Source organism: Muntiacus reevesi, chromosome 2, assembly GCF_963930625.1.
Source record: "Muntiacus reevesi chromosome 2, mMunRee1.1, whole genome shotgun sequence".
NCBI classification, from domain to species: domain Eukaryota; kingdom Metazoa; phylum Chordata; class Mammalia; order Artiodactyla; family Cervidae; genus Muntiacus; species Muntiacus reevesi.
In genome coordinates, this window is record NC_089250.1 from 274,188,307 (window position 1) to 274,430,118 (window position 241,812).

Consider the following 241,812-nt stretch of genomic DNA (forward strand, 5'->3'; position numbering starts at 1 on the left):
CACAGGGACAACTCTGAAGAAAGTTCACAGAAGTTTTTCTAACTGTGAAGGATATAAAAAAGAAGAAAAAGAATTGATCAAATCATTTGAACACTTTCGTGTATACATATACTAAAAAGGAACTATTTATTCATTTCACTAAAAGGAAACAATCTAAGGACATGGAAAATATGTAAGAACAATTTTCAAAGGTTGGAATAAATAAAAATATTCATGAAATGATGATGTCTTTTATATATACTCTAGGTTTCTGCCTGAACACACAGATGCACACATAAAGATAATTAAGGGAAAAGCAATCTTTCATAAGTAACAGATCTTTTGGAAGAAACATTTTTAATATACTTTTTTTTTAAACTCATGTGTATTTTTGCTTTTATGGTAGAAAAAAAATTCTAAATTGTGCATGAATGCATGCTACGTCACATCAATCATGTCCAACTCTTTTTGACGCCATGACTGTAGCCATCCAGACTTCTCTGTCCATGTGATTTCCCAGGTAAAAATACTGGAGTGGATTGCCATTTCCTTCTCCAGGGGACCTTCCCAACCCAGGGATCAAAGCCAGGTCTCCTGCATCGGTAGGTGGACCTACCTGGGTTCACTGAAAACAATTTTTCCTCTTTAGTAACAGTAATTAAAAACACGATATGAGAAACAGTTTACATTTTATTAGCAAATATACCATGACACCTATTTAGAACACATTTCCAGACCTATGTGAAGAAACTGTAAATCTTTACTGAAGCACATAAAGTTTGAAAATCACGTTTTACTTGGAAGATGTAGTGATATAAAGACTTCAGTGACTGCAAATTCAAAACAATAAACTCAAAGCAAACATGGATATTTCAAATATAAGTCTCAGGTGTATCTAGGGGAGCCAACATAATTTTGAATTTAAAAAGCAAAGATACCTAAATAAAGGGAACCTGCCAAATTACAGATGAAGCTATCACTGTATAAACTAGTTGAAATTTCAAAAGAAATGAAGCAAAATAGCTTCCAAAGTAGTCAAAGAAGCCCACCTAAAGAGAGACTTAGACATTATTTTGAACAATAAAATAGAAGGCTTAAACACAACATAATAGTTTGTAATCATGCAACAGGTGAGGTATTCCAAGGTAACATCAAAAATAAGAGGGGGAAAAAAAATCAAAGGGCAGAAAGGAAACATTAAGGTTTTAAGGTTGCATAATAAAGAATTTAGGGACTTGCCTGATGCTCCAGTGGGTAGAAATCTGCCTGTCAAAGCAGAGGACACGGGTTCCATCCCTGGTCAGGGAAGATCCCACAAGCCTCAGAGCAACTAAGCTAGTGTACCACAACTGCTGAAGCCCACATCTTCCAGAGCCTGCCAGGGATTAACACAACGACTGAACCCGTGCCTTAGAGCCAGAGCTCCACAACAAGATAGTGGCCCCTCCTAATCACAACAGAGAAAGCCCAAGACCATCAGAAAAATCCCAGGACAGCCAAAACTAAATAAATACTAAAAGTTAAAAAAAAAAAAAAAAAATCTCGGAGGCTTTGGTCCCCAGGTTCTGGAAGTTTTTAAGCTACTTTTGGAATTTAAGTTTTCTCACTCTTGGAATTTCCTTGGTGACTGCAGTGGCTTTATTACTCTCTGTAGGCCCTGATAATTTATGCTAACAAGATGACTTACGCTGGGCCCCTAGTTTAATAATGAGATGATTCCGGTTGTGAGGCTGGGCATTTCACAAAGACCAACGAAGTGACTAGAGGTTTGGGGCTTTGAGCCAGGTGGGCTTACGAACCAAGCTCTAAGGAGGGGAGAATGCTGGAGATGTTATCAACCACAGCTATGTGGCTAAACCCCAATAAAAAATCGGGACTTAAAAGCTTGAGTGAGCTTCTTTGGCTGACAACAGTGTTTTCTGTCACACTGATATGCCAGGAGGGCAACGGGTCCCTTGGGATGATGACTATGGTTAAGTCCAAACAAACCCATTCAGAAGTTAAGAAGCTTACCAAGTCCAAAGAAACAGCATTTCAGGAAAGAGAGGCAAAAGAAACAAATATAGGCCTCTTACCTGGAAAGAGTCGTTTCTGACTCCTTGCTTTCCTCTTCCTCTGGGCTTCCTTCTAAGGTAAGATCAGTATTGCGAAGTGACCCCAGAAAACAGGCCGTTCAATGCTTAGAAAAACATAGCGAGCTCCCTGTAACACAGCCCCACACAGAGGGAGGATCTCAACAGGTACAAATCACAATCCTCCACGGCCACTGACACAGCAGGGATTCTGGAACACAGAATCAAACGAGGTGTTTTTAGTTTCATTCATTTCTTCAGAACTCGCGGCCCTTCCTGTGAAAACCACATATTCGAGGCTGACCCTCCCCTTCACACAGGCCCTGACCAACCTGCATACAGAATAGAGCCTCGTTCAACTCTTTATGGATCAGAGATGGAGGGGTTGAGCAATGCAGGACTTTAAGCAGCGGCGTCTACAAGTTAGAAGGCAGAGCTGCCAGAGAAGGATATGGATCCTAGAACGACACTACTAGAAATGTGATGTGGGCCCCAGGGATCCAGCAGTTAAGATAAAGGACTTCAGAACTTCTCTCAGAGCGATGCTGGGACACACCCGGGGCGGGAAGGTGGGGCAGTAGTTTTAACCTCCACCAGTTCAGTTCAATCACAGTCGTGTCCCACACTTTGCGACCCATGGACAGCAGCATGTAAGGCTTCCCTGTCCATCACCAACTCCGGGAGCTAACTCAAACTCATGTCCATCCAGTTGGAGATACCATCCAACCATCTCCTCCTCAGTCGTTCCCTTCTCTTCCTGCCTTCAGTCTTCCCCAGCATCAGGGGCTCTTCAAATGAGTCAATTTTTTGCGTCAGGTGGCCAAAGTATTGAAGTTTCTGCTTCAGCATCAGTCCTTCCAATGAATATTGAGGACTGATTTCCTTTAGGATTGAATGGCTGTATCTCCTTGTAGTCCAAGGGAATCTCAAGAGTCTTCTTTAACGTCCAAAGACACCCCGGAAACACCTGTGGAGGACAACAGGCTGAGTGACTACGAAATCCGGGTTTTAAACAAACAAACAGAGCAAACTCACTAAAACTCCTCCCTCGCTAGTCTACATTCACTTCCGGGTCTGCAGGCTACTGCGCCCGCGCAGGCGGAGGAAGTGGTACAGACGGAGGTGATTGGGATACGCCAGGGCCAACCAGATGCGAAATAAGGGCAGTGGGTGGGAGGAGGCCTGAAGCGCAATTGCCTGGGGGCGGGACCAGAGGGGCTGGAACCTTATCTCCCCTCGCCCGGCCCCTGTCCGTTTTGGGATCTGTTGATCCTTCTGTTGGGAGAAATATGCCTGAGAAATATCAGTAACCTCAGATATGCAGATGACACCACCCTTATGGTAGGAAGTGAAGATGAACTAAACTTGATGAACTCTTGATGAAAGTGAAAGAGGAGAGTGAAAAAGTTGGCTTAAAGCTCAACATTCAGAAAACTAAGATGCGGAGACAGTGGAAACAGTGTCAGAATTAAATTTTTTGGGCTCCAAAATCACTGCACATGGTGACTGCAGCTATGATATGGAAAGACGGTTACTCTTTGGAAGGAAAGTTATGAACAACCTACATAGCATGGTAAAAAGCAGAGATATCACTTTGCCAAACAAAGGTTAGTCTGGTCAAGGCTATGGTTTTTCCAGTGGTCATGTATGGATGTGAGAGTTGGACTGTGATGAAAGCTGAGCACCGAAAAATTGATGCTTTTGAACTATGGTGTTGGAGAAGACTCCTGAGAGTCCCTTGGACTGCGAGCACATCCAACAGTCCATCCTAAAGGAGATTGGTCTTGGGTGTTCATTGGAAGGACTGATGTTGAATCTGAAACTCCAATACTTTGACCACCTCATGTGAAGAGTTGACTCATTGGAAAAGACCCTGATGCTGGGAGGGATTGGGGATAGGAGAAGAAGGGGACCACAGAGGATGAGATGGCTGGATGGCATCACTAACTCGATGGGCATGAGTCTGAGTAAACTCCGGGAGTTGGTGATGGACAGGGAGGCCTGGTATGCTGCAGTTCATGGGGTCGCAAAGAGTCGGACACGACTGACCGACTGAACTGAACTGAACTGAACTGATCCTTCCGTCCAACTGTGCTTACTTTCTCTGCTTTTCGATGCCTTGAAATCTCTTTGACTTCCTCTGGAGCAGAGCACTTCCTGCCTGTTCTAAATTAGTGTTTCACACAACTTAAGTTAAAAGAGAAGAATTTTGAGAGCCGCCTCTATGGGAAGCCAAGATGCTTTCAGCTAGTTGAAAAAAGGCAAAGTTCCTCTTGGTGCGAGTGTTTGTAGATGGGTGTCTTGTAAGTGACGAAATCACTGACTGTAATAATTCAGATGATCCGGTGGGAGGAAGCCTCAGTAATTGTATCCAGAGACTGGGCTTATAAGAGGACAGCTGGCTTTTCTCTTAGGAAATGATTCCAGAAAGAAAGGGAGACTGGAATCCAGTGTCATCTATAACCTAACCACAGAAATGATATACTCCTGCCAGAATCTGTTGATACAGAGATTGCCTCAGTTAATTGCTGCTGCTGAAGCAACCAATTGCCCTGCTTCTTCCAGGACTGAACAAGTTTCCAAGAAGCTGGAATTTTTGTGCTACAACTGGGCATGAAACTAGGCAAATGGGGCACGTGGATCACATCAACTGCTTTGCACTTAACTTCGCAAACACCCTCCCCCACTGTTGGCTTTCTTTCCTGACCTTCTCCTCCTCACCCATTCCTTGAAACAATAAAGTGAAGAAGAGCTAACACAAAATAGGAATAACAGTGAGAGGCCCACAGACAATTATATACCAAGAGAGTACACCTTTCTCTTTAAATGTGAGATTAGCAACTTCCCTTGTAGTCCAGTGGTTAAGACACTGTTCTTCCACTGCAGGTTACCTCGGTTCAACCCCTGGGTGAGGAGCTAAGAACTCAGATTTGAAGATTTAATCATTTCTTACACAGAAAGCATTAACCAGTACAATATAATGGAAAATATATGCCAACTTAATACATTAGTTATTAAAGAAAATGTGTTTAGGAACTTCCCCGCAGTCCAATGGGTAAGACCAGAACTTCCAATGCAGAATTGGCATTCCTTTCCTAGCTGGGGAACTAAGGTCCTACATGCCATGGGTTGTGAGCAAAAATGAAAAGAAAATATCTTTATTAAGTATCTGTGAGTGGGGACAAATTCTAAATTGAGCATATTGATACTGATTTTCATGATAGAAGTATTCATCGCTCAAATCTCACAGTTCCCTCTGGAACTTCCGGTTCTGAATATGACTTTGGTCACTAAAAGCCAGAATATTCTCTAGGTAGTTGGCAGTCTACTATTGCAGAGTACAGTGGAAATCATGGGGGAATTTCTATCCAACAGACATTGAACCCTAATTGCATAAACAAGGAGTATTTGCCCCAAGATACTTTTTGAGAAGTTCTATGAGAGTGCAGTCAATGAGGTATGAAAATGTCACCTTCGTAAAATGTGATGGAGAAATTCTTGAAAATCCCTCTCAGGTACTTTGGCTCCATTTCTCTACTCATAATCTAGATGGAGGCACAATTCACTGGTCTCAGGAATAGGAAACAACTCATTTTTGTAGAAACACTTTTCTTGGAAACAAGTGATGCAAGCAGACACATGAAATTCCCTTCCTTCGTTCCACCTCAGTATTTCCTACTGATTCCATGTGAGTCCCTGTCTGTCTCCAGGGACCAAGGTGAATAGAACCTTCCTCAAGCATTTCAGTAGTCTCTTTGGAGATGATTCACATAAAATTATAATGGCTGTTTTACCATTAGCAGCTGACTAGTAAAGGTGCACACAAATAATCTCAGTTCCCCAAGCCTGTCTCACATCGAAGCTACAGGTGAAAAGATAATTGCAGTTTTGAGGTTACGTGAGGTCACAGGATCAGAAGCCCATATCTAGGTATCTGGTTGCCTCCCTCCCTGTCACAGGGGCAGCTTGCCATGACCAGAACCCTGAACCCACTATGTGGGCAATGTGACAACATATAGTGAGTATTTTCTGTTTCAGCCTGAGGGCAAGAATCTGCAAGAAATAGGTGCTTTGGGGAGTCTGGGTTGCTGACCATACACGAGAAAGGAAGTGTTCTGACTCAAAGTAATCCAGGGCCAAAGCAACACGGGAAGCAGGAATAATTCAAAAATTAAATGGATCTATCAAAGAGAGATTAGGTGCTACACCAGATATCAGTTCCTAATGCCTCCTAATGTATCTTACTGTAATTCTTTTTGAAAAAATATTTACTACTTTGGCTGTACCTGAATCTTACTTGTGGCATATGGGATCTAGTTCCCTGATGCGGGCTCAAACCTAGGCCTCCAACCTTTTCCACCCCCAATATACATTGGGAATGAGGCGTCTTAGTCACTGGACCACCAAGGAAGTTGCAGTATAGTTTTTGTGACAGTGACTGGTATTGTTGAATCCAAGTGATATGAAACCTGATATTTAATGTACCCAATGACTGTAATTGCAGAGATCTATCTGAAATCATGAAATCACACATTTTTAGGGTTATTATATGTATGCCAATAGCACCTCCATGATTAATAAAAGTAAATTAATCTATAGAAATGATCTCTTATAGAAACAGTGTATAGAGTTGACAATTGTGTTCTTGGTTCTGTGTCTGACTCTTTGCAATGCCATGGACTGTAGCCCACCAGGCTCCTCTGTCCAAGGAAGGTTCCAGGCAAGAGTACTGAAGTGGTAGCCATTTCCTTCTCCAGGGGACCTTCTTGACTCACGAATCGGACCCTGGTCTCCTGCATTGTAGGCATAGTCTTTACCATCTGGGCTTCTAGGAAGCACTAGAAATACCTTCTCTAACCCTGGAATTTATAAAGTGCTTAACAAAGACATTGTTTCGAACTGAAAACATCCATACTTGACTGATTTGGGTCAGACCATTTTCCAAAAGTAACTTTAAAAATGGGTTTCAGATAGCAGCTATCAGACATAAAAGCATAATGTGTCCTATTCTCTGATTTGAAAATATTCTCAAAATTTTTAGTTGTATAAATTCATTTTACAAAATAAAAAGACATCACATTTTAAAAATGGCATTTTCTATAAATGTGATATAATGTTTCTTAATACTTAAAGTGCGACTTAATACTTTTCATGTCACGTAAATTAACAGATCATTTTATGATTTACAATTAGTCACTTTTATTTTCAATGTCATACCAGTTTATCACACTGTTATTTCCAGTATCATAGTTTAGATTATAGTCTTCCATGATTCCTGATAAAGGTTTATTTAATACCTTTCAAAAAACCAATTAGCGTTTCTGTTGCCAAGCAAGTAAAGAGCTTAGAGTGCCTTTGAAAACAAAATTTGTCAAACAAAATATTTTTTAATTTTAAAAAATTGTTTATATTTAATCAAAGGAGAATAGGTTTACAGAATTTTATTGTTTACTGTCAAACCTCAACATGAATAAGCCGTGGGTATACATATATTCCCTCCCTCCTGAACTACCGTTTCATCTCCTTTCCCCATCCCACCCCTCTAAGTTGATAAAGTGAAAGTGAAGTCGCTCAGTCGTGTTCGACTCTTTGCGACCCCATGGACTGCAGCCCACCAGGCTCCTCTGTCCATGGGATTTTCCAGGCAAGAGTACTGGAGTGGGTTGCCATTTCCTTCTCCAGGGGATCTTCCCAACCCAGGGTTCGAACCCGGGTGTCCCGCATTGTGGGCAGATGCTTTACCGTCTGAGCCACCAAAGGAGCCCCTATTTGAGTTTTCTGAGACATACAACACATTCCCACTGGCTACCTATTTTACCTTTGGTAATGTAGGTTTCCATGTTACTCTCTGCATACATGTCACCCTCTCCTCTCCACTTCCCATGTCCGTGAGTCTGTTCTCTTTGTCTGTTTCTCCAACGCTGCCCTCTAAATAAATTCCTTGGTACCATCGTTCTAGATTCCGTATATACACATTGGTATATGATATTTATATTTCTCTTTCTGACATACTTCACTCTGTATAATTTATAATATTTTTCATTTGCATATAAATTATATGAACATATATAATTTATATTTAAGGTTATATCATTGTATAACTTTTAATAAAAAATAAAATTTGTCATAGAAATGTGAAAGTGAATCAGTCATTTCAGACACTTTTCAACCCCATGGACGATACAGTCCATGGAAATCTCCAGGCCAGAATACTGGAGTGGGTAGCCTTTCCCTTCTCCAGGGGATCTTCACAAGCCAGAAATCGAACCGGGCTCTCCTGCAGTGCAGGTGGATTCTTTATAAACTGACCTATCCAGAAGCCCTGTCATAGAGCAGGCCTCTAAAGCAGACTACAATTAGGGATTCCCTGGTGGTTCAGACAGTAAACAATCTAACCGTGGTCCAGGAGACCCACGTTCAACCCCTGGGTTGGGAAGAGCCCCTGGAATAGAAATGGCAACCCACTCCAGTATTCTTCTCTAGAGAATTCCATGGACAGAGGAACCTAGCGGATTATAGTCCATGGGGTCACAAACAGCTGGACATGACTGAACACGATTGAATGGCTAACACTTTCTACTTCTGTCAGTATACCTATATTTGATTAGATGCATAAAGTTTTTGCTTACTCCCTGTTGACTTAATAGTATTTCAAGATAAAGAGATATTTGTTACCCAAATAATACATGTAGAAATGCTACCAAACTTAAAATTAAATGACAAGACATGATATGTTTTATTTTAAAACATAGCTACTTTTGTAAAATAGATTAATATCATCATTCTTAAATACAATTATTTTATAAATCAAGTAACGTTCACAATAAAGGGCAAAAATGATATGGACCTAAGAGAAGCAGAAGATTTTAAGAAGAGGTGTCAAGAATACACAGAAGTACTATACAAGAAAGATCTTAATGACCCTGATAACCACGATGGGTGTGATCATGCACCTGGAGCCAGACATTCTCAAGTGCAAAGTCAAGTGATCCTTAGGAAGGATCACTTACAAAGAAAGCTAGTGGAGGTGACGGAATTCCAGCTGAGCTATTTCAAACCCTAAAATATGATGCTGCTAAAGCGCTGCACTCAATATGGCAGCAAACTTGGAAAACTCAGCCCTGGCTGCAGGACTGGAAAAGGTCAGTTTTCATTTGAATCCCAAAGAAAGGCTATGCCAAAGAATGCTCAAACTGAAGCACAGTTGTTGCACCCATCTCACATGCTAGGAAAGTTGTGCTCAAAATTCTCCAAGACAGGCTTCAATAGTATGTGAAACAAGGACTTCCAGATATTCAAGCTGGATTTAGAAAAGGTAGAGGAACCAGAGCTCAAATTGCCAACATCCCTTGGATCATAGAAAAAGAAAGACCATTCCAGAAATAGACCAATCTATTTCTGCTCCATTAATTATGCTAAAGCCTTTGTGTGGATCACAAGAAACTGTGGAAAATTCTTAAAGAGATGGGAATACCAGACCGCCTGACCTGCCTCCTGAGAAATCTGTATGCAGGTCAAGAAGCAACACTTAGAGCTGGACATGGCACTACAGACCGGTTCCAAATTGGGAATGGAGTGCATCAAGTCTGCATGTTCTCACATTGCTTATTGAACTGAAATGCTTGGAAGGTCAGGTGAAATGCTGGGCTGGGTGAAGCACAAAGCTGGAATCAAGATTGCTGGGAGAAATATCAATAACCTCAGATATGCTCTGCCATCAGGAAGTTTCCATAAGCCTCTAACCCTTCTCCATCAGAGGACAGACAGAATGAAAACCCCATCACAGAAAACTAGCCAATCTGATCACATGGACCACAGCCTTGTCTAACTCAATGAAACTATCAGCTTTGCCATGTTCGGCCAAAGTCATGTTTCTCATGACTTTGACATACATTGAATGCAATATATAAGTATCTGAAAAAATATGTGTTATATAATTTATGAAACACACATTGAATACAAAAAATATATATCTGAAGATATACAGGCAGTGAGAACATGTGAGTATGTGTGTATTCGTACATATTTACTTAAAGAATTTAAAAATTCTAGCTCACAATTGGTCATTTCAGAATTGCAGATGATTTACTAAAAACTGCAAATCTTATAAATTTGTGAATTAATCTATTTTGTCTACTATTCTGGGAATTCATTTCCTTTAATGTCAGGAGGTTATGTTTTTTAAGGAACTTCCACACTGTCCTCCCAAATGACTGCACCCGCTTACATTCCCTCCAGCCATTCAGGAGGTTCCCTGATCTCCAAGCCTCTTCCGCGTTTATGACATTATTAGTGGGCTTTTTGCTAGTTGTTATTCTGACTGTCAGGAGGTGATGTATCACTGTCGTTTTGCTCTGCATTTCTTATTATTTAGCGATGCTGAGCATCTCGCTTTTGCCTTGTGCCCATCTAAAGGACCAAGCTGCCCCCCCACCCAGCCTCAGCAGCTGACGTGCACATGCTTCATCTCCCCAGAGCGCGTGGGGTATTCCTGGACCAGGAATGTGGCCCGAGGGCCCTGCACTGTCAGGAGGGCTCCTAAGCACTGCGTTATGTCTGGTTTTTCTTTTTTCTTTTGAGATGAATATATATTTTTTGGAATATAATTGCTTTACAATGTTGTGTTAGATTCCGCTGGACAACTTCATGAATCACCACAGGTATATGTACACCCTCTCTCTCTCGAGCCTCGCTCCCGCGATCTCCGTCTCCCCCCTCTAGCCATCACGGAGCCCCGCGCTGAGCTCTCTGTGCTATGGAGCAGCTCCCACTTTACCTATTTTACACACTGCGGTGAATATATGCCAAGGCTCTTCTCTCAATTGGACCCCCTCTCATTCTCCCACTGTGTCCACAGGTCTATTCTCTATATTTGTGAAAATAAATTTTAACATATATACATATGGAATCTAGAAAATGTTATTGACGATATTATTTAAAAAGCAGGACTAGTGGTGCTGACATCAATTTTAAACATTTTTATATTAAGCTTTCAAGGTATAAAATACATGGATGATCGTTCCATGCATTTTACTAAGTGAAAGAAGCCCATTTGAAAATGCTACAAAAAGGAAGATTTTTTACAACATGGCATTTTGATGTAGGTCAATGTTCTTATGTGCTGCATTGTGTCTGAGTTTTTGGGACCGAATGGATTGTACCTGCCAGGTACCTGTGTTCCTGAGATTTCCCAGGAAAGAACACTGGAGTGGGTGGCCATTCCTGCTTTCAAAGTATTTTCCTTACTCAAGGATTGAACTCACATCAGTCGGGTCACCTGCATTGCCAGGAGCATTCTTTACCACAGAGCCACATGAGAATCTACTGGGAAATGTAGAAGAGATTAAAATGGTCAGTGGTTGCCATGGGTTACAAAGGAGGGGCTATGAATATCCTGAGTTCAGGACCATGAAATCATCGTGTGAAATTGTTTTAATGCACACAAGTTATTAAACATTTGCCCAGATCCTTAGAGTGAACACCCCTAGAAGAGAAACATAAGGTGAAACTAGAAACTTTGTTTTATGTCTATGTATATTCATCTGTGGTAACAAATGTATACGCTGGTGGGGACATAAGTAGGGAGATTGTTCTCGTGAGGGAACAAAAGGTAAATGGGAAAGCTCTGTACCTTACTCTCAATTCTGCTGTGAAACTAAATCATCTAAGATAATGATACTAGACAATGCACAGTGATTATTTTTTAGAATATATACCACTAGAAAAACACATATGCTATCTTTAATTTTTCCTTAGTCAATTATCCTTTAAAGATATGAAAAATAGAACTCTCCATAAAGAGCAGAGAACAAACTGTAGCAGATGATTCATAAAGCCTGGAAATACAAACATGAAGTAAAGAAGCAACATTTTTCTGTGTTGAAAGTGAAGGTGAAGTCGCTCAGACCATGTCTGATTCCTTGGGACTCCATGGACTGTAGCCCGCCAGGCTCCTCTGTCCATGGAATTTTCCAGGCAAGAATCCTGGAAAGGGTTGCTATTTTCTTCTCCAGGGGATCTTTCTGACCAAGGGATCAAACTGGGGTCTCCCTATTGCAGGCAGACTCTCCTGCCTGAGCCACCAGAGAATCTGTCTCATGTGTTAATTTATGGGTGAGTTCACTTCTGACTTAACGCTGATCATTATGTCCTTGCTTGGTCACCAGATAGATTTTAGGACATCATTTTCAAATGCATCTGTCCCTGCACATACACACTGTTAACCCAACGTCCACTGCTGCCCCTGCTTTATTCTCAAAGAAAGCTGTGATGGAAACACCTCCCGGATCCTGGTCTTGCTGTATGTAGCAGACCCCCCACCTGCAGAGAGGTGGTCACAGTGCAAATCATTTTGTGCAAACCTGTGTCCCAGGTTACAGAGGGGAGTAACAAACAAACCAAAACTAAGGACTCAGGCCATCTTTCCTAGAATTCTGAGTGCAAAGCCTTGCCGGGACCCAGGGCCCCCAGCTGATTCCCACCAAACACTCACCCCTCCCCCAAGGGCACAGGCACAGACCTTGCAGGACCACACCCATCCGAGAAAGAGCCCCTCCCCGGGAATCAGGCTGAGGTTCTCTGCTTCTAGAAGATCCCGCCCTAAACCCTCGCTCTGGGGCAGGCAGAGCTGAGGGCTCAAGCTCAGGGCTCCTGGAAGCGGGTCTTCCTGCTGCATTGTTTCAAAGACCCTCAGAGGCAGAGTCAGGGAGCCCAGAAGTTGGGTCCTTTGTCTCTTGTGAATTGTTCTGGGGCTTGGCTCTCTAATGCGGAAAGAAAGAGAACTCTCGGGGTGGTCTGCAAAGAGAGTGGGGAAAGTGAGCACCAAACCCAGGATGTGATTTGCATATCAGCTTAATCTTGATTTCCCACTACAGCTCTGGGACAGACGAAGCCAGAAAAGAGGTCAGAAAAGGGAGAGAGACAGAAGAAGTCATTCTCTTCCTTTTCACTGCAGCAGCTGAAGGTGAAAGAGCTGAGTGGATGCCTTTAAAGATATTTTCTTAGCATGTATACGAGTTTGGGACATAATATCCCCAAAGAAGACGCAGAGCAGGAGGAAGAAGACGAGGGAATGGCAGCTTCTCAGGTAAACGTCCTGTCCCGGGTCGGGGGCTGTGTCTGCTTTTCCTCCTGAAACAGCCAGAGTGAGAAGCTGCACACCTTTACTGTCTGATTCTAATTTTTCTCATTGGGGGCTTTGTTGTTGTCAACGTCTTTTTTCCCTTTATTTCTTATAATGGTGAAGATCGGCTCTTAGGCTGCTTCTCCCTTGTGTCCACAGCCTTTTCTTCACTCTATCCTGGCTTTCTGTAGACCATGATGAACTCTCAACAAGAATTAGTGACTTCCCTTTGTGAGAAATGAACACGGGGGGGGGGGGGGTCACTGGTGTCTGAGATTCCCAATGGAAATGTTTCAGCCATGCATTCCAGGAAACAAACTCAATCAGAAGGACAATGCAGATAGTGGGGTGCAGTTTATTACACAGGTGGGTCCAAGACAGAGTCTCCTCTTAGCCAAGGACCCCGACCAGCATTTGTGAAAATCTTTTATACCCCATGTGTACATGTCCAAACCCACCGCCCCAAATTCCTTGAGACTTACATAAACTAAGGAAGGGTAAATATAATCTCAATAACCCCATCACTCATGTGCCATGTGCTCAGACAGTGAAACAATTAGCCAGTAATCAATAAGCATGAGTTTACACTGGACAGTTGCAGAAAAATGTATGGCCTGTCTGGAGGAAGGGGTGATTAGTGTATGTGTTCTCTTAGGCAAGGAGTAACCTGGATACGTATTATTAAGTTACAGGACATGGGAGGAATATATGCTGTAGAATAGCATAATTATTATTTTTCATAGTAGACTGAGCTAATGGTTTTCATAATATTGCCAAAATACCTGGCAGTGATAATACATTTTCCCATGGACTTCTTACACCATGACCTCAGATGTTCATTGGTTCCTGTGCTTCTGTGAGATTCCCATGCTATGAAGTTCTTCTTTCTTTTCTTTCTTCAGAAAAGGTCCCTGGAGAAGGGAATGGCTACCCATTCCAGTATTCTTGCCTGGAGAATCCCATGGAGTGAGAAGCCTGGCAGGCTACAGTCCCCGAGGTTGCAAAGAATAGGAAAGGACTGAGTGACTAACACGTTTCTTGCTTTTAGTATTATTTAGGAATACAGAATTTTCTGTAAACTTTCAGCAGAGTTGTCTCTGTATATTTGTCTGTGTTTTATTACTGTCTAGAGTCCATAAACTGATGTAAAATTTCACCTCTGCCATTTTAAAAAATGTTTGCTAAAATACCTTCTAAAGGATGCAAGAGCAACATTATTGATTTTAAATTATTTCTGTTGCACATTGAAGATTCTGAAAAACTGTCAGAAATATAGTTCAGTTCAGTCTCTCAGTCCAGGCTGACTCTTTGTGACCCCATGAATCGGAGCACACCAGGCCTCCCTGTCCATCACCAACTCCCAGAGTTTATTCAAACTCAAGTCCATTGGGAGTTGGTGATGCCATCCAGCCATCTCATCATCTGTTGTCCCCTTCTCCTCCTGCCCTCAATCCCTCCCAGCCTCAGGGTCTTTTGCAATGAGTCAACTCTTCGCATGAGGTGGTCAAAGTATTGGAGATTCAGCTACAGCATCAGTCCTTCCAATGAACACCCAGGACCGATCTCCCTTAGGATGGACTGACTGAATCTCCTTCCAGTCCAAGGGACTCAAGAGTCTTCTCCAACACCACAGTTCAAAAGCATCAATGCTTCGGCACTCAGCTTTCTTCACAGTCCAACTCTCACATCCATATATGACCACTGGAAAAAACATAGCCTTGATTAGATGGACCTTTGTTGATAAAGTATTGTCTCTGTTTTTTAATATGGTATCTAGGTTGCTCATAACTTTCCTTCCAAGGAGTAAGCGTCTTTTAATTTCATGGCTGCAATCACCATCTTCAGTGATTTTGGAGCCCAAAAAATTAAAGTCTGACACTGTTTCCACTGTTTCCCCATCTATTTCCCATGAAGTGATGTTAGCAGATGGCATTATCTTAAGTTTCTGAATGTTGAGCTTTAAGCCCACTTTTTCACTCTCTTTCACTTTCATCAAGAGGCTTTTAAGTTCCTCTTCACTTTCTGCCATAAGGTTAGTGTCATCTGCATACCTGAGGTTATTGATATTTCCCCTGGCAGTCTGGATTCCAGCTTGTCCTTCTTCCAGCCCAGCCTTTCTCATGATGTACTCTGCATATAAGTTAAATAAGCAGGGTAACAATATACAGCCTTGACGTACTCCTTTTTTCTATTTGGAACCAGTCTGTTGTTCCATGTCCAGTTCTAATTGTTGCTTCCTGACCTGCATATATAGTAGGTGCTAAATAGTTAAAATGATTCTTGCCACCAAGGTTACTACTCTGAGACCTGCAAAATCTGTAGAAAACTTAAAGTTCAAAGTTAAGGATGAATTCTTTCCTTACTGTTCTACCTAATAGCTCTTCAAATTGGTCATTCATGGAGCAGAATTTTAAACGTTACTAGCTCAAGTAAGCTTGTTTAAAATGTGGCACATTGGTCTCACTCCAGAATGTTTGGAATGGAATGTATTTTTAAAAAAATATTTCCAGTTTTTTTTTTTTTTTTTATAGACAGTTTATCCTGTGTCACATGAGTACAACAGTCAAAAATAAGTATGCCAATATTTATTTTATAATTCCTCTTCCTAGTCATACTACTTTCTGTAGTAGTTTGTAGATCATACCTCATCCTCTTTTCTTGGGGTTAAAAATACGGTGAAAATGTCACTGTGTAAAAGCTATATTCTTTTGTAATAGCAGGCACTCTCCTAAAGGAAAACCAATTCTCTGAACTTGCTGTTTCCAACTTGGATCACATAAGGAAGTCTTCCCACGGCCCCATGGCATCTGTACTTTGTATTCCAGGGACGGCTGACCTTCCGGGATGTGGCCATAGACTTCACTCAAGAGGAGTGGGAATGCCTGGACCTCGGTCAGCGGGACTTGTACTGGGAGATGATGTTAGAGAACTACGGGAACCTGGCCTCCTTGGGTGAGGACAACTTCCTTCCAGAATCGCTTACCTACCCACGAGGTTTTGGTTCCTCCATTTCTAGAATGTCTTCTGAAATTGTCTGCTTCCCACAGTGGTTTCAGATCTCTGCTCTCTAGGGCGAAGTGAGTGTCTGTGAATTTAGACAGGAAGGCTTCATGATGGTTTGATATGCTGGTAAACTTTTTCTTCCCTGATGTACTCTGCCTGCTTCCTTCTAGGTGAGTGGTAATTGTATACGTTCTGTGGTATTAAATAGTTGCACGCTCTGTTAATTTCACATTTACACACTTACTTTTGCCTTAGCAGCATGTGACCAAAATCTCAGGATTTGATTGTTATGTATTTATTAGTGTTGTAGAGGTGCTTTGAATATAGTATTTGGGGAAATCATTTTCTAGGCTTTATCAACATTCTCCAATGCATTCCCGTCTCACTTGAATACATACAGGATTGGACACGGATGAATCTCTAAGAACACAAATATTCCTTTCTCTGATGAACAGGTCTTGTGGCCTCTAAGCCGAACCTGGTCACCTTTTTGGAGGAATTGAACGACCCCAGGAGTATAAGGAGAATGGACACAGCAGCCATACACCCAGGTAGTTGTCAGTGGACTCAGATGAGAGGTCCAAGAAGCAGAGAGGAAGTCAGCCTTTGTCACGTGGTTTTGGAAGATGTGCCTCAGTGGAAATGATTTTGGAAAACCTGGCTTTATTTTTACTACTGTGAAAGAAATGGATCACCTTCCCCATTTTCTCTCTTAAATCATGCATGAATTCACCTCTGGTGATTACTTTTCTCCATCACAGTGTAAACTAAACGTCTTCTCTTAGCTTGTCACAAACTGCATTTATTGATTGCTCTTCCATTTCTTGGGGATCCTAGGAAAATTGTGCCATTTATGAGTAACTGTATGACTGTTCTTTGAAAGTTTCTTTCTACCTCTAGAGAAAAATGTGTGAGTAAAGTGGTAGAGAAACTGCTAAACTTCTAGGAATACTGGGGACAGGTTCTTGTCTGATTTATAACTTCCTATCCACTGGGAGTTAGAGACAGAACCTTCTAAATAAATTTCAAATTCAAGTAATTTTTTCACTGCAGAAAATAAAACCTTCTGAAAATCAAAGAATCCACATCTCAGGTTTACTTCAAAGTTTCTCTTTTCCCTTTATGATTTCATATTAAATATCTGAAGTGTATCAGGCCTGATTCTAAAACGCTAAACTATTTTTATTTTTTAAAACCACTTTAATATATGTATTTACCTCATAGAATTTTAAAAATAAATTGGCATAAAAGCCTAGCACACAAACACACAAAAAAAGCCTAGCACATTTTCCACCCATATTATTAATGGTTGATTGAAACTATAAGAATTTCTAGATTATAAAAAGAAATCTTTTAAAAAAGTTCTAATTGGAATACAGCTCTTTTATAATTTTGTACTACTATACACCAAAAAGAATCAATTATACCTATCAGTCAGTTCATTCAGTCTCTCAGTTGTGTCCCATTCTTTGCAAACCCATTGAATGCAGCACACCAGGCTTCTCTCTCCATCACCAACACCTGGAACCTGGTCAAACTCATGTCCATCAAGTTGGTGATGCATACAACAATCTCATCCTGTGTTACCCCCTTCTTCCCCTGCCCTCAATTTCCCCCAGCATCAGGGTCTTTTCTGGTGAGTCAGTTCTTTGCCTGAGGTGGCCAAATTATTGGAGCCTCAGCTCCAGCATCAGTCCTTGCAATGAATATTCAGGACTGATTTCCTTTGGGATGTAGTGATGTGATCTCCTTGCACCCCAAGGGACTCAGAGTCTTCTCCAACACCTCAGTTCAAAAGCATCAGGTTTTCAGAACTCAACTCTCTTTATGGCCCACCTCTCACATCCATACATGACTAGTGGAAAAACCATAGCTTTGACTAGACAGACATTTTTTCAGCAAAGTAACATCTCTGCTTTTTAATATGCTGTCTAGGTTGCTCATACTTTTCCTCCCAAGTGCAAGGCTATTGCTGAATCATGCAAAGACGCCGGGGTTCTTGGCGTCTGGAGGAGAAAAATTCAATCTGGGGTCAGAGAGAGGCTTGATCGCTCAGAGCTTTTGTGTAATAAAATTTTATTAAGGTATAAAGGAGATAGAGAAAGCTTCTGACATAGACATCAGAAGAGGGCAGCAAGAGTACCCGCTTGGTATTGCTAGCAATGGAGTTATATTCTCTTCAATGAATCCAAAGAATGTCTGGAGCTTGTAAAGGCCTCACCAAACCTATTCCCATAATTTACATTTTAAAATATCAGAATTAGCCACAAGGTTTAATGCGGAGACTGTCCTCAGGCAGGATACATTGTTATATAATCCTTGTAAAGACTAGACCTACTTCCATAATTTACATTGTAAGATAACAGGATTAGCCAGAAGGTTTAATCCAGAGACTGTCCCCAGGCAGGATACATTATTGTTATATAATCCTAAGGAATGTAGAGGAAAAAAAGTAAAAAGTTTGTCCTTTCTTCCTCCTTGAGTATTCCAGACCTCTCTCCCCTTGGGGACCCCTAGATTTCTTATCAACCTACTTAGGAAATGGCTCTCACACAAGGAGCACGTATCTTTTAATTTCATGGCTGAAGTCAACATCTGCAGTTATTTTGGAGCCCCGCAAAATAAAGCCTGTCAGTGTTTCCATTGTTTCCCCAACTATTTTCCATGAAGTGATGGGACTGGATGCCATGATCTTGGTTGTTTGAATGTTGAGTTTGAAGGCAGCTTTTCACTCTCCTCTTTCAGTTTCATCAGGAGACTCCTCAGTTTCTCTTTGCTTTCTGCCATGAGCATGGTGTCATCTGAATATCTGACGTTGTTGATATTTTCCCTGTATCTTGATTCCAGCTTGTGCTTCTTCCAGTCCACCATTTAGCATGATGAAAAGTGAAAGGGAACGGTGCTCAGTCATATGCGACTCTTTCCGACCCCACAGACTATGCCGTCCATGGAATTCTCTAGGCCAGAGTCCTGGAGTGGGTAGCCTTTCCCTTCTCCAGGGAATCTTCCCAACCCAGGGATCACCCAGGGCTCATGCATCATATACTCTGCATATACGTTAAATAAGCAGAGTGACAATATACAGTCGTGACATACTCCTTTCCCAATTTGGAACAAGTCCATTGTTCCATGTCTGGTTCTGTCTTTTCTTGACCTGCATAGCGATTTGTCAGGAGGCAGGTAAGGTGGTCTTGTATCGCCATCTCTTTCAGAATTTTCCAGTTTGTTGTGATCCACACAGTAAAAGGCATTGGCATAGTCAATAAAACCAAACCAGATGTTTTTCTGGAACTCTATTGCTTTTTCAATGATCCAAGGGATATTGGCAATTTGATCACCGGCTCCTCTACCTTTCCTAAATACAGCTTGAACATCTGGCATTTCTCAGTTCACATTCTGTTGAAGCCTTACTTGGAGAATTTTGAGCCTGCCTTTGCTAGTGTGTGAAATTAGTTCAACTGTGTGGTCATTTTAACATTTTTGTGTATTGCCTTTCTTTGAGTTTCGAATGAAAACTGACGTTTCCCAGTCCTGTGGCGACTACTGAGTTTTCCCAATTTGCTGGCATATTGAGTGCAGCATGTTCATAGCATCATCTTTTAGATTTGAGATAGCTCAGCTAGAATTCCATCACCTCCACTAGCTCTGCTTGTAGTGATGCTTCTTTAGACCCACTTGATTTCAGACTCCAGGATGTCTGTGTCTAGGCGAGTGATCATGCCATCCTGGTATCATGGTCATTAAGATATTTTTGTATAGCTCTTCCACGTATTCCTGATACCTTTTGTTAAGAACGTCTGCTTCTGTTAAGCCCATAACATTTATGTCCTTTATTGTGCCCATCTTTGCAGGAAATATTCCCCTGGTATCTTTAATTTTCTTGAAAAGATCTCTAGTCTTTCCCATTCTATTTCCTTCCCACTGAGGTCTCCAGAGTGTAATGAGCAGAATTTCCAGTGTTCCAAGGATATTTTCAAAGACTCTCTTTCATTTAATTTCTTAAGAAATTATTTCTTAAAAAAAAATTATTGATTTATCTTATGTGTAATGAGCTTCCTCAGATATTTTCCTATGTGTCTTCACTTTATGATTAGTTCTCTGTCAATATCATGTGTTATTTTTAGGTTGAAGCATCTAGGAGAACATTCTTTGAAACATGTTGGACAAGAAGTGGAATAAAGAATTATTAGGCAGCTAGGATTTGTGAAAATGTTTGGTGTCTCCACTTTGGATGACTAAAATCAAGAAGTAATCTTTAGATTGCCCATTTCCTCTTCATTTAGTGGTTCTGTATGTTCTTAGCCTGCTTCTCCCTGTGTCACACATTCCTTTGCCATCTCATTTTGCCCAGTTTTCTGCTTGTAGTCTCTGTTTTGAAGGCTACGGGCACCTCGTTAGTCATCCTTCTGGTGCCTGCACCTTGGTGCCTGAGATTGGTCCAGAGATTTGTGTCCTGCTCTGGGGTCGTTCAGGCTTCCTCCACAAGCATCCCATTTATAGAGCGTCTCCCTTACTCCCGTCCCCTCAGGATATCTCCTCACTTCCAACCACAGTCCTCTGCCTGGGCCTGCTGTCCGAACCCCACATTTCAGCACCCAGACCTTGTCTGCAGCAGTGGGTGTGCCTCTCAGGCTGGGTGGGCAGGGCAGGGGTCAGCACCCCGTGTGCAGGTCTAACTCTGTCCTGCTGCCACACGCGGGTTGCCATGTTCTCTCCCACAGAGAATGAGGCTCTTCTTCTGTCCAAACGGAGCTCCCCGACGAGGGGCTTCCGCGGATGTGCAGACACTCCTCACTTTCATGTCCCCCCAGGGTTGCAGGCCCCATCCCACTTCTCTCCTCTTCCTTTTGCTTCTTCTTTCTCTTGTCCTACCTGGCTCAGCAGGAATGTAACTGTCCTTGTAGATTTCCAAGGGCCTCTGCTATTGTTCAGCTTGGCTCTGTGAGAAGAGTTCCATTTCTGATGTATTCTTGATGATTTTGTGGAAAGAAAAGTCTGTGTCCTCCTAATACTCTGGCACCTTGATCCTCCCTTCTCTATTTTATTTTTGAGCTAGTAAAGGGTTTATCAGTTTTCTCTAAATCTTTAAGGATATTCACTGAGTATAGCAGGCAAAATTACTTATTATTTGTTATCTTTCAGCTATGTCTCCACAAGACACCTGGGATTTGATGCCACAAAAACCAAGGATAAAAGATTTGTTTCCAAAAGCAAACCTGGGAATATATGAAAGATTTCACCTCAGAAATTTCAATTTAATAAAACACTGGGAATATACGAGGGCATATGAAAGACAGACATGTTTTTATGGACATAAAGAAATTGAGACAGTGACACATAAGGCAAACCTTACTGCAAAAAGAAATGAGGAACATGATTCAAACTGGGAGAAACACCAATTTCAGTCTTCAACATCTGCTGAGAAGTGTAAGTTTTCTAAAAAAGATTTACATCACCTTTTGAAACATACATGTTCTCTGAAAGGAAACGTGGTGTATTTGGAAGGTGATTTAGTCTCTGTTGCAAGTACTCATTCACACAATTCTGAATGTAGCCTTCATTTAAGCATACATTCAAGCACGTCCGAACACCTGAAATTTAAAAATGAGGGGCAAAACTCACAATATACTCAATTTGAGGGATCTGGGAGCAGGAAGTCATTATTTTTCCAGCAAAAGATATTTCCTCTCTTTTCCACAATGTATAATGTTTATGATAATGGAAGAGATGTAGTCCAGCTGTCATTGTTCAATACACATCATGATATTGCTAATATGGAACTGCTTTCCACATGTAATAAAATTAGTCAGGCCTTAATTATGAGTTCCAGCCCCAGTAATTACAAGAGTGTTTGTGGTGGAGTGAGAAGGTATTCAAGCAATGAAACTGGGTATAAGGTTGAAGGACACTCAAACTTTATGAAACATCAGGTACCTGAATCGTCATACAGGGATTCTAAAAGTAATAAATGTAGAAATATCTTTTATAAGATGTCATTTCGTTCTGTAAGGTCTATTCCCACTGGAGAGAACACTTATAATTGTAGTGAATATGATAAAGCTTCTAATCAGTCTTCAGAACTTGTACAACAGCAAACTATTCAAAATCCACAGAAAGGACATCAATGTAAGATCCACGGGAAAGTCTTTAGTACCTCATCCAATCTAAGTAGACGTAGGAAAATTCATACAGGAAGGAAATCTTTCAAATGTACAGAATGTGGCAAAACATTTGTCCGTCGCTCACTTCTTACTCAACATCAGCTTGCTCACACTGGAGAGAAATGCTATAAATGTTCAGAATGTGGCAAAGCCTTTATTGTGAGTTCAAATCTTAGTAAACATCACCGAATTCATGTGGGGGAGAAGTGTTATAAGTGTACAGAATGTGGGAAGACCTTCATGAACAGTTCTGCTCTTACTAGACATCAGCGAATTCATACTGGGGAGAGACCGTATAAGTGTATAGAATGTGGCAAAAGCTTTAATCAGAAGAACAATCTTACTACACATATGAGAGGGCACACTGGAGAGAAACCTTATAAATGTACAGAATGTGGCAAAGGCTTTAATCAGAAGATCAATCTTACTGCACATCTGCGAGTGCATACTGGAGAGAAACCGTATAAATGTACAGAATGTGGCAAAGCCTTTAATCAGAAATCAGGTCTCACTAGACATTTGCGAGTGCATACTGGAGAGAAACCATATATATGTACAGAATGTGGCAAAGCCTTTAGTCAGAACTCAACTCTTACCCATCATCAACGAATTCATACTGGGGAGAAACTTTAAAATGTAAGGAATGTGAAAAAGCCTTTATCAGTTGTTCAGAGCTTACTTGACATCAGCGAATTCATAGTGGAGAGCGACCTTAGCATTGTACAGAGTGTGGCTGAGCCTTTATTCAGAGTTCAAATTTAATTGCACATCATCGAATCCACACTGGGGAGAAAGCATACCAATGTACAGAATGTGGCAAAGCCTTTAATCACAAATCAGTTCTCAGTAATCATCTGCGAGTCCATACTGGAGAGAAACCTTATAAATGTACAGAATGTGGCAAAGCCTTTAATCAGAAATCAATTCTCACTAGACATCTGCGAGTGCATACTGGAGAGAAACCGTATAAATGTACAGAATGTGGCAAAGCCTTTAATCAGAAATCAATTCTTACTACACATCTGCGAGTTCATACTGAAGAGAAACCTTAAAAACATAAACACTGTGGCAAAGTTTTTAGTCATCGGGGTCATCTCACTAAACAGCTGAGAACACACACCAGGGAAAAACAGTGGTAATGGAACAAGTGATGAAAGGTTTGTCATAAACATGCATCAGAAAACTTGAGAGTTTATATACAAAACCTATGGAACTAATGTAATAAATATGAAGAAAACTATTTAATCAAAAGTCAGATATAAAGAAACGTAAGAGACTGCATATTAAAAAGTATTTCATCAATCCTCTTTTCCGAAGTTTCTCTGAAGGAAAATTACTATAGGGAGCACTCCATAGTTAAAACTCACAGAAAATGGACATATTAGCATGGATCATGAGAAGAAGATTGACGTTTAGAAAGTTAGAATTATTAGCAATGTATGCTTGTTTATAATGACGTGACTTGAGATTATTAGAAGTGAATGCAATTCAATGCTCAAATAATCCATACTATGCTTCACTTCTATAGTGTGTATGCAAACATGGGTTTTGGATGGTTTATGCTTGAAAGATCAGCCTTTTCATATTGTGTTGCAACCATTTCTATCTATTCTCCATTAGAAGATGAAGGATACCACAATGTAAAATGGACAATGAACATCTAAATGGAGGTGTTTGTCATTGATGTGAAATATCGGGAGGTTGCCATGATGTAAGTGATCATGGAATCTTTCCATGTCTTAAAGTAAGACAGAAGTTGGTTATAAATTTTCAATAGTTATATGAGTTGATTTGAAAGAGGAACACCATCACTGTTCACTACAATACTGATGTACCTTTATAATTTCAGCACGTCATGAATGTTACTTGACAGTGCTGAAAGAGACAGCTTCTGTGATAACGTAGAAACGTATTGGAAACCCTTCTGGGAAAGGCAGGCAATTAGTGTATATATGTTTACTAATTGTTTCTTAGGCTTTGTTTTACACACCATATCATGCATCATCCCATGGATTATTAAGATTTTATTTCAACTATGTATGAAATTCATACAAGACTATTAGTAGAAGTGAATGGTTTTTAGTGTTTTAGTTGGTTGTAATGAATGAAGTGTTAACCCACAACCAACAGTAACCTTCACCAGAAACTGTGGAAAATTCTTAGAAAAATGCGAATACCAGATCACCTGATCTGCCTCTTGAGAAATCTGTATGCAGGCCAGGAAGCAACAGTTAGAACTGGCTATGGAACAACAGACTGGTTCCAAACAGGGAAAGGAGGACGTCAGGGCTGTATATTGTCGCCCTACTTATTGAACTTATATGCAGAGTACATACTGAGAAAAGCTGGGCTGGAAGAAGTACAAGCTGGAATCAAGATCACTGGGAGAAATAAAATAACCTCAGCTATGCAGATGACACCACCCTTATGGCAAAAAGAGAAGAAGAATTAAAAAGCCTCTTGATGAAAGTAAAAGAGCAGAGTCAAAATTTGGCTTAAAGCCCAACCTTCAGGAAACTAAGATCATGGCATCTGTTCCCATCACTTCATGGCAAATAGATGGGAAAACAGTGGAAACAGTGGCAGAGTTAATTTTTTGGGGCTCCAAAATCAGTGCAGATGGTGACTGCAGCCATGAAATTAAAAAAGCCTTACTCCTGGGAAGAATAGTTATGACCAACCTAGACAGTGTATTAAAAAGCAGAGACATTACTTTGCCAACAAAGGTATGTCTAGTCAAGACTATGGTTTATCCAGTAGTCATGTATGGATTTGAGAGTTGATCTATGAAGAAAGCTGAGCCCCGAAGAATTGATGCTCTTGAACTGTGGTGTTGGAGAAGACTCTTGAAAGTCCGTTGTACTACAAGGAGATTCCACCAGTCCATCCTAAAGGAAATCAGCCCTAAATATTGGAAGGACTGATGTTGAAGTTGAATCTCCAATACTTTGGCCACCTGATGGAAAGAAGTGACTTATTTGAGAAGACCCTGATCCTGGGAAAGATTGAGGGTAGGAGGAGATGGGACAACCGAGGATGAGATGGTTGGATGGCATCATGGCTCAATGGACATGAGTTTGAATAGACATTGGGAGTTGGTGATGGACAGGGAGGCCTGACGTGCTGCAGTCCATGATGTTGTAAAGAGTCAGACATGACTGAGCAACTGAACTGAACTGAACTGAATGAAGAAAGAGACTATTCTTGCCTGGAGACTTCCATGGACAGAGGAGCCTGGCGGGCTACAGTGCATGGCGTTGCAAAGAGTCAGACACGATTCATCGACTAAGCACAGAATTGTCAACTGTATACACTGTTTCTATTAAAGACAGATCATTCCTATAGTTTCAATTTATTTTTATTATTCATGGAGCTGCTATTGGCACACGTATAGTAACCATAAAAATGCATGTTTTCTGTAAGGTACTCCATGATTTCAGATCTATCTATGCAATTCCAGTCACTAGTTACATTAAACATCAGGTTTCATATGGCTTGGATTCAACAGTAACAATCACTGTCACAAAAATTACACTGTGACGTCCTTGGTGGCCCAGTGACTAAGACTCCTCATTCCCAGTGTGGGTGGCGGGTGGGGGAGGTTGGGTTTGGAGGCCTAGGTTTGATCCCTCGTCAGGGAACTAGATCCCATATGCTGCAAGTAAGATCCCGTATAGCCAAATAAATATTTTTTCAAAAAGAATTACACTAAGATACATTAAGAGGCATTGGGAACTGATACCTGGTGTAGCACCCAATCTCTCTTTAATAGCTCCATTTACTTTTTTGAATTATTCCTCCTTCCCGTGTTGCTTTGGCCCTGGATTACTTTCAGTCAGAACACTTCCTTTTTCCTGTATGGTCACCAACCGAGACTCCCCAAAGCACCTGTTTCTTGCAGATTCTTGCCCTCAGGCTGAAATAGAAACTACTCACTTGACGTCGTCCCATTTCCCGGACAGTGGATTCTGGTCACAGCAAGCTGCTCCTGTGGCAGGGAGGGAGGCAGCCAGACCCCTAGATAAGGGCTTGTCATCCTGTGATTCACGTCCCCTCAGAACAGCAATTATCTTTTCACCTGTAGCTTTGATGTGAGACAGGCTTGGGGAACTGAGATTGTTTGTGAAAACCTTTATTGCTCAGTTGCTAGTGATAAAACAATTAAAAGTTTATGCCAACATCTCCAAAGAGACTACTGAAATGCTTGCAGAAGGTTCTACTCCCCTTGGTCCCTGGAGACAGACAAGGGCTCAAATGGAAGCAGTAGGAGATACTGAGGTCTAAGAAAGGAAGGGAGTTTCATGTGTCTGCTTGTATAGTTTGTCACCATGAGAAGTGTTTCTACCAAAAATTAGTTAACTACTGAACTGTGCCTCCCTTTAGATTATGAGTAGTGACATGGAGCCAAAGTATCTGAGAAGGATTTTCAATTTGAGGGAATTTCAAAATGAGAGGGAATTTCTCCATCTGCCATTTTACGGAGGTGAAATGTTCATACCGCATTGCCTGAAATGTCATAGAACTTCTCAAAAAGTGTCTTGAGGCAAATACTCCCTGTCTATACTGTTAGGATTCAATGTCTCTTAGACAGAAATTCCCCCATGATTTCCACTGTAGTCTGCAAGAGCAGACTAAGTTGACACCTTAGTGCCAACTCCCTAGAGAATGTTCTCCTAGTTCTTAGTGACCAAAGTCATATTCACAACCTGAGGTTCCAGCAGGGAACCGTGAGATTTGAGCTATTGATACTTTAATCATGAAAATCAGTATCCATATGCCCTACTTAGAATTTGTCCCCACTCACAGATACTTCAGAAACATATTTTCATTTTTTTTCATAGCCCAAAGCGTTTGGGATCGTAGGTCCCCTGCTAGGTAAGGAACCACAATCACTGCATCGGAAGGTGGGGTCCTAACCATTGGACCACCGGGGAAGTTCCTAAACACGTTTTATTTAATAAGTGATTGATTAACTTGATATATATTTTCTGTTATATTGTACTGATTAATGCTTTCTATGTAAGAAATGATTAAATCTTCAACTCTCAGATCTTAGGTCCCCCACCAGGGGTTGAACCCACGTAACCTTCAGTGGAAAAAAGCACAGCGTCTTAACCACTGGACTACCAGGGAAGTTGCTAATCTCACATTTAAAGAGAAAGGTGTACTCTCTTTGGACACAGTTGTCTGTGGCACTCTCTTTCCTGTCTTGTTAGCTCTTCTCCAGAATATCCTTTCAGGGACTGCGTGAGGAGATGAGGAAAGAAAGCCAGCAGTGGGGAGGGTGTTTGGGAAGCGAACTGACTGAAGAGCAGTTAAAGTGTTCGACCCACCCCACTGGGCTAGTTTCCTGCCCAGCTTTAGCATAAAAGGTCCTGCTTCTTGGAAACTTGTTCAGTCCTGGTTGAAGGAGGGCAATTGGTTGCTTCAGCACCAGCAGCAACAAGAATTACCAGAATAGTCTTTATATCAGCAGAATGTGGCAGGAGTAATGGCATATCATTTCTGTGATTATGTTACGGATGACACTGGATTCCGGTCTTCCTCTTTCTTTCTGGAATCATTTCCTAACGGAAAAGCCAGCTGCCTTGTTGTAAGCAGGTCTCTGGTTACAATTACTGAGGCTTCCTCCCAACGGATCATCTGAGGGATTATATTCAACTTTTCAGCACTTACAAGACACCCATCTTCACACACTTGCACACAGAGCTGTTGAATATTCCCTTTTTTCAACTTGCTGAAAACATCCCGGGTTCCCATCAAGGTGGCTCTCAAAATTCTCTTTTGCCGGGACTTCTCTGGTGTTCCAGTGGCTAAAGCATTGGTCCAGTTCCCAATGCCCAGGGCCCAGGTTCAATCCCTGGTCAGGGAACTAGATCCCACATGCTGCAACAAAAGACCCCACACAGCTAAACAAATAGCTGTGTATAAAGAAAAAAAAAAGAAAGAAAGAAATTATCTTTTGCCTTAAGTTGTGTGAAACACTTAGAACAGGCAAGAAACAGCTCTGCTCCAGAAGAAATCAAAGAGATTTAAAGGCAGCGAAAAGCAGAAAAAGGAAGCACAGTTGGGCAGAAGGACCAACAGAGCCCCAAACAGAAAGGGGTGGGGTGAGAGGAGGCGAGGCTCCGCCCCCATTGGCCATTCTGACTGGTATGAGGTGATATCTCCTTGTAGCTTTGAGTTGCATTTCTCTAGTCATGAGTGAGGTTGAGAATCTTCACGTGTTTGTTAGCCATCTGTAAGTCTTCTTTGGAAAAATGTCTGCTTAGGTCTCTTTCCCACTTTTTGATTGGGTTGTATGTTTTTCTGGTTTTGAGTTGTATGAACTGTTTGTATCTCTTGGAAATTAATCCTTTATCAATTGTTTCAGTTGCAATTGTTTTCTCCCACTCTGAGGATTCTCTTTTCCCCCTGTTTATAGTTTTCTTTGCCAAGAAAGGTCCGTCTAGTGAAGGCTATGGGTTTTCCAGTGGTCGTGTATGGATGTGAGAGTTGGACTGTGAAGAAAGCTGAATGCCCAAAAATTGATGCATTTGAAGTGTGGTGTTGGAGAAGACTCTTGAGCGTCCCTTGGACTGCAAGGAGATCCAAGCAGTCCATTCTAAATAGATCAGTCCTGGGTTTTCACTGGAAGGATTGATGTTGAAGCTGAAACTCCAATACTTTGGCCACCTAATGCAAAGAACTGACTCATTGGGAAAGACCCTGATGCTGGGAAAGATTGAGGGCAGGAAGAGAAGGGGACAACAGGGGATGAGATGGTTGGATGGCATCACCAACTCAACGGACATGGGTTTGGCTGGACTCCGGGAGTTGGTGATGGACAGGGAGGCCTGGCGTGCTGCGAGTCATGGGGTCGTAAAGAGTCGGACACGACTGAGCAACTGAACTGAACTGAACTGAATGAATGCAGAGGAAAAAATAAAACTTTTGTCCTTTCTTCCTTCTTGAGAATTCCAGACCCCTCTCTCCTAGGGGACACCTGGACTTATCAACCTCCCTAGAAACTGACTCAGTGTGATTGACGGGGGGCCTGAAAAGTAGGCCCTGGGGTTCAGCAAGACTGCTGATCTCAAGGTAGGTGGTCATCTAGTGCAGGCGCTCACAGGACTAGCTGGTGTGACTTCAAGGACCTGCATGCTGCCTGCTCCCCAGTCAGACGCTGAGGCAGCAACAGCATGGAGCAGTTCAGAGGAACTCTCTACAGTACTCTGTATAATGTTTCTTATTAGAACCATCACAGGGTCCAAGTAGTTACAAAATGGGAGAGGAGATACAACATAGAAATGATGGAATATATCTGAAGTTATGAGAAATTTAAAGCCAGTGAGTAAACTAATTTCCACATATGCCATCTCTCTGTGCTACCAAATAGTTCACTGTGGTCTCTTCACTACAACCTTAAGCAAGGTGGGCGAGATTGCTGTTGGTGGTGAGTTAACATTTCATTCATTACAATCAACAAAAACACTAAAAGACATTCACTTTTATTAATAACCATGTATTAATTTTACACATAGTGGAAATAAAACCTTTCACAATCTGCGGTATGATCCATGAGTAAATACACATCAAAAGTACAGAGAAAGATACTCATTTTTAGATATAATGATGTGAGATTTGTGATTTTTATAGCTTATTGAACAAGGGAGCCCTTAGCAAGCATGATATACACTAATTCCATGCCTTTTCCAAGAAGGGTTTCTAATAAGCTTCCAGGTTATCACTGTCTTATTTCAACATTGTCAAGTAACAATCATGACTTGTATTGATATTATAAAAATACATCAATATTGCAGTGAACTGTCATTGTGTTCTCCTCACAAATCAAGGATGTTACTATTGAAATGCTACAACCAACTTTTGTTTTACTTTAATACATGGAAAGATTAAATGATCACTTACATCATGGCAACTTCCAGATATTTCACATCAATGCCAAACACCTCCACTTAGATGTTCATTGTACATTTTACACTATGGTATCCTTCATCTTCTAATAGAGAATAGATAGAAATGGTTGCAACACAATATAAAAAGGCTAATCTTCAATAAACCATCAAAAACCTATGTTTGCAAGCACACTAGAAAGAAGGCATAGTATGGATTATTTGAGTGCTGAATTACATTCACTTCAAATAATCTCAAATCACGTCATTATTAACATGCATACATACATTGCAAAGAATTGTAACTTTCTAACCATCAACCTTCATCTCACAATTCATGCTAATATATCCACTTTCTATGTGTTTTAACTATGGAGTACTCCCTACAGTCTTTCTCCTTCAGAGAAACTTCTGAAAAGAAGATTGATGAAAAGCCTTCTAGTGTGCAATCTCTGATATTTACTTCAGTTTAACTTTTGATTAAATACCCATCTGCATGTTTGTTACATCATCTCCATAGGTTTCTTCTATAAACCCTGTGCTTTTGATGCATGTTTAGGGCAAACCTCTTCCACCGCTTATTCCATTACTATGGTTTCTCTCCAGTGTGTTTTCTCAGATGTTTAGTGAGCCAACCACTATGACTAAAGGTTTTGCCAGTCTGTACATTTATATGGTCTCTCACCACTATGGATTCGCTGATGTTTAGTAAGACTAGAACCCTTAATGAAGGTCTCTCCACATTCTTTACATTTATAAGGCTTCTCCCCAGAATGAATTCGCTGATGTTGAGTAAGATGTGAGCACTGAATAAAGGCTTCGTTACATTCTTTACACTTACAGGGTCTATGCCCAGAACGAATACGCTGATGTCCAATAAGAACTGAGCGAAGATGAAAGGCTTTGTTACATTCTTTACATTTATAAGGTCTCTCTCCCATATAAATTTGGTGATGATAGGTTAGCTGTAACAGATAAAGGCTTTGCCACATTCTATACATTTATAAGGTTTCTCTCCAGTGTGAATTCTCTGATGTTTAGTAAGAAGTCAGCAACGGTTACACACTTTGCTATATTCTGTACATTGGAAAGGTTTCCTTCCTGTATGAATTTTCTTATGTCTACTTAGATGGCATGAGTTACTAAACACTTTCCCACATATCTTACACTTGTTTTCTTTCTATAGATTCTGAACAATGTGATGTTGAAAAAGTTCTGAAGACTGATTAGAAACCTTACCATATTCAGTGCAAGTCTGTTCAGTACAAGTACTCTTATGAGAGAAAAACCTGACGTTTGATCGAAGGCTTTTCTACATTTATTACTTTTAGAATCCTTGTTTGAAAATTCGAGACCCTGATGTTTCTTAAGGTTGGAGTCTCCTTCAACCATATACCCAGTTTCATTGCCTGAATACCTTCTCAGTCCACCAGAAATACTCTCGTAATTATTGGAGCTGGAGCTCTTACTTAAGGTCTGATTCATTTTACTGCACATGGAAAGTTGCTGTATATTGACCATATCACAATATGTTTTGAACAATGATGGTTGGATTGCATCTCTTCCATTATCATCAACATTATACATCTTGGAATGGAGAGAAAATATTTGTTGCGGGAAGAAAAATGACCCCTGCTCACGGATCCCTCAAACTGATTAGATTGTGAGTTTTCCCACTCACAATTTTAAATTGTTAAATTTTAGGTGTTCAGATATGCTTGAATGTATGGTTAGTTGAAGCTTACATTCAGAATGAGTATTTGCATTAGAGACTAGATTACCTTCCTGATTTTCCACGTTTCCTTTTAGAGAATATGGAAACCTTTTCTTAAACACTTACACTTCTCTGCAGATGTTGAAGACTGAAGTTGGTGTTTTTCCCATTTGACTCATGTTGCTGATTTTTTGCAGTAATTTTAGCATTATGTGTAACTGTCTCCATTTCTTTATGTCCGTATAAGCATCCTCTCTGTCTTCACATACCCTCGTATATTCCCAGTTTTTCATTAAATTTAAATTTCTGAGGTGAAATATTTGAATATTCCTAGGTTTGCTTTTGGGAATACATTTTCTGAAAGATGATGCTGTGAAAGTGCTGCACTCAATATGCCAGCAAATTTGGAAAACTCAGCAGTGGCCACAGGACTGGAAAAGGTCAGTTTTCATTCCATTCCCTAAGAAAGGCAGTCCCAAAGAATGCTCAAACTATCACACAACCGCACTCATCTCACACGCTAGTAAAGTAATGCTCAAAATTCTCCAAGCCAGGTTTCAGCAATATGTGAATCTAGAACTTCCAGATGTTCAAGCTGTTTTTAGAAAAGGCAGAGGAATCAGATATCAAATTGCCAACACCCGCTGGATCGTCGAAAAAGCAAGAGAGTTCCAGAAAAACATCTATTTCTGCTTTATTGAGTATGCCAAAGCCTTCAACTGTGTGGATCACAACGAACTGTGGAAAAATCTGAAAGAGATGGGAATACCAGACCACTTGACCTGCCTCTTGAGAAACCTGTATGCAGGTCAGGAAGCAAGAGTTAGAACTGGACATGGAACAACAGACTGGTTCCAAATAGGAAAAGGAGTGCGTCAAGACTGTATATTGTCACCCTGCTTATTTAACTTATATGCAGAGTACATCATGAGAAAGCCCGGGCTGGAAGAAGCACAAGCTGGAATCAAGATTGCTGGGAGAAATATCAATAACCTCAGATACGCAGACACCACCCTTATGGCAGAGAATGAAGAGGAACTGAAAAGCCTCTTGATGAAAGTGAAAGAGAAGAGTGAAAAAGTTGGCTTAAAGCTCAACATTCAGAAAACTAAGATCATGGTATCTGGTCCCATCACCTCATGGGAAATAGATGGAGAGACAGTGGAAACAGTGTCAGACTTTATTTTTTTGGGCTCCAAAATCATTGCAGATGGTGACTGCAGCCATGAAATGAAAAGACGTTTACTCCTTGGAAGGAAAGTTATGACTAACCTAGAGAGCATATTTAAAAGCAGAGACATTACTTTGCCAACAAAGGTCCATCTGGTAAAGGCTATGGTTTTTCCAGTGGTCATGTATGGATGTGAGAGTTGGACTGTGAAGAAAGCTGAGTGCTGAAAAATTGATGCTTTTGAACTGTGGTGTTGGAAAAGACTCTTGAGAGTCCCTTGGACTGCAAGGAGATCAGTCCTGGGTGTTCATTGGAAGGACTGATGCTGAAGCTGAAACTCCAATACTTTGGCTACCTCATACGAAGGTTGACTCATTGGAAAAGACCCTGATGCTGGGAGGGACTGGGGGCAGGAGAAGGGGACGACAGATGATGAGATGGCTGGATAGCATCACCGACACGATGGGCATGAGTTTGAGTAAACTCTGGGAGTTGGTGATGGACACGGAGGCCTGGTGTGCTACGATTCATGGGGTTGCAAAGAGTCGGACACGACTGAGCAACTGAACTGAACTGAAGAGGAACTTAGGAGTCTCTTGATGAAACTGAAAGAAAAGGCTGAAAAAGCTGGCTTCAAACTCAACATTCAAACAGCAGGTGACAGTTGTCTATGACAGCAACAGAAATAAATCCAGACTTCTCCATTATTTCCAATGAAGCAGACCTTCCCAAACCACACAACAAAGAATGCCCTCCTCACTGATACTTGGACCTCTCACCTGAGCCATCGGTTCCATCCATTCACACATACCTGGGTATACGGCCACTGTCTTCATTCTTCTTATACTCCTGGGCTCCTTCATTTGCTCCAGAAAAGCGACAAGGTTTGGCTGAGAAACCACAAGACCTGTTCATCAGTAAGGAATATTGGTTTTGCCAGAGATTCATCACTTTCCAATCTAGTACGTATCTAGGTCAGGAGAGAATGCATGACAGAATGTTAAGACAGCCTAGAAAATGATTTCCTCACAACTCTAGGGAGATGCAAATGGCAACCCACTCCAGTGTTCTTACCTGGAGAATCCAGGGGGAGCCTGGTGAGCTGCTATCTATAGTGTTGCACAAAGTCAGTCACGACTGAAGTGACTTAGCAGCAGCAGCAGCATACAACACTCACTACATAAAAATCAAATTCTGAGATTCTGGTCATGTGCTACAAGGCAAAAGTAAGTAATGGAAATTTGATTTGAAGAGGAAGGTAGCACCATTTTATACCACGGAACGTACAGAATTAACACTAACTTAGAGGAAGCAGGCAGATGACATCAAGGAAGAAATAAATTAGAATCATAATAAATATTAATGAAGTCTTCTTTCTAAACTCACAAATTCCCATTTTCCCATTGAAATTAGGGATCTGAAATGCTATTATAAGAAGTAGAAGATTCCAAGAGACATTCTAGAAATGCAGGAAGCAAAACCGTGACAGTAGATAAGGGATTCTGGAAAGATGTGATCCTCACCCAAAGTGGCCAAGTTCCTATAGTTCTCTAACATCACATCCCTATACAATGCCCCTTGACGGAGGTCCAGTCACTCCTCTTCAGTAAAATCTATGGTCACATCCTGGAACATCAGCTGTCCCTGAAACACAAAGCACATATGCCATGTGGCTGTGAGAAGACTTCCTAATGTGCCCAAAGGCGACAACAGCAAGTTCACACAGGACTGGTTTCGATACAGGAGAGGGTCTGGTGTTATACTATACTATGACTTTTACACAGTAATAATTTCACCATATTCCTAACCCAAGAAGAAGTGAGCTATGGCCTACAAATTCAGAAACGATTCTGATCTGGAAGAAAAATCTTAAAATAATCAGATCAGCAAAGGCATATTTATTTTTGAGTGTTGTATTTGTATAACACAGAATGAATTGCCTATCAAGGAAACAGGTTATTACCTGCTGCTTTTTAAAAAGCATACTCTGATCCAAGAGACCATGAGTGGGACAAATGTGCCATTTATTTAACAACCTTATTTTTCTTTCTTAGTATTTTTAACAAGCTTCTTTTAATTAGTAATGTTGAAATTGTGGTGAATGAATGACCATTTTGAACAGTAAGGAAGTACAATACTAAGGTAAGCATTCATACTTACTTTTGAACTTCAAGTGTTTTACAAATTTTACAGATCTAATATGATAACATCCTCAGCAGCAACAATCATTTGAACTATTTAGGATATATTATATATCTTTCTGAGAGTTTTTACAGAGTCTTGGATGTGCAACCGAAATAATTTAAAATCAATAATGTTGTTGCCCCAACTTTCTGCAAATATTTAGCAAACATTCCTTAAATAGCTTAAATTTACTTCACTTTATGTACTCTATAGACATTAACGAATAAACCACAGACTAATACACAGAAACAACTCTAATGAAAGTTTAGAAGCTTCTCTAATTGTGAAGAATACAAAAAATAAGAAAAATAATCAAATTATATGAACATTTTCATGCATATATATATATATTAAAATGGAACTATATATTCATTTCATAAAATGAAACAATCTAAGGCCATGGAAAACATGTAAGTACAATTTTCAAAGGTTAGAATAAATAAAAATATTCATGAAATGATGATGTCTGTAATATACACCCTAGGTGTTGCTTGTATACACACACGCACAGAAACACACATAAGTTAAAAGCAGTCTTCTGTAAATAACACATCTTCTGGAAGAAACATTTTTCATCTACCTTTTCTTTTGAACTCATGTGTATTTTAGCATGTATGGTAAAACAACTATTTCTAATTGTGCATGAATGTGTTTTAAGTCACATCAATCATGTCCAACTCTTTTTGACCCCATGGGCTGTAGCCCTCCAGGTTACTCCATCCATGGGAGTTCCCAGGCAAAAATACTGGAGTGGGTTGCCATTTCCTTCTCCAGGGGACCTTCCCAAACCAGGGATCAAACTCAGGACTCCTGCATTGGCAGACAGATTCTTTACTGCTGAGCCAACTGAAAAGATTTTTACCTCTTTAGTAACAGGAATTAAAAACACAATATGAGAAACAGTCTACATTTTATTAGCAAATATACCATGTTATAAATACACCTATTTATAACACATTTCCAGACCTATGTGAAGAAACTGTAAATCTTTACTGAGGCACATAAAGTCTGAAAATCACATGTTTTACCTAGAAAATGTAGTGACATAAAGACTTCACTGACTTCAAATTCAAAACAATTGAAACTCAAAACAAACATGGATATTTCAAATGTAAGTCTCAGCTGTATCTAGGAGAGCTAACATAATTTTGAATATAAAAACCTAAAAAGCCGAAATAGAAGGAACCTGCCAAATTACAGATGAAGCTATCACTGTATAGACTAGTTGAAATTTTAAACTAAATGAAGCAAAATCGCTACAAGGTAGCCAAAGAAGCTCACCTAAAGAGAGACTTGACACGATTTTGAACAATAAAAGAATAGGATGAAACGCAACATAATATTTTGTAGTCATGCAACAGGTGAGGTATTCCAAAGGAACATCAAAAACCAGAGGCAGAGAAAATACCACAGGGCATAAAGGAAAGATTTAGGTTTCAGCGTTGTGTAATAAAGAATTTAGGGACTTGCCTGATGGTCCACTGTTGAGAAATCTGCCTGTCAATGCAGGGGACATGGGTTCCATCCCTGGTCAGGGAGGATCCCACAAGCCTTGGAGCAACTAAACTAGTGTGCCACAGCTGCTGAAGCCCATATCCTCCAAGCCTGCCAGGAATTAATACAAGGACTGAACCCGTGCCTTAGAGCCAGAGCTCCACAACAAGATAGTGGCCACTGCTAATCACAACAGAGAAAGCCCAAGACCATCAGCAAAATCCCAGCATAGCCAAAACTATATAAATATTAAAATTTAAAAAGAAAAACAGAATTTAGCAGGCTCTGGTTGACAGGTTCTGGAAGTTTGCCTTTACTCTTGGAATCTAAGTTTTTTCACTCTTGGAATTTCCTTAGTGACTTCAGTGACTTCATTACTCTGTGGGCCCTGAGAATTTACCCTAACAAGATGACTTATGTGGGCCCTGGTTTAATAAGGGATGACTCAGGTTGTGAGGCTGGGCATTTCACAAAGACCAACGAAGTGACTAGAGGTCTGGGGCTTTGAGCCAAGTGGGCTGATTAGCCCAACCTCTAAGGAGGGGAGAATGCTGGAGATGTCATCAATCCCACCTATGTAGCTAAAGCCCAATAAAAACTCGGGACTTAAAAGCTTGAGTGAGCTTCTCTGCCTGGCAATACTCTGTCTTCTGTCGCACCGATATGCCAGGAGGGCAATGGGTCCCTTGGGATGATGACTATGGGTAGGTTCAAACAAACCCGCTCAGAAGTCAAGGAGCTTATCAAGTCCAGAGAACAGCATTTCAGGAAAGAGAGACAGAACAAACACGGACTGTGCCTCTTACCTGGGAACGAGTCATTTCTGCCTCCTTGTTTCCTTCTCCTCTGGTCTTCCTTCTCAGGTAAGATCAGTCTTGGAAGTGACCCGAGTGTTGTAAATAGGCTGTTCAATACTTAGAAAACCACAGCGAGCTCCCTGCAACACAGCCCCACACAGAGGGAGGATCTCAACAGGGACAAATCACAATCCTCCACGGCCACTGACACAGCAGGGATTCTGGAACACAGAATCAAACGAGGTGTTTTTAGTTGTATTCTTTTCTTCAGAACTCGCGGCCCTTCCTGTGAAAACCACGCGTTCTAGGCTGACCCTCCCCTTCAAACCTTAGGCGAGACCCTGACCAAACTCCATACAGAATAGAGCCTCCTTCACCTCTTCGTGGATCAGGGACCTAGGGGTTGGGCAATGCAGGACTTTAAGCAGCGGTCTCTACAAGTTAGAAGGCAGAACTGCCAGAGAAGGACTTAGACCCTAGAACGATGCTAACAGGAAGCGGACTTGGCCCCAGGGACCCGGCAGCTAAGCTAACGGACCTCAGAACTTCTCACGGCGATGCGAGGACACGCTGACTGGGGACGGGAAAATGGAGCCGGTACCTAGAACGTCTGCAGAGACCCCCGAAACCCACGTGTGAAGGACAACAGGCCGTGGGACTACAACATCCGGGTTTTAAACTAACAAACAAACTCACCAGAACTCTCTGTCGCTCATTTAAACTCGTCCGTCTTGCCGGACACTGCGCACGCGCGGGCGGAAAATCCGGTACAGAGGAAGGTGAGTGCGCTATGCCGGGGCCAAGAGAGGCGACGTAAGGGGGGAGGGTGGGACGAGGCCGGAAGCGCCGGTACGTAGGGGCGGGGCCAGTGGGGGCGGAGCCTTGCCTCCCCTGACCCCTCCCCAGTCCGTTTTGGGTCTGTTGGTCCTTCTATCCAGCTTTGCTTCCTTTCTCTGTCTTTTGATGCCTTTAAATCTCTTTGACTTCCTCTGGAGCAGAGCTGCTTCCTGCCTGTTCTAAGTTAGTGTTTCACACAACTTAAGGGAAAGAGAAGAATTTTGAGAGCTGCCTCTATGGGAAGCCGAGATGTTTTCAGCAAGTTGAAAAACGGGGAAAATTCAAAAGCCCTTTGTGTGAGTGTGTGAAGATGGGTGTCTCCGCAGTGATGAAAAGTAGAACGTAATCACTTCAGCAGCAGCAGCAACAACAATTAACAGAGGCGTATGGATGTGAGAGTTGGACTGTAAGGAAAGCTGAGCACTGAAGAATTCATGCTTTTGAACTATAGTGTTGGAGAAGACTCTTGAGAGTCCCTTGGACTGCAAGGAGATGCAAGCAGTCCATCCTAAAGGAGATCGGTCCTGGGTATTCATTGGAAGGACTGATGCTGAAGCTGAAACTCAGTACTCTGGCCACCTGATGAAAAGAACTGACTCATTAGAAAAGATCCTGATGCTGGGAAAGATTGAGGACAGGAGAAGGGGACGACGGATGATGTGATGGTTGGATGGAGTCACCGACTTGATGGACATTGGGTTGGGTGGACTTTGGGAGTTGGTGATGGACAGGGAGGTCTGGTGTGCTGCTGTTCTTGGGGTCACGAAAAGTTGGGCACGACTGAGCGACTGAACTGAACTCAATCTGTGTATGAACAGATTCTGGCAGGAATAACGGTATATCATTTCTGGGGTTATGTTATAAATGACAATGTGGGTTCCGGTCTCCCTATTTCTTTCTGGACTCACTTCCTAAGAGAAAAACCAGCTGCCCTGTTGTAAGCAAGTCTCTGGTTACAATTACTGAGGTTTCCTCCCAACGTATCATCTGAGTGATTCAGTTCAGTTCAATCGCTCAGTCATGTCTGACTCTTTGGGACCCCATGAACTGCAGCACACCAGCCTGCCCTGTCCATCACCAACTCCCGGAATTTACTCAAACTCATCTCCATTGAGTCAGTGATGCCATCCAACGATTGCATCCTGTGTTGTCCCCTTCTGCTCCCGTCTTCAACCTTTCCCAGTATCAGGGTCTTTTCCAAAGTCACTTCTTCACATCAGGTGGCCAAAGTGTTGGAGTTTCAGCTTCAGCATCAAGTCCTTCCAATGAATATTCAGGACTGATTTCCTTTAGGATGGACTGGTTGGATCTCCTTGCTCTCCAAGGGACTCTCAGAATCTTCTCCAACACCACAGTTCAAAAGCATCAATTCTTCAGTGCTCAGATTTCTTTATAGTCCAACTTTCACATCCATACATGACTACTGGAAAAATCATACCTTTGACAACACGGACTTTGTTAGCAAAGTAATATCTCTGTGTTTTAATATGCTGTCTAGGTTGGTCATAACTTTTCTTCCAAGGAATAAACGTCTTAAAATTACATGGCTACAGTCACCGTCTTCCATCATTTTGGAACCTGAAAAAATAAAATCTGTCACTGTGTCCGTTGTTTCTCATCTATTTGCCATGAAGTGTTGGGATCATATGCCATGATCTTAGATTTCTGAATGCTGAGTTTTAAGCCAAAATTTTCACTCTCCTCTTTCAGTTTCATCAAGAGGCTCTTTAGTTCTTCTTTGCTTTCTGCCCTAAAGGTTGTGTCATCTGCATATCTGAGATAATTGGTATTTTTCCCAGCAACCTTGATTCCAGCTTGTGCTTCATCCAGTTCAGCATTTCTCATGATGTCCTCTGCACGTGAGTTAAATAAGCACGGTGACACATGCTTAAGGTGGGGCAAGAGCAGTGGCAATAATAGGATCAAACAAGCGCTTGCTGCAGCACGAAAGGTGACTCACAGCACACCCCCAAGTGAGCAAGTTGAGAGGAGCAATACTCAGGGGCTTCTCTCCCAGTGGGGGCGCACTAGTCCCACCAGCCTCACACCGCAGATAGAAGCACAGCTAAGAAACAGATCTGGGGTCCTAGTCCACCAACCAGGAAGCATGGACTCACCACAGAGAGGGCAGTGAGAACCACAGAGCAGTGGGGAAGTACTCCTCAATATTCCAGGGCAGGCTCTGATCACAGTAACACAGCCAAAGCCCAGATCAAGGGAACAAAGGCACACACCTCTGGACCAACCTCACCCACCAAGTTGCAGACACCAGAAAGAAGACTGACTAGGTTCTTGTAGCCTTCAAAACAGAGATCACAGACAGAAAACTGGAGGAAATGAGATGGCAAAGAAATAGGTTATAGAGAGCAAAGCAACATCAAACCCTGCAGAACCACTAAATAAAGAGCAGGTAGGCAATTTAATGATTACTTCTTGCTTTAATCATCTTAAGTGGAGACACCAGACGTTTTCACAAATCCTAGGTGCCTGATAATTCTTTAATCCACTCCTTTTCACACACATTTCTGAGAATGTTCTATTAGATGCTTGAATCTAAAATTCATAAATGATAGTGACAGAAAACTCATCAGAAACTGAGGACACATAAGACAGTGTCCGAGGAAGTGGATTACAGATGAGATAAACTTTATAAAGTGCTAGTTCTTAAGAAATTATATAAGAAGAGAGCCTTTTAAAAATACGGTTAAAAAACAGGGAAGTCTACTCATAGCTCTGTGGAGACCAAAGTGGGACAGATATCAATAGAATGGGGAAGACTGCAGATCTCTTCAAGAAAATTGATATACCAAAGGAACTTTTTATGCAAAGATGGGCACAATAAAGGACAGAGTGGTATGGACCTAACAGAAGTGGAAAGTATTAAGAAAAAGGGCCACAAATACACAGAAGAGATATACAAAAATGATCTTAATGACCAATATAACTAGGATGGTGTAATCATTCACCTAGAGACAGACATCCTGGAGTCTGAAGGATCACTATGAATAAAGGATCACTATGAATAAAGCTAGTGGAGGTGATAGAAGTAGTTGAGCTACTTCAAGTCCTAAAAGATGATGTTGCTAAAGTGCTGCACTCAACATGCCAGCTAATATGGAAAACTCAGCATTGGCCACAGAACTGGAAAAGGTCAGTTTTCATTCCAATCCAAAAGAAAGACAATGCCAAAGAATGACCAAATTACCACACAATTGCACTCATTTCACATACTACCAAAGTAAGATTTAATATTCTCCAAGCGTGTCTTCAACAGTATGTGAACCGAGAACTTCCAGATGTTCAAACTGGATTTAGAAAGGCAGAGGAACCAGAGGTTAAATTGCCAACATAGAATCATAGAAAAAGCAAGAGAGTTCCAGAAAAACATCTACTTATGCTTTATTGACTACGCCACAGCCTTTGACGGTGTGGATCAAAACAAAGTGTGGCAAATTCTTAATGAGATGGGGATACCAGACCACCTTACCCGCCTCCTGAGAAATCTGTATGCAAGTCAAGAAGAAGCAGTACTGGACGTGGAACAACGGACTAGTTCCAAATTGGGAAAGGAATATGTCAAGACTGCCTACTGTCACCCTGTTTATCTAACTTTTATTCAGAGTACATCATGCGGGAGACCTCAGTTCGATCCCTGGGCTGGGAAGATCCCTTGGGGAAGGGAATGACTACTCACTCCAGTATTCTGGCCTAAAAAATTCCATGGATTTTATAGTTCATAAGATCACAAAGAGTTGGTCAGAACGGAGTGACTTTTACTTCCACTTTTCATCATGTGAAATGTTGGGCTTGAGGAAGCACAAACTGGAATCAAGACTGCAGGGAGAAGCATCAATAACCTCAGATATACAGATGAACCACCCTAATGGCAGAAAGCAAAGGGGAACTGAAGAGTCTCTTGATGAAAGTGAAAGAGAGGAGTGAAAAAGTTGGCTTCAAACTCAGCATTCAGAAAACTAATATCATGGCATCCAGTCCCATCAGTTCATGGCAAATAGATGGGGAAACAATCAAAACAGTGAGACTTTACTTTCTTGGGCTCCAAAATCACTGCAGATGTCGACTTCAACCATGAGAGTAAAAAACGCTTGCTCCTTGGAAGGAAAGCTATGGGCAATGTAGACAGCATAATGAAAAATAGAGACATTATTTTGCAGACAAGTATCTGTCTAGTCAAAGGTATGGTTTTTCCAGCAGTCATGTATGGATGTGAGAGTTGAACCATAAAGAAAGGTAAATATCGAAAAATTGATGCTTTTGAACTGTGATGTTGGAGATGACTCTTGAGAGTCACTTAGACGGCAAAGAGATCACACCATTCCATCCTAAAGGGAATCAGTCTTGAATATTCATTGGAAGGACTGATGATGAACCTGAAGCTCCAATACTTTGACCATCTGATGTGAAGAACTGATGCATTGGCAAACATCTTGATGCTGGGTAAGACTGAGGACAGGAGTAGAAGGGGACGAGAGGATGAGATGGTTGGATGGCATCACTGACTCGGTGGACATGAGTTTAAGCAGGCTCTGGGAGTTGGTGATGGACAGGGAAGCCTGGCGTGCTGTAGTCCATGGGGTCCCAAAGAGTTGGACACGACTGAATGACTGAACTGAGCTGACTGATAGGTTTAATTGGTTCTCTTTGCAGTACAGTAGTACAAAATTGTAAAACAGCTATATTCCAAATAGAACTTTTTAAACGGATATATTTATAGAATATAGAAATTGTTATAGCTTGAATCAATTATTAGTAATATGGGGGAAAATGTGCTAAACATTTATGCCAGTTTATTTTAAAATTCTATGAGGTAATTGAATATATTAAATATTTTAGCATTTTACAATTGGGGCAAATACACTTAAGATATTTAGTATAAGATCATATAAGGAAAAGAGAAACTTTGAAGTTAACCTGAGATGTGCATTCGTTCATTTTTGGGAGGTTTTGCTTTCTGCAGTGACAAAAGTACTTGAGTTTGAAATTCGATTTAGAAGGTCCTATCTCTAGTTCTCAGTGGATATGAAGTTAAAAATCAGAAAACAAAAACCTGTCCCCAGTATTCCTAAAAATTAAGCAGTTTGTCTACCACTTCACTCACATATTTTTGTCTAGAGGTAGAAAGAAACTTTAAAAGGACTGGCATACAGTTGCTCAAAATCGGCACAGTTTTTCTAGGACCCCCAAGAAATGGAAGAGCAACCAATGAATGTAATTTGTCACAAGCCAAGAGGAGACTTTTAATTCACACTGTGATGAAGAAAAGTAATCACTGGAGATGAATTCATGAATGATTTAAGAGACAGAATGGGGCAGGTGATACATTTCTCTGACAGCAGTGGATACAGAACCAGGTTTTCCAAATTGATTTCCACTGAAGATGATCTTCCAAAACCGCCTGGGGAAGGATGACTTCCTCACTTCTCCTTGGACCTCTCCTCTGAGTCATCATCTCCATCCATTCATACCTACCTGGGTATATGGCTGGTGTCTCCATTCTCCTTATACTCCTTGGATCATTCAATTGCTCCAGAAAGGTGACCAGGTCCAGCTTAAAGACCACAAGACCTGTTCATCAGAGAAAGGAATATTTGTGTTGTTAGAGATTCATCAGTGTCCAATCCAATATATATTCAGTTGAGACGCGAATGCATGGGAGAATGTTAATATAGCCCGGAAAATGATTTCCCCAAATTCTTTATTCAAATCACCTATATAACACAAGCAAACACATAACATCAGATCCTGAGATATTGGTCAAGTACTACGAAGGCAAATTAAGTGTGTAACTGTGAAATTAAGAAAATGTGTGACTATTTAATACTACAGAGCTTATACAATTACCACTAACCTAGAATAAAATGATAGCTTACAGTGAACGGTGTCAGATTCATGATCTCTAAACAAGAAGATTTAACTTCAGGACCAGGGACCAGGCATCAGGCTTGATCACTCAAGAGCTTTGTGTACCAGAATTGTAGTAAAGTGAAAAAGGGACAGAGAAGCTTCTGACAGAGACATCAGAAGGGGGCGGAGAGTGCCCACCCCACCTTGCTAGTCTAAGCAAGGGTGCTATATACTATTAAATCAGTAATTACAATATATCAAAACAATGTCTCAAGGTTGCAAAAATTTAACCAGACCCACTCCCACAATTTACGTTTGAGGATAACAGGATTAGAACTTAACAATAGAAAGATCCTACCAGACCCAGACCCCTTTATTGACTATGCCAAAGCCGTTGACCGTGTGGATCACAACAAACTGTGGAAAATTCTTCAGGAGATGGGAACACCAGACCACCTGACCTGCCTCCTGAGAAACCTGTATGCAGGTCAAGAAGCAACAGTTAGAACTAGACATGGGTCAACAGACTGGTTCCAAATCGGGAAAGGAGTACTCAAGACTGTATGCATCACCCTGCTTATTTAACTTATATGCACAGTACATCATGAAAAATGCTGGGCTGGCTGAAGCACAAGCTGGAGTCAAGATTGCCAGGGGAAATATCCATAACCTCAGATATGCAGATGAAATCACCCTTAAGGCAGAAAGCGAAGAAGAACTAAAGACCCTCTTGATGAAACTGAAAGAGAACACCACTACAATATTGTAAGGTAATTAGCTTCCGATTAAAATAAATAAACTAAAAAAACTACTATGTATAAAATAGATGTCACAAGGATATATTGTATAGCATAGAAAATTATACCCTTTATCTTGTGATAACTTTTAATGGAGTATAATCTGTAAAAATACTGAATCACTATGGTATATACCTGAAACTAATGTAATATTGTACATCAACTATACTTTAATTAAGAAAAGAATTCAGGACAAAAGAAATATAAAAGGTGCTCTTTTATTTTTTTCTTGGAAGAAGAGCTCCACTCAATGTAAATCAAGGTTCTTCTTTCTAGAAAAAAGGAAAAGAAAAAATAAAGAAACTGAAAGAGGAGAGTGAAGAATTTGGCTTAAAACTCAGCATTCAGAAAACTAAGATCATGGCATCTGGTCGCATCACTTCTTGGCAAATAGACGGGGAAACAATCTAAACAGTGATAGACTATTTTTGGGGGGCTCCAAAATCACTATAGATGGTTACTGCAGCCAAGAAATTAAAAGACGCTTGCTCCTTGGAAGAAAAGTTATGACCAACCTAGAGAGCATATTAAAAGGCAGAGACATTACTTTGCCAACAAAGATCCATCTAGTCAAAGATATGGTTTCTCCCGTAGTCATGTATGGATGTGAGGGTTGAACTACAAAGAAAGCTGAACATGGAAGAATTGATGCTTTTGAACTGTGGTGTTGGAGAAGACTTTTGCAAGTTCCTTGGACTGTAAGGAGATCCAACCAGTCCATTCTAAATGAAATCAGTTCTGAATATTCACTGGAAGGACTGATGCTGAAGCTGAATCTCCAATACTTTGGCCAGCTGGTGTGAAGAGCTGACTCATTTGAAAAGACATTGATGGTGGGAAAGATTGAAGGCGGGAGGAGAAGGGGACGACAGAGGATGAGATGGTTGGATGGCATCACCGACTCAATGGACATGAGTTTGAGTAAACTCTGGGAGTTGGTGATGGACAGGCAGGCCTGGTGTGCTGCAGTCCATGGGGTCGCAAATAGTCAGACATGACTGAGCGACTGAACTGAACTGAACCAGACCCACTCCCGTAATATAAATTCTAAGATATCAGGATTAGTCAGGAGGTTTTCAGGAAGGATAAACTGCCTTCAAGCAGGATACACTGTTGTTGTGTAATCCCTAGTACATAGTTTTAACCGAGTTGTTTGTTGTTTAATCTTCAGTTCTGGGCTTAAAGAAAAAGTCATGTGTCTAAGACACATAAGATAAAAAAGTCACTTTATGTGTCTAAGACCAAGGAATGTAGAGGGATAAAAAGATATTTGTCCTTTTCTCCACCTTGAGAATTCCAGACCCCTATCTCCTATTCAAGACCCCTCTCTCCCCTATCTCCTCCCCTATTCCCCCCACCTTCTCCTCAGGGACTCGACTTCTTATCAACCTGCCTAGGAATTGACTCTCACAGAAGGAGGCAGAGTACATCAAGGAAGAAAAAGTTTACCAGCATAATGAATTATCCTAAAGCCTTTCTTTCTAAGTTCATATATGCCCATTTTCCCTAGGTAGGTGAGATTTCAAACTATTCTGCGAATCAGAAAATTCTCAGAACCATTCTAGAAATGATGGAACCAAAAGCCAGTGGGTAGATAAGGGATTCTGGAAGGAAGTTGTCCTCGCCCACATAGGCCAGGTTCCTACAGTTCTCTAACTTCACGTCCCTGTAAAATGCCCGCTGAAAATTTTTCTGAAAAACTCTGGACCACTGAGTTGAGTCACTGGGCTTCCCAGCTGGCTCAGTGGTAAAGAATCTGCCTGTCAGTGCTGGAGATGCGGCTTCAGTCTCGGGGTGGAAGAATCCCCAAGATGAGGAAATGGCAACCCACTACAGGAATATTTGCCTGGAAAATCTCATGGACAGAAGAGAGTTGGTTCTATGTCTAGTGGCATTTTCAAACTCGGTTTTAAATATCTAAATTACATCCAGGTGCTAAGTCATCACTGCATTTCCCAACGTCCCTAAAATCCCAACACCAAACCACATCTCAGTAGGAGTGAGGATAGGAGTGACTCCCTATGCTGCTCTCTCACAAAAAGAATAGTTTCAACAGCTGAAAGCGCTGACTTATGATAAGAATTCATCATGCTTCATAGAAAGCGAGGATGCAGACAACGGAGAAAAGGCATGGGACACAAGGAAGTAGTCTAAAGGGCTGGTCTTCACTAGTAAAAGAGGAAATGGGAAAAATAAGATGATAACAAATGCCCGGGAAGACAAATTAGGAGGAGAGAGCTAAAGGCTTGCATATTCTCATTTGGGCATTTCTGGAGGAAAAGCAGACACAGCCCCAGACGGGACAGGATATTGACCTGCGAAGCTGCCATTTCCTCCTTTTCTTCCTCCTGCTCTGTCTTCTCTGGGGATATTACGCTGCAAACGCACTTCTGAGTTTTGAGAATCTACCTTGGGGGGCATCAACACAGCTCTTTAATCTGCAACCACCGCTCCTACAGACAGAAGGACCTTGGAAAGCTGAGAAGACCGACCTCTCCTGTCCTCTGTCTCAGGAGAGGTTCAGGAACAATCAATTCCTACCTGGAGACCAGCCTGTGAACTTATTTCTTGATTGTTCTCTCCCCACAAAGCACTCCTAACACTCTGCTCACACAGACAATGTGAGCTGACTGACTTCCCTGGTCCAAATCCAGCTAGACCAACCCTGCAGCCTCTCCGCAGACTGACTCCGGGGCTCAGCTCTCACAAATGGACCAGGAGCCACGTCCTTACACCTGGCCTCTCCTTAGAATGCCCTGGAGGACTTCCTACACACCACACTGACACTCCCAGAGAACCAACATAGAACTCCGTTGGGAGGGCATCAGTGAGGTCATTTCCTGTCACTGGTCACATGATCCTGATGGGAAACCAGATGGAAACCTCTTGGCTAAAGATTCTTTCTGAACCATTTCAGTGAATACAAATCCCTGGTGGTCAGGGCCCCACTGCAAGAAGTTAAGAATTTGCAGGTCAACAGTGCTGCTGTGAAAGGTGTCATCAGAAAATCCCATTTTTTCCCTGATGTTTCTTCCCCCAAATCACCGTTCAGGAGTCCTGACCTCAAAGCCTCACACTCACTGCAGCTAACATCTCTCTGTAGGGGAGGATTTAGGGCAGGAATTTCTGAGAGAGATCAAAGCTGGAATCAGGCAGAGAAAACACCAGTACTTGTGGTTTAACCTTTAGAAGTCACCCTGGGTGAAGTGCTCTGGGCTCCCTAGGTGGAGTGTGGATTGCTGAATTCAAGCCAACACAAGGAATCTGGTGAGTACTGTGAGGGTGTTGAAAGGTTGCTGCTCAACCACAAGACACCTGGATTCTTAGTCTCTTGAGCAGAAGAATTCAATCTGGAGCCAGAGATGATGCTTGATCGCTCAGAGTTTCTGTGTAATAAAGTTTTATTAAACTATAAAAGAGATAGAGAAAGCTTCTGACATAGACATCAGAAGGGGGCAGAAAGAGTGCCCCCTCACTAGTGTTAGCAAAGGAGTTGTATACTTTTAATTAGTTATTACAATGAATCACAAGAATGTCTGGAGGTTGTAAAGACCTCACTAGACACACTCCCATAATTTGCATTTTAAGACAACAGGATTAGCCAGAAAGTTTTTTCCCAGAGACTGCCTTCAAGCAGGATAATTTGTTACATAATCCTAAGGAATGTGGGGGGGGGGGGGAACGTTTGTTTTTTCTTCCTCCTTGAGAATTCCAGACCCCTCTCTCCTTGTCGACCCCTGGACTTATCAACCTGCCTAGAAATTGACTCTCTCAGTGTGATTGAACAGGGGCCTGTGAATAGACCCTGGGGTTCAGCAAGACTGCTGATCTCAAGGTAGGTGGTCATCTAGGGCAGGTGCTCACAGGACTGGCTGATGTGAGTTCAAGGACCTGAAGGCTGTTGGCTCCCCAGACAGACGCTGAGGCAGCAACAGCATGGAGCAGTTCAGGGGAGCTCTCAACAGGACTCTGTATACTGTTTCTTATTAGAACCATCACAGGGTCCAAGTAGTTACAACATGGGAGAGGAGATGCAGCATAGAAATGATGGAATATATCTGAAGTTATGAGAAATTTAAAGCCAGTGAGTAAACTAATTTCCACATATGCCATCTCTCTGTGCTGCCAAATAGTTCATTGTCATCTCTTCACTACCACCTTAAATAAGGTTGGCGAGATTGCTGTTGGTGGTGGGTTAAAAATTCATTCATTACAATCAACCAAAACACTAAAAGCCATTCACTTTTATTAATAACCATGTATTAATTTCACACATAGTGGAAATAAAACCTTTTACAACCCATGGTATGATCCATGATTAAATACGGATCAAAAGTACAGAGAAAGATATTCATTTTTTGATATAATGATGTGAAATTTATGATTTTTACAGCTTAACCAACAAAGCCTAGGAAGCACTTAGCAAGCACGATATACACTAATTCCATGCCTTTTCCAGGAAGGGCTTCTAATACCTTTCTAGGTTATCACAGAAGCGGTCTTTATTTCAACATTGTCAAGTAACAATCATGACGTGTTGATATTATAAAGATACATCAATATTGCAGTGAACTGTCATTGTGTTCTTACAAATCAAGGATATTACTATTGAAACCTTACAACCAACTTCTGTTTTACTTCACAACATGGAAAGATTAAATGATCACTTACATCATGGCAACCTCCAGATATTTCACATCAATGACAAACACCTCCATTTAGATGGTCATTTTCCATTTAACATCATGGTATCCTTCATCTTCTAATGGAGAATAGATAGAAATGGTTGCAACAAAATATGAAAAGGCTAATCTTTAATAAACCATCAAAAACCTATGTTTGCAAATACTCTACAAAGAAGGCATAGTATGGATTATTTGAGTGCTGAATTATATTCACTTCAAATAAGCTCAAATCACGTCATTATTAACACGCATACATACATTGCTATGAACTGTAACTTTCTAACCATCAACCTTCATCTCACAATTCATGTTAATATATCCATTTTCTATGTGTTTTAACTATGGAGTACTCCTTACAGTCATTCTCCTTCAGAGAAACTTCTGAAAACACAACTGATGAAATGCCTTCTAGTATGCAATCTCTGATATTTATTTTAATTTAACTTTTGATTAAATACTTTTCTACATATTTGTTACATCACTTCTATAGGCTTCTTGCATAAACTCTTGTGTTTTCTGATTCATGTTTAGGGCAAACCTCTTCCATCACTTGTTCCATTACTATGGTTTCTCTCCAGTGTGTCTTCTCAGATGCTTACTGAGATAACACCACGACTAAAGGCATTGCCACATTCTGTACATTTATAAGGTTTCTCTCCAGTGTGAATTCGCCGATGTTGAGTAAGTGCTGAGTTGTAGGCAAAGGCTTTGCCACATTCGGTACATGAACATGGTCTCTCCCCAGTGTGGAGTCGCTGATGTTTAGTAAGATTAGAAACGTTAAAAAAGGTCTTGCCACATTCTGCACATTTGTAACGTCCATCCCCGGTATGAATTCAGTGATGTTGAGAAAGGTCCGAACTCCTAGTAAAGGCTTTGCCACGTTCTTTACATTTATAAGGTCTCTCTCCAGTAGGGACCTGTTAATGTTGGTAGGATGTGACCACTGGCGAAAGGCTTTGTTACATTCTTTACATTCGTAAGGCTTCTCTCCAGTATGAATTCGCTGATGTTGAGTAAGCTCTGACCACCGAATAAAGGTTTTGTTACATTCTTTACATTCATAAGGTCTCTCTCCAGTGTGAATTCGCTGATGTTGAGTAAGACCTGCAATGTAAGTAAAGGCTTTGCCACATTCTGCACATTTGTAATGTTTCCCTCCAGTATGGATTCGCCGGTGACGAGAAGGAGTTGAATTGTGAGTGAACGCTTTGCCACATTCTGTACATTTATAAGGTTTCTCTCCACTATGAATTCGCTGATGTTCAGTAAGATGTGAGCGACGTTTAAACTCTTTGCTACATTGTGTGCATTGGAAATGTTTCCTTCCTGTATGAATTTTCCTATGTTTATTTAGATTGGATGGCTTACTAAAGACTTCCCCACATGTCTTACACTTGTTTTCTTTCTGTGGAATCTGAACAGTGTGCTGTGGAAAAAGTTCTGAAGACTGATTAGAAACCTTGCAATATTCAGTACAAGTCCTCTCTTCAGTACAAGTACTCTTATCGAGAGAAAAAACCTGACATCTGATCAAAGGTATTTCCATATTTATTACTTTTAGATTCCTTGTTTGAAGATTCGGGTCCCTGATGTTTCTTAAGGTTGGAGTCTCCTTCAACCTTATACCCAGTTTCATTGCCTGAATACCTTCTCAGTCCACCAGAAATACTCTTGCAATTATTGGAGCTGGAGCTCTTACTTAAGGTCTGACTCATTTTAGTACACATGCAATGTTGTTGTGTAATAGCCACATCACAATATGTATTGAACAATGACGGTTGGATTACGTCTCCTCCATTATCATCAATATTATACATCTTGGAAGGCAGAGAAAATATCTGTTGGGGGAAGAATAATGATCCTGGTCATGGATCTCTCAAATTGATTAGATTGTGAGTTTTCCCACTCATTGTTAAATTGTAGGTGTTCAGACATGCTTGAATGTATGTTTAGTTGAAGCCTAAATTCAGAATTGTCTGAATGAGTATTTGCAATAGAGATTAGATTACCTTCCAGATTTTCCACATTTCCTTTCAGAGAACATGTATGTTTCAAAAAAGGATGGAAATCTTTTCTTAAATACTTACACTTCTCTGCAGATGTTAAAGACTAAAGTCGGTGTTTTTCCCAGTTTGACTCATATTGCTGATTCCTTTTTTGCAGTAAAGTTAGCTTTATGTATAACGGTCTGCATTTCTTTATGTCCACTTAAACACACTCTCCATGTTTCATATGCTCTCGTACATTCCCAGTCTTTCATTAAATTTAAGTTTCTGAGCTGAAATGTTTGATATATTCCTAGGTTTGCTTTGGGAGTACATCTTCTAATGCTGCATTCTTTGGCATCAAATCCTGGATGTCTTGTGGAGTCATAGCTGAAACATTGCAAATAGCAAGTAATTTTACCTGCTATTCTCAGTGAATATCTTTAAAGATTTAGAGAAAATTGATGAGCATGAGCTAGTTTAAAAATAAAATGGAGACAGAAGGATCAAGATATCAGTGGTTTAGGCAGACGTGGAGATCATCTCTGCCCAAATGAATGAGAAATGGAACAATTCTCAGAGAGCCCCGCTAAGCACTAGCAGAGGCCACTGGAAATATAAAAAAACAAGAAAGATTCCTGCTGAGCCAGGTAGGATAAAAGAAAGAAGAAGGAAAAGGAAGAGGAGAGGAAGTGTTTTGGGACCTGCAATCCTGGGGGAGATGAAAGTCAGAAGAAGTCTCCATATCTGGGGAAGCCCCTCACTAGGAGAGCTCAGTTTGGACAGGAGAGCCTCATTCTCTGTGGGAAGAGAACATGGTAACCAGCGTGTGGAAGCAGGACAGGGTGAGACCTGCACACGGGGTCCTGACGCCTGCCCTGCCCACCCACCCTGAGAGGCAGGTCCACCACTGCAGACAAGGGCTGGGTGCTGAAATGTGGGTTCTGGAGAGAAGACCCAGGCAGAGGACTGAAGTTGGCTATGAGGAAACATCATGAAGTGATGGGGTGAGGGCGGAGCTCTACAAGTGTGATGCTTGAGTTGGAAGCCTGAATCACCATAGAGCAGAGTGCCATTGGTGAATGATTTCAAAGAAGAAGCCCATTGCATCCCTTGTCCTTTGTGCCACCTTGTCCTTGCAAGGGACTATGAAGAACTCCACCCATGTAGGTCTTTTGAGCCCCCAGGCACGGCCTCCCCCATCGACCTCCTCCACAATCCAGCGCTCTGGGGCAGCTCGGGAGAAGACACCTGTGAGTTGCCCACACGCTCATATGGAGCTGAAAGCACAGCTGAGCCCCAGGGATGAAAAAGAAAAGCTGACACCTCTCCCTGCAGCAACAGAAGCCACGGTCTTACACCCACGACCGGCTGTGTAACCTCAGCCCCTACAGAGCATCTGAATCACCTCCCAGCGCTCTCTCAAACAAGGCAGGGGGAGCTCTAGCTGCTGTAGACTCTGTGGGCTCCCACACAAGGGGGCTGGGCCAGGACAGAGCCTGAGCTGCCCCAGAGCACCAGAGGGTCCAGCTCCACATTGAATGCAATCCCAGGACCTGACTTCACTGAATCTATGCCGCTGACCTTGTGAAAACAGCATCTGCGAGACACCAGGCCCATGTGTCATCATGCCCATGTTTAAGGTGGGGCCAAGAGCAGTGCCAACACTACATCACATGAGAGCCTGCAGAACGCATGAGAGGGGGAACCAGAGCACACCGTGAGTGAACATCCCCAGAGGAGTAATACTCAGCGACTTTTCTCCACGTGCTGGTGCTCCAGTCCCACCTGCCTCGCACCACAGATCAGAATCATAGCTAAGATTCAGGTCTGGGGGCTCTATTCCACCACACAGGGAGCAGGCACCACCAGAGAGAGGGCAGTAACAACCACAGAACAATTGGGAAACAGCCCTGAATATCCACAGCAGGCCCTGGTCACGGTTAACAGCAATCAAAGCCCAGATCAAGAGGATGAGGGCACCAACCTCTGGACGAACCTCACCCACCAAGGTGCAGAGACCAGAAGGAGGACTAACTAGGTTCCTTTGGTCTTCAAAAGAGAGACCACAAACACAAGCTGGACAAAATGAGATGGCAAAGACATAGGTTATAGGGGAAGAAACAAGAAAAAGCCTCCAATCACCACTGAATTCAGAGGTGACAGGCAATCTAATGATTACTTCCTGCTTTTAGTCCTCTTCAGTGCAGACACCAAACACTTTCACAAATCCTAGGTGCCTAATAATTCTCATATCCTCTTCTTGCCACACAAGTTTCTGAGAATGGTCTATTAGATGTTTCAATCTAAAAATCATAAGTGATAGTGACAAAGAACTAATCAGAAACTGAGGACACATAAGACAGTGTCCAAGGAAGCTGAATACAAATAAGATAAATTTAATGAAGTACTAGTTTTAAGAAATTAAGAAGAGAGACTTTAAAACTATGACTGAAACAGGGAACTCTACTCATTGCTCTGTGGAGACCTAAATGGGAAGGAAATCAATAGAACGGTAAAGACTAGAGATCTCTTTAAGAAAATCAGAGGTACCGGGAATATTTCAAGCAAAGATGGGAACAATAAAGGATAGAAATGGGATGGACCTAAAAGCAGCAGAAGATATTAAAAGTTGGCAAGATTACATGGAGGAACAATACAAAAAAGAGATATTAATGACCGAGATAACCACGATGGTGTGATCACTCACCCAGGAACAGACATCCTGGCATCCAAAGTCAAGTAGGACTTAGAAGGCATGAAGACCAACAAAACTAGTGGAAGTGATGGAACTCCAGCTGACTTATTTCAAGTCCTAAAAGATGATAAAGCTAAAGTTCTGCACTAGATAAGCCAGCAAATGTTGAACACTCAGCAGTGGACACAGGGCTGGGAAAGGTCAGTTCACATGCCAATCACAAAGAAAGACAACGCCAAGGAAGTTTCAAACTGCTACACAACTTCCCTCGTTTCAAACAGTAATAAAGGCTCAAACATTTTCCTGGCAAGACTTCAACAGTACGTGACCTGAGAGCTTCCAGATGTTCAAACTGGATTCAGAAACGGCAGAGGAACCAGAGATCAAATTGCCAGTATCTCTTGGATCATATAAAAAGCAAGAGAGTTCTGGAAAAACAACTACATCTGCTTTATTGGCTACCCACAGTCTTTGAATGTAAGGATCACAAGAAACTGGAAAATTCTTCAAGAGATGTGAACACCAGAATACCGTACCTTCCTCCTGAGACATCTGTATGCATGTCAAGAAGCAACAGTGAGAACTGGACATGTGACAATGGACTGATTCCAAATTGGGAAAGGACTACGTCAGGGTTGTATATTGTCACCCTGCTTATTCAACTTATCTGCACAGTACACATGCAACATATCAGGTTGGATGAAGCACTAATTGGAAACAAGATTTCAGGGAGAAATATTCATAATCTCAGATGTACAGATGACACCACCCTTATAGCAGAAAGCAAAGAGGAACTGAGGAGTCTCTTGATGAAACTGAAAGAAGAGGGTGAAAACGCTGAAAAACTCAGCCTTCACAAAATGAAGATCATGGCACCAGTCAGATCGCTTCATGGCAATCGGCAGGAGAAACAGTGAAAGCATTGACTTTATTTTCTGGGCTCCAAAATCACTGCAGATGGTGACTACAGCCATGAAAGTAAAAGACGCTTGCTCCTTGGAAGAAAAGCTATGACCAAAGCAGGCAGCATATTAAAAAGCAGAAACATTACCTTGCTGACAGAGGTTCATCTAGCCAAAGCTATGGTTTTTCCAGTAGTCATGTATGGATGTGAGAGTTGGACCATGAAGAAAGCTGAGTGCCAAAGAATTAATGCTTTTGAACTGTGGTGTTGGAGAAGACTCTTGAGAGTTTCTTGGACTGCAAGAACACATCACTCCATCCTAAAGGAAATAGGTTCTGAATATTCATTAATAGGACTGATGCTGAAACTCTCATGCTCTGGCCAGCTGATGCGAAGAATGGATTCACTGAAAAAGACCCTGATGCTGGGAAAGACTGAAGATAAGAGAAGAGGATGAGAGAGGATGAGATGGTTGGACGGCACCACTGACTCGATGACCAAAAGTTTGAGCAGGCTCTGGGAGTTGATGATGACCAGGGAAGCCTGGTTTGCTGCAGACCATGGATTGCAGAGTCAGACTCGACTGAGCAACTGAACTGAACTGACTGATATGTATAATATATTCTCTTTGCTATATAGGAGTACAAAATTGGAAAACAGTTTTATTCCAATTAGAACTTTTAAAAAAGATTTCTTTATATAACCTAAAAATTGTCATAGTTTGAATCAACTACTAATAATATAGTGGAACATGTGCTAAGAGTTTAGGCCAATTTCTTTTAAAATTCTATGAGGTAATAGAATATAATAAAGTATTTTAATGAGTTAGAATGAGGGCAAATACACTTAAGATATTTAATATGAGATCATATAAGTGAAAGAGAAACTTTGAAGTCAACCTGAGATGTGCATTCTTTCATTTTTATGAGGTTGTGTTTTCTGCAGTGAAAAATTACTTGAATTTGAAATTTATATAGACGGTCCTATGTGTCATTCCCTGTGGATAGGAAATTATAAACCAGAGGACAAAAACCCATCCCCAGTATTCCTAGAAGTTTGATAGTTTGTCTACCACTCCACTCACACACACACATTTCTGTCTAGAGGTAGAAGGAAAGTTGAAAAGGAGTGTCACATATTTACTCAGAAATTGGCAGAGTTTTCCTAGGGCCCCCAAGTAATGGAAGAGCAACGAATGAATGCAATTTGTCACAAGCCAAGAGGAGACTTTTAGTTCACACCGTGGTGGAGAAAACTAATCATGGGAGATAAATTCATGAATGATTTAAGAGACAGAATGGGTCAGGTGATACATTTCTATGACAGTAGCAGACACAAACCCAGGTTTTCAAAAACCATTTCCATTGAAGCAAATCTTCCAAAGTCATGTGATGAAGGATGAATTCCTCGCTACTCCTTGGACCACTCATCTGAGTCTTCATCTCCAGCCATTCATACCTACCTGGGTAAATGGCTGTTGTCTCCATTCTCCTTATATTCGTGGGGTCCTTCAGTTGCTCCAGAAAGGCGACCAGGTCCAGCTTAGAGACAAGGCCTGTTGATCAGAGAAAGGAAAATTTGTGTTGTTAGACATTCATCAGTATCGAATCCAATATGTATTGAGGTGAGACGAGAACGCATTTTGTTCTAGAAAACGATATCTGGAAATACTTTATTCAAAGCCGCTATACAATACTAACAAACACCTATCAATCAGATCCTGAGATTCTGGTCAAGTAGTACTAAGGCAAATGTAAGTGGTATCAATGTGAAATTAAGGGAGTGTGCAACTATTTAATACCACAGAACTTACACAATTACCACTAACCTAGAAAGAAGGAGGAGGAGTACATCAAGGAAGAAAAATGTCACCAGCATAACGAGTCATCATGAAGGCTTTCTTTCTAAACTCAGAGATACTCATTTTCCCCTAGAAAGCAGAGATCTGGAACTACTGTGGGAAGCAGAAAATTTCAGAAGACATTCTAGAAATGAAGGAACCAAAACCTAGTGGGTAGGTGAGTGATTCTGGAAGGCAGTTATCCTCACCCAAGGAGGCCAGGTTCGCGTAATTCTCTATCAACACGTCCCTGTAAAAGTCCCGCCGACCGAGGTCCAGGCATTCCCACTCCTCTTGAGTGAAGTCTATGGCCACATCCCGGAACGTCTGCCGTCCCTCAGATACAAAGTACAGAGGGCATGTAGCCGTGGGAAGACTTCCTTATGTGACCCAAGATGAAAATAGCAAGTTCAGACACCTAGTTGTAAAGTAGTGGCTTGGCTGGTATTACAAAATATATTTTTTACACAGTAATCCTTTCTACCCAATTTCTAATGTGAAGAAAAGAGATGAGTTATGATCCACAAATCATTAGAGAAGCTATTCTCATCTGAAAGAGAAATTATAAAATCATCAGGGCAACATTAGCAGATTTACTTTTCAGTGTTCTAATCCTGTGACATAGGATGCATTGTTTATCAAAGAAGCAGGAAAAAAAAAATTTTTTTTAGTGTATTCTGAGCCAAGAGTTCTGAAGTGGGGCCAAAGTGCCACATTTTTAGCAAGGTTATTTGAGTTAGTAATGTTGAAAGTTCTGCTCGATGAATGACGATTTTGAACCGTAATGAAATAGAATAGTAAGGTAAGAATTCATACTTAAGTTGGAACTGTAACTGTTTTACAGATTTTAACAAGTCTAATAGGATAGTAACCCTTCTCTTGGTCTGGGCTCTGGTTGGAAAAGAAATTCCAGACATGAGACAAAATGAGAGGGAAGTAAAGTTTATTAGAATGGGGGACGCTGTTAGAACAGCAGGCCAGCTCAAATGAGAACAGATGTTGATCAGGGGTCCTCAGTCCACTTTCATAGCCAGGGTACAAGGAGTGGGATAGGGGTCTTGTGGATCATTTGCTGAATGGATGAGACACATATACTAGGTGGGGGGGGGTGGGCAGTAAGAAAAATACATTCTCCCCCCCCACCCAAGAAAAAGAAAAAGAAAAATACATTCTCCTTATGGGGTAGGAGAGGAGACAGTTTATGCTGCACAGAAGGACCTGCAACCCATCAATAGTTACAACATGGGGGAGGGAAAGTTGCTAAGGGTCTTGTTTTTCCATTCCTGCATTCCAAGACCCTCGTTGGTTTTATCTACTCTTTAGTCCGTGGGTCACCACATACCTCCCTCACTTTATTTTTAAGGCCAATTCTTTGGTCCCTGTTAATACCCTGCGCATGTCTAACTATCTACCCTTTTCTCTTCTCACACCTTTGGGATTCCAATTTCAAGGAAAAAGGGGTGATGACCGCTCTGGCTTCATCAGGCTGAGCAGGGATGCCATTGGAATCTGAGTTCCCTTTTCCTAGTCTGTTAGGGTGCATTTATGGAGGGCGATGAGAGCCCATGGAATGATAAGGTGACTTGTTTCAGCATTGTCTAGGTGTTGGTCAGGAAATATTCTTGCATGACCACTTTGAAATGTGTGGTATTTTAAAAGAAACAAACTTTACAAGAAAGTTAAAGGTACATGGCCCAAAGCTTAAAAGAAGTAGAAAAGCTGCTCATGGGTTAGCCAGGAGAGCCAGAACTGGACATCGGTTTGTGACGTTAGTGTTTCTCTAGGTACGAGAAGAAGCAAGAATTTGGGCTCATAAAATCTTTACCTGAAAGTATCTGAGTATCAGAAAGCCCGTTCTTCTGGGTTTTTCCCGGAGCTCAGAGTGCCTTATTTCTGATCTCTACTCTGAACTCCTTTTGGGGGATGTTGAAGGTCGGCAACTAGAAATGGTCATGATGTAATCTTTGTAGAGACAGCTGGCAGAGTCCAGTCAGCAGGGTCCCTTTGTAGCCACATATTTGACCATGCTTTGGGGGCACTTCTTAGCCATTGTGTCCTGCGGCACTTGGAAGGCTCATTCCTAGTTCTAGGGAAGGTTCCATTGATAGACCACTCAATGTGCTGTTTCTAGAGCAGGCCTTGTGAGTAGCAAAATCTCTGGACCATACCTGTCTTACTAGCCTCTTGGTCCAGGAAAACATTCCCTGTTCTTGCATCTTCCCATATCTAGTGTTACATTATTACAACAATTGATCTCATCTGGAACTGCATATCAACATTTTATCACAGGCTCAGTCATATATTGAGTAACATAGGAAACAATCTGAAACAAGCAATATAGAAAATAATATAGCTATAGCTGGCAGTTATTAGGAAGGTCATAAATAAGAATGATGAGTCAAGAACTTTCATTAGGTAGAGCCCAGTATACCCCAGGTCATCTGACTTCATTTCTTAAATGACTAAAGCCTGGTGTTAATCTTCTGGTTGTACATCATGGAGCATCTCATCTTTATCTGAAGACTGCTTCCTGAGATTAGCTTTAGAAACAAACTTAGTGTCCTTTACAATAACTTAATTGAATCTTTTAGAAATATAACATAACAAGGAACTATCTCAGAAACGAGTCTTGGTAAACATTAGACCTTAATAAAGAAAACTAGAAACTTACTTTAACAATGAAAAATTTACTATTCAGTGAAACATTTTTTTTTTTTTTTTTTTTCATTTTGAGGGCATTAACCCTGTAGCCAGGGAAGGCTTTAACCCATCAAATAAAAATGAGGTTTGTCAGGGAGCTGGGAAAAGCCAGGCAGACATCTTGGATTTCCCGTAGCGCTGATTCTTTGATTTACAGCTATTGTTCACCCATTTTTAATTCCGCAATTCAGGAGCAGACTATGGCCATGTTTTAAGGACATCAGGATAGCAAGGTCTACCTATCAGGGGTTATTTTTGTAGAAGACGAATGAGCTTTGTCTGCATGTACCATAATCTTCACATCACACCTGGGCCTGGATGATCAATACACCTACCCCAAACACCCAGCATCTATAATCCACACAATGAGTATTCATTCTCAGAAGCAAAGAGAAACCAAGATGGGGGAGTTTCTCCATTAACTATGAGCATTTCCACACATTCCTTATTCCTTTCTTCTACAATCTTCTTTAAAGAGAGAGGAAAGAAGTATGAACTACATAGCCTCATGATGTCAAAGAGACGTCTCCAGAACCAGTGGACATCATTACATCATTACACCAAATGTCATGGTGTAAATGAATCATATGAAAGATGCACTATCACTGCCTGGGCATTCTGGAATTAACAAGGAAATTATAACTTGAGCCTAACATTTTAAAATGTTAATTTTATGCAAATTTCATGACACCTATACTTCCCCTGTTTAGTATCCTAATAATGCATTTAACAAGTAAGTCTTAGCAATGCAAAGGACAGTATCTCCTAGTTTTCTTTTTACTTCTGAACATTTTCTGAAAAACTCTGGACCACTGAGTTGAGTCACTGGGCTTCCCAGCTGACTCAGTGGTAAAGAATCTGCCTGCCAGTGCTGGAGATGTGGCTTCAGTCTCATGGTGGAGAGAATCCCTGGGACGAGAAAATGGCAACCCACTGGAGAATTCTTGCCTGGAAAATCCCATGGACAGAAGAGAATTGGTTCTATGTATAATGACATTTTCAAACTCAGTTTTAGATATCTAAATTGCATCCAGTTGCTAAGTCATCACTGCATTTCCCAACGTCCCTAAAATCCCAACACCAAACCACATCCCAGTGGGAGTGAGGATAGGAGTGACTCCCCATGCTGATCTCTCACAAAAAGAATATTTTGAACAGTTCAAAGTCACTGATTCATATTGAGAATTCATCATCCTCCGTAGAAAGTGAGGATGCAGACAACGGAGAAAAGGCTCTGGGACACAAGGAAGTAGTCTAAAGGGCAGGTCTTCGTTATTATAAGGCGAAATGGGGAAAACTAAGATGATAACAGATGCCTGGGAAGAAAAATTAAGAGCAGAGAACTAAAGTCTTGCATATTCTCACTAGGGCATTTCAGGAGGAAAAGCAGACACAGCTGGAGACCCAGGATAGGACATTTTAACTGAGAAGCTGCCGTTTCCTCTTCTTCCTCCTCCTATTCTGTCTTCTCTGGGGATGTTATGCTGCAAACGCACTTCTGAGCTTTGAGAAAATACCTTGGAAGGCATCAACAGAGCTTTTAACCTGCAACCACCGCTCCTACTGAAAGGTTGGTGCTGAATCATGCAAAGACGCCGGGGTTTTTGGCCTCCAGAGGAGAATTCAACCTGGGGCCAGAGACGAGGCTTGATCGCTCAGAGCTTTTGTGGAATAAAGTTTTATTAAAGTATAAAGGAGATAGAGAAAGCTTCTGACATAGACATCAGAAGGGGGCAGAAAGAGTACCTGCTTGCTAGTGTTAGCCATGGAGTTACATACTCTCCAATGAATCCAAAGAATGTCTGGAGGTTGTAAAGACCTCACCAGATCTACTCCCATAATTTACATTTTAAGATAACAGGATTAGCCAGAAGGTTTAATCCAGAGACTGTCCTCAGACAGGATACATTATTATTATATAATCCTAAGGAATGTAGAGGGAAAAAAGTAAAGTTTGTCCTTTCTTCCTCCTTGAGTATTCCAGACCTCTCTCTCCTTGGGGACCCCTGGGCTTCTTATCAGCCTACCTAGGAAATGACTCTCTTATTCCCACCCCCCCCCCCCACCTTTCTTTTAGAATTGTGTTGCCAAGGGAAAGGGGCACCGTTTTTGTTCCATAACTGCTTCTGCTGTTAAGGGGTGTGGTCCCTAAATTGTTGTTGAGGCAACCTATTCTCCTAACCATCATATTGAGGGTCTCTGATTCAGGGGCCCCAAGTCATAGTTGGAAGAGGCTGTGTCTAGGCTCCCTCCTATGAGGAAGCTTAGACAACCATTTCTAAACTAAAAGCTTTAGACGGATAAAAAATCCCATTATACAGTTACAGGCAAAAGAGTCATTAAATCAAGTTAAAATCAAAATAAAAAGTCAGGTTATATCTATAGTTACATCAGTCCAGCTTAAGATTGTTAGATGTCATCAGTTTAAGATGAGGTATCACATGTGATTGTCATTGATGGTATTTGCAGACTTGGAGAGTCTTTTCCTTGAAGTGGGGATGTCCACCACGGGAGGCCTTCCACTGATGAAGAGGGGAGCACTCCACAGACCCAGCAGTGAGACTGATTGTGGAATTCAGCGTAGGAATGGGCCCAGGACAGGAAGGCAGTCTTGAGGATCAAACGGCAGACTCAGGATTTTTAGAGTCAGCAGAAGTAGACTCACATAGATTATCTGCTCCATCTCTTGGCTTGTCCAGACAGTCCCATTACAGAAGCGGATTGGGAAGATAGAGGGCCAGGGGCTTCAGAACGCACAGAGTAATTTGCCCCAGTATCTAAAAGGAGATCGACAGATTGGCCTCCACAGTTATTAATATCTGAGATTCCTCAGGTGTAATTAGGATGGGAGCTTGTGTGGGGACCCCTGGGCACCTTCAGTCCTGATTGTCTTGAGAGTCCGACCCCTGAGACCTGCGCCTCTGGGGGCAGTCTCTCTTCTAGTGTGGTCCTCTGCAGACCGGACATGGAGCCGGGGGCAGCGTAGATGCCTGAGGGCAATCCCGCTTGAGGTGCCCCTCCTTTCCACAGTAATAGCAACTCCATCCCTTTTCACCTGGGTCCCTCTGGGCATCTTTCTCAGGCTGTTTAGGAACGGTTTTTATTACCATTGCGATGGCTTCCACCTGTTCCTTTGTCTTTTTGTCTTTCTTTCTTTTCCTCATAATCCCTACCATAATAGACTGTCTGAGCCAGTTGGAACAGATTATCTAAAGACTGATTTGGTCCATATGCCCGTTTTAATAGCTTATGGCTGGTGCCTAGACTGAGTGAGAAATCTATCCTTTAGGATCACTTGTCCCTCTTCACTTTGGGGATCAATCTCAGTGAATCTGCTTCTCTCCGTCTATCGAGGAATTTACCAGCAGCTTCCTTCTCCTCCTGTGCTATGTCTGCCAATTTGCCAGAGTTTAAAGCCTTAGTTTAATGGTCTTCCTGGTGGCTCAGATGGTAAGGCGTCTGTCTGCAATGCTGAAGACCCAGGTTCAATCCCTGGGCCGGGAAGATCCCCTGGAGAAGGAAATGGCATCCCACTGCAGGACTCTTGCCTGGAAAATCCCCTGGACAGAGGAGCCTGGTAGGCTACATTCCATGGGGTCGCAAAGAGACGGACACGACTAAGCAATTTTACCTTAAAGGTTTAACACACCCCTGCCTGAGTCCTTCAAGAATATATCTGACAAAATGACTCTGATCCCATCTTCCTTTAGCTGTGTTGTAGTTCCAGTCTGGTTCTGTAATTGGGACCACCTGATTCCCAGTGGGGAGCGCGGCTATCTCCCTCTTTCCTACTGATTCATTACCAAGCAATTAATCTCCATAAGCAACCGCTTTCCCCAAAACTTTTTTGAGTCGGGGGTCAGCATTTGTCCCAAGATATATATCACATCCTTCCAAGTAAGGTCATAAAGGAGAGAAACATCTTTAAAAGCTCTAACATATTTTTCTGGGTCATTTAAGTAGTCTCCCAGATCTTTCTTGATTTCTTGTATTTCTTGATAAGAAAAAGGCTTATTAATTCTCATAGACTGATTATTTCTCCCAGTGGGTTCTTCATGAAGAGGCAGCCTCTTCATGTGTGGCTGTTCCTCGGTCTCTCTGGCTGCTCTGTGTATATGATCCCAGGGATAGATTGGAGAAACCTGCTTTTCTTTACCTCTTTGGCTCCTGTCCTCCATCTAATTTCCAATGGCCAAAGAGACCAAAAAGTTTGACCGAGAAAGGAGAGTTCAGTCCACATGCTTTGCCCGTCTCTGGTCAGTCCCCGAAGGAGACGCTGGGTGCCTCTTGGCATTGGCAGGTTGGTATAAATCCCCGACAGGTTTCTGCCATCAGCCCTATGAGGTCACCACAGAACTGCAGAGCAGTTCACTTGCTTCATGCAGGGCATTTCATTCATTCACGCAAGCACACCAAAGAGTTAGTCAAGTACAGCAGAAAACGTGTTCACTAGGAGAACTAGAGCTCCAAGCATCCTTACCTTGATCTGAAGACTCCCGGATGAGCCCCCAAGATGAAAGGTTTTTGCTGAATCACGCAAAGACGCTGGGGTTCTTGGCCTCTGGAGAATTCAATCTGGGGCCAGAGACAAGGCTTGATTGCTCAGACCTTCTGTGTAGTAAAGTTTTATTAAAATATTAAGGAGACAGAGAAAGCTTCTGACATAGACAGACATAGACGGGGGCAGAAAGTGTATCCGCTTGCGAGTGTTAGCAATGGAGTTACATACTCTCCAGTGAATCCAAAGAATGTCTGGAGGTTGTAAAGACCTCACCAGATCTACTCCTATAATTTACATTTTAAAATGACAGGATTAGCCAGAAGGTTTAATCCAGAGACTGTCCTCAGGCAGAATACATTACTGTTATATAATCCTAAGGAATGTAGAGGGAAGAAGTTTGTCCTTTCTTCTTCCTTGAGAATTCCAGGCCCCTTTTTCCTTGGGGACCCCCAAGCTTCTTCTCAACCTGCCTAGGAAATCACTGTCTCACTACAGACAGAAAGACCTTGAAAAGCTGAGAGAAGAATGACCGCTCCTGTCCTCTGTCTCAGGAGAGATTCAGGAACAATCAGTTCCTACATGGAGACCAGCCTGTGAGCTAATTTCTTGATTGTTTTCTCCCCATAGATAGCTGCTAACACTCTGCTCACACAGACGGTGTGAGCTGACTGACTTCCCCGGTCCAAATCCAGCTAGACCAACCCTGTGGCCTCTCCTTGGACTGAAGCTGGGCCTCAGCTCTCACAAATGGACCAGGAGCCACGTCCTTATCCCGGCCCTCCCCTTAGAATCCCTGGAGCACATCCTACACACCACACTGATGCTCCCACAGGACCAAACTAAAACTGCGTTGGGAGGGCATCAGTGAGGTCATTTCCTGACACTCGTCACATTATCCTGATGGGAAACCAGATGGAAACCTCTAGGCTAAAGATTCTTTCTGAATCATTTCAATGAATACAAATCCCTGGTGCCCAGGTCCCCACTCCAAGAAGTTATGAATCTGCAGGTCTACAGTGGGGCCATGAAAGGAGTCATCAGCAAATCCCATTTTGTTCTGATATTTCTCCAAAACCAATGTTCAGGAGTCTTGAGCTCAAAGCCTCACACTCACCACACCTAAGACCTCTCTGTAGGGGAGGATTTAGGGCAGAATTTTCTGAAAGGTCAAAGCTGGAATCAGCCAGAGAAAACAGGAGTACTTGCAGTTCAGCTTTTATAAGTTACCCTGAGTAAAGTGCCTCGGACTCCCTAGGCTGAGTGTGGATTAATCCATTCAAACCAAGACAAGGATTCTGGTGAGCACTGTATGGATTATTTGAGTGCTGAATTACATTCACTTCAAATAATCTCAAATCATGTCATTATTAACAAACATACATACATTGCTAAGAATTGTAACTTTCTAACCATAAACCTTCATCTCGTGATTCATGCTAATATATCCATTTTCTATGTGTTTTAACTATGGAGTACTCCCTACAGTCATTCTCCTTCAGAGAAACTTCTGAAAACAAAACTAATGAAATGCCTTCTAGTATGCAATCTCTGATATTTACTTTGATTTAACTTTTGATTAACAACCTTTCTACATATTTGTTACATCACTTCTTATATAAACTCTTGTGTTTTCTGATGCATGTTCAGGGCAAACCTCTTCCATCACTTGTTCCATTACTAGGGTTTCTTTCCAGTGTGTGTTCTCAGATGTTTAGTGAGATTACCACCATGACTAAAGGGTTTGCCAAATTCTGTACATTTATAAGATTTCTCTCCAGTATGAACTCGCAAATATGTAGTAAGAATTGAGTTCCGATTAAAGGTTTTGCCACATTCTGTACATTTATACGGTCTCTCCCCAATATGGATTCGCTGATGTTTAGTAAGATTAGAACCCTTAAAGAAGGCCTTGCCACATTCTGTACATTTATAACATCTATCCCCGGTATGAATTTGGTGATGTTGAGTAAGGGCCGAACTCATAGTAAAGGTTTTGTCACATTTTTACATTTATAAGGCTTCGCTCCAGTATGAATTCGCTCATGTTGAGTAAGTTGCAAACACTGAATAAAGGCTTTGTCACATTCTTTACATTTTTAAGGTCTCTCTGCAGTATGAATTTCTTAATGTCAAGTAAGATGTGAGCATTCAATAAAGGTTTTGTTACATTCTTAACATTTATAAGACTTCTCTCCAGTATGAATTCGCTGATGTCGAGTATGATGTGAGTATTGAATAAAGGCTTTGCTACATTCTTGACATTTATAAGGTCTCTCCCCAGAATGAATTCGCTGATGTCGAGTAAGACCTGAGCAATGATGAAAGGCTTTGTTACATTCTTTACATTTATAAGGCTTCTCTCCAGTATGAATTCGCTGATGTTGAGTAAGTTGCCAGCACTGAATAAAGGCTTTGCTACATTCTTGACATTTATAAGGTCTCTCCCCAGAATGAATTCGCTGATGTTGAGTAAGTTGCCAGCACTGAAAAAAGGCTTTGCTACATTCTTTACATTTATAAGGTCTCTCCCCAGAATGACTTCGCTGATGTCGAATAAGACCTGAGCAATGATGAAAGGCTTTGTTACATTCTTTACATTTATGAGGCTTCTCTCCAGTATGAATTCGCTGATGTTGAGTAAGTTGCCAGCACTGAATAAAGGCTTTGCTACATTCTTGACATTTATAAGGTCTCTCCCCAGAATGAATTCGCTGATGTTGAGTAAGTTGCCAGCACTGAAAAAAGGCTTTGCTACATTCTTTACATTTATAAGGTCTCTCCCCAGAATGACTTCGCTGATGTCGAGTAAGAACTGAGCAATGATGAAAGGCTTTGTTACATTCTTTACATTTATAAGACTTCTCTCCAGTATGAATCCCCTGATGTCGGGTAAGATCTGAACAACGAATAAACGCTTTGCTACATTCCTGACATTTATAAGGTCTCTCCCCAGAATGAATTCGCTGATGTCGAGTAAGATCTGAACAGTGAATAAAGGCTTTGCTACATTCTTTACATTTATAAGGTCTCTCCCCAGAATGAATTCGCTCATGTCCAGTGAGAAGTGAGGGACGACTAAAGGCTTTGTTACATTGTTTACATTTATAAGGTCTCTCCCCAGAATGAATTCGCTGATGATGGGTTCGCTGTGAGTAAGAGATAAAGGCTTTGTCACTGTCTTTCATTTATAAGGCTTCTCTCCAGTATGATTTCGCTGGTGTTCAATAAGATGTGAGTTGTAAGTAAAGGCTTTGCCACATTCTGCACATTTATAAGGTCTCTCCCCAGAATGAATTCGCTCATGTCCAGTAAGAAGTGAGGGATGACTAAAGGCTTTGTTACATTCTTTACACTTATAAGGTCTCTCCCCAGAATGAATTCGCTGATGTCGAGTAAGATTTGAGCACTTAGTAAATGTTTTGTTACATTCTTTACATTTATAAGGTCTCTCCCCAGAATGAATTCGCTCATGTCCAGTAAGAAGTGAGGGACGACTAAAGGCTTTGTCACATTCTTTACATTTATAAGGCTTCTCTCCAGTATGATTTCGCTGGTGTTCAATAAGATGGGAGTTGTAAATAAACGCTTTGCCCCATTCCGCACACTTATAAGGTTTCTCTCCAGTGTGAGTTCGCTGATGCCGAGTAAGAACTGAGCGATGCTTAAACGCTTTGCTACATTCTGTACATTGGAAAGGTTTCCTTCCTGTATGAATTTTCTTATGTCCCCTTAGATGGCATGATTTACTAAACAGTTTCCCACATATCTTACACTTGTTTTCTTTCTGTGAATTCTGAACAGTCTGTGGTTGAATAAGTTCTGAAGACTGATTAGAAACCATACCATATTCAGTACAAGTCCTCTTTTCAGTACAAGTACTCTTAACGAGAGAAAAACCTGACATTTGATCAAAGGTATTGCTACATGTGTTACTTTTAGAATCCTTGTTTGAAAATTCAGGTCCCTGATGTTTCTTAAGACTGGAGTCCCCTTCAACCATATATCCAATTTCGTTTCCTGAATACCTTCTCAGTCCACCAAAAATACTCTTGTAATTATTGGAGCTGGAGCTCTTACTAAAGGTCTGACTCATTTCATTGCACATGGAAAGTTGCTGTGTACTGAACATATCACAGTATGTATTGAACAATGATGATTGGATTGCATCTCTTCCAGTATCATCAACATTATACATCTTGGAATGGAGAGAAAATATCTGTTGGGGGAAGAAAAATGAGCCCCTGCTCATGGATCCCTCAAATTGATTAGATTGTGAGTTTTCCCACTCACTGTTAAATTGTAGGTGTTCAGACATGCTTGAATGTATGTTTAGTCGAAGCCTATGTTCAGAATTGTTTGAATGAATATTTGCAATAGAGACTAGATTACCTCCCAGATTTTCCACGTTTCCTTTTAGAGAACATGTATGTTTCAAAAAAGGATGGAAATCTTTTCTTAAACACTTACACATCTTGGCAAATGTTGAAGACTGAAGTGGGTGTTTCTCCCAACTTGACTCGGGTCGCTCAATTCTTTTTCCAGTAATGTTAGCAATCTGTGTAACTGTCTCCATTTCTTTAAGTCCATATAAAGATCCTCTCTGTCTTTCATATACCCATGTACATTCCCAGTCGTTCCTTAAATTTAAGTTTCTGTGGTGAAACATTTGATATATTCCTAGGCGTGCTTTTGGGGACACATCTTCTAATGCTGGATTCTTCAGCATCAAATCCTGGGTGTCTTGTGGAGACAAGGCTGAAAGATACCAAATAACAAGTAATTTCCCCTGCTATTCTCAGTGAATATCTTTAAACATTTAGAGAAAATTGATGACCATAGCTAGTTTAAAACTAAAATAGAGATAAAAATAGAGATGGAAGCATCAAGATGCCAGAGGATTAGGCAGATGTGGAGACCATCTCTCTCTCCACAAACGAATCAGAAATGAAACAATTCTCACAGAGCCCAGCTGAACACTAGCAGGGACCACTTGAAATCTAAAGAAACAAGAAAGATTCCTGCTGAGCCAGGTAGGACAACAGAAAGAAGAAGGAAAAGGAAAGGGAGAGGAAGTGGGATGGGGCCTGCAACCTGGGGGGACATGAAAGTGAGGAGCAGTCTCCACATTCAGGGAAGCCCGTCATTGGGCACTCAGTTTGGACAGGAGGAGAGCCTCATTCTCTGTGGAGAGAACATGGCAACCAGCGTGTGGTAGCAGGACATGGTGAGACCTGCACACGGGGTCCTGACCCTGCCCTGCCCACCCAGCCTGAGAGGCATGTCCACCACTGCAGACAAGGGCTGGAGGCTGAAATGTGGGTTTCGGAGAGCAGACCCAGGCAGAGGATTGAGGTTGGCTGTGAGGAAACATCCTGAATCAATGGGGCTGTGGGAAGAGCTCTGCAAAGGGGATGCTTGTGGTGGAAGCCTGAACCACCAGAGAGCAGAGGGGCATTAGTGAGTGATGCCCAAAGAAGAAGCCCATTGCATCCCTTGTCCCTTCTGCTGAACCTGCTCACCCAGGACTATGAAGAACTCCAACCATGTAGGACTTTTGAGCCCCCAGGCACGGCTTCCCCCATCGACCTCCTCCACAATCAGCAGACTCCTGTGCTCTTGGGCAGCTCAGGAGAAGACACCTGTGAGTTGTCCACACACTCAGATGGACCTGAAAGCACAGCTGAGCCCCAGGGATGAAGAACAAAAGCTGACACCTCTCCCTGCAGCAACAGAAGCCACAGTCTCACACCCACAACTGGCTATGTAAACTCAGCCCCTACAGAACATCTGAATCACCTCCCAGCGCTCTCTCAGACAAGGCAGGGGCAGCTCTAGCTGCTGTAGACTCTGTGGGCTCCCACACAAGGGGGCTGGGCCAGGACAGAGCCTGAGCTGCCCCAGATCACCACAGCAGGCCCAGCTCCACATTGATTGCAATCGCAGGACCTGACTTCACTGAATCTATGCCGCTGACCTTGTGAAAACAACATCTGTGAGTCACCAGGCCTATGTGTCATCATGCCCATGGTTAAGGTGGGGCCAAGAGCAGTGCCTACGCTACATCACATGAGAGCCTGCAGAATGCATGGGAGGGGGAACCAGAGCACATCCTGAGGGAACATCCCCAGAGGAGGAATACTCAGCGACTTTTCTCCAGGTGCGGTGCTCCTCTCCCAGCTGCCTCGCAACACAGATCAGAATCACAGCTAAGATTCAGGTCTGGGGGCTCTGTTCCACCACACAGGGAGCAGGCACCACCAGAGAGAGGGCAGTAACAACCACAGAACAATTGGGAAACAGCCCTGAATATCCACAGCAGGTCCTGGTCACGGTTAACAGCAATCAAAGCCCAGATCAAGAGGATGAGGGCACCAACCTCTGGACCAACCTCACCCACCAAGGTGCAGACACCAGAAGGAAGACTAACTAGGTTCCTGTAGCCTTCAAAAGAGAGACTGCAAACTGAAGCTGGACAAAATGAGATGGCAAAGCCATAGGTTATAGGGGAAGAAACAAGATAAAAGCCTCCAATCACCACTGAATTCAGGGGTGACAGGCAATCTAGTGATTACTTCCTGCTCTTAGTCCTCTTCAGTGCAGACAGCAAACACTTTCACAAATCCTAGGTGCCTAGTAATTCTTAAATCCACTTCTTGCCACACAAGTTTCTAAGAATTGTCTATTAGATGTTTCAATCTAAAAATCATAAATGATAGTGATAAAGAACTAATCAGAAACTGAAGACACATAAGACATTGTCAACAAAGCTGAATACAAATAAGATAAACTTAATAAAGTACTAGTTTTAAGAAATTAAATAAGAGATACTTTAAAACCATGACTGAAAGAGGGAACTCTACTCATTGCTCTGTGGAGACCTAAATGGGAAGGAAATCAATAGAACGGTAAGGACTAGAGATCTCTTTAAGAAAATTAGAGGTACCAGGAATATTTCAAACAAAGATGGGAACAATAAAGGACAGAAACGGGGTGGACCTAAAAGCAGCAGAAGATATTAAAAGAAGTTGGCAAGAATACATGGAAGAACTATACAAAAAAGATCTAATGACCAAGATAACCACGATGGTGTGATCACAAACCTAGGAACAGATATCCTGGCATCCAAAGTCAAGTAGGACTTAGAAGGCATGAAGACCAACAAAACTAGTGGAAGTGATGGAACTCCAGCTGACCTATTTCAAGTCCTAAAAGATGATAATGCTAAAGTTCTGCACTAGATAAGCCAGCAAATGTTGAACACTCAGCAGTGGACACAGGGCTGGGAAAGGTCAGTTCACATGCCAATCACAAAGAAAGACAACGCCAAGGAAGGCTCAAACTGCTACACAACTTCCCTCGTTTCAAACAGTAATAAAGGCTCAAACATTTTCCTGGCAAGGCTTCAACAGTACGTGACCTGAGAGCTTCCAGATGTTCAAACTGGATTCAGAAACGGCAGAGGAACCAGAGATCAAATTGCCAACATCCCTTGGATCATATAAAAAGCAAGAGTGTTCTGGAAAAACAGCTACATCTTTATTGGCTACCCCACAGTCTTTGATTGTGAGGATCACAAGAAACTGTGGAAAATTCTTCAAGAGGTGGGAACACCAGACTACCGTACCTGCATCTTGAGACATCTGTATGCATGTCAAGAAGCAACAGTGAGAACTGGACATGTGACAATGGACTGACTCCAAATTGGGAAAGGAGTACGTCAAGGCTGTACACTGTCACCCTGCTTATTCAGCTTATATACACAGTACGCATGCAACATATAAGGTTGGACGAAGCACTAATTGGAATCAAGATTTCAGGGAGAAATATTCATAATCTCAGATGTACAGATGACACCACCCTTATAAGCAAAGAGGAACTGAGGAGTCTCTTGATGAAACTGAAAGAAGAGGGTGAAAACGCTGAAAAACTCAGCCTTCACAAAATGAAGATCATGGCACCAGTCAGATCGTTTCATGGCAATCGGCAGGAGAAACAGTGAAAGCACTGACTTTATTTTCTGGGTTCCAAAATCACTGCAGATGGTGACTACAGCTATGAAAGTAAAAGACGCTTGCTCCTTGGAAGAAAAGCTATGACCAAAGCAGGCAGCATATTAAAAAGCAGAAGCATTACTTTGCTGACAGAGGTTCATCTAGCCAAAGCTGTGGTTTTTCCAGTAGTCATGTATGGATGTGAGAGTTGGACCATGAAGAAAGCTGAGTGCCAAAGAATTAATGCTTTTGAACTGTGGTGTTGGAGAAGACTCTTGAGAGTCCCTTGAACTGAAGATCCCACCACTTCATCCTAAAGGAAATCAGTCCTGGATATTCTTTAGAACAACATGGTGAAGCTGAAACTCCAATACTTTGGCCACTTGATGCGAAGAAGTGACCCACTGAGAAAGACCCTGATGCTGGGAAAGACTGAAGATGAGAGGACAAGGGGATGACAGAGGATGAGATGGTCAGATGGCAGCACTAACTCGATGACCAACAGTTTGAGCAGGCTCTGGGAGTTGATGATGGACAGGGAAGCCTGGCTTGCTGCACACCATGGATTGCAAAGTCAGTCTCGAATGAGCAACTGAACTGAACTGACTGATATGTATAATTGATACTCTTTTCTGTATAGGAGGACAAAATTGGAAAATAGCTATATTCCAATTAGAACTTTTAAAAAAGATTTCTTTATATAACCTAAAAATTGTCATAGTTTGAATCAACTATTAATAATATAGTGGAACATGTGCTAAGAGTTTATGCAAATTTATTTAAAAATTCTATCAGGTAATAGAATATAAAAAATTATTTTAGGTCACATGGCTGTTACCCTCACATCTCTATTTTGTCTGAAGCATTATCTCTGAAAAGAATCCTTTGCTAAGTGAGCATCTAAAATATCTTTCATGTGACCATTCTCAATCAAATACATTTTTCATAACATTTTATTCCACTTATTTATATTTTCTGTTTCTCCCAACAGAATGGAAATTTCAAGAAAATAGACCTTACTATTTTTTTCACTATGTAAACAGAGTATAGAAATGTAGATGATAATTTTTATATGGAGCCCGGGCCATAGATTATTAGTAAATGATAATATTATTCATTATAAAATATCTGTCAAGTTGGGTATTTGATAGATTTTTTAAATTAAATTGGAATAGTAATTTTGGTGAGCCTTGGTAAACTATCTTCTCAGAATATGAATCCCTAAAATATTCTAAAAGCTCATTTTAATGTATTCACAAATATTATGTAATCTTAAGAACTGTATGAAAATTAAAGTTTTCAACAGAAAAAAAAATTATTTTAGCAAGTTAGAATTAGGGCAAATACACTTAAGATATTAAATATGAGGTCATATAAGTGAAAGAGAAACTTTGAAGTCAACCTGAGATGTGCATTCTTTCATTTTTATGAGGTTTTGTTTTCTGCAGTGAAAAATTACTTGAATTTGAAATTTATATAGAAGGTCCTATGTGTCATTCACTGTGGATAGGAAGTTATAAACCAGAGGACAAAAACCCATCCCCAGTATTCCTGGAAGTTTGGTAGTTTATCTACCACTCCACTCACACACACACATTTCTGTCTAGAGGTAGAAGGAAAGTTGAAAAGGAGTGTCACATATTTACTCAGAAATTGGCAGAGTTTTCCTAGGGTCCCCAAGCAATGGAAGAGCAATGAATGAATGCAATTTGTCACAAGCCAAGAGGAGACTTTTAGTTCACACTGTGGTGGAGAAAACTAATCACTGGAGATAAATTCATGAATGATTTAAGAGACAGAATGGGTCAGGTGATACATTTCTATGACAGTAGCATACACAAACCCAGGTTTTCAAACCATTTCCATTGAAGCAAATCTTCCAAACGATGTGATGAAGGATGAGTTCTTCGCTGCTCCTTGGACCACTCACCTGAGTCATCATCTCCATCCATTCATACCTACCTGGGTAAATGGCTGTTGTCTCCATTCTCCTTATATTCGTGGGGTCCTTCAGTTGCTCCAGAAAGGCGACCAGCTCCAGCTTAGAGACAAGCCCTGTTGATCAGAGAAAGGAAAATTTGTGTTGTTAGACATTCTTCAGTATCAAATCCAAAATGTATTCAGGTGAGACGAGAACGCATTTTGCTCTAGAAAACGATATCCAGAAATACTTTATTCAAAGTCGCTCTACAATTCTAACAAACACCTAACAATCAGATCCTGAGATTCTGGTCAAGTAGTACTAAGGCAAAAGTAAGTGGTGTCAATGTGAAATTAAGAGAGTGTGCAACTATTTAATACCACAAAACTTACACATATACCAGTAACCTAGAATGAAGGAGGAGGAGTACATCAAGGAAGAAAACTGTCACCAGCATAACGAATCATGAAGCCCTTCTTTCTAAACTCACAGATACTGATTTCCCCCTAGAAAGCAGAGATCTGGAACTACTGTGGGAAGCAGAAAATTTCAGAAGACATTCTTGAAATGAAGGAACCAAAACCTAGTGTGTAGGTGAGTGATTCTGGAAGGCAGTTGTCCTCACCCAAGGAGGCCAGGTTCCCGTAGGTCTCTAACATCACGTCCGTGTACAATTCCCGCTGACCGAGGTCCAGGCATTCCCACTCCTCTTGAGTGAATTCTATGGCCACATCCCGGAACGTCAGCCGTCCCTGAAATACAAAGCACAGAGGGCATGTGGCCGTGGGAAGACTTCCTTATGTGACCCAAGGTGAAAACAGCAAGTTCAGAGACCTGGTCATGATTGAGTGGCTTGGCTGGTATTACAAAATATATTTTTTACACAATAATCCTTTCTACCCAATTTCTAATGTGAAGAAAAGAGGTGAGTTATGATCCACAAGTCATTAGAGAAGCTATTCAAATCTGAAAGACAAATTATAAAATCATCAGGGCAACATTAGCATATTTACTTTTCAGTTTTCTACTCCTGTGACAAAGGCTAAATTGTTTATCAAAGAAACAGGAAAAAAAAAAATAAGTGTATTCTGAGCCAAGAGTTCTGAAGTGGGGCCAAAGTGCCATATTTTTAGCAAGGTTATTTGAGTTAGTAATGTTGAAAATTCTGCTCGATGAATGACGGTTTTGAAGCTCAATGAAATAGAATAGTAAGGTAAGAATTCATACTTAAGTTGGAACAGTAACTGTTTTACAGATTTTAGTGGGCCTAATAGGATAGTCTGGAAGCCTTCCCAAGTGGCAGGCACCCTTTGAATTAGCAGGAGTGGGGGAAGTTTGGTCCTTTCCACCCGTGAGAAACAGGAGTAGTCAGAAGGGAATCCTTGAGGATGTTCAGGAGTGGGGGAAGCTTGGTTCCCTCCCCACCTCAGAGATTAGGTTAGTTAGAAATAATGAATATCAGTAATGTTGCTCTTATACCTTTTGGCAAATATTGACAAACAGCCATTAAATGGCAGAGCTTAAACTTTACTTCAGCTTAGGTACTTCAGATTTTAACTAAGAAAACACAGACAGATTCACAGAGACAATGCTAAGAAAAGGTGATAGAAGCTCCTGTAACTGTAAAGAACACTAAAGCCAGGAAAAGTTTTAGTCACTCAGGCCTGTCCAATTTTTTGTGACCCATGAATTCTTAACTTGCCAGGTTCCTCTGTCCAAGAAATTCCCAAGCAGGAATGCTGGGGTGGGTAGTCATTCCCATCCACAGAAATTCTATGAAAAAAACTAACCAGAAGAAGAAGAAATAATTGATCAAGTCATGTTAATATTTTCAAGCATACATTCCAGTTCAGTTCAGTCGCTCAGTCAGGTCCGACTCTTCACGACACCATGGACCACAGCACGCCAGGCCTCCCTGTCCAACACCAACTCCCAGAGCCTACTCAGTTTATCTCACTGAGGACTGACCCACACTCCAACAGGGCTGTATGCTCATTAAGGGTAAGAGAGAATAAGTTTCATGTCATTAAACTCAGGTAATTTAGAATGGATTCAAAATGTACATAATGTTTGAGGATGATATTCTTTATTTAAAATGAACTGTATTTTAAATTTTGATACAGATGAGCATAGATGAGGACTAATTAGATTCTTGTAAAGATTTTGGAAAATACAAAACTGTGATGACACTCTGTGATGTGAGCATGGAGTGTACTGGAAAAGATCAGACCTGGGCTTGGGATGAAAACCCCCACTCCCCAAACCCAGCACCTCTGCTAAACACACCTGAGTGTTCATTTTCCAAAGCAGAAAGAAACAAAGAAGACATGAAATTACTCCATTAGTTGTGACAGTTTAGGTACATCCCTCACTTTTTCTTTCTAAGAAACTTGTTCAAGTCAAATGGAAAAAGCAAATTCATAGAATGGGAATCACACAGAAACACCTAAACCAGTGAAAATGAGTCATGGGGCAAGAAGTACATGGAAGAATGCATTATGACTGCATGGGTATTTTGTCACTATTATGGAAACTATGATCTGAATCCATCATTAGAAAATGTTAGTTGGGGGACTTCGTGATGATCAAGTGATTATCCCTGAGCTCCCAGTGCATGGAGCTCTGGTTCTTTCCCTCATCAGGAAACCAGATCCTACATGCTGTAGCTAAGAGTTTGCATGTCACAGCCAAGGAATCTGAAAACTACAAGGATGACTGAAGATCCTACCTGCCACAACGAAGACCCGGTGCAGCCAAATAAATAAATATTTTTAAAAAGTGTTTTATGCAAATTTCACTTCATGTATGGCTTCCCTGATCTGTAGCCTAATACTACATTTATGTGGTTAGTCACACTTATCAATATAGAGCAGTCTCTGCAACGGTTTTATTTCTTAAACTTTTCTGAAGAACCGTGGACCACTGAGTTCACTCTATTTATAAGGACAATCTGTAACTCCTGCTCTAATGAGCTGAAGCTGCATCCAGATGTAAACTCATCTCGGCATTTCCCCTACTTCACTATGATCCTAACACCAGACCACATCCCAATGGGAGTCTCTGGTCGTAGTGCCTCCCCGTGTTGAACTCGCCCAAAGGGCATATAGTGAAGAACTGAAAGTCACTAATTCATGTTGAGAATTCATTAGGCTCTAGAGAAAGCCGGGATACAGAAAGTGGATAACAGGCTCTGGGATTTAATGGAGAAGTTAGTCTAAAGAGCTGCTCTTCACTATACTAAGAAAAAAATGAAAAACTAAGAGGTAGATAACAACAAACCACCCAGGGAGAAAACTTAGAATCAGAGAACGAAAGGTTTTCAGGTTCTCAGTCCAGGCATTTCAGGAGGAAAAGCAGCAGAGCCCCAGACCCGGACAGGACATTTACCTGAGAAGCTGCCATTTCCTCCTCTTCTTCCTGCTGCTGAGTCTTCTCTGGGGATGTTGTGTCGCAAACTCACATCCACAGGTTGAGAAAATACCTTCAACGGCATCCACACAGTTCTTTCACCTGCAACAGCTGCAGTGAAAATGAACAAAAAAGGTTCTGGTCTCTCCTGCCCTTTTCTGAGCCTTTTTTGGGCTTCCTCTGTTCCTGATCAGTAGGCGGCAATAAAGACTAATCTGACATGTTAATCACATCCTGTGCTGGGTGCTTACCTTTGGTGCATTCTCTTTGCAGACCACCCCTGAGAGTTCTCCTTCCTTTTTGCATTCCAGAGAGCAGGTCGCAGCACAATTCACGGGAGACAATGGACCTGACTACTGGGCTAGCTGACAGACATCTGAGGGTGTTTGAAACATGGCGGGTGAAGACCCGCATTTAGGAGCCCTGAGCTGCAGCCTCACACCCCGCACTCCTGAGACCTCTGCGGGAGGGAACTTCTAGAAACAAAGGAAGTCGGGCAGATTGCCTGGGGAGGGGCTCTTTCTAGGATGGGTGTGGCCCTCCACTGCCTCTGCCTCTGCCCTTGGGGGAGGGGTGGTGGGAATGCCTGCTTGGTGGGAAGCACCTGGGGGCCTTGTGTTCCTGTAAAGCTTTGCTCTCAGAATTCTTTCCAAAGATGCCTTTCCTTTAGCGTGCTAAGTACGACTCTTTGCCTCCCCCTGGACTGTAGCCCGCCTGGCTCCTCTGCCAGTGGGGACTCTCCAGGGAAGAATGCTGGAATGGGTTGCCATGCCCTCCTCCAGGGGATCTTCCTGACCCAGGAATTGAACTCACATCTCTTGGTGTCTCCTGCATTGACAAATGGTTCTTTACCACTAGTGCCACTTGGGAAGCCACAGGGTACCCTGAGTACTTAGGTTTTTCTATTCCCCTCTGCAACCTGGGGACACAGGTTTTCACAAAATGATTTGAACTGTGACCACCTGTCTGCAAGTGAGGGACCTCCAACTTCAGAGACCAGGAGGCTGGAGGTGTTTTAGTCATTGCAGAAACCAAGCACCAACAGTTGGAGAGTTGGAGAACTCAGGTTTACTATGCCGGGGGACAGAGGAGTTAACACTCCAAGTTCTGAGCCTCAAAGGGGTTACAGAGTTTTTATACGTGGACAGGCATGATTAAGAGAGTTTGCAGGTTTGCAGGGGCTAGGGCCATTGCAAAGAGGAGGACAAGGATGGGTTAGATTAATTCTAGTTCCTAGTATTGTGAGTCCTCACAATATGAGACCTTCGTGATCAAAACTTTGCAAAAAGGAAGCTGAGTTACAGAGGCAAAAGGAGAAGGAGTCTATGAAAAAATCTGTAGTTTTCCCTCTTCATTGCACCCTCTTGCTGCTTCTATCACTCATTGTAGAAAGCATCATCTCATGTTTGATAGGACATTCAGAGCTCCCCGTCATTTAGGGAACTATATTGAGCTATTAACATTTGTAACTTTATGGATTCCACTCGAGAGGTGATGAACTGGGTAATATCTTTGAGAATACAAGGGCCACAAAAAGGGCCTGAAAGGACATGAAGAGAGTACCGGTTAATGGGAGAAGCCACAATTCCCAGCTCCAGGTACTGTTCCAATTACCCCAGGAATGTGCTAGTTCCTCTCTGCTTTTCATGATTCATTCCCTTAGCTGTTGGGCCATGTCTCTGACTATTCCTAATTGGTTTCCACAAAAGCAGCATTCTTCGTTCAAGAAGAGGCAGAGTCCTGCCTTTTCAGCTGTCAGTAGGTGGAGCCCTCTCCCATTCTTTAAAACACCTCAGCCAAGAAATCTAGCTGCTACTGTAAGGCCACTCAAGATGTGGCTACTCTCTCAATGTTGTCTCTGTGTTGTAGCCACGCGTTCTGGGAAACAAACTCACTCAGAAGGACAACGCAGATAGTGGAGTGCAGTTTATGACACCGGCGGGGCCAAGGCAGAGTCTCCTCTTAGCCAAGGACCCCAACCAGGTTTTGTGAAAGCCTTCTATACCCTAAGTGTATAAGGTTCCCTGAAACTAGTCTGAACAATGGAAAAAGAATGATACAATCAAAGTTAATCATATGCCTGATCATACAATCAGCAATCATATGCCTGAAGCCTAGGTAGTTAAGCCTAGGTAGTTAAGACCAATAAGCCTGTGGTCTAAGCGTAATAGAATGTATGATTCTATTCGGTTACACAGAAAATTAGGGTGTTCTTTTAGGCAAAGGAGAGCCCTGAGGTCTCCTGGGGGCCTTTGTTTTCCAGTTGATATGTCATTTCCATAGATACTCTGCATATAGCTCAAAGTTCACATTCCGGCCCAAGATGGAGTCCTGCTTTCAAGACAGAGCCTGTTCTGTTTCCTCCTTCATGTGAAGTCCTTGGATAGTGTATGGTAGAAGGTGATTGATGAAGCAATGCCTCCTATTCCAATACTTACACTAGCCAAAACTTCCAAACCAACCAGTAGGGGATTAGCTGGATGGCTCTTTTTGACCAGGTCTGTGCTGTCAGAGGTACAGTGAGAGTCTGGTTGTTAGGGTCAATATTCATCTGGGGATCGAGGAAAGCTAAGGTGCAGATACCCATCCATTGACTTGTAGACATGAGTAAACATCTGTCCCACAAACAAAGAAAAGGCCTTGATGGTGTGGCACCATGTTGTGTCTGTGGCAAGATGAGTGGGCCACTCACCTTTTACAGTTTGATTACATTCGTCCCTGGCTAAATTGCCTACAACTTCAGTTCCTCCATCATTTGTAAAGCATTCTGGAGTCTTTTGAGTTAACTCAATTGCCCTTAAGACTGGCCCTTGTAAGGGTGGATCTGTCAGAGTTCCCATGGCTGTTGCAATATTTAATGCTACTGGTATAGCTAAATACCATGAAGCTCCTAGGGATGAGCAAAGCCAGCAATCCCTGGCCAGCTGGGGTTGGTGTTGTATAGAAGGTGAGGAGTTGCATTGAGAATCTGGTATAGACGAAGGTTTAACGGGGAGTTAACTCTATAACCTGCGTCATACTACCAACAGGCAGAGCCTGATTTTTAAGGGCAAAGTTGGTCCGTGATTTCATTTGTCTGCATTATTGTCCCTGTCCAGTAGGTTTTTCCATTTATTTGGCAGACAGACAGCTGTTCTGGGTTGTAACATCTACATGGCATTTGGGCGTAGACGGAGGTGCAGGGGCATGATGGCAATGCCATGGTGTTGGGGTGCGGCCCGGGGTTTGGATCCTCTGGTGGGGGAAAGGTAGCGGCAGTGGGGGACACACTTGGGAACAATTTTTGGCACTCAGGACCCTGGATATACACCGCATGGTTATGAAGGCAGAAGGTGATCGGCCTATAGGATAGGCTATCTATACATTGCTCTAGCTGGTGATTGAGTAGGGGATTTTTCCAAGGGTTGACTTTAATGTTCACACGTGAATGATGGAAAAGGAATGGCTCCATCCGTTACAGCAAGGGACACTAAACGGCTCCAAAGCAGCCTGCACATAACAGGTAATTGAGCACTTGCAAAAGGTTTTTCCCGCATCTCTGAGTTGTCACGGCTATAGCAACTGAGCCTATCGTGAAGTGAGGTAAGCTATCCTGTGAGCGATTTAGATAGGAGGGAGAATCAATCACAGAAACATCTAATTAGGATGAAGCTTCCCACTTCGGTGAGTTAATAGAGAGCTAACCGCACCTTCTGACCCATATCCCAGTCCTGGGGGCGTTACTGAAGCTAGTCCTGTAGCAAAGAGTACAACAATAATACCAATGAGCAACAGAGGCCAAAGTTGACAATAAAAATCCAGTGATACCTTGAGAGCCAGATTCTCAAACTTCCGTGAGTTGACCAGCCAGCTGCCGGAGTGTGGCTCGAACAAGGCTGAAGAATCCTCAAGCTTCTGCCGTGCGTGAATGGCACGTGACTAGTCAGCTTCTGGAGCGGCTAGAGCAGGCGCAGCATCTTTGGGGGGTGAGTTCCATTGTTTTTGGAACCAGACCTTGAGGGGCTTTCTGGGGTCCCAGATTGTTTTCCAGGTGTCCTCATCACAGGAAGCCGCTGCCTTCTTGACTCTGGTGTTGTGGATCCATGGATGACGCCCGTAAGTTTAAGAGCAGTAGGGGTTGCCAGAACAACTGTGTGAGGGCCTGTCTCCTGCCTGACATGGTTCTTCTTTCCAGTCTTCAACCCCTACGTCTTCTCCTGGAGGCCTGGCATGAACCCAGTTGCCCAAAGGAATGGCTGTCCTTTCGAAGGTTTCTCGGGTGATATGGTGGAAGACTTTTCCCAGGAAATGGAGGTGTCAGGACATCTCCAGTTCAGCTAATTGTTGGCGGTTTCCTTTTAATCTTCCTATCACTGGAGGTTTTTCTCCCATATAAGATCTCAAAGGGAGAATAGCCTGAGGGCTCAGGGTGCATCGGGCTTGGAGTCAGGCTGGGGGGTAAAATGTCGATCCAAGATAACTGGTCTCCTGTCAGAATTTAGCAAATGTAGTCCTGAGGTTACAATTCATGCGTTCAACTTTCCCTGAGCGCTGAGGCCTGTAAGCGGTGTGACGCTTCCATTTGAGGCCCAGTGTCCCGGATGAGGTTTGGATTACTGAGACACAAATGCTGGCCTGTTGTCAGACCCTAGGGAGAGAGACAGCTCACATCTCAGGATCATGTCTCTTCACAGGGCCTTGGCCACTTCTCCTGCCTGTTCAGTGCATGTGGGGTAGGCTTCAGCCCATCCTGAGTGGGTGTAGACTACCACAAGGAAATACTTGTAGCCCCTATCGGGCTTGACTTCAGTGAAGTCCACTTCTAGATCTTCAAAGGGCAGTGTCCCAACGGTCAGCACCCCTGGGTTGGGTCTTGGTCCTTGGCTGGCGTTGTTCTGAGCTCAAGTCACAGAACTATCACTGATCTGCATGCACAGGGCTGGGAGCTTAGGGATGAAATAGAAGTGGCTCAGGTAGCTCTCAAGCGCAGGTTTTCCTAAAGGAGTTTTCTCAGGATGCTGTTTTACCAGCTGGATTTCTATATTTCTGGACACAAGGAGTCTTAGGTCTGAGAGCTTCTACCAGCTCTCCTTTTCTTTTATTCTTCCCTCATTTAGAGCCCATTGATCTTCTTCCTTGGCATATTTTGGGGATGGAGGCAATTCTGGTGCCAAGAGGACCTTAACGGTTGACTCAGGGCCCACTGTGGGGCTCGGATGGATCGCTGCTTCCTTGGCTGCCTGGTCAGTCAACCGATCTCCGTTGCTGATAAGATCAGCTTCCTCGCTGATGGCCTTTACAATGGATGACTGCCACTTGGCAAGGCTTCCAGACTGTTTCTAACAGCTGAAGGATTTCTTTTTTGTTTGTAATCTCCTCCCCCCCCCCCTCTGTCAATAGCCCCTTCTTTATAAGTGGCTCCATGAACATCTAAAGTAGCAAAAGGCATACCTTGCCTCAGTATAGATGCTGACTCCTTTCCCTTTGGCGTGCCTCAGCGCCTGGGCGAGTGCCCACAGCTCAGCCCTCGGTGCTGACCACCCTTGTGGCAAGGCCGCGGCCTTCACTCTCTCATCGGTTCTTGTTAAGGCAGAGCCTGCTCTGCGCTGCCCGTCTTGGATAAAAGTGTTTCCATCGGTGAACAGTTCCAGTTCTCCATTCTAGTGGGGAATGTCCATCAGGTCCAGCCTGCTCGAGTAAATCTCATCTATGAGCTCCTCACAGTTATGATTATGGTTCCTGCTTCTGTGGGTAAAAACTGGTGGGGTTCAGTGTCCGCACAGTCTCGGCTTGTACCCATGGGTTTTTGTTTTTTGTTTTTTTTAAATTTTATTTATTTATGATTTGGCTGCAATGTGTCTTAGTTGTGGCACATGGGATCTAGTTCCCTGACCAGGGACTGAACCCTGGCCCCCTTCATTGGGAGCTTGGAGTCTTAGCCACTGGACCACCAGGGAAGTCCCAACCCATGGGTTTTTGGAAAGCAGTTCTTGATAGTGAATCATCCTGGAGTTAGCCAGCTGCTGGAGTCTAACCCCAGCGGGCCCAGGAACACCCGAGGGATGGGTGGTGTCGGCGAAGAAGAAGACAAACACACAAAGGCGGTTCCGTGGAAGAAAAAGCTTCTTTTCTTTTATTTTTAGGACAGCTCAGTTTTCATAGAATGAACATTACCTCCCCCTTAAGTCACCACATATTACATCAGATATTGGTTTCGTGCTTCTGTCAATATTTTTCTTTCCCATGTTTCTCCCCTGTGCATTCATCTGGAACATTTCCCATTACAGGGTTTTTTCTTGAATGTCCCACACATTAGTCTTCTTGCCTCAATGGCCTAACATTTTCACTCTAAAAAATCAATGTTCCACAAATTCCAGGTATAGCATGAATTCGTTAGACAATAAAACAATACATGGAAGGGCTACACAAAAATGTTTGACATTTCTGAGAATAGTACCATGTGAAAATCCTGATATTTTTCTTTACCTAAAATTATAAAGTCCACAGTGATTCACTATGAAGCAGCAAAACACCTCTATTAATTGTCAGGTAATGGCAGTGAGCTGGTTAATATAAGTCTTCTATTGAAATCCTATGTACCCAATTTCCTAACTCTACAAAAATACCCATAATCTTCCTTTTTTTTTTTTTTTTTATGTTGTTTAAAGAAAGGGAAACAATGGACAAATAGCAGCAAGGAAATAGCAGTAATGAAAACCCTCTCAGTCAAGGAGCAAGTAAACTGAAGCAGTATATCTACTTCTAAATCTAAATGTCTCTACTCTTTTCTATTCTAGAACATTATCATCTTTTTGGCAAGCAGCCAAACTATGCCTGTGGCCTTTTCCTTTTTTTAATTTTTTTTTTTTTTTTTCCTTTTTGACTTGATGTTTATGGACATGTCCTCAGCAAGAGCAATCATGAGCATTTCTAAATAGGCTTGGACTTTTCCAGGGAGGTCTTACTACTATATATTACATTTCCAAAAATTAATAGAAAGCCCAACAACAGTGAGACAGAAAGAGGAAAGAGACATTCCCGAGGGGAAGAGCGGCCTTGCAGGTTCCTCTCTCATCCCATGGCCTTGTCACGGCCTGGGTCCGTCCCGGTGATTCCCGAGGGCACATATTGGGCCCCGGGGCAGCCCCGTGTGAGGAACAGCTGCCTTGCATGTTCCTCTCTCGTCCCGTGACCTTGTCACAGACTGGACGCATCCCGGCGGCGCCCCACAGCCAGCCGCTTATGTGCCCTGTTTCAGGGCAGTACCAGCATGGGGAATCTTTACATTTACAGTTTGTCCTAGTGTAAGCTTATCTGCTTCTCTGGCCAGAATCACAGTGGCAGCTAATGCCGGGAGGCGTGGCGGTCATCCCGCGGCCACTGGATCCAGTGGTTTGGACAGGTATGCGTCTGGGCCCTGCCATGTTTGTGTGAGGACCCCCAGTGCAGTGTGATTTTGTTCATGTACAAAGAGGGTAAAGCCCCATGTCTCATCTGGCAGCCCTAATGCTGGAGCGCTGCTCAAGAGTCTCTTAATCTCCTTGAAGGCCTCTCTTTGTTCAGGTTCCCACCCCAGGAGCTCCTTACCAGACCCTGCTGTGGCTATAAACAAAGGCTCCATTATTTCAGAGAAACCTGGTCTCCAGATGAGCAGAATCCAGCAGCCCCAACTCATGGACACTTTCTTGGCTTTCAACTGAAGGATTGAACAGATGGCTTCTTTCCTCTCATGGACAGTGCCCGATGCCCTTTGGAGATGACAAACCCGAGGTGCTCGGCCTCTTGTCTGCTGATCTGAGCCTATTCCCATGCACCGTGTGCCCTGTGGTGGAGGGTAGAGGCATCAGGGCTCTGGTGCCTCCAGCAGTCCCCTGGGAGGGACCAGCTAGCACCAGGTCATCCCACTGCTGGAGTGGGGTGCAGTTCAAAGTGTCTCCAGGAGAGGCAGCAAGGTCTGTAGCCAAGTGTTCACCAAACAGGGCAGGTGAGTTCCTGAAGCTTGTGGCAGTCTGGTTCAAGTCAGCTGTGTCTTTTTCCCAGTGTGTGGGTAATCCCACTCAAAGTCAAATGAGGGCTGGCTGGCTGGTGACAGTCGGAGGCAAAAGAAGGCATCCTTGATGGAGGCAGGTGAAGAGCTTGTCTGAGCCGCTAAGAGACTCAGGAGAGTGTAAGGATTTACGACCACTGGATGGATGATGATCACTGCACTGTTGACGGCGCGGGGGTTCTGGACAGGGCTGTAGTCATTCCCTCCAGACTTTTTGACTGGTAAGAGTGGGGTGTTTCAAGGAGACTGACATTTGATTATGATCTCGGCATCTCGTAGGCACTGGCTGTGGTCCCAAATTCCCAGGCGTGTCTCCCGTGGTACTGGATATTGTTTCCTTCTGACTGGTGTGACTTCTGGCCTCGGGCCCACTATAACGGGCACATGGTTATTAACCAAACCTGGGAGCCCCTTCTCTGCGCAGACATCAGGGAATTCTATTAGCAGCCTAGGGGGATTTTTTTGTTCTCTCCCCGAGGTATAGAGCTGTCTTTGATATTCCCTGGGCACGGTTGCTGAGGTCCAGCCCTGGCAGGACCAGGAATACGGAAGGGATGAGTGGCGTCGGCAAGGAAGAAGACAGACACACACAGAAGGTTGCGAAGAAGAGGTAGCGTTTTTTTTTTTTTTTTTTTTTTGTAGGATAGCTCAGTTTTTATAGAATGAACGTTGCCTCCCCCTGAAGCCACCACATATTACATCAGATAGTGTTTCATGCTTCTGTCAATATTTTTGTCCCCATGGTTTTCCCCTATGCATTCATCTAGAACTTTCCTGATTACAGGGTTTTTTTTTTTTTTTAAATGTCCCATACATATAGTATTCTTGCCTCAATGGCCTAACATTCTCATTCTAAGAAAAACAATGTTCCATATATTCCAGATACAGTATGAATTCATTGGGTAATAAAACAATACATGGGAAGGGTCACAGTAACATGTTTGACATTTCTGAGAAGAGTACCATGAGAAAACCCTGATATTTTTCTTTACCTGAAACCACAAAATCTTAATTAACAATGATTAATTATTAAACAGCAAAAACACCTCTAAAGCAGCAAAACACCTCTATTAATAGTGAGAAAATCACAGTGAAGCTGGTTAATATAAATCTTCTACTGAAATCCTATGTACCCCATTTTCTAATTCTACAAAAATACCCATAATACCCCATGTTGTTTAAAGAAAGGGAAACAATGAAGAAATAGCAGCAAGGAAATAGCAATAATGACAACCCTTTTATCCAAGGAGCAAGTAAAATAAAGCAGTATATCTACTTCTAAACCCAAATGCCTCTACTATTTTCTATTCTGGAACATTTTAATCTTTTAAGCAAGCAGCCAAATGATACCTGTGGCCTTTTCTTTTCTGACATGAGGTTTGTGGTCAAGTCCTGAGCCAGAGCAATCATGAGCATTTCCAAAAAGGCTTAGACTTTTCCAGGGAGGCTTTATTACTATATATTATATCCCCCCAAATTAATAGAAAGCCCAACAAAAATAAGACAGAAGGAAGAAAGGGACATGCCGGGACCTCGGGACAACCCCGAGGGGAAGAGCTGCCTTGCAGGTTCCTTTCTCGTCCCGTGACCTTGTCACGGCCGGGGCACGTCCTGGCAGCTCCCGACACACGGCCATGGCCGTCATCAGAGACGACTGTCGCCCAGAGTGAGGCTCACAGGATTTCCGGGGCAACGGTGATTTGTGTCCCCAGCTTTGTCAGTAGGCCTCCCCCTAGCAGGGGAATGGGGCATTCCAGTAAGTAGAGAACTTCCTGAGTCCCCAGATGGCCCCCTCGCTGACACGCATGAGCCTTGCACAGAGAGCGGGCTGTCATGACCCCCGAGGCCCCAGCAAGAGTCGCTGATCAGCCTGTGAGGGGAGCCACAGCTGTGGTTACCGCGGAGGGTTCAGCCCCAGCATCCACCGTCAAAGTCATTGATTGGCCCGCAACTTCGTTGAGATCGTGGGTTCCCAGATCAGGGAGCTGGGTCTTCCCTACTCTGATTCTGCTCCAGCCAGGCCGATAAGGTTTTGCAAGGCCGGCTTAGGCTGGTACCTATCTGTGTTGGGTCGACTGAACTTCTTGGACCCTTAAGATCTCCCTCTGCGATGGGGGCACTCATTCTTCCAGTGTCTGGTCTCACTGCAGTGGGTGCACTGGTCGTGGCTTAGAGGTGGTCTCTTCTTCGTTTCCCCTCTCCACGAGGAAACAGCCTGTTTCGCTAGATCTGAGCTTCTCAGTGCTGCTGCTAGCAGGGCTGCTTCCTGTTGCATTCTTTTTTGTTTGTTTGTTTCACTCTTTCATCTGCTTCCTGTTGGACTTCATGGTTTCAGTTCACGAAGACTTTATTTGCTACCTCCAGAAGCCGTGTGGCATTCTTCCCAGCAAAGCCGTCCAGCGTTTGGAGCTTCCGCCGCATGTCTGCGCAGGATTCAGCCTCAGGGGCAGTGTTTATTCATTGATTCTCAGGTGTATCAGGGTCGAAAGGGTGTATGTCCGGAACGCTTCACACAATCTTTCATAGAAATCGGGGGGCGTCTCATCTACTTTCTGTATTATCGCTGTAATGTTGGACATATTGGTGGGCTTTTTGACTCCCGCTGGAAGTCCACGTAGAAAGGCATCACGGTAGCCACCCAGGGTTTCTTATCTTCTCTGATATTGAAATTCCAATTAGGTCCAGGCTCTGGCATTGCTCCTCATGCCCATCCTTCCACATCTAAGACCTCTGCAGGGGCTTGTCCTCCGAGCCATTTTGGGTTTCTGTCGAGATGCGTCGTCTTTCCCCAGTGGTGAAGGAAGACACAAGGAGCTGGTGACAGTCACCCGTGTAGGCTGATGGGTGTGGAAAATGGACTCAAGGGGTCAGTCATAGCCCGTGGTCTATCAGAGCAAGCTGGGTTATGGTGTTTCCAGTTTAGGGGATCAGTAGTGCTGAGGGCTGGTAATACAGGTCGGAGCGGTCAGGCTGGACTGAGTCATCCTCGGTCACTTGTTGAGGACCTTCAGTTTCTCTCAGTGATATCTGCCAGGCTGAGGCCAGCTGGTTAGATTGTTTGGCTGAGCGGAGCTGCGTCCCTCCTTGCTCGGGGCTGGAGTCTTGCTCGTGAGGTGGTGCGGGGCCAGGGAGGGAGGTGGACTGTCTGGCAATGGGTCTGGCGCTGGCTGGGCTGGGGCTTGTGGAGTCAGGGGAATGTGTGGCGGGGGCATCAGTGGGTCTTCTACTGCATCTCCCTGGAATATAGGGCTTTCCCCCCATCTTTCTTTTTTTCTGAGTGATTGGGCCACAGATACCCTACTCTGTTCCTGTCCGTTTGGGCAAAATCTTGCCCATGGGGGCAGGGTCTGTGCTGTTAGAAACGAGGAGTCTATGTGTGGAAACTGTCTGGATGTCCCGGAGGCCCAGTGACGACCTGGAGCGCTGCTTGGACCGTGGGCAGGTCGAGCGCCCTCTGGTGGCCACCCAGCAGCAAAGGCTGGCCAAAGGAGCTCACATAAGTCACAAAGCTTCCTAAGGGTCGTCTTGGCTCCAAAATCTCCTCCAACGCCATTCTTAAAGTTCTTTCTCATGCAATCTAAAACTGTTGGTTTAGAGGAGCTTCCACTCATGTTGACAAATCTAATCTACTTGGCGGGGTTTTGAGGAAAACCTAATCTCTTAGATGTCCGCTCAAGGAGTCAGTCGACAGAAGAAAAACCAGTAACCGATCATTTCTCCCGCCCTGTGTATCCTGTCCGAGTCGGTGACAAAAAGACAAACAAGGGTGGGCGCCCCCTCCAAAGAGGAGACCGCTTAGGTGTCCACTTGGCCACGCCCAAGGGATATCTTAGGTGCCTCTTAGCATTGGCAGATCAGTATAAACCCCTGATGCAGATCTGTTTCGCAGGGAGGGACTGGGTCCCCCAGAGGCAAACACTGCCTTGAGCCCTATGAGGTCGCCATGGAACTGCAAACTAGGGCCCACTCGGACTCCACAGCCATGAAGGCCGTGAAGCCACTCAATCGAGCCGGAAGCTCGAGGGAATCAGGCCACACACTCGTTCACATTCATTTTCCATCCGCCTGGCCACTCTCCCGAGGGAGATTGAAGATGCCTCCCGCGCTGCAGGCAGACACTGTATCATCTGAGTCGCCAGGGAAGCCCTCACTTAATACTGGCAGGCGGGTATGAACCCCCAACCCGAACCAGCCTCTCAGGAGAGATCATGTCCCCCGAGACCGGCACCGCCTTTCAGGCTCCTGAGGTCCTCACGGAACTGCAGATTTTGGACCCTCTCAGACTCCATAGGCCCTGAACTGTGAAGCTCACTTTCACTTCAATCAACAATCATGCATAGAAGTTCACTCAGAGCGTATCACAATACCGCCATTTTCCTGAGTCCCCAGGCCTCCCTATCTGATGCTCCCTGCATGGGAGCTCCAAGGAGGTGATCAGTCTCTTCTGCTTATTGGGGTAAAATCTCTTGACTTGGGATTGGCCCCAGGGGTTTACTTGACCCGTGGCCATTCCTGGTGAGTTGGTCTGTCCCTTTAATAGGTTTGGTCAGGGTTCAGCCATCCAGGAAGTTGGAACAATGCTCTGGGAATACCATCAGGTGTCACACCTCATTGTTCATCTCGGGGCTCCTTCATTTTCACCTGGCTGAGCCACCAGTCCAGTGCCTCAAGGGGCCAGAATGTTTGGAATCTCGCTGGGGCCTCCAGGAATGTTGCAGAAACCAGTACTCGAGAAACCAAGCACCACACTCAGAGACCTGGAGAACTCCAGTTCATTACACTGGTGGGCCCAGAGGAGTTAACCGTCCAAGCTCTGAGCCACAAAAAAAGGGGTACAAGAGTTTTCATACAGGCATGATTAAGCGGGTTTCCAGGTTTGCAGTTGCCTGGGCGATTGCAAAGAGCAAGACAAGGGTGAGTGAGATAAGCTCCAGTTCCCAGTATTGGGAGCTCCATTTTTTAGACCTACCTGATATGGATTTTGCAAGGAGCAAGCTGAGTCACAGAGGCAGAAAGAGCAGGAGGTTATGTAAATATTGAACTTTTTCTCTTGACCATCACAAATTTCCTTGAAAATATACCAGGGACAGAAACGAAACTCAGGTTAAAAATGTATGTGCCTTTAAAAAAAAAAAAAAAAATGTATCTGCCTAGAAGCTCAGTCAAGTCTGAATCCTTGTGACCCTTTGGACTGTAGCTCAGCAGGCGCCTCTGTCCGTGCGATTTTGCAGGCAAGAATACTGGAGTGGAATGCCATTTCCTCCTCCAGGGATCCTCCTGACCCAGGGATCAAGCCCAGGTCTCTTAGGACTCCTGCATTGGCACTTAGACTCTTTAGTCCTACTGCCTCCTTGGAAGTCCAGAAGCGTGTATGGGAATGGAGAAATACCTGTGAAAATGATGCCTTAATGCATATCTCATGATCACCAAAGGAAATAATGGTCTGTGTTAAGTAATAAGTAACTACAGCCTGAGAAAAAATACCCATGGCCTGAACATTGAGAGTTAGGTTCTATTTGGTGGGAATGTTAGGACTTGAGCCCAGGAGACGGTGTGTCAGGTGACCCCAAGACAGATGACGCTGAGGAAGCAAGGCAGGAGCAACACTATGTACAAGTTTGTAGGAAGGGCAGGTAAGCTGAACGTTAAAGGTGACAACGTAAAGGAAGAACATCTCTCACATGAAGAGATGTAATGATCTTCCTTGTATGGGAAGATGGAAGCACCTGAACTTATTGAAATGGTTCCTTTCATATGCATCAGGCTATCTGGGGCCAATCCTTCTTCCTTGACTCTTCACATCCTGATTCTAAGGAGACGACAGAGGACTAGAGATTTTGACGGCATCACCATCTCAATGGACATGACTTTGAGCAAAGTCCAGTAGACGGTGAAGGAAGGGGAAACCTGGCATGGTGTAGTCCCTGGGTCTCAAAAAGTTGGACACGACTGAGTGACTGAACAACAACAAACTTAGAGACCGAAGCCTATCATACCCCGACTTCTGAATGGATGAGGGGGCTCGCTGATCACTAATTCACACCCTCTGTGAATCAGTCTATTCAAGGACCAAAGTCTGAGCAACAGTGGTGGATGGCAGTCTCTCACCCCACCCCATCCCCACGCGCCCCAGCTCCTCAGCACTTACCAAATGGGAAATAACTGGTGGCTTCTGAATCGCAGCCTTTGTTTCACCTAGGCTCAGAGACCTGCATTTAGAAAAGGTTTCTTTAGTTTTAGAATCAAGATTGCCGCATAAACGCCAATAACCTCAGATATACAGATGATACCACTCTACTGGCAGACAGTGAAGAGGAATTAAAGATCCTCTTGGAACTAATACGGGAGAGAAACCATATAAATATGATGTATGTGGCAAGGCCTTTAATCAGTCTGCACAACTTGCAGTTCATTGGAGAATTCATACTGGAGAGAAACCATATAAATGTGATGTATGTGGCAAAGGCTTTAGTGAAACTTCAAGCCTTGCATTTCATTGGAGAATTCATACTGGAGAGAAGCCATATAAATGTCATGTATGTGGCAAGTCCTTTAGTTCAAATTCAAGACTTGCAATTCATTGGAGAATTCATACTGGAGAGAAACCATATAAATGTGATGTATGTGGCAAGGACTTTAATCAGTCTACACATCTTGCAGTTCATCAGAGAATTCATACTGGACAGAAGCCATATAAATGTGATGTGTGCGGCAAGTCCTTTAGTTCAAATTCAAGCCTTGCAGTTCATCGGAGAATTCATACTGGAGAGAAACCATATAAATGTGATGTATGTGGCAAAGGCTTCAGTGTAACTTCAAGCCTTGCAGTTCATCAGAGAATTCATACTGGAGAGAAGCCATATAAATGTGATGTGTGTGGCAAGGTGTTTACTCGTACTGGACATCTTGCTGTTCATCAGAGAGTTCATACTGGAGAGAAATCTTAAAAATGTGATGTGTGGGGCAAGATATTTATTCGTACTGGACAACTTGCTGTTTATTGGAGAGTTCATACTGTAGAGAAATCGTATAATTGTGGTATATGTGGCAAGCCTTTCAGCCTAAGTTCAAGCCTTGCTGTTCATTAGAGAGTTCATACTGGAGGGAAGCTATATAAATGTGATGTATGTGGCAAAGGCTTTAGTGAAACTTCAAGCCTTGCCTTTCATTGGCGAATTCATACTGGAGAGAAACCTTATAAATGTCATGTATGTGGCAAGGCCTTTAATCAATCTATAAGACTTGCACTTCACCAGAGAATTCACACTGGAGAGAAGACATACAAATGCAATGTATGTGACAAGGCATTTAGTCATACTGGAAGCCATACTGTTCATGAGAGAGTTCATACTGGGGTGAAACCATATAAATGTGATACATGTGGCAAGACTTTCAGAGTAACTTCACACCTTGCTGTTCATTTGAGAGAGAAACAATATAAATGTGATGTATGTGGCAAGGCCTTTAATGAAGCTGCAATGCTTGCAGTTCATTGGAGATTCCATAAGGGAGACAAACCATATAAATGTGATATATGTGGCAGAGCCTTTAGTCAAGATGCAAACCTTACTGTTCATCAGAGAGTTCATACTGGCGTGAAACCATATAAATGTGACATATGTGACAAACTTCAAGCCTTGCAGTTCACCAGAAAATTCATACTGGAAAGAAACTATATAAATGTGATGTGTGGCAGCAAGGACTTTAATCAGACTGCAAAACTTGTTCTTCATCGGAGAATTCATACTGGAGAGAAACCATATATATGTGATGTATGTGGCAAGGCGTTTGTTTGTACTGTTAACCTTGGTATTCATCAGAGAGTTCATACGGGAGAGAAACCAGATAAATGAGGTATATGTGGCAGGGCTTTCAGTGTGAATGCAAACTTTGCAGTTCATCAGAGAATTCATACTGGACAGAACCTTAGAAATATAAGAATTGTGACAAACCATTTAGGCACAGTCATCCATAACATCAACAGGCAGTTCAAACAGGAGAGAAACCATATAAATATGATATATATGGCCGGTGCTTTACTTGAAATGATGAACTTAGAATCCATCGGAGAATTCATACTAAAGAGAAACAATAGAAATGTGACAGTTTTGAGAAACATTTTATTTAAAAAAATTTTTTTTGTTAGTATATATTAGTACAGTTTATTAAATAATGACACAAGATTTATGCCACATTTTCCAACAATGTTTAAATAAAGAGTTCAAAATATAAATGCTTATGAAAACTTTTATAGTCTTTATATAACAATAAACACTATTTCTGGTGTATGAATAAATACAAAATAAATAAATAAATAAAGAGCCTCTTGATGAAAGTGAATGAGGTGAGTGAAAAAGCTGGCTTAAAACTCATTATTAAAATCTACGATCACCACATCCGGTCCTATCACTTCATAGCAAATAGAGGGAGAAAGTGGAAACAGTGACAGATTTTCTCTTTTTGGGCTCTAAAGTCACTGTGGACGGTCACTGCAGCCATGAAATCAAAAGATGCTTGCCTCTTGAAACGAAAGCTATGACAAACTTAGACAGTGTATTGAAAAGAAAAGCAAACACATCAATTGCTAACAACGTCCATCTAGTCTAAACTATGGTCTTTCCAATAGTCATTTGAGATTTGGACCATAAAGAAGTCAGGGAACTTCAGAACTGATGCTTTCAAATTGTGGTCCTGGAGATGACTGGAGAGTCCCTTGGACAGCAAGGAGATCAAACTAGCCAGTCCTCATGAAGGAGGAAACAGACAGAACAGGCTCCATCTTGAAAGCAGGAGTCCATCTTGGGTCGGACTGTGGACTCTGAACTATATGCTCAGTATCTATGGAAATGACATAGCAATGGAAACCCAGACCCCCGGATGAAGGAGCCTCAGGACTTGTACCTAGACTCTCCGTCGCCTAAAAGAATATGCTAATTATCTCTGTAACAGAACAAAGTCATAAATCCCATCATGTTTATCAGGGTATGACCACAGGCTTATTGATAAATGTCCAGTGCTTAACTATCCAGGCTTATGACACCTGAATCATGGGTTAACTTTAATCATTTCTCTCTTTTACCTTGTCCAGACTAGTTTCAAGGAATTTGGGGAGGTGGGTTTGAGCACGTACACTTAAGGTATATAAGGTTTTTACGAAAACCGGTCGCGGTCCCTGGCTAAGAGAAGACTCTGCCTTGGGCCCGCTGGAGTAATAAACTGCATTCCAGTATCTGCACTGTCCTCCTGAGTGAGTTAGTTTCCCAAAACTTGTGGTACAACACTAAAGGATATCAATCCTGAATATTCACCTCTAGGACGGACACTGAAGCTAAATTCCAACATTTTGGCCTCCTGGTGTGGAGACTTGACTCATTGGAAAAGACCCTACTGCTGGGAAAGATTGATGGCAGAAGGAGAAGGTGAAAACAGAGGATGAGATGGTTGTTTGGCATCACCGATTCAATGGGAAAAGTTTCAGCAAGCTCTGGCAGATGGTGAAGGACAGGGACCCCTGGCGAGCTGAAGTCCATTGCCTTGCAAAAAGCTGGATACTACTGAGTGACTGAACAACTCACATCCGTTTATGACTACTGAAAAAACTATAGCTATATTTGCTGAAAACAAACTGTCATATTGTAAAAATAATAATTTCTGTAGTCATCACTGCATTTCCCAAAGTCCCTAAAATCCAAACACCAAATCACATTGCAATGGGAGTGAGGATGGGAGTGACTCCCCATGCTGATCTCTCACTAAAAGAATATTTTCAACAGTTGAAAGTCGCTTATGCATGTTGAGAATTCTTGATGCTCCAAAGAAAGTAAGGATGCAGACAACGGAGAAAAGGCTCTGGGACACAAGGATGTAGTCTAAAGGGCAGGTCTTCACTATTATAAGAAGAAATGGTAAAAAAAAAAAAGATGATGACAAATGCCCCAGGAAGAAAAATTAGGAGCAGAAAGCTAAACGCTTGCATATTCTCATTGCGGGCATTTTAGAAGGAAAAGCAGATGCAGTCCCAGACCAAGGACAGGATATTTCGTGAGAAGCTGCGATTCCCTCCTCTTCTTTCTCCTGCTCTGTCTCCTCTGGGATGTTATGCTGCAAACGCACTTCTGAGTTTTGAGAAAGTACATTGGAGGGCATCAGCACAGCTCTTTAAACTGCAACCACTGCTCCTACAGACAGAAGGACCTTGATAAGCTGAGAAGACCGACCTCTCCTGTCCTCTGCCTCAGGAGAGATTCAAGAAAAATCACTTCCTACTTGGAGACCAGCCTGTGAACCAAGTTCTTGATTGTTCTCTCCCCATAGAGGGCTCCTAATGCTCTGCTCACATGGACGATGTGAGCTGACTGACTTTCCCGGTCCAAATCCAGCTAGGCCAACTCTGCGACCTCTAGTTGGACTGAAACTGGGCCTAAGCTCTCACAAATGGAGCCACGTCCTTAACCCGGGGCTCCCCTTAGAATCCCACGGAGTACTTCCTACCCACCACACTGACCAACACAAAACTCTGTGGGGAGGGCATCAGTCAGGTCATTTACGAGGCTGGTCACATGATCCTGAGGGGAAACCAGATGCAAACCTCTCGCCTAAATATTCTTTCTGAACCATTTCAGTGAATAGAAATCCCCGGTGGTCAGGTCCCCACGCTAAGAACTTGTGAATCTGCAGGTCTACAGTGGGGCCATGAATGGAGTCATCAGCAAATTCCGTTTATTCTGATGTTTCTTCCCCCAAACCAACGTCCAGGAGTCCTGAGCTCAAGGCCTCACACTCATCGTACCTGAGACCCCTCTGTAGGGGAGGATTTAGGGAGGGAATTCCTGAGAGAGGTCAAAGCTAGAATCAGGCAAAGAAAACATGAGTACATGCAGTTCAGCTTTTATAAGTTACCCTGGGTGAAGTGCTCTGGGCTCCCTAAGCTGATTGCGGATTAATCCATTTAAACCAAGGAAACGATTCTGGTGAACTCCTTGAGGGTGCTGCAAGGTTGTTGCTGAACCACAAAGATGCCGGGATTCTTTGCCTCCAGTGGAGAAGAATTCAATCCAGGGCCAGAGACAAGGCTTGACTGGATAGAGCTCTTGTGTAATAAAGCTTTATTAAAGTATAAAAGAGATAGACAAAGCTATTGACATAGACATCAGAAGGGGCAGAAAGATTGCCCCCTCGCTAGTGTTAGCACTGGAGTTATATACTTTTAAATAGTTATTACAGTGAATCAAAAGAATGTCAGGAGGTTGTAAAGACCTCACTAGACCAACTCCCATAGTTTATATTTTAAGGTAACAGGATTAGCCAGAAGGTTTTTTTTTTCAGAGACTGTTTTCAAGCAGGATAGATAATTTTTATATAATCCTAAGAATGCAGGATGGTTGTCTGAGGAGGCCTTACAAATAGCTGTGAAAAGAAGAGAAGCGAAAAGCAAAGGAGAAAGGGAAAGTTATTCCCATTTGAATGCAGAGATCCAAAAAATAGTCAGGAGAGATAAGAAAGCCTTCCTCAGATCAATGCAAAGAAAGAGGGGAAAACAACAGAATGGGAAAGACTAGAGATCTCTTCAAGAAAACTAGAGATGCCAAGGGAACATTTCACGAAAGATGGGTTCGATAAAGGACAGAAATGTTATGGACCTAACCGAAGCAGAAGATATGAAGAAGAGGTGTCAAGAATACATAGAAGAACTGTACAAAAAAGATCTTCACGACACATAAAATCACGATGGTGTGATCACTCACCTAGAGTCACACATCCTGCAATGTGAAGTCAAGTGGGCCTTAGAAAGCATCACGAAGAACAAAGCTAGTGGATGTCATGGAATTCCAGTTGAGCTATTTCAAATCCTGAAAGATGATGCTGTGAAAGTGCTGCACCCAATATGCCAACAAATTTGGAAAACTCAGCAGTGGCCACAGGACTGGAAAAGGTCAGTTTTCATTCCAATCCCTAAGAAAGGCAACCCCAAAGAAGGCTCAAACTACCGCACAATTGCACTCATCTCACACGCTAGTAAAGTAATGCTCAAAATTCTCCAAGCCAGGCTTCAATAATAGGTGAACCATGAACTTCTAGATGTTCAAGCTGGTTTTAGAAAAAGCAGAGGAAACAGAGATCAAATTGCCAATATCCGCTGGATCATCGACAAAGCAAGAGAGCTCCAGAAAAACATCTATTTCTGCTTTATTGAGTATGCCAAATACTTCAACTGTGTGGATCACAATAAACTCTGGAAAATTCGAAAGAGATAGGAATTCCAGACCACCTGACCTGTCTCTTGAGAAACCTGTATGCAGGTCAGGAAGCAACAGTTAGAACTGGACATGGAACAACAGACTGGTTGCAAATAGGAAAAGGAGTATGTCAAGGCTGTATATTGTCACCCTGCTTATTTAACGTCTATGCAGAGTACATCATGAGAAACTCTGGGCTGGATGAAGCACAAGCTGGAATCAAGATTGCCGGGAGAAATGTCAACAACCTCAGATATGCAGATGACAACATCCTTATGTCAGAGAGTGAAGAGGAACTAAAAAGCCTCTTGATGAAAGTGAGAGAGGAGAGTGAAGAAGTTGGCTTAAAGCTTAACATTCAGAAAACTAAGATCATGGCATCTGGCTCCATCACCTCATGGGATCTAAATGGGGAGACAGTGGAAACAGTGTTAGACTTTATTTTTTGGGGCTCCAAAATCACTGCAGATGGTGACTGCAGCCATGAAATTAAAAGACACTTACCCCTTGGAAGGAAAGTTATGACCAACCTAGATAGCATATTACAAAGCAGAGACATTACTTTGCCAACAAAGGTCTGTCTGGTCAAGCCTATGGTTTTTCCAGTAGTCATGTATGGATGTGATAGTTGGTCTGTGAAGAAGGCTGAGCACCAAACAATTGATGCTTTTGAACTATGGTGCTGGAGAAGACTCTTGAGAGTCCCTGGGACTGCAAGGAGATCCAAGCAGTCCATCCTAAAAGAGATCAGTCCTGGGTGTTCAACGGACGGACTGATGCTGAAGCTGCAACTGCATTACTTTGGCCACCTCATGCGAAGAGTTGATTCCTTGAAAAAGACCCTGATACTGCGAGGAATTGGGGGCAGGAGGAGAAGGGGACGACAGAGGATGAGATGGATGGATGGCATCACCGACTCGATGGGCATGGGTTTAGTAGACTCTGGGAGGGGGTGATGGATAGGGAGGCCTGACGTGCTGCGATTCATGGGGTTGCAAAGAGTCGGACACGACTGAGCAACTGAACTGAACTGAATGTAGATGGGGTAAAAAAAAAAAACAAAAAACAACAAACAGCAAACTTTTGTCCTTCCTTCCTCCTTGAGAATTCCAGATCCCTCTCTCCTTGGGGACCCCCGGACTTCTTATCAACCTGCTTAGATATTGACACACTCATTCCTTCCATTTCTTTTAGGATTATGCTTCCAAGGGAAAAGGACATTGTTTTCATTCCATAATTACTTCTGCTATTTGGGGATATGGTCCCTAAATTGTTGAGATAACATATTTTCAGTTAAGTATAAACTCTAATATACCTTTCTCCTGCCGCTAAGTCGCATCAGTCGTGTCTGACTCTGTGCAACCCCTTAGACAGCAGCCCACCAGATTCCCCGTCCCTGGGATTCTCTAGGCAGTAACACTAGAGTGGGCTGCCATTTCCTCCTCCAATGCGAGAAAGTGAAGTCACTCAGTCGTGTCCGACTCTAAGCAACCGCATGTACTGCAGCCTACCAGGCTCCTCCATCCATGGGATTTTCCAGGTAAGAGTACTGGAGTGGGGTGCCATTGCCTTCTCCGATATACTTTGCTGGGTCCTTTAAATAGTCTCCCAGACCCTCCTTGATTCTTTATATTTCTTGATAAGAGTACAGCTTATTAATTCTCACAGACTATTTCTCCCGATGGGTACTTCATGAAGAGGCAACAACTTGTGTGGCTGTCCTCAGCCTCTCTGGCTGCTCTGCGCATACCATCCCAGGGACAGATTGGAGAAACCTTTTTTTTTTTTTTTTTTAAATCTGTTTCCTGTCCTCCATCTCATCCTGTATTTCACCCTTAGTTTTTGCTGTCTGAGGTTCTCTTACTTTGGTGGTCTGAGTTTCTATTGAAACCAGAGCAGTCTGAAGTTGTACTGGAATAGGAGTTGTTTGGACCTCTACTTGGGCCGTTTGAACCTCAGTTTGGGTTTTTACTGAGACCAAGGCAAACCTTCCTGGGGTGGGGGGTGGGGGGCGGTTCCCTGACTTTCAGTTTGCTCAGGTGGGAGTCCCGGGTATGGGGGCAAAGTAGGAGGACAGGAGGGAGCTGAAGGTTTCACAGTCAAATCTATACTCTTAGGACATAAGTCTGGCATGCCTCACAGTGAGAAAAAGGGCAACACATAAGCTACTTCTACCCATTCCCCCTGTTTTCTACAGAACCGGTCTAAAAACAGTACTATAATTAAGAGACCCTCCAACTGGCCACCGTTTGCCATCCTCCAAGCATACCGTGGCCATGCAGTATCACATAGCAAGATCAGGCGTGTCTCCTTTACGCTCTGGGGATCAAGTCTATCCCAGTTTTTCAGGATACAGTTCAAAGGAGTGAGGTTGCAAAGTTAGCTCCCATCTGTAAGAGAGAAAAAAAGTGGCCAGTGCCATCTTTCTACCGGAGGCGTCCCTCTCTGCTCTAGATCGGGGTGTAGACAGACTTTACTCCAAAGCTTTCCTTCCTTGGTCAGACCTAGTCTGTCCCTTACCGATCCAGGCGTCGCATTCGTCCCTCCCGGTTCTGCCACAGAGATGGAGTGGAGATGCACCAGGGGCAGACCTGATGGCATCCCTGATTGACGTCCAGCTCCTCGCCATTAAAACCTTGCTTGCCTTTGATGCCACCTGGGGTGCCATCAGAGTAACTTTCCGGAATGCCTCCCAAGCTAAGACCTCTGGGGGAAACTTTCGTCACCTGAGTACGTGGGCACAACCCTGACTATATTCGTGACCACAATAAGACAGATACAAACATAAAACTGAGATGTTCCTTCCAAGCATCATCGCACCAGTGTAAGTGATAGCAAAAGAGATGGAGAAGGGCTCGCCTGTGAGGAAAAAGTGATTTTTGTTCTTGAGTTATTAGGGCCATCCTTCCAGCTTATTCCGATTCCACGGAAAGAACTAGGAGTTGGGACAACAGCTCCTGGAAAGCGGCCTCTGGTCCACTGAGAGCGTGTTACCACAGGAAGAAACCCACTGCACTTCCGATACGAGTAGCCGTTATCCTCAGAGATGCTCTTGGAGCGAGAGCTCCATCTAGCTTCCTGACTTCCCATACCTAGCGAAGCTAGGCACTTCCTGACTTTCCATTCCTAGTGAAGCTAGGTGCTTCCTGACTACCAATCCAAGTGGGGGAGCGAAGTAACAGCACACAGTAACAGCATAGATCACAAGTCCCTTGAAAGTCTAGGATTTGACAGATAGGTTAATCGTTCTAACTCCCAAGAAGTCATGAAATGGCCAAAGAGACTGGAAAGTTTGACCGAGAAAGGAGAGTTCGGTCCACACGCTTTGCCCATTTCTAGTCAGCGCCCGAAAGAGACATTGGCTGCCTCTTGTCATTGGCAGGTCGGTATAAACCCCCAACAGGTTTCTGCCCTAAGGCGTATGAGATCACCGAGGAACCGCAGAGCAGGCCTCCTCGCTTGCTTCACGCAGGGAATCTCGTTCATTTACACAAGCACACTGCAGAGTTAGTGAAGTGTAGCAGAAACGTGTTCACTAGAGCACAACCTACCAGACCTCCAAGCATCCTCACCTTGCCCTGAAGAATCCTGGATGAGACCCCAAGATGAAAGATTGCTGCGGAACCATGAAAGACGCCTGGATTCTTGGCCTCCTGAGGAGAAGAATTCAATCTGGGGCCAGAGACGAGGCTTAATTGTTCAGAGCTTTTGTGTAACAGTTTTATTAAAGTATAAAAGAGATAGAGAAAGCTTTTGACATAGACATCAGAGGGGCAGAAAGAATGCATCCTCACTAGTGTTAGCAATGGATTTATATCCTTTTAATTAGTTATTACAGGGAATCAAAAGAATTTCTGAAGGTTGTAAAGACCTCACTAGACCCACTCCAATAATTTACCTTTTAAGATAACATTATTCTCCAGAATTTTTTTTTCAGAGACTGTTATCAAGCAGGGTAGATTATTGTTATAATCCTCAGAAATATAGAGTAAAAAAGAAAAACGCTTTTTCTTTCGAGAATTCCAGATCCCTTTCTCCTTGAGGACCCGCGGACTTGTCAACCTCCCTAGAAAGTGACTCTCTCAGTGTGATTGAAGGGGGGCCTGTGAATAGACCCTGGGTTTCAGCAAGACTGCTGATCTCAAGGAAGATGATCATCTAGTGCAGGTGCTCACAGGACTGCCTTCTGTGAGTTCAGGGAACTGCAGGTTACCTGCTCCCCAGACAGATGCTGAGGCAGCAACAGCATGGAGCAGTTTAGGGAAACTGTCAACAATACTCTATATAATCCTTCTTATTAGAACCATCACAGTATCCAAGTAGTTAAAAAATGGGAGAAGAGATACAACATAGAAATGAGGGAATATATATGAAGTTATGAGAAGTTTAAAGCCAGTGAGCAAAGTAATTTCCACATATGTCATCTCTCTGTGTTACCAAAGAGTTCGTTGTGGTCTCCTCACTACAACCTTAAATAAGGTGGGAGAGGTTATTGTTGCTGGTGGGTTAACATTTCATTCATTACAATCAACTGAAACACTAAAAGTCAATCACTGGTATTCATAACCATCTGTTAAATTTAACACATAGTTGAAATAAAACCTTTTACAATCCACAGTATGATCCATGATTAAATACAGATCAAAAGTACAGAGAGAGATATTCATCTTTCTGTTATAATGATGTGAGATTTGTGATTTTTACAGCTTACCAAACAAAGCCTAGGAAGCACTTACCAAGCATGGTATACACTAATTCCATGCCTTTTCTAGGAAGGGTTTCTAATACATTTATAGGTTGTCACAGAAATATTCATGACTAGTGTTGATATTATAAAGATACATCAATATTGCAGTGAAGTGTCATTGTGTTCTTCTTACAAATCAAGGATATTACCATTGAAACCTTACCAGCAGCTTCTGCTTTCCTTTAATATATGGAAAGATTGAAAGATCACTGACATCATGGCAACTCCCAGATATTTCACATCAATGACAGACACCTCCATTTAGATGCTCACTGTCCATTTTACATCATGGTACCCTTCATCTTCTAATGGAGGATACATAGAAATGGTTGCAACACAATATAAAAAGGCTAATCTTTAATAAACCGTCAAAAACCTCCGTTTGCAAACACACCAGAAACAAAGCATAGTATGCATTACTTGAGTGCTGAGTCACATTCACTTCAAATACTCTCAGTTCACGTCACTGTGAACAAGCATACATACATTGCTAAGAATTGAAACGTTCTAACCATCAACCTTCATCTCACAATTCATGCTAATATATCCATTTTCTATGTGTTTAACTATAGAGTACTCCCTACAGTCATTCTCCTGCAGAGAAACTTCAGAAAAGAGGATTGATGACATGCCTTCTACTATGTAATCCCTGATAATTATTTCAATTTAACATTTGATTAAATACCTTTTGACATATTTGTTACATCATCTCTGTAGGTTTCTTATATAAACTCTTGTGTTTTCTGATGCATGTTTTGGGAAAACCTATTCCAGCACATGTTCCATTACTAGGGTTTCTCTCCAGTGTCTTCTCAGATGTTTAGCGAGATGACTACTCTGACCAAAGACTTGGCCACATTCAGTACACTTATAAGGTCTCTCTCCGGTATGCACTCGCTGATGCTGAGTAAGAAGTGAGAGACGAGGAAAGGCTTTGTTACATTCTTGACATTTATGAGGTCTCTCGCCAGTATGAATTCCCCGATGTTGAGTAAGCATTGAGTTGTAAGCAAAGGCTTTGCCACATTCTGTACATTTATAAGTTCTCTCTCCAGTATGAATTCGCTGATGTTTAGTAAGCGTTGAGTTGTGACCAAAGGCTTTGCCACATTCTGTACATTTATAAGGTCTCTCTCCGGTATGCACTCGCTGATGCTGAGTAAGAAGTGAGAGACGAGGAAAGGCTTTGCTACATTCTTGACATTTATGAGGTCTCTCGCCAGTATGAATTCCCCGATGTTGAGTAAGCATTGAGTTGTAAGCAAAGGCTTTGCCACATTCTGTACATTTATAAGTTCTCTCTCCAGTATGAATTCGCTGATGTTTAGTAAGCGTTGAGTTGTGACCAAAGGCTTTGCCACATTCTGTACATTTATAAGGTCTCTCTCCGGTATGCACTCGCTGATGCTGAGTAAGAAGTGAGAGACGAGGAAAGGCTTTGTTACATTCTTGACATTTGTTACATTTGTTACATTCTTGACATTTATGAGGTCTCTCGCCAGTATGAATTCGCTGATGTTGAGTAAGCGTTGAGTTGTAAGCAAAGGCTTTGACACATTCAGTACATGAATATGGTCTCTCCATCGGATTCGCCGATGTTTAGTAAGACTAGAAACCTTAATAAAAGCCTTGCCACATTCTCTACATGTATAACGTCTATCCCCGGTATGAATTTGGTGATGTTAAGGGCCGAATGCGTAATAAAGGCTTTGCCATATTCTTTACATTTGTATGGTTTCTCCCCAGTATGGATACGATGATGTGCAATTAACTCTGAGTGACAAATAAAGGTTTGGCCACACTCTGCACAATGATAAGCTTTCTCTCCAGTATGAATTTGCTGATGTTGGGTAAGATGTGAGCAACGGATAAAGGCTTTGCTACATTTTTTACATTTATAAGGTCTCTCTCCAGTATGAATTCCCTGATGGTAGGTTAGAGATGAGTATTGAATAAAGGCTTTGTTACATTCTTTACATTTATAAGGTCTCTCTCCAGTATGAATTCCCTGATGGTAGGTTAGAGATGAGTACTGAATAAAGGCTTTGTTACATTACTTATATTTTTTTACATTCTTTGCATTCTTTACATTAAGGCTTCTCTCCAGTATGAGTTTGCTGATGATCCATTTGTTCTGAGGAACAGACAAAGGCTTTGCTACATTCTGTACATTTATGTTTCTCTCCAGTATGAATCCGCCCATATTGAATAAGACTTGAATTGTAAGTAAAGGCTTTGCTACATTCTGTACATGTATAAGCTTTCTCTCCAGTATGAATCCGCCGATGTTGAGTAAGAACTGAGTGACCTTTAAAACGCTTTGCTACATTCTGTACATTGGAAAGGTTCCCTTCCTGTATGAATTTTCCTATGTTTATTTAGATTGGATGGCTTACTAAATACATTCCCACATGTCTTACACTTGTTTTCTTTCTGTGGATTCTGAACAGTCTGCAGTTGAATAAGTTCTGAAGACTGACTAGAAACCTTACCATATTCAGTACAAGTCCTCTCTTCAGTACAGGTACTCTTATTGAGAGAAAAACTTGACATTTGATGAAAGGCATTTCTACCTTTATGACTTTTAGAATCCTTGATTGAAGATTTGAGTCCCTGATGTTTCTTAAGGTTGGAGTCTCCTTCAACCCAGTTTCATTGCCTGAATACGTTCTCAGTCCACCAAAAATACTCTTGTAATTATTGGAGCTGGAGCTCTTACTTAAGGTCTGACTCATTTTATTGCACATGCAACGTTGCTTTGTATTAACCATATCACAATATGTATTGAACAATGATGGATTGCATCTCTTCCATTGTCATCAACATTATATATCTTGGAAAGGAGAGAAAACATTTGTTGGGGGAAGAAAAATGACCCCCTGCTCACGGATCCCTCCAACTGATTAGATTGTGTGTTTTCCCACTCATTGTTAAATTGTAGGTGTTCAGACATGCTTGAATGTATGTTTAGTCAAAGCCTAAGTTCAGAATTGTCTGAATGTGTATTTGCAGTAGAGACTAGATTACCTTCCAGATTTTCCAGGTTTCATTTTAGAGAACATGCATGTCTCAAAAAGGGATGGAAATCTTTTCTTAAACACTTACACGTCTCGGCAGATGTTGAAGACTGAAGTGGGTGTTCTTCCCAATTTGACTCACATTGCTCATTTCTTTTTGCAGTAGTGTTAGCTTTATGTGTAACTGTCTCCATTTCTTTATGTCCATATAAGCATTCTCTCTGTCTTTCATATACTCTCGTATATTCCCAGGCTTTCATTAAATTTACGTTTCTGAGGGGAAATATTTGACATATTCCTAGGTTTGTTTTTGAGGATACATCTTCTAATGTTGGATTATTTGGCATCAAATCCTGGGTGTCTTGTGGAGACATAGCTGAAAGGTACCGAAAAACAAATAATTTTACTTGCTATTCTCCGTGAATACCTTTAAAGATTTAGAGAAAATTGATGACCATTAGCTAGTTTAAAAATAAAATAGAGACGGAAGGATCAAGATGCCAGAGGCATAGGCAGATGTGGAGATCATCTCTCTCTCCACAAATGAAAGAGAAATGGAACAACTCTCACAGACCCCAGCGGAACACTAGCAGGGATCCCTCGAAATCTAAAGAAACAAGAAAGATTCCTGCTGAGCCAGGTAGGACATGAGAAAGAAGGAAAAGGAAGAGGAGAGGAAGTGGGATGGGGCCTGCAACCCTGTGGGGACATGAAAGTGAAAAGAGGTCTCCACATTCGGGGAAGCCCCTCGTCGGGCACTCAGGTTGGACAGGAGAGCCTCATTCTCTGTGGGAGAGAACATGGCAACCAGCGTGTGGCAGCAGGACAGGGTGAGACCTGCACACGGGGTCCTGACCCCGGCCCTGCCCACCCAGCCTGAGAGGCATGTCCACCACTGCAGACAAGGGCTGGGTGCTGAAATGTGGGGTTCAGAAAACAGACCCAGGCAGAGGATTGAGGATGGCTGTGAGGAAACATCCTGAAGGGATGGGGCTGTGGGAAGAGCTCTGCAAACGGGATGCTTGTGGTGGAACCCTGAACCACCAGAGAGCAGAGTGGCATTGGTGAGTGATGCCCAACGAGTAAGCCCAATGCATCCCTTGTCCCTTGTGCTGGACCCTGCTCGCCAAGGACTATGAAGAACTCCACCCACGTAGGTCTCTTGAGTCCCCAGCCACGGCCTCCCCCATCGACCTCCTCCACAATCAGCAGACTCCTGTGCCCTGGGGCAGCTCAGGAGAAGACACCTGTGAGTTTCCCAAATGCTCAGATGGAGCTGAAAGCACAGCTGAGCCCCAGGGATGAAGAAGAAAAGCTGACACCTCTCCCTGCAGTAACAGAAGCCACGGTCTTACACCCACGACCGCTCGTGCAACCTCAGCTCGTACAGAGAATCTGAATCACCTACCAGCGCTCTCTCAGTCAAGGCAGGGGTAGCTCTAGCTGCTGTAGACTCTGTGGGCTCCCACACAAGGGGGCTGGGCCAGGATAGAGCCTGAACTGCCCCCGAGCACCACAGCAGGTCCAGCTCGACATTGAATGCAATCCCAGGACCTGACTTGACTGAATCTATGCCGGTGACTTGTGAAAACAACATTTGCGAGACACCAGGGCCATGGGCCATCATGCCCATGGTTAAGGTGGGTCCAAGAGCAGTGCCAACACTACATCACATGAGAGCCTGCAGAACTCATGGGAGGGGGAACCAGAGCACACCCTGAGTGAACATCCCCAGAGAAGTAATACTCAGTGACTTTTCTCCATGTGCGGGTGCTCCAGTCCCACTTGCCTCACAACACAGATCAGAATCACAGCTAAGATTCAGGTCTGGGGGCTCTGTTCCACCATGTTGGGAGCAGGAACCACCAGAGAGAGGGCAGTAACAACCACAGAACAATGGGGAAACAGCCCTGAATATCCACAGCAGGCCCTGGTCACGGTTAACAGCAATCAAAGCCCAGATCAAGAGGATAAGGGCACATACTTTGGCACCAACCTCACCCACCAAGGTGCAGACACCAGAAGGAAGACTAACTAGGTTCCTGTAGCCTTCAAAAGAGAGACCGCAAACTGAAGCTGGACAAAATGATATGGCAAAGAAACAGGTTGTAGGGGAAGAAACAAGATAAAAACCTCCAAACACCACTGAATTCAGAGGTGATAGGCAATCTAATGATTACTTCCCGCTTTTAGTCCTCTTAAGGGAGACATCAAACACTTTCACAAATCCTAGGTGCCTAATAATTCGTAAATCTACCTCTTGCCTCACGTGTTTCTGAGAATGTTCTATTAGATGCTTCAGTCTAAAAATCATAAGTGATAGTGACAAAGAACTAATCAGAAACTGAGGACACATAAGACAGTGTCCAAGGAAGCTGAAACAAATAAGAGAAACTTAATAAAGTACTAGTTTTAATAAATTAAATAAGAAGAGAGACTTTAAAACTATGACTAGAGAAAGGGGGAACTCTACTCATTGCTCTGTGGAGACCTAAATGGGAAGGAAATCAATACAACGGTAAAGACTAGAGATCTCTTTAAGGAAATTAGAGGCACTGGGAATATTTCAAGCAAAGATGGGAACAATAAAGGACAGAAACAGGATGGACCTAAAAGGAGCATAAGATAATAAGAAAAGTTGGCAAGAATACATGGAAGAACTATACAAAAAATCTGAGATAATGACTGAGATAACCGCGATGGTGTGATCACTCACCTAGGAACAGACATCCTGGCATCCAAAGTCAAGTCGGTCTTAGAAGGCATTACTACCAACAAAGCTAGTGCAGGTGATGGAACTCCAGCTCAGCTATTTCAAGTCCTAAAAGAGGATAATGTTAAAGTTCGGCACTAGATAAGCCAGCAAACTTTGAAAACTCAGCAGTGGCCTCAGGATGGGAAAAGGTCAGTTTTCATTCCAATCACAAAGAAAGGCAATGCCAAAGAACACTCAAACTACTACACAATTTCTCTCATTTCAAACAATAGCACAGGCTCAAAATTCTCCCAGTGAGGCTTTGACAGTGCGTGAACTGAGAGCTTCCAGATGTGCAAGCTGGATTTAGAAATGGCAGAGGAACCAGAGATCAAATTGCCAACATCCCTTGGATCATATAAGAAGCAAAAGAGTTCTGGAAAAACAACCACATCTGCTGTATTGACTACACCACAGGCTTTGATTATGTGGCTCACAAGAAACTGTGGAAAATTCTTAAAGAGATGAGAACACCAGACTACCTTGCCTGCCTCCTGAGAAATCTGTATGCATGTCAAGAAGCAACAGTGAGAACTGGACATGTGACAATGGACGGATTCCAAATTGGGAAAGGAGTACGTCAGGGCTGTATACTGTTACCCTGCCTATTTAACTTATATGTACAGTACATCGTGCAACATTCCGGGTTGGATGAAGCACAAATTGGAATCAAGATTTCAGGGAGAAATATCCATAATCTCAGATATACAGATGACAACACCCTTATAGCAGAAAGCGAAGAGGAACTGCAGAGTCTCCTCATGAAACTGAAAGAAGCGGGTGCAAAAGCTGGCCTCAAACGCAACCTTCAAAAAACGAAGATCATGGCACCAGTCATATCCTTTCATGGCAAACAGTGGGAGGAACAATGTTAACAGTGACAGACTTTATTTTGGGGGTTCCAAAATCATTGCAGATGGTGACTACAGCCATGAAAATAAAAGACGCTTGCTCCTTGGAAGAAAAGCTATGACCAACCTAGGGAGCATATTAAAAAGCAGAAACATTACTTTTGAAAATGGTCCATGTTGTCAAAGCTATGGTTTCTCTAGTAGTCATGTATGGATGTGAGATCTGGACCACGAAGAAAGCTGAGTGCCGAAAAATTGATGCTTTTGAACTGTGTTGTTGGAGAAGACTCTTGAGAGTCCCTTGAACTGGAAGATCACACCACTCCATCCTAAAGGAAATCAGTCCTGGATATTCATTGGAACAACATGGTGAAGCTGAAACTCCGATACTTTGGCCACCTGATATGAAGAACTGACCCACTGAGAAAGACCCTGATGCTGGGAAAGACTGAAGATGAGAGGACAAGGGGACGACAGAGGATGAGATGGTTGGATGGCATCACTACCTCGATGGCCAAGAGTTTGAGCAGGCTCTGGGACTTGGTGATGGACAGGGAAGCCTGGCTTGCTGCAGACCATGGATCGCAGACTCAGACTCGACTGAGTGACGAAACTGAACTGACTGATATGTATAATTGGTTCTCTTTGCTGTTTAGGAGCACACAATTGGAAAAAAGCTACATTCCAATTAGAACTTTTAATAAGGATTTCTTTATATAACCTAAAAATTGTCATAGTTTGAATCAACCATTAATAGTATAGTGGAAAATGTGCTGAGAGTTCATGTCAATATATTTTAAAATTCTATGAGGTAAAAGAATATAATAAGGTATTTTAGCAAGTTAGAATTAGATCAATACACTAAAGATATTTAATATGAGATCATAAAAGTAAAAGAGAAACTTTGAAGTCAACATGAGATGTGCATTCTTTCATTTTCACAAGGTTTTGCTTTCTGCAGTGAAAAATTACTTGAATTTGAAATTTATTTAGAAGGTCATATATGTCGCTCCCAGTGAATAAGAAATTATAAATCAGAGAATAGAAACCCATACCCAGTATTCCCAGAAGTTTGGCAGTTTGTCTACCACTCCACTTACACATTTCTGTCCAGAGGTAGAGGGAAACTTGAAAACGACTGTCATACAGTTACTCAGAAATGGGCAGAGTTTTTCTAGGGCCCCAAAGAAATTGAAGAGCAATTAATGAGTGCAGTTTGTCACAAGCCAAGAGGAGACTTTTAGTTCACACTGTGATGGAGAAAAGTAATCACTGGAGATAAATTCATGAATGATATAAGAGACAGAATGAGGCAAGTGATACATTTCTATGACACTAGCAGACACAAACCCAGGTTTTCAAAAACCACTTCCACTGAAGCGAATCTTCCAAAGCCATGTGATGAAGGATAAATTCCTCGCAGCTCCTTGGACCACTCATCTGAGTCTTCATCTCCATCCATTCATAACTACCTGGGTAAAAGGCTGTTGTCTCCTTTCTCCTTATATTCCTTGGATCCTTCAATTGCTCCAGAAAGGTGACCAGGTCCAGTTTAGAGACAAGCCCTGTTGATCAGAGAAAGGAAAATTTGTGTTGTTAGAGATTTATCAGTATCGAATCCAGTTTGTATTCAGGTGAGATGACAACGCACTTTGTCCTAGAAAACATTTCCTGAAATACTTTATTCAAAGCCATCATACAATAGTAACAAACACCTAACAATCAGATCCTGACATTCTGGTCAACTAGTACTAAGGCAAATGTAAGTAGTATCGATGTGAAATTAAGAAAGTGTGCACCTATTTAACGCCACAGAACTTACACAATTAACACTAACCTAGAATGAAGGAGGCAGAGTACCTCAAGGAAGAAAAACATCACCAGCATAACGAGTCATCATGAATCATCACTTTTCTTCCTAAAGTCACAAATACCCATTTTCCCCTAGAAAGCAGAGACCTGGAACTACTGTGGGAAGCAGAAAATGCCAGAAAACATTCTTGGAATGACAGAACAAAATCCCAGTGGGTGGATAAGCGATTCTGGAAGGCAGTTATCCTTACCCAAGGAGGCCAGGTTCCCGTAATTCTCTAACAACACGTCCCTGTACAATTCCCGCTGACCGAGGTCCAGGCACTCCCACTCCTCTTGAGTGAAATCTATGGTCACATCCCGGAACGTCAGCCATCCCTGAAATACAAAGTACAGATGCCATGTGGCCGTTGGAAGTCTTCCTAATGTGACCCAAGATGAAAACAGGAAGTTCAGAGACCTGGTCGTGAAGTAGTGCCTTGGCTGGTGCTACAAAATATATTTTTTACACAGTAATCTTTTCTACCCAATTTCTAATGTGAAGAACAGAGGATGAGTTATGATCCACAAAGCATTAGAGAAACTACTCTCATCTGGAAAAGCAATTATAAAACCATCTGGGAAACATTAGCATATTGATTTTTCAGTGTTCTACTCGTGTGACATAGGATACATTGTTTACCAAAGAAACAGGATTTTTTTTTTTTTTTTTAAGTGTATTCTGAGACAAGAGTTCTGAAGTGGGGCCAAAGTGCCACATTTTTAGCAAGGTTATTTGAGTTAGTAATGTTGAAAATTCTGCTCGATAAATGACGATTTTGAACCGCAAGGAAATAGAATAGTAAGGTAAGAATTCATACTTAAGTTGGAACTTTAATTGTTTTACAAATTTTAATGGGTCGAATAGAATAGTAAATTAAAAGACGCTTAGTCCTTGGAAGGAAAGCTATGACCAACCTAGACAGCATATTAAAAAGCAGAGACATTACTTTGCCAACAATTGTCCATCTAGTAGAGCCTATGGTTTTTCCAGTGGTCATGTATGGATATGAGAGTTGAACTGTGAAGAAAACTGAGCACGGAAGAATTGATGCTTTTGAACTGTGGTGTTGGAGAAGACTCTTGAGAGTGCCTTGGATTGTAAGGAGATCCAAGCAGTCCATCCTAAAGGAGATCAGTCCTGGGTGTTCACTGGAAGGACTGATGCTCAAGCTGCAATACTTTGGCCACCTCATGCTAAGAGTTGACTCATTGGAAAAGACCCTGATGCTGGGAGTGACTGGGGGCAGGAGGAAAAGGGGATGACAGAGGATGAGATAGCTGGATGGCATCACCGACTCGATGGACATGAATTTGATTAAGCTCCGGGAGTTGGTCATGGACAGGGAGGCCTGGTGTGCTGCGATTCATGGGGACATAGAGAGTCGGACACACCTGAGCGACTGAACTGAACTGAACTGAATAGGATAGTAACCTTTCTTGTGGTCTGGGCTCGGGTTGGAAAAGAATTTCCAGACATGAGACAAAATGAGAGGGAAATAAAGTTTATTAGAACGGGGGACGCTGTTAGAACAGCAGGCCAGTTCAAATGAGAAAGGATGTTGATCAGGGGTCCTCAGTCCACTTGCATAGCCAGGGTACAAAGAGTGGGATAGGGGTCTTGTGGATCATTTGCTGAATGGATGAGGCACATATACTAGGTGGGAGGCAGAGTAAGAAAAATACATTCTCCTTATGGGGTAGGAGGGGAGACAGTTTATGCTGCTCAGAAGGACCTGAAATCCATCAACAGCTACGACGTGGGGGAGGGAAAGATGCTAAGGGGTCTTGTTTTTCCATTCCTGCATTCCAAGACCCTCCTTGGTTTTATCTACTCTTTTGTCCCTGGGTCACCACATACCTCCCTCTCTTTATTTTTAGGGCCAATACTTTGGCCCTTGTTGATACCCTGTTCATGTCTAACTATCTACCCATTTCCCTTCTCACACATTTGGGATTCCAGTTTCAAGGAAAAAGGGGCGATGACCGCTCTGGCTTCTTCAGGCTGAGCAGGGGTGCCATGGGAATCTGAGTTCCCTTTGCCTGTTCTGTCAGGGTGCATTTATGGAGGGCAATGAGAGTCCATGGAATGATAAGGTGACTTGTTTCCACATTGTCTAGGTGTTGGTCAGGGAATATTCTTGCACGACCACTTGGACATTTGTGATATTTTAGAAGAAACAAACTTTACAAGAAAGTTGGGTACTCTTTTGCCCCCTTCTGATGCCTATGTCAGAAGCTTTCTCTATCTCCTTTATACCTTAATAAAACTTTATTTAAAAAAAATAATAAAGTTAAGGGTACATGACCCAAAGATGAAAAAGTAGAAAAGTTGCTCATAGGCTAGCCAGGAGAACCAGGACTGGACATTGTTTCGTGACGCTAGTGTTGCTCTAGGCACAAGAAGAAGCAAGAATTTGTGCTCATAAAATCTTTACCTGAAAGTATCTGACTATCAGAAGGCCAATTCTTCTGGGTTTTTTCCAGAGCACAGAGTGCCTTATTTCTGAGCTCTACTCTGAACTCCTTTTGTGGGATGTTGAAAGTCAGGAACTTGCAGTGGTATGATGTCATCCTTGTAGAGACAGCTGGCAGAGTCCAGTCAGCAGGGTCCCTTTGTAGCCACATATTCGACCATGCTTTGGGGGCATTTCTTGGCCATTGTGTCCCACAGCACTGGGAAGGCTCATTCCCAGGCCTAGGGAAGGTTCCACTGATAGACCACTCAATGTGCTGTTTCTAGAGCAGGCCTTGTGAGTAGCAAAAGTCTTTGGATCATACTTGTCTTACTAGCCTCTTGGTCCCAGAGAATATTCCCTCTTGTTCCTTCTTCCCATATCTAGAGTTACATTATTACAACAATTAATAGCATATGGAACTGCATATCAACATTTTATCACAGGCTCAGTCACAGATTTAGTAACCTAAGAAACCATCTTCTGAAAGAAGCAACATAGAAAATAATATAGCTATAGCTAGCAGTTAGTAGTCAGGTCATAAGTAAGAATGGTAAGTCAAGAACTTTCATTAGGTAGAGCAGTATACCCCAGGTCATCTGACTGGTTGTATCTCATGGTTGCATATCATGGAGCATCTAATCTTTATCTGAAAATTGTTTACTGAGATTAGCTTTAGAAAGAAACTTATGGTGTCCTTTTTAACAATTTAATTAAATCTTTTAGAAATATAACATAACAAGAAACTATCTCAGAAGTGAGTCTTAGTAAACACTAGACTTTAATTAACAAAACTAGAAACTTAGTTTAACAATGAACAAAACTTAATATTCAGTGAAACAATTTTTTATCTTTATGAGGGCATTAACCCTGTAGCCAGGGAAGGCTTTAACACATCAAATAAAAGTGAGATTTGTCAGGGAACTGGGAGAAGCCAGGCAGCCATCTTGGATTTCCCATAGCACTGACTCTTTGATTTACATCTATTGTTCACCCATTTTTAATTCTGCGATTCAGGAGCAGGCTATGGCCATATTTTAAGGACATCAGGATGGCAAAAGCATAACCATGAGGGGTTATTTTTTTACAAGAAGAATGAGCTTTGTCTACATGTACCATAATCTTAAGTAATGCTTATTTACTTTACCAAAGTAACAAAAGATTTTTAAAATGAATATAAATCACTTAAAGGCAAAGAAATTCATAATGTCTTCTTGAAAGCTGCATTCTAAGAAAACTCTGTTCTATTAGCATAGAGAGTAGACTAAATTCCAGTCTGGTACCAGCTTACCAGATAGCAAACAAAACTTGTTCATCGGTTAACCATAAAATATCTTTTCCATAAATCATGAAGTAGCACTATTCTTACAAAGGCATCAGAGTGAAACCACCGAAGGCATGTTTAAATCTGATTAAACTGCAACTGACAATGTAGCTTGGTCATTGCTATGACTTGTAACACTTTAACAGGATAACTAGAATTATAGTTGACCACATTTTATTAGGGCATATCAGATCTATATGAACTCCACATAAGTTTAGGATATCTATATTAGTAACAGGCACCATATAGTATAATCTGAGAAGATTTATCACCCCTTCAAGAGTACTTCCCATATAATTTAACATGTCCAATGAACGCAGGTAGTTTAATAGCTCCCTGGGATGTCTCAGGGGCCCTTTGAAGAATTCCAAAGTCAGCAAGAAGTCAAGTTATTTAGGAAGTTTTGTTGACCAATATCAAAAGGGGTTATAAAACTCAAGTCAGATAAAATCATATAGATCGCTCGGAAATATTATATTCACATAGCCAAAGTAACAAAGAAGATTTCAAAGGTAAACATAGAGCAGATCACTTCAGAAGTAAAGGAACTTAAAATCCATCATCAAAGGCAGCTCAACATCTCAAGAAAACGTATTTATGAACAAAACTCTTCCCTTGGGGTCCACTTTCCATGAAACCTTCTTATCACTTTCTGTGCCCATTACTTTGTTCTCCCACCCTGAAACAGCCACCTGTAAGTCAGACCTACTTCCTTTTCCCTTCATAAAATGTAATTTCATTCCTCATACCTTCTTTACTGTAAATATACATCCTACTTTCCTTAAGCAACCAAGAACTTGAGCATTCTGTACATTGGTGAACATAAATACCAGTGATAATTCTTAAAAAAAAAAAAAAAAAAAAAATTCTAGAGAATATCTCAGGATGGCATCAAGCATTATTCATGAATAGTCCAAAATCTCTAGTTTCTCTGTAAGAGGAAGTTAGTCCTTAGGAATGAATGATTCAGAATCTTCTTTTATTTGGAAATGACCTAGATATTCAATAAACTTCCATCACTTAGTTTAGCACAGTCCTAGAAATTCAGGTTACCACAATCTGGAGGATGTTTTAGACAGACATTTCTAAAGTATAATTATTCTTAAGAGTTTCTCTGAAAGCTCATATCTCTTTTATATTTTCTTTGAAGTTTTTCTTTTTTTCCTTTCCTAGAGATACTTTCCTTGTTGACAAACTTGTAACAGATATAAAAATATAACAACATTTAACTTATAATAAACCTAGGCACAATGAAAACACTGTGCTTAATGAGTCTTAGACATATCTACATTAGATTAGCAAACAAACATTAATACTCAGTATTTAATATTGAATATTTCCCAGTTCACGTGCATCTGAAATTCATTTAGGTTAATTTCTCTTGCAGTTAAAACTGTCTGATTTGTAAGCGCTTACTTTTCTTTAGGCTAATTAAATTAGAACTCATTTACAACTTCAGCAATATTATGAAAATTAAAAAAAGAGTGCACACTGAGACATACGTAAATCCAAACAGAGAGACAGAGACCTCATAGTTTCCTGCCTGAGAGTTAAAACATCTCATTGACCCTTTTTTGTTTGTTTGTTTGTTTGGCCTGATGTTCTGATTTGTCCAAGGCTGAGTGAGGTCTCAGGCAAAGTGGGGAGTATATTTCAAGGACTAGGAAAGGGTTAACTTCAACCTTTTCCCTAGGCAGGCCTTTTAACAAGCTAGTTGGTTTTAAATGCATATGCAAAAAGAAACGATTTTGTAGTTTCCAAGGGAAAGAAAATTTCATTTTAACCAGTTTTCTCCAGAGTCTAAAGAATGTAAGGGTCATCCTGTGTCAAAAAGCCATTATTCGTTTCTGTAGTCTTAGTTTTCTAGCTAAAATATAGACCAAATAATGCTCAAATTGACTCTGATATCAGGGGCAGCTCAGCTGATAAAAATTTTGGACGGTCCCTCTGGTGGGAACTGAGGTCTTTGTCCCATGAGGAGAATCTGAAGGGTTAAGGGAATTTGCAGGAGTGGGGGAAGCTTGGTCCTTCCCAGCCCTGAGAAACAGGAGTAGTCAGAAGGGAATTCTTTAGGATGTTCAGGAGTGGGGGAAGCTTGCTTCCCTCTCCACCTGAGAGATAAGCTTCCTTCGAAGGGGATTCTTTAGAATGATAGGACAGTTTTTGATCCTTCAGACTTTGGAATATAGGAGAAAGACCTGGACCAAAGGGAACCCCAGAATCTTTTCCTAGAGATCATGTGGATATGAAAGTTCGAGTAGGGGTCATCTAGGAAATCTGTGGGAGAGAGACAGAGGGGCACAGGAGACAGGCAGGCAACAGAACGCAAGGAAATTTGAGTCCTTTCCCGTCCTTTGGCAAAACCTGGTGTGCCAGTCAGAGGCCATTTCTGGGGGGACCCCCGTTTGTGTAGGAGCCAGGCCTTTTGGAGGGTCAACATTTCCCAGTTTCTGAGAATGGAGCCAAGGGTTGAGTATGAGAGAGCGTCCTGGGATGAGAGAGAACCCGCTCTTAGCCCACCTACCACAGAAGGGGCGAACCGAGTCACTGGCTAACAGGAAGGCGGCCCTTTTCCCCCAGTCGTCTCTCCCTGCGACTGACGCACAAAATGGCCGCGCGGCCCAGCAGTCGCGTCCAACAGTGCGACGAGACCTGAGAGAGCCCTGCAGCGAGGCCACCAGGCGACACGGGCAGAGAAAGACAGAGATGCCCGGGAGCAACCAGGCGACTCACCATTTGGTGATTCCCTGAAACGGGGAAGGCACGCTTGGGATGGCTCAGAGGCAACACCCAGGCTCCCGTAAACCAATCCAGACCAGAAGGGAGAGAAGTGACAGTGACAGGGAAGAAGCCTGAGGAATCCGCCTTGCAATACATCCAGGAGGCGGTGGCCGGGGACGATGGTCTCTGTTTTGCTTCAACCACTATGCGCCTGACATGGTGGACGGAAGTCTTGCTGGGGGCGGATGCCCTTGTGGCCTGATCCGTTCTCTGTCCCCCCATCCTCACATGGGAGTCTTTCTGGGGCAGGTGCGCTAGTGGCTTTTATGTGTCTGACCTGCGCCCACACAATATTGGTTCGCACAGTCCTCACTTGCAAGAAAGGCAAAGAAGAGACCATCACCCATTCAAGCGGCAGCTACTTTGGGTGCAGTGGCAGTGAGGCCTTTACAACACACCAGAGGGTAACCCTGGCCAGAGTGCCTCAGTTGCTGCCACAGCACTTGCTGTTGGCAGAGGGTCCCTATGAGGAAGGAGGAGCAAGGAGGCGGGGAAGAGACTCTAAGTCCCCAAACAAGCCACCAAAAATGTCATGGTCTGGGTGCGAGTTGGAAAAGAATTTCCAGACATGAGACAATAAGGGTCTGTTTTTTTAGTTTCTGCATTCTAAGACCCTCCATGGTTTTATCTGCTCTTCACTCTCGGGGTAACCAGAACCTTGGCAGAAAGAATCATTTTAGCTATTTAGTATATACTCTATATCTTTCTGATGGTTTTTATCAGAGTCTTGAAAGGACAAGAGAAATAACTAAAAATCAGTAAAGTTGCTCTTGTACCTTTTGGCACATATTTTAACAAACAGCCATTAAATAGCAGAACTTAAACTTCACTTTAGTTTATGTACTTTAGACTTTAGCTAATAAAACACAGAGAGATTCACAGAGACAACACTGAAAAAAGTTGATAGAAGTTTCTGTAACTGTAAAGAATACTAAAGACAAGAAAAGGTTTAGTCACTCAGTCCTGTCTCATTCTCTGTGACCCCATGAACTCTAACTGGCCAGATTCCTCTGTCCAAGAAATCCCTAAGCAGGAATACTGCAATGGGTAGTCATTCCCTTCCCCAGAAGTTCTTCAAAAAAACAAAGCAAAAAGAAAAGAAAAAGAAAAAATTGATCAAGTTATGTTAATACATTCATACATACAGTCCAGTTCAGTTGCTCAGTCAGGTCCGACTCTTTGCGATCCCATGGCCCACAGCACGCCAGGTCTCCCTGTCCATCATCCACTCTAGGAGCCTACACAAACTCATCTCCACTGAGTACAAACGTACACTCAAATGGGGCTATGTGCTCATTAGGAGGAAGAGAGAAAATTTTTCATGTCACTAAACTCAGGTAATTTTGAATGGATTAAAATGTACATAATGCGAGAGGATGATACTCTTGATTTGCACTAAACTGTATGTTAATTTTAATACAGTTGAGCATAGATTTGGACTAATTAGATTCTTGTAAACATTTTGGAAAATAGAAAACTGTGATGAGACTCTGTGATGTGAGCATGGAGAGTACTGGAAAAGATCAGACCTGGGCTTGGGATGAAATCCCCCACTCCCAAAACCCAGCATCTCTGCTAAACACACCTGAGTGTTCATCTTCCAAAGCAGAAAGAAAGTAAGAAGACATGGAGTTATGCCATTAATTGTGTGAGTTTAGGCACATCCCTCACTTATTCTTTACAAGACACTTGTTCAAGTCAAATGGGAAAAAAAAAAAATTCATAGCACGGGAATCTCACATAAACACCTAAAGTAGTGAACATGAGTCATGGGGTAAGAAGTACATGGAGGAATGCATTATCACTACATGGGTATTTTGGCACTATATGGAAACTATGACCTGAATCTATCATTAAAAAAAATGTTAGTTCAGGAACTTTGTGATGATCCAGTGACTAAGATCCTGAGCTCCCAATGCAGAGAGCTCTGGTTCTTTCCCTGATTAGCAAACTAGATCTCATGTGCTATAGCTAAGAGTCTACATGTCACAACCAAAGAACCCGAAAATTAGAAGGATGACTGAAGATCCTACCTGCCACAAGAAGACCCAGTGTAGCCAAAAAAATAAATATTTTAAAAATGTGTTGTAAGCAAATTTCACTTCATATATGACTTCCCTGATCTGTAGCCTAACGTTGCAGTCCTTTAATGGCCCCGAACCGGGTGGTCCGGAGTCGACAATAAGAAAGCAAAAGACAAAAAGAGGCTGATATTCCCTGGTTTACGCAGAGAACCTATAAAGCCCTTGACACAGGGCTTGTACCACTCACGAAGGCACAGGGCATCCTCTCGAGGAAGTCTTGAAAGACCGGGTGAGAAAATTAGCTCGGCAGGTTTCCATGCTCCAGAGAATTAGACTGAGAGGAAGACAAAGAGAGTGAGAGAGAGAGAGCGAGAGAAAGAAAGAAAGACACAGGGACCCAAGCTCTGATGGAATAAGGGTGATTTAATGATCATTGTGTGAGCATATACAGGCTGTTAAGGAATTTCTTTGACAATAATAAAGATCAGAAAACCAAACATATAGTAACCATTACCAAGGAAACAAGGAATTAACATTGGTCATAAGGTCAGAAGAAAACCCGTATCTCAAGAGGGATGGTCCTGACTAAGCAGATTTACTGAAGGGAAAGAGTTTACTGAAAGAAATCCATGCATGCGATTCATCTCATTATCTCAGTCGTGGGAGCAGGACTGAACTGGTGTTAGAGTATAATATGACTTTTACACAGCAATATTTTCTACCGTAATCCTAAGCCAAAAAAAGATGAGAAATGACCCACAAACCATTTCAGAAACTATTCTGATCTGGAAAAGAGATGATAAAATAATAAGAACAATATTGGCATATTTATTTTTGAGTGTTGTATTTGTATGACACACGATGAACTGTCTGTCAAGGAAACGGAATATTTCTAAAAAGCATACTCTGACCCAAGAGTTCTTGAGTGGGACAAATGTGCCATTTCTTTTGGCAAGCTTAACTTTTTTCTTAGTATTGTTAACAAGCTTCTTTTCACTAGTGGTGTTCAAAATTCTGCTCCATGAATGACCATTTTGAATAGTTACCAAATACAATAGTCAGGTAAGCATTCATGCTTACTTTTGAACTTCAAGTGTTTTACACATTTTACAGTTCAAATATGATAGCATCCTCAGTAGCAACAATCATTTTAACTATTTAGGATATACTATTTATCTTTCTCAGAGTTTTGACAGAGTCTTCCAATTATGTTGCTGTTCCACCTTTTTGCAACTATGTAGCAAACATTCCTTAAACAGCTTAAATTTACGTCGCTTTATGTACTCTAAACTTTAATAACACACAGACGAATACATAGGGACAACTCTAAAGAAAGTTCACAGAAGTTTCTCTAACTGTAAAGAATACAAGAAAAATAACTGACCAAATCATATGAACATTTCCATGCATACATCTATTCAAATGGAACTATATATTCATTTCACTAAAATGAAACAATTGAAGGCCATGGAAAATATGTAAGAACAGTTTTCAAAGGTTAGAATCAACAAAAATATTCATGAACTGATGATGGCTTTTAAATAAGCCCTAGGTTTCTGCCTGCACACACAGATGCACACATAAACACACTTCAGGTAAAAGCAACCTTCCATAAGTAACAGATCTTTTGGAAGAAATATTTTTAATTCGTCTTTCTTTAAAAAAAAAAAAAAAACTCATGTATTTTAGAATTTATGGTAAAACAAGCATTTACAAATTGTGCATGAATGCATGTTAAGTGACATGTATCACATCTAACACTTTGCGACCCCATGGACTGTAGCCATCCAGACTCCTCTGTTCATGGGATTTCCCAGGCAAGAATACTGGAGGGGGTTGCCATTTCCTTCTCCAGGGGACCTTCCTAACCCGGGGATCAAACCCAGTTCTCCTGCATTGGCAGGTGGATTCTTTACCACCGAGTCACCCGTGTTCACTGAAAACAAATTTTTCTCTTTAGTAAGAATGATCAAAAACACAATATGAGAAATAGTCTACATTTTATTAGCAAATATACCATGACACCTATGTAGAACACATTTCCAGACCTATGTGAAGAAACTGTAAACCTTTACTGAAGCACATCAAGTCTGAATATCACAAGTTTTACTTGGAAGATGTGGTGACATAAAGACTTCAGTGACTCCAAATTCAGAACAATTGAAACTCAAAAAAAAAACATGGATATTTCAAGTATAAGGCTCAGCTGTATCTAGGAGAGCCAACATAATTTTGAATTTAAAAATGAAAAAAACGTAAATAGAGGGAAATTACAGATTTCTGTAATTACAATCTGTAAATCTGTAATTCTGCCAAATTACAGATGAAGTTATAACTGTCTAGACTAGTAAAACTTCAAAATAAATGAAGCAAAATAGTTACAATGTAGCCAAAGAAACTCACCTAAAGAGAGACTTAGAGACATTATTTTGAACAATAAAATAGAATGTAAACACAGCAAAATATTTTTTAATATTGCAACACGTGAGGTATTCCAAAGTAACAACAAAAATCAGAGGTGGAAAAAAAGTCAAAGGGCATAAAGGAAAGATTTAGGTTTCAGCGTTGTGTAATAAAGACTTTAGGGGCTTGCCTGATGGTCCACTAGTGAGAACTTTCCCTGTCAATGCAGAGGACACAGGTTCCATCCCTGGTCAGGGAAGATCCCACAAGCCTCGGAGCAACTAAGCTAGTGTGCCACAACTGCTGAAGCCCATATCCTCCAGAGCCTGCCAGGGACTAATCCAACGACTGAACCCGTGCCTTAGAGCCAGAGCTCCACAAGAAGATAGTGGCCCCTCCTAATCACAACAGAGAAAGCCCAAGACCATCAGAAAAATCCCAGTATAGCCAAAACTAAATAAATACCATAACAAAACAACAACAAAAAAAGAATTTGGCAGGCTTTGGTCCCCAGGTTCTGGAAGTTTGTTAACTACGCTTGGAATTTAACTTTTTTTTTTTTTTTTTCTCTCTCGGAATTTCCTTAGTGACTGAAGTAGCTTTATTACTCTTCGTGGGCCCTGATAATTTATGCTAACAACATGACCTACGGTCGGCTCCTAGTTTAATAATGAGATGACTCAGGTGGTGAGGCTGGGCATTTCACATAGACCAACGAAGTGACTAGAGATTTGGGGCTTTGAGCCAGGTGGGCTGATTAGCCCAACCTCTAAGGAGGGGAGAATGCTGGAGATGTCATCAATCCCACCTATGTAGCTAAACCCCAATAAAAACTCGGGACTTAAAAGCTTGAGTGAGCTTCTCTGCCTGGCAATACTCTGTCTTCTGTCACACCGATATGCCAGGAGGGCAATGGGTCCCTTGGGATGATGACTATGGGTAGGTTCAAACAAACCCGTTCAGAAGTCAAGGAGCTTATCAAGTCCAAAGAAACAGCATTTCAGGAAAGAGAGACAGAACAAACACGGACTATGCCTCTTACCTGGGAACGAGTCATTTCTGACTCTTTGCTTTCCTCTTTCTCTGGGCTTCCTTCTCAGGTAAGATCAGTCTTGGGAAGTGACCCGAGTGTTGTAAACAGGCTGTTCAACACTTAGAAAACCACAGCGAGCTCCCTGTAACACAGCCCCACACAGAGGGAGGATCTCAACAGGTACAAATCACAATCCTCCACGGCCACTGACACAGCAGGGATTCTGGAACACAGAATCAAACGAGGTGTTTTTAGGTGTATTCTTTTCTTCAGAACTCGCGGCCCTTCCTGTGAAAACCACGCGTTCAGGCTGACCCTCCCCTTCAAACCTTAGGCGAGACCCTGACCAAACTCCATACAGAATAGAGCCTCCTTCACCTCTTCGTGGATCAGGGACCTAGGGGTTGGGCAATGCAGGACTTTAAGCAGCGGTCTCTACAAGTTAGAAGGAAGAACTGCCAGAGAAGGACATGGACTCTAGAACGATGCTAACAGGAAGCGGACGTGGGCCCCAGGGACCCGGCAGCTAAGCTAACGGACCTCAGACCTTCTCACGGCGATGCGAGGACACACTGGGGACGGGAAAATGGAGGCGGTACCCTGAACATCCGCAGAGACCCCCGAAACCCACGTGTGAAGGACAACAGGCCGTGGGACTACGACATCCGGGTTTTAAACTAACAAACAAACTCACCACAACTCTCTGTCGCTCATTTAAACGCAACTCCGGGTCTGCAGGATACTGCGCACGCGCGGGCGGAAAATCCGGTACAGAGGAAGTGAGTGCGCTGCCGCGGCCAACGAGAGGCGACGTAAGGGAGAGGGTGGGACGAGGCCGGAAGCGCAGGTACGTAGGGCGGGGCCAGTGGGGGCGGAGCCTTACCTCCCTTCACCCCTCCCCAGTCCGTTTTGGGTCTGTTGGTCCTTCTGTCCAGCTGTGCTTCCTTTCTCTGCTTTTTATGCCTTTAAATCTCTTTGCCTTCCTCTGGAGCAGAGTTGCTTCCTGCCTTTTCTAAGTTAGTGTTTCACACAACTTAAGGCAAAAGAGAAGAATTTTAGAGCTGCCTCTATGGGAACCCGAGATGTTTACAGCAAGTTGAAAAACAGGGAAAATTCAAAAGCCCTTTGTGTGAGTGTGTAAAGATGGGTGTCTCCTCAGTGACGAAAAGTAGAACGTAATCACTTCAGCAGCAGCAGCAACAACAATTAACACAGGTGTATGGATGTGAGAGTTGGACTGTAAAGAAAGCTAAGCACTGAAGAATTGAGGCTTTTGAACTCTGGTGTTGGAGAAGACTCTTGAGAGTCCCTTGGACTGCAAGGAGATCCAAGCAATCCATCCTAAAGGAGATCAGTCCTGGGTGTTCATTGGAAGGACTGATGCTAAAGCTGAAACTCCAATTCTGTGGCCACCTCATGCGAAGAGTTGACTCATTGGAAAAGGCCCTGATGCTGGGAGGGATTGGGGGCAGGAGGAGAAGGGGACGACAGAGGATGAGATCGCTGGATGGCATCACCGACTCGATGGGCATGAGTTTGAGTAAACTCCAGGAGTTTGTGATGGACAGGGAGGCCTGGCGTGCTGCGATTCATGGGGTTGCAAAGAATCAGACATGACTGAGCGACTGAACTGGATGAGGGACATATTTTGTGATATCAATCCTTGCATCTCATGACTAGAGAAGCACTAAATCCTTTCATGGTTATATCAGATCCTCATGATTAGCAAGAAAACTTCTGTAAAATGAGTGCTCAATGGCATTGAACTCCCTCTTCACCAAAACTTTATACATTGACCTTCCCCCACTGCCACTTTGGAGCAGTCCCTCACAACTATCTGAAGTTCTCCCTCCCAGGCGGCAGTCCTCACTTTGCCCCAGTTCAGTCCAGTTGCTCAGTCGTGTCCCACTGTTTGAGACCCATGGACTGCAGCATGCCAGGCTTCCCTGTCCATCACCAACTCCCAGAGGTTTCTCAAGCTCATGTCCATCGATTTGGTGATGCCATCCAACCATCTCATCCTGCCTTCAATCTGGCCCAGCATCAGGGTCTTTTCCAGTGAATCCTTTCTTTGCAGAAGGTGGCCAAAGTGTTGGAGTTTCAACTTCAGCAAGAAGAAAGCGATAAGGAAAGATAGAGCCTCTTGCTGAAACTGTAAGAGAAGAGTGAAAAAGTTGACTTAAAACTCAACATTCAGAAAGCTAAAGTCATGGCATCCAATCCCATCACTTCATGGCAAATAGATGGGGAAACAATGAAAACATTTTGTCCCAAATAAAACTTAACTTGCAAATCTCAAGTTGAACATCTTTTTACTCAACACTAGCATCAGACTGTTTTCCAGTGAGTTGGCTCATTGTCAGATGGCCAAAGTGTTGGAGCTTCAGCCTTAGGATGAAACTTTCCAATGAATATTCAGGGATGATTTCCTTTAGGATTGACTGGTTTGCTGTCCTTGCAGTCCAAGGGACTCTCAGAAGTCTTCTCCAGCACCACAGTTAGAAAGCATCAATTCTTTGGTGCTCAGCCTTATTTATGGTCTAACTATTTCATCCATACATGACCAGAAGAAAAACCATAGCTTCTGGCAAAGTGATGTCTCTGCTTTTTAATATGCTGTCTAGGTTTTTCATAGCTTTTCTTCCAAGGAGCAAGTGTCTTTTAATGTCATGGCTACAGTAACCATCCACAGTGATTTTGGAGCCCGACAAAAGTAATACAGTCACTGTTTCCACTTTTCCCCCATCTATTTGCCATGATGTGATGGGACTGGAGGCCATGATGTTAGTTTTTCTGAATGTTGAGTTTTAAGCCAACTTTTTCACTTTCTTCTTGCACCCCTATCAAGAGCTTCTTTACTTCCTCTTTGCTTTCTGCCATTAAAGTGGTATTATCTGCGTATCTGAGATTGTTGATGTTTGTCAAGGAAATCTTGACTCTACCACAAAAGAAAGTGAAAATTGGTTGCACAGTCCTGTCCCACTCTTTGCAACCCCATGGACTGTAGCCCACTAGGCTCCTCTGTCCATGGCATTCTCCAGGCAAGAATACTGGAGTGGGTTGTCATTCCCTTCTCCAAGGGATCTTCCTGACCCAGGAATTGAACCCCAGTCCTCTGCATTGCAGGCAGATTCTTTACCAAGCGAGCCACTAGGAAAGCCCTACTACTAAAAAGCCTTTTGTAAATGCAAGTCTCTGGGCTCAGGTGAAACAAAGCCAGCTATTGAGAAGCCATGGGCTATTTCCTACTCCCTAACTGCTGGTGGGGGTGAGGTGGGGGGCGAAGGCCCATGTGAGAGTAGTCCAGCTGCCTCATCTACCTTCTCTTATACCATACAAGGAATTAGGATGTGAACAATCGAGGAAGCAGGATTCCTTCCGGATAGCTAGATGCATATTAAAGAAATTATTTCAGTAAGCCTGGACACTTGCATCTTACCATACAGAGAAGATCACTAAAGCTCTTCATGTGAGGGATTTTTTTTTTTTAATTATTGTAACCTTTAGTAATCAGATTACCTGCCCCTTGCTGCAAACTTGTATACAGTCTCTCTCCTGCCCTGCCTCCTCAGAGTCAGCTGTCTCAAAATCACTTAACATACTGTCTCCTGGGGTCAAGACCTAACATTCCTACCAAATAAAACCGTATTCTCAACTTTGAGCTCGCATGTCTTTTTTCTCAGCCGAGAGTTATGTCACTTATTACTTAACACAGGTCATTATTTCCTTTGTCGGTCATCAGCTATGCACTTAGGGCATCATATTCACAGACATTTCTCCATTCCCACGCACACTTTTGGGCTTCCCAGGTGGCAATACTACTAAAGAACCCGCTGGTCAGTGCAGGAGGCCCAAAGACCTGGGCTTGATCCCTGGGTCGGGAAGATCCCCTGGAGGAGGAAATGGCACCCCACTTCAGTATTCTTGCCTGGGAATTCGCATGGACAGAGCGGCCTGGTGGACTCCAGTAAAAGGGGTCACAAAGACTCAGACATGACTAAGCGTCTAGGCACACGCATTTTTAATCCAGTGTTCACTGCTGCCCCTAGCTTATTTTCAAAGAAAGCTGTGATGGATATACCTTCAGGCTCCTGGTCTCTGAAGCTGGAGGTCCCTCACCTGTAGGCAGGTGGTCACAATGCAAGTCATTTTATGAAAATCTGTGTCCCCCAGGCTGCAGAGGGGAGTGAAAAAAACTAAGTACTCAAGGTATCATGGGGCTCTCCAGGTGGCGCTAGTGGTAAAGAACCCACCTGCCAATGGGGAGATGTCAGAGATGCAGGTTTATCCCTGGGTTGGGAGTATCCCCTGGAGAAGGGCATGCCAACCCACTCCAGTATTCTTTCCTGGAGACTCCCCATGGGCAGAGAAGCCAGGGAGGGCCACACTCCATGGATTCCCAAAGATCTGGACATTACTGAACAATTTAGCATGCAGCAGGCAGGGTATCGTTGGGAAGAATTCTGAGAACAAATCCTTCCAGCAACCGAAGGCCCCCAGGTGATTCCCACCAAGCAGTCACTCGCCATCAGTTCAGTTCAGGTCGGTTCAGTCTCTCAGTCGTGTCTGACTCTTTGCGACCCCATAAACCGCAACACGCAAGGACTCCCAGTCCATCAACAACTCCCGGAGTCCACCCAAATGCATGTCCATTGAGTCGGTGATGCCATCCAACCATCTCATCCTCTGTCGTCCCCTTCTCCTCCCACGTTCAATCTTTTCAGCCTCAGGATCTTTTCCAATGCGTCAGCTCTTCGCATCAGGTGGCCAAAGTATTTGAGTTTCAGCTTCAACATCAGTCCTACCAATGAACACCCAGGACTGATATCCATTAGGATGGACTGGGTGGATCTCCGTGCAGTCCAAGGGACTCTCAAGTGTCTTCTCCAACACCACAGTTCAAAAGCAGCAATTCTTCTGTGCTCAGCTTTCTTTATAGGCCAACTTTCACATCCATACATGACCACTGAAAAAAACATAGCCTTGACGAGACAGACCTTTGTTGACAAAGTAATTCTGCTTTTTAATATGCTCTCTAGGTTGGTCATAACTTTCCTTAAAAGGAGTAAGCTTCTTTTCATTTCATGGCTGCAATCACTATCTGCAGTGATTTGGGAGCCCAGATGAATCAAGTCAGCCACTGTTTCCACTGTTTCCCCATCTATTTGCCATGAAATGATGGGACCGGAGGTCATGATCTTGGTTTTCTGATTGTTGAGCTTTAAGCCAACTTGTTCACTCTCCTCTTTCACTTTCATCAAGAAGCTCTATAGTTCTTCTTCACTTTCTGCCATAAGGGTGGTGTCATATGCATACCTGAGGTTATTGTTATTTCCCTTGGAATCTTGATTCCAGCTTGTGCTTCCTCCCACCCAGCATTTCTCATGATGTACTCTGCCTATAATTTGAATAAACCCGGTGACAATATAGAGCCTTGACGTACTCCTTTTCCTATTTAGAAACAGTCTGTTCTTCCATGTCCAGTTTTAGCTGTTGCTTCCTGACCTACGTACAGGTTTCTCAAGAGGCAGGTCTTCTGGTCTGGTATTCCCATCTCTTTCAGAATTTTCCACAGTTTGTTGTGATCCAGAGAGTCAAAATCTTTGGTACAGTCAAGAAAGCAGAAATAGATGTTTTTCTGGAACTCTTGCTTTTTTGATGATTCAGCAGGTATTGGCAATTTGATTGCTGATTCCTTTGCCTTTTCTAAAGCCATCTTGAACATGTGGAAGTTCATGGTTCACGTATTGCTGAAGCCTAGCTTGGAGAATTTTAAGCGTCACTTAACTAGTGTGTGAGATGAGTGCAATTGTGCAGTAGTTTGATCATTCTTTGGCATTGCCTCTCTTTGGAATTGGAATGAAAACACCTTTTCCAGTCCTGTGGTCTCTGCTGAGTTCTCCAAATTTGAGGCCATATTGAGTGCAGCACTTTCTTTTTTTTTTTTTTTTTCAATTATTTTTATTAGTTGGAGTGAGCGCAGCACTTTCATAGCATCATCTTTTAGAATTTGAAATAGCTCAAGTGGAATTTCATCACCCACACTAGCTTTGTTTGTAGTGATGCTTGCTAAGGGCCACTTCACATTGCAGGATGTTTGACTCTAGGTGAGTGACCACACCACCGTGATTATCTGGGTCATAAAGATCTTTTTTGTACAGTTCTTCTGTGTATTCTTACCACCTCTTCTTAATATCTTCTGCTTCTGTTAGGTCTATACCATTTCTGTCCTTTATTGAGCCCATCTTTGCTTGAAATGTTCCCTTAGTATCTCTAATTTTCTTCAAGAGATCTCTAGTCTTTTCCGTTATATTGTTTTCCTTTATTTCTTTGCATTGATTGCTGAGGAAGCCTTTCTTATCTCTCCTTGCTATTCTTTGGAGCTCTGCATTCAAATGGATCTTTCCTTTTCTCCTTTGCTTTTTGCTTGTTTTCTTTTCACAGCTGTTTGTAAGGCCCCCTCAGGCAGCCATTGTGCTTTTTTGCATTTCTTTTTCTTGGGGATGGTCTTGATTCCTGTCTCATGTACAATGTCACAAACCTCTGTCCATAGTACATCAGGCAATCTATCAGATCTAGTCCCTTAAATCTGTTTCTCACTTCCACTGTATAGTCATAAGGGATTTGATTTAGGTAATACCTGAATGGTCTTGATGAAAATGAAAGAGGAGAGTGAAAAAGTTGGCTTAAAGCTCAACAATCAGAAAACTCAGATCATTGCATCCAGTCCCATCACATCATGCCACACAGAGGGGGAAATGGTGGAAACAGTGGCTGACTTAATTTTTCTGGGCTCCAAAATCACTGCAGATGGTGATTGCAGCCATGAAATTAAAAGACGCTTACTCCTTTGAAGGAAAGTTATGATCAACCTAGACAGTATATTAAAAAGCAGAGACATTACTTTGCCAACAAAGGTCCATCTGGTCAAGACTATGTTTTTTTCCAGTGGTCATGTATGGATGTGAGAGTTGGACTATAAAGAAAGCTGAGCACTGAAGAATTTGTTATAGCCATGCTTTCTGGGAAACAAACTCACTCAGAAGTACAATACAGATTGTGGATTGTAGTTTATTACACCGGTGGGCCCAAGGCAGAGTCTCCTCTTAGCCAAGGACCCTAACCAACATTTGTGAAAATCTTTTATACCCCACGTGTATGTGTCCAAACCCACCACCCCAATCCCTTGATGCTTACAAAGGAAGGGTAAATACAATCACAATAACCCCATCATTCATGTGTTATGTGTTCAAACAGTTAATAATCAATAAGCCTGAGGTTACATTCCAACGAGTTAATAACCGATAAGCCTGTGATTACATCCTGATAGATACTGTCTAGAGGCAGGGGTGATTAATGTCTGTTTTCTCTTAGGTGATCAGTAACCTGGATATGATCTTCAAGGTTCCCCTGTATGGAGGGGGTCTTATCCTTCCATTGTCGTTCCCACAGGCACTAAGCAGAGAGTTCAGAGTCCACTGGAGAGGCGGCCGAGCACGTTCAGCACAGACAGGCCTGAGATGGAGTCCAGGCGCTATGAATTCCTTCTTCATTCTCCCCTCTTGATGCTCTTAACTCATATTATGAGCATCCTTCATAGGGATATATTGCACCCTGGCTCTCCAACTGCCAACTAGGGAGAATGACATCAACCTTCGGGTTACAAAGTTCACAATACATTGTAAAATTCAGCGTCCACAAAGCAGAACTATCAAGGCAACTATAACAGTGGTAAATACAGTTTTCCACCAATTGCTCTTCACCCAAGATAGGCCCGAAGTCCAGGAAAGAATGTTCTCATTTGACATTGCTTTTACCTGCTTTTTCATGTCATCTAAAGTAGTCAATACATTGTCAGAGAAGTCAAGAATGTATACACAACATTCAACCTTAATTATAGCACAGGTGCCTCCTTGAGCTGCTGTGAGTATGTCCAAAGCCACTTTATTATGAATTACTGCTTTTCTCATTTAGATTTGCTCTTCATTTAAGGCTTGGGTGGCTTCTGTTTTATCTAGGAGGGCCTGTTTGTTAAATTAGTCAAGACCTCTACTTGAATCATAATATATTTTTTATCCCTATAGAGGGTAGGAGAAAGGCAGCAATATATGCATACCATTGAAACACAGATCTTGTCCACCTAGCATGTAAATAAGGTATATTTACTGGGGTTGTTGTAGGTTAGGCTTTTGTTACACTGGCGTTTATATCAAATGTAACCCCATGACCCGAGTCTACTGACTGTAGGTCTTACACCAAGAGAGCAAGGAGAGGTTATGATTGACAAGAGAGAGGAAAGTCTCTTTGTCATCCCAGAAAAGAGCAGAGTGGTTTAAAATCTGCTTGGTGGAGGGGTGACACCCACCAAGGAAGTCCATCCTTCACAGACAGAGGCAGAGTCCTACATACCCAGAAGTTGTAGGTGTTGTGGAAGTCCGTGTAGGAATGTGCCCATGATGTGAAAACGTTGTCCTGAGTTGAGACAGAAGTTAAATTCAAAATCACGTTGATGAGGCCAAGCAGCAGGAGTTGATTTTGCGGCTTCATCCTGAAGGGGCTCGTCTGGGATCTTCTTTTCCTTCTTCTTAAGGATGGTCTTAGTCTCCTGAGGAACAATGTGGTCCCTCTGTGCAGTTCACTCAGCGTTTTTTGGGTGTGCGTGGTATGCTCTCTTCCCCCTCGTATCATGGATCAAGGGACAATACCTGCAACTTTAACTGCAGGAGGGGTAGTTAGAATAACATAAGGGCCCTTTCACCAAGGGGCTAGTAAGTCATGGTTCCAATCTTTGACCCATACTTGGTCACCAAGTGTGAACTCATGACTCTATCCCCCAAGGGGAAACGGCACCCTTTCTTGTACAAACTTAGTTTCCCGATTTATTACCTTACCCAATTCCATCTGCTGTGAAATCCTATCCCCCCTTACCTGAGGCAAATTTGTTGACACCTGCTTTATTATGGGAGGAGGCCTCCCATACACAATTTCGTATGGAGAATAGCCTTGGGACTGTGGGGTCATCCTAAGACTGAGCAGAACCGTTGGAAGAAAGTCCACCCAGGAGCAGTCAGTCTCTCTGATCCACTTGGAGAGTCACTTTAAGTGTCCGGTTGGCTCATTCCACCATCTCAGAACTCTGGGCCTATATGCAGTGTGCAGTTTCCACTTGATGTTTAAAGTTTTGCTTACTTGTTGTACTAAATCAGCTACAAAAGCCGGGCCATTGCCTGATCCAATGCTGGGAGGGAACCCAAATCTGGGAACCATTTCCCTAAGCAGGCATGGGGCTGCTTCTGATGTTCTTTCAGTCCAGGTAGGAAAAGCTTTTACCCATCTCGGGAATGTACATACCATGTCCAGCAGGTAATGGTAGTGTCGGTGAGGTTTCATTTCAGTGAAATCCACTCCCAGGTGGTCAAGGGGCAGTGTGCCTTTCAGCTGAATACCCAGAGGATTTTGTCTGAATCCCTGAGAGGCAGCATTAACCTGTGAGCAGGCAGCATGGCCTAGGTGGGTCACTTGGTGTGTCTGGCTTACCAGAGTGTGTGCCAGCTCCTCCAGTACCAATAATTTGCCATTTGGCAATTCCCACCATCTCTTTTCAGTCTTGATGGCCCCTTCCGCTCTGGCTAACCTGACAGCCGTTGTCCTTGTTTTTTCAGGCTAGTGCCAACAGTATCTAGGACCCAATTAGAGTCTGGAACCTTGAGCCCTTCTTTAAAACAAACCCCAAACACCTTACCTCCTCTTTGTAGATCTGTGACTTCTTCTTCGACACCCGGTAACCTGCTTCCATCAACAGCTGGAGCAGTGCATTTGTCCATTTCCAGCATTTTTCCTTGGTTTCAGGCAGCCAGCAGCAGCTCATCCCTGTATTGTAGGAGCCGACATTCATACTCTTTCGGATGGAATGAGTCCAGGTCAGAAGCCAAGGCTTCCCCAAAGATGGCTGGGAAATTTGTAAACCCCTGTGGGGGAGTCCAGATGAGCTGTTTTTTGGTGCTCCCGATTGGATCTTCCCATTCAAAGGCAAAGATGGACTGTGAAGCTGGTTGAGGTGTATGTAGAAGAAGGCATCCTTGAGATCTAGGCAAGTGTAAACTTTAGTCCTCGGTAGTAGGAGGCTAAGCAAGGTATAGGGGTTTGGAACAGTGAAGTGTAAAGTCACAGTAGCCTGGTTGACTAGCCTGAGATCTTGTCCAGGCCTATGGTCCTGTCCTCCTTCCTTTTTGACTGGCAGGATTGGCGTATTCCAAGCTGACTGGCACTCTACTAAAATGCCTGCTTGTTTCAATCTATTGATGTGGGGCAGTATGCCAGCTCAGGCCTCTATCCATAGCGGGTACTGGCACTTTCTAACCAGGATGGTGCCTGGTTTGAGCTCTATTATCACTGAGGCGTGATGTTTAGCCAGCCTGGGGGGAGGGGGGGTGGTCTTCCACCCAGACCTCAGGGAATAATTGAGTTAACTCTCTCTCATGCTCTTCCAACCTACCCGGTTCTTCCTTCGGAGGCTCATGCAACCTCCACTCATCTTGCGATGGTATTGAGAGAGAGGACAAATAAGTCATAGGGTCCATCCAGAAGGTAGGCCTCTCCTCAGGGGAGAAAGTCACTTGTGCTCCTAGTTTGGAGAGCAAGTCTCTTCCCAACAGGGGTACTGGGCACTCAGGAATGTAGACGAATTCATGAATCAGTTGGTGCACCCCCCCCCCCCATCTGACATTTTCTGGGCTGGCAAAATGATTTAATCCTCTCTTCTCCCGATACCCCAGTTACAGCAGTAGTCTTTTTGGACAGAGGTGCCACAGGTTTTGTTACTACCGACAGTTCTGCTCCTGTATCCACTATGAAGTCAGTGTTTTGGTCCCCCACTTTTAAGGTTACCATGGTCTCTGAGGGGCCTGATATTTCTGAGCCCTGGCAGCCCTATTTAATTTCCAAGTCAGTAAGCCCGACAACTGCAGGAACTTCCTCTTCCTTCCTTGCCTTAGGACATTCAGTCTTCCAGTGGCCAAAAGCTTGCACCGGGCACACTGGTTTGGCTGTAACGGGGCCCGGGGCCTCCCTTGGGACCGGTTGAAGGACTGTCCTGTCCCTGGGGCAGTTGAGGTTTTCCGGACGACCCGAGATAAGATTTTCCCAGAGCAGCAGCTAGCACTGTAAATCTCTTGTCTGTTCTCTTTCATTTCCTCCAGCTCTCTGGCAGAGCGCAGTGTCTGCTTAATTCCAACGTCTCCCTCCCCCTCTTGTCAGTACTCACCGGGAAAGGCGGGTATAGCTTGGGCTGTTCGGTTGGAGCCGGATCCTGGAAGTGTTGGCCAGAGGCTTCTGTCACCGGGATCAGAGCCTGCCAGAACGGTGGCTCTAGGACCTGCGAGAGAGCTGGTGGAAGAGCATCGGCGGCTGCAGAACTTCACCTGGCCCAGGATCGGGCATTAAGGAGGCCTCCGGTCCTGGTGGAGCACTGGGAGGCAAGCGCGTCATTATCCAGCATAGGGGAGGGGTCAGGTCATCCCCGTCCAAATCCTGTAGAATTTTCTTTTTTATCATCAGTCAATTTTTGTGCCATTAATCATTTTCCCTTTCCCTTCTGGATACAGAACCTTGCCCAAGTAGGAGGGTCTCAAGCTAACCCTAGGATGCAGATTGATCCAATAGATGGAGATTGATCCAGGTGTCCTGGCTCTCCTGTGACTACTGTGTAGATTGCTTCCACTATTGTTGAGTTCATGGTGTTCTCTGGTGACCATCCTTCTCCCATAGAGGGCCATTTGACCACAGAGTATGTGGAGGTGGTTAGGCTTCATCTTCACCCCATAGTCTCCTCCTAATCCCTTCTTTAAATTTTTAATCTTGCACTCCAATACACTTGCCTTAGATTCACTTCCCCTCTTCTTGCTTACCTTCTCGGACCTTCTTCTATATTTCCTTTTCGTTCTGTCTACGAAGTTCTCAGTACCCTATGTACTTCTGATATTTCCACTCAGTGACACTTAAATTGCCATTCTGCCTCCTCCCTATTGGGGTTAGAAGAGCCTTACCTGCCAGATCCCAGAGGGAGAAGGGGGATTGGCGTGTCTTCACCCGCCGGTCAGCACAGCCAAACCAGAACATCACATGGTCCAAGACAGTTTCTCCCTTAAAGTCCGTCTGCCTTGGTGGGCTTGATCAGGTGTGGATGAAAACACAGATGGGTTAAATATCCCATGTCCCAGGCCATCTCCGGAAAAGCCAATTCATACTCACTTCTGTATCCCCCTCCTTCTAGCCTAACAATTCCGAGGGGTCAAGAATTTCACAGCAGACAGTGTTGGGTTCCTTTAATGGACCGGAACCTGGTGGTACGGAGTCGACGATAAGAAAGTAAAAGAGAGAAAGAGAGAGGGAGAAAGAGAGAGAGAGAGACAAAAAAGACCCGGGGACCTAAGCTCTGATGGAGCAAAGGTGCTTTAATGATTTTTCTATGAGTATATATAGGCTACAGTACAAGAAACTTCTTTCGGGAATGATAGAGATCAGAAAACCAAATGTACAGCAACCATTACCAAGGGAACAAGGGGTAATGTTAGTCACAAGGTCAGGACACAATCCATATCTCAAGAAAGGGGAAGGAGATTAAGCTGTTTTGTCCTAAGGAGAATGTTTACTAAAGGAGACTCATGCTTGCCTCACACAATGACCTCAGTCCCTGGGAGCAGCGTGCTGTTCCGCTTGAAGAGGGACAAAGGACTCATGAGAGACAGCATGTAGGAATCCTCCCATCAAACATTCCCTGACAATTCCCCCTTATTTATTTATAATATTTGTAAGAAGAGTTCTGACCATCAGAGTTTGTTTAGTTTTGACAATCTTTGCATGAAGGCAACGGTAGACAACAAATATAATTGTTAAGACAATCACCAAAATTATGGCTCCAGATCCAATGCTATGAGTAAGACTTTGAAACCATCCACGTGGGTCTAGCCCAGATAATTGATCAGTTAATTGTTTAGCTAAAGTTTCCATATCAATGGAAGAGGGCAGATTATTAGAAAAAGTTTTAAATATTTCTTTTCGTAATAATTGTACATTCAGAGAGACATTGTCATGTATGTTTTGTAAATGAAACTTGATTTGTTCCCAGTTGTAGGCACTATTATTAAAATGAACAGGAGTAACACAAAATTGAGTAGAATTCCAGTCACATTTTAGCATCACCTGTTTTTGTACATCTGTTAATTGATCTCCAACCCATTCGATGGCTGTTTTCAGTTTCTGTATTTCTTCTTGAATTTCCTCATCTATCTGAGTCTGAGTGGCCCATATACTATGGGCATCTTTAGTCCAATTTTGAATAAAATTATGTGTCTGAATAGAGGTTTGTAAAGCAACACCAGTGACAGCAGCAGTGGTGCAAATGGCTATTAATCCCAAAATACTAAAAATCAGCCATCCAATGAATCGTTTAGATCGCCGGAGCAATTTAGTAAGCAACCGGGAAGCAAGTCCAGCCATGGGACCTTCTTCCCAGGGCGGTTGGAGATTTATTGGTAACCATAGACTACGTAGAGATTGAAGAATTAAAAGAGAATCATACCTTAAGGAAACAGAGGAGTTAAGACAAGCATATAATCTGCAATTTATGCAAGTTACAGAACATATAGTCTTATTGAATTGTAAGTTTTTTATAGCTATAACAAAAGGAAATGGAACACAGGCTTGTATAAAATATGATTGATTATAGTGAAAGAAATAATTGCTATAGCTATGATTGGTCCCTGCGGAATGTCTGGTCCAAGTCCCAAGTTCTTCGGTGTTTGCAGCAAGTTTTCAGATGTCCCATTGTTTAGGCCCAATCTGTTTATCAAGGATGATTCGAGGACGAGGTGGGGGCCATTCCATCATCAAGCTAGCCAAGAAGTCCTCTGTCATGGTAATGTTCCATTGTAGTATTAGTAACCTCCCATGTTACTTGAGTAATATAATCATACATAGTATTGTTAATATCATCTGAGCAGTTCAATAACCACATATTATGGGGTCCCCAATTGACAACTGTATGATTAGCTATAAACATTAATTTTCCTTGTTTGGCCTAACGTTAGTCCCAATGAACAGGAATATATTTAAAGTTCTTATTAGTAAACACTTGGCATGTTGTTTTTTGTTCTTTCCCTAATTCTTTCCCTAAAGTTTCAGTAGTATAAACATGGTTCACTGACAAAGAAAGGGCAATAAATAATCCAAGTAGTGTCTGAAAACCCTTTTCTGGAGGCAGGACGAAAGCCCAAGTTTGTCGACTAACGTTTGTACATAATTCTGCTGGGCCCATACATAAAGGAAGGACTTCATAACCTAGAACGATATTAATTAGTTTTTCTTTTTCTTCAGGATGAGAGGGCCCCTCCAGTTCCAAGGAGGGGGCATATGTGTTGACTCGTTAGTGAATATGATTGGTTTTATATCTGTCCATTTTACAACCTACAATAAAAAAGGGGGGTTAGGTATATAAGCCCAGTAAGTGTGATCAATCTGGTCAGCCTGAGCGGGGGAAGCAAAAGCAAGCAAAGCAAGCATAGCGAAGAAAAATATTTTTAGGATTCCGAGGCATTCCCTGTTGAGAAATCAGGTTTTCAGTTTAATTAGTTAGGGTTTTTGTCTGTCCCCAAGTAGGGAGATCATAATGTCGATGATGTCGAGTGCAGCGTTTTTTGGAAATTTTTAATGTCGCCATGGCTTATATTGGAATTCTTTCTTCCTGAGTTTTTTGCTGTTTCATCTCTAGTCTGAATGCTGGGGCCCCCTTAGGTTGAATCTTCTGAAGAGGAAGTAATGTGAGCTCGTTGGATCCAACTGGAGAAATAGAAGCATATCCTTTTCCTGTAAGATTAGTTTCTAAGACTTCTATTGATTAGTTAACCCGTTTTGATATCAAATGGGCAAAGGAAAGGAGGTGTCCTTTAATGTTTCAAAACTTCTTTTTTTGTTTGTTTGTTTTTTGCTTTTGTCAAAACATCTCTTTTTGGTAAGTTTAAAAACTTTAAAACAAATAAGGCTATATTAACAATAGTTATAAAAAGAGAGGAAAGCGATAATGATGAAAACATTCTTAGGAAATATTTCAGTCCAAAAGAAAAAAATCATTCAGAAATCTGTTTGGGACTGGTATTTGTCTGTGGTTTGTGTTATTTGGGGCAAAGGATTAGGAGTAACGATTTAAATATTTTTTCCTAAGTGAAATTATTGAAAAGGTGATGCAGAACAACTTGACAAATGAAATGTTGCTCACATCCAAATATGTTTGACCTTGTCCTTGAAGAAGAAATGCAGCTTAGCAACTGTTGAATCTCACTGTTCAGTGTGTTAAAGAGGATGACTACACTTCCAAGACAGACCTGAAAAGAAGGCAAACATTCCGCATTTCTGATATTCTTAGGAACTAATAATCCTTTCGGGAAATGGTGTCTTTTTTTTTTTTTTTTTTTAATGCCGTTTTCGCCCTGCTTTAAGAATCCTACACATTGGGAACAGAAATAGTCACACCAACAATAGTTATAGGCTTAAAGACTACACTACACCAGAATCTAGCAAAGTTTGCTCTGGACAAGGAAGACAGACGTGTTCCTGTGTATTTTCTCTTATTTAAATTTTTATTTGCAGTTACAGTGTGTAATGTGTTTGTCCAATCATGTCTTGTGTTTGTGGACTATAAGGAATGTCTGCAACCTGTTTAATAGAGAATGAATGTAAAAATTGTTTGAACTGCTTAGAAATATAGGCAGAGTCATTGTCTGTTTTTATAGAATTAGGTGTTCTCATTATCGTGAAGTAAGTTGATAGGTGGGTTATAACATGTTGTGTAGTCTTACCTTAGAGAAGTGTTGCCCCAGAAAAGAAGAATTTGTATTGATCGAGACATGTAAGAAGGAAGAGGAAGAAAGTTTAGGACAATGAGCTACATCAATTTGCCATAAAATTTTCCTTCATTTGTCATAAGCCTTTTTAAAATTCCAGCACTAAATATCTTTAAAAGTTAAAAGGTCAAAACAAAGTATGATAGCATAATAAACAAATGCAATGTTTATTTCAAATAAACATACCATACTTTGTGGTTTTCACTGTGATCCACCCAAGCATTTCAACTGCATTTTCTAATATATTTGCAGTCTGAATGTATCTGCTGACCAAAGTTAATTTTGTTAAATATTGTTTTTTCAGAATTTTTTTCTTGTTTCCAATTTGGTTTAATTTGGAGAAAGAACATTTGCTGTAGCTAGAACGACAATGAAAAACTAATCTAGTAAAGCTTATATAAATACCACTCTATTCTATAATAAATGTTTCAACAATTAAAAAAATATTTTTGTATTCATCATTTTATTTGCCATTTCTTATATCTTTCTATTAAAAGCATATATTTTACTTTTCTATAGCAACCATGAAATTCTTGTATGTTAGCATTTTATGGACCATTGAACATATTTTTCAAATCATATTATATTATATATATATCCATTCTTATATAAATATATATTTATATTCATTAACAGCTCAAAATCTCTTCAACTCTTCTGCAAGACAAACCCCTTTTAAGAGTAAGCCAGTGTTCAGCAATTAACGCTTCAAAATCTTACTTCATTTGGAAATGACCCAGCCATTCAACAAACTTCTATTACTTAGTTCAGCACAACTCTAGAAACCTAAGTCACTCTAACCCCAAGAGATGGCTCTACATTATAGATAACAGATCATTCTATCAAAAATACAATTATTTCTAAGAGCTTATCTAAAAGTTTTTATCTCATCTATATATTTGTGTATATAGATATATAAAGAGTTACCTTTTTGTTGATAAACTTAGTTTACCTTAAACCAAGGCATAATAAAAGTATTATATAATGTTGATGACTTAAGACATGCCCAACTAGATTAACAAATAATTATATTTAAATCACATTCACATTTAAATAAACATTATACCCAACATTGAACACCCTTCAGTTTACGTAAAGCTGAATCCAAATAGAGCTCATTAACTCCACACTATCCAAAAACAAAGACATACATTGAGACATAGAAAATTTTAGATACATAGGCATAGTTCTCCGTTTGAAATTTAAAATATCCTTTTGTTTTATTTATTTTGAGCTCCACCAATTTGTTAATGGCTGGAGTCCTAGATAGAGTGGGCTGTGTATCCCAAGGACATGATAAGAGTTAACTTCAGGTTTTTTCTTAGGCCTATTTTTGTTTCCCAGGCAGAACTGGAGCTCAAAAAAAAAAATATTTTAACAAGTTAACCTTTTCCTAACTGCACATGCAAGAAGAACCGGTTTTGCAATTTCAAAAAAGATTTTATTTTCATCAGTTTCCTCCAGAGTCTAAAGAATATCATAGCCATTCAGTGTCAAAAATATCATTTCTCTTTTTTGTAGCTATAGTATATTATTAATGATATATGCATGAGGGAATTGTTGTCACATAGGAAGTAAAGCCTTGGCTACAAAATTTTGACAAATACTAGGACTGCTATGGAGAAGGCAATGGCACCCTATTTCAGTACTCTTGTCTGGAGAATCCTAGGGACGGGGAGCCTGGCGGGCTGACATCCATGGGGTCGCATGGAGTAGGACACGACCGAAGTGACTTAGCAGCAGCAATAGCAGGACTGTTAAGCATACCTTGAGGTAACATAGTCTATTGAAATCTTTTATGAGGCCCGATATGATTAGGATAAGGGAGAGAGAAAGTGAATCTCTCCCGGTCTAAAGGGTGTAAAGGTATATTTAAAAGGCAATCTTGTGAATCAGTAATAATAATGTGCCAATTTTGAGGAATAGTAATAGGTGATGGGATCTCTGGTTGCAATGTACCCATAGGTTTCATAAAAGAATTAACTTTTCTAAACTCTGTTAAGAGACACCATTTGTTATGTTTCTTTTTTATAACAAAAATAGAGTTCCAAAAAGAGCAAGATTCTTCAATATGTTTCCATTTTAATTGTGTGTTTATAAGTTCTTTAGTAGCTTGTAATTTTTCTTTCTTAAGGGGCCATTGCTTTGTCCAAATAGGCTCATAATTTTTCTTAGTTATTTTAATAATTGTTTTGTTTGTTAAATGAGCAGTGGCCCCTAGGAAAAATGTGGAATGTATATCTGAGTTTGCCATTGTATAAGCAAGTCCCTTCCTATTAGATTAAAGGGTACATTTATCACATAAGGTTTTAATGTTGCAGGTTGGCCTTCTGGTCCCTCACATGAGTATATTTGAACACTTTGATAAACTTTTTGTACTTTAGTTTGAGAAATTCTTGCAATTTGGCAAGAGACCTTTTGTACAGGCCAGGATTTGGGCCATAAATATTTGGAAATAATAGTAATATCAGATCCAGTGTCAAGGAGACCAGAAAATCTTTTACCATTAATTTTGATATTTATATTTGGTCGGGCATACTCAGATACTAATGATGTCCACAAAGATTGTTTTTGATCTGTACTGTCAAACCTATCTGTCCGTACATTATTAGAGGAATTAATAGAAATGTAAGGTAAAAGAAGTAATTGAGCAATTTTGTCCCCCTTTTTGAATTGCCATAGAATCTGAGATGACATCAGAATTTGAATCTCTCCTTTATAATCTGAATCAATTATTCCAGGGTGAATAGTAATTCCTTTAGAAGTCAGACTAGATCGGCCAAGCAAAAGACCAAAAGTTTGTGGGGGCAGGGGTCCAAAAAGTCCGGTAGGCACTCTAGTAGGGACTGTTTGAGGGTAAAGGAAAAAATCATTTAGGGCTGGTATATCGATGGCAGCACTGCCTAATGTTGAGGGTTTGAGGGAAAAGATAGAATTTGCTCCTGTTTGGAGTTTCCTGGAATAGGTTTTCCATCAATATCAAATTTAAATTTACAACTTTTGCCCCAGTGTATTCTTCTACGGCAGCGAGGGAAAATTTTTTGGTATTTTATTAGCCTTCTTAGGGCAGTCCCTTTTTAAATGATTTTTATCTCCACACAATTAAAGCATCTTTCATTTCCCTTTTTATAGATAGTAGCCATTGCCTCAATCAGCATTTGCATCTTTTGAGTTTCTGATCCTAGATTGTGATAAGCTTTTAAGTAATCAATAATAATTTTAGTCTCACAAATTGCAGCTATAGCTCTTTGACATTTCTGATTTGCATTCTCATAAGCAAGTAATTTATCTAGCTGTTTTTTGGTTTCTTCTCCGATTACAGTATGGGAAATAGTAGCTTCTAATCTAGTTTAAAAATTAGTATAACGTTTCATTAGGTTCCAACAAATGAGAGACTGTTGGAGTTATGACTGCTGGCAGAGGAGAAGTATTTGGAGCAGCCAGGGCAGGGCTAGTAAGAAAATTTTGAGATATTTTGTATTGTTTTAATTGGGCCTTTTGTAAAGTTTACTCATTTAATTTATATTTATGTAATAAGTGTTCTGTCTGTTGCTGAATATTGGAAGGGCTAGAATGTACCTTGAAATGGCAAAATTATAGCTTTAATAACAGCCCATAGGGGCTAGAGATCAATTGGAATATTTTTTCTTTGTTTGGCTGCTCATTTAACATTTTCTTTGACCTGGAGCCAAATTTCTAAATCAAAACTGCATTTATCAGAAAACTAAGGATTATGTTCAACTACTGTTTGAAGGCAAGCCTCTATTCATTGCCATGAAGCCAGAAGTCCCTGAAATTTAAACAAATGGTGAAATAAAGTAGAAAAATAATGGGGCTGGCCAGCCGTTTAACCCCTGCCTTAGTACTTACCGACCTCAATAGGTCCCTGAGTCACTCCGCCCGGTATGCCACGTATATCAGTGTCCCTGTTCCTTGGCGCCATTTGTTGGGGTCCTTTAATGGACCGGAACCTGGTGGTATGGAGTCGACGATAAGAAAGTAAAAGAGAGAAAGAGAGAGGGAGAAAGAGAGAGAGAGAGACAAAAAAGACCCGGGGACCTAAGCTCTGATGGAGCAAAGGTGCTTTAATGATTTTTCTATGAGCATATATAGGCTACAGTACAAGAAACTTCTTTCGGGAATGATAGAGATCAGAAAACCAAATGTACAGCAACCATTACCAAGGGAACAAGGGGTAATGTTAGTCACAAGGTCAGGACACAATCCATATCTCAAGAAAGGGGAAGGAGATTAAGCTGTTTTGTCCTAAGGAGAATGTTTACTAAAGGAGACTCATGCTTGCCTCACACAATGACCTCAGTCCCTGGGAGCAGCGTGCTGTTCCGCTTGAAGAGGGACAAAGGACTCATGAGAGACAGCATGTAGGAATCCTCCCATCAAACATTCCCTGACACAGACAGGACACCTCCTGGGGGAGGGCAGAATATGAGCACGCAAGGACCAGTTTCCTATCCTAAAAATCCCCTGGCGATCACTTGGTAATAACTTTCCCCGAGACAGCGTGGACACACCTCCTAAATGACCTTCACAAATTACCTTTTTAAACCCTAGCAAGCTCGCCGACCTGTGTACCAAGCAATCGCCGCCTGCCTATTCCAAGCTCCTGTGAGTCCCCGCTCCTTCTAGTCCCTCCCAGGGGGGTGATCAGACCCCCTCTTCCACCCTACTGGGTGGGCTCCTCCTCCTCACCTGAGCGTTCAGTTCACCTGCTGCCATCCACTACCTGCTAATATGAAAGGTCCGGGCCTTGAGAAGCAGAATCCTTCCAGAGGGGCGAGGCGCCTTCCCCCCTCTAGGAGATTCAAGCTACAAAGCCTCGGGGTGGCCTCAAATGAGACCAGTCTCCTCAAAGTGAGGAGTTTCCCGGCTCATGCACCAAATGTTATAGCTTTGTTTTCCGGGAAACAAACTCACTCAGAAGGACAATACAGATAGTGGATTGCAGTTTATTACACCAGCGGCCCCAAGGCAGAGTCTCCTCTTAGCCAAGGGCCCTGACCAGCATTTGTGGAAATCTTTTATACCCCACGTGTATGTGTCCAAACCCACCACCCCAATCCCTTGATGATTACAATTGAAGGGTAAATACAATCACAATAACCCCATCATTCATGTGTTATGTGTTCAAACAGTTAATAATCAATAAGCCCGCATTTACATTCCAACCAGTAAATCACCGATAAGCCTGTGCTTACATCTGATAGATAGTGTCCGGAGGCAGGGGTGATTAGTGTCTGTTTTCTCTTAGATGATGAGTAACCTGTGAAGGAGTCTTTTCGGCCTAAAAAAGAGAACTACAGTCTCAAAGGCTTCTTGCTGAATCATCTAACTTCGTAGAAGACAAAGCATAACTTTAGTTCCATCCTGATGCTCCAGGCCAGTTGCATCTATCTGGAACTTATCACCCCCTGTCCAGAAACCTTCTACCCCCTACATCCGCTCAGAAGACTTATCACCCCCTGCCCAACTACAAGTGTCATCTCAACAAAAGAATACTCAAAATATCCCACTTGATTGACGTTTCCCTTATCACTTCCACAAACCTTCCTATAAGTATGAAGCCTCCCTGATCCCTTTCGGCGCTCAGCCTGGTCGTTTGGCCGACTGTCGCCCCTCCTTGCCTGAATAAAGGTAACCTACTTCTGTTGAGGTCGTCTTTCCTTTTCTGCCTCGCCGGAACTATGCCTTACATTTTTGGTGCCAAAACCCGGGAGGGGGCGAGGCACTCGTCTCACTCTCTCTCCCTCTCCCTCCCTCTCACTGTTTTCCCATTTTCCCGAGTCTGGGAGCGCAAACATCCTCCGAGCTCACTTCTCTGCCAGGGCTCTTAAGTTCCCCTCGGGGACGCCTAGTGCCTTCGTGAGCGGTGCAAGCCTTGTGCTAAGGCTTTATTGATGATTTGCGTACCCCCAGGCCTTGGCTTTACCCCCTTTCTCTCTCTCTCTCTGACGACCTCCAGAATAGGGACCTCTTGCCATTCGACCACTCTACATGCAACACTCCACTCAAGCCGGCCCCTAGATCAAGGTAAGATCCGATCCGGACGGAGTTCTAGAGGCGCCCTAGACTTCAGTCCTCTCTGGGTCCCGGGGACCCCCGGCCCAGGGCCACTCTGTAGGCGATGGTGGGGCACGCTCCACCTCGACACAGAGCTCTCTTCTCATAACTCCTATTGCGACTGCGGGTGACGACTCGAGTTCCCAATAGGAGCCTCTGCTTGCCTTTCAATTATGGGGTCTGGCCAATCTGTCCCAAAAGATTCTCCTCTGGCCTGTGTTCTCAAAAATCTCAAACCACTCTCACTCACTGAACTCAAAGCTAACCGCTTAAAGCAACTCTGTACACAGATTTGGCCTCAATACCAATTAGACAATCAAGACCGCTGGCCTGAGGTTGGCACATTTGACTTTAACATTCTCCAAAATCTCACTGACTTCCTAAAACGGAATGGCAAGTGGTCGGAGATCCCCTATGCCCAAGCCTTTTGGGCCCTTCGGAGCAGGCCCTCCCTCTGCCAGGCCTGCTCCACCCACGAGGTCCTTCTATGCACCTTGCCTCCCAAGCAAAATGGCTCTTCTTTCTCAACTAACTGCAGACCGCAACCTTCTGCACCCCCAGAGTTCGACCCCGCTGACGAGCCCCCTCCCTGCCCGCCACCCCGCCGCCCCTCTCCTTCCCCTTCATTCAACTCACCTACTGGCACTGAAACCTCTCCTGACTCCCCCTCCCCCCTTCCTTCTCCGCCTGCCACACAGTCAGGTACCCAGCACATGTTTCCCCTGAGAGAGGTGGCAAGACCAGAGGGCCCCACCCGAGTCCATGTGCCATTTTCATTGTCAGATATGAGCCAAATAAAAGAAAAATACTCATATCCATATCAATTATGATAAAGTCAGAAAAATCACCCAAGGGACAGATGAAAATCCAGCCTTATTCTTGGCACGCCTCACAGAGGCAGTCCAAAAGTATACCAACCTAGATATCACTACCCCTGCTGGGTTACTCTACCTTCATGTTCAGTTCATCAGCCAATCTGCCCCTGACATCAGACGCAAGCTTCGCCAACTAGAAAAGGGCCCTGAGACCCCCCAGAGAGACCTTCTAAAAGTAGCCTTCAAAGTGTTCATTAATAGAGAGGGGGAAGCTAAGAGAGAAAAAGAACGTAAAAAAAAAAAAAGGCTAAATATGCCCTTTTGGCAGCAGCAATTAAAGAAAGCGATCAGCCTGGCCCAAGTCATCCCAGAACGGGGTTTAAGACTCCCCCCGGACCCTGCTTCTGATGCAACCAGTCAGGACACTGGGCAAAGGCATGTCCAAACCCGCGGCCCCCACAAAAGCATGCCCAACCTGTGGCCGATGGGGACACTGGAAGATGAACTGTCCCCGGGGGTGCCCTGGCACCCCTGGGGAGGTCCCCACCTCCCAGACCTGTAGAGTGGAATGTCCACAGGGACGCCTTGGCGCATCTGAGGAGATCCCCACTTCTCCCCGAAACCCCAGCCCAACTCTACAAGAATTGTTCCAATGATGGGGCCCATGTCCTGAACACGGGCTCGGAACTTAGGGTAGACGGGGTAGTGGCCGGGAAAAAGACCTCTTTTATAATAGACACTGGAGCCACTTTCTCTCTCTTAACTTCATACTCTGGCCCAACTCAAGAATCAGAAATCACAATCAAGGGCGTCTCTGGAGTTCCCCTAAGGCCAAAAATCAGTCCTCCATTACTCTGTCAATTTGGAAAATCAACCCTTATACACTCATTCCTCATAATGCCTCAGTGCCCAATGGCACTTCTAGGGAGAGATTTGTTATCCAAATTGGGGGTCTTTATTACCATACCCCCCCTCGATACAGTCTCTATATTCTGCATGCAAATGGCACCTGGGCAGTCCCTATCCCTCACCCCTGACCTTCCCTTAGATCTACCTGCCTTAGACCCCCAAGTCTGGGACACTGATCACCCATCAATAGCCAAATATCATCCCCCAGTCCACATTATCCTAAAAGACCCCTCGACTATAATCACCCAGTAACAGTACTCTCTCACCCCAGAGGCCCACAAGGGACTTAAGCCTATCATAGACCGTCTTCTTCAAGCCTCTATCCTAATTCCTACCCATTCACCACACAACACCACTATTCTGGCAGTAAGAAAGGGACCAAACTCTTGGAGATTGGTCCAGGACCTGAGAAAAATCAATGAGGCTATTATGCCGACATTCCCAGTAGTCCCTAACCCTTACACCCTTCTGTCTACCATACCCCCGACTGCAACCCACTTCACAGTATTAGATCTCAAAAGACGCTTTTTTCACCATCCCCCTCCACCCCCTCTCCCAACCTCTTTTTGCCTTCACCTGGCAAGACCCCGAGACTCACGTTTCCCAACAGCTAACATGGACAGTTTTCCCCCAGGGGTTTAGAGACAGTCCCCACATTTTTTTAGACAGGCTTTACAAAAAGACCTACAGACTCTCAACCTAGCCCCGAGTCATCTCCTCCAATACGTAGATGACCTCCTCCTTTGTAGCTCAACCCGAAAACTCTGCCTCCAACATACTGCCAAACTCCTTGGGGCCCTGAGATCCTGGGGTTATCGGATATCCCAATCTAAGGCCCAAATAGTCCAGACAAAAGTCACCTACCTGAGACTTTCCATATCCCATCAACAAAGAACTATTTCCCCAGAAAAAATCCAGGCCTTAATTAACTATCCACTTCCAAAAACAAAAAGGGAAGTCTCATATCAGCCTACAACAATGCTGCAGACCAGAAAACAAAAGAGATAGCCCTGTCCCATCCTTCCCTCCAGTGCCCTGTCATCTTAGCTCTGACTCCACCCGACCCTCCCACCACCAGAGAAATCCTCTCTTATCTACACTCACTTTTTCATCCCTCATCCAAGACACTCCAACAGTTCCTCCGTAACCACTTCTCCATATCCAATGCTGACCAACAATATTTAGATAACCTTACCCGCTCCTGTCAAACATGTCAACGTACTAACCCCAATTCCAACCTTAAACCGACATCCTTTCCAACCCGTCAAATGCGAGGCAGCCTCCCAGCACAGGATTGGCAGATAGACTTTACTCATATGCCCCGGGTCCGGAGGGTCAGATACCTACTAGTCCTTGTAGACACCTTTTCAAGATGGGTAGAAGCATTTCCCACTACAAACAAAAGAGCCCACACAGTAGCCCAAATCCTCCTCTCAGAAATTATCCCCAGGTTTGGGCTGCCTTCATCCCTACAGTCTGATAATGGCCCAGAATTTACATCCAAAGTCACCCAACAACTTGTCCATTTTTTACAGATACCCTGGAAATTTCATATTCCATACCATCCCCAGTCCTCAGGAAAAGTAGAAAGGAGGAACAGAATAATCAAAGAAACCCTTACCAAATTAACCCTCGAGGTACATCTAGATTGGACTAAACTTTTACCAATTGTTCTCCTCAGAATACGGGCTTTGCCCAAAAAGCCCCTGGGGCTGAGCCCCTTTGAGGTAATGTATAAAAGGCCCATGCTCCCTCCTGGACTCTCCCCTGAACCTCCTCCCATACCAAACTTCCTACACTCCCCTCTGCTGGCGCAACTCCGCAAGGCCCTCTGGAGATATGTCAACCACAATCTGCCTGCCCCTGACCCCCAAGCCTCCCTGCCCCCTTTACAAACTGGGGACATGGTCTATCTGTCTGATAATCCCCAGGGTAACCTAACCCCAAAGTGGCAGGGACCATTCAAAGTCATCCTCCTTACCCCAACTGCAGCTAAACTCAAAAAGGTCACCTCCTGGGTACACCTCTCTCGTCTAAAATGGGTCACCTCCAATCCTGCGCTGCCCTCCTTAAATGACACCTATCAGGTCTCCCTCACAGGACCCACCTCCTTGAAATTCACCCGGCGACAACTCCTGTCAACCATCCGAGAGGACACTGAATGACCTAGACTCTCTTCAACCTACAACTGTTCCTGACCCAACTACTGCAAGACCTCTGGATCAGCGCCCCGACAGGAACCTCCTTCAAAGACCTGACTGCACTGGTGTCTCAACTGTGGCTCCAGGGAACCTTCTACAACCTGACTCCAGACGAAATTGATTTCTTCACTCTTATTCTCTACATCATTCTACATCCTAATGAGCCCTGTTCCTCCTCAGATTCAAACCACCACCAACTAGGGGCCTTCTGCCCCTCGCCCTGACTGGCCTCTCCCTGTCTCTCTAACCATAGCTGCATTCCTAATCTTAATCCTTGCAATAGGCCTAATAACTGTCTCCCCTCAGGACCTTCTCACTGCAAAAAAGGGAGGGACCTGCCTTTTCCTAAGAGAAGACTGCTGCTATTTTGTTAATAAAATGGGCATAGTCCAGGGCCGAGTCAAAGAACTTAGAGACAGAATTAAACGCCGCAGAAAAGAGTTACAAAACCTTTACCCTCCCCAAAACCTGTTCCAACAGACACTCCCTTGGTTGCTCCCTTTCCTGAGACCATTGGTACTTATCATTCTATTCCTCTTATTTCGACCCTGTCTCTTTAATCTCTTTCAAAGGTTTCTCCAAGAACGGATTCGGGCCATCTCTCGAGATCAGGTCAAGACCATTCTTCTTCTCGAGAGCCTCACCTCAAGCTCAGGAAAAGAAGACCGTGGGCCCTAAGATCCTCCATTCCAGACCCAAAAACCATCGCCCCTGTCCAGCAGGAAGTAGCCAGAGAGATACGGCGCCCTTTTTCCCTTTTTTTTTTATGATTTCAGGGTCTGGAATGAAGGAGTCATTTGGGCCTAGAAAAGAGAACTACAGTCTCAAAGGCTTCTTGCTGAATCATCTAACTTCGTAGAAGACAAAGCATAACTTTAGTTCCATCCTGATGCTCCAGGCCAGTTGCATCTATCTGGAACTTATCACCCCCTGTCCAGAAACCTTCCACTCCCTACACCCGCTCAGAAGACTTATCACCCCCTGCCCAACTACAAGTGTCATCTCAACAAAAGAATACTCAAAATATCCCACTTGATTGACGTTTCCCTTATCGCTTCCACAAACCTTCCTATAAGTATGAAGCCTCCCTGATCCCTTTCGGCGCTCAGCCTGGTCGTTTGGCCGACTGTCGCCCCTCCTTGCCTGAATAAAGGTAACCTACTTCTGTTGAGGTCGTCTTTCCTTTTCTGCCTCGCCGGAACTATGCCTTACAACCTGGATATGACCTTCAAGGTTCCTCTGTCTGGAGGGGGTCTTATCCATCCATTGTCGTTCCCACAGGCACTAAGCAGAGAGATCAGAGTCCACTGGAGAGGTGCCCGAGCACGATCAGCCCGGACAGGCACGAGATGGAGTCCAGGCCCTATGAATTCCTTCTTCTAAATGATGCTTTTGAACTGTGGTGTTGGAGAAGACTCTTGAGAGTCCCTTGGACTTCAAGAATATCCAGCCAGTCTATCGTAAAGGATATCAGTCCTGGGTGTTCATTGGAAGGACTGATGTTGAAGCTGAAATTCCAATACTCTGGCCACCTGGTGTGAAGAGCTGACTCATTGGAGAAAACCCTTATGCTGGGAAAGACTGAGGGCAGGAGGAGAAGGGGACGACAGAGGATGAGATGGTTGGATGGCATCACTGACTCAATGGACATGGATTTTGGTGGACTCCGGGAGTTGTTGATAGACTGGGAGGCCTGGCGTGTTATGTTTCGTGGGGTGGCAAAGAGTCGGACATGACTGAGTGACTGAACTGAACTGAACTGAATGGATTAGTGGTTTCCTCTACTTTCCTGCACTTCAGTGCGAATTTGCCAATAAATAGTTATGGGCACAGATACTAGGTCTTGGAGTGCCACACACATCCTAGAAGGAGCCCCTGCCCAAACAATCAGGCGGACATTCTTTGTTTCTAGAAGTTCCCGCCCTAAATGCTCCCTTCCTGAGGTCACAGGGGTGATGAGTGTGAGGCTGTAGTTCTTGGACCTGGGTCTCCCTCTTACATTGTTTCAAAAACCCTCACAGGCTGGGTCAGGTAACCTGGTAGTTTTGTCTGTTCTGTCTTGGGAATTGTAGTGTGGCCTGCACTCTGTAAGGCAGAAAGATAGGAGAAGAACTAGCAGGGGTGGTCTGCATAGAGAATGCAGGAAAGGTAAGCATCAAACAAAGGATGTGATTAGCATATCAGGTTAGTCTGGATTATCGGCTGCAGACCGGGAAGGAGAAAGTAAAAAGAGGAGCTCTGAAAACAGCAAAGGGAAACAAGAAAACTATTTCTTCTCGATCATTGCAGCAGTTGCAGATTCAAGAGTTGTGTAGAAGCCTTTAAAGTTATTTACTTAACACCGAGATGTGAGTTTGTGATAAAAATCCCCAGAGGAGAGGCAGAGCTGGAGGAAGAAGAGGAGGAAATGGCAGCTTCTCAGGTAAATGTCCTGTCCTGGTTCTGGGGCTGTGTCTGCTTTTCCTCCTGAAATGTCTGGTCTGAACATCTGCAAACCTTCAATTCTCTGCTTCTCATTTTTTCTGCCTAGGGTGTTTGTTGCCAACTGCTTATTTTTCTCCAGTTTTTCTTGTGTTAGAGGAGACTGGCTCTTTAGACAGTTTCTTCCTTATGTCCCAGAGCCTGTTATCCAATGTATGTATCCTGGCTTTCTATAGAGCATGATGAATTCTCAACATTGTTCCGTCAGTTTCAATGTTGAACATATTCCCTTTGTGAAAGACCAACACGGGGAGGCACTGGTATAAGGGATTCCCAGTGGAATGCTGTTCTGTGTTGGGATCCTAGGGAAGTAGGGGAAACGCCATGATGAGTTTATATCTGGATGCATCTTCAGTTCTTTAAAACAGGAGCAAAAGGCAATGCCCTTGGAAATAGAAGGACATTAGGAAAATAGGACTCAGTGGTCTAGATTTTTTTTTCAGAATATTTTCAAAAACAAAAGAAATGTAGTTGGCACAATCCTCTTCCTCTGTGTCTATAAGAAAGACTTACTAATTAAATGTGGTATTAGGCTACATGTTACGGGAGGTATATATGAAGTGAAATTTGCTTAAAACTAACATTTTTTAATGATGGATTCAGATCATGGTTTCCATAATATTGCCAAAACACCTGTGCAGTGGTAATGCATTCTTCCATGTGCTTTTAACCCCATGGCTCTGATGGTCACTGGTTTAGGTACTTCTGTGAGATTTCCATGCAATGCAGCTCATGTATTTTCCTTTTGTCTTTAACAAGTGTCTTGGGGAAAAGAAGTGAGGGATGTGCCTAAACTATCGCCGTTAATGGGGGAATCCGATATGCTCTTAAGTTTCTCTTTGCTTTGGAAGATGACTGTGTTTAGTAGAGATGCTGGGTTTGGGGGATTTTTGTCACTCCAGCCCAGGTCTGATCATTTCCAGGTACACTCCATGCTCACATCACAGAATCTCATCACATTTTTGTATTTTCCAAAATGTTTATAAGAATCTTATTAGTGTTAATCTATGTTCAACTATATTAAAATTTGAACTATAGCTCTTTGGAAATGATATAGATTTTCAGGAAATTAAAAAATTCAGAACCAGAGCTGTACTTTATGTTACATCATTCTCTATGTCTGTATTCTAGTTTATTTAAAGAAATAAAATAATATCATCCTCATATATATATATATGTACAATTTTAATCAGTTAAAAAATTCTATTTGATTGGCATGACAACTTTTCCCTATTAACTATTAATAAGTATATAATCCCATTTTAGTTTATGAGTCTGTCCACAAACCTGTTAACATGATTTGATCGCATTTTTCTATTTTTTTAAGATTTTCGGAAGAAGGGAGTAGATATCTACTCTAGTATTCTTGCTTGGAGAATCCTATGGACAGAGGAGCTATTATTTCTCTTGCACATTCATGATTATGTAAGAACTATCAGAAAGATATATAGTATACACTAAATAGTTAAAATGATTCTTGCTGTAAAGTTACTATCCTATAAGACCTCTAAAATCTGTAAAAGAATTAAAGTTCAGACTTAAGTATGAATTCTTCCCTACTATTCTCCTTTATTGCTGTTCAGAATGGTCATTTGTGGAGCAGAATTTGCAATATTACTAGTTCAAATAAGCTTGATAAAAATGTGGCACATTTTCTCCACTCCAGAACTCTTGGATCAGAATCTGCTTTTTAAAAATGTTTCCTGGTTTTTGGTAGACAGTTTATCCTGTGTCACACAAATACAACACTCAAAAATAAATATGCCAGTGTTGATCTGATTACATTATAGTTTCTCTTCCACATCAGAATAGTTTCTTGTGAATCATATCCTCTTTTCTTGGGGTGAAAAATATGGTAGAAAATGTTACTGTGTGATACCAGAAACTACACTAAATCAAAATCAGTTCTCTGAAATTGCTGCTTTCGTTTACGGTCAGGTTAGGGAGTCTTCGCTTGGCCATATGACAGTCGGTCAGTCAGTCAGTTCAGTCATTCAGTCATCAGTCCTGTCTGACTCTTTGCGATCTCAGTTGTGTCTGACTCTTTGTGACCCCAAAATACATGCATGTGTACTTTGTATTTCAGGGACGGCTGATGTTCCAGGATGTGGCCATAGACTTCACTCAAGAGGAGTGGGAATGCCTGGACCTCAGTCAGCGGGACTTGTACAGGGATGTGATGTTAGAGACCTACGGGAACCTGGCCTCCTTGGGTGAGGACAACTGCCTTCCAGAATCCCTTTTCCACCACTGGCTTTGGTGCCTGCATTTCTAGAACGTCTCCTGGAATTTTCTGCTTCCACCAACACTTTCAGATCCCTGCTTTCTAGCAGGAAATGGGTATCTGTGAGTTTAGAAAGAAATCCTTCATGGTGATTCAGTATGATTCTAACCTTTTTCTTCCTTGATGTAATCTGCCTCCTTCACTCTAGCGTGGTGGTGATTGAATCAGTTCCATGGTATTAAATAGTGACACCTTCCTCTTAAAATCACATTTACATTACTTACTTTCGCCTTGTAGTACTTGACCGGAATCTCAGGATCTGATTTTTATGTATCTGTTAGTATTGTAAGGGTGCTTTCAATAAAGTATCTGGGGGAATCATCCTCTAGGCTACATTAACATTCACCCGTGTGTTCTCTTCTCACCGAAATAAATATTGGGTTGGAAACTTGTGAATCTCTAGCAAAACAGCTACTCCTTTCTCTGATGAGCAGGTCTTGTGGTCTCTAAGCCAGACCTGGTCACCTTTCTGGAGCAAATGAAGAATTCCTGGGATGTAAGGAGAACGGACACAACAGCCACATACGCAGGTAGGTGTGAATGGAGGGAGCTGATGACTCAGGTGAGAGGTCCAAGGAGCAGTGAGGAAGTCAGCCTTTGTGCTGTGGCTTGGGAAGCCGTGCTCCAGTGGAAATGATTCTGGAGAACTCTGGGTTCATTTCTGTTGCTGTCATAGACGGACATTGCCTGGCTCCTTCTGCCTCTCAATCATTCATGAATTCAGCCCCATGATTACTTTTCTCATCCACAGTGAGAATTCAAATTCTCTTCTTGGCTTGTGACAACTTGCATGAGTTGGCTGCTCTTTCATTTCTTGGGGGTCCTAGGAAAACTGCCCATTGATGAGTAAATATAAGATGCTCTTTTTAAAGTTTGTTTCTACCTCTAGAAAGAAGTGTGTGAGTGGAATTGTAAACAAACTACCAATACTCTAGGAATATTGGAGACTGAATTTATTTTCTGATTTATTTTTTCTAAAACGCTAGAAGCTACAAGTATGACCTTATAAATTTTAAACTCATTTCAGTGTATAAAGCAAAATATCCATAAAATGAAAGAATGCAAATCTCTGAGTTACACCAATGTTTCACATTTCTTTATGTGAACTCATTTTAAATATCTGAAGTGTATTTGCCACAATTCCTCAATGGTAAAACACTTTAATATGTTCAATTAACTCAAAGATTTCTTAAATAAATTGGCAAAATAATTTAGAACATTTTCCACCATATTTCTAATGGTTGTTTCAAACTATTAACATTTTAGATCATATAAAGTCCTTTTAAGTCCTTTAAATCCTTGTTGGATTTAAATCCTTATTGTTTTACAATGTTGTGCTCTTGTACAGCAAAGAGAATGAAGTATACGTAAAAATAGCCAGTCTTTGTTAGATTTCCTTCCCTTTGGTCTCCACAGGGAACTGAGTAGTGTTCTCTGTGAACCCAACATATTTTTTAAAATCTCACTTTTTATTTAATTGCTTAAGAGTTTATTATCTCATTTGTTATCAGTTTCCAATGGCCCTCAGTTTCTAATTAGTTTTATGCCAATATCATTTATCATTTTTAGATACAAACATCTAATAGAATGTGTTCAAAGAGAGCACAAGTGGTAAGAAGTGGATTAAAGAATTGGGAGGCACCTAGTATTTCTGAAAACGTTTGGTGTCTCCATTTAAGACGACTTAGGGCAAAGGTAATCATTAGACTGCGTGTCTCCACTTCATTTAGTGGTTCTTGTATCTTATTATTTTGCCCCTTCCTCTGCTCCATACTCTTTGTCCTCTGGTGTTATTACATGTTCTGTTTGTGTGGTCTCTGCCCTGAAGGCTGCAGGATCCTAGATCCTCTTGTTTCCTGTGCCTGCCCCTTAGGGGCTCAGTTTGATCCTGATTTGTGCCCTGATCCCCTTGATGGGCACTTGATTGCTGGGACACCAGCCTGCCCTGGATATTGAGGGGAGCTTCCCCATCGCTCTGTGGCTCTCACTGCCCTGTCTGTGGTGGGTCTGCGCCCTGGTTGGTGGAACAGAGTCCCCAGATCTGTTTCTTCACTGTGATCCTGATCTGTGTGGAGGCAGGTGGGATTGGAGCACACCCCCGGGAGAGAAGCCCCTGAGGATTGCTGCTCTGGGGATGTTCCCCTTGGGACTTGCTCTGTGCGTCACTTTCCCCCATTGGCTGAGTCCCGTGTGACCCTGGTTGGCACTGATCTTGGCCCCAGCTCAACCATGGGTATGCCGGCACACGGCCCTGGGGTCTCTCGGATGTTGTTCTCCCCGGGTCACCAGCATAGATCCCCTGAACTCAGGGCCTAGGTCCCACGTGCTGTGGTGCTGTGGGGGCAGCTCAGACTCCGGCCTGGCCGCGTCCCCTCGTGTCCGAGCCCACAAAGTCTACAGTTGCTAAAGCCACACCTGCTGTGACCGGGGGCGTCCCCCTTGTCCTTCAGATGCTCTGCAGGGGCTGAGCTGACAAAGCCGGTTGCCTGTGTAAAAGCGTGGTTAGTGCAGCTGCGAGCAGAGACCTCAGCTTTGCTTCCTAAAACCTGGGGCTCAGCTCTGCTTTCAGCTCCCTCTGAGCATGTGGGCCACCCATGGGTGTCTGCTCCAGAGGCTGCCCCAGGGCACAGGGGTCTGTTGACGGGGGAGGAGGGGCATGGGGGAGGCCGTGGCTGGGCCTCAGTAGAGCCCACCGGGTGGCGGTCCTCCCTGCTGCCAGGGATGAGGGGCCAGCACGGGGGAGAGAGGCTGCGGTGGGGTTCTTCCCTTTGGACCTCACTCAACAGTGGCGTCTGCGCTTTGGTGGTGCAGGCTTCCTCCACAAGTGTCCCATTTGCAGAGCTCCTCCCGCCCTCCCCCGTCCCCTCAGGATGTCTCCTCATGGCCAACCGCAGTCCTCTGCCTGGGTCTGCTCTCCAAAGCCCACGTTCCAGCACCCAGCCCTTGTCTGCAGGGGTGACACCCTTGAGGTGGACACCTTCTCAGGCTGGGGGGTCAGGGCAGGGGTCAGCACCCCCTCTGCAGCTCTCACTGTCCTGCTGCTTCACGCGGGTTGCCATGTTCTCTTCCACAGAGAATGAGGCTCTCCTTCTGTCCAAGCTGGGCTCCCCCAGTGAGGGCTCCCCCAGATGTGGACACCTCTTCTCTCTTCAGATCCCCCAAGGTTACAGGTCCCATCCCAGTTCCTCTCATCTTCCTTCTCCTTCTTCTTTTTTGGTCCACCTGGCTCAGCAGGAATCTTTCTGGCCATTTTAGGTGGTGTAGGTTCTTTCCTAGTGTTCAGGGGGGCCTCTGTGAGAATTGTTCCAATTTTGATGTATTCTTGATGCATTTGATGAGAGAGATGAACTCCAATCTACCTAATCCTCTGTCATCTTGATCCTTGGGTCCCCATTTTCTCTAAATCTTCAAGGATATTCACTGAGAATAGTAGGTAAGAAAGTTTTCTTTTGGTATCTTTCAGCTGTGTCTTCTCACAACACCTATGGTTTGATGTCAAAGAATCCAAGGTTTGAAAATTTAATCCAAAAAGCAAACCTATATGAAAGAGCTCACCTCGGAAATGAATATTTAACCAAAGCCTGGGGATATACAAGGGCGTGTGAAAGACTGAGAGGATGTTTATATGGACATAAAGAAATTGAGACCATTTCACTTACTGTGGACATGACTGCCAGAAGAAATGAGCACTGGGAGTCAAATTGGGGCCAGCACCCGATTCAGTCATCACCGTCTGCCGCGCAGTGTATCATTGTAAGCAATGACTCACATCAGTTTTAGAAACACACACGTTCTCTAAGGGGAAATGTGGAAAATCTGGAACGTCATCCAGTCTCTATTCCAAAGGCTTGTTCAGACCACTCTGAACATAGACTTCGATTACACATACATTCAACCACGTTTGAAAAGGAGAAGTTTACATATGATGGGGAAAACTCACAGTATAATCACCTTGAGGGATCTGTGAGCAGCGGGTCATTATTCTTCCTCCAACAGACAGGTTCTCTCCAATCCAAAATGTGTAATGTTGATAATAATGGAAGAGACTTAATTCAGCCATCACTGTTTGATGTATATCGTGATAGGGTTAATATAAAACAACTTTTCTCGTATAATAACAAGTGTCAGGCCTTAAGTAGGAACTCCAATCCCAATAGTTACCAGAGTATTTATGATGGAGCAAGAGACTGTTCATGCAATGACAGTGGATATAACATTGAACAAGACTCTGATCTTAGGAAGCATCAGGCACCTCAATCTTCAGATAAGGATTCTAAAAGTAATACAGGTAGGAATCTCTTTTATCGAGCATCATGGCTTTCACTAAATAAGAGTACACATACTGGAGAGAAGACTTACAATTGTAGTGAATATGTTGTTTCTTATCAGTCTTCAGAACTTATTCAACAGCAGAGTATTCAGAATCCACAGAAACATTACAAGTGTAAGAAATGTGAGAACGTCTTTACTAACACACTCAACCTACGTAAACATAGGGAAATTCATTCAGGATGGAACACTTTCAAATGTACAGAATGTGACAAAGTGTTTAATCAGAGTTCAAAACTTAGTCAACATCAGCGAATCCATATTGGCCAGAAGCCTTATAAATGTAAGGTTTGTGGCAAAGACTTTATTCAACACAGAGATCTTACTTGCCATCAGAGAATTCACACTGGGGAGAAACCTTATAAATGTCAAGAATGTGGAAAAGCTTTCAGTCAATATTCAACTCTTACTCAAAACCAGCAAATTCATACTGGAGAGAAACCTTATAAATGTAAGGATTGTGGCAAAGAGTTTAGCTGGGGCTCAGGCCTTATGTATAATCAGAGAGTTCATACTGGAGAGAAGCCTTATAAATGTAAGGATTGTGGCAAAAGATTTAGCTGGAACTCAGGTCTTACTTGCCATCAGAGAGTTCATACTGGAGAGAAGCCTTATAAATGTAAGGATTGTGGCAAAAGCTTTAGCCGGCTCTCAGTTCTTACTTGCCATCAGAGAGTTCATACTGGAGAGAAGGCTTATAAATGTAAGGATTGTGGCAAAGGCTTTAGCCAGCACTCAGGTCTTACTTGCCATCAGAAAATTCACACTGGAAAGAAACCTTATAAATGTCAAAAATGTGGAAAAGACTTTAGTCAACACTCTACTCTTAGTAAACACCAGCGAATTCATACTGGAGAGAAGCCTTTTAAATGTAAGGATTGTGGCAAAGGCTTTAGGCACCACACAGGTCTTACTCGGCATCGGAGGGTTCATACTGGAGAGAAGGCTTATAAATGTACGGATTGTGGCAAAGACTTTAGCCAGGGCTCAGACCTTAGGTACCATCAGAGAATTCATACTGGAGAGAAGCCTTATAAATGTAAGGATTGTGGCAAAGGCTTTAGCCAGCACTCAGGTCTTACTTGCCATCAGAGAATTCACACTGGAGAGAAAGCTTATAAATGTCAAAAATGTGGAAAAGACTTTAGTCAACCCTCTACTCTTGCTCAACACCAGCGAATTCATACTGGAGAGAAGCCTTTTAAATGTAAGGATTGTGGCAAATGCTTTAGGCACCGCACAGGTCTTACTCGCCATCATAGAATTCACACTGGAGAGAAACCTTAATAATATGAAGAATGTGGAAAAGCTTTCGTTCACTATGCAACTCTTGCTAAGCACGAGCGAATTCATACTGAATAGAAGCCTTATAAATGTAAGGATTGTGACAAAGACTTTAACCCAGCACATTGGTTTTACTTACCATCAGATAATTCATACTGAAGGAAATCACATAAATGTAAGGAAACGTGCAAAGGCTTTAATCAGCTCTCTCACCTCACTGGACATCAGAGAGCATGTCCTGGAGGGAAACCCTAGTAGTGAAGTAAGACATGGAAGAGGTTTGTCCTGAACATACAATTCAGGAGACAAAAGATTTATTTATATAAGAAAGATATGGAATGATGAAAAGAAACTGTAGAAAAATATTTATAAAAAATCAAATCTAAATAAATATCAGGAAATGCATACTAGAAGTATTTAATAAATCCTGTTTTCTGACGTTCTTCTTAGGGAGAAATATTGTAGACAGTGATTCATAGTTAAAATAGATAGAAAATTGATATGTTAGTATGGATCACAAGATGAAGAGGTGATGTTTAGCCATGTACAGTTACTAGCTTTGTATGTTTGTTTATATTGACATGATTTGTGATTATTTGAAAACCAAAATGAATGAAACTGAATTCTCAAATTGCTCCATGCTACACTTCATTTCTAGTGTGCATGCAAAGTTATGTTTTTGATGGTTGCTACCTCAAAAATGAGAAACGCCCTTCTATCTCGGAAGAAAACATTTGCATTTTTCTCCATTATAAGATTAAGGACACAGGAATGTAACATGTACAGTGAACATCTAAATGGTGGTGTTTGTCATTCATGTCACACATCCCTGTAAGTCACTGTGATGTAAGTGTTCAGGGAATAATTCCACAGATTAAAATAAGATGTCCATTTTCAATAGCTACATCACTTGCTTTTAAAGTAAAATATAATGACAGTTCACTAAAATCTTGATGCATTTTATAATATGAACAGAAGTCATGACTATCCTTTGATGTATGTCAATTAAAGACATCTCTGCTACCCTAGAAGTGTTCGAAAAACCCTTCCAAGAAGAGTCATGTAATTAGCGTACGTCTTCTTAAATGATTAGCCTCCATTTTGTAACCATAGAAATCACAGTTCTCAGATCATTGTATCAGAGGAAAGATTATCATTGTTGGTGCTTATAATCTGTATTTGAACCAAAGTTACATAGCAGAGTGTAAAAGGTTTTATTCTATGTGTGATAAGCATACATGTTAATCAATAAAACTGAATGGTTGCTTGTGTAAATGTTGGTGTGTAATGAATGAAGTGTTAGCCTAGGAATTTAAGGTTGCAGGAAAGAACACCTAACGAGAAACTCTTCGGTAGCATAGAAGGGTGATGTTTATAACAATTAGTTTCCTTCCTGCCCTTAAGTTTCAAATCACTTGATCATGTATTTCCCATCATTTCTCCATTGTTCTTTTCCCCTCTCTTTAACCGCAGGGACATTGTGACGGTTCTAATAAGAAGGATCATAGAGTACTGTTGAGAACTCCCCTGAACTGCTCCATGCTGTTGCTGCCTCAGCATCTGTCTGGGGAGCAGGCAGCCTGCAGGTCCTTGAACTCACACCAGCCAGTCCTGTGAGCACTTGAACTAGAAGACCCCCTTCCTTGAGACCAGCAGGCTTGCTGAATCCCAGGGCCTATTCACAAGCTCCCCTTCAATGCCATCCTCACAGAGCCACCAAAATCCTAGTCCTTTTGGTCTGAATGGACCCATCCACACTCAGCCTGGGGAGCCCACAGCACTTCGCTCAGGGCCTCTTATAAAAACCTGAACCACAATTACTGCCTCTTTCTCTGTTCACTTCTATCCTTGACCTCACTCAGAGCTTGCTGTGAATTCTCTCATGACCTAGAGTCATGAACTCACCTTCTTCAGTTGCCCTTTGTTCTTCTGGTGAGCTAAGTGAGACTTTTCATGGGCTCATTTAAGCAAATGTAAACTTAACATTTGTCACAAGAATACTTAAAAGCCATGATGGTAAATTTCTGAACGAAAATTTATAATATTTTACCCTGTTTAATTCTTTCCACATGTTTCTTGCCTTAGCTTAAAGGAACAGTTTTCTCATGGCTGTGACTTACATTTGAGGCAATATATAAATATCTGAAAGTGTATATGTCATATAATTTATATAACGTACATTGAGTAGAAAAACTAAGTATCTGAAGGTATAAACGCTAGCAGTTAGAAACACAAGGAACATGTGAGTGTGTGTGTATTCATACATATTTACTCAAAGGATTTAAAAATGCTACGCCACAACTGCTCATTTCAGAAGTGCAGATGGTTTACTAAAACTGCAAATCTTATAAATTTGTCAATTAATCTATTTTGTCTACTATTCTGGGCATTCATTTCCTTAAATGTCAGGAGGTTACATTTTTTAAAAACTTCCACACTCTCCTCCCAAGTGACTGCACCCGCTTACATTCCCTCCAGCCATTCAGGAGGTTCCCTGATCTCCAAGCCTCTTCAGCGTTTATGACATTATTAGTGGGCTCTCTGCTAGTTGTTATTCTGACTGGCAGGAGGTGATGTATCACTGTCGTTTTGTTCTGCATTTCTCATTATTTAGCGATGCTGAGCATCTCTTTTGCCTCGTGCCCATCTAAAGGACCAAGTCGCCCCCCACCCAGCCTCAGCAGCTGAGGAGCACAGGCTTCGTCTCCCCAGAGCGCCTGGGGTATTCCTGGACCAGGGATGAGGCCCGAGGGCCCTGCACTGTCAGGGGGGCTCCTAAGCACTGCGTTATGTCCGGTTTTTCTTTTTTCTTTTGAGATGAATAGATATTTTTTCGAATATAATTGCATTACAATGTTGTGTTAGATTCCGCTGGACAACTTAATGAATTACCACAGGTATATGTACGCCCACTCTCTCTCGAGCCTCCCTCCCACGATCTCCGTGTCCCCCCTCTAGCCATCACAGAGCCCCGCGCTGAGCTGTCTGTACTATGGAGCAGCTTCCCACCTGCTACCTGCTTTACACATTGTGGTGAATATATGTCAAGGCTATTCTCTCAATTGGGCTGCCTCTCATTCTCCCGCTGTGTCCACAGGTCTAATCTCTACATTCGTGAAAATATGGCATTAACACACACACACACACACACACACACACATATATATATATATATATATATATATATGTATATGAATCTAGAAAATGTTATTGGTGAACCTATTTAATAAGCAGACTAGAAGGCAGGTATTAAGCTTTTTTATATTAAACTTTCAAGGTGTAAAATACATGGACGATCATTCCATGCATTTTACTATGTGAAGGAAGCCCATCTGAAAATGCTACAAAAAGTATGATTTTTACAAAATGGTATTTTGGTGTAGGTAAATGTTTTTATGTGCTCCATTGTGTCTGAATCTTTGGGGCTCAATGGGCTGTAGCCTGCCAGGTACCTCTGTCTATGAGATTTCCCAGGAAAGAACACTGGAGTCAATGGTAATTTCTTTTTCGAGGGAATTCCTTACCCAAGAATTGAATTTGCATCACTTGGGTCACCTGCAATGGCAGGTGGATTTTTTACCACAGAGCCACTTGAGAATCTAGTCGGAAAAGTAGAAGAGATTAAAATGGTCAGGGGTTGCCATGGGTTTCAAAGGAGGGGTTATGAATATCCTGAGTTCAGGACCATGAAATCATTGTGTTAAACTGTTTTAATGGACACAAGTTATATATTTGCCCAGACCCATAGAGTCAGTCAGTTCAGTTGCTCAGTCATGTCTGACTCTTTGAGACCCCATGGACCACAGCACGCCAGGCCTCCTTGTCCATCACCAACTCCCAGAGTTAACTCAAATTCATATCCATTGAGTTGGTGATGCCATCCAACCATCTCATCCTCTATTGTCCCCTTCTCCGCCCACCTTCAATCTTTCCCAGCATCAGCGTTTTTTCCAATGAGTCAGTTATTCACATCAGATGGACAAAGTAATGGAGTTTTAGCTTCAACATCAGTCCTTCCGAGGAAAACCCAGGACTGATCTCCTTGAGGATGGACTGGTTGGAACTCCTTGCAGTCCAAGGGACTCTCAAGAGTCTTCTCGAACACCACAGCTCAAAAGCATCAATTCTTGGGTGCTCAGCTTTCTTTATAGTCCAACTGTCACATCCATATATGACCACTGGAAAAACCATAGCCTTAACTAGTCAGACCTTTGTTGGCAACGTAATGTCTCTCCTTTTTAATATGATGTCTAGGTTGGTCATAACTTTCATTCCAAAGGGTAAGCATCTGTTAATTTCAAGACTGCAGTCACTGTCTGCAGTGATTTTGAAGTCCCCCAAAATAAATTCTGTCACTGTTTCCACTGTTTCCACATCTATTTGCCATGAAGTGATGGGACCAGATTCCGTGATCTTCGTTTTTTAAATGTTGAGCTTTAAGGCAACTTTTTCACTCTCCTCTTTTACTGTCATCAAGAGAATCTTTAGTTCTTCACTTTCTGCCATAAGGGTTCTGTCATCTGCATATCTGAGTTATTGATATTTCTTGCGGCAGTCTTGATTCCAGCTTGTGCTTCTTCCAGCCCAGCATTTCTCATGATGTACTCTGCATATAAGTTAAATAATGACAGTGACAATAGACAGCCTTGACGTACTTCTTTTCCTATATGGAACCAGTCTGTTGTTCCATGTCCAGTTCTAATTGTTGCTTCCTGACCTGCACACTGATGTCTCAAGAGGCAGGTCAGGTGGTATGTTATTCCCATTTCTTTCAGAATTTTCCATTTGATTGTGATCCACACAGTCAAAGGCTTTGGCATAGTCAAAAAAGCAGAAATAGATGTCTCTTCAGAAATCTCTTGCTTTTTCTATGATCCAGCAGATGTTGTCAATTTGAGAGCTGATTCCTCTGCCTTTTCTAAAAGGAGCTTGAACATCTGAAAGTTCGTGGTTCATGTATTGTTGAAACCTGGCTTGGAGAATTTTGAACACTACGTTGCTAGCCTGTGAGATGAGTTCAATTGTGTGGTAGTTTGAGCCTTCTTTGGGGTTGCCTTTCTTAGGGATTGGAATGAAAACTGACCTCTTCCAGTCCTGTGCCCACTGCTGAGTTTTCCAAATTTGCTGGCATATTGAGTGCAGCACTTTCACAGCATCATCTTTTAAAATTTGAAATAGTTCCATTTGAATTCCATCACCTCCACTAGCTTTGTTTGGAGTGATGCTCCCTAAGGCCCACTTGACTTCACATTCCAAGATGTCTGTACACATCCCTAAAAGAGAAGCATGAGGTGAAACTAGAAACTTTACTTAATGTCTGTGTAGATTTATCAGTGACACAAATGTATCTTCAGGTGGGGAAAGATAAGTAGGGAGATTGTCTACGTGTGGGAACAGGATGTATATGGGAGATCTCTGTACCTTACTCTCATTTCTGCTGTGAAACTGAATCATATAAGATATTGGAACTGGTACATGCACACTGAATATTTTTTAGAATAGACACTATTAGAAAAATGGACATGCTCCTCTATTTAATTTTTCCTTAGTCAGTTACCCCTTAAAGATGTGAGAGAACAGAGCTATTTAAAAAGAGCAGACAACAAACTGTAGTGTATGATTCATAAAACCTAGAAATACAAACATGAAGTAGAGCAGCAACATTTTTCTGTGTTGAAAGTGAAAGTGAAGTCGCTCTGTCGTGTTTGACTCTTTGTAACCGTATGGACTGTGGCCCTCCAGGCTCCTCCATCCACTGATTCTCCAGGCAAGAATGCTGGAGAAGGTTGCCATTTTCTTCTTCAGGGGATCTTCCTGACCCAGGGATCAAACTTGGGTCTCCCACTTTGCAGGCAGACTCTTGATCATCTAAACCACCAGAGAATCCCTTTCATGGATTAATTTACAGGTAAATTCACTAATGACATAACACTGATCATTATTTCTTCGGTTGGTCATCAGATAACTTTTAGGGCATCATTTTGAAAGGCATCTGTCCCTGCACATAGACTGTTAACCTAAGGTCCACTGCTGCCTCTGGTTTATTTTTAAAGAAATCTGTGGTGGAAACACCTCCAGGCCCCTTGACTCTGAAGTAGGAGGCCTCCCAACTGCACAGAGGTGTTCACAGTGCAAATCATTTTGTGAAAACCAGTGTCCCCAGGTTACAGAAGGAAGCAAAACAACAACAAGAAACCTAAGGACTCAGGCCATCTTTCCTAGAATCCTGAGAGCAAAACCTTGCAGGAACCCAGGGCTCCCAGGTGATTCCCACCAAACACTCACCCCTCCCTCCCCTCCCCCAAGGGCACAGGCACGGGCCACACCCATCCGAGAAAGAGCCCCTCCCCGGGAATCAGGCTGAGGTTCTTTGTTTCTAGAATATCCCGCCCTAAATCCTCCCTCCAGAGCTCTGGGGCAGGCAGAGTTGAGGGCTCAAGCTCAGGGCTCCTGGAAGGTCTGCCTCCTGCATAGTTTAAAAAGTCCGCAGAGTCAGAGTCAGGTTGCTAGGGAGTTGGGTCCTTGTTCTCTTGTGAATTGTTCTGTGGCCTGCTCTCTCTAATGTGAAAAATAAGAGAACAGATAGCAGGGGTAGCCTGCAAAGAGAGTGGGGGAAATGAGCACCAAACCCAGGATGTGATTAGCATATCAGCTTCATCTTGATTAACCCCTACAGCTCAGGAAAAGAGAAAGTGATCAAAGAGCTCGGAAAAGGGAGCGAGAAACACACTGCAGCAGTTGCAGGTGAAAGAGCTGTGTGGATGCTGTTTTCTCAATACGTAGATGTGTTTTTGCTGCATAATATCCCCAGAAGAGACACAGCAGGAGGAAGAAGAGGAGGAAATGGCAGCTTCTCAGGTAAACGTCCTGTCCCGGGTCTGGGGCTGTGTCTGCTTTTCCTCCTGAAATGGCTGGACTGAGAATCCGCAAACCTTTACTTCTCTGATTCCAGTTTTTCTCCCTGGGGATTTGTTATCAACTTCCTCTTTTCTCTTTTTTCTTATAATCGTGAAGGCCGGCTCTTTAGACTGCTTCTCGCTTGTGTCGCACAGCCTTTTCTTCTTTCTGTCCTGATGAATCCTCGACATGAATTAGTGACTTTCAACTGGTGAATATATTCCCTTTGTGAGAGATGAACACAGGTGTCTGAGACTCCCGTTGGAATGTGGTTCGGTGTTGGGATCCTAGGGAAGTAGGGGAAATGCATGATGAGTTTACATGTGGATGAAATTCGGTTCTTTAGAACAGGATTTTAAAATGCCCTTATGAGTAGAGTGAACTCAGCAGTTGAGAATTTTTCAGAAAATTTTCAGAAATGAAAAAAGTACAATGACTAGCCTCTATATCGGTAAGAAAAACTTACTATTAAATGTACTATTAGTTTCCAGATCATGCGAGGTATATATGCAGTGGAATTTGCTTAAAACTGGTATTTTTCATAGTAGGTTGAGATCATGGTTTTCATAATATTGCTAAAATACCTGGCAGTGATAACGCATTTTTCCATGTACTTCTTACCCCATGACCTCAGATGTTCCCTGGTTCATGTGCTTCTGTGAGATTCTAGTGCATTTTTTTTTTTTTTCCTGTCCTCAAAAAGTGTCTTGGAAAGAAAAACTGAGGGATATGCACAACCATCACAGTTAGTGGGGAAACTCTTTATCATCTTGGTTTCTCTTCGCTTTGAAAAATGAACACTGTTGGCTAAAACAGACCCATAACTTGAGAATTGTGAGTTAAGTTTTATTTAGAGCAAAATAAGGGCAGCAACCCAGGAGACAGCAGCTCAGATAACTCTGAGAGACTGCACTAAAGAGGCAGCGGGGAAGGTCAGTATATAAGATTTTAGTGAAGGGGGAGTTCAGTGCAGTCAACCATTTACTTTAGAAAAGCTTTTCTGCCAGTCGTCAGGAGCTGATGTCGCCGTTCAGGGATTTGGTGCTTTTATAGATATGAAGGGGCTTTCCTGATGGCTCAGATGCTAAAGAATCTGCCTGCAATGCGGGAGACCTTGGTTTGATCCACGGGTTGGGAAGATCCCCTTGAGGAGGGCGTGGCAGCCCACTCTGGTATTCTTGCCCGGAGAATGCCCACAGACAGAGTACAACTAAGTGACTAAGCCCAGCCCACACAGAGATGAAGAGATGCGGGGATTGGGATCAAAAAATCAGCTTCTGAACATATCTAACTCTCTAAAGACCTGTTCCACCGGATTCCCTGGAGCAGAGTGCCTCAATGCAACCTGAACTCCCTCAGGGGCGGTTGAAGTCAACACTTGAAGCACCGTAGGGTTCATTTTCCACAGAGGCAGATGACAAACGCCCTTGGTGTTGTTCGGTTGCTGGCAATGCTCTTGGCAAGTGCCAGTTTGTAGCTGACAACACTCTCATGTGTTTAGTAGAGATGCTGGGTTTGGGGAGTGGGCGTTTTCATCACTCAAGCCTCGGTCTTATCATTTCCAGGACACTCCACGCTCGCATCACAGACATAGTTTCATCCTATTTCTGTATTTTCCAAAATGTTTACAAGAATCATATTAGTGCTTATCTATGTTCAACAGTGTTGAGTGGTTGGTTGTTTTTTGTTTTCTTCCGCTGTGTCAAGTTCTAAAATATAGTTCAGTGCAAATAATACCGGCTTCCAGGAAAGTTAAAAATTCACAACCAGAGCTCCACTTTATTTTATATCTTTGTATATGTCTGTACCCTAGTCTACCTTTAAAAATTAAAATAATATCGTCCTCAAATATTTATGTATATTTTTAATCAGTTAGAAATTATCCTGATATTGTTGACATGACAGGTTTTCTCTATTACTATTACTGAGTATGTAGTCTCATTGCAGTATACGTCTCTGTGTATAAACATGTTAGCATGATTACATCGAATTTTTTCTTTTTTTCTTTTTCCCTAAGATCACCAGGAGAAGGGAATGGCTACCCATTCCAGTATTCTAGCCTGGAGACTCCCATGGACAGAGAAGCCTGGCAGGCTAAATTCCCTGGGGTCCCAAGGAGTAGGACACAATGGAGTAACTAACATTTTTCTCGTTTTGAGTATGATTTACAAATACAGAAGTTTCTATTAATTTTCATTAGAGTTGTCTTTGTATATTTGTCTGTGTTTTATTAAAGTCTAGAGTCCATCAAGTGAAATAAAATTTCAGCTCTGCCCTTTAAAGAATGTCTGTTAAAATATTTGTCAAACGACACAACAGCAACATTATTCATTTTCAATTATTTCTGTTGCACATTGAAGACTCTGAAAAGCTGTCAGAAAGATATATTCAGTTCAGTTCAGTTCAGTCGCTCAGGCGTGTCCGACTCTTTGTGAACCCATGAATCACAGCATGCCAGGCCTCCCTGTCCATCACCAACTACCAGAGTCTAACCAAACCCATGTCCATCAAGCTGGTGATGCAATCCAGCCATCTCATCCTCTGTCTTTCCCTTCTCCTCCTGCCCCCAATCCTTCCCAGCATTGTGGTCTTTTTCAATGAGTCAACTCTCTGCATGAGGTAGCCAAAGTACAGGAATTTCAGCTTCAACATCAATCCTTCCAATGAAAACCCAGGGCTGATCTTTGGGATGGACTGGTTGGATATCCTTGCAGTCCAAGGGACTCTGAAGAGTCTTCTCCAACACCACAGTTCAAAAGCAACAGTTCTTCAGCGCTCAGTTTTCTTTATCGTCCAACTCTCACATCCATACATGAGTATTGGAAAAATCATAGCCTTGACTAGAGGGACTTTTGTTAGCAAAGTAATGTCTCTGCTTTTAAATGTGCTATCCAGGTTGGCCATAACTTTCCTTCCAAGGAGTAACCATCTTTTCATTTCATGGCTGCAATCACCATCTGCAGTGATTTGGGAGCACAAAAAATAAAGTCTGACACAGTTTCCACTGTTTTCCCATCTATTTCCCATGAAGTGATGTGACCAGATGCCATGATCTTAGTTTTCTGAATGTTGAGCTTTAAGTCAACTTTTTCACTCTCCTCATTCACTTTCATCAAGAGGCTTTTTTGTTCCTCTTCACTTTTGGCCACAAGGGTGGTGTCCTCTGCATATCTGAGGTTATTGATATTTCTCCTGGCAATCTTGATTCCAGCTTGTGCTTCTTCCAGCCCAGTGTTTCTCATGATATACTCTGCATATAAGTTAAATAAGCAGGGTGACAATATACAGCCTTGATGTATTCCTTTTCCCATTTGGAGCCAGTCCCTTCTTCCATGTCCAGTTCTAACTGTTGCTTCCTAACCTGCATACAGGTTTCTCAAGAGACAAGTCAGATGGTCTGGTATTCCCATCTCTTTCAGAATTTTCCACAGTTTATTGTGATCCACACAGTCAAAGGCTTTGGCATATTCAATAAGGCAGAAATAGATGTTTTTTCTATTTTGTTTGAGGAAGCACAAGCACAACTCTCTTGCTTTTTCGATGATCCAGTGGATGTTGGCAATTTGATCTCTGGTTCCTCTGTCTTTCCTAAAATCAGCTTGAACATCTGGAAGTTCTTGGTTCACATTGTTGAAACTTGGTTTGTACAATTTGGAGCATTGCTTTGCTAGCATGTGAGATGAGTGCAGCTGTGCAGTACTTTGATCATTATTTGGCATTGCTTTTCTTAGGGATTGGGATGAAAACTGACCTTTTCCAGTCCTGTGGCCACTGCTGAGTTTTCCAAATGTGCTGGCATAATGTGTGCAGCACTTTCACAGCATCATCTTTTACGATTTGAAATAGCTCAAGTGGAATTCCATCACCTCCACTAGCTTTGTTCGAAGTGATGCTTTCTAAGGCCCACTTGACTTCACATTCCAGGATATCTGGCTCTAGGTGAGTGATCACACCATCATGATTATCTGACTCGTGAAGATCTTTTTTGTATACTTCTCCTGTGTATTCCTGCCACCTCTTCTTCATATCTTCTGCTTCTGTTAGGTCCATACCATTTCTGTTCTCATTTTCTTGAAGAGATCTCTAGTCTTTCCCATTCTGTCGTTTTCCTCTATTTCTTTGCATTGATCGCTGAAGAAGGCTTTCTTATCTCTCCCTGTTATTCTTTGGAACTCTGCATTCAATGGGTATATCTTTCCTTTTCTTCTTTGCTTTTGGTTTCTCTTCTTTTTACAACTATTTGTAAGGCCTCCTCAGACAGCCATTTTGCTTTTTTGCATTTCTTTCGTGGGAATGGTCTTGATCATCCTGTACAATGTCACGAACCTCCGTCCATAGTTCATCAGGTACTCTGTCTGTCAGATCTAGTCTCTTAAACCTACTTCCCATTCCACTGTATAATCGTTAGGTCATACTTGAATGGCCCAGTGGTTTTCCCTGCTTCCTTCAATTTAAGTCTGAATTTGGCAGTAAGGAGTTCATGATCAGAACCACAGTCAGCTCCCAGTCTTGTTTTTCTGATTGTATAGAGCTTCTCCATCTTTGGCCGCAAAGAATATAATCAATCTGATTTTAGTTTTGGCCATCTGGTGATGTCCATGTGTAGAGTCTTCTCTTGTGTAGCTGGAAGAGGGTGTTTGCTATGACCAGTGCGTTTTCTTGGCAGAACCCTATGAGTGTTTGCCCTGCTTCACTCTGTACTCCAAGGCCAAATTTGCCTGTTACTCCAAGTGTTTCTTGACTTCTTACTTTTGCCCTCCAGTCCCCTGTAATGAAAGGGACATTGTTGGGGGTGTTGATTCTAGAAGGATTGGTGGTGGCCTGCTGTAGGGTTGGGGTCACAGACTAGCAGGGCACGAATGGGATATTTTGAGGAAGGTCACCATTATCCTCATTCCCTCAACCACAATTTAGTGAGTGAACTCAATCAGTCGTGTCCTACTCTTTGTGACCCCATGGACTATAGCTTACCAGGCTCCTCTGTCCATGGGGTTTTCCAGGCAAGAGTTCTGAAGTAGGTTGCCATTTCCTTCTCTAGGGGATCTGCCCAACCCAGGGATCAAACCCAGGTCTCCCACATTGCAGGCAGAGGCTTCACCATCTGAGCCACCAGGGAAACAAACCATAGTTTGACCCCAGGTAAATAGCAGGGAGGGAACAGTCTCCACCCTGTTTTCAAGGGAAAATTGGATTCAAGAATAACTGAGCATGGCCCTGCCAACCAGGAAAAGACCCAGTTTCCCCCTCAGTCTGTCTATCCCATCAGGAAGCTCCCATAGGCCTCTTATCCTTCTCCATCAGAGGGTAGACAGGTTGAAAACCACAGTCATGGAAAACTAACCAATCTAACCACATGGATCACAGCCTTGTCTAACTTAAGGAAACTATGAGCCATGCTGTGCAGGGCCACCCAAATCTGGTGGAGAGTTCTGACAAAATGTAGTCCACTGGAGAAGGGAATGGCCAAACACTTCAGTATTCCTGCCTTGAGAACCCCATGAACATTATGAAATGGCAAAAAGATGAATTCCCCAGGTTGGTAGGTGCCCTATATGGTACTGGAGATCAGTGGAGAAATAACTCCAGAAAGAATGAAGAGCCAGATACAAAGCAAAAACAACATCCAGTTGTGGATGTGACTGGTGATGGAAGCAAGGTCCGATGCTGTCAAGAGCAATATTGCATAGGACCCTGGAACGTTAGGTCCATGAATCAAGGTAAATTGGAAGAAATCAAACAGGAGATGGCAAGAGTGAACCTCCACATTTTAGAAATCAGCAAGCTAATATGGAATGGAATGGGTGAATTTAACTCAGATGACCATTATATCTACTACTGTGGGAAGGAATCCCTTAGAAGAAATGGAGTAGCCATCATAGTCAACAAGAGAGTCTGAAATGCAGTACTTGGATGCAATCTCAAAAACGACAGAATGATCACTGTTCATTTCCAAGGCAAACCATTCTATATCATGTTAACCCAAGTCTATGCCCCGACCAGTAATGCTGAAGAAGCTGAAGTTAAATAGTTCTATGAAGACCTACAAGACTTTCTAGAATTAACACCCCAAAAAAGAAAATACTACTGTGTAAAGGTTATATTCTTGGGGAACAGCAGCCACTCGCCTAAAGGAAAACCAGGTCTCTGAACTTCCTGTTTCCATCATGGGTCACATTAGGAAGTCTTCCCACGGCCACATGCCATCTCTACTTTGTATTTCAGGGGCGGCTGACATTCTGGGATGTGGCCATAGACTTCACTCAAGAGGAGTGGGAATGCCTGGACCTCGGTCAGCGGGAATTGTACACGGACGTGATGGTAGAGAACTATAGGAACCTGGCTTCCTTGGGTGAGGACAACTGCCTTCCAGAATCGCTTATCTAAACCTCAGGGTTTTGGTTCCTTCATTTCTAGAATGTCTTCTGAAAGTTTCTGCACCGCACATTTGTTTCAGATCTCTGCTTTGTAGGTGGAAATGAGTATCTGTGAGTTTAGAAAGAAAGGCTTCGTTATGATGATTCATTCTGCTTGTAACCTTTATCTTCCTTTATGTAATCTGCCTCCTACTAGGTCATTGGTAATTGTGTAAGTTCTGTGGTATTAAACAGTTGTACCTTCTCTTAATTTCACATTTCCACTACTTACTTTTGCCTTAGTGGCACTTGACCAGAATCTCAGGACCTAACTTTTTTATATTAGTTAGCATTATATAGGTACTTTCAATAAAGGATTTGGGGGGGGGGGGCGGGCAGTATTTGGGGAATCATTACCTGGGCTGTTTTTAACATTCACCCATGCATTCTCTTCTCGCCTGAATACATATTGGATTGGAAACTGATGAATCTCTAGCACAACAAATATTCCTTTCTCTGATGAACAGGTCTTGTGGTCTCTAAGCCAGACTTGGTCACCTTTCTGGAGCAAATGAAGGATCTCAGGAATATAAGGAGAATGCAGACAACAGGCATATACCCAGGTAGGCGTGAATGGATGGAGCCGATGAGTCAGGTGAGAGGCACAGTGAGATACTACTTGGGAAGGAAATCTAAAACAGAGTGGCTATATATACGTATAGCTGATTCTGTGAGGATCAGTGAGGAAGTCATCCTTTATCATGTGGTTTGGGAAGATCTGCTTCAGTGGAAATGATTTGGGAGAAGTCTGGGTTTATTTCTGTTGCTGTCATAGATGGCTATCACCTGCCCCATTCTGTCTCTTGAATCATTCATGAATTCATCTCCAGTGATTGCTTTTCTCACTCACTCACAGTGAAAACTAAAATTCTCCTCTTGGCCTGCGACAACCTGCATGAGTTGACTGCTCTTTCATTTCTTTAGGGTCCTAGGAAAACTGTGCACACCTCTGAGTGGCTATATGATACTCCTCTTAAAGTTTCTTTCTACCTTTAAACAGAAATGTGTAAGTGGAGTCATAGACATACTGCCAAAGCCCTATTAATAGTTGGGACAGGTTTTGTTTGCTTGTTTGTTTTGTTTTTCTGATTTATAGTTTCCAATCCACTGGAAACTGCAGATATGCCCTTATTCATTTCAAACGTAAGTAATGTCTTCATTGCATAAAGCAAAAGCTCCCTAAAATGGGAAAATGAAAGGCTCATGGTTACTTTAAAGTTTCTGGTCTCTTTCAATTACCTCAAAGAATTTTAAAATAACGTGGCATATAGAACTTAGAACATTGTTCATATTTGTAATGGTTGTTTCAAACTGTTAAGATTTTTCGATAAAATATAGAAATCTTTTTATTAAATTCTTAGTGGAGTGTAGCTGTTTTACAGAGTTCTGCTGTTGTACAGGAAACATTATCAATGATACATACATATAGCCACTCTGTTTTAGATTTCCTCCCCAGTTAGGTCTCCAAAAAGTACTGTGTCGAGTCCCATGTGTTTCCATCATATGTTTTTTATTTTTAGATCCATCATATTTTTAAAGTCTCACTTCTTATTTAATTTCTTAAGAACTACTACTTTGCTAATTTGTCTTCTTCGTCGTGAGCTTCCCTGGACTCTGTCTTATATGTCCTCACTTGCTAGGACATTGTTCTATGTCATATCATTTATGATTTTTAGATTCAAACATCTAATAGAACATTCTCAAATAAAAACGCAGGTGATAAGAAGTAAATGAAAGGATTAGAAGGCACCTAGCCCTTGTGAAAATGTTTGGTGTCTCAGTTTAAGAGGACTTTAAGCAAACGGTAATCATTTGATTGCCTCTCTCATCTTCACTTAGTGTTTATCTAGGCAGGTTTTGATCTTGGTCCTTCCTATACAGCACACTTCTCTGTCCTCTCATTTTGTCACATCTTCTGCGTGTGTGGTCTCCGTTCTGCAGGCTGTAGGATCCTAATTCCTCTTGCTCCTGGTGTCTGTCCCCTGGTGGGTGAGGTTAGTCCAGAGGTTTGTGCCCTCACCCCCTGGATGAACTTTTGACCGCTGTTTCTGTGACCTGAGCCTGCCCTGGATATTGAGGGGAGGCTCCCCATCGCTCTGTGGCTGTCACCGCACTGTCTGTGATGGGTGTGTGCCCTGGTTTGTGGAACAGAGCCCCCATATCTGTTTGTTCACTGTGATCCTGATCTGTGTGGAGGCAGGTGGGATTGGAGCACACCCCCGGGAGAGAAGCCCCTGACGATTGCTGTTCTGGGATGTTTCCCTTGGGGAGTGCTCTCTGCGTCACGTTTCATGCCTTGTGCGAGCTCTCATGTGACCCGGGTTGGCAATGCCCTTGGCCCCACCTCATCCATGGGCAAGCTGGCACATGGCCCTGGTGTCTCTCAGATGTTGTTTTGACCAGGTCACCAGCATAGATCCTTGAAGTCAGGGCCCAGGATTGCATTCAACATGGAGCTGGACCTGCTGTGGTGCTGTGGGTCAGCTCAGACTCCGGCCTGGCCCTGCCCCCTAGTGTGGGAGCCCACAAAGTCTACAGCTGCTACAGCTACACCTGCTGTGACTGGGGGAGCCCTCCTTGTCCACTCAGACGTTCTAAAGGGGCTGAGTTCACAAAGACAGCTGTGACGGTATAGAGACGAGTTTGTGCAACTTCCAGTCGAGATATCAGCTTTACTTCCTTAAATCGCCAGACCCTGGGGCTCAGCAGTGCTTCAGCCCGCTCTGTTCATGTGGATATACCAAAGGCCCCTGCTCCCGGGGTTTCCCAGAGTCCATCAGTCTACCCTGGAAGTGAGGGGCCCAGAGTAAGAGGCAACAGCTGGGTTCATGAGAGCACCCAACCTAATGGAGCCCTTCCTCGTGCCTGGTGAGGAGGGATCAGCACAGGGGGAGAGAGGCTACCAACAATGGTGGGTCTTTGCTTCGGGCATGACTCAGCAATGGCGCTCTGCTCTATGGTGGTTCAGGCTTCCTCCCCAAGCATTCCGGTTTGCAGAGCTCCTCCCTCCCTGCCATTCCCACAGGACGTCTCCTCACAGCCCAGAGCAGTCTTCTCCCTGGGTCTGCTCTCTAGACCCCACATTTCAGCACCCAGCCCTTGTCTGCAGTGGTGGACACCCTCTCAGGCTGGGTGGGCAGGGCTGGGGGCGGTACCCCGTGTGCAGGTCTCCTCTGTCCTGCTGCCTCTGACTGCTGCCGTGTTCTCCTCCCACAGAGGATGAGGCTCCCCTTCTGTCCCAACTGGGCTCCCCCAGTGAGGGCCTTCCTCGGAGGTGGAGACCTCTCCTCTCTTCAGATCCCCCCAGGGTTGCAGGCCCCATCCCATTTCCTTTCCTGTTCTTTTTCTTTCATCTTTCTTTTGCCCTACCTAGCTCAGCAGGAATCTTTCTTGTCCTTTTAGATTTCCAAGGTCCTCTGCTAGTGTTCAGCTGGGCTCTGGGAGAAGTGTTCCATTTCTGATGTATGCTTGATGCATTTGTGGAGAGAGATGAAGTCCATGTCTGCCTAATCCTCTGGCATCTTGATCCTCCCATCTCTATTTTATTTTTATGCTAGCAATGGGTTCATCAATTTTCTCTAAATCTTTAAGGGGATTCACTGAGAATAGTAGGTAAAAAAATCTTCTTCTTTGGTATCTTTCAGCTATATCTCCTCAAGACACCCAGGATTTGATGCCAAAGAAACCAAGGGTAGAAGATTTGTTCCCAAAAGCAAACCTAGGAATATATGAAAGATTTCGCCTCAGAAACTTGCAATTAATGAAAGACTCAGAACATACAAGGGCGTGTGAAAGACAGAGAGGATGTTTACATGGACATAAAGAAATTGAGACAGTTACACATAATGCAGACATTACTGTAGAAAGAAATGAGCTACTTGAGTCAAATTGGGGGAAACACTCATTTCAATCTTCAACATCTGCTGAGAAGTGTACGTTTTGCAGAAAAAATTAGCATCGGTTTTTGAAATATACTTGTTCTCTGAAAGGGAATGTGGAAAATCTGGAAGGTCCTCCAGTCTCTACTATACATTCTCTTTCAAACCACTCTGAGCATAGGCTTCGATTAAACATATATTTAAACATGTCTGAAAACCAGAAATCTAAAAATGATGGGAAAAACTCACAATATAATCAATTTGAGGGATCTGTGATTAGGAAGTCATTATTCGTCCAGAAACAGATATTTTCTCTCCATTCCAAGATGTATAATGTTGATGGTAATGGAAGAGATGTAATCCAATCAGCATTGTTCAATACATTCCATGATATGGTTAATAGGGAAGAACTTTCCATGTGTAATAAAATGAGTCAGACCTTAAGTAAGACCTCCAGCTCCAATAATTACACAACTTTTCATGATGGAGTGAAGGTCTATTCATGCAATGAAACTGGGCATAACTTTGAACAAGACTCAAACTTTATGGAACATCAGGGAGCTCAATCTTCACACAAGGATTCTAAAAGTAATAAATGTAAGAATATCTTTTATCAAGCATCAGATCTTTCTCTAAATAAGAGTATTCATAGTGGAAAGAAAACATACAATTGTAGTGAATATGGTAAAGTTTCTAATCAGTCTTCAAATCTGATTAAACAGCAGAGAATTCAGAATCCACAGAAACATTACAAGTGTATTAAATGTGGGAAGGTCTTCAGTAACTCATCTAATAGAAGTAAACACAGGAAAATACATTCAAGAAGGAAACCTTTCAAGTGTACAGGATGTGCCACAACCTTTCATCAGAGTTCAAGTCTTAGTCAACATCGGCAAATTCATACTGGCAGGAAAACTTATAAATGTAGGGAATGTGGCAAAATGTTTATCTATTTCTCAACTCTTAGTCACCATCAGCAAATTCTCATTGGGGAGAAACCTTATCAATGTGCAAAGTGTGGCAAAGCCGTTAATCAGAACTCAAATCTTATTCGACACCAGCGAATTCATACTGAAGAGAAACCTTATAAATGTAAAGAATGTGGAAAAGCCTTTATTCAATACCCAGCTCTTACTAAACACCAGCGAATTCATACTGGAGAGAAGCCTTATAAATGTAAGGATTGTGGCAAAGCCTTTAGCCAGCGCTATGATTTTACTCAACATCAGCTAATTCATACTGGAGAGAAACCTTATAAATGTGAAGAATGTGGAAAAGCCTTCAATAAAAACTCAAATCTTATTCAACACCAGCGAATTCATACTGGAGAGAAGCCTTATAAATGTAAGGTTTGTGGCAAACACTTTAGCCGGCACTCAGGCCTTATGTCCCATCAGAGAATTCATACTGGAGAGAAGCCTTATAAATGTAAGGATTGTGGCAAAGACGTTAGATGGCACTCAGGCCTTATGTCCCAACAGAGAATTCACACTGGAGAGAAACCTTATAAATGTCAAAAATGTGGGAAAAACTTTAGTCAACACTCTACTCTTATTCAACACCAGCGAATTCATACTGGAGAGAAGCCTTATAAATGTAAGGATTGTGGCAAAGGCTTTAGGCACCGCACAGGTCTTACTCGCCATCAGAAAATTCACACTGGAGAAAAACCTTAATAATATAAAGAATGTGGAAAAACTTTCAGTCACTATGCAACACTTACTAAGCACAAGCGAATTCATGATGAAGAGAAACCTTATAAATGTAAGAATTGTGACAAAGACTTTAACCCAGCACATTGGTCTTACTTACCGTCGGATAATTCATACTGAAGGAAATCTCATAAATGTAAGGAATCCTCAGAGGCCTTAATCAGCTCTTTCACCTCACAGGACATCAGAGAGCAAGTCCTGGAGGGAAAGGTTAGTAATGCAGTAAGATATGGAAGACGTTTTGTCAGGAGAAAAAATACTTATTTATATAAGAAAGATATGGAATGACATAAAGAAAATGTAGGAAAATATTTATAAAAAATTAAATCTAAACAAATATCAGGAAGTTCATACTAGAAAGTATTTCATAAATCCTGTTTTCTGACGTTCCTCTTAGGGAGAAATATTGTAGATAGTGATTCCTAGTTAAAATAGAAAATTCATATGTTAGTATGGATCACAAGATGAAGAGGTGATGTTTAGCCATGTACAGTTACTAGCTATGTATGTTTGTTGATATTGACATGATTTCTGATTATTTGAAAACCAAAATGAATGTAACTGAATTCTCAAATTACTCCATGCTACACTTCATTTCTAGTGAGCATGCAAAGTTATGCTTTTTATGGTTGGTACCTCAAAGATGAGAGAAGCCCTTCTATTTAGGAATAAAACATTTACATTTTTCTCCATTATAAGATTAAGGACACAGGAATGTAACATGTACAGTGAACATCTAAATGGTGGTGTTTGTCCTTCATGTCACACATCCCTGTAAGTCACTGTGATGTAAGTGTTCAGGGAATAATTCCACAGATTAAAGTAAGATGTCCATTTTCAATAGTTACATCACCTACTTTTAAAGTAAAATATAATGACAGTACAATAAAATCTTGATGTATTTTATAATATCAAAAAAAGTCATGAATATCAGCTGACATGTTTCAATTAAAGACATCTCTGCTACCCTAGAAATGTTCGGAAAACCCTTCCCAGAAGAGTCATGTAATTAGTGTATGTCTTCTTAAATGATTAGCCTCCCTTTTGTAAACATAGAAATCACAGTTCTCAGATCATTGTATCAGAGGAAAGATTATCATTGTTTATGCTTATAATCTGTATTTGAACCAAAGTGACATAGCGGAGTGTAAAAGGTTTCATTCTGTGTGTGATAAGCATACATGTTAATCAATAGAACTGAATGCTTTCTTATGTAAATGTTTGTGTGTAATGAATGAAGTGTTAGCCTAGCAATTGAAGGTTGCAGGGAAGAATACCTAACAAGAAACTCTTTGGTAGCATAGAAGGGTGATGTTTGTAACAATTAGTTTCCTTCCTGCCCTTAAGTTTCAAATCATTTGATCATGTATTTCCCATCATTTGTCCATTGTACTTTTCCCCTCTTTGTAACCGCAGGCACATTGTGACGATTCTAATAAGAAGGATCATACAGAGTACTGTTGAGAGCTCCCCTGAACTGCTCCATGCTGTTGCTGCCTCAGCATCTGTCTGGGGAGCAGGCAGCCTGCAGGTCCTTGAACTCACACCAGCCAGTCCTGTGAACACTTGCACTAGAAGACCCCCTTCCTTGAGACCAGCAGGCTTGCTGAACCCCAGGGCCTATTCACTGGCTCCCCTTCAATGCCACCCTCACAGAGCCACCAAAATCCTAGTCCTTTTGGTCTGAATGGACCCATCCACACTCAGCCTGGGGAGCCCACAGCACTTCACTCAGGGCCTCTTATAAAAACCTGAACCACAATTACTGCCTCTTTCTCTGCTCACTTCTATCCTTGACCTCACTCAGAGCTTGCTGTGAATTCTCTCAGGACCTAGAGTCATGAACTCACCTGCTTCAGTTGTACTGTGTTCTTCTGGTGAGCTAAGTAAGACTATTTATGGGCTCATTTAAGCAAATATAATTTTAACATTTGTCACAAGAATAGTTAAAAGCCATGATGGTAAAGTTCTGAACTAAGATTTGTCAAATCTAACCCTGTTTCTTAGCATATGCTTTTGTAAGTTTTAAAGGGACTGTTTTCTCATGGCTATGACATTCACAATCCAATATATAAGTATCTGAAAATATATATGTTATATAATTTATATAACATACATTGAACACAATAAATAAATATCTGAAGGTATAAACACTAGCAGTGAGAAATACAAGCAACATGTGAGTGTGTGTGTATTAGTACACATTTACTTAAAGAATTGAGGAATGCTAGACCACAACTGCTCATTTCAAAATTGCAGATGATTTACTAAAAACTGCAAATCTTATAAATTTGTCCACTAATCTCTTCTGTCTACTATTCTGGGAATTCATTTCCTTAAATGTCAGGAGGTTACATTTTTTAAGGAACTTCCACACTGTCCTCCCAAGTGACTGCACCAGCTTACATTCCCTCCAGCCATTCAGGAGGTTCCCTGATCTCCCAGCCTCTTCTGCGTTTATGACATTATTAGTGGGCTCTCTGCTATTCTGACTGGCATGAGGTGATATGTCACTGTAGTTTTGTTCTGCGTTTCTTACTATTTAGCGATGGTCGGCAACTTTCTTTTGCATATTCCCCATCGAAAACGGCAAGTTGCCCCGCCCAGCCTCAGCGGCTGTGGGCACAGGCTTAGTCTCCCCACAGCACGTGGGGGATTCTTGGGCCAGGGGTGATGCCCGAGGCCCCCACACCATAGGTATATGCACACCACTCTCTCTTGAACCTCCCTCCCACGATCTCCGTCTCCCCCCTCTAGCCGTCACAGAGCCCCGCGCTGAGCTCTCTGTGCTATGGAGCAGCTTCCCACTTGCTACCTATTTTACACATTGCGGTGAATATATGTCGAGGCTCTTCTCTCAATTGGGCCCCTTCTCATTTTCCTGGTGTGTCCTCAGGTCTAATGTCTATATTTGTGAAAATATTGCATTAACATATATATATATGTATATATATGGAATCTAGAAAATGTTATTGATGATCCTATATAATGAGCAGGAATACAGTTGCAGACATAGATATTAAGCATTTTTATATTAAGCTTTCAAGGTATAAAGTACTTGGATAATCATTCCATGCATTTCATTAAGTGAAAGAAGCCCATCTGAAAATGCCACAAGAAGTCGGATTTTTACAACATGGCATTGTAGTGTAGGTGAATGTTCTCATGTGCTCCATTGTGTCTGAGGCTTTGGAACCCAATGGACTGTGCCTGCCAGGTTCCTCTGTCTGTGAGATTTCCCAGGAAAGAACACTGAGTGGGTGGCCGTTTCTTCTTTCAAGGGATCTTGCAGGGGACACTTACCCAAAGATTGAACCCACATCACCCGGGTCACATGCATTGGCAGGTGGATTCTTTACCACAGAGCCACCTGAGAATCTAGTCGGAAATGTAGAAGAGATTAAAATGGTCAGTGGTTGCCATGGGTTGCAAAGCAGGGGCTATGAATATCGTGAGTTCAGGACCATGAAGTCATCGTGTGAAACTGTTGTAATGGACACAAGTTATTATACACTTTCCCAAACCCTAGAGTGAACACCCCTAGAAGAGAAATATAAGGTGAAACTAGAAACATTATTTCACGTCTTTCTAGATTCATCTCTGGAAACAAATGTAAATACTGGTGGGGAAATAAGTAGGAAAATTGTCCACGTATGGGAGAAATATGTATATGGGAAATCTCTGTACCTTACTCTCAATTCTGCTCTGAAACTAAATCACCTAAGATATTGGTACTGGTGCATGTACAGTGATCATTTTTAGAATATATACTACTAGAAAAAAGGATATGCTCCTACCTTAGTTTTTCCATAATCAATTATCCTTTAAAGATGTAAGAAAATAGGACTCTCCATAAAGAGCAGAGAACAAACTGTAGCAAATGATTCATAAAGCCTGGCAATACAAACATGAAGTAGAGTAGCAACATTTTTCTGTGTTGGAAGTGAAGGTGAAGTCACTCAGACCATGTCTGATTCCTTGGGACTCCATGAACTGTAGCCCACCAGGCTCCTCTGTCCATGGGATTTTTTTGGCAAGAATATTGGAGAGGGTTGCCATTTTCTTCTCCAGGGGATGATCTTTCTGACCCAGGGATCAAACTGGGGTCTCCCACATGCAGGCAGATTCTCCTGTCTGAGCCACCACAGAATCTGTTTCATGTGTTAATTTATGGGTAAGTTCACTTATGACTTGTTTCCTTGGTTGGTCACCGGATAGATTTTAGGGCATCATTTTCAAATGCATCTGTCCCTCCACATACACACTGTTAATCCAACGTCCACTGCTGCCCCTGGTTTACTCTCAAAGAAATCTGTGATGGGAACACCTCCCGGCTCCTGGTCTTGCTGTAGCAGAGCCCCCACCTGCAGAGAGGTGGTCACAGTGCAAATCGTGTTGTGAAATCTCTGTCCCCAGGTTACAGAGGGGAGTAAGAAACAAACCAAAACTAAGGACTCAGGCAATCTTTCCTGGAATCCTGAGAGCAAAGCCTTGCAGGAACCCATGGTCCCCAGGTGATTCCCACCAAACACTCACCCCTGCCCTCCCCTCCCCCAAGGGCACAGGCCTTGCAGGGCCACACACATCCGAGAAAGAACCCCTCCCCAGGAATCAGGCTGAGGTTCTTTGTTTCTAGAAGATCCGGCTCTCAACCCTCGCTCCGGAGTTCTGGGTCATGCAGAGCTGAGTGCTCAAGCTCAGCGCTCCTGGAAGTGGGTCTTCCTGCTGCATTGTTTCAAAGACCCTCAGAGGCAGAGTCAGGGAGCCCAGAAGCGGGTCCCTTGTCTCTTGTCAATTGTTCTGTCAGGGGAAGAACACTGATTGAAACCGCCCACCCTGGCCAGGCACCATAGTAACCGTTTGCGTGAGCTGTTTTATGACAAGAGATCCTGATAAGGAATACGGAACTAATAAGCCACTGCCAACCGGAAGAGTTCGGGAAAGGTCAAAGGAGACACCGCGTGTCTGTCCACTTCCCAGAATCCCTCTCTCTAGCATCCATCTTGGCTGAGCAATGCGTGCGCCACCAGGAAAGACTCTGAATTAGAATGATTGGCCAAAGACCACCCAGAAACGAATCCCATCACCATAAAACCCAAGACTGTGAGCCACGCAGCAGAGCAGTTCTCCTGGGTTCCCTTACCTACTACTCCCCACCCGGGCGCCCTTTCCAATAAAGTCTCTGCTTTGTCGGCACATGTGTCTCCTCGGACCATTCCTTTCTGAGGGTTAGACAAGAGCCCAGTTTGGGGCCCTGGAAGGGGTCCCCCATCCTGCAACAGCTCTGGGGCTTGGTATCTTTAATGTGAAAAGAAAGAGAACTCTCCGGGTGGTCTGCAAAGAGAGTGGGGAAAGTGAGCACCAAACGCATGATGTGATCAGCATATCAGCTTAATCTTGATTACCCACTACAGCTGAGGGACAGAGGAAGCCAGAAAAGAGCTCAGAAAAGGGACAGAGAAAGAAGACGTTCTCTTCCCTTTCATTGCAGCAGCTGAAGGTGAAAGAGCTGTGTGGATGCCTTTAAAGGCACTTTGTCAGCCTGTATGCGAGTTTGGGACATAATATCTGTGAGGCTGTCACGGCTAACATCATGGCAGGCAACCTAGAGTAGGAGTAGGCCTGGTTTCCCGGGGTAACATAATTATCAGGCCTCTTGGAACCAGCCAATCAACATATGCCTATCCAGAAAAAAATGGAACCTATCAGGGGAAAGCTGAAAGCCCCACGTTGGGCCAACAAAAATTACCTTGCAACTGTGTAACCAATCCGCTTGCGCCAAATACCCGCTGTGTAACCAATCCGCTTGTGCCAACTACCTGCTGCTTTTTTTGACCTAATAAATACCCGAGAGAACTGGGGCTCGGGGCCTTTCGTCCTCACACACCTGGTGGGGGTGGGAGGTCCTGGCTCGAGTCAGTAATAAATTCCCCTATTGCGAGTTGCATTGTTTCGAGGAGTCTTCTTTCCCGACCAGGGACTCGGACTACGGGCAGAACATTTGGGGGCTCGTCCGGGATCCCTTGACCGGGGAAGAATGCTCTTTGGAACAAAGGGGAAAAAGACAGGTAATAGCACCGGTGCTCAGGCAGGTTTAGAAAATTCCAGAGTAAAGCCGAGGCCCCACTGTGAAGCGGGGAAGGTTTCTGGCGCAGAAAATGTCCAGAGTAAAGCCGAGGCCCTGCTGTGAAGAGGGAAGGTGTCTGGCGTGAGGGAAAGCTTTCCATAAGGGAACGGACTAGCCGTTCCGGCTGACGTGAGGCCAAGGCCAGTGAGCGCGCTGGGAGGCAGTCAGCTCTGCGAGAAGGAGACCTCCTCTCCTAAGCCCGAATCTGGGCAACAGTGGACGCCATACGGTAAGGTGACCCTTGTTCCAGAAGATCTGTGTTGTCAGCCGATGTATGTCTGTCTGTGTGTTTTTCTGTATAACTGCCGGCATTGTCTCCTGTCTCGTTGTTCTCTGGTGTGTCGTTGTCTACTTCCTATAAAGCCTTGGAGCCTCATTTCTGTTTCTGGGAGTTTCAGTGAATAGGCTGACAGTTGTCGGGGCAACTGACGAGTCCCGGCCAGGGCTACTCCCTGGCGGATTCTGAAGGCCTCCCAACAGGTCCGCCCCAGTAACAGCAGCCCGAGAGGGTGAAACTCCTTTCTTTTTTTCTCGTATTCTAAACCGAGAATCTGGCCAAATAAAAACCCGTCTGTGTGGGCACGGGACAGGCACTTAAGAGCCAATAGGGCGCCTGCCACTGGAAGACTCCCGTGAAAGGATAAGGGGGTCACGGAACGGGCTAGAAACCCTTAGGGTGCCCGCCCCCAGCAAGAAAACTTCTGTCCAATGACGCAGGCACATAAGCAGTTCCAAAAGCATACCACAAGCCCAACCTCCTGGCCGCCACCCCTCCCGATAGGATTTATTGGTGATAATTCTCGGTGACTTTCTTCTGACTCTCGCTATGAGAAAAAGAAAATCTACTCAGTCTCTCTCTCATGACTGATCATTTCTCGGAGGTCAGGGCTAGAGTGTATGATCTGTTGCTACTGGTTACAAAGAGTAAATTAATAACCTTTTGCTCTGCAGAGTGGCCCACCTTCCAAGTTAGATGGCCTCCAGAAGGAAGTTGTCAACCTTCTATTATTCGGATGGTAAAAGAAAAAGTTATGGCTCCTGATCCCTGGGGCCACCCGAGCCAAGTCCCACATGTTATGGTCTGACAAAATCTAGTAGAAGATCCGCCCAAATGGTTAAAACCTTTTGTTCACAAACTCCCTGATTCTCCTAATGTACAGGCCCTGGTTACAGAAACTCCCACTCCCCCAGAAGAAGCCAAGAAGAATAAGGGCACAAAACCGGTCTTGCAGGAATCCTCGGACCATAACCTGATTGACTTGGAGACGGAAATTAGGCCCCCTCCATATGTCCCTCCTCTGTTGCAGGTTCCCCCGGCGGAAAGAGTCCCCCCCCCCCCCCGATGAATCAGAAGGGGCGGGGGAGTCCTGACCCCAAAGAGAAAATAGAGGGGTGGGGGTCAGCGAGATCAGTGGGACCCAGAGTTACCTTCATCTACTATACAGGCACTCCCCATCCGGGTGGGACCAGCTAACCCGGACAGAGAGCGAACCTATCAATACTGGCCCTTTTCCCATTTTGTTCACTCATAACCCCACCTGGGATGATTGCCAGCAGCTGTTGCAGGTGCTCTTCAACACGGAAGAACGAGAGCGAATCCTGGCAGAGGCGTGGAAATGGGTCCCGGGGGTCGACGGGAAACCAACCGCCCAGCCTCATCTCGTGGACGAGGGGTTTCCTCTGTTGTGGCCTAACTGGGATTTTGAACAAGTGAAAGGTAGGGAGCGTCTCTGAGTGTACCGCCAGACTCTAATGGCTGACCTGCGGGCCGCAGCTAAAAAAGCCAACAAATTTGGCAAAGGTAAATTTAGTAAGGCAAGAGTCCACTGAGAGCCCAGCAGACTTCCTAGAGACGCTAATGGAAGCCTTTAGGCAATATACACCCATGGACCCCCAGGCTGAGGAATCACATGCTGCAGTTCTACTAGCGTTTGTGAATCAGGCAGCCCCAGATATTAAGAGAAAATTACAAAAGATAGAGGGGTTAGGAGAACAGACAATACAAGACTTACTGAAAGCAGCTGAAAAGGTATTTAAAAATAGGGAGACCCCAGAAGAAAGGGAGGAATGACTTCATCGGGAGGAAAGGGAACTAGCTGAGAAGATCAGGAAAGAAGAGAGGGAACATAGGGCAAAGGAAAACCGGAAAAACCAGAGAGAGCTAGCCAAGATTCTTTTTGCGGGGATAAAGGCCAGAACAGAAATGAGGGAGCCTCGAGGCCCCCAGACAGGAAAAAAAAAAGAGAGAGAGAGAACAAAAAGACAGGCCCTAAAGAAAGATCAGCGTGCTTACTGCAAACAACGGGGGCACTGGAAAAAAGAGTGCCCTAAGAGGGACCTAAAGAGAGAAAATTTCCCCTGGAACTCGAGTTCTCTATGCGGAGAAAGATAATGACTAGGGGAGTCAAGACTCGACACCCCTCCCCGAGTCCTGGGTAACCATACATGTAGAGGGGAAGCCCGTTGGCTTCATGGTGGACACTGGCGCCAAACACTCTGTTTTAAATAAAAAAACTGGGACCAATGTCTAAGAAAACCAGCTTGGTGCAGGGAGCCATGGGCACAAACAGATAATGTTGGACCACAGAACGGAAAGTAAATCTGGGGACCCATCAGGTGTCCCATTCGTTTTTGGTGATACCAGAATGCCCAGCCCATCTGCTTGCATGGGACTTGTTGACTAAAGTTAATGCTCAGATCCATTTTGACCGTAAGGGAATGTCAGTCACGGATGGACTTGGACAGCCGATACATGTCTTGTGTCTAGCTTTAAGAGATGAATACAAACTTTTTGTGCCTAAGCCCTCAGAGGTTATAGCACCAGATATACAACCGTGGGTCCACAAATACCCGTTGGCATGGTCAAAAACAGCAAGAATGAGACTGGCTAAACAGAGACATCCGGTCGTCATCGAACTAAAAGCCGAGGCGACTCCTGTGAGGGTGAGGCACTACCCTATGAGTCAGGAGGCTCGGCGGGGGATCACTCCCCACATTCGACGGCTCATGGCTGCCGGAATTCTCAAGTGGTGCCAATCCCCTTGGAACACCCCCTTACTACCGGTGAAGAAGCCAGGGAGTACAGATTACAGACCTGTCCAGGACCTACGAGAAGTCAACAAGCGGGTGAGACATACACCCTACTGTCCCCAACCCGTATACCCTCCTGAGCAGTCTACTGCCTGAGTACACTTGGTACACTGTGTTGGACTTGAAAGATGCTTTTTTCAGCCTACCCCTGGCGGCCCAGAGCCAGGAAATATTTGCCTTTGAGTGGACTGAGGGGGAAGTCCAACCGGTAGTACAACTAACTTGGACCCACCTCCCACAAGGGTTCAAGAACTCCCCTACCTTGTTTAATGAGGCTTTGAGTGAAGACCTCTATGAATATTGGACTCGCCACCTAGAGGTCATCCTGCTGCAATATGTAGATGACCTTATGTTGGCTGGAACCACAGAAGAGGCATGCAGCCGTGCCACCGGTGACCTCTTACAGACTCTAGGCACCTTGGTGTACCGTGCTAGTGCAAAGAAGGCGCAAATATCCCGGCAAGAGGTCACCTATTTGGGGTATAAGATCAGGCAGGGGCAAAGGTGGCTAACCCAGGCCATGAAGGAAACAATATTGCAGATACCAGAGCCCAAGACCCCGTGCCAGGTGAGAGAGTTTTTGGGGACTGTTGGATATTGTAGACTGTGGATCATGGGGTTTGCTGAGAAGGCCCGGCCCTTGTATGAGAGAAGTAAAGAGACCCCAAACTGGACTTGGACTGAGCCAATGAAACAGGCTTTCCAGACACTCAGACGGGCCCTACTAGAAGCCCCAGCCCTTGCCCTGCCTAACCCAAATAAGCCGTTCCAGCTGTTTGTAGATGAAAAGCAAAGAATAGGAAAGGGGGTCTTGACACAACAATGGGGACCATGGAAGCGGCTGGTAGCATACTTTTCAAAGCGACTGGACCCGGTGGCCTCTGGGTGGCCCCCTTGCCTCCACATCATTGCAGACACTGCCTTCCTCGTCCGCGATGCTGACAAGTTGACATATGGACAGCAACTCTGGGTTTACACCCCCCATGCCATCGAAGGGGTTCTAAAGCAGCAGCCAGATCAACGAGGATACCACCCTCAAGAAAGATGACAAAGATGGATGGTACCGAGATCAAAACAACAACCTGATATTGCCTGCCATCCTGGGTCGTCACCTATGTGAACACCTGCATAAAACTACACACCTGAGAGAGAAAAAAGAATTGACTCTTCTCCAGACAGCCTGCCTGAGGTTCCCTCGACAGAAAAAAGGTAGCACACTGAAACGAGGTACCGAGGGGAAGAGCCAGGGCAACACTGAGAGATAGATTTCACTGAGGTAAGGCCAGGCAAGTACGGGTATCGCTATCTGTTGGTTCTGGTAGATACCTTCTCGGGATGGGTAGAAGCCTTCCCCACTAAGGGAGAGACAGCAACAGTGGTTGCTAAAAATATCTTAAAAGAGATAGTGCCTAGGTACGGGCTGCCAGTGACTATGGGCTATGATAACGGACCTGCCTTAGTGAGCCAGATTGTACAAGGGCTGGCCCAAGCTCTGGGTACAAAATGAAAGTTACATTGTAAATATAATCCCCAGAGCTCAGGACAGGTTGAAAAAATGAATCAGACCCTAAAAGAAACTTTGACAAAGTTGGCAATAGAGACTGGCGGGGACTGGGTGACCCTCCTTCCCTTCGCATTCTTTCCAGTGCATAACACCCCTTATAAGTTGAATCTTACCCCTTTGAGATTCTGTATGAAAGACCCCCTCCTGTGTGTCCTATATTCGAGGAAAAATGCCTATCACCCCCTACCTTGGGACAATTCCAGCAATCACTGATGGCATTAAGTAAGGTGCATAGCCATGTTTGAAAATTAATTCAAGAGATACACGAGGGAACAAGCAAGGGAACCATCCCCTCACATAATATTGGCCCGGGTGATTGGGTTTGGGTAAAACGACACCAATCTAAAGCACTAGAACCTAGATGGAAAGGCCCTTATGTTGTTCTCCTTACCACTTCTACTGCTGTTAAGGTCGACGGGATTGGGCCCTGGGTTCACTACAATCACGTGCGACAAGCCACCCAAAAAGAACAAGAAAAGGTGCAAGCAGAATGAGAGGCAAGACCTCACCCATCAAATCCCTTAAAACTGAATCTCGTACGACGAGAGCCCTCTTAACTCTCCTGCTGATAGCAGTTTTCATCGGCCCAGTAGCAACCAGCCACAACCCCCATCAGCCAGCTAACCTGACTTGGGTCATCTACAATCCTGAGACTGGAAAAGTGCTTAATTCGAGCTCCAACGTGGCCCCCAAAGGGACATTGTGGCCAGTACTGACCTTTGATTTGTGCGTGCTGGCGGCTGACGGTAATGGGTTTGGTCCCCACCAACTGACCAAGTTCTTTGCCCACGGCTCTTTCAGTCTGTTTACCTGTAACTGTGAGCGAAAAGGCCCACAATACTACGAACAGGTGCCTGTCTATGTCTGCCGGGGGGGGGCGGGGCGGAAAGGGATGGGAACCAAATTGAAAAGTGTGGGGGAGTTGACTCTTTTTATTGCGCCGCTTGGGGTTGCAAAACCATGAGTACAGTCCATTTCGCACCTCCAAGAATCCTTCAGCTCCTTGGCTGAAGTAATGTTACAAAATAAGAGAGGTTTAGATTTGTTGTTTCTGCAACAAAAAAGATTATGTACAACACTGGGAGAAAAAATGCTGTTTCCATATCGACCATTCAGGGGTGGTACAAAAAATCTCTCCAAAAAGTAAGAGAGGGACTAGCCCAGTGAAAGAGAGAACGAAAGCCCAACAAGGCTGTTTAAATCTTGGTTTCAGCACTCCCCCTGGTTGACCACTTTGATTTCCACCCTCCTGGGTCCACTCATAGTATTAATATTGTTACTGACCTTTGGTCCATGCATTTTAAACCGTCTGGTCTCATTTACTAGGGAGCGCCTAAATACCATCCAAATTATGGTATTGAAATAACAATATCAGTCAACTTCACAGGGTGACGAGAAAGATTCCTCTACAAAAGTAAAAAGACAGGGGGGAAATGTGAGGCTGTCACGGCTAACGCCATGGCAGGCAGCCTAGAGTAGGAGTAGGCCTGGTTTCCTGGGGTAACATAATTATCAGGCCTCCTGGAGCCAGCCAATCAACATATGCCTAGCCAGAAGAAAGGGAACCTATCAGAGGAAAGCTGAAAGCCCCACGTAAAGCCAACAAAAATTACCTTGCAACTGTGTAACCAATTCACTATGCCAACTACCCACTGTGTAACCAATCCGCTTGTGCCAAATACCTGCTGCTTATTTTGACCTAATAAATACCGGAGAGAACTGGGGCTCAGTACCTTTCGTCCTCACACACCTGGTGGGGGCGGGAGGCCCTGGCTCGAGTCAGTAATAAATTCCCCTATTGCAAGTTGCATTGTTTTCAGGAGTCTTCTTTCCCGACCGGGGACTCGGACTACAGGCAGAAGAATATCCCCAAAGAAGATGCAGAGCAGGAGGAAGAAGAGGAGGAAATGGCAGCTCCTCAGGTAAAAGTCCTGTCCCGGGTCTGGGGCTGTGTCTGCTTTTCCTCCTGAAAGGGCTGGGCTGAGAAGCTGCACACCTTTACGCTCTGATTCTAATGTTTCTCTCTGGCGGTCTGTTGTCAGTGACTTCTATTTCCTTTATTTCTTATAATGGTGAAGACCGGCTCTTAGCCTGCTTCTCCCTTGTGTCCCACAGCCTTTTCTTCATCCTATCCTTGCTTTCTGTAGAGCATGATGAATTCTCAGGATGAGTTAGTGACTTTCCTTTTTGAGAAATGAACACGGGGGTTCACTGGTATCTGAGATTCCCATTGGAACGTGGTTCATGTTGGCATCCTAGGGAAGTGGGGATATGCTGTGATGAGTTTACATGTAGATGCAATTCAGTTCTGTAGAACAGGAGTTAAAAAAAAAATGCCCTTATAAAAAGAATGAACTCAGCAGTCCAGAATTTCTCAGAAAATTTTCAGAAATAAAAAAAAGTACCAGAGGCCATCCTCTGTTTCAATAAGAGAAACTTCCTATGACATGTACTATTAGGTTACAGGTCATGGGAGGTATATATGCACTGCAAATTGCATAAAACTAATATTTTTCATAATAGAGATCATGGTTTTCATAATATTGCCAAAATATCTGGCAGTGATAATACATTTTTCCATGTACTTCTTACTGAAAGGTCATGCTGATCACAGGCGGGAAGGCGCCAGCCAGAAAATGCTGACAGGGAAGCCCTCCTCCAAAAGGTCTCAGATAAGCCCCAGGGACAGACATCCACCAATCAACAGCCCGTTGCCAGGCAGACTGACAGGGACAGACATCCACCAATCAACAGCCCGTTGCCAGGCAGACTGATGGACGCGAAGGCGCCAAGATTCCGGCCAATCAAAAAAACCGACACGGGACCTAGAAGTCCAATCAGCACCCTGGTCCCGCCACTTCCATATCCGCCGGAGGGTATATAGATGTCGCCACCCCTCCCCACAGATTGCAGACCCCCGCTTTCCCCCCTACTCGCCCCTGGGAGCTCTGCCTGGGAGCGATTGCCCAATAAAGCCTTTTGATACTCTGGCGCCCTCTTTGTCTTGTCACGGCGTTCTTACACTTACCCCATGGCCTCAGATGTTCACTGGTTCAGGTGCTTCAGTGAGAATCCCATGCTATGAAAATTTTTTTATTCCCCCTGCCTTCACAGAGGGGTATTGGAAAGAAAATGTGAGGGATATGGGTAACTGTCACATTTAGTGGGGAAACTCTGTATCATCTTGGTTTCTCTTTGCTTTGAACGATGAATACTGTTGGCTAAGACAGATGCACAACTTGAGAATTGTGAGTTAAGTTATATTTGGAGCAAAATGAACACAGGAACCCAGGAGACAGCACCTCAGACAACTCTGAGAGACTGCTCCAAGAGGCGGTGGGGGAAGGTGGGTGTATAAGATTCAGTGCAGCCAAGCGCTAACTTGACAAAAAGCATTTCTGCCAGTCATGAGGAACTGATGTCACCGTTGAGTGACTTAGTGCTTTTCTAGATATGAAGGGGCTTCCCTGATGACTCAGATGCTAAATGCGGGAGACCTGGGTTTGATCCATAGGTTCAGAAGATCCCCTGGAGGAGGGCATGGCAACCCACTCTGGTATTCTTGCCTGGAGAATCCCCATAAACAGAGGAGCCTGGTGGGCTACAGTCCATGGGGTCACAAAGTGTTGGATACAGCTGAGTGACGAAGCCCAGCACACACAGATATGAAGAGATGCAAGGACCGGAATCCTGAAATCAGTTCCTGAAAATAGCTAACTCTCTTCAGACGAGTTCCACCAAATTCCCTGGAGCACAGAGTGCTTGAATCCCACCTGAAGTCCCTCAGGGGAGGTTGAACATCAACAGTTTCACCACCAGAAGATTCATTCTTCACAGAGGCAGATGGCAAGCGTCCTTGTTGTTGTTGTTCAGTTGCTGCCAATGTTCTTGGCAAGTGCCAGTTTGTCGTTGACAATACTCACATGTGTTTACTAGAGATGCCGGGCTTTGGGAGTGGGGGTTTCCATCACTCAAGCCCAGGTCTGATCATTTCCAGTAAATCCATGCTCACATCACAGACAGTTTCATCCTCTTTCTCCATTTTCCAAAATGTTTACAAGAACCCTGTTAGTGCTAATCTATCTTCAACTGTTCAGTTTTAAAATATAGCTAAATGGAAACAATACAGACTGTCAGAAAATTCAAAAATTCAGAACCAGAGCTCCGCTTTATTTTATATTGTTGTGTATGTCTGCACACTAGTCAGTTTTTAAAAATTAAAATAACATCATTCTTAAATATTTATGTATATTTTTAGTCAGTTTAAAATGTTCCTGATTTCATTGCCATGACAATTTTTCTCTATTACTGAGTATATAGTCCCATTGTAGTATATCTCTAGATGCATAAACATGTTAACATGATTATATCGATTTTTTTCTTGTTCTTCTTTATTAAGATCCCCTGGAGAAGGGAATGGCTACCCATTCCAGTACTCTTGCCTGGAGAATCCCATGGACAGAGGAGCCTGGCAGTCTATAGTCCTTGGGGTTGCAAAGAATAGGACACGACGGAGTGACTAACACTTTTCTTGCTTTTAGTATTATTTAGGAATACAGAAATGTCAGTAAACTTTCTGTACTGTTGTCTTTGTATATTTGTCTGTGTTTTATTAAAATCTAGAGTCCGTAAACTGATGTAAAGTTTTAGCTCTGTCATTTAAAGAATGTTTGTCAAAATACTTTTGAAAAGACACAACAGAAGCTATAATTGATTTTAAATTATTTCTGTTGCACATTCAGGACTCTGAAAACCGGTCAGAAAGATATATAGTAGATGCTAAATAGATAAAATGATTCTTCCACCAAGATTTGTATCTTATGAGAGCTATAAAATCTGTAGAACACTTAAAGATCAAAGTTAAGCATGAATTCTCTCCTTTCTATTCTACTTCATAGCTGTTTAAAATGGTCATTCATGAAGGAGAATTTTCAGCATTACTAGTTCGAATAAGCTTGTAAAAATGTGGCACACTCGGCCCACTCCAGAACGTTTGGAATGGAATGTGGTTTTTAAAAATATTTCCAGTTTTCTTTTTTTTGATAGTTTATCCTGTGTCACATAAGTACAACACTCAAAAATAAATATGCCAATATTTATTTTATAGTCCTGATTATTTTATAATTCCTCTTCCAAGTCATAATAGTTCCTGTAGTAGTTCGTGGATCATTTCTCATCCTCTTTCCTTGGGGTTAAAAATACAGTGAAAATATTACCGTGTAAAAGTTATATTCTGTGTAATAGCAGACACTCTCCTAAAGGAAAACCAGGTCGCTGAACTTGCTGTTTCCATCATGGGTCACATTAGGAAGACTTCCCACGGCCACTTGGCATCTATACTTTGTATTTCAGGGGCGGCTGACATTCCAGGATGTAGCCGTAGACTTCACTCAAGAGGAGTGGGAATGCCTGGACCTCAATCAGTGGGCATTGTGCACGGACATGATGTGAGAGATCTACAGGAACCTGGCCTCCTTGGGTGAGGATAACTGCCGTCCAGAATCCCTTTTCTGCCCACTGGGTTTTGGTTCCTTTATTTCTAGACTCTCTTCTGACATTTTCTGCTTCCCACAATAGTTTCAGATCTCTGCTTTCTAGGGGAAAATGGCTATCTGTGAGTTTAGAGAGAAGAGCTTCATGATGATTCATTATGCCTGTAAACGTCTTCTTCCTTGATGTACTCTGCCTGCTTCATTCTAGGCTAGCGGTAATTGTATAAGTTCTGTGGTATTAAATAGTTGCATCCTCTCTTAATTTCACACTTACATACTTACTTTTGCCTTAGCAGCAGGTGGCCAAAATCTCAGGATTTGATTGTCATGTATTTGTTAGTGTTGTAGAGGTGTTTTGAATAAAGTATTTGGGGAACTCTTTTTCTAGGCTGTATTAACATTCTCCCATGCATTCTCGTCTCACCTAAATACATATAGAATTGGACACAGATGAATCTCTCAGAACACAAATATTCCCTTCTCTGATGAACAAGACTTGTGGTCTCTGGGCTGAATCTGGTCACCTTTCTGGAGCAACTGAAAGACCCCAGGAGTATAAGGAGAGTGGAGACAGACACCATATACCCAGGTAGGTGTGAGTGGATGGAGATGATGAGTCAGATGAGAGGTCCAAGGAGCAGAGAGGAAGTTATCCTTCCCCAGGTGGCTTTGGAAGACCTGCTTCAATGGAAATGATTTTGGAAAACCTGGGTTTGTGTCCACTGCTGTCATAGAAATGTATCACTTGCCTATTCTGTCTCTTAAATCACTCAGAAATTCCTCTCCAGTGGTTACTTTTCTCCATCGTAGTGTGAACTAAAAGTCTTCTCTTGGCTTCTTAAAACTGCATTCATTAGTTGCTCTTGCATTTCTTGGGGATCCTAGGAAAACTGTGCCCATTTCTGAGTAACTGTATGACAGCCCTTTTAAAGTTTCTACCTCTAGACAAAAATGTGTGAGTGAAATGGAAGACAAACTGATAAACTTCAAGGAAAACTGGGGACGGGTTTTTGTTTTCTCATTTATGACTTCCTATCCACTGGGAGCTAGAGATAGGACCTTCTAAATAAATTTCAAATTCAAGTAATTTTTTCACTGCAGAAACCAAAACCTGCCAAAAATCAAAGAATGCACATCTCAGGTTTACTCCAAAGTTTCTCTTTTCCTTATATGAATTCATATTAAATATCTTACATGTATTTGGCCCCATTTTAAAATGCTAAGCTTCTTTAATATATTCAATTACCTCACAGAATTTTAAAATAAATTGGCATAAAACCTTAGCATACTTTCCACACATATTATTAATGGTTGATTCAAACTCTAAGAATTTCTAGATTATATAAAGGAATTTTTTTTTAAAGTTCTAATTGGAATACAGCTGTTTTACAAGTTTGTACTACTTTATACAGAAAAGAATAAGTTATACCTATCAGTCAGTTCATTCAGTCTCTCAGTCGTGTCCCGTTCTTTGCAAACCCATTGACTGCAGCACACCAGGCTTCTCTCTCCATCACCAACACCTGAAGCCTGGTCAAACTCATGTCCATCAAGTTCGTGATGCATACAACCATTCATCCTGTGCCATCCCCTTCTCCTCTTGCCCTCAGATTTTCCCAGCATCAGGGTCTTATCCAATGAGTCAGTGCTTTCCATGAGGTGGCCCAATTATTGGAGCCTCAGCATTAAGTCCTTCCAATGAATTCTCAGGACTGATTTCCTTTAGGATGTAGTGGTGTGATCTCCTTGCAGTCCAAGGGACTCAAGAGTCTTCTCCAAAACCTTAGTTCAAAAACATCAGGTTTTCAGGACTTAACTTTGTTTATGGTCCAAGTCACATTCATACATGACTACTGGAAAAACCATACCTTTGACTAGACTAACATTTGTCAGCAAATTAATGTCTCTGCTTTTTATTTTTTTTATTTTTTATTATTTTTTTTTCCAGTGGGTTTTGTCATACATTGATATGAATCAGCCATAGAGTTACACATATTCCCCATCCCGATCCCCCCTCCCACCTTCCTCCCCACCCGATTCCTCCGGGTCCTCGTAGCCCACCAGGCCCGAGCACTTGACTCATGCATCCCACCTGGGCTGGTGATCTGTTTCACCATAGATAATATACATGCTGTTGTTTCGAAACGTTCCACCCTCACATTCTCCCACAGAGTGAAAAAGTCTGTTCCATACTTCTGTGTCTCTTTTTCTGTTTTGCATATAGGGTTATCGTTACCATCTTTCTAAATTCCATATATATGTGTTAGTATACTGTAATGTTCTTTATTCCTCTGACTTACTTCACTCTGTATAATGGGCTCCAGTTTCATCCATCTCATTAGAACTGACTCAAATGAATTCTTTTTAATGGCTGAGTAATATTCCATGGTGTATGTGTACCACAGCTTCCTTATCCATTCATCTGCTGATGGGCATCTAGCTTGCTTCCATGTCCTGGCTATTATAAAGAGTGCTGTGATGATCATTGGGGTTCACGTGTCTCTTTCAGATCTGGATTCCTTAGTGTGTATGCCCAGAAGTGGTATTGCTGGGTCATATGGTAGTTCTATTTCCAGTTTTTTAAGAAATCTCCACACTGTATTCCATAGTGGCTGTACTAGCTTGCATTCCCAACAAAAGTGTAAGAGGGTTCCCTTTTCTCCACACCCGCCCCAGCATTTATTGCTTGTAGACTTTTGGATAGCAGCCATCCTGACTGGCGTGTAATGGTACCTCATTGTGGTTTTGATTTGCATTTTTCTGATAATGAGTGATGTTGAGCATCTTTTCATGTGTTTGTTAGCCATCTGTATGTCTTCTTTGGAGAAATCTCTGTTTAGTTCTTTGGCCCATTTTTTGATTGGGTCATTTATTTTTCTGGAATTGAGCTTCAGGAGTTGCTTGTATATTTTTGAGATTAATCCTTTGTCTGTTTCCTCATTTGCTATTATTTTCTCCCAATCTGAGGGCTGTCTTTTCACCTTACTTATACTTTCCTTTGTTGTGCAAAAGCTTTTAAGTTTCATTAGGTCCCATTTGTTTATTTTTGCTTTTATTTCCAATATTCTGGGAGGTGGGTCATAGAAGATCTTGCTGTGATTTATGTGGGAGAGTGTTTTGCCTATGTTCTCCTCTAGGAGTTTTATAGTTTCTGGTCTTACATTTAGATCTTTAATCCATTTTGAGTTTATTTTTGTGCATGGTGTTAGAAAGTGTTCTAGTTTCATTCTTTTACAAGTGGTTGACCAGTTTTCCAAGCACCACTTGTTAAAGAGATTGTCTTTTTTCCATTGTATATCCTTGCCTCCTTTGTCAAAGATAAGGTGTCCATAGGATCGTGGATTTATCTCTGGGCTTTCTATTCTGTTCCATTGATCTATATTTCTGTCTTTGTGCCAGTACCATACTGTCTTGATGACTGTGGCTCTGTAGTAGAGTCTGAAGTCAAGCAGGTTGATTCCTCCAGTTCCATTCTTCTTTCTCAAGATTACTTTGGCTATTCGAGGTTTTTTGTATTTCCATACAAATTGTGAAATTATTTGTTCTAGTTCTGTGAAAAATACCGTTGGTAGCTTGATAGGGATTGCATTGAATCTATAGATTGCTTTGGGTAGAATAGCCACTTTGACAATATTGATTCTTCCATGTCTCTGCTTTTTAATATGCTGCCTAGGTTGCTCATAGTTTTCCTTCCAGGGAGCAAGCATCTTTTAATTTCATGACTGCAGTCACAATCTGCAGTATTTTTGGAACCCCCAAAAATTAAGTCTGTCATCATTTCCATTGTTTGCACATCTATTGGCCATGAAGAGATGGGACTGGATGCCATGATCTTGGTTTTTTCAATCCTGAGCTGAGGTCAGGTTTTCACTTGCCTCTTTCAGTTTCTTCAGGGGACGCCTCAGTTTCTCTTTGTTTTCTGCCCTTTGGATGGTGTCGTCTGTATATCTGAGGTATTTGATATTTCTCTCTGCATCTTGATTCCAGCTTGTGCTTCTTCCAGCCCACCATTTAGCATGATGAAATGTGAAAAATGAAAGTGAAAGTTGCTCTGTCATGTCTGACATTTTGCAGCCCCACAGACTATACCAGCTATGGAATTCTCTAGGCCAGAATACTGGAGTAGGGAGCCTTTCCCTTCTCCAGGGAATCTTCCCAACCCAGGGATCAACCAAGGGCTCCTGCATGATGTACTCTGCATATAAGTTAAATAAGCAGGGTGACAATATACAGTCTTGACATAATGCTTTCCCAAATTGGAACCAGTCCGGTTTACCATGTCCAGTTTTAGCTCTCATTTCTTGACCTGCATACAGATTTCTCAGGAGTTGTGTAAGGTGGTCTGGTATCCCCATCACGTTAAGAATTTTCCAGAGTTTGTTGTGATCAACACGTTCGAAGGCATTGGCATAGTCAACAAAGCCAAAGCAGATGTTTTTCTGGAACTCTCTTGCTTTTTCAGTGATCCAAAGAATGTTGACAATTTGTTCTCTGCTTCCTCTGGCTTTTTAAAATCCAGCTTGAATGTCTGGAAGTTTTCAGTTCACACTCTGCTGAAGCCTTGCTTGGAGAAATTTGAGCCTTCCTTTGCTAGTGTTTGAAACGAGTGTGGTCATTTTAACATTTTTGGCATTCCCTTTCTTTGAGATTAGAATGAAGACTGAACTTTTCCAGTCCTGTGGCCACTGCTGAGTTTTCCAAATTTGCTGGCATATTGAGTACAGCACTTTCACAGCACCATCTTTAAGATTTCAAATAGCTCAGCTGGAATTCCATCACCTCCACTAGCTCTGCCTGTAGTGATGCTTCCTAGGTCCACTTAATTTTAGACTACAGGATGTGTGTGTCTAGGTGAGTGATCACACCATCCTGGTTATCACGGTCATTAGGATATTTTGTATAGCTCTTCCATGCATTCCTGACACCTTTTGTTAAGATCTTCTGCTTCTGTTCGGTCCATACCATTTCTGTCCTTTGTTGTGCCCATCTCTGCATGAAATATTCCCCTGGTATATTTAATTTTCTTGAAGAGATCTCTAGTCTTTCCCATTCTTTTGACTTCTTTCCCATTTAGGTCTCCACAGAGCAATGAGTAGAATTCACAGGGTTTCAAGTATATTTTCAAAAGTCTCTCTTTCTTAACAACTAGTAGTTTATTGAGTTTACCTTACCTGTAATCAGTTTCCTCAGATATTGTCCTATGTGTTTTCAGCATCTGATTAGTTCTCTGTCAATAACATTTATTATTTTCATATTGAAACATCTAATAGAACATTTTCAGAAACATGTGTGACAAGAAATGAATGAAACAATTATTAGGCAGCTAGGATTTGTGAAAATGTTTGGTTTCTCCATTTCAGATGACTAAAAGCAAGAAGTAATCCTTAGATTTCCTATCTCCTCTTCATTTAGTGGTTCCTGTAGGTTCTTAGCACACTTCTCCCTCTGTCACACATTCCTTTGCCATCTCATTTTGTCCAGTTCTCTGCTTGTAGTCTCTGTTTTGAAGGCTACGGGCACCTCGTTAGTCATCCTTCTGGTGCCTGCACCTTGGTGTGTGAGATTGGTCCAGACGTTTGTGCTCTGCTTTGTGGTGGTTCAGGCTTCCTCCACAACCATCACGTTTATAGAGGCCCTCCCTCACTCCCGTCCCCTCATGATGTTTCCTCACTGCCAACCACAGGCCTCTGCCTGGGTCTGTGCTCTGAACCCCACATTTCAGCAACCAGCCCTTGTCTGCAGTGGTGGACATGCCTCTCAGGCTGGGTGGGCAGGGCAGGGGTCAGGGCCCCGTGTGCAGGTCTCACCCTGTCCTGCTGTCACACGTGGGTTGCCATGTTCTCCCCCACAGAGAATGAGGTTCTCCTTCTGTCCAAGCTGAGCTCCCCGACGAGGGGCTTCCCCAGATGTGGAGACTGCTCCTCACTTTCTTGTCCCCCCAGGGTTGCAGGCCCCATCCCACTTCCTCTCCTCTTCCTTTTCCTTCTTCTTTCTCTTGTCCTACCTGGCTCAGCATGAATGTATCTGTCCTTGTAGATTTCTAAGGGCCTCTGCTAGTGGCCAGCTTGGATCTGTGAGAAAAGTTCCGTTTCTGATGTATTCTTGATGCCTTTTTGGAGAGAGATCCTCTGGCATCTTGATCGTTTTGTCTCTATTTTATTTTTAAACTAGTGAAGGGTTCATCAATTTTCTGTAAATCTTTAGGGATATTCAGTGAGAATAGTAGGCAGAAATACTTGTTATTTGATATCTTCCAGCTATTTCTCCATAAGATATCAGAATTTGATGCCAAAGAAGCCAAAGATAGAAGATTCGTTTCCAAAAGCAAATCTCGAAACATATGAAAGATTTCACCTCAGAAACTTTAATTTAACAAAACACTGGGAATATACAAGGGTATATGAAAGACAGAGAAGATGTTTATATGGACATAAAGAAATTGAGACAGTCACACATAATGCTAACAATAATGCAAAAAGAAAGGAACAACTTAGCAACATAAGTCTAATTGGGGAAGAGAACCATTTCAGCCTTCAACATCTGCTGAGAAGTGTAAGTTTTTAAGAAAAGATTTACATCATCTTTTGAAACATACATGTTCTCTGAACAGAAACTTGAACTATTTGGAAGGTAATTTAGTCTCTACTGCAGATACTCATTCAAACAATTCTGAACGTAGGCCTCAAGTAGACTTATACTGAAGCATGTCTGAACAGTGAAATTTAAAAATGAGGGGCAAAACTCACAATATACTCAATTTGAGGGATCTGTGAGCCAGAAGTCATTATTCTTGTAGCAAATGATATTTTCTCTCCATTCCATGATGTATAATGATGATAATAGAAGAGATGTAATCCAGCCACCGTTGCTCAGTACATATCATGATATGGCTAATATGGGGCAACTTTCCATGTGTAATAAAATGAGTCAAGCCTTAAATAAGAGCTCCAGCCCCAACAATTACAAAAGTATTCATGATGGTATGAGAAGGTATTCAAGCAATGAAACTGGGTGTAAGGTTGAAGGAGACTTACACTTTATGAAACATCAGGGACCTGAATCTTCACACAGGGATTCTAAAACTAGTAAATTTAGAACTACCTTTTATCAGATATCAGGTCTTTCTCTGAAGAAGAGTATTCATCCTGGAGAGAAGATTTATAATTGTAGTCAATACTGTACAGCTTCTAATCAGTCTTCAGAACTTGGTCAACAGCGGACTATTCAGAATCCACAGAAAGAATACAAGTGTCGGTTACGTGGGATAGACTTTAGTAACTCGTCCAATCTAAGTAGACATAGGAAAGTTAGTACAGGAAGAAGACCTTTCAAATGTACACAGCGTGGCAAAGCGTTTATCTGTCACTCACTTCTCACTCAACATCAGATTACTCACACTGGAGAGAAATGTTATAAATGTACAGAATGTGCAAAGCCTCTATTTCCAGTTCAAATCTTAGTAAACATCACCGAATTCATATGAGGGAGATGCATTATAAATGTATAGAAAGTGGCAAGATCTTTACGAACAGTTCTGCTCTTACTAGACATCAGCGAATTCATACTGAGGGGAGAGCATCTAAATGTACAGAATGTGGCAAAGGCTTTAAGCGGAACTCAACTCTTACTCATCATCCGTGAATTCATACTGCAGAGAAACGTTATAAATGTAAAGGATGTGACAAAGCCTTTATCTCTTGCTCACAGCTGACTCGACATCAGCGAATTCATACTGCAGAGAGATCTTAATCATTGTATGAGTGTGGTTAAGCCTTTACTTGGAGTTCAGGTTTAACTGCACATCATCAAATCCATACTGCTGCTGCTGCTGCTGCTAAGTCGCTTCAGTCATGTCCGACTCTGTGCGACCCCGTAGATGGCAGCCCACCCGGCTCCCCCGTCCCTGGGATTCTCCAGGCAAGAACACTGGAGTGGGTTGCCATTTCCTTCTCCAATGCATGAAAGTGAAAAGTGAAGTCGCTCAGACATGTTCGACTCTTAGCGACCCCATGGACTACAGCCTACCAGGCTCCTCCATCCATGGGATTTTCCAGGCAAGAGTACTGGAGTGGGGTGCCATTGCCTTCTCCACAAATCCATACTAGGGGGAAACGATACACATGTACACAATGTGGCAAAGCCTTTAATCAGAAATCAGTTCTCACTACACAGCTGCAAGTTCATACTGGGGAGAAACCTTATAAATGTGCAGAATGTGGCAAAGGCTTTAGTCACAGTGGCCATCCCTCTAAACAGCTGAGCGCACACACTGGAGAGAGACCCTAGTAATGGAACAAGCGATGGAAGGGGTTTGTCCTAAACATACATCAGAAAACACGAGTGTTTAATACAAGAAACCTATGGAGATGATGTAGCAAATATGTAGAAAGGTATTTAATAAAAAATCAAATGTAAATAAACATAAGAGACTGCATATTATAAAGTATTCCATCAATATTTCTTTTCTGAAGTTTCTCTGAAGGAGAATTACTGTAAGGAGTACTCCATAGTTAAAACACACAGAAAATGGATATATTAGCATGGATCATGAGATGAAGATTGATGGTTAGAAAGTTAGAATTATTAGCAATGTACGCTTGTTTATAATGATGTGATTTGAGATTATTTGAAATGAATGCAATAAAATTCTCAGACAATCCATATTATGCTTTGCTTCTAGTGTGATGCAAACATGGGTTTTTAATGGTTTATGCTTCTAAGATTAGCCTTTTTATATTGTGTTGCAACCATTTCTCTCTATTCTCCATTAGACGATGAAGGATACCAAAGTGTAAAATGGACAATGACCATCTAGTGGAGGTGTTTGTCGTTGATGTGAAATATCCTTGGAGGTTGCCATGATGTAAGTGCTCATGGAATCTTTCCATGTCTTAAAGTAAGACAGAAGTTGGTTATAAATTTTCAGTACTTATATCATTTGATTTGTAAGAACACAATCACTTTTCACTACAATATTGATGGATCTTTATAATACAAACACAAGTCATGAATGTTACATAACAATGCTGAAACAAAGACAGCTTCGGTGATAACCCAGAGATGTATTAGAATCCCTTCCTGGAAAAGCCACGTAGTGTATATCATATTGCTAAGTGTTTCCTAGGCTTTGTTTTGTAAGCCATAAAAATCAGAACCCTCACATTATTATATCAGAAAAATGAATATTTTCTCTGTACTTTTGATGTGTATTTATTTAATCATGTATCATACCATAGATTTATTTCAACTGTGTGAAATTAACACATGACTGTTAATAAAAGTGAATGGTTTGTAGTGTTCTGGTTGATTGTAATGAATGAAGTATAACCCAGCACCAACATTAAGCTCCCCCACCTTATTTAAGGTTTCAGTGAAGAGACCATAACAAACTGTTTGGTAGCACAGAAAGATGGCATATGTAGAAATTAGTTTACTTGCTGGTTTTATACCTCTCATAACCTCATATATTTTTCATCATTTCTGTGTTGCATCTCCTCTCCCATTTTGTAGCTACTCAGACATTGTGATGGTTCTCATAACAAGGATCATACAGAGTATTGCTGAGAGTTTACCTGACTTTCTCCATGCTGTTGCTGCCTCAGCATCTGTCTGGGGAGCAGGCAGACTGCGGATCCTTGAACTCACACCAGCCAGTCCTGTGAGCACCTGTACTAGAAGGCCACCTTCCTCGAGACCAACAGTCTTACTGAATCCCAGTTTCAACGTCACAGGCCCTCCATTCAGTGACACCCTCACAAAGCTCACCAGAATGCTGCTTGTCTCAGTTTGAATGGAGAAATCCAACTCAGCCTAGGGAGCCCAGAGCACTTCACCCAGGGTCATGTATAAAGGCTGAACCCCAAGTACGGGTGCTTCTTCTGCCTGATTCTGGCTTTGACCTCTGTGAGAAATTCCTGACCTAAATCCTCCCCTACAGAGAGGTCTCAGGTGTGGTGTGTGTCAGTAGTCATCCTCAGGGCTCCTGAATGTTGGATTGCAGGCAGAAACATCAGAACAAGCAGGGGATTTGCTGATGACTCCTTTCATGGCCCCACTGTAGACCTGCAGATTCACAACTTCTTAGAGTAGGAACCTGAACTCCAGGGGTTTGTATTCACTGAAATGGTTGAGAAAGACTCTTTAGCCAAGTGGATTCCATTTGGTTTCCCATCAGGATCACATGACCAGTGTTAGGAGATGACCTCCCACAGAGTTATCTGTTGGTCCTGTGGGGGCATCAGTGTGGTGTGTAGGGAGGGGAGGCTCGGTTTAAGGACATGGCTTCTGGTCCACCTGTGAGCTCTGAGGCCTGGCTTCAGTCTGAGGAGAGGTCACAGGGTTGGTCTCACTGAATTTGGACAGGGGAAGTCAGTCACCTCACATTGTCTGTGTGAGCAGGGTGTTAGGAGCTCTCTGTGGGGAGAGAATAATCAAGAAATAAGTTCACAGGCTGGTCTCCAAGTAGGAAGTGATTGTTCCTGAATCTCTTCCGAGACAGGTCAGGATAGGTCAGTCTTCTCAGCTTTTCAAGGTCCTTCTGTCTGTAGGAGCAGTGGTTGCAGGTCCAAGAGCTGTGTTGATGCCCTCAAAGGTATTTTCTCAAAACTCAGAAACGCGTTTGCAGAATAACATCCCCAGAGAAGACAGAACAGGAGGAAGAAGAGGAAATGGCAGCTTCTCAGGTCAATATCTTGTCCTGGGTCTGGGACTGCATCTGCTTTTCCTCCTGAAATGCCTGGAAGGAGAATCTGCAAGCGTTTAGCTCTCTGCTCCTAATTTGTCTTCCCGGGCATTTCTATCATCTTAATTTTCTCCATTTCCTCTTGTAATAGTGAAGACCAGCCCTTTCAACTACTTCCTTGTGTTCCAGAGCCTTTTCTCCATTGTCTGCATCCTCACTTTCTATGGAGCATGATGAATTCTCAACGTGAATCCGCGACTTTCAACTGTTGAAAATATTCTTTTTGCAAGAGATCAGCATGGAGAATCACTCCTATCCTCCCTCCCACTGGGATGTGGCTTGGTGTTGCGATTTTAGGGACGTTGGGAAATGCAGTGATGACTTAGCACCTGGATGCAATATAGATATTTAAAACAGAGTCTGAAAGTGCCATGATACATAGAAACAACTCTCTTCTGCCAACGGGATTTTCCAGGCAAGAATTCTGCAGTGGGTTGCCATTTCCTCCTCCAGGGGTTCTCTCATCCCCGACATCGGACCTGCGTCTCCAACATTGGCAGGCAGATTCTTTACCACTGAGCCAGCTGGGAAGCCCAGTGACTCAACTCAGTGGTCCAGAGTTTTTCAGAAAATGTTCAGAAATAAAAGGAAAACTAGGAGATGCTGTCGTTTGCATTACTAAGACTTCCTAGTTCAAATACATTATTAGGATACTAAACAGGGGTGTATACGTGAAATGAAATTTGCATAAAATTGACATTTTTAAATGTTAGATTCAAGTTATAATTTCCTTGTTAATTCTAAAATGCCCAGTCAGTGATAATGCATGTTTCATGTGATCCATTTACACCATGACATCTGATGCCCACTGGTTCTGGAGATTTCTCTCTGACATCATGAGGTTATGAAGTTCATACTTCTTTCCTCTCTCTTTAAACGAGGTTGTGGAAAAAATGAATAAGGAATGTGTGGAAACACTCATAGTTAATGGAAAAACTCGCCATCTTCTTGATTTCTCGTTGCTTTAGAGAATGAACACTCACCTGTGTTGATTATAGATACCAGGTTTTGGGAGTGACGATTTTCATTATTCAAGCCCAGGTGTGATGTTTCCAGTACACGCCACGCGCATATCACAGACACAGTCTTCTGACCACATTTCTGTATTTTTTCAAAATATTTGGTGGTTTAGTCGTTAGTCATGTCTGCCTGTTGCGATTCCATGGACTGCATCCCACCGGCTCCTCTGTCCATGGAATTTGCCAGGCAGGAATACTGGAGTGAATTGACATTTCCTTCTCCATCAAAATATTTACAACAATCATATTGGTGCTAATCTATTTTCAACTGTGGCAAAACATATAGCTCAACAGAAATGATAGCTTTTCAATAAAGAAGTATGTCAGAACCAAAAGCTCTAACTTACCTTATACTGCTTTGAATGTTTGCATGCTAAAGGTATTTAAAATATACAAAGAATATCCTTCACAAGTATATGTGTATATTTTAATCCATTAAAAATAATCTTCATTTCTTTAATTGACATGAATAGATTTACTTTAATACTCTTAGTAGGTATATTTTAATGTATGTCTGTGTGCATGAAATGTTGAAATTATTTTTTCTTGCTTAAATATTCTCCCCAGTGATACAGTTCTTTTTAAAAACTACACCTATTTATTTCTTTGGCTTGGTTATGTCTTACTTGTAGCATGGAGGATCTTTTAGCCATGTGGAAGATTTTGCTGCAGCAGCAAATTTTAGTTGTGAAATTTGGGATCTAATTCTCTAACCAGGGATTGAACCTAGCCCCCTGCATTGGTGATTCTGAAAGCTGGAATTTAAGGATTGTGGAGCAATCCAAGGGAGAGGACTTAGTTCCTGGGCCACCAGGGAAGACACTATGGTTTGGACAGTTCCCTGGCATCACCAACTCAGGGGGAAAAGTTTGAGCAAGCTCTGGGAGATGACGAACGACAGGGAGCCCTGGCGTGCTGCAATCCATAGGGTTGCAAAAAGTTAGACACTACTGAGCGACTGAACAACAACAAGTCACATCTGTACATGACTACTGGAAAAGCCATAGCTATATTTGCTGAAAACAAAATGTCATATGGTAAACATCATAATTTCTGTAGCATTTTCAGATAGCCTTCTTTCTCCTAGTGATATGCATAGAATGACTGCATATGTGTTTTATGACTTGAAAGTTTAATATCAAAGAAACCAACAACCCACTCAATAAATGGACAGAAGCCCTAATCCTCCAAAAGGAACATTTACATGGGGAAAGTCTACATGCAATATGCTCAACATCACTAACAACTAGAGAAATGCAAATCAAAACTACAATGAAGGAGAACAAGATATCGAAGAAGTAGGTGGACGTGGAATACTTCTCTCTCCACGGATACATCAGGAATACACCTTCAGACACAGAAGTGCATGGACAACTCCAGCTGAGACCGGACAGGAGTACCTGACCAGTGGAAAGGAATATACAGAACCACGCAAAACTCGACAGGATCAAGGAACTAGGGGGAAAACAGGAATGTTAGTAGGACTGGACCTGCCCTTGGCGGGTGGGGGAACTGAAGCAGGGATCTTCTCCCCACAATGGGGCAGTTGTCTGAGTCAGAGGAGAAACAGTTAAGGCTGAGAGTGAAACAGGTGATCTGTGACAGTCTAAAGGGAATGAGAATCAGACAGTCCTTGCTGCAGCCATGCGTGCCTCAGACAGGGATGCAGGTGCCCTGGAAGGTGCAGCGGCTGGGAGCTGGAGTTTAGGGATTGTAGAGCAATCCCAGAGCAAGGACTGCTATTTACTGCGGAGAGAGGGATCCAGGAGATGTGAGGGGGGAGACTGTGGTGGGAAATTCCTATAGAGGAAAGTCAGGTAGCCATGGAAGCAAGGAAGTAACTGCTGAGTCAGGCACACATAAGAGGTGGAGCTATCACCATAGCCTCTCTCTCCCCACACACCGGCATCCACAGCTGAACAATAAAGAATCTGGCCCATCAATCGCGCCTGACCTCTGGACTACAAAGTAAGACCACACCCAGGGGGCCCCTTTCAGTGCCTGACACGCTATCTACAGAGTAAGACCCCACCCAGGGGGCCCCTTTCAGTGCCTGGCACGCTATCTACAGAGTAAGACCCCACCCAGGGGGCCCCTTTCAGTGCCTGACACGCTATCTACAGAGTAAGACCCCAGCCAGGGCGGCCCCTCCATGGGCCTGACCCGCTGAAGAACAGAGAAGGACCCCAGACAATGGAGCCCTCTTTGTGTCTGAACAGGCAGAGCTATGGGGAAAGACTGACCAGAGAGGCCTGCTGATCGCCAGGTACAAGAGCCTCAGAAAAGACTGTGATAGGGCCTTGACTCCTGCAGCGGAGGCAGTTCGTGTCCTTCCACACTTGGCGTCACCAGGGTCCCTGCAAGCCAAGCAGCTGCGCCCTCTTCACACTCAACTCTCACTGGGGCAGAGCAGCCACAGGCCAAAAACAAGTCTATGCACACGGGGTCATTTTGTCCTGTCCAACTCTTTGTGACCCTGTAGACTGTGTCCCACTAGGCTTTTCTGTCAGGGGGTTCTCCAGGCAAGAACACTGGAGTGTCCTGGCCAATACTGGTTGCCACACCCTTCTAGAGTACTGCATTTCCTGCTGCTTCAGCCACCAACTCCCCTGAGTACCTGGTGCTGCCAGAACCCCTGAGACCCAAGCAGCTGCAGCACCTCCACAGCTGGCCCTCACTGGGGCAACCCAAGCCCTCCAGGGCAGCCTCAGGAGCAAACCCCAGTGGATGACCCACAGGCAGAGGTGAGATAAAAAACACAGTTGAAACCCAGGGGGCAGTGTGCCTAAGGAAGACCCAAAACTTTCCCACCAGCTCTACATGCTGCACATTAAATCCATGTGATCAACTAGGTCGACCTTGTCCATGCAATATATAAAAGAATATTGAGAGCATTCACTGAAGAAAATACAATAGTTCTGATAGCTATGGACCTTCAAGGCAAGAACACACAAGAGTAGGACAAGATTCGAATCTGAGCAGATCTGAGCTGATCCAGAGATCAGCATAGTGTGGGAAAGGAGTGCTCCTAGGGAGGTGAGGTCGACTGGGACTCCCAGCGAGGGAAAGGACTCTGACAGCAGTGACTCAAGAAAAACATTTATGATTCTTATCTTTTGACTAGTTCTGAAGATTCTTTTGGAAGTTTTTTCTTTCCTCCCCACCCCCCTCCCCCCCCAATCTATTGTAGTTGTCAATTTCATTGGCACTATGAAATCTTATTAAGCTTTTTAGGTTTATTATTATTATTATTTTTTTTTCAGTCACATTTCTTATTCTTATAAACCTATGCCTCTACATTGGGCTTTACCAGTTCTGTGGAATTTTACTTTTTTTCCCTCTCTCTCTCTTTATAATTTAATTTTTAAAAATTATTATTTTTTCTACATTTATTTATTTATTTGCTTTTCCTACTATTCTTTCCAACTTAGAGTTAATCCTTAATGTATATAAATCATTATCTACCTCTATTTAGCTTTGCCTATCTATTCCTTCTTCTCTTTCTTTCCTTTCCTCTCAACATATTTGTTAGTTTTATTTTCATTTCTTTCTTCCCCCCTTGGTATCTTGCTTCAGTTTTCATTTCCAGTTTGTGCTTTAGTTAATTTTGTTCTTCACTGGTCAATTTTATTTTTCCCTTTGTTGGCGGAGTCAATCTACTGTACTTTATTTTTCTTGGGCTGTTTTGACTTTGCTCATGGGTGTATATGCATATGTGTATATTTCATTATTGTAGTTATTATTTGCCTGACTTCGTAGCTGCCATTTGCCTGCAGTTCATCTTGGATTTATTGTCTTGGGGTATTTGTTTTAGTCTCACTTAATGTCATGACAAATCACTTGTGGAATCTTCCTTCCTGACCAGAAATCAAGCCCTGAACGTTTGGAATGGAAACACTGACTCCAGGAGCCTAGACTCTCAGAGAACTAAGCCTAGGGAGTATCAAATAGTGAGAACTCACACAAAGAAAATCACTTGAATACAAGACCCAACCCCCAGTAACACCCTGTGCAGGACACCTCATCCAAGCAACAAACAAAACACAAATACAAACCCAATCATCAGCAGACAGGATTACCACCTCATTCCCTTTGCCAATCAGGGGAAAACAACAAACACACAGAAACTCAGCACAACTCTCACCCTATAAGAAGCTTACACAAGCCACTGGACCAAACTTAGCAGGGCAGAAACCAAAAGGAAGAAAAACTTCAACCTTGAACCCTGAGAAAAGAAGACCTCAAAATACAGTAAGTTAAAATGAAAAAAATACTGAAAAGGCAGAGAAATAAGAGACAAAAGAGGAATGAACTAGAAACACAGAAGTCCAAATAAATGAGGAAATAGGCAAAAGACCTGAAAAAAAATTTAGAATAATGACAGTAATGATGAAAAACCTTGAAAACAAAACGGAGAAAATGCTAGGATCAGTTAACAAAGACTTAGGAGAATTAAAATGCTGGGTTGGAAGAAACACAAGCTGGAATCAAGGTTGCCAGGAGAAATATCAATAACCGCAGATATGCAGATGACACCACACTTATGGTAGAAAGTGAAGAGGACTTAAAAAGCCTCTTGATGAAAGTGAAAGAGGGAAGTGAAAACGTTGGCTTAAAGTTTAATATTCAGAAAACTAAGATCATGGCATCTGCTCCCATCACCTCATGGGAAATAGATGGGGAGACAGTGGAAACAGGGTCAGACTTTATTTTTTTGGGTGCTCCAAAATCAATGCAGATGGTGACTGCAGCCATGAAATTAAAAGATGCTTACTCCTTGGAAGCAAAGTTATGATCAAACTAGATAGCATATTAAAAAGCAGACACATTATTTGCCAACAAAGGTCCATTTGGTCAAAGCTATGGTTTTTCCAGTGGTCATGTATGGATGTGAGTGTTGCACTGTGAAGAAAGCTGAGCGCCGAAAAAGTATTGCTTTTGAACTGTGGTGTTTGAGAAGACGGTTGAGAGTCCCGTGGACTGCAAGGAGATCCGACCAGTCCATCCTAAAGGAGATCAGCCCTGGGTGTTCACTGAAAGGACTGATGTAGAAGATGAAACTCCAGTACTTTGGCCACCTCATGTGAAGAGTTGACTCATTGGAAAAGACCCTGATTGCTGGGAGGGATTGGGGGCAGGAGGGCAAGGGGATGACAGAGAATGAGATGGCTGGATGGCATCACCGACTCGATGGGCATGAGTTTGAGTAAACTCTGGGAGTTCATGATGGACAGGGAGGCCTGGCGTGCTGCGATTCATGAGGTGGCAAAAAGGTGGACACAACTGAGCGACTGAACTGAACTGAGAAGAATTAAAGAATAAACACATAGAGACAACACAATTACTGAAATTAAAAATATTCTAGAAGAAATCAATAGCAGAATATGCGAAGCAGAAGAACGAGTCAGTGAGCTGGAAGATAAAATGGTTCTATTTTGTCTTTAGAAATAGCTTCTGAAGAGCAGAATAAAGTAAAAAGAATGAAAAGAACTGAGGAGTGTCTCAGAGACCTCTGGGAGAATATCAAACACACCGATATTTGAATTATAGGGGTCCTAGAAGAAGAAGAGAAAAGGAAAGGGTATGAGAAATTTTTTGAAGAGATTATAGTAAAAAAATTACTCCTACATAGAAAAGATATAGCCAACCAAGTCCAAGAGACACAAAGAGTACCACATAGGAGAAACTGAAGGAGAAACACACCAACACATACTAATCAAACTAACAAAGACTAAACACAGAGAAGGAATATTAAAAGCAGCAAGGGAAAAGCAGTAAGCAACATACAAGGGAAAACCCCACACATGTAACAGCTGATCTTTCCGCAGAAACTCTGCAGGGTAGAAGGGAATGGCAGGATATACTTAAATCTCTGAAATGGAAGAATGTGCAACCAAGATTACTGTACCCAGAAGGATCTCATTCAAAATTGATGGAGAAATTAAAAGGTTTTCAGACAAGCAAAAGTTAAGAGAATCCAGTACCAGCAAACCAGCTTTTCAACAAATGTTAAAGGGACTTGTATAGTCAAGAAATACAAGGGAAGAAAAGAGATCTACAGAATCAAGCCCAAACAATTAAGAAAATGGCAATAGGAACATATATATCAATAATTACTTTAAATGTAAATGGATTAAATGCTCCATCTGAAAGACACAGACTGGCCAAATGGATGCATATTCAAGACCCATGTATATGCTGTCGACAAGAAACCCACTTCAAAGCTAAAGACACATATGGACCAAAATTGAGAGAATGGAAAAATATATTCCATGCAAATGGGAAGCAAAAGAAAGCTGGAGTAGCAATCTTCATATCATGCAAAATAGACCTTAAAATAAAGAATATTGCAAGAGATAAGGAAGGACACTACATAATGATCAAGGGATCATTCCAAGAGGAAGACATAACAATTGTAAATATCTATGTACACGACATAGGAACACCTCAATACATAAGACAACCCCTAACAGACATAAAAGGAGAAATTGGCAGTAACACAATAAAAATAGGAGACTTTAACACTCCACTCACACCAAGGGACAGATCATCAAAACAGAAAATAAGAAAACACAAGTCTTAAAAGATACATTAGATGAGATGAATCTCATGGATAACTTCAGGACATTCCATCCAAATACAGAGGGATACACCTTCTTCTCAAGTGCACATGGAACATGCTCCAGGACAGACCACATCTTGGGTCACAAATCAAACTTCACTAAATTGAAGAAAATTGAAATTGTATCAAGCATCTTCTCCAACCACAACGCTATGAGACTTGATATCAATTTCAAGGAAAAAAAAAAAAAAAAAAAACCAAAAAACTGTAAGAAACACAAACACAAGGAGATTAAACAACATGTTTCTAAATAACCAAGAGGTCGCTGAAGAAATCAAAAAGGAAATAAAAAATTATCTAGAAACAAACGACAATGAAAACATGACATCTCAAAACCTATGGGATGCAGCAAAAGCATTTGTAAGAGGGAAGCTTATAGCAATAAAATCCTACCTCAAGAAACAAGAAAAACATCGAATAGACAACCTAACCTGACACCTAGAACAACTGGAAAATGAAGAACAAACCCCCCCTAGAATTAGTAGAAGGAAATAAATCATAAACATCCAAGTGGAAATAAATGAAAAAGAAATGAAAGAAGCAATAGTAAAGATCAATGAAACTAAAAGCAGGTTCTTGGAGAAGATTAACAAAATTGACAAACCTTTAGCCAGACTCATCAAGAAAAAGAGAAAGTGAAAGTGAAGTCGCTTAGTCATGTGCGACTCTTTGTGACTCCATGGACTGTAGCCTACCACGCTCCTCCGTAAAATGACAGATAAGAAATTCCCTCTCATTTGAAAATCCCTCAAATTGAAAATCCTTCTCAGGTACTTTGGCTCCATTCCGCTACTCATAATCTAAAGGGAGGCACAGTTCAGTGGTCAACTAACTTTTCATAGAAAGACGTCTCATGGAGATAAACTACACAAGCAGACACATGAAACTCCCTTCCTTTCTTAGACCTCAGTATTTCTTACTCCTTCCAAATGAATCCCTGTCTGTCTCCAGGGACCAAAGGGAATAGAACCTTCCTCAAGCCATTTCAATAGTCTCTTTGGAGATGATTGGCATAAAATTTGATTGTTGTTTTATCGCTAGCAACTGAGCAATAAAGGTTTTCACATACAATCTCAGTTCCCCAAGCCTGTGTCACATCGAAGCTACAGGTGAAAAGATAATTGCAGTTCTGAAGGGACGTGAATCACAGGATGAGAAGCCCTTATCTAGGCGTTTGGCTGCCTCCCTCCCTATCACATGGGCAGCGTGCAGTGACCAGAACCATGAGCCCACTATCCGGGCAATGGGAGGACGTCAAGTGAGTAGTTTCTGTTTCAGCCTGAGGGCAAGAATCTGCAAGAAACAGGTGCTTTGGGGAGTCTGGGTTGGTGACCATACAGGAAAAAGAAAGTGTTCGGACTCAAAGTAATCCAAGGCCAAAGCAACATGGGAAGGAGGAATAATTTTAAAAACTCAATGGAGCTATTAAAGAGAGATTAGGTGCTATACCAAATGTCAGTTCCCAATACCTCCTAAAATATCTTAGTGTAATTCTTTTTGAAAAATATTTATTTGGCTGTGCCGAACCGTACTTGTAGAATATGGGATCTAATTCCATGATGAGGGATCAAACCTAGGCCTTCAACCCCAACCTCCCCCTCCCACCACCCACATTGGGAAGGAGGAATCTTAGTCACTGGGCCACCAAGGAAGTCACAGTGTAATTTTTGTGACAGTGATCGCTACTGTTGAATTCAAGCCATATGAAACCTGATGTTTAATGTAACTAGTGACTGCAACTGCATACATAGATCTGAAATCATGGAGTACCTTACAGAAATCATGCATTTTTAGGGTTAATATACGTGTGCCAAAAGCAGCTCTATGATTAATAAAAAGAAATTAAAACTATGGGTTTGATTTGTCTTTAATAGAAACAGTGGATACAGTTCACAATTTTCTGCTCAGTCGTGTCGGACTCTTTGAAATGCCATGTATTGTAGACCGCCAGGCTCCTCTGTCCATGGAAGTCTCCAGGGAAGAATACTGTCTCTTTCTTCATTCAGCTCAGTTCAGATGCTCAGTCATGTCCGACTCATTACAACCCCATGGGCTGCAGCACGCCAGGCCTCCCTGTCCATCACCAACTCCCAATGTCTATTCAAACTCATGTCCATTGAGGTGTGATGCCATCCAACCATCTCATCCTCTGTTGTCCCATCTCCTCTCACCCTCAATCTTTCCCAGCATCTGGGTCTTCTCAAATAAATCAGTTCTTTTCATCTTCTGATTAAAGCCTTTGCCACATTCTATACACTTATACGGTCTCTCCCCAGTATGAATTCGCTGATGTCTAGTAAGAGCAGAACTGTTCATGAAGGACTTCCCACATTCTGTACACTTATAACGCTTCTCCCCCATATGAATTCGGTGATGATTACTAAGATTTGAACTCGCAATAAAGGCTTTGCCACATTCTGAACATTTATAACATTTCTCTCCAGTGTGAGTAAGCTGATTTGAGTAAGAAGTGAGTGATGGACAAATGTTTTGTCACATTCTGTACATTTGAAAGATGTCTTTCCTGGATGAATTTTCCTATGTCTTCTTAGATTGGATGAGGTACTAAAGAATTTCCTATGTATCTTACGTTGGTTTTCTTTCTGTGAATTTTGAATAGTTTGCTGCTGTACAAGCTCTGAAGACTGATTAGAAGCTTTACCACATTCACTACAATTATAAGCCTTTTCTCCGGCGTGAATACTCTTTAGAGAAAGAACTGACATCTGATAAGAGATATGTCTGCATTTATTACTTTTAGAATCCCTGTGTGAAGATTCGGGTCCCTGATGTTTCATAAGGTTTGACTCTCCTTCAACCTTATACCCAGTTTGATTGCTTGAATACCTTCTCAATCCACCACAAATACCCTTATAATTACTGGGGCTGGAACTCTTGCTTAAGGCCTGACTAATTTTATTACACGTGGAAAGCTGTTCTGTATTAGCTATATCATGACGTACATTGAACAATGACGGTTGATCTACATCTCTTCCATTATCATCAACACTATTCATCGTGGAATGGAGAGGAAATATCTTTTGATGGAAGAATAATGATTTCCTGCTCACAGATCCCTCAAATTGAGTATATGGTGAGTTTTGTCCCTCATTTTTAAATTTCAGGTGTTCAGACATGCTTGAACCTATGCTTAAATGAAGGCTACGTTCAGAATTGTTTCAGTGAGTATTTGCAGTAGAGACTAAATCACCTTCCAAATACACCACGTTTCCTTTCAGAGAACATGTGTGTTCCTCAGGCTGAGGTGAATCTTTTCTTAAAGACTTACACTTCTCAGCAGATATTGAAGACTGAAATTGGTGTTCTCCACAATTTGACTCATGTTGCTCATTTCTTTTTGCAATAATGTTTGCCTTATGTGTCACTGTCTCAATTTCTTTATGTCCATATAAACATCTTCTCTGTCTTTCATATGCTCTCGTATATTCCCAGTGTTTTATTAAATTGAAATTTCTGAGGTGAAATCTTTCATATATTCCTAGGTTTGCTTTTGGAAACAAATCTTTTATCCTTGGTTTCTGTGGCATCAAATCACAGGTGTCTTGTGGAGACGTAGCTGAAAGATAGCAAATAATAAGTAATTTTGCCTGCTATTTCCAGGGAATATCCTTAAAGTGTTAGAGAAAACTGATTTACCCTTCACTAGTTCAAAAATAAAATAGAGAAGGAAGGATCAAATTCCCAGACTATTAGGAAGACATAGACTTCTCTCTCCACAAAATGACCAAGAATACATCAGAAATGGAACTCTTCTCACAGAGCCCAGCTGGCCACTAGCAGAGGCCCTTGGAAATCTACAAGGACAGATACATTCTTGCTGAGCCAGGTAGGACAAGAGAAAGAAGAAGCAAAAGGAAGAGGAGAGGATGTGGGATGGGGCCTGCAACCATGGGGGGACATGAACGTGAGGAGTGGTCTCCACATCCGGGGAAGGCCCTCGTTGGGGAGCTCAGTTTGGACAGAAGGAGAGCCTCATTCTCTGTGGGGGAGAACATGGCAACCCGCGTGTGACAGCAGGACAGGGTGAGACCTGCACACGGGATACTGACCCCTGCCCTGCCCACCCAGCCTGAGAGGCATGTCCACCGCTGCAGACAAGGGCTGGGTGCTGAAATGTGGGGTTCGGACAGCAGACCCAGGCAGAGGCCTGTGGTTGGCAGTGAGGAGACATCCTGAGGGGACGGGAGTGAGGGACGGGGCTCTAAAAACGGGATGCTTGTGGAGGAAGCCTGAACCACCACAGAGCAGAGCACAAACGTCTGGACCAATCTCACGCACCAAGGTGCAGGCACCAGAAGGATGACTAACGAGGTGCCCGTAGCCTTCAAAACAGAGACTACAAGCAGAAACTGGACAAAATGAGATGGCAAAGGAATGTGTGACAGAGGGAGAAGCAGGCTAAGAACCTACAGGAAGCACTAAATGAAGAGGAGACAGGCAATCTAAGGATTACTTCTTGCTTTTAGTCATCTTAAGTGGAGACACCAAGCATTTTCACAAATCCTAGCTGCCTAATAATTGTTTCATCCATTGCTTGTCATACATGTTTCTGAAAATGTTCTATTATATGTTTCAATACGAAAATAATAAATGATATTGACAGAGAACTAATCAGATGCTGAAAACACATAGGACAATATCTGAGGAAACTGATTACAGGTAAGGTAAACTCAATAAACTACTAGTTGTTAAGAAAGAGAGACTTTTGAAAATATACTTGAAACCCTGTGAATTCTACTCATTGCTCTGTGGAGACCTAAATGGGAAAGAAGTCAAAAGAATGGGAAAGACTAGAGATCTCTTCAAGAAAATTAAAGATACCAGGGGAATATTTCATGCAGAGATGGGCACAATAAAGGACAGAAATGGTATGGACGGAACAGAAGCAGATCTTAACAAAAGGTGTCAGGAATGCATGGAGGAGCTATACAAAATATCCTAATGACCGTGATAACCAGGATGGTGTGATCACTCACCTAGACACACACATCCTGTAGTCTAAAATTAAGTGGGCCTAGGAAGCATCACTACAGGCAGAACTAGTGGAGGTGATGGAATTCCAGCTGAGCTATTTGAAATCTTAAAGATGATGCTGTGAAAGTGCTGTACTCAATATGCCAGCAAATTTGGAAAACTCAGCAGTGGCCACAGGACTGGAAAAGTTCAGTTTCCATTCTAATCTCAAAGAAAGGGAATGCCAAAAAATGTTAAAATGACCACACTCGTTTCAAACACTAGCAAAGGAAGGCTCAAATTTCTCCAAGCAAGGCTTCAGCAGAGTGTGAACTGAAAACTTCCAGACATTCAAGCTGGATTTTGAAAAGCCAGAGGAACCAGAGAACAAATTGTCAACATTCTTTGGATCACTGAAAAAGCAAGAGAGTTCCAGAAAAACATCTGCTTTGGCTTTGTTGACTATGCCAATGCCTTCGAACGTGTTGATCACAACAAACTCTGGAAAACTCTTAAAGAGATGGGGATACCAGACCACCTTACCCACCTCCTGAGAAATCTGTATGCAGGTCAAGAAATGAGAGCTAGAACTGGACATGGAAAACCGGACTGGTTCCAATTTGGGAAAGCATTATGTCAAGACTGTATATTGTCACCCTGCTTATTTAACTTATATGCAGAGTACATCATGCAGGAGCCCTTGGTTGATCCCTGGGTTGGGAGGATTCCCTGGAGAAGGGAAAGGCTCCCTGCTCCAGTATTCTGGCCTAGAGAATTCCATAGCTGGTATAGTCTGTGGGGCTGCAAAATGTCAGACATGACAGAGCAAATTTCACTTTCATTTTTCACATTTCATCATGCTAAATGGTGGGCTGGAAGAAGCACAAGCTGGAATCAAGATGCAGAGAGAAATATCAAATACCTCAGATATACAGACGACACCATCCAAAGGGCAGAAAACAAAGAGAAACTGAGGCATCCCCTGAAGAAACTGAAAGAGGCAAGTGAAAACCTGACCTCAGCTCTGGATTGAAAAAACCAAGATCATGGCATCCAGTCCCATCACTTCATGGCCAATAGATGTGCAAACAATGGAAATGATGACAGACTTAATTTTTGGGGGTTCCAAAAATACTGCAGATTGTGACTGCAGTCATGAAATTAAAAGATGCTTGCTCCCTGGAAGGAAAACTATGAGCAACCTAGGCAGCATATTTAAAAGCAGAGACATGGAAGAATCAATATTGTCAAAGTGGCTATTCTACCCAAAGCAATCTATAGATTCAGTGCAATCCCTATCAAGCTACCAACGGTATTTTTCACAGAACTAGAACAAATAATTTCACAATTTGTATGGAAATACAAAAAACCTCAAATAGCCAAAGTAATCTTGAGAAAGAAGAATGGAACTGGAGGAATAAACCTGCCTGACTTCAGACTCTACTACAGAGCCACAGTCATCAAGACAGTATGGTACTGGAACAAAGACAGAAATATAGATCAATGGACCAGAATAGAAAGCCCAGAGATAAATCCACGAACCTATGGACACCTTATCTTTGACAAAGGAGGCAAGGCTATACAATGGAAAAATGACAATCTCTTTAACAAGTGGTGCTGGGAAAACTGGTCAACCACTTGTAAAAGAATGAAACTGGAACACTTTCTCACACCATACACAAAAATAAACTCAAAATGGATTAAAGATCTAAATGTAAGACCAGAAACTATAAAACTCCTAGAGGAGAACATAGACAAAACACTCTCCCACATAAATCACAGCAAGATCTTCTATGACCCACCTCCCAGAATATTGGAAATAAAAGCAAAAATAAACAAATGGGACCTAATGAAACTTAAAAGCTTTTGCACAACAAAGGAAACTATAAGTAAGGTGAAAAGACAGCCCTCAGATTGGGAGACAATAATAGCAAATGAGGAAACAGACAAAGGTTTAATCTCAAAAATATACAAGCAACTCCTGAAGCTCAATTCCAGAAAAATAAATGACCCAATCAAAAAATGGGCCAAAGAACTAAACAGACATTTCTCCAAAGAAGACATACAGATGGCTAACAAACACATGAAAAGATGCTCCACATCGCTCATTATCAGAGAAATGCAAATCAAAACCACAATGAGGTACCATTACACGCCAGTCAGGATGGCTGCTATCCAAAAGTCTACAAGCAATAAATGCTGGAGAGGGTGTGGAGAAAAGGGAACCCTCTTACACTGTTGGTGGGAATGCAAACTAGTACAGCCACTATGGAAAACAGTGTGGAGATTTCTTAAAAAAACTGGGAATAGAACTACCATATGACCCAGCAATACCACTTCTGGGCATACACACTGAGGAAACCAGATCTGAAAGGGACACGTGCACCCCAATGTTCATCGCAGCACTGTTTATAATAGCCAGGACATGGAATCAAGCTAGATGCCCATCAGCAGATGAATGGATAAGGAAGCTGTGGTACATATACACCATGGAATATTACTCAGCCATTAAAAAGAATTCATTTGAATCAGTTCTAATGAGATGGATGAAACTGGAGCCCATTATACAGAGTGGGGTGAGCCAGAAAGCTAAAGAACATTACAGTATACTAACACATATATACGGAATTTAGAAAGATGGTAACGATGGCCCTATATGCAGGGCAGAAGAAGAGACGCAGAAGTACAGAACAGTCTTTTGAACTCTGTGGGAGAAGGGGAGGGTGGGATGTTTCGAAAGAACAGCTTGTATATTATCTGTGGTGAAACAGACCACCAGCCCAGGTGGGAGGCATGAGTCAAGTGCTCGGGCTTGTTGGGCTGGGAAGATCCAGAGGAATCGGGTGGAGAGGGAGGTGGGATGGGAGACCGGGATGGGGAATTCGTGTAACTCTATGGCTGATTCACATCAATGTATGACAAAACCCACTGAAAAATTAAAAAAAAAAAAACTGAACAGTTTAAGATAGATTACCACTAATAGGGTTCTTGTAAATATTTTAGAAAATGGAGAAAGGGGATGAAACTGTCTGTGATGTGAGCATGGATTTACTGGAAATGATCAGACCTGGGCTTGAGTCATGGAAACCCCACTCCCAAAACCCGGCATCTCTAGTAAACACATGTGAGTATTGTCAACGACAAACTGGCACTTGCCAAGAACATTGCCAGCAACTGAACAACAACAACAAGGACGCTTGCCATCTGCCTCTATGAAGAATGAACCTTCTGGTGCTGAAACTGTTGATGTTCAACCTCCCCTGAGGGACTTCAGATTGGATTCAAGCACTCTGTGCTCCAGGGAATCTGGTGGAACTCGTCTGAAGAGAGTTAGCTATTTTCAGGAACTGATTTCAGGATTCCAGTCCTTGCATCTCTTCATATCTGTGTGTGCTAGGCTTCGTCACTCAGTTGTATCCAACACTTTGTGACCCCATGGACTGTAGCCCACCAGGCTCCTCTGTTTATGGGGATTCTCCAGGCAAGAATACCAGAGTGGGTTGCCATGCCCTCCTCCAGGGGATCTTCTGAACCTATGGATCAAACCCAGGTCTCCCGCATTTAGCATCTGAGTCATCAGGGAAGCCCCTTCATATCTAGAAAAGCACTAAGTCACTCAACGGTGACATCAGGTCCTCATGAGTGGCAGAAATGCTTTTTGTCAAGTTAGCGCTTGACTGCACTGAACCTTATACACCCACCTTCCCCCACCGCCTCTTGGAGCAGTCTCTCAGAGTTGTCTGAGGTGCTGTCTCCTGGGTTCCTGTGTTCATTTTGCTCCAAATATAACTTAACTCACAATTCTTAAGTTGTGCATCTGTCTTAGCCAACAGTATTCATCGTTCAAAGCAAAGAGAAACCAAATGATACAGAGTTTCCCCACTAAATGTGACAGTTGCCCATATCCCTCACTTTTTCTTTCCAATACCCCTTTGTGAAGGCAGGAAAAAAAAAAAAAAAAGAATCTCATAGCACGGGATTCTCAGAGGAGCACCTGAACCAGTGAACATCCGAGGCCATGGGTTAAGAACTCCATGGAAAAATGTATTATCACTGCCAGGCATTTTGGCAATATTATGAAAACCATGATCTCAATCTATTATGAAAAATATTAGCTTTATGCAATTTGCAGTGCGTGTATACCTCCCGTGATCTGTAACCTAATAGTACATGTCATAGTAAGTTTTTCTTATTGGAACAGAGGATGGCCTCTGGTACGTTATTTCTGAAAATTTTCTGAGATATTCTGGACTGCTGAGTTCATTCTATTTATAAGGGCATTTTTTTTACTCCTGTTCTACAGAACTGAATTGCATTTACATGTAAACTCATCACGGCGTCTCCCTACTTCCCTGGGATCCCAACACCAACCACATTCCAGTGGGAATCTCAGATACCTCTAACCCCTCCCCACCCCGAGTTCATTTCTCAAAAAGGGAAGTCACTAATTCATCCTGAGATTTCATCATGGTCTACAGAAAGCAAGGATAGGATGAAGAAAAGGCTGTGGACACAAGGGAGAAGCAGGCTAAGAGCCGGTCTTCACCATTATAAGAAATAAAGGAAATAGAAGTCATTGACAACACACCGCCAGAGAGAAACATTAGAATCAGAGCGTAAAGGTGTGCAGCTTCTCAGCCCAGCCCTTTCAGGAGGAAAAGCAGACACAGCCCCAGACCAGGGACAGGACGTTTACCTGAGAAGCTGCCATTTCCTCCTCTTCTTCCTCCTGCTCTGCGTCTTCTTTGGGGATGTTATGTCCCAAACTCGCACACAGGCTGAGAAAACACCTTTAAAGGCATCCACACAGCTCTTTCACCTTCAACTGCTGCAGTGAAAAGGAAGAGAACGACTTCTTTCTCTCTCCTTTTTCTGAGCTCTTTTCTGGCTTCCTCTGTCCCTCAGCTGTAGCGGGTAATCAAGATTAAGCTGATATGCGAATCACATCCTGGGTTTGGTGCTCACTTTCCCCACTCTCTTTGCAGACCACCCCGAGAGTTCTCTTTCTTTCCGCATTAGAGAGCCAAGCCCCAGAAGAATTCACAAGAGACAAGGGACCCAACTTCTGGGCTCCCTGACTCTGCCTCTGAGGGTCTTTGAAACAATGCAGCAGGAAGACCCGCTTCCAGGAGCCCTGAGCTTGAGCCCTCAGATCTGCCTGTCCCAGAGCTCCGGAGAGAGTTGAGGGCGGGATCTTCTAGAATCAAAGAACCTCAGCCTGATTCCCGGGGAGGGGCTCTTTCTCGGTTGGGTTTGGCCTGTGCCTGTGCCCTTAGGGGAGGGGAGGGAGGGGTGAGTGTTTGGTGGGAATCACCTGGGGGCCCTGGGTTCCTGCAAGTCTTTGCTCTCAGGATTCTAGGAAAGATGGCCTGAGTCCTTAGTTTTGGTTTGTTTGTTACTCCCCTCTGTAATCTGGGAAACAGGTTTGCACAAAATGATTTGCACTGTGACCACCTCTCTTCAGGTGGGGGGTCTGCTACAGCAAGACCAGGATCCGGGATGTGTTTCCATCACAGCTTTCTTTGAGAATAAACCAGGGGCAGCAGTGGACATTGGGTTAACAGTGTGTATGTGCAGGGACAGATGCATTTGAAAACGATGCCCTAAAATCTATCCGGTGACCAACCAAGGAAACAAGTCATAAGTGAACTTACCCATAAATTAACACATGAAACAGATTCTCTGGTAGCTCAGAGAGTAAAGAGTCTGCCTGCATGTGGGAGACCTGAGTTTGATCCCTGGGTCTGGAAGATCCCCTGGAGAAGATATGGCAACCATCTCCAGTATTCTTGCCTGGAAAATATCATGGACAGAGGAGCCTGGCGGGCTACAGTCCATGGAGTCCCAAGGAATCAGACATGGTCTGAGTGACTTCACCTTCACTTTCAAAACAGAAAAATGTTGCTTCTCTACTTCATGTTTGTATTTCTAGGCTTTATGAATCATCTGCTACAGTTTGTTCTCTATTCTTTATGGAGAATCCTATTTTCTCACATCTTTAAAAGATAATTGACTAAGGAAAAACTAAGCTAGGAGCATATCGTTTTTTCTAATAGTATATATTCTATAAATGATCACTGTACATGCACCAGTACCAATATCTCAGATGATTTAGTTTCACAGCGGAATTTAGAGTAAGATACGAAGATTTCCCATATACATATTTCTCCCATACGTGGATAGTCTTCCTACTTATTTCCCCACCAGTGTTTACATTTGTTACCACAGATGAATCTAGAAAGACATGAAATAATGTTTCTAGTCTCACCTTATATTTCTCTTCTGGGGGTGTTCACTCTAGGGTCTGGGAAAGTGTATAATAACTTGTGTCCATTGCAACAGTTTCACAGGATGACTTCATGGTCCTGAACTCACGGTATTCATAGCCCCTGCTTTGCAACCCATGGCAACCACTGACCATTTTAATCTCTTCTACATTTCTGACTAGATTCTCAGGTGGCTCTGAGGTGACGAATCCAGCTGCCAATGCAGGTGACCCGGGTGATGTGGGTTCAATCCTTGGGTAAGGATCCCCTGCAAGATCCCTTGAAAGAAGTAATGGCCACCCACTCAATGTTCTTTCCTGGGAAATCTCACGGACAGAGGAACCTGGCAGGCACAGTCCATTGGGTCCCAAAGCCTCAGACACAATGGAGCACATGAGAACATTCACCTACACCACAATGCCAGGTTGTAAAAATCCGACTTCTTGTGGCACTTTCAGATGGATTTCTTTCACTTACTAAAACGCATGGAATGATTGTCCATGTATTTTATACCTGGAAAGCTTAATATAAAAATGCTTAATATCTATGTCTGCAGCTCTAGTCCTGCTCATTATATAGGATCATCAATAACATTTTCTAGATTCCATATATCTTTGTTAATACAATATTTTCACAAATATAGAGATTAGACCTGTGGACACTATGGGAGAATGAGAGGGGGCCCAACTGAGACAAGAGTCTCGACATATATTCACTGCAATGTATAAAACAGGTAGCAGGTGGGAACCTGCTCTATAGCACAGAGAGCTCAGCGCGGGGCTCTGTGATGGCTAGAGGGGTGAGAGGGAGATCGTGGGAGGGAGGTTCGAGAGAGAGTGGTGTGCATATACCTATGGTGTGGGGGCCTGGGGCATCACCCCTGGCCCAGGAATCCCCCACGTGCTGTGGGGAGACTAAGCCTGTGCCCACAGCCGCTGAGGCTGGCTGAGAAAACTTGCCCTTTTCGATGGGCAAGACACAAAAGAAAGTTGCTCACCATCGCTAAATAGTAAGAAACGCAGAACAAAGCTACAGTGACGTATCACCTCCTGCCAGTCAGAATAGCACAGAGCCCACTAATAATGTCACAAACGCGGAAGAGGCTGGGAGAACAGGGAACCTCCTGAATGGCTGGAGGGAATGTAAGCTGGTGCAGTCACTTGGGAGGACAGTGTGGAAGTTCCTTCAAAAATGTAACCTCCTGATATTTAAGGAAATGAATGCCCAGAATAGTAGACAGAAGAGATTAGTGGACAAATTTATAAGATTTGCAGTTTTTAGTAAATCATCTGCAATTCTGAAATGAGCAGTTGTGGTCTAGCATTCCTCAATTCTTTAAGTAAATGAGTACTAATACACACACTCACATGTTGCTTGTATTTCTCACTGCTAGTGTTTATACCTTCAGATATTTATTTATTGTGTTCAATGTATGCTATATAAATTATATAACATATATACTTTCAGATATTTATATATGGCATTGTGTATGTCATAGCCATGAGAAAACAGTTCCTTTAAGCCTTACAAAAACATATGCTAAGAAACAGGGTTAGATTTTATAAATCTTAGTTCAGAATTTTACCATCATGACTTTTAAGTATTCTTGTGACAAATGTTAAATTTACATTTGCTTAAATGAGCCCATGAAAAGTCTCACTTAGCTCAACAGAAGAACAAAGGAAAACTGAAGCAGGTGAGTTCATGACTCTAGGTCCTGAGAGAATTCACAGCAAGCTCTGAGTGAGGTCAAGGATAGAAGTGAGCAGAGAAAGAGGCAGTAATTGGGCTTATGGTTTTTATAAGAGGCCCTGGGCGAAGTGCTGTGGGCTCCCCAGGCTGAGTGTGGATGGACCCATTCAAACCAAGAGGAGCAGGATTCTGGTGAGCTCTGAGGGTGTCACTGAAGGAGAGCCTGTGAATAGGCCCTGGGGTTCAGGAAGCTTGCTGGTCTCAAGGAAGTGGGTCTTCTAGTGCAAGTGCTCACACGACTGGCTGGTGTGAGTTCAAGGACCTGCAGGCTGCCTGCTCCCCAGACAGATGCTGAGGCGGCAACAGCATGGAGCATTTCAGGGGAGCTCTCAACAGTACTCTGTATGATCCTTCTTATTAGAACCGTCACAATGTCCCTGCAGCTACAGAGAGGGGGAAAAGTACAATAGAGAAATGATGGGAAATACATGATCCAATGATTTGAAACTTAAGGGCAGGAAGGAAACTAATTGTTACAGACTTCACCCATCTAGGCTACCGAAGAGTTTCTTGTTAGGTATTCTTTCCTGCAACCTTAAATTGCTAGGCTAACACTACATTCATTACACACCAACATTTACACAAGAGAACATTCAGTTTTCTTGTTTAACATGCATGCTTATCACACACAGAATAAAAACTTTTACACTCCACTATGTAACCTTGGTTAAAATACATATTATAAGCATAAAGAATGATATTCTTTCTTCTGATAAAATGATCTGAGAAGGGTGATTTCTATGGTTACAAAAGGGAGACTAATGATTTAAGAAGATGTACACTAATTATATGACTTTTCTGGGAAGGTTTTTCCATACATTTCTAGGGGAGCAGAGATGTCTTTAATTGAAACATGACACTTGATATTCATGACTTCTGTTGATATTATAAAATACATCAAGATTTTAGTGAACTGTTATTGTACTTTTCTTTAAAAGCAAGTGATGTAACTATTGAAAATGGACATCTTACTTTAATCTGTGGAATTATTCCCTGAACACTTACATCACGGTGACTTATAGGGATGTGTGACATGAATGACAAACACCACCATTTAGATGTTCACTGTACATGTTACATCCCTGTGTCCTTAATCTTATAATAGAGAAAAATATAAATGTTTTCTTCCTAGGGAGAAGGGCTTCTCTCATCTTTGAGGTACCAACCATGAAAAACATAACTTCGCATGCACACTAGAAATGAAGTGTGGCATGGAGTAATTTGAGAATTCAGTTACATTCATTTTGGTTTTCAAATAATCACAAATTGTGTCAATATAGACAAACATACACAGCTAGTAACTGTACATGGCTAAATATCACCTCTTCATCTTGTGATCCATACTAACATATCAATTTTCTGTCTATTTTATCTATGAATCACATCTACAATATTTCTCCCTAAGAGGAACATCAGAAAACAGGATTTATGAAATGATTTCTAGTATGCATTTCCTGATATTTATTTAGATTTTTTGTAAATACTTATTTACATTTTCTTTACGTCATTCCATATCTTTCTTATATAAGCAGTCTTGGGTTTCCTGAACTGTATGTTCAGGACAAACGTCTTCCATGTCTTACTTCATTACTAGGGTTTCCCACCAGGACACCTTTGCAGGTTTCCTTACATTTATGAGATTTCCTTCAGTATGAATTATCTGATGGTAAGTAAGACCAATGTGCTGGGTTAAAGTCTTTATCAAAATCCTTACATTTATAAGGCTTCTCTTCAGTATGAATTCACTCACGTTTAGTAAGAGTTGCATAGTGACTGAAAGCATTTTCACCTTCTTTACATTTATAAGGTTTCTCTCCAGTGTGAATTTTCTGATGGTGAGTAAGATCTGTCCGGTACCAATCTTTACATTTAAAAGGCTTCTCTCCAGTATGAATTCGCTGGTGTTTTGTGAGAGTAGAGCATCGACTGAAAGCTTTTCCACATTCTTCACATGTATATGGTTTCTCTCCAGTGTGAATTCTCTGATGGTGAGAAAGACTTGAGGGCCGCCTAAAGCCTTTGCCACAATCCTTACATTTATAAGGCTTCTCTCCACTATGAATTCTCTGATGGTACATAAGCCCTGAGCCCTGGCTAATGTCTTTGCCACAATCCTTACATTTTTAAGGCTTCTCTCCAGTATGAATACGCTGGTGTTTCATAAGAGTTGAGTATTGACTGAAAGTTTTTCCACATTCTTGACATTTATAAGGTTTCTCTCCAGTGTGAATTCTCTGATGGCAAGTAAGACCTGAGAGCCAGCTAAAGCCTTTGCCACAATCCTTACATTTATAAGGCTTTTCTCCAGTATGAATTCGCTGGTGTTTTGTGAGAGTAGAGCATCGACTGAAAGCTTTTCCACATTCTTCACATGTATATGGTTTCTCTCCAGTGTGAATTCTCTGATGGTGAGTAAGACCTGAGGGCCGGCTAAAGCCTTTGCCACAATCCTTACATTTATAAGGCTTCTCTCCACTATGAATTCTCTGATGGTACATAAGCCCTGAGCCCTGGCTAAAGTCTTTGCCACAATCCTTACATTTATAAGGCTTCTCTCCAGTATGAATTCGCTGGTGTTTCATAAGAGTTGAGTATTGACTGAAAGCTTTTCCACATTCTTGACATTTATAAGGTTTCTCTCCAGTGTGAATTCTCTGATGGCAAGTAAGACCTGAGAGCCAGCTAAAGCCTTTGCCACAGTCCTTACATTTATAAGACTTCTCTCCAGTATGAACTCTCTGATGGTACATAAGCCATGAGCGCTGGCTAAATCCTTTGCCACAATCCTTACATTTATAAGGCTTCTCTCCAGTATGAATTCGCTGGTGTTTAGTAAGAGTTGAGTATTGACTGAAAGCTTTTCCACATTCTTGACATTTATAAGGTTTCTCTCCAGTGTGAATTCTCTGATGGCAAGTTAGACCTCCGTGTTGAATAAAGCCTTTGCCACAATCCTTACATTTATAAGGCTTCTCTCCAGTATGAACTCTCTGATGGTACATGAGGCCTGAGCCCCGGCGAAAGTCTTTGCCACAATCCTGACATTTATAAGGCTTCTCTCCAGTATGAACTCTCTGATGGTACATAAGGCCTGAGCCCCGGCTAAAGTCTTTGCCACAGTCCTTACATTTATAAGGCTTCTCTCCAGTATGAACTCTCTGATGGTACATAAGGCCTGAGACCTGGCTAAAGTTTTTGCCACAATCCTTACATTTATAAGGCTTCTCTCCAGTATGTATTCGCTGGTGTTGAATAAGAGTTGTGTATTGACTGAAAGTTTTTCCACATTCTTGACATTTATAAGGTTTCTCTCCAGTGTGAATTCGCTGGTGTTGAATAAGAGTTGCGTATTGACTGAAAGTTTTTCCACATTCTTGACATTTATACGGTTTCTCTCCAGTGTGAATTCTCTGATGGCAAGTAAGACTTCTGCGCTGAATAAAGCCTTTGCCACAATACGTACATTTACAAGGCTTCTCGTCACAATGAATTTGCTGGTGTTTAATAAGAGTTGTGTTTTGACTGAAAACTTTTCCACATTCTTGACATTTATAAGGTTTCTCTCCAGCATGAATTACCTGACGTTTATGAAGACATTAGCACTGTTTAAAGGCTTTGCCACAATCCTTACATTTAAAAGACTTCTCCCGGGTATGGACTCTCTGATGATAAGTAAGATTTGAGTGCTGGCTAAAGCCTTCGCCACATTCCTTACATTTATAAGGCTTCTGCCCAATATGGATTTGCTGATGCTGACTAAGTTTTGAACTCTGATTAAACGCATTGTCACATTCTGTACATTTGAAAGTATTCCATCCTGTATGAATTTCCTTATGTTTACGTAGATTGAGTGCATTAGTAAAGACTTTCTCACATTTCTTACACTTGTACTTTTTCTGTGGATTCTGAATACTCTCCTGTTGAATAAGTTCTGAAGACTGATTAGAAACATCATATTCACTACAATTGTAAGTCTTCTCTCCAGTATGGGTACTCTTATTTAGTGAAAGCCCTGATGCTCGATAAAAGATATTCCTACATGTATTACTTTTAGAATCCTTATCTGAAGATTGAGGTGCCTGATGTTTCCTAAGGTCAGAGTCTTGTTCAATGTTATATCCACTGTCATTGCATGAACAGTTTCTTGCTCCATCATAAATAGTCTGAAAACTATTGGGGTTGGAGCTCCTACTTAAGGCCTGACTCGTGTTATTACACATGAAAAGTTGTTCTATATTAACCCTATCACGATATGTATCAAACAGTGATGGCTTAATTAAGTCTCTTCCATTATTATCAACATTACACATTTTGGATTGGAGAGAACCTGTCTGTTGGTGGAAGAATAATGACCGGTTGCTCACAGATCCCTCAAGTTGATTATATTGTGAGTTTTTCCCATCATTTGTAAACTTCTCCTTATCAGACGTCGTTGAATGTATGTGTAATCGAGTCTATGTTCAGAGTGGTCTGAACGAGCATTTGGAGTAGAGACTCGATGACCTTCCAGATTTTCCACATTTCCCCTCAGAGAACGCATGTGTTTCAAAAACTGATGTGAGTCATTGCTTACAAAGATACACTGCGCGGCAGACGGTGATGACTGAATCGGGTGCTTCCCCCAATTTGACTCCCAGTGCTCATTTCTTCTGGCAGTCATGTCCACGGTGTGTGAAACGGTCTCAATTTCTTTATGTCCATATAAACATCCTCTCAGCCTTTCACACGCCCTTGTATATCCCCAGGCTTTGGTTAAATGTTCATTTCCTAGGGGAGCTCTTTCATACACGCCTAGGTTTGCATTTCGGATTAAATTTTCAAACCTTGGATTCTTTGACATCAAACCATGGGTGTTGTGAGAAGACAGAGCTGAAAGATACCAAATAAAAGCTTTCTTATCTACTATTCTCAGTATATATCCTTGAAGATTAAGGAAAATGGGGACCCAAGGATCAAGATGCCAGAGGATTAGGCAGACTGAAGTTCATCTCTCACCACAAATTCATCAAGAATACATCAGAATTGGAACAATTCACACAGAGCCCCCCCAAACACTAGGAAAGAACCTACACCACCTAAAATGACCAGAAAGATTCCTGCTGAGCCAGGTAGTACCAAAAAACAAGGAGAGGGAAGAGGAGAGGAACTGGGATGGGACCTGCAACATTGGGGAGATCTGAAGAGAGAAGAGGTGTCCACATCCGGGGGAGCCATCACTGGGGGCACCCAGTTTGGACAGGAGAGCCTCATTCTCTGTGGAAGAGAACATGGCAACCCGCGTGTGGCAGCAGGACAGTGAGAGCTGCAGATGGGGTGCTGACCCCTGCCCTGCCCACCCAGCCTGAGAGGGTGTCCACCTCAAGGGTGTCCACCCCTGCAGACAAAGACTGGGTGCTGGAACGTGGGCTTTGGGGAGCAAACCCAGGCAGAGGACTGCGGTTGGTCATGAGGAGACATCCTGAGGGGACGGGAGGGCGGGAGGAGCTCGGCAAATGGGACGCTTGTGGAGGAAGCCTGCACCACCAAAGCGCAGACGCCACTGTTGAGTGAGGCCCAAAGGGAAGAACCCCACCGAAGCCTCTCTCCCCCGTGCTGGCCCCTCATCCCTGGCAGTAGGGAGGACCGCCACCCGGTGGGCTCTACTGAGGCCCAGCCACGGCCTCCCCCATGCCCCTCCTTACCCGTCAGCAGACCCCTGTGCCCTGGGGCAGCCTCTGGAGCAGACACCCGTGGGTGGGCCTCATGCTCAGAAGGAGCTGAAAGCGCAGCTGAGCCCCAGGGTTAAGGAAGCAAAGCTGAGGTCTCTGCTCGCAGCTGCATTAACCACGCTTTTACACAGGCAACCGCCTTTCTCAGCTCAGCCCCTGCAGAGCATCTGAAGGAGAAGGGGGACGCCCCCGGTCACAGCAGGTGTGGCTTTAGCAACTGTAGACTTTGTGGGCTCGAACACGAGGGGACGGGGCCAGCCCGGAGTCGCAGCTGCCCCCACAGCACCACAGCACCTGGGACCTAGGCCCTGAGTTCAGGGGATCTATGCTGGTGACCCGGGGAGAACAGTATCCGAGAGAACCCAGGGCCATGTGCCGGCATACGCATGGTTGAGCTGGGGCCAAGATCAGTGCCTACCAGGGTCACACAGGACTCAGCCAATGGGGGAAAGTGACGCACAGAGCACGTCCCAAGGGGAACATCCCCAGAGCAGCAATCCTCAGGGGCTTCTCTCCCGGGGGTGTGCTCCAATCCCATCTGCTTCCACACAGATCAGGATCACAGCGAAGAAACAGATCTGGGGGCTCTGTTCCGGCAACCAGGGCGCAGACCCACCACAGACATGGCGGTGACAGCCACAGAGTGAAGGGGAAGCTCCCCTCAATATCCAGGGCAGGCTATCAAGGGGATCAGGGCACAAACCTCAGGACCCAACTGAGCCCCTAAGGGTCAAGCACAAGAAACAAGAGGAACTAGGATCCTCCATGCTTCAGGGCAGAGATCAAAAACACAGAGAATGTAATAAAACCAGGGGACAAAGAGTATGGAGCAGAGGAAGGGGCAAAATAATAAGCTACAAGAACCACTAAATGAAGCGGAGACACGCAGTCTAATGATTACCTTTTGCCCTAAGTCGTCTTAAATGGAGACACCAAACATTTTCAGAAATACTAAGTGCCTTCCAATTCTTTAATCCACTTCTTAGAACTTGTGCTCTATTGGAACATATTCTATTAGATGTCTCTATCTAAAAATCATAAATGATATTGACATACAACTAATTAGAAACTGAGGGCCATCAGAAACTGAAAACAAATGAGATAAATTAATAAAGTCTGGGGCATCTGATAAGAAACAAGATAATAAAGCCTTAAGCAATTAAATAAGAAGTGAGATTTTAAAAAATGTGTTGGGATCATAGAGAACTCTACTCAGTTCCCTGCAGAGACCCAAATGGAAGGAAATCTAATAAAGAGTGGCTATTTATACGTATACTTATTCTCTTTGCTGTACAAGAGAACAACATTGTAAAACAATAAGGATTTAAATCCAATAAGGATTTAAAGGACTTAAAAGTACTTCTTTATATGTTCGAAAATGTTGATAGTTTCAAACAACCATTAGAAATACGGTGGAAAATGTTCCAAACTATTTTGCCAATTTATTTAAAAAATCTTTGATTTAATTGAATACATTAAAGTATTTTACCATTGAGGAATTGTGGCAAATGAACTTCAAATATTTTAAAAAAGTTCACATAAAGAAAAGTGAAACATTGGTGTAACTCAGGGATTTGCATTCTCTCATTTTAGATAGGTTTTGCTTTATAAACTGAAAGGAGCCTAAAATTTATAAGGTCATATTTGTAGCTTCCAGTGTTTTAGAAAATATAAATCAGAAAAAAATTCTGTCTCCAATATTCCTAGAGTATTGGTAGTTTGTTTACAATTCCACTCACACATTTCTTTCTAGAGGTAGAAACAAACTTTAAAAAGAGCATCTTATATTTATTCATCAATGGGCAGTTTCTCTAGGACACCCAAGAAATGAAAGAGCAGCCAACTCATGCAAGTTGTCACAAGCCAAGAAGAGAATTTGAATTCTCATTGTGGATGAGAAAAGTAATCATGGAGCTGAATTCATGAATGACTGAGAGGCAGAAGGAGCCAGGCAATGTCCGTCTATGACAGCAACAGAAATGAACCCAGAGTTCTCCAGAATCATTTCCACTGGAGCACGTCTTCCCAAGCCACAGGACAAAGGCTGACTTCCTCACTGCTCCTTGGACCTCTCACCTGAGTCATCAGCTCCCTCCATTCACACCTACCTGGGTATGTGGCTGTTGTGTCCGTTCTCCTTACACCCCAGGGATTCTTCATTTGCTCCAGAAAGGTGATCAGGTCCGGCTTAGAGACAACAAGACCTGTTCATCAGAGAAAGGAATATCTCTTTTGCTAGAGATTCATAAGTTTCCAACCCAATATGTATTTCGGTGAGAAGAGAACACACGGGTGAATGTTAATACAGCCTAGAGAATGATTCCCCCAAATACTTTATTGAAAGCATGCTTACAATACTAACAAATACATAAAAATCAGATCCTGACATTCTGGTCAAGTACTACAAGGCGAAAGTAAGTAGTGTAAATGTGATTTTAAGAGGAAGCTGTCACTATTTAATACCATGGAACTGATTCAATCACCACCACGCTAGAGTGAAGGAGGCAGATTACATCACGGAAGAAAAAGGTTAGAATCATAGTGAATCACCATGAAGGCTTTCCTTCTGAACTCACAAATACCCATTTCCTGCTAGAAAACAGGGATCTGAAGGTGTTAGTGGAAGGAGAAAATTCCAGGAGACGTTCTAGAAATGCAGGAACCAAACCCAGTGGTGGAAAAGGGATTCTGGAAGGCAGTTGTCCTCACCCAAGGAGGCCAGGTTCCCGTAGATCTCTAACATCACATCCCTGTACAGGTCCCGCTTACCGAGGTCCAGGCATTCCCACTCCTCTTGGGTGAAGTCTATGGCCACATCTCGGAACATCAGCCGTCCCTGAAATACAAAGTACACATGCATGTACTTTGGGGTCACAAGGAGCCAGACACAACTGAGATCGCAAAGAGTCAGACAGGACTGATGACTGAATGGCTGAACTGACTGAATGACTGACTGTCATATGGCCAAGCGAAGACTTCCTAACCTGACCCTAAACGAAAACAGTAATTTCAGAGAACTCATTTTGATTTACTGTAGTTTCTGGTATCACACAGTAACATTTTCTACCACATTTTTAACCCCAAGAAAAGAGTATATGATTAACAAGAAACTATTCTGATGTGGAAGAGAAATTATAATGTCATCAGATCAACACTGGCATATTTATTTTTGAGTGTTGTACTCGTGTGACCCAGGATAAATTGTCTACCAAAAACCAGGAAACATTTTTAAAAAGCAGATTCTGATCGAAGAGTTCTGGAGTGGAAAAATTGTGCCACATTTTTACCAAGCATATTTGAAGTAGTAATATTGCAAATTCTGCTCCACAAATGACCATTCTGAACAGCAATGAAGGAGAACAGTAGGGAAGAATTCACACTTTAGTTGAACTTTAAGTCTTTTACAGATTTTACAGGTCTCTATAAGATAGTAACCTTGCAGCAAGGATCATTTTAACTATTTAGCATATATTGTATGTCTTTCTGACAGTTTTTACAGAATCTTGAATGTGCAAGAGAAATAATAGGTCCTCTGTCCATAGGATTCTCCAGGAAAGAATACTAGAGTAGGTACGTATTCCCTTCTTCTGAAAATCTTTAAAAAATAGAAAAAAGCATTCAAATCATGTTAACAGGTTTGTGGACAGACACATAAACTAAAATGGGGCTATATACTTATTAATAGTTAATAGGGAAAATTCCTCATGTCAATAAAATAAAATTTTTTAACTTATTAAAAATGTACATAAATATATGAGGATGATATTATTTTATTTCTTTAAATAAACTAGAATGCAGATATACAGAATGATGTAACATAAAGGAAAGCTCTGGTTCTGAGTTTTTAAATTTCCTTAAAATCTATATCATTTCCAAAGAGCTACAATTCAAATTTTAATATAGTTGAACATAGATTGACACTAATAATATTCTTATAAACATTTTGGAAAATACAAAAATATGATGAGATTCTGTGATGTGAGCATAGAGTGTACCTGGAAATGATCAGACCTGGGCTTGAGTGAGAAAAATCCCCCAAACCCAGCATCTCTACTAAACACAGTCATCTTCCAAAGCAAAGAGAAACTTAAGAGCATATGGGATTCCCCCATTAACTGTGATAGTTTAGGCACATCCCTCACTTTTTTTCCCCAAGACACTTGTTAAAGACAAAAGGAAAATACATGAGCTGCGTTGCATGGGAATCTCACAGAAGTACCTAAACCAGTGACCATCAGAGTCATGGGGTTAGAAGTACATGGAAGAATGCATTACCACTGCACGGGTATGTTGGCAATATTATGGAAACCATGATCTGAATCAATCATTAAAAAATGCTAGTTTTAAGCAAATTTCACTTCATATATACCTCCCGTGACATGTAGCCTAATACCACATTTAATTAGTAAGTCTTTCTTATCGACACAGAGGAAGAGGATAGTCTCAACTACATTTTTTTATTTTTGAAAATATTCTGAAAAAAAATCTGGACCACTGAGTCCATTCTATTTCCAAGGCCATTGCCTTTTGCTCCTGTTCTAAAGACCTGAAGGTGCATCCAGATATAAACTCATCATGGCCTTTCCCCTACTTCCTAGGATCCCAACACAGAACAGCATTCCATTGGGAATCCCTTATACCAGTGCCTCCCCGTGTTGGTCTTTCACAAAGGGAATATGTTCAACATTGAAACTGACAACGTTGAGAATTCATCATGCTCTATAGAAAGCCAGGATACATACATTGGATAACAGGTTCTGGGACATAAGGAAGAAACTGTCTAAAGGGTCAGTCTGCTCTAACATAAGAAAAACTGGAAAAAAAATAAGCAGTTGACAACAAACACCCTAGGTAGAAAAATTAGAAGCAGAGAATTGAAGGTTTGCAGATGTTCAGACCAGGCATTTCAGGAGGAAAACCAGACACAGCCTCAGACCCGGGACAGGACATTTACCTGAGAAGCTGCCATTTCTTCCTCTTCTTCCTCCATCTCGGCGTCTCCTCTGGGGATTTTTATCACAAACTCACATCTGGGTGTTAAGTAAATAACTTTAAAGTCATCCACATAACTCTTGAATCTGCAACTGCTGCAAAGATCGAGAGAAAAGAGTTTTCTTGTTTCCCTTTGCCGTTTTCAGAGCTTCTTTTTTACTTTCTCCTTCCCGGTCTGCAGCGGATAATCCAGACTAACCTGATATGCTAATCACATCCTTTGTTTGGTGCTTACCTTTCCTGCATTCTCTATGCAGACCACCCCTGCCAGTTCTTCTCCTTTCTTTCTGCCTTACTGAGTGCAGGACACAGTACAATTCCCAAGACCTGACAGACAGAACTACCAGGTCACCTGACCCAGCCTGTGAGGGTTTTTGAAGCAATGTAAGAGGGAGACCCAGGTCCAAGAGCCCAGAGCTGCAGCCTCACACTCAGCACCCCTGTGACATCAGAAACGAGCATTTAGGGCGGGAAGTTCTACAAAGAGTGTCAGCCTGATTAATTCAGGAGAGGCTCCTTCTAGGATGGGTGTGGCTCTCCAAGTCATGGTATCTGTGCCCATGAACTATTTTTTTTAATTTTTTTTTAAATTTTATTTTATTAGTTGGAGGCCAATTACTTCACAACATTTCAGTGGGTTTTGTCATACATTGACACGAATCAGCCCCCACGAACTATTTATTGCCAAATTCACACTGAAATGCAAGAAAGAAGAGGAAACCACCAATACATTCAGTTCAGTTCAGTTCAGTCACTCAGTTGTGTCCGACTCTTTGCCACCCCATAAACTGCAACACATCAGGCCTCCCAGTCCATCAACAATTCCCGGAGTACACCAAAATCCATGTCCATTGAGTCGGTGATGCCATCCAACCATCTCATCCTCTGTCCTCCCCTTCTCCTCCTGCCCTCAACCTTTCCCAGCATAAGGGTCTTTTCAGGTGAGCCAGCTCTTCAAATCAGGTGGTCAGAGTATTGGAGTTTCAGCTTCAACATCAGTCCTTCCAATGAACACCCAGGACTGAAGTCTTTTAGGATGGACTGGGTGGATCTCCTTGCAGTCCAAGGGACTCTCAAGAGTCTTCTCCAACACCACAGGTCAAAACCATCAATTTTTAGGTGCTCAGTTTTCCTTATGGTCCAACTCTCACATCCATACATGACCACTGGAAAAAACATAGCCTTGACCAGACGGACCTTTGTTGACAAAGTAATCCTACATTTTAATATGCTGTCTAGGTTGGTCATAACTTTCCTTCCAAGGAGTAAGCATCTCTTAATTTCATGGCTGCAATCACCATCTGCACAGTGATTTTGGAGCCCACAAAAATAAAGTCTGTCAGTGTTTCCACCGTTTCCTCATCTATGTGGCATGATGTGATGGAACTGGATGCAATGGTCTTAGTTTTCTGAATGCTTAGCTTTAAGCCAACTTTTTCACTCTCCTCTTTCATTTACATCAAGACCATTCAGGTATTACCTAAATCGAATCCCTTATGAATGTACAGTGGAAGTCAGAAATAGATTTAAAGGACTAGATCTGATAGACAGAGTGCCTGATGAATTATGGACAGAGGTTTGTGACACTGTACAGGAGACAGGAATCAAGACCATCCCCAAGAAAAAGAAATACAAAAAAGCACAATGCCTGTTGGAGGAGGCCTTACAAATAGCTGTGAAGAAAAAAAAAAAACAAGGAAAAAGCAAAGGAGAAAAGGAAAGTTAGACCCATTTGAATGCAGAGTTCCAAAGAATAGCAAGGAGAGATAAGAAAGGCTTCCTCAGCAATCAATGCAAAGAAATAGAGGAAGACAACAGAATGGGAAAGACTAGAGATCTCTTCAAGAAAATGAGAGGTACCATGGGAACATTTCATGCAAAGATGGGCTCGATAAAGGACAGAAATGGTATGGACCTAAGAGAAGCAGAAGATATTAAGAAGAGGTGGCATGAATACACAGGAGAACTGTACAAAAAAGATCTTCATGACCGAGATAATCACGATGGTGTGATCACTCATGCAGAGCCAAACATCCTGCAATATGAAGTGACCCTTAGCAAGCATCACTATAAGCAAAGAAATGGAGGTGATGGAATTCCACCTGAGCTATTTCAAATCCTGGAAGATGATTCTATGAACCGTGCTGCACTCAATATGCCCCCAAATTTGGAAAACTCAGCAGAGGTCACAGGACTAACAAAGGTGTTTTCATTCCAATCCCAAAGAGAGGCAATGCCAAAGAATGATCAAACTACTGCACAATTGCACTTATCTCACACTCTAATAAAGGGATGCTTAAAATTCTTCAAGCTAGGCTTCAGCAATACGTGAACCATGAACTTCCAGATGTTCAAGATGGTTTTAGAAAAGTCAAATGAATCAGCAATCAAATTGTCAACACCTGCTGAATCATCGAAAAAGCAGGAGAGTTCCAGTAAAACATCTATTTCTGCTTAATTGACTATACCAGAGGCTTTGATTCTGTGGACCACAAGAAACTGTGGAAAATTCTGAAAGAGATGGGAATACCAGACCACCTGACCTGCCTCTTGAAAAACCTGTATGCAGGTCAGGAAGCAACAGTTAGAACTGGACATGGAAGAACAGACCGGTTCCAAATAGGAAAAGGAGTACGTCAAGGCTGTATATTGTCACCCTGTTTATTCAACTTATATGTAGAGTACATCATGAGAAATGCTGGGCAGGAGGAAGCACAAGCTGGAATCAAGATTGCCAGGAGAAATATCAATAACCTCAGATATGCAGATGACACCACCCTTATGGCAGAAAGTGAAGAAGAACTAAAGAACCTCTTGATGAAAGTGAAAGAGAAGAGTGAACAAGTTGGCTTAAAGCTCAACATTCAGGAAACTAAGATTATGGCCTCCGGTCCCATCACTACATGGCAAATAGATGGGGAAACAGTGCCAGACTTTACTTTTGGAGCTCCCAAATCACTGCAGATGGTGATTGCATTCATGAAACGAAAAGACGCTTACTCCTTGGAAGGAAAGTTATGACCAACCTAGACAGCATATTAAAAAGTAGAATTACTTTGTCAACAAAGGTCTGTCTCTTGAAGGCAATGGTTTTTTCAGTGATCATGTATGGATGTGAGAGTTGGACTGTAAAGAAAGCTGACCACAGAAGAATGGCTGCTTTTGAACTGTGGTGTTGGAGAAGACTCTTGAGAGTCCCTTGACCTGCAAGGAGATCCACCCAGTCCATCCTAACGGAGATCAGTCCCGGTGTCATTGGTAGGGCTGATGTTGAAGCTGAAACTGAAATATTTGGCCACCTGATGTGAAGATCTAACTCATTGGAAAAGACCCTGAGGCTGGGAAAGATTGAAAGTGGGAGTAGAAGGGGAGGACAGAGGATGAGATGGTTGGATGGCATCACCGACTCAATGGACATGCATTTGGGTGGACTCCGGGAGTTGTTGGACTGGGAGGCCTCGCGTGTTGCGGTTTACGGGGTCACAAAGAGTCAGACATGACTGAGAGACTGAACTGACCTGAATTGAAGTGATGGTGAGTGACTGCTTGTTGGGAATCACCTAGGGCCCTTGGGTTGCTGGAAGGATGTGCTCTCAGAATTCTTCCCAAAGATATCCTGCCTGCTGCATGCTAAGTTGTTCAATAGTGTCCAACTCTTTGGGAACCCATGGGTTGTAGCCCTCCCTTGCTTCTCTGCCCATGGGGAGTCGCCAGGAAAGAATACTGGAGTGGGTTGCCATGCCCTTCTCCAGGGGATACTCCCAACCCAGGGATAAACCTGCATCTCTGACATCTCCCCATTGGGAAGTGGGTTCTTTACCACTAGCGCCACCTGGAAAGCCCCATGATATCTTGAGTAGTTAGATTTTTTCACTCCCCTCTGCAGCCTGGGGGATACAGTTTTTCATAAAATGACTTGCATTGTGACCACCTGCCTGCAGGTGAGGGACCTCCAGCTTCAGAGACCAGGAGCCTGAAGGTATATCCATCACAGCTTTCTTTGAAAATAAGCTAGGGGCAGCAGTGAACACTGGATTAAAAATGTGTGTGCCTAGACGCTTAGTCATGTCTGAGTCTTTGTGACCCCTTTTACTGGAGTCCACCAGGCCTCTCTGTCCATGCGAATTCCCAGGCAACAATACTAAAGTGGGGTGCCATTTCCTCCTCCAGGGGATCTTCCCGACCCAGGGATCAAGCCCAGGTCTTTGGGGCTCCTGCACTGACCAGCGGATTCTTTAGTAGTATTGCCACCTGGGAAGCCCAAAGTGTGCGTGGGAATGGAGAAATGTCTGTGAAAATGATGCCTTAAGTGCATATCTGATGACCGACAAAGGAAATAATGACTTATGTAAAGTAATAAGTGACATATGTCTCGGCTGAGAAAAAAAGTCATGCGAGCTCAAAGTTGAGAATAAGGTTTTATTTGGTAGGAATGTTATGTCTTGACCCCCGGAGACAGTATGTTAAGTGATTTTGAGACAGCTGCCTCTAATGAGGCAGGGCAGGAGAGAGACAGCATACAAGTGTGCAGCAAGGGGCAGGTAATCTGATTATTAAAGGTTACAATAATTTAAAAAAAGATCCCTCACATGAAGAGATTTAATGATCTTCTCTGAATGGTAAGAAGCAAGTGTCCAGGCTTACTGAAATAATTTCTTTAATATGCATCTAGCTATCCGGAAGGAATCCTGCTTCCTCGATGTTCACATCCTAATTCCTTGTATACTATAAGAGATGGTAGATGAGGCAGCTGAACTCCTCTCACATTACCCCTCACCCCCCACCCCACCCCCACCAGCAGTTAGGGAGTAGGAAATAGCCCGTGGCTTCTCAATAGCTGGCTTTGTTTCACCTGGGCCCAGAGACTTGCATTTAACAAATGCTTTTTAGTAGTAGGGCTTTCCTAGTGGCTCGCTTGGTAAAGAATCTGCCTGCAATGCAGAGGACTGGGGTTCAATTTCTGGGTCAGGAAGATCCCTTGGAGAAGGGAATGACATCCCGCTCCAGTATTCTTGCCTGGAGAATCCCATGGACAGAGGAGCCTAGTGGGCTACAGTCCA

General features: G+C 42.7%; 6 protein-coding genes, 1 long non-coding RNA gene and 2 pseudogenes across 8 annotated transcripts; 3 read left to right on the forward strand and 6 right to left on the reverse strand.

Moving 5' to 3' along the window:
* The first annotated feature begins 13,056 nt into the window (after positions 1-13,056).
* On the forward strand, positions 13,057-23,389 carry LOC136157625 (zinc finger protein 420-like). The gene is made up of 5 exons (XM_065919448.1): positions 13,057-13,137; positions 15,999-16,125; positions 16,649-16,727; positions 22,187-22,938; positions 23,106-23,389. Exons 1-5 carry the CDS (start codon positions 13,057-13,059, stop codon positions 23,387-23,389), a joined length of 1,323 nt encoding a protein of 440 aa, XP_065775520.1.
* A 6,501-nt stretch (positions 23,390-29,890) lies between these two features.
* LOC136157626 (zinc finger protein 345-like) lies at positions 29,891-63,013 on the reverse strand (annotated as a pseudogene).
* Positions 34,219-38,332, reverse strand: LOC136161719 (uncharacterized). The gene is made up of 4 exons (XR_010661764.1): positions 38,286-38,332; positions 37,599-37,810; positions 34,638-34,758; positions 34,219-34,327 (listed from the first exon to the last, which is right to left on the reverse strand). It is a non-coding gene; the product is annotated as an uncharacterized lncRNA (long non-coding RNA).
* Positions 63,014-66,018: 3,005 nt separating the features above from the next.
* Positions 66,019-68,404, reverse strand: LOC136157627 (zinc finger protein 420-like). Its single transcript, XM_065919449.1, has 3 exons — positions 67,636-68,404; positions 66,592-67,552; positions 66,019-66,340 (listed from the first exon to the last, which is right to left on the reverse strand). The coding sequence occupies exons 1-3, from the start codon at positions 68,402-68,404 to the stop codon at positions 66,082-66,084; spliced, it is 1,989 nt and encodes a 662-aa protein (XP_065775521.1). The 3' UTR covers positions 66,019-66,081.
* A 187-nt stretch (positions 68,405-68,591) lies between these two features.
* Positions 68,592-123,996, reverse strand: LOC136157628 (KRAB domain-containing protein 5-like). The gene is made up of 7 exons (XM_065919450.1): positions 123,923-123,996; positions 123,238-123,451; positions 120,040-120,126; positions 74,942-75,068; positions 74,358-74,450; positions 69,028-69,159; positions 68,592-68,620 (listed from the first exon to the last, which is right to left on the reverse strand). The coding sequence occupies exons 3-7, from the start codon at positions 120,052-120,054 to the stop codon at positions 68,592-68,594; spliced, it is 396 nt and encodes a 131-aa protein (XP_065775522.1). The 5' UTR covers positions 120,055-120,126; positions 123,238-123,451; positions 123,923-123,996.
* Positions 103,088-104,786, reverse strand: LOC136161713 (zinc finger protein 420-like; the record flags this gene model as incomplete). Its single annotated transcript, XM_065926737.1, has 2 exons — positions 103,088-104,271; positions 104,435-104,786. Coding segments are annotated over 2 exons (1,125 nt in total), but the record flags the coding sequence as incomplete, so codon positions are not given.
* A 33,913-nt stretch (positions 123,997-157,909) lies between the features above and the next one.
* Positions 157,910-178,525, forward strand: LOC136157629 (zinc finger protein 721-like; annotated as a pseudogene).
* Positions 166,200-176,717, forward strand: LOC136161714 (KRAB domain-containing protein 5-like). Of its 2 annotated transcripts, none has more exons than XR_010661761.1 (4): positions 166,200-166,363; positions 172,625-172,751; positions 173,283-173,378; positions 176,460-176,717. XR_010661761.1 is itself a non-coding variant. In XM_065926738.1 (4 exons), the coding sequence occupies exons 1-4, from the start codon at positions 166,289-166,291 to the stop codon at positions 176,487-176,489; spliced, it is 360 nt and encodes a 119-aa protein (XP_065782810.1). In that variant the 5' UTR covers positions 166,200-166,288; the 3' UTR covers positions 176,490-176,717. The 2 variants fall into 2 exon arrangements, 1 of the variants encoding a protein (XP_065782810.1); XM_065926738.1 differs by having other exon boundaries at positions 173,283-173,410.
* Positions 178,526-208,715: 30,190 nt separating the features above from the next.
* LOC136157630 (zinc finger protein 420-like) lies at positions 208,716-236,750 on the reverse strand. Its single transcript, XM_065919451.1, is given in 9 exon segments — positions 208,716-208,837; positions 215,304-215,522; positions 215,525-215,763; positions 216,476-216,486; positions 226,967-226,981; positions 227,738-230,383; positions 233,837-233,964; positions 234,470-234,596; positions 236,715-236,750. Coding segments are annotated over 9 exon segments (3,543 nt in total).
* Between the last annotated feature and the right edge of the window lie 5,062 nt (positions 236,751-241,812).

Excerpts from the sequence above, each read along its gene's own strand:
- LOC136157628 (XM_065919450.1), bottom strand. Across the intron at positions 69,160-74,357 it reads GACAACAGCCATTTACCCAG|CCTTGTCTCCACAAGACACC; the intron begins GTAGGTATGAAT and ends GGTATCTTTCAG. Across the intron at positions 68,621-69,027 it reads TTTAAGGAACGACTGGGAAT|ATATTTTCTCTCCATTCCAA; the intron begins GTACATGGGTAT and ends TTCCCCCAACAG.
- LOC136161714 (XM_065926738.1), top strand. The coding sequence starts at position 166,289 with ATGTGTTTTTGCTGCATAATATCCCCAGAAGAGACACAGCAGGAGGAA. Across the intron at positions 172,752-173,282 it reads TAGGAACCTGGCTTCCTTGG|GTCTTGTGGTCTCTAAGCCA; the intron begins GTGAGGACAACT and ends TCTGATGAACAG. Across the intron at positions 173,411-176,459 it reads GGATGGAGCCGATGAGTCAG|CTATATCTCCTCAAGACACC; the intron begins GTGAGAGGCACA and ends GGTATCTTTCAG.
- LOC136157627 (XM_065919449.1), bottom strand. The coding sequence starts at position 68,404 with ATGGTTGAAGGGGACTCCAGTCTTAAGAAACATCAGGGACCTGAATTT. Across the intron at positions 67,553-67,635 it reads AGCCTTTACTTACAACTCAC|AGCGAACCCATCATCAGCGA; the intron begins ATCTTATTGAAC and ends TCTCTTACTCAC. Across the intron at positions 66,341-66,591 it reads CGAATTCATACTGGAGAGAA|ATGTTATAAATGTACAGAAT; the intron begins GTCTTATAAATG and ends TACCGGGGATAG.
- LOC136157625 (XM_065919448.1), top strand. The coding sequence starts at position 13,057 with ATGTATACGAGTTTGGGACATAATATCCCCAAAGAAGACGCAGAGCAG. Across the intron at positions 16,126-16,648 it reads CGGGAACCTGGCCTCCTTGG|CCGAACCTGGTCACCTTTTT; the intron begins GTGAGGACAACT and ends GTGGCCTCTAAG. Across the intron at positions 16,728-22,186 it reads CACAGCAGCCATACACCCAG|GTCTATTCCCACTGGAGAGA; the intron begins GTAGTTGTCAGT and ends TCGTTCTGTAAG.